Source organism: Hibiscus syriacus, unplaced genomic scaffold (genome assembly GCF_006381635.1).
Source record: "Hibiscus syriacus cultivar Baekdansim isolate YM2019G1 unplaced genomic scaffold, ASM638163v2 tig00112124_pilon, whole genome shotgun sequence".
NCBI lineage: Eukaryota > Viridiplantae > Streptophyta > Magnoliopsida > Malvales > Malvaceae > Hibiscus > Hibiscus syriacus.
Genome location: NW_024063258.1, coordinates 658 through 263,750, shown reverse-complemented (window position 1 = coordinate 263,750; position 263,093 = coordinate 658). Strand labels below are relative to the sequence as shown.

Genomic DNA, 263,093 nt, shown 5'->3' with positions numbered 1-263,093 from the left:
TAGTTTAAACTTAAAATATTATCATATTTATTTTAAAAATATTATATTTTTGATAAAAAATTAATTACAATCTACAATGTTACGTAAGTTTCTTAATTAAAATTTTTTATCACTAATAATAACCTTTACGTCTTAACCTAAAAATTATCTAATCTACATGATTTAGTATAAAGAACATAATATTTTTATTTCGATCTAAAATAGTACCAACTTATTGAATTCTCTAAAAGTGCTAATGTATTCTATTTGAATAAATTATTTGTCTTACTAAAATTAGTAAGTTTATATTTCAAGTTTTTTAAAGACTATTATATATCAATTGAAATAAATGTTACAAAGTCTATTAAAATAAAATAAGGTGATCATATAGTGGAGGTGGGTGCTCGTGACGAGACTCAAGACATAAGTAATAATATAACTCTAAAATAATTTCAGATACCTGAAAATTATATTAAAAATAATGAAGACATCTCGATAAACTATGTTATTGTTAACAAATTATTGCCAAAATCAGATTTATGCATGATTATGAAATCGTGTTGATTATGTCAATGCTTATTTATTTTGAAACATAAACATTTAATTTATTAATAAATAAAAAATATCAAAAATTACAATAAAAATTATCACAAAATTCATAAATTCGATATACGATTGAGATATTCTTCTAAAATCATTAAAAAATTAGTCACTTAAGATCAATACCATACAAGGAAAAGATGAATATCTCATCCATAAAAATTTGAATAATACGTAAATACGAACATATCTAACTACCATGGCAAATAAAAACAAATATGTCTAAAATTACAATTATATTAGACACAACAAAATACATGCTGGTCACTTAAAAAAACAAAAACAAAAACATATTGTAGACACACTTTTCTTGACCGAAAAAACATATATATTTATATATTATATATATATATTATATAAGTATTATTTTATTAAAACTGATACTTCATATTTCTGCAACATGCCTTTACAACATAATGGTCCGTCTTCAGCAGCCCAGATGGCCCAACGGACTGGTTCAGACTAGGGTTTACAGAACCCTAGGAAGCTATATCTCTCCTCTGCGTTGCAGCACACCCCAACGTCCAAGTTTCATGGCCGCTCGTTTCTCATGCAACAACCTCCGTTGAAAACGCTCCACGCCGGTCGTTTCGCTCAACAAACAACCAACAAGCCAAGAATATTAGTTTTATTAGAACTCTATCCCAAAAAATAGAATAGATTCTAGGCTATAAATATGTGTTTGTAAATCAACGAATGGGGAAGAGATCACACGAAAATTTCAGAAAAATAGAAAGAAACATGTGTATTTTTTCTAAAAGGGGGATTTACACAAATCACTGAGAAATACGCAAAGGATACAAGTAGAAATCCGAGAAAAGCTTTGTAGCATTCGAACGAAGAAGAAAATAACTTTCAAGGTATCCTCTATTTTTACAACATCATTTTTCATTTTATTTTGCATATTCGAAATATCTAGTTTCATATCAAATAAGGTTTGATTCGTTACCTGAGAGTTAATATTTCCCGCCGAAGCTTCTTCGACCTTCTCATGTCGTTCGGGGCTTTCTCGGGTTAAAACGATGGTGTGAGGCTAAACATGGCCATTTGGTTCTGGTGAAATGCGCCGCGGTGAGGAGAGCAGGGAGAGAGTGTGAGGCGTACAGGAGTAACAGGACAAGGGTTTTTGTTTTTCATAAACATGAATACGACAAAGAACATATTAAATACTTAGGATAAAGGGTAAACTATAGTTTAGTCCTCTAATGTTTAGCGTCTATTTACACTATTGGTCACTAATTTGGGCCATTTGTTTTTATTTCGAATTGTTGGGCCTACGTATGCAAGTTTCTTTTTTTTAGAATTTGCTTAAGTCTAGAATCGGGTAATCATTTTGGTCTTTAATAGTTTTGCTGTATTTTTTCCATTTTGGTCCCCTGTTGGTTTGTTTTCGAATTTACTCCTTTTTGTTTGTCTCAATTTAGTCATTTCCCGAATTTGGTATTTAGTTATAATTTTTGGGTTATTTTTTCCACGGACCATATTCTTTTCTTGTAATTCATTTTAGTCCATAAATCAAAGTTTTTAATGTGTTTAATTTTGTCCCTTCATTTTTCCCGCATTTAATTTTAGTCCTGCTGTATTTAACTTTTATTGTTTTAGACTTTTAAATTTTAAATTCTTGCATGTTATTTTTTAGTCACCATTGGTATTTAGGGTTAATTACTATCCAGTCCACCTAACCTTTTATTTCTTTGTTTTTGCAACTCATTTTGTTTTGATTTAATCCATTAATTTAAATTTGTTTCGATTTGATCTTCTAAATTTTCACTTTATTATTTTTTATCATTATTTTTAGTTAGTATTATTTCTTTTTATTTTTTTAGTTGTTTTTACTTCTTTTATTTTTATTTTTTATTTCATTCCTTTTTTTTCTTTTTCCTCTTTGATATATATATATATATATATGTATTCTTTATTTATTATGTTTTTTTGTTTTTTTGTTTTTTATTATTTTTTTTTCATTTTTATTCATTTAACATTTATTTATTATTTATCGTCTAATATTTTTTGACCATTTTTTAGAGAAATTCCAACCAATCAGAGGTAAGTAATTCGAATCAGATTTTTAAATTTTTAATTTAAATTTAAATTTTCGCAAATAAAGACAACCGGCAAATTAATTGGTACCGAAAGGGCGGTTCAAGGGTGCTAATCATTCCTTGACCGTAACCGATTCCCGAACCCGATTCATTTCTGGTAAAACGCAGATCAGGTAAGATGGTGTCCGACCTACCTAAATTCGTTTTAAAATGGTCGGTGGCGACTCTAACCCAATTCATTCAAGTCGAAGCCCAATTCCGGGGCACAACCGAAAGAAGGTTCCGACAGCTTGGCGACTCTGCTGGGGACAGTTAAGTGAGTCAGGCCGAAATTAATTTTTGTTTGTCATTTTATGCGAAAATGTTAAATTTTAATTTATTTATTCGATTCCAATTATTTATCTTTGATTATTTTGTTTCAAATAATTTGTATGTTTTTTAATGATTTCAATTTGTTTCAAAATTGTCATCTCTAAGCTCTAAACCCGAGCTCCGAACCCGTTTTAAGTGGGGGTGAAAGCGACGCATTCGTGTGAATTTATTCACCGCATATGCCTAGCAAGTAGCCTTCGGGATTCATATACCTTATGTCTTCGTGTGAATTATTCACCGTCGGGCATAAGGGAATGTGTCCTCTCGAGTTTAACTTAGTCCACACAAGCTTGTAATAGGCTTAGGACTAAGGGTCTGGCAAGCCCAATGGGGCACCGGCAAGGAGAACTCGAGTACCTTTTTAGAACCTAAACCGGGAGAGTGCAGAGAATTAGAGCCCACCCCAAAACCTCATTTCAAACCCTAAGATGCTTTGTTTCCTGCTTTATTTTCTGTTCAAAGCATGCGAACTAGACAAATATGCGGCTAGGATTTGTTTGAAATTAGCATGCTGGATAGAAATCATGTCTGTGTAGGAATATTAAGCATGTTCGGGTAGATTATCATGTGAGGTAGGATTTTTTATTTTTTTTATTTTGATTTACCTCACTAACCCCTTTTATTTTTTGTTCTATTTCATTTTGTTTTCATCATTCGCATCATTTAAAATGAGGTTTTGATCCACCAAAAATGTGTTTGTTAAACATGAATAATCTGCATTAATGGACAAAGGGATTATAATACAAAGAGATAAAAAGCTCAGAAACCCAGCCGTGGTCAAAGAATACTCGGAGGCAAAGGGTGCAGGGGCAAGACGAGGAAAATGTTACTAACCCGGAGAGTCCTTTCGAAAACTGCGAGATCAATATGGCGAAACCCTAGCTAAGCTGGAGATCATTATTGATAAATTCTAGAAACAAGTTGATAAACTTTGGGTGGAGGGCTCCGATGGCACTTTCGTTTGGAACAAGCTCGACATAGAGTGAAAGCCGGCGATGCAGTCCTTCGAGACCTTTTGGGGCAAGCAGCTCATCACCTGCACAAGTTTAGCCAAAGGAGCCGGAATGGTTCGACAGGGTATTCAACCAGTGAAAAGACGAATCAACTTGTCAGAAGTTGTTCGGGGTCTATGCCTTCAAAATATTTTTGTCTCTTAAGACGTAACATTTTTGCCCCAATAAGGATTATTTATAATAACAGGTACATTTTTTGGATCAATGCCTCGAACATTTCATGCATCATGCATTCAGACATATTGTGCATTTTGTTATTTTTCTTTACATTCGCATTATTTTTCCTTTTTTTACATTCACATGTCTCATCAAAAATGAGAACATCTTGATCCTATGACATATAAGGAGCTTTACCAACAGTTGTTTGACGCACACGGGGTGTCACCATATCCAGAGAAATCCATGAAGCCCTGTACCCCAGGTAGTATGATGAGAACGCTCATTGCGAAAATCATAGCGGAGTCCCCGGGCGCACTATCGAGAATTACTCCACAATCAAGAGAATCATACATAAAATACGTAACAAGAATCGGATCGACTTCAACAACTTGGGGGCATCCAAGTGAGGAAGATCATTTCATCATTTGAGACATTTTGTTTGAATTTGTTTTTTCATTTTTTCCTCAAGTTTTTGTAAGGACTTTTAAATAAATTTATGTTACTTTAAAGATGTTAAACAATGAATCACATTTGCAAACTTGCAATTCTTTGAATATCATCTGAATTAAGAAACTCTGAAATGGTTCAAAGTTATATATCTTTAACGAAGTAACATGATTTAAAACAAGGAATTTGACTTTACCCAGAATATACACTCAAACACCGTACCCTGCTCTTGTAATTAACCAATATAACATTTTCCTTTCATAAGGTGCGGACAACATGGGATCCTTTTGCTATGACATTATTATACTTTTTATTTAAGACGTTCAGTGATGATAATGATCTTCACATATGGAATAGTCGAGTAAGTGTTTGACTTTACCCAGAATATACACTCAAACACCGTACCCTGCTCTTGTAATTAACCAATATAACATTTTCCTTTCATAAGGTGCGGACAACATGGGGAATCCTTTTGCATATGACATTATTATACTTTTTATTTAAGACGTTCAGTGATGATAATGATCTTCACATATGGAATAGTCGAGTAAGTGAATCTGTTTAGTCAGTTGCTTGAAAATTGAACTCTAAAGATGAAATTTTTACTTTCAACAAACACCTAGACTATAACATTTTCTTCTTGACAATCTTAAGAAATTAAATCCGTAAAACTGAGCTATTCCACTAAGGCAATTGGTTACAGAGGAAACTCGAAAGCCCTGGCTTTATGAATAAATTGTATTCAAACCATGACATTGCTCGGACTTGGCAATTCGGTGTTTGCTCCACTTCTTTTGTCAGGCCGAAGACTTTTGTGATGAGATGAACCCTTCAGTTAAACCTGATAAAAGTGATTATAATGTTAAGCTGTCCCTCTAAAGTAATTGGTTAAACGCCCCGACTTTATGGATTCAGCTAGCCAGACAATGGAAAATTAAATCAAATTTATCTGAGCAAGAAATTTTCAGTAATGTTGGACTAAGGGAGTTAAGGAACACCTGTTATAGTCGACTACACACGAGCACTCAAGAATTTCATTTTTAGACGATATTTTTTTGCACTGCCTTCGTTAGAGGAGCCTACAAAGCTTGAACAAATGGAAGATTCAGAGGACCGAAATAAAAGGTCTAGTAATTGATCATGCTAGTTGCGTCATTTTGTCCGACCCAATTGAAATACCAAAGCATGTTGCAATAACACAAAATGAATTTTTTTTTATGGCCGAAACCTTAGGTTAACCTAAAGCCAATCATCCTTTGAACGTTTGTCAAAGAGCTGTAACTCTGAAAGCATTAAAAGAGCTATTGATTCATTTGATAATCTTTGAACTCATGTTTATAATTTGATTTAATTGCGAACAATATTTTACAGAATTTTCATCTTTTTCCCTCCTAAAACAAGAAAAATGAGAAAAATATTTCCAAACAGAACAGTCTCAGATTTGAAATGTCTATAAAGCCAAAGCTCGAAAAGAGAATGGGGGAACGATCGACTCCAGGGACCAGATTAGCAGACAAAGCACGAGACTCCATCCAAGAAATAACACATAATTCATTCATGTTGCATGAATCTTAGACATACTTAGGTGCATCACATTCATCATTTTAGCATATATGATTTTTTGCAGCTTTTAGAGTCAAGTTTCGACTTCAGGTTGAAGGATATTCGATTTGCATGCGCCTTTAAAGAACGATGGTGGTTGTTTAGCTACACGTCAACCAACTTGACATATTTACAGATATCAGAACCAGATCAAAACAAATCCAGTTCGACACAAACTCAACCATGAGCATTATGTTTCCAGTTAACACTTTCAAGACATATTTCAATTCCACGACGAAAGATATCCGGCTCACAAAATTTGGCGAAAGGGGCCATCATTCATTTAAAGGAAATTTACTGCACAACTTAAGTCAAGAAAAGTTGTCTGTCAACAAACAAATTTCCAACTTCATTCAAAGTCTATTTCAACTTCGCAGCGAAGAACATTGGACTCCAGACAACGCAAGTTCAACTTCACGACGAAGGGACCGCTGGTTGTCAATAAACAACTTCTCAATTTCAGAGCCAATTTCAACTTCACAACGAAGGATATTGGACTCCATACAACGCAAGTTCAACTTCACGACGAAGGGACCGCTGGTTGTCAATAAACAACTTCTCAATTTCAGAGCCAATTTCAACTTCACAACGAAGGATATTGGACTCCAGACAACCTAAGTTCAACTTCACAATGAAGGGACCGCTGGTTGTCAACAATCAATTTCCCAATTTCAACTTCACAGTGAAGGATATTAGACTCCAGACAACTCAAGTTCAACTTCATGACGAAGGGACCGCTGGTTGTCAAACAAACAATTTCCCAATTTCAACTTCACAGCGAGGATATGGACTCCAGACAACGCAAGTTCAACTTCACCACGAAGGGACGATGGTTGTCAACAAACAATTTCCCAATTTCAACTTCACAGCGAATGATATTGGACTCCAGACAATGCAAGTTCAACTTCACGACGAAGGGACCGCTGGTTGTCAACAAACAATTTCTCAATTTCAACTTCACAGCGAAGGATATTGGACTCCAGACAACGCAAGTCACTTCATGACGAAGGGACCGCTGGTTGTCAACAAACAATTCCCAATTTCAACTTCACAACGAAGGATATTGGACTCCAGACACGCAAGTTCAACTTCACGATGAATGGACCGCTGGTTGTCACAAACATTTCCCAATTTCAACTTCACAACGAAGGACATTGGACTCCAGACAACGCAAGTTCAACTTCACGACGAAGGGACCGTTGGTTGTCAACAAACAATTTCCTAATTTCAATTTCACAACGAAGGACATTGGACTCCAGACAACGCAAGTTCAACTTCACAACGAAGGGACCGCTGGTTGTCAATAAACAATTTTCCAGTTCTAGAGCCAATTTCAACTTCACGGCGGAAGATATTGGACTTGGAACAATTCAACTTACTTGGATTTCAACTTCACGACGAAGGATATCCAATTCCAAGCTCAGCTTAACGACGAAGGGGCCACCCGCGGTTTCAACTTCATGACGAAGGGAATCGTGCACACAAGCAGCATCAATCTCTAGATTGGATTTCAACTTCACGAAGAGGGATATCCAACTCAAAGAAGGAATGTCTGCCAACAAAAGACCTTCGAGTTCGACTACGCTCAGCTCCCAGGCACATCATTTGCAGCATAACTTAAGTTGAGAAGGGCTATCTGCTAAAGACATTCGAGTTTGATTATATTCAACTTAGAGGAAAATCAAGCTTACAAAATAGCTCAAGGAAAAAGGGCTATCTGTCAACAAAATGGTCGAGTTCGATTCCATTCAGCTCGATGACACCTCAATCACCACTTTCCAGTCAAGTTTAGCCATGGTCTTTAAATCGGGAAGAAAACCAAATGGACTACAATTTGGCAATAAGAGTCACATTCTGATTCAAATTCTGAATTGCGGCTTCAATTCCCTTTCAAGATGGACCCGACTTCACAGCTAAGGAGGCATTCACAACTCACATCACGACAAGAGAGTCATTTCAGGATTCAATCAAATAGACAAATCAGTCTTAGCATTGGATTTCAACTCTATAATAGAAGATATTCGTTGGGAATTGACCCCTATATGGATGGTGTTTGAAATATTCATGTTAGACGAAAAAGTGTCTTTTAATCTTTGCCCTACACACCGTACACGACTATGGGCAAAGAGGGCAGCTGTAGACACCTTTTCTTGACCGAAAAACATATATTTTATATATTATTTATATATATATTATATAAGATTATTATTTTATTAAACTGTACATTCATATGTATTTTATTTCTGCAACAGGCCTTTACAACATAATGGCCCGTCTTCAGCAGCCCAGATGGCCCAACGGACTGGTTCAGACTAGGGTTTACAGAACCCTAGCAGCTATACTCTCTCTGCCTGCAGCACACCCCAACGTCCGAGTTTCATGGCCGCTCGTTTCTCATGCAACAACCTCCGGTTGAAAGCTCCCCGGTCGTTTTGCTCAACAAACAACCAATAAGCCAAGAATATTAGTTTTATTAGAACTCTATCCCAAAAAATAGAATAGATTCTAGGCTATAAATATGTGTTTGTAAATCAACGAATGGGGGAAGAGATCACACGAAAATTTCAGAAAAATAGAAAGAAACATTTGTATTTTTTCTAAAAGGGGGATTTACACAAATCACTGAGAAATACGCAAGGGATACAAGTAGAAATCCGAGAAAAGCTTTATAGCATTCGAACGAAGAAGAAAATAACTTTCAAGGTATCCTCTATTTTTACAATATCATTTTTCATTTTATTTTGCATATTCGAAAATATCGAGTTTCATTCGTTACCTGAGAGATTAATATTTCCCGCCGAAGCTTCTTCGATCTTTCTCATGTCGTTCAGGGCTTTCTCGGGTTAAAAACGATGGTGGTGAGGCTAAACATGGCCATTTGGTTCTGGTGAAATGCGCCGCGGTGAGGAGAGCAGGGAGAGAGTGTGAGGCGTACAGGAGTAACAGGACAAGGGTTTTTGTTTTTCATAAACATGAATACGGCAAAGAACATATTAAATACTTAGGATAAATGGTAAACTATAGTTTAGTCCTCTAATGTTTAGCGTCTATTTACACTATTGGTCACTAATTTGGGCCATTTGTTTTTATTTCGAATTGTTGGGCCTACGTATGCAAGTTTCTTTTTTTATAATTTGCTTAAGTCTAGAATCGGGTAATCACATTTTGGTCTTTAATAGTTTGCTGTATTTTTCCATTTTGGTCCCCTGTTGGGTTTGTTTTCGAATTTACTCCTTTTTGTTTGTCTCAATTTAGTCATTTCCCGAATTTGGTATTTAGTTATAATTTTTGGGTTATTTTTTCCACGGACCATATTCTTTTCTTGTAATTCATTTTAGTCCATAAATCAAAGTTTTTAATGTGTTTAATTTTGTCCCTTCATTTTTCCCGCATTTAATTTTAGTCCTGCTGTATTTAACTTTTATTGTTTTAGACTTTTAAATTTTAAATTCTTGCATGTTATTTTTTAGTCACCATTGGTATTTAGGGTTAATTACTATCCAGTCCACCTAACCTTTTATTTCTTTGTTTTTGCAACTCATTTTGTTTTGATTTAATCCATTAATTTAAATTTGTTTCAATTTGATCTTCTAAATTTTCACTTTATTATTTTTTATCATTATTTTTAGTTAGTATTATTTCTTTTTATTTTTTTAGTTGTTTTTACTTCTTTTATTTTTATTTTTTATTTCATTCCTTTTTTTCTTTTTCCCCTTTGATATATTTATATATATATATATATATATATATATAGTTCTTTTTTATTATGTTTTTTTTTTTTTTTTTGTTTTTATTATTTTTTCATTTTTTTTCATTTAACATTTATTTATTTTTATCGTCTAATATTTTTTGACCATTTTTTTAGAGAATTCCAACCAATCAGAGGTAAGTAATTCGAATCAGATTTTTTAATTTTTAATTTAAATTTAAATTTTCGCAAATAAAGACAACCGGCAAATTAATTGGTACCGAAAGGGCGGTTCAAGGGTGCTAATCCTTCCTTGACCGTAACCGACTCCCGAACCCGATTCATTTCTGGTAAAACGCAGATCAGGTAAGATGGTGTCCGACCTACCTAAATTCATTTTAAAATGGTCGGTGGCGACTCTAACCCAATTCATTCAAGTAGAAGCCCAATTCCGGGGCACAACCGAAAGACGGTTCCGACAGCTTGGCGACTCTGCTGGGGACAGGTAAGTGAGTCAGGCCGAAATTAATTTTTGGTTGTCTTTTTATGCGAAAATGTTAAATTTTAATTTTAATTTATTTATTCGATTCCAATTATTTATCTTTGATTATTTTGTTTCAAATAAATAGTTGTACTGATGTTTTTTAATGATTTCAAATTTGTTTCAAAATTGTCATCTCTAAACTCTAAACCTGAGCTCCAAACCCGTTTTAAGTGGGGGTGAAAGCGACGCATTCGTGTGAATTTATTCACCGCATATGCCTAGCAAGTAGCCTTCGGGATTCATATACCTTATGTCTTCGTGTGAATTTATTCACCGTGCGGGCATAAGGGAATGTGTCCTCTCGAGTTTAACTTAGTCCACACAAGCTTGTAATAGGCTTAGGACTAAGGGTCTGGCAAGCCCAATGGGGCACCGGCAAGGAGAACTCGAGTACCTTTTTAGAACCTAAACCGGGAGAGTGCAGGGAATTAGAGCCCACCCCAAAACCTCATTCCAAACCCTAAGATGCTTTGTTTCCTGCTTTATTTTCTGTTCAAAGCATGCGAACTAGACAAATATGCGGCTAGGATTTGTTTGAAATTAGCATGCAGGATAGAAATCATGTCTGTGTAGGAATATTAAGCTTGTTCGGGTAGATTATCATGTGGGGTAGGATTTTTTATTTTTTTTTTATTTTGATTTACCTCACTAACCCCTTTTATTTTTTGTTTTATATTCATTTTGTTTCATCATTCGCATCATTTAAAACGAGGTGTTGATCCACCAAAAATGTGTTTGTTAAACATGAATAATATGCATTAATGGACAAAGGGATTATAATACAAAGAGATAAAAAGCTCAGAAACCCAGCCGTGGTCAAAGAATACTCGGAGGCAAAGGGTGCAGGGGCAAGACGAGGAAAATGTTACTGACCCGGAGAGTCCTTTCGAAAACTGCGAGATCAAGATGGCGAAACCCTAGCTAAGCTGGAGATCATTATTGATAAATTCTAGAAACAAGTCGATAAACTTTGGGTGGAGGGCTCCGATGGCACTTTCGTTTGGAACAAGCTCGACATAGAGTGAAAGCCGGCGATGCAGTCCTTCGAGACCTTTTGGGGCAAGCAGCTCATCACCTGCACAAGTTTAGCCAAAGGAGCCGGAATGGTTCGACAGGATATTCAACCAGTGAAAAGATGAATCAACTTGTCAGAAGCTGTTCGGGGTCTATGCCTTCAAAATATTTTTGTCTCTTAAGACGTAACATTTTTGCCCCAATAAGGATTATTTATAATAACAGGTACATTTTTTGGATCAATGCATCGAACATTTCATGCATCATGCATTCAGACATATTGTGCATTTTGTTATTTTTCTTTACATTCGCATTATTTTTCCTTTTTTTACATTCACATATCTCATCAAAAATGAGAACATTTTGATCCTATGACATATAAGGAGCTTTACCAACAGTTGTTTGACGCACACGGGGTGTCACCATATCCAGAGAAATCCATGAAGCCCTGTACCCCAGGTAGTATGATGAGAACGCTCATTGCGAAAATCATAGCGGAGTCCCCGGGCGCACTATCGAGAATTACTCCACAATCAAGAGAATCATACATAAAATACGTAACAAGAATCGGATCGACTTCAACAACTTGGGGGCATCCAAGTGAGGAAGACCATTTCATCATTTGAGACATTTTGTTTGAATTTGTTTTTTCATTTTTTCCTCAAGTTTTTGTAAGGACTTTTAAATAAATTTATGTTACTTTAAAGATGTTAAACAATGAATCACATTTGCAAACTTGCAATTCTTTGAATATCATCTGAATTAAGAAACTCTGAAATGGTTTAAAGTTATATATCTTTAACAAAGTAACATGATTTAAAACAAGGAATTTGACTTTACCCAGAATATACACTCAAACACCGTACCCTACTCTTGTAATTAACCAATATAACATTTTCCTTTCATAAGGTGCGGACAACATGGGGCATCCTTTTGCATATGACATTATTATACTTTTTATTTAAGACGTTCAGTGATGATAATGATCTTCACATATGGAATGTCGAGTAAGTGAATCTAGTTTAGGTCAGTTGCTTGAAAATTGAACTCTAAAGATGAAATTTTTTACTTTCAACAAACACCTAGACTATAACAGGTTCTTCTTGACAATCTTAACAAATTAAATCCGTAAAACTGAGCTATTCCACTAAGGCAATTGGTTACAGAGGAAACTCGAAAGCCCTGGCTTTATGAATAAATTGTATTCAAACCATGACATTGCTCGGACACTTGGCAATTCGGTGTTTGCTCCACTGCTTTTTTCAGGCCGAAGACTTTGTGATGAGATGAACCCTTCAGTTAAACCTGATAAAAGTGATTATAATGTTAAGCTGTCCCTCTAAAGTAATTGGTTAAACGCCCCGACTTTATGGATTCAGCTAGCCAGACAATGGAAAATTAAATTAAATTTATCTGAGCAAGAAATTTTCGGTAATGTTGGACTAAGGGAGTTAAGGAACACCTGTTATAGTTGACTACACACGAGCACTCAAGAATTTCATTTTTAGACCGATATTTTTTTGCACTGCCTTCGTTAGAGGAGCCTACAAAGCTTGAACAAATGGAAGATTTCAGAGGACCGAAATAAAAGGTCTAGTAATTGATCATGCTAGTTGCGTCATTTTGTCCGCACCCAATTGAAATACCAAAGCATGTTGCAATAACACAAAAATGACATTTTTTTTATGGCCGAAACCTTAGGTTAACCTAAAGCCAACTCATCCCTTTGAACGTTTGTCAAAGAGCTGTAACTCTGAAAGCATTAAAAGAGCTATTGATTCCTTTGATAATCTTTGAACTCATGTTTATAATTTGATTTAATTGCGAACAATATTTTACAGAATTTTCATCTTTTTCCCTCCTAAAACAAGAAAAATGAGAAAAATATTTCCAAACAAAACAGTCTCAGATTTGAAATGTCTGTAAAGCCAAAGCTCGAAAAGAGAATGGGGGCACGATCGACTCCAGGGACCAGATTAGCAGACAAAGCACGAGACTCCATCCAAGAAATAACACATAATTCATTCATGTTGCATGCATCTTAGACATACTTAGGTGCATCACATTCATCATTTTAGCATATATGATTTTTTGCAGCTTTTAGAGTCAAGTTTCGACTTCAGGTTGAAGGATATTCGATTTTCATTCTTGTACTTGTAGATTATATGTTTGTGTAAATTTTAATAATATCGTCTTATTTTATTAATGCAGTCACATATTTATTTAGAGATTAATATTTTCTGATATCTTCAAGTTATATAAATGATCTTATCTAATTTTCATATATATTAATTTTAACGAATAAATAAATTAAAAAATATTTTTTTCTTAATGTTTATGGAGATAATATTACAAAGGGTTAACTACATGAAAAATCACTTATGTTTATGTTTTTGTTCATTTTCGGTAATTGATTTTAAAAAAAAAAATATCATTTTTTTTAAATAAGATGTGGTCACTCCGAGTTTTTGCCGTTAATAACAATAAATATTTTGATATAATCACATATTTGATCATTTTATTTACATATTCTCTCAATTTAGTCATATTTTAAATAAATTAAAATAAATTTAATCATATTTTACAACTCTGAGTTGGCTTAGAATTTTTTCGATTCGAGTCGTGTCAATTTTTGAGTTTCTATTTAAATTAATTATAATATTTATAATATTATGATATTATTTGATTCCAATTTAAATGATCTTTTATAACCATATACAATACATGTGTATTTCTTCATATTTTTTTTCATATGTGATATACATTTATGAAACAAAGTCGGGAGATTCAACTCAAACTTGAAAATCAATTCACTAAATACTAATTACTAAAATTTTTGAGTTATTCGAGTTGTATTTTACAACTCGGTTTGAACTTGAAATTTTTTCGAGTCGAGTTGGGTTTATGAAATTACAACTCGAAGTTAATTCGAGTCAAGTTTTCAAGAGTCGAGTAAAAAAATATGTTCTTCGAGTCGAGCCGAATTTCACTCACCCCTAATGCCACATGTCACCGTTCTGTTAGAGGATTAACTTTCATAAACCCTACTCGACTCGAAAAAATTTCAAGTTCAAACCGAGTTGAAAAATACAATTCGAATAACTTGAAAATTTTAGTAATTAATAGATTGATTTTCAAGTTTGAGTTGAGTCTCTCGACTTTGTATCATAAATGTATATCACATATACAAAAATATGAAGAAATGCACATGTATTTTATATGGTTATAAAGATCACTTAAATTGGAATCAAATAATATCATAATATTATAAATATTTATAATTAAATTTAAACAGGAACTCAAAAATTTGACTTGACTCGAAAATTTTTTTAAGTCAACTCTGAGTTGTAAAATAAGACTCATTAACTCGAATAACTTGAATTTTTTATCGACTCAAGTCGGCTCGATCGAACGCTCACCCCTACGTGGCATGATATGTGAAATAATTCGATTGGATAATTAAATTTATTTTAATTTATTAAAAGTATGACTAAATTGAAAGAATATATAAATAACATGAACAACATGTGTGATTATATCAAAATATTTAACTTTTGTTGACGACAGTTAACTCTTAATTAAATAAAAACGAAAGTGATCATATTTTAGTTAAATAAAAACAAAAGTGACTATATCTTATGTTTTTCAAAATCAATGATAAAAAATAAGCAAAATATAAATATAAATATTTTTTCATATAGTTAACCCTATTACAAAACGATAATATTAATAATCGTTTGATTATTATTATTATTTTTAATCGAAACCTCAAAATTTTGTAAGGCTAATAGTTTACCCTAAACAGAATGCTATAAAAATTGATCGACCTACTCTGATATCTCTTCACTCATCCCCGCCGCCAAGCAAGTATCTCACCTTGATCCAAGCTCTCTTTTTGCAGACCATAAAGTTTGGTAAATTTTTTAAACCCTAAACATAACTTGAAGACATATTTTCCTACTTTAGCCACGAGATTTTGAGTTCTCTGGTTTCTGCCTCTGCGGAACTCTGCCATATTTCATTTTCTTCTTCGTTCCTACTGCTTGATACCTTGTCTCTTTCTGTTTACTTTGTTGGGAAAGGAGCTTTTTCTAAAGCTATCGGTATCGCCTCTATTTTCGGAAGCGCTGTTAATCGCTGCTTCCATCTGCTGATATTGAGGTCTTTAGTGGTGGAGGATGGCTCCGGCGCGATATAGCGACGGGATACCCCTAACTATTTCCAATTAGGTTTAGCGTTCACTGTTAAAAGTAATTTTATTTCACTTGGATAATGTAAATAGGTTGAGTTTATTGATTGAGGTTTTCTAGTCAATGAAATTGAAAAACTGAAGAATTATAGGCATGGAAGTATCAGATGTTGTTATACCGAATTCTCTTATGATGCTATTGTCAATTTATGCATTTAAGTATGTGATACCCATACCCCGTAACTATTGCTGTTTAGTCTTTTTATTCGATGATTTCTGATATTGCTATAGTTATTTTTTGTTTAAGAAACTGTACTTTGTTATAAATTTATAATTTATTTGATAACAAGATGAGATTGGAGAATACCCCTTAGCTATTGCTAATTAGTCTCTCCGTGTAAATTCCTGATGTTGCTATTGTTATTTTCTGTACTACAAATTGTAATTTTTTGATTAGTTTGAGAACAAGATGGGATTACAGAATGCCCCATAGCTATTGCTAATTAGTTTCATCATGTAATTACTTCTGATGTTGCTTTTGCTACTTTCTGCTTTGGAAATTGTATTTTTTAGTTAATTTGAGAGCAAGATGAGATTGGAGAAGTGCTGGTTTTGTTCTTCCACTGTATATCCGGGGCTTGGTATTCAGTTCGTTCGCAATGATGCCAAGGTAAATGTTTCTCTCTTAATTTTACATTTATATTCCAAAGTCATTGTTTTGCCTCTATTTAGTTCTTTTCCACGTTGGCGTATAATATTACACATTTTGTTTGATGCTAAATAGACTCGGCATTTGTCTAGTTTGTTGACAATGAGAGAGGTTACCTTTCTGTCTTTCTATTCAGTCTTAGTTACTCTTAATGTAGTATCCTTTCTGTCTTTTTATATAGTCTTAGTTACTCTTAATATAGTATGCACTGTATATATCAACAGCCTGTAATTTTTTACCTGCTACTGTGTGTATATGCTTGGTGGTGTGGAGAATTTAGGGATGGGCATGGGCTGGGTTTCTGGTCAAACCGACCCCAAAAATTATATACCCGAACCTAACCTGAAAATTATACACCCTCCACCCGAACCCGACTCTCCCTTTTGAGATTAAACATGAATCCGACCCAACCCAAAATAATATATTTATAAAAACATATTACTTATATTCAATAAAAAATAGGGATTTAATTGAAAAAATAATATATAGAGGAGTCTTATTGCAATTATCCCTAAATATATAAGGTAAAATTACATTTTTTCGGACTGAGTCGGGTTGGATATTTTCACCCTAAACTTGAACTTGACCCGATCCGACCCGAACATAATCTCTAAAAACCCGACCCGAGCCAGACCTATTTTTCACCCTAGTGGAGATATATGCAGTTTTCAATAAAATTTAGCTGTGTTAATGTCATGACGGATTAATGGCATCAACTAAAATCATTTATAGAACTATGTTCCCTAATCCAAGTTATTCTTGCTGTTGAACCTATCAGATGGTCTTAGTGGTTAAGAGAGTGTTGTTCTCCCTAGAGGTCCTGAGTTTGAGCAGTTGCGCATGCAGGGTGTGTGTTGTCAAATGTCAATGGTTAAAAGATATTCTGAACATATACTACCTTGTAATCACTATTCAGAAAAATGTTTTACTTGCTGTTTGGACTGCTTTTAATCTCTGGTGGTTCAAACTTTTGCAGATCTTCCGTTTATGCCGATCCAAATGCCACAAGAACTTCAAGATGAAAAGGAATCCACGTAAAGTAAAATGGACCAAGGCCTATAGGCGTTTGCATGGAAAGGACATGACTCAGGTGATAGCATAAGGCATCAATAATCGGTAACTGCAGTTGCATAAGTACATTGCTTAAACCAAATCTGTTTCTTTTCTTTTTCACCAGGACGCCACATTTGAGTTTGAGAGAAAACGTAATAGGCCAGAGAGATATGATCGAAACCTTGCAGAGAATACTCTTAAGGCCATTAAAAAGATTGATAAAATCAGATCAGATAGGGCATCTGACCACATCAAAAGCAGGTTAGTTTGCACTTCTGTTTCCTATTAAAAGATATTTTAGCATGTTGTTTGCTTAGTAACCCATCGATTTCGAATCTTTTTCCAGGCTTAAGACGGGCAAAGTCCAAAGGCAGAAAGAAGCAAGGAAGCAATTGGAGCAGGATATTCACTTGGTCAAAGCTCCACTCGCCCTTGCACAAGATTTATCGCTTCATCTTCCAAAAATCAAAGTCAATGTGTCCCAATCCCAGACAGAAGAGAATCAGCCTATGGAAGAGTGAATTCGGCTCTGTTCTTCCGCAGCATGGTATTTATCCGCCACCTAAATTTATTCATGCAGCTCTTCACTCGAGCGTCAAGTATCCTTTTATGTGTCTAACGGTCCAGAATTTTGAATAGCATAGTTAAATGTTTGTTTTGATCAGCATATATGGAAAACTTGTTAAAAACAAATTGTGAGGTTTGTTTCTCCCTTTTAGATGGGATGTTACATGTGCTTAACAAATAATTTACGTATGTAGCATGATTTGGATATCTGACATGTCTTTCTCCAATTTAAGTTTTCATTTGGAGTTGAACCCAGTTGGTAGAGTACAAAGCTTTTAATCTTGGGGTCATGGGATCGAGTCCCACGGAGGGTAATTCATAATTCGGAGGTCGCCCACGGAAGTTGCTCTCAACCTGGCGTTGGGGGCAATCTACTATCCTACCTCCCCCTTACCCCATTACATATGGGAATAAGGGTTAGCTAATTTTATTTGGAGTTGAACCCATTAAGTGATTTCGGTGGTTAAAGGGAGTGTTGTTTTCCCTCGAGTTTCTGAGTTCAAGCAGTTGGATCTGTAGTATGTGTTGGGTGTGTATTGCTTATAGATTTTGTAGTTTTATAGATCAACCCTTAATTGAGCTTTAAAGTGGCGTAGAATCAATTCTAATCAATTATACAAAGTGTAGCAGCAAAGTTGTAATGGTGCGCTTTAAATTTGGTTGTATTCTATTTTTGGGATATAAGTGGAGATGATTTTTGTATGTCATCTCTGTAGATGTGCTATAATTATTAAATGGTATTATGCGTGATTAATTAATTGGCAGGCATATTTTATTGAACGAGTTAGCATTGGGCAGGGAAGCAAAAGCAAAATGAATCTCTTAATTGTAAATTCAATGCGTTTAGGGATTTCAATTCGACGGGTTTTAATTTGATTCTATAAAGTTGTATTTTTGTTTTCAAGTATGGGTTTTGATTGGGATTTGTGAAAAATGTGGTTTGATTGAGTCTAGGATAAAAAGTATTTGATCTTGTTCAAAGTAGTAGTATAATTTTCTTTATATATTTAGGAATAATTATTATAATATTTCTTTATTTTCTAATTATATTTTCATTTTATCTAATAAGAATGATAACTTTTTATATTTACCAAAACGTGTGTTTTGAATTAGGTTTCAGGTCGGGCGCAATTTCTTAAAATTTAAATTAAATCAGATGTCTTATTTGAGTTGAATTGAAGTCGACACAAAAATTTAACCCCTTCCGGCTCTTTGGCTTACCTAAATGCATTGCATGCTCTCTTTAAATAATAATGGTATTTTTATTTATTATATGTAAAACCATTTTAATCTTATCATCTTTTATCTTCTTTAGTATTTTTTTTCGAAAATAATTAGGATATTTCATTTATTGAAAGCCGTATCAACAAACACCTTATCAATTACAAACTGAAGAAATACAATCAAGACTATTGAAAATAAAATATAACAATGATCTCTTAAGTGATAGTTTGATCAACGAAACCATTAACAAGTGAAGTTATGACGTATATAAACTGAACACAACAACAGCTTCGAGCATCAAAACATGGAAGAGAGAAACTTGAAGAAGAATCAAAATGGCCAACGAAAAAAATGATCTCCCTTTAACAACAATCACATCTGGCACATATATGTGATAACCAACGAATCGCCTTGTACAAATGAACATAAAAACCAGACATCGAGAAAGCAACCAACCATGTGTTCAGTAAAAAACAAAAGACTAAATTCTAGAGAATAATGTCAAACGACATTACATTTAATTGTAATGTTTATAAATTTTAATTTATTTTGTTGTTAAGTATTTTTCTGCATAATGTGTGTCTTAATTAAATTTAGGTGATGTAGAGCATAAATGAAATATACAAAATCAATTAATCTAAGTTAAAAAAGGTAATTAGCGGCGTTTGTTCTAAAAACGCCGCTATAGATATCAATCTTTTGCGGCGCTTGTTTCAAAAATGCCGTTATAGATCTGACCTTTTACGGTGTTTGTTCAAAAAACGCCGCTATAGATCTCAACCTTTTACGACGTTTGTTCCAAAAACACCGTTATAGATCTCGACCTTTTGCGGCGTTTGCTCCAAAAATGCCGCTATAGATCTTAATCTTTTGTGGTGTTTGTTCCAAAACGCCGCTATAGATCTTGGCCTATTGCGGCGTTTTTTGTTTTCAAACGCTACTAACTTTAGCGGCACTGGTATGGATGACGCTTTTTGCGGCGTTTTTCCTATCACCGCAAGTGCTTTTAGCAGCGCTTAAAAACGCCGCAATAGGACTAAAAAACGCCGCAATAGGATTAAAAACGCCGCTAAAACTCTGTTTTGCTATAACGAGTTCTAAGAAATAAGGAGTGGTGTCTGGGTCTTCCATTGAAGCCGAATTTCAAAGTCTAACTAATTCTATGTGTGAAGTTATGTAGATCAAATCTTTGTTACTTTGAACTTAATATTCAACTCACTGCTACATCGATCATCTGGTGTGACAATACCAGTGTGATTGCTCACACTGCTAACCCGGTTCATCATGCCAAACTTAAACATGCTGAGTTGGATTTATGTTTCGTTAGGGAAAAGGTCGTGGATGGATCATTTCTGATCAACTATGTTCTTACTTTTGGCCAAATAGTTGATGTTCTGACTAAGCCTTTGTAAGCTCCTTTTTTTGTTCGACTTAGAGAACATCTCAGAGTCATTTCGGCAGAAGAAATAAGATTGTAGTTTGTTAACAATGTTTTTCTACATCAACAATTGGAAAATTCTTGAAGAAGCTTAGAAAGGGAGACAAACAGGAAGTATGTTAGTATTATCAATATGATGAGTTGTGCAGTTATACAAGTCAATGTTTGTTATCAGGTTTCAAGGTTAGTTAGGTTTTTGTTATATAAGTAGTTACATATTGTTGTATAAATACAAATGATTAGTTTGATTAAAGTTGAAGTTATGATTATGAGGTTTATTCATAAATCTTTCATAAATACATCTGGATGTCGGACTACAAACACTATTTGAATGTCTACATCATATGCTTCGATTGATACCATATCTAAAACATACTCACTCAGCAATAGGAACTCGTGCTCACATTCGAACATTAAGCAACTCAAATGAACTAGGTGTACAAACTGTTCCCTCGAGTCATTCATATGGGACTCTTCGATATATGTTTTGTTGAACTCAACCAAAAATAATGTTATATTTGTAACTCCGACCCTATCTTGACGATCTCCCAATAATGCTTACATTACCCTTAAGAAGGATGGTAATACATTTAAATATATGTTGGACTACCTTGCATTTGTCTCAGGGTCCACTAGGTTGGTCATCGAGATCAGGTCATTCTCACTCGTACATAAAAGTCAATAGTACAATATTATTAGAGCCTCTCAAATGGGATCTCACATGGTACATCCGTCGAAACTCTCAGCATATCGCACACCAGAAGCACAACAATCGAATTCGAACTGTGAAAATAAGCTACCTCCCCCATCTTGGCATCCCAAAAGGTCTGTATCCAAAAGAATCTAGGCCAAAATCATCATCACAACCATCATCATTGCGAGAGACTTGACCCTCGTATCTACCCGTATGACCATGACATGATTCATCAAACATAGTGAAAAATTATGCAATAGAAGTATACAAGGAAACATCATCAGAATTTCAGTCTTCTTCGAATGAATGCAGCTTAAACTTATGAGTTTGTATTCACTAGAAATCTTATTATGACCATCATGCTATCTAGAATCGACTTAATTTAAGCTATGATATCACTAAATGTAACATCTTAAACTCGATTTGATCAAACCAGAAAATTCAAATGTCACAAAAAATCATCGAAGTGACTAAATTTCCTTTTTTTTTAAAAAAAAAAAATCAATATTCACAATATTTAAATATAATCTTCTCATCACAATAAATAAAAACAAATATTAGTTAAATATATAACACAACATCACTCGAACATGCATGTTGCAAGATTGAAAATCAAATAAATATTTGGTATGTAGTGGAAGATGAAAAAACGAGATGAGAGACGTGATCTTACTTCTTAAACTTAGAATTATCAACCAAAAAGTTTCCCATCTACTATTGGTTCTTGAGAAAATAAACACAAACTAGAAGAGGCTTGACATTACAATCCAAAAACAAAAAGATGAAATTCTAACCTAACCCATAGAAAACAAGAAAGTAAGCTAAAAATCAAACTGGGATGATTCTGGACGAGTTTCAAAGATTAATCTAGACTCTGCACAACTTTATAACAAAGTGGTTAAGCTCAGTGACCAATGTTCATTGTTAATAATTTCTTTGGTGAGATCACTCAAGTTTCTTTCTTGTTTGTTGGCTACAAAATATTTCCAAAAAGGGTAAGAAAATCTGAATTAATCGCTATTCTTTTCTTTTCATAGAAGATTCAATGTTTTCATTAAAATCTTAAATAAACAGTATAATAATTAATAAAATATGTATTTGACTCAGTGCCATTTTTATATAAAATTTAGAGGGTAAGGTAGGAACCAATCGATCTCAATTGTTAAAGGAATAATTTTTATCATTAAGGTTTCAGGTTCGAGCACGTCGTTTGCTGAGGTGTTTGAGAGTTCATCGTCAAACGATTGAGTCTTTCAGACAAATATTATCTTATAATCACCCTAGACTGATAAAATAATAGATTAAACGTAGTCACTTTATTTTTTATAAAATGTCAAATAATTTAAAACCGATTATCATTTAATTTATTTTTATCAGTTTTCAATAGAAAAAAAAAGTACTTCTAAATCTCGATCAGATTTTGGATTCAGAGATATTCAGAATTCAAAGGTTTTAGGCTAATTCCCATATATTTTATGAATAAAATTAGGGGTTAAGTTAAAATAATAAATTTTTCGAGGGGTCAAAGTAAAATAAAATTTTGTTGAAAAGAATTAAAATAAATTATTACATTTTGGAGGAGTTAAACATAATTTTTTTCATTTAATTAAAGATAAAAATGCTTTGATTGATTTAATAAATTTTGAAAGGGGCCGTAAATGTAATTCTACACAAAAAGTAGACACAAAACCTCGAAGCGACATGAGCAAATAATTTAATGAGTAAATTACATATTTAGCCACTCAATTATTCCCATGGTTCTATTTTGGTCATCCAACTATATTTTTTTCTCAAAATCATATGTAAAGTTACATTTTGCTTCTGTTTTGGTCACCCAAATATTTTTTTTTCAAAATCAAACACAATGTTACAATTTGATTCTATTTTGGTTACCCAATTATTTTTTTTCAAAATCGCACTCAATGTTACATTTTGGTTCTATTTGGTCACCCTTTGTTAAAAAAATTGACAGTGGTGTTGATGTGTCACCATAAGGTAATGTCACGTCATCATTAGAAAAAAATTACCATGTCAGCAATTCTATTATTTTTTAACAGTGGATGACCAAAAAGTAACTTTAGGTATTAATTTTATAAAACAAATAATTGGGTAACTAAAATAAAACTACGAGACTAGATGAATGACTAAATATGTAGTTTACCATAACTCAAATCAATTTAAATTCAAGTGTCAAACCAAAATTAACATTGATGTTATATGTCACCATAAGGTAATGCAATGTTATGATTGGGTATAATTTTAAAAAACAAATAGTTATGTGACTAAATAGAACTACAAAAATAGTTGGGTGACTAAATATGTAGTTTACCCTAACCTATATCAATTTAAATTCAAGTGTCAAACCAAAATAAAAGTGTAACCTAAATTTAAATAATTATAAATTAAGATGACTTGAAAATTTTAAAATTTTAAATTGAGTTGGCTCTATCTAATTAATAACTCCCAGCTGCCAGCTACCTCTAATTCCAATTCTGAGTTGGACTGTTACCTGCACGAGCGGAACCATCCATGCAATAAAGGTATTTAATTGACACTTCAAAAAAAACTTTAAAATATTATAAATATATAAAATATTTAAAATAAAACTAATACTACTTTGAATAAACATCATCACTATTTAAAAAAAATAAACATCCTATAAAAGAAATTAATACTCACAATTTACTCTTATCTACTCAAAAAACTTTACAATTCTTTTTTATATTTCAATATTATAATTTTTTTACTTCCGTCAGCAAAAAAAAAAAAAGATTGTACGTAGCAATAAAGTAGTAATAAAGTAAGAGGTGGTTAAGACGACTATCGGTTAGCAAACTTTTGTTCTTGAATGTGTCAGTAATTCTAACTTTTTAATCAATTTTTTTAGTTTCTTTTACCAATTTTGTCTAAAATACAACTCTATCGTTTTCACAAAATTTTCTTGGAATCCAAACACTCCACGTTCCCACATTTTCACGTTCCCACTGTATAAAAGGGTCCAAAAACTCCAAAGGAAGTTGCCAAGCGAAGCAAATCTTCTTCAACAAAAAAGAAGATAGAGATATATGTATAGTGAGAAAGAGATGGTGCTGAATAGAGGAGAGAAGAAAGAGAGAAAATACAGTCATGGGTTCAGCTCTTCCGAGATGGAGACGCTGGGTAGCTTTGCTGAAGTTATTTTCCCTTGTTTGCCGCCCAATACTTGTTTTGAAGGAAGGCAAAATCATCCAAACAAGGCTGTCCAATCCTTCCTAAAAGCTTCTGCCTCTGAATCCCCAATCCCAGACGAGGTATTAAATATTTCCCTTCGTTCTATTTCCCGAATAGCACGGGGATGATTGTAAGATTATATATATTAATAATTTACATATAATGTAGATATGATTACTCTATCTTTAAAAAAATTCTAACTCGTTGGTATACGCCCCTAGCTGTATTCTTAGACGTGTAAGAATACGCGTGTGTGTGCGTATACTAGTTCTGAAGCAGGTTTCAGAAGATTTTTCAAGTGCAAGTACATTTGAGGATTTGGTTTGCAGGTAGCAGAGTTGTTGACAAAAAGAGCATTCACTGAGACATTAATACTGCTGAGGGCTGTACTGATGTTACTGTCCACCAGGTTGGGGACCTTGTTGCTGTGCGGAAGGCATTGTTTGGGGCACAAATGGCCTTTCATCACTCGATTCTCATGCATCCCGTTGGAGAAGAGAGAGAAGATACTGCAGATGTGGTTCAAGGAGCATCGCCTCTTATTTACTCCCGTTAGGGTTGCTTTCATCTACTTCAAAGTCATGTGCCTTTTCGTCTACTTCTCTCGGGTACTCCTTCAATGCCCTCTTGTTATCAGTTTATTCATTTTTATTCTTTTCTCAGCTAATCTAACGTAAACTAAAGACCTAATTAAAACAAACTAGAGAAAAAAAATATCATAACAATTATCTATAAATTTATATGAAAAATTACACCTCACCAAATATAAAATCTAACTCGAATTAAACAAAAGCTCAATTTTTTAAAAAAACCCGACCTCGTAAAATCAAATCATACCAAAATTTATCCATTTTCAATTAAATTATTATCCCTGATCAGGATCAATGGCTTTATCTCAATAAAGAAGAGTGAATTTTCTTTTAGAAAGACTAAGAATTTTGGAGGTCTAGGATAAATCTAAAAAGTTAAGGATGTCATGTGGTATTCTTATTTTTAGGAAACTTAATTGAAATAAATTTTATTTATTTGAACCGATTATGTTAATTAATTTTTTATTATATATATTTGAATATTTTATTTAATATACATAAAAATCTATATTTTTACTAATTTAACAAATCGATTTATTGAAAATTATAAATAAAAAACGAATAAAACGTGGAAGAAATTAAAGTGAAATATTTTTTAATGCATTATAAAGTTGAGTGGTGTGAACTGTTTGTGCATTGTAATTAATTAGTCGTACTGTGAATTTAATAGCGTGGGTTCACCTCATTTATATGTAGCACCGATAAGGAAAATTATTAACCATTTTTTTCTACATATTTTTCTAATTTTAGCTTTAATCAAAATAAATAATTTTTATTTCTCTAACATTTACTAGTCTTAAATCCTAACCCACCCCAATTCCCAGCTTAGTCAAATCTAAATTTTTAGGTTTAATGAGATAAAAATAAATTAAGTTTTCATAATTACATAACATTTAATAAATACAATAAACATATATAAGGTCAAATTATGATTTTATGCTTAAATTTAGATATAATCCCTATGCTTTAATTTGTCATAATCTAATCACTCTATTTTATTATGATACCATCAATTAGTTCAAATCTTTAACACTCTTAACTATTATGGTTAAATTTTGTGTTCAGGTAGGAGAAGATGGTCATAATCCAGCTTGGGAAGCTATTGGATACAGTGCTGACAATGTTGATGATAATTCACAAGTAACAAAGGATAGGCCACTACAAAATGGAATGATCGAGACTGCGAACGAGAAAGACTCGACTCTTTATCGATCTCTAACGCAGAAAGGCCTCCAAGTTACAGAAGATACCGAACGAAATGTCTGCAGGATCGAATGCGATGCTGTAATTGTCGGTTCCGGTTGCGGTGGTGGTGTTGCAGCCGCAATGCTGGCTGGTGCTGGTCTTAAAGTTGTTGTTCTAGAGAAGGGAAACTATTTTACTTCGGCAGATTATTCACCCTTCGAAGGCCCCTCGCTGGATCAACTATATGAGTGCGGAGGAATCCTTCCGACCCTCGACGGGCAGTTTCTTCTTCTTGCAGGGTCCACAGTCGGTGGTGGTTCGGCTGTAAACTGGTCGGCCTGCATAAAAACACCGAAACCTGTACTTAAAGAATGGTCTGAGGACTGTCAAATACCTCTCTTTGGAACCACTGAATATGTTTCAGCCATGGAAACTGTTTGTGAAAGGATTGGTGTCACGGAAGATTGTATAGAGGAAGGATTTCAGAACCAAGTACTTCGGAGAGGGTGTGAAAATCTCGGTCTCAAAGTCGAGAAAGTGCCACGGAATTCGTCCGAGAGCCATTACTGTGGATCCTGCGGCTTTGGTTGCAGAAGGGGAGACAAGAAAGGGACTGATCGAACATGGCTTGTCGATGCTGTAAACAACGATGCAGTGATAATATCAGGGTGCAAGGCCGAAAGATTCGTATTAGAACGAAACAAGTCGGGAAGTACGAGGAAAATGAAGTGCTTGGGAGTTATTGCAAAGTCTACAAATCAGAATATCACAAAGAAACTGCACATAGAGGCCAAAGTAACAATATCAGCATGTGGGGCACTTTGTACACCACTTTTGATGTATTCCAGTGGGTTGAAGAATCAGAACATTGGTCGAAACCTTCATCTTCATCCGGTCCTAATGGCATGGGGTTACTTTCCGAACTCGAATTCCGAGTTCAAAGGGAAATCCCATGAGGGTGGAATAATCACATCAGTGCATAAGGTAGTAGCAGATGATAACAAATTGCAAGCCATCATTGAAACTCCTTCAATGGGGCCTGCACAATACTCTGTATTATGCCCTTGGATATCTGGTCTTGACTTGAAAACTAGGATGCTAAAATTCTCCAGAACTGCTCATATGATAACAATAATAAGGGATCGCGGATCCGGAATAGTTAATGTTGGAGGACGAGTGACCTATAAATTCGATGCATTAGACCGACAAAACATGATAGCTGGCTTGCGACAGTCGTTGAGGATATTAGTAGCAGCCGGGGCAGTTGAGGTGGGCACTCACCGGAGTGACGGGCAGAGAATAAGATGCAAAGGGAAAAGCAACGAGGAGTTAGAGGAGTTTCTGGACTCAGTTTCTTCAGCAACAAGTGCATTTTCGACTGGCGAAAACTGGGTCGTGCACACCAGTGCTCACCAGATGGGAAGCTGTAGGATAGGGATCAATGAGAAAGAAGGTGCGGTTGATGAAAACGGAGAGAGTTGGGAAGCTGAAGGATTGTTTGTTTGTGATGCAAGTGTTTTGCCGAGTGCCGTCGGTGTAAATCCAATGATCACTATCCAGTCCACTGCTTATTGTCTCTCAAAGAAGATTGCAGAGTCTTTAAAACAACAGAAATAGCCTTCTGAAATATGGTATATGTCATTGTTTCATTTCTCTACATTTGTTTGTGTGCATTGGATTGAAAGAATAAGAACCAGAAAATATATGTGCAAACTGGTCAATATCATGACAAGAGTGACCGGGTTCGAGTTTTAAAGGAATTTCGTGCTATTGTATTTGAATTTGTTCCGGACTCAAGCATTGAGCATGAATATTTTCATTAATTTCTGCATATTTTATATTCTATCTATAAAGCCCCGAAACCCGGGTTAGTATTTTGGGTCAACCTGAGATCCATTTTAGAGTCCACAAAGATTTGTTAAAACGTTTTGGACCAAGTTTAATGGGAATTTGGTTGAGTTGGGCCCAAAAGAATTAGGAAAGGTGATGTTTTTCTTGTGAGTTTGAAAGTGTAGGGACCTAAAGAGTAGTTTACCCATTTTTAATTGAAGCTGAAATCTTCCCCATTTTATATCAAATTCATATGAACCAAACCCAAAACTATCTTACCAAATACTCTTCTCCTTCTTCCTTCTAGCTTTTTCCATTTCCCTTCCTTTCAAGAGCCAAGTTTCAAGCAAAGCCAAGCTAAGATTATGAATCACCATACTTCAATCTTTTTAAGCCTTGTTTTGTAAGTCTCCCTCTATGGTTTTCAAAATGGGTATTTGGGAGGCTTAATAAACCAATGATTCTAGGTCGTTTTTGTTAAAATTAAGTTATTCGAAGTATTATAATCCTTATTTCCATTACATAGTTAATTTAGAAGCTTCTATTTATTATCTTTGATTAGTGAAAGAAGTGGGTGAAGTCTCCAAGACGAAGGGAAAGGGAAAAGCTTCCATTAAGTGAGTTGAAGCTTTGCTTTTAGCATAGAAATCAAGGAATTCACACTTAAAACTTCTCTATACTCTTAACAAGTCTTGCTAATGTATTGAATAACATGAAAGCAAGAAATAAACTTATTGAGCATATCAATGGTAGATTTTATGTTTTGGAATTTTAAGCATGATATAAGCCTTATTTATGCTCTTTTTATGACATATAAGACTTTAAGCATATTTGGGGACCTCACAAGGGTCTTTGGGAGTGGGATATGGCATTTTTGTGCTTGTTTTTAAGTCAAGTATCGATATTATAGGGCTAGTATCGATACTTGTTCATTTCTATGTAGAAACGTGTTTTCTGGGCAAAATTATCGATACTCTTTCAAGAGTATCGATACTTTAGGTCGTATTTCGAAACTCCCAAAAAGTTTCGAAACTGGGCATTACAGATTGTTTAAAAATATCGATTTATATAAAGTATCGAAACTTTTGCAGGACTATCGATTCGCTTGGGCTAGTATCGATATTTTCAGTCTGTTTTGGGCAAAAATGATCGTTTTTAAGGGAATTAGACTCGAGGTACCCCTATACTTCAGTGTATTATCAAATAAAATTACAAGTGAGAATATTTACGATCTTTAATTCAAACATAGAAACCAAATAATCAGGGTGACATAAAACTAGCCTTGGTTGATGCTCAGGAAACAATTCAGATACCCGAGTTCCTCTAGTTTAGGGTTTTGAAAGTATATATGCAGTATGAATATCCATAAGTAGGGCGCAAGGCCCTTAAAATTGACTAGTTAGGGTACAAGGTCCGACACTCACAAGGGGTGGGCTAGTTGGGGGTGTGGTGTCCAACAGTGATTTCGGGGGCCACATCCTTGGTAGACTAGAGGGATGCGTGAGCTCCGAGATGCAAAAATCCCTCAGCAACACCATGATGTCTACCATGTGATACTCACTAATGTTGTATTGATGATGCATTGTATTGTTTTCAGTTATTAAAGATGTATATTCCAAGTCTCTATTTTGTAAATTCGAGTCGTAAATTGTTCTAATCTGTTATTTTTATTTTTTTATCTATGAGAGCTCCCGAACTGTAATTTATTTTATATGAATTTTATTATCGATTTTATTAAAAGATTTCGTCAGTGAATGTTATTTTATTTGAGCATGTTAGAGAAATTTGTTGGTTAGCCAATCCGATGGTCCCGTATGGCACTCTCGTCGGTCGACTTTATGTCGTACTGGTGTAGGGTGTTACACTATCATTAGAAAACGGGATGATATTTTCATTTAACAACGATTTGGAATGATGTACAAACTAGATCAATTAGAAAATTTATTTTGCTTGATGATCAGTAGTTCCCATCATTATACGGGCAATCAAATACACATTTCCAGCTTCGAAAAGAAATTGGTGGAGAAAAAAAAAGAATGCCTTTGAGTATTACTAATGGCATATACCAGAAAATCCAAGTCAGAGTATTACCATTTCGATGCCGGTACTTGTTCTTGCACGTCGAGAGCTTTACATTTTGGATTCATTCAGATAAGAGGAAACCCAAGATAGAATTTTGATCCTTGGATTGTCCTTTACGTCAACTTGGTTAGGGACTTCGTCCCCGGATTTTAACGATCCCTTTTAGCCATCGGAATCCGTCTCACGGAATGGTAATGGAACAGTCTTTACTGCCCTGAACTTGCCAACATTGTTTAGATGTTCATTCTCTAACCTGTTCAGTAACAATGTATCCAGTGTTAGCTTGGATAACAAGACTTCATTTAAGCATCATATGGCTTGTTTAGGAATTGTTTGATAGGAAGTACCTGTAAAAATTCCAATGTCCTCTTCGGAAAACCTCCAGGGAAGCCAAAAAGAAGTCTAACAAATGTGTCTGAACCGGATTGAACCGAAACCGCATGATACTCTCTATCCAAGCAACTCTTAGAACTACATTCAAGGCCTATAATCATGTATTTGAGTCATTATAAACATCAGAGGAAAAGATAGCAGACATATATACATATTTGTATATGAACAACACAGTGGTTTCAAAATTGACCAAGGATAACTCACAATCGAGATGTAGTAAATGCTCTTGTTCTTTAGAATTAAATCATCTCTAAGCCATGGATTTCTGGAATTTGGATCAAGAAGGCCCCAATCCTTAACAAAATCCCAATATAATTGGTAAACTGTAGCCACAACTGAAGTGATCAACACTACAGAAAACCATAGATTGTTGCTCTGTGTAGCATATGTGAGCCTAGCACCAGCTGCTACCATGGCAGAAATATACTTCCCCATGTTAGCCAAGTGGTTCAGGTCATATTCATCAAACCATCTTCTAGCACACTTGAAATTAAATTGAAAAACAATGTTAGTTCAGTAATATATGAGAAAGCTGAGAAACCGATGTCATGTAATGTGTTTACTTGTAATTATGAAACTCTTTAATGAGAAAATAATGAAATGTGACTACATAAGCAAGCTTTCTGTACATTTTCATTTTTGCATGGAACATTCATACCTGCATGGCTCGCCAATAATATGGCAAAAATGAGATTACATAAGCAAGCTGTCGGTATATTTTTCCATTTTTGCATGTTGCATACTCATGGGTTTTGAAACTTCCAGCAAGAAAGTAGCAGGCTGTTGATTCCAAGTGTCTTAGCAATGGAATCTGTATTCAAAAGAAAGATAAAAATGTTTGTTCTAAAATAATTTTGAAATGAGTGCTAAATCAGTAGTCATTGCCTGTCTCTGACAAATTTACCTGACTAGTAAGTTGATCAGCCATGAAAAAATCAACCATCAAAACCTGCATATATGTACAATAAGCAAGAGTAAGAACATGCTAAGTTACAATTTCTGGAACTTCATACAAAACCAATTGAAAAGATGATGGTAAGAAGATTGCAAGTGCATTAATAACCTTATACAATGGAGAGCATATTATGTTACGTATTATTCGAAGGAAAGAGTATCGAGTCGGCCGATAGAAAATGTCGAATGGGCAGACCAGCAAGCAAATGAATATCTGCAAATCAAGATTTAAAATTAGTACCTCATATACTTCAAAGTTTTTGGTTACAAACAGTATAGACACTAATGAAGTTGTTTAATCAATACCAGGAAGAGGATTCCAGGAATAGTGTCAACATGAGAAGGTGAAAATCCCCCAGCCCTTAATAACAGGTGTATGACCATGGCCCCAACCACAGACGTCATGAAAGTGGTACAAATAAGGAATGCATCTCTATACTTCAGGGCTGAGCTTGATGAAAACTCAAAGATGAAGTTGTAGTTTACTCTTGTAGCTTTCCACATGAACAAGTTGCACCCATACAGAAACAAGTGCAAGCTTAAGAATGCAAATACACTGCACAATAATGAAATTAATGCTTCCAGTTAGTAATTGCAACCAATCCAAGTGTCCCATGTTTAGTAGCATATTAACTAATATTACTTGTTAATAGGTAAATTTAAACTTGGTAAATAGTTTATAGGCTTGGCTGTAGGATCAGTTCTGCTTTGCATTTGAGATATTAACGCTATACTTTAAGGTAGATCCAAAAATATTTTTGAAGGTGGGCACATATATATTAACAACACAAAATAGGTGGGCACAAATAAAATCTCAAGGGGATCACAATCAGTAAAAGGGATAGTTAAAAAAAGAAAAATCAGATTTCCGGGTAGAAACTTGCTACCCTGGATATAATCTACATCCGCCATTGGCTATACTTGCATGTTCTTGGTTCAATTATGATTCTCCTAATCTTCATTTTTCCTTTTAAACTATAGGTGTTTTTGGAATTTTCTATTGATAAATTAATTTCACTCATATCTCTAAATTTCTAATATAACTTCTTAAAAATTCGTATTCGTAACATAAATTCTGACGTCTATTCCTACATCCAAACATATCTGGACATAGGTATGATGATATCATCCTTCAAGAATATATTAACATAACTGATCAATTTACTGCTTACATGTTCTGATAATTGCAATCACATGTAATTTTAAAGTGAGAAAATTCATAGAGGCAAATAAAATATGAATACCTGAAAACAGGGTAGACAGTCTCCATGTAAGCTGTTTCTGTTCTAGGTGAGAATATACCAGACAAGTGAGCCAATATTACATATACACTAAACAGTGATACAAAAGAACCTGTAAACAATCCTGCAAAATATATATATATATAGAGAGAGAGAGAGAGAGTAAATTAAGTGAATCGGTGACCTAAAAAAATCGTTGAATGTCAGCCTCAATGTTTAGAGAGGCCCCAGATCCTCAATATTACTATTCCATTATTTTATTTCTACTGACAGGATGGTGGATTGAAGTAATGATTTTATTGTTCAAGTGAATCATATATGTTGAATTTTAGATGATAAAGTGATTATGTTACTGCCATCAAGCGAGAAAAAAAATAAAAGATTATCTTCATAAGACTAATTGACAGTGATTAGACTTTTTGTGACCATAAGTTAAGTTACTCAGATTTGGGTGAGTGTGGAATATAAATATATGGTTCGAGTAAGATGATTACCAACAAAAAAGGTGACCATGTAAGAGTTCTTCTGCTCCTGTGGTCTCAAGAACTTCATTGCCTTTTTTCTGTCATTGTTGGCGAAGTGCTTTGTGAAAATGGACTCCACTTCATCCATTAGTCTTAGGACCTTAATTACCAAACCAAATAGAATTCATGACATTAGAGAAAAATCGAAGCTCAAACATCTCTCATTCTCCAATAATACAAAAAGAAGGTGCAATTCAATGAGATTTCAATATCATTATCATGAATAAAGTTAATCACTAAATTAAAGTAATCGATAATATAATTGCATGATCCATATATCATCCAAACTCTTCCATTTTCAAAATATTAAGTAGTGGAAGTGGTTTCTATCCATCCAATAATTGTCTTTGCTTAAGAAATAATAAATATACCAAAATACACAAAGGTGAAATATGCTAGACTTACCTTATCAGAGCTAATGAAATGGGATCGCTTCACTGCTTTCAAATAACTTACTGATACCTGTTGGTTTGATACCTGTCCAAACCAGAAAACACAACATTTTTTTTATCTAAACAAATTCTTATATTTTTGGCTTGCATTCTTTATAAAGTTTATGATCTATAAAAGAATTTCTATTTGCTCATCCTAACAATGAATTTCTTTGGAATTCATATCCAAATTTGGATTCCTGTCATATATGATGAGGCTGATAGATCACCTTGTCAAACTTCTTGAGTATCTTTGTAAAGGCCACCATATTTAGTGAGCTGCCAAAAACGGTCCTTACATATTAGAATCTGATCGACTCAGAAAATAGTATATTTCTAGGAACTATAAAAATGCATCACAACCAAAAAAAAAGAGCTAGTAGAAAGTCCTTCAAGGGCATTCCATTTATCACTCATTTATTATTTCCTTTCAAGAATCTCAATGTATAATTAACATAATGCTCAAGTTTCATGTTTTTCTAAGTTATAAGTCAACTCTATACCAGAAGTTATAATCATTACACTCACAAATCACTGAATATGGATTACTCATCAGAATAAATCTAAGGTGGTGTTTGTTTTTGCAGAGGTAAAAGGTCTGCAGTCTGCGGACCACATCTGCAGGCATCTGCAGCAGAAGAGGTGGACCAAAAGTCTGCAGTCTGCAAGAAGAAGATTATTTGTTTTTTAACGTCTGCAGACTGCTAAAATGAACTAAAATATAAATAAACTGAAATATAAATAAACTGATTTTTTAAACTTAAAAGAGTTTTGCAATACTGAGATTAAATAATTTTAGTTTTACAATACTGAAATTTAAATAATCCCATACAACTACAATAATAAATTATTTAAAATAAATTAATCCATATTTAAAATAATCAATCCATACTAATAATTATTTAAATAAATCAATTCATACAACTACAATAATAAATCAATCCATATTTTAAAATAAATCAATCCATATTTTATAAATTATTTAAAGTAAATTATTTTATAAATTATTTTAAAATAAATTATTTAAAATAAATATCTTATTAAATTATTTAAAATTATTTTAATAAATAACTATATTTTATAATTATTCTTGAAGAGGTTTGAAGACATAAAACAAAGTCAACACTAAGAAAAGCTCGCGCAGACGTTTGAAGAGCTTCTGTCTTCTAAAAAACAAACAGTCTGCGAAGCCTAATTTCTACGCGTGATCTGCACGACACAGACATAACTGATTTAAAGAGCTTGCACAGTGAAAATAAACACCACCTAAAGCAAACTGACACAATAGATTTAAACATGGGGTCAGGTTAAATGAAAAATCTTCATCTCCAAGAAAGCACTAACGTTTGACCATCATAGCCGACCTTGTCAAATTTCAGACCCAAACCAAGAATTTAAATAGCCGTAATTAGAATAGTGGTCGTTATATAGATAGTAATACAGTGTGAAATTTTTATTGTAAGACAGCTATATTCACAATCACTTTAATATCTGTTATCCGTATTTACGATAGAGCAACCTAACGAGAACACGACTGCAGTTAAAATTTCAATGCCTGGCCCCACTTCCTAATTTTTCTTCTTCATATGTCTTTTACATGCATGCATTTTGACAGTCAAGTGGTGGTAAAAGCAAATTCAGAAACAGAAAAAAGCTGTATCCATCACTTTCAATCTCAATCTCTCACCAATAGTTTCAACTTGCAAATAATAATCAAAATAAATTTTCCATGCAAACAGTGGCACCCAAAAACAAAAAAACAAAATGAAAACTAACTATAAGTTTTGAGCAGGCCATGCCTCTGTAGAGTTCAACGAAGGCGTTCCTGATAATCTTTTCAGCACATTGGATCTTCTTCTTGTTGATGAAATCCCCGTGGCCTTCTTTCTTGGGATGGTTGACCAGATCTTCCCAGATCATCGATGTGACGGCGGAGATGGTTCGCGCCGGCGTAGTGGCCGGGATGTCGATCCTCATGGCCATCTTAGGCTTCCCTTTCTTCGTCATCATGGCCTTGCAGCTTGCCGAATTCATGAAATTCACGTCATTCCTTTCTAATGCTGCGATCACCAGGTCTGTTTTTGAGATCTCCGTGGAACTATCATTCAATTCCGCTGCGCTCTCTGCATTTTTTTACTTGATTTATTAGTTAATGTAAGATTCAACGTTAATGTATCAACCGCAAATTAATTCATCGAATCTAATATAGGATTTAACAGTGTAATTCACGTACCAAATTGCTTGAGCTATGATTTTCAATTCTATTGGACTTAGTTGAAATAATGAAATCTCAAACACTTTGATTACAATTCCAATCTGAAATTTTGAAAAATTATATTGAATCTGTTTGCTATGTTAAACTAACAATTAATGGTGATAAAAATTTAGTACATCTTAAAAGAATCTTTCAGAAATGACCATTCAGTTCAGTTGGTAGAGCACAAGGTTCTTAATCTTGAGGTCGTGGGATCGAGTCCCACAGAAGACATTTCATAATTTAGAGGTCTCTTACGGAAGCTGCTCTCAACCTGGTGTTGAGAGTAGCCTACTATCTTATCTCTCCCTATTCCATACATATGAAAAAAAGAGACAGCCATTTTTAAAAGAATCTTTCACCATGCACACGTCCTACAACACAATTACATAAATCATGAATTTATAGAATCTTAAACTTCTATAGAGAATAATATTTTTTTCCGAATAAATAAAGGTATTACGTTTTCAAAAAAAACTATTAAGATTCGAATTCACACAAACTACAATAGCATGAACATCATTAATTATTAATTGTTCGACTAATTAATAAATTTTAAAATAATATTTCTTTTTTACTTTGATATGATTTGATAAGTCCTTTTACTTAAATCAATAATCAATATTATATAATAGTTTTTCTCGATAGTACACCTGTCCTCCCTGATTTGACTATGTTGCGTACAACATTCACTCTCTTTTATGGGTACATGAATGTTAGATAGAAAACAAAGTTTGAAAACCGAGTTCAATGGTGGCATTCGGTTTCACTTTGGTTTTTATTGAATTTCATTTCTTTCGATTTTCAATACAAATTACAGATATTTTAATTCTAAATTACAGAGAGAAACTTAAAAGGTTAAATTCTAGAAAATCATAGAATTAAGGGTAAGTTACACGTTTGATACTTAAACTATCAATTTTGATCCGTTTTAATACCTAAATTTTTTATTTTTCAAAATCATACATATCGTTTAATTTTATTTCATTTTAGTACATTAGTTCAAATTTTAACATTAAATTTTGATTTTTTTTTAAAGTTTCAGTATTAAAACGAACTAAAATTGATAATTTAAATATTAAATGCGTTAATTTTTTAACGACATGATAGTATACCATCTAAACAAAATAAATAAATATATTTTAGATTTTAATTGTTGGTAAAAAAGACAAGCATAAAACGAGAGATAGGGAAAAAAGGCTAAAAAGATAGGCACATCAGTATGCATGCTGTGTATATGACTTTATTTCATGCTTTTAATCTGAGAGTACACCTGTCCTCCCTGATTTGACTATGTTTTTAAAAGCATGAAATAAAAGTTTAGATGGTATCATATATTAGTTTTTAAAAACATGTTTTCAATGGTTTATCTTTGGTTATTTTTTAAATTCTTTTAAAACAAGAAATAAAAGTCATAATTTTATTTTTAACGAATTATCAACCTTAGTGATAACTAAATATTATTATTATTTAAAGTTTTGAGTTTGAATATCAGAAATATCATATATATATATATATAATATTAAATGATTAAGAGTTATCTTTAAACATATACTATCTTATATTTATCTCATATTAATAAAAAAATTTATTTAAATTGATAATAAAATTAATGATTTGTTCTCAAAATACTATTTACTTAATTAGTTTTGAATTCAATTTTTCCATCTAGCTCAGTGGTAGAGCACAATGTTCTTAACCTTTAGGTCGTGGGATCAAAATCTCATGGAGAGCATTTCATAATTTGAAGACTACTACGAAAGCTGCCTCAACCTAGTGTTGGGACAGCCTACTATTTACTTCCCTTTACCTATTACATATGGGAAACCATTTTTTTACTATAATCTCTGTCATATATAATCCGTTTTGAAAAAAAAGTAAATATTATTTTAAATGTGATCATTTTTATCTTTAATCATTCAAAATTAAAAAAAAACATATTTAAAAATAATTCACTCATATTACTGTTAACAAACTAAATCACCAACAGTTTGATTTTATGTAAATTAATTCCATTCTTTTAATTTTAATTTTACCCACAATGGAAGTATCTTTTTAATTTTGTAAGATTTATTGTTAAGACATGAATTAAAAATTTATTAATATTTTATATTTATTTTATGTTTTATATTTGATTTGTTTAAGTATTCAATAAATTTAATTAGAAACAGAGATGAATTGAAAACGAATGGTGGAGAAAATTGTCCTCCTAAATTTTTTTTAACTATCCTATATTTTAGATTTTATTACGTATTTTATATTAATAATTTATTTTTATCCCTATACTTTTATAAATTTATATTCTAACCTAAAATCATATATTAGCCTCACAAACTCTAAATATGTTTCTAAAACTATTGAAGGAAACAATTACTATATCATACCACGTAATATCTCACTAAACACAGCAAATTACCATATTGCCCATGAAACCTAGCTTTACCCCCGTAAATCGAACACGATACGCGTATATGTCTTAAACTTTGTCATAAAAATTATTTGGACATTAACAAATTAAATGCAAAAAAAAAAAAAACTTGATCGATATCAGACCTGAGAAAGAATCGGAGTTGCGAGAAGAAGAAAACGAGCTCGATGAACGTTGAAGCAGATCCCCGGCGACCGCCTTCCGTCGTTTCTGGCGGTCCGCGACGATCTGCTTAAGGTCCAACAGTATCTGAAGTTGCTTGTCAGAATCTCTCCTCTTTCAAGGAACTCACTCTCTTTCGTCTTGTAAAACTGGTTCACCTTGTTCAACTCTCCATCCAAATCTTTCAAAAAACACCCTCACCTGCAAAAACAAAAAAGTAAAAAAAAAATCAAAACCCATTGTATAATTTCATGTATATTTATACATATGTGTATGCATATTTACGTCTTCATTCAGAAACAATGAACGAGTTCAGTTTGATAGAGAACTTCGTCTTCATCAGAATCCATGCTTTTACTCTTTACCTGTAACATGAAAAAAAAGGTATGCTTTTTCTCACGTTAGTTTCGTGATATTTAGAACCTGAAACCGTTGCTTATTTGCTTTAGTGAGAAAATGAGAAAACTCTCGAAATTAATAAAGGTAAAACCTAAAAGGAGGAGGAGAACCCATTATACCGAAATCTTCAACAATACAATCCAACATTTTACTAAAAATATCCAAGAATGTTGAAAGCAAGAGTTCCATTAATGAAACGATGGGAAAACGTTTGATAAATCGACAAAAGATGTAATAGTTCAAACAAGCATCGTGTCGAATGAGTTTACTGTAAAGCCAAGAAACCCCCCATTTTCGCTGGTTTTGTAATCACCTGGATGATCTCATTTGTGTTGTTTTTGGATGAACACGAAGCTACTTTCATGGCCATGAAACGAAAAATGGATCGACCGAAGATTTCATGGTCATGCGATGAGGGAGGTTGTTTAGTGGTCCTGGAGAGTTGATCTTTTACGTGTTTCTTGAGTTGCCAGTAGTTTACAAAGGCGTCTTTCCATTCTGGGATTAATTGAGCTTCAAGCTCCTTTGAGAACTTCACCATTGTTGTCTTTCTTCTTCTTCTTCGTCTTTTCCTTATGTGGAGGAAATAGAAAATTATGGTGGAAAATAGAGAAAGAAAAGGGGCACAGGGGTTTGAGGGGGATTAGTGAGGTTTATATACACAGAAAAAAGAGAAATCAATGAGAGATTGAAAAGTGTGGAGAAAGTGGAGTGTTCGCCTCTTCTTTATAGAAATTATTTTATTTTATTTCTCGATTTATATACCATATTAAATATACCGTCATTGGATCGTACATATTTGATAATAATACCTCATTATAATTAATGTTAATAAAATTTATTTTTTTAAAACAAATTATAATGATGTTATTAGTGATTCATCAAATATACAGAATATTAATTTAAAATAAATATATATATTTTTTTTATAGAATTCGTTAGTTTAATTAAAAAATAAAATATTTAGAATTATAATAAAGTATATAATCATAACCCGTTACTATAATTCTATAACCATTGAGACAAAAATTTAGTCATTTTAAATTATATATGATCATATAACGAAAATGTTAAAAAATCTAAAAAAAACTTAAACAAAAGATAAATATGAATAGAACTAATTACATCCACAAATAAACAATAAAAAAATTAAACTACTTAAAGATTTCAGATAAATTATAAAAAATATTGTTATACTTCAACCTTACTGATAAATCGATGATGTATGATAATCTATTTTATTAACGTGTATTATTTTATATATAGTTTACATTATCGAATACAAAAGTAAATTAGAAAAAAGAAAAAGCAGGTTAGTTAACGCGGTAATTGTGTTTATTAAGTTAATTTTCATAGGCTAATGTGATGTTTTTATGGAATAATATTGCGGCACAAACTTTAACGTTGGTTGTCGATGGTTAATATTTTTTATTTTTTTCTATATTGTATATATATTTTTTTGTTTTTTAATTTTTAATAAATCTGTTTGTGTTGTACGTTTTCATCTGTCATTATAGTACTTTTTTAATGTTTTTTGGTATTATTTTTGGTTTTTTGGCCATTATTCATTTATATTTTTTTAATGGTTGATTTGACATCGTCACGACTGATCAAGATAACGTTTATCTGAATCATGTGATCTTCTCTGTTTTAGAGCCTCATATTGTATTTAGATATCCGATTTATGTTTGTGAATAGTTTTTCATGTCGCTCGAGTCTGATTTAGATTTTTCGGTGGTCTTTCAATAGTTTGATCCCCTTTTGTGGTTCGCTTGCCGATGCGATCAGATATGTTTGTATCTATTTGATTAGATTTATTCTTTCCTTGTATAGTCCTTATGTGATCTTAAGTTATTAATTTTGTTTCAATGATTATAAGAAATCTTTCTAATTATGTGTGTAATTTACGATTGTTATTATAAATATTTATTATAATTTAAAACATTTTCTATTCTAAATAAAATTGGTGGCTTTTATAAAAATAAAATAAAAAACACACTGTGAAGGTAATTGATGTGATAATTGTGTGGAAACTTTCTGAATAAGAATCCAGCCCAAATTCCAATGAGAAAATTTGCTTTCTGGTTTAAAAGTTAACCAAAATTTGTCATTAAACACACAAAATAAACAAGGGAAAAGAGTACATTGGTGCTTTATAAATGAACTGTGTTGTCAAATTTCAGCATTCACATTGATGCTATTAAAAGCAGTTTTATTAAACAAATGATTAGATTATTCAAAAAAAAAATTACTATACTTATTGATTTTCGTCTCTTAAAAACAATTATAGATTATTAGATGTTAAAATAATTTAGGTTTGTTTGTTTTTATAATAGATTATTAATTTAATCATTAATATAAATATCCATTTCAGTTTGATCAAGGAAAAAAAACCTCAATTGAAATCTAGTTTCAGTTCATAGATTCTATATATATATATTAAAGAGTTGTATGTATTATTTTCAACATTTTAATTTCTAAGGATTTCTAATATATTATTAAAATTATATGTCAATTATGTAGACATGCATTGTTAAAGAAAAAATTGATCAAAATCGAAACATGGGAATTTGCCTCTAAATAAAACAATCCAAATAAAGAAAATATTTATTTATTTTAAATTTTAAGAAAACCCCACCAAGAAAATGCTCTCTCGACTTATAATTTACAAAAGCTAATTACTGGTTTTTTAAAAATAATAATAATTTACAAAAGCTGTCATTATTCCATCGCTTGCTTAATTTATGATTTGCCTTCCTTTTATGTGACAATAGCCTACTTATATAAAATATGATTTCACATCATAAAAGATTTGTCTTAACTGATTTGGTTCATAAATTCATATACAAATACAAAATATATATATGATCAAACATCTCATTCTATTTCTTATTTTATTTATATATTTGGACCCAAACATTTGTTCCTACATAGGCCATTGGCCCACCCCATGTTTAAAAAAAATTAAAATATAATTTAAAAATATATAAATTATATTAAAAATTATATTAGTGTGGTCTATATATTTTTAGATTAATTCTAAATATGTATTATTCTTATTATATTTTCAAATTTAAAAATACATACAAATTATGCTAAGATAAATGTTTCAAGTATAATGTCAAAATTAACCTCCAACATTTATTAAAACATTTTGTCTCATATTCTATTTTTGGAGCAATTTGACCCTAAAGTTTTATTTTAGGTCAAAAAGCCCCTAGCATTTGACAGAATAATCATTTTGTTCTTCATTCTTTTTTCCCCAGACATTTTAGCCCTCAACATTTCATTTTATGTTAAAAAGGTTTCAACAAAAATAATTTTTCACTTCAACAAAGAAGTTCTCCGCTTCTTCCACAAAACCCTTAAAGGGGTATCCTTCAACAATAAACACCAACCAAGTCCAAACAATACTTAATTATAGGAAATGACTTTGTTCGCATATTTGTAGGATTATCATGACTTCTAATTTTGCTCACGACAATGTCACCTTGAGCAATAACATCACATACAAATTGATTCGAACATGATCCTTCGTAAGAAAGATAACACTATGAGTATTACAAAATATATACTGATTTGAATGTCTTCACTTAGTTCACCAAAGAATTTTTTTAACTAAATCGCTTCTTTACAAGCTTTAGTAATTGTCATGTACTCGGCTTTAATAGTCAACAAAACCGTGGGGTGTTCTTTACAGGCTTCAGTAATGATCCTTCAGGGTGTCTCCTACTAAAACCATCTCCAATAGATTGGCTTCCTCCCGCTGCTGTGGGTGTCTGAAATTTAATGTTGATGGAGCCTTTGAAGAATCGAAAACAGGGTGCGAGGGTGCATTGAGAGATAATATTGGTGACATAAAAGCAATCTTCTCAGGGTCGGTTGAAGCAGCTAGCTCGGACCTAACGGAATTGGCAGCTATAAAAACAGCTTTGGAACTATTCTTGGAAATTGATTGGTATGAGCATTGAAAATTAATTATAGAATCAGACACCCAAATAACATTGAATTGGATTGGATTAGTGTCTTTGAGACCATGGCGTTGGTGGGATCTCTTTGATGTGATCGATAGATTATTGAAAAAAATTCACATGTTAATTTTGTGTACGTTCTGAAGGAAGTGGATGGATTGGTAGACCATTTAGCGAAACAAGGATTGTCCCGCTCTACCTTATTCAAAGCTTAGTGGGATTAAATGAAATTTGTTGGTTGGATATTATGTGGCAAGTGTAATGAGGCCATTAGCTTTTGGTGATTCCTCTGGCTATAATTCGGAGTTAGGCTGTAGCAATGATTAAGTGGATCGCAGGAACTTGAGAGTATTCAAGAAGCTTGCATTTATAAAGATGATGGGAATTGATTGGTTGATGTCATTCTAGTCTTATTTTTTTCGAACTGCATACATAAAAAAATTCCAAATATATCATAAGATTTATAAAATTCCTCAAATATATCATAAGATTTATTAGACAACTCCCAATAATATTTTCCCAGATTTTTCATGTATATACTAATTGTATTTATTGCATGTGTAACACCTTCAACCCATATAAAAAATCGAATCCAATTTAAAGATGTCACATTGGACCACCAAAATGATCCCACAAATCACATACTAAGACAATACATATTAAAAAAATCAATAATAAAGGTACATAAAATATAAAGATTTAGAAAATATAAAGCTCCTTATTTGAAAATCAACTATGTAAGTAAATCATTATAACATACTCAAATAAATCAAACCTCTACCTGCTGACTCAAGTCTTTATTATTGTACTCTAATATTCTTACTACGACTCATATGATGATATTGTTGTTCCATCGTGATCTATGAAACATGTAATCCTTGAATGTAAATAATCGAAGGATGAGTTACAAGCTCATTGATTACATATATACTATCATATTTCATGAGTCTCACAAAAATAAATATGTTAGTTATGAACTTATAGCATTTCTTACAATTTTATTATGTTTGATCTTATTCGATTATCACACTAGCCAAATCTAGAACATAATCTTTGAGTCATCATGCTTAATCATTCTTATTATATCAAGATGTCACATTTTCATATTCATATATTCACATTTATATTAAGAATCTTCCGGAATCATTATATATAAGTAATAAGTTCTCTCAGGATGGACTGCCACATTTATTCATAAAATGAGTACATTATAAATACCTAAAATTTGATTTGTAGGCAAAATGAATAAAGTGAATTTGTAGAGATTAATTTGGTTGAGTAGAATACTAAATTTAGTCATAGTATATAAATATTAATGATCTCTTTAAGACTAATATGTTGAATATTATGAATGAAAAAGTGATAGACACTAGTGCTATTAAAAGATTATTTGTAGCCAATGAGTATATTCTTAAATAGAGAAAATAAAAGAAGTTTTTTATCTTAAGGAGTTGTGTTGAAATCTTTTGCGAAAAATTTGAGAAAATTTTTGTTGTTAGGAAAAGTTGAATACTCCAATAATTTTTTTATAATATTCATAATTTCATGAATACTCTTACGAAGAATTACGGAAAAAATAAATTTCCTTTGAATGAGAAAAAGTTATGAATGATTACTGATGAATATAACGAATTCATAATCATTTGAGGTTTACCAACAATTTTGTTTAGTTGGAAAATACATTTCTCAATGTAAACATCTTCATTCCTTGCGAAGATCAAGTCCATTCTCTCTATGGTCGACAAATTCAGTTTCCATAGCTTTTACCTGCTTCCACCAAACTTGTATTGCAGATTCACGAACTGCAATTTCTTCGTCTTGTGGTTGGAGAATGACACGTGGGTTTGCTTTGTTCGCCTTTTTCCGGTGAAAGGGCATATTCTCCCCGTCAAAACATATCATTCGTCTTATTCCAAACAATTAAATGACAAATGTTTGAGGGTGAGAGTATGTATGCTCAGTCCATTCTTTCAAGGCAATATCCTTATGACCATCTTTACCCGAGCTCGAAGATGAGTGTCATATGCAAATATGTATTCCACGTGTATTTACCAGTTACACACATGGATTGGAAGTAGGTGTTTTATAGAAAATGAAGATTTTGGATAACATAACACATCATTATATCAACTGATATAAAAAGTACTATTTAATTATTAAAAATTACTCATTTAAGAATCAATCATATATTTAATAAGAAATTTTATATATAATTTTCACAATTACATATGTGTTCACTGTTAAATAAAATTTAAATAAATAAATTTACCAACTAATTTTTAAAATAAGAGACTACTCACTTTTTATTAAAAAAAATCATAATTAGTCATTTAACAGCACACTAAGTTGAGCCGTTGGAAAAAAGCATGGGTTAGATTGCATGTATAGCAAAAACCTGCGATGTATCAAGATTATCCCTGCATTAATGGTGATCTAAAGGGGAAAAGGAAAGTAGCCCTATTCTTCCAAGACTAAAATACCAGTGTATAATACACAACTTATAACCATCCATGAAAATATACCTACTTTTACAGTAATGTCGAATAGAAGTTGAGTTTAAATGGAGTGACCATCACCAAGCTGGTCACATAGATTTAGCACCTCTTCCAGTGCCCCAACTAAGGGTCATTCACTCAAACCCGATCAAACTTCGAAATTTCAGCTGGTAGAGTTCGGATCAACATACTCTACTGTCACAATCCGGTTATCGAATAACCGTCCGTGTATAGAATGTGCAGCCATGCATGATGCTTCTGTTCTTCTATACTCAACGAACACACAACCAGGCTCAAAATCCAGTTCAAATCGTTATCCTTGCTATTTTCATCCTTCTGAATAGCATCTAATCTGTTCCCGGACTACCAACAGAACTGTCGAGCTTCTGGTAGCTTTCCATCACCTTCCCTGATGGAAATCTTCTCTGGGCAATGATTTCTTATCGACATTTATGATTCACTATCAATATATCAGCAACCTTGTCATATCGAGAGTTTGGTTTCAGCAGGGTAGGATCTCTTGAGCACTGTTATTGCCTCACTCTTGAAGGCAGGATCTTCAATTGCCACCTTAGTATGACCTTCTGGTAATTCTCCATCGATTTCATTAGGATTTGCACTACCTTCGGCTACTGATATCTTCAACAGTTTTGGTTTCTCTTTTAAAGTTATTATCAGAATACCTGTCAGAACGATAATTTGATTTGTCTTTTGAGGTATGGACCCGATTAGGAACCTCTCGACAATTTGTCTTGTCTAAAATCTCCAAGGTCGGATCTTCCACAACCATTTCAGTAACAACCTGAGCTCCAGAAGCCCTGTTGCTATCAAGCCCCCTGGTTGATCTGACTCATCATCCAAACTCCCATGGTTTCTGTCTTCTCTATTAATATTACCTTCGAACTCACCTTGTCGACATAACCCACTGTCCAAAAGGTTGCTAACAGGTTTCTTATCAGTATACATGTTGCCTACCACTACTTCGGGAGAATTACACGAAAAAGTAAAACCACCAGCACCTCCAGAGTTTCCTTCAACAACTTCTTTTGTAGTCTTGGTTTCAACACTTTCATCATCTACATTCTGTACGTTTCCAGTTTCCCTCGTATAACCATCCATTTGTTTTCTCCATTTGTGATGATTTTGTTTCCATGGTTGACAACATTAACAGATTTAATAGTACCAAACCTGCAGAATTGATGTATATATACACACATATATTCAGATTAACCCCACAAAAGAAATGACCATGAAAGAAGATAAATTGAAGTACGGATGTTGTAAGACCTGGAACACTCTACCGTACATCTGCTAGTACATCTTCCACCTCAGTTCCGATAACGATGAAAGTTTCTGGGAACTAAGTCACAAAACAAAAACAATAATTACGATAAGGAAGATGGTTTTCTTTCCAGGAAAAAAACACCAGTTAGTGGACTACAAATAAACTTGTCTACAACAAATCTAAATTAGATCATTACCATAACTACAATGGATCTAAGCCATATACTTTACCAGATTTTTAAGCTTAAGGACTTGAGTAGGTTTCGAAGAAGCTGCCTCGCAAGTTCAGGAATAATACAGGAATTTCGATCACCATTTCCCTAGGACAAGTATCTCTAGTTAGTACAATCTCCACAGAATATTACGACTAGTGAGAAAAAAATAGAGCTGAAGCTAGTTAAAAGCAACAGTGCTTGTTAGTACCGAGGAAAAGCCATCAAGAACAGCCTCAACTGCAGTGATTACTTGCCCTCCCAACTTCATTCCATTCAGACCAGCACAGGCTTTGTGAGAAACAGATTGGTCGACATACTGACATTAATTTATCAGATAATCAAGTCATGCAGCATAGATTGTTTACACGTACAAAAGAAAATAATAGACGTAAGAAATAGTGAGAACAAAGCAATGATTTGACAATCATTTGAACAAAAAAAGGCAACCAACAATACATTCCATGTTACCTCGAGCATAGCATATTGTTCACCAAGATCCTTGTTCATAGCAAAGTGATATGTCTTCAAAGGACCAAAGGAATTAGCAATCTCCATGAACTGAAAATTGCATAGAGATCCTAGTCGGTTTATAAGGGTGATAAATTGTAAATGGAAATCAGAGAGAATGATGATTAGTAGAGAAGAGAAAGACAATGCAGGAATAAAAGGACCCTAGATAATCTCTGTGCAGCATTGGGACTTCCACAGTCATATTACCATTTCAGATGAAAGAGCCTTTGAAATTCCACCAATGAATATCTGCACCAACTCACAAGGAAAAGGAAATATAAAGATTGCCACAAGAAAGGGAAAAAACAGTACAAGTAGATTGAATGCCATCCACAATGGTGCATGCCGTAATATTGAAAAAGGAAAGGGAAAAAAACAACAGCAAGATGGTTATAAGTAAATTACAAAAGTACAGGTGGTGCCTTAATAGCATGCAATACACATCATTTATGGAAAAGAGTAGCAAAGACTCAAATTATGAACACATGCCTTGTGATGTGAATCCTCCACAACATAATTGACTGTGGTCACCGTTGCTCCTGATTTCTCCAGTTCACCAGTCTGCATGAAAATAGCAACTGTCTGAAAACCTGTTACGATGGTAACCACAATTGACCTCAGAAACAGCAAAGCAGTTGAAATGTACTAGCATCTTTCTGGCAGAACAGAAATCGCTAATTAAATTACAAATATTTTATCTAAGACTAGATAAATGAAGGGAAAACATATAAAAGTTATCCAGGTTATTTGACGTCTGAAAGTACAACAATATTCTGAATTACACAAATGCACCATGATGTGCAGAAACATTTGAAAAGAAAACTCTTTAGGCTTCATCAGTTCAAAAATTATCCAGTGAAAATAAGAGGTGTGGCGAGGACTCGTCATTGCACCACATTGATGTGCCGAATGGCACCTTAATATAAGCCCCGTGTATCAGCGTGCAGCATAGACACAAACCCCAAAGTGTCAGCCTTATGGATTTAAATGGGTATTCCTAAATACAAGTAAAAATATTGTAAAAGTTACTTGATTTAAGGAGCAGTTTACGAATCACACACCACCACCTTAATATAAGAGGTTAGTTAAGGTGCGTTTGGTACATGGGTCCAGTGGAAAATAAGAGGTTGTGTGGCGGGCAGGACTCCCCAGTGCAACACACTGATGTGCCAAATGGCACCTTGTATATCCATCTCAGTGTACAGCAAAGACACATACCCCAAAGTGTCAAGCTTATGGATTTAAATGGGTACTCCTAAATTCAAGTAAAAATATTGTAAAAGCTACTTAAGAGGCATTTTAAGAATTGCACCAAACTGTAGAGAAAGGAATAATTACTTCTGTAGATGAAAAGAATTAATTAAAAACATAGCAAACTTCTAATCAACATGTTCTACAAGTCATACAGTACCAAATATATATAATTGCGGACAACTAAATTAGTTAAACAGAAGTTACAGAACTTAAAAAAATTTGTAGGTCATTATACCAACAACAATAATTACAAAGACTAATTATGAAATTTCTTGTCATAAATACTTTTCCTTGGTTTTTGAGACAAAAAAATTGCAGTGTTAATAATAACACATCAGCAGTCAAGCAAAAGAGATTCCTAAAGATTGTCCACAAATAAATTCAGTATACACAAACAAGAAAGAAAACTGTATAATAAATCTGAAAAGAGAAAAGAATATATATATCCAGTATCCACAATGATCAATAATTAAAGTAATAGATTTATTATTTGTACTACCACTTCAACAAAGTCCTTTGGCCGTCTGATTTTGAGAACGGAACCAGAGAAAGTACTGCCATCAAAAGAAAGAGCTGCAGAAGCATCCTCTGGCGTAAGGAATTCAACAAGAGCTTGGCCCTTTCCTTTGTGTATCTGCAATTTATAGGGCATAACATGACATCTTTCTATATGGCATTCATATGTTTAACAGGAGAAAATGTACACCAAAATAATATATCAGACTTACAATGCAGCTAATACATGGTTTGGTCCTATGGATATGACTAATTCCAGATGAAAGCAAAAATTTATTGAAGTATTCCATCAGAGCTTTTTCAGAGGCTGAAGCAGGAACATTTTCTACATAAAGCCTTCTCGTAGGCCTGGTAGCTTCTGTCAGTTGAACTGAGTCAAAGGATAAAGAACTGGTTGAAGCCACAACTAGAGGATTCCCTGTTGCAGAAACACTGGGAACAGGATTGACTATAGCATGCATGTTCAAGGAAACCATTTGACTTAATTCTGGTAAATTAGAAGAAGCTGAACCAGAAACCACATTTTCTGTTTCTGAAGGTGCAAGATCCCACTTAGCTGTTCTCTTCTCTGTCGAGCGATGAGCTGGGGAGGGCGACCTCACAGCAGCTTCAGTCTTTCTCTTCCTTGGAGAGTAGCCACCAAGACCGCTAGTGGACCCGCCAAGTCGCCTATGGTGACCAGTTGTACCGTTACTTGTCATTCTACTCCTGTCATCAGAATGTTGTCTCCATACCTTCCTTTTACACCATGTGAGGAAAGTTCATGCTCTGACGCATGATGAGATGCCCGCTTGTGCGGCCTTGGTGAGAGAGAAATAGATCTTCTATGTTTGTTGTCACGCTCCCGGCTTTGTGACCGTGTCCTTCTATGGTGTGAATCCGCATGAAATGATCTTGATGATTCTTTTGTCTCCTTCTTGTCTCTACTTTCTGAAGCATGCCCCTTTCGACTCTCATGTTTTGTATTAGTACGCCCTTCTCTATTTTGTTCATTGTCTCTAGTTTGATGTTTTCTCTTGTCATCTCTCAGATTTCCCCTCACTTCTACCTACATGGCTATCCCTATCCGCCAAGTCTCTAGAATGCTTCTTTGCATCTACTTTTCTGAACCACCAGCTGTTTGCTCAGCTTTCTCTTCACATGATTTTGTTTCTCATACTTGCCTTCATCCTCAATGCCCATATCTTTCTTCACTTCAGACTTCAATCTTCTTTCAGGCTCATGATTCTCCTTAGTTTTCCGTTTAGAGATGTTATCATTTATCCTATATGAATTCCCTATTTTCTTGTTGGAACTTCTTCTCCATTCCCTCCAATAGGTTCTTTTCACGACCAAGAGAAAAATCTTTTCCATGCCCATTCCCGCCATCAGATTTGTTAACATTAAAATCATTCAGGATTGGGATGTCCCTCGCTATCTTCCTCACTTTTATATTTCCTTCTTTGACGCTTTCAGGATTATCACTAAGTTTTTTACTATTCCTCTTTAACATAATCTCTTCATAGTTGAAAGGCCTAGTCCGGGCAGAAGTTCCTTCATTGGAATCATGCTGTGGGAGCTCCCCAACTTTTTCATGCTTTACCTTAGGCCGACTCGATCTGCCCATCATGCCAAGTATACTAACTACAATACTTCTCAAATTCACTAAAAGAACACACTAAGCACTCAGTCCGATAACCAAGATGCATATCATAAGAAAGCCTCAATACCAAATTTTGATAAGTATCTGAAACTTCTTTATTTACTGCAAATAAAGTAACACACAATATGAGAAAAATGACATTATTTTTCAGGGTAATGAAAAAAATCCACAAATAACAACCTATTTCACTATTTGACAATTCTACATACCATTTTCATTGCTAGAAACCACTACTAAAAGAACCCTAACAAAATTTACAAAGGAACACTACTTTTCCAACATTTTAGCCTTCGGGTAATCAGTTTCTTAGACAGAAAGAAACAATAAAAGAAACCCATGAATTCTACTCTTTAAATTTTTTCTAATAAAGAAATTAAATTAAAAGAAATATCCAGAAGAGGAAAATGAAAACGAGGAAACTTGATCAAACGTTCACCCAAGTTCTGTCTAATAAAGAATTCGAGACCCAACAAAGATTAGAGAAAACAGAGCACGTAGAAAGGTTTGTACCTTGAAGCCAAGCCAAGATCAGTTGGGGTATACAGCTACCTTGCCTTGGGTAGGAACATGAAAACCTAGAAATTGAACTGATATAGCTATCGTTAAAATAAATGGAAGGAATTGTACGATGCAAGGGTTCCTTACCTTTCTTTTTTCTTTTTCTTTTTATTATTATATTATTTTGTTTAATTTCAATTTGTTAGAAGATGGTTTTTCTCTCTCACAATTATGGAAATTCAATTGGGTTAAAAAACAAAATAGTAATCCAAAAATATTGTATTAAAAAGAAAGATAAATAGTATTTTATTTTTCTTACCATTTATATTTGATGCACATTTTAAATTAAATTTACGTGATTTTGGGTAAAGTACACAAATGATCTCTCGATTATAGGGTGTTATTTTGTTGAGTCTCTTAACTATCAAAAGTTACAAAATGGTCCCCAACTATAGGATGTTGCTTTGTTGAGTCCCTCGGCTATTAAAGTTACAAAATGGCCACTTTACTATTCATTATGTTCACAAATTAACCAGCTCAAACGTCATCATTTTTTTAACGAAAATGATAAGTTTAGAACATATGAATAGTCAGTGATCATTTTGTAACTTTTAATAGTCGATGACTCAACAAAACAACATCCTATAGTTATAGGATCTTTTATAACTTTTGATAGTTGATAACTCCAGAAAATAACACCCTATAATAGAGAAACATATGGATACTATACCTTTTTTTTATAAATATTCATCATTAAATTTACTAATCGAACATAAAATTACATGTTATTTATATATCAATATTAATTTATTGATATTAACTATTAGAGGTTAAGATACTCTAACTATTTGTTGATGAGATCAAATAAATTATGATGACTATAGACAGTTCACCCAGTCTAGTTTGAGTAGAGAGCTGCAGCCAATATTAGATCGCTTGTTGGACGGTGTCAAAGTATTATGTCTCCTGGAGGAGATAGAACAAAGGAGAATAAAGGTGAGGTAATTTTTGAATCACATCCCTATCTCAGACTTGGTACGTTGAGAGATTTTATAGTGATCTTTAATGGTTTGTTAATTGTATGATCAATATAGCTACTCGTATACTAGTTGACTAAATGGATAAGATTAGGTGACAGTGGACTTAACTCTGACAAGTCACATGGTCTTGTCAAAAGTAATATCAATAAGTTATGACTTCCCGAGATTTAGATCTTTGAAATCATTCTTTCGGAACTCTCAAGGGATGTTGAGTGTTTAAGACTTCCCATTCGGAGATGCTATTTCAAATTCATTAGTTTTGAGTATGCTCTTTAGGTGTATTAATATGGATATTTTTGAGTATGCTCTTTAGGGTATTAATATGGTATGATATAATAATTGTCTTTCTATGATCAAAGGATTCTATAAGTGACTTAACTTGAGACCGACATAGAAAGATGTGAGTTTTATAAACATGTCATTATTATTTTTTTGACATTGTGGTGATAATTATTATTTTTGAATTGTAGAAGGGTATGCGAGTGATATAAGAAGACACGATATTTTAAATGATGAGATAACATGACACTGTTCGATTATATTATTTATTTTCTTTGTTTGGTTTTTACCCATATAGTTCTCTCTACAATATTATAGAGGAGGTGCATGTCTTTTATTCCAACACTACAAGGATTGGCCATTCTCCATATTTGAAGAACTTTGAGTCTTAGCTACATCTTGTTAGAGGAGGGAGTGAGGGGACGTAGCTTTGCTTTGACCCTGAATCAATGTCACCAAAAGTTAAAATATATTCCACCAAACTTAAAAACATGTATTAAATATTTAGGATGACAATGAGTCGGATCGAATTTTGGTTGTCTTGAACTTAATCTAAAAACTGAAGTTCTCTATATATACATTACTTAACCTAGGTTTAAGAGGGTCTCTTAAATATATAAAGGCAAAAATATTATGTCGATAGAGTGTTTTTCACCTTAAATCTGGATTCAATTTGACCCAATTATACCCTAAAAGAACCTGACTCAATTCAAATCTAAATTTTCCAAAAAACCTACATGATTAGATCGAACCGAATTAGAACTCGTCAAATCCGAATAAATATCATCCCTAGTTATACTGTGCATAAACTCAACCTAGACACCACTAACCTACCTAGAGAGTGTGGGCAAGAGAGAACGGGGAAAGAGGGGAAGAGTGAGAGAGGACGAGAGTGGGAGAGAGGGAGAATGTTACAACAGCTTCGGGTGGGCCCGAAATTGGGATTTGACTTGAAAAAATGGTTAGAGTCGCCACCTATCATTTTTTAAACAAAGAATGGGTTGATCAGACACCGTGATTTCTTACCTGATTTGTGTCTTACCAAAGATATGTCGGATTCGGGAGTCGTTACAGTCAAAGAAGATTAACACCCTTAAACTGCCCATTCGTACTAATTATTTTCAGTTGTCTTAATTAAGAAAATTATAATTTAAATTGAAAGATAAAAGTTCGATCTGAATTACTCACCTTTAATGGATTTAAAAGCATCCCTTAAAAAGTCAGAAAAAATAATGCAGAATCAAAAAGACTAACTATAAAAATGTCCTGAAATAAATACAAATATAAAAAGTAAAAACCAAATAAGTTAATTAAATTAAGAAAACAAATAAAAAAATAAAAAATAAAAAAATAAAATAAAAAATAAAAATAAAATAAAAAAATAAAAAAAAAAAAAAAAAAAATAAAAAAAAAAAAAAATAAAAAAATGAAAAATAATAATAAAAACATAATAATAATAATAATAAAATAGAAATAATAAAATAATAAAAAATATATATATAAATAAATATTAGGTTAAGAAATAAACTAAATAAAGAAAAAAATAATGCAAAAAACTAATATATATATATATATATATATATAATGAATAATATATATATAATAAAACGTTATGTAAGAAAAATAAAAAAACATGAAATATATATATATATATATATATATTAGGAAAAAATAATAAAGAAAAAGAAATAAAAAAAGAAGAAAAAGTAAATAGAAAGTATGTAGATAATATTAATGTTAAATTAATAAAGAAAAAATATAATAATAATATTAATAATAAAGGACTAAATTGAAAGAAAAACATATTGGTGGTAAATTTCAAAGCAAAATCGGGTAAAAATTCAATTTAGGAGGTCAAATAAGCTTTTTAAAAAAAACGGAGACCAAAAACTGGAATTCCCCCCTTTTAAATTGAAAACACACGATCATGGCCTTGGATCGGGTCAATATGCGGGTCGAAATCGGGTCACATATAAAACCCAATTTTCAGAACAAAAATCATTTCCCCCTTCCCCCTAAATCAATCAAAGCCAAAACCCAATTTTCTATGGTTTGTTCTTCGTGTTCTTCATTAAAATGAAGAACATGGCTACCAAACCCGAATCTGGTCGGTCACCGTTCATCGGCGGTGGCCAAATTTTTTTTTACAGCTTTCGAAATTCTTCCCCCATCTCGAAATTACCTTAGTTTTAAAAACAAGCCTCAGGGAGGATAAATCTAAAAAAGAATGTTCGGCTGCCCTCCCCTTTTCATCGGCCTTTCGAACCAAGAAAAGAAACAAATTCAAGCAAAACTCGAGGTTTACAATGCACAAGAACCGAGAAAAGGTAAGAATTTTACCTCTTTTTTATTTTCTTTTCGAAGCTTTACAAGTAGATTCCTTGTGTATTTTCTCTGTATTTTCCTTGCGTAATTTTCTTGTGTGTTTTATTCTTTTCGTTTTTACATTAACTTATAGCTTAAGGTACCCCTATTTTTTGGTGGATCTAAAGTTATAATTAAACTAAAACACTATATGGTTGTTGTATGCAGTCCACGATATGCCGGAAAATGTGGAAGGAGTTGTTGCTGGAGTGAGGACTCTCCAAGAGTTCTTTATTCGACCGCCGGTTTACCCTTCGAATGCTGGTTTGTGCAGCGCTAAGGGGAAGCTACGAAACCTTAACCTTTTGCACGTGTGGGCTTGACAAGGCTGACTTGGGCCTATACATAAAAACAAACCCAAAATTATAACAGTAGTTTGTATAATATAATATATATTAAAAAAACCACGGTTTTCATAATATAAATGATATGCATGTTATATAATAAAACGTTTATATTATTTAACATATTGATCGGACGAAAATGGGTGACTACAAGAAAGATAGAGAGTGTGAGAGAGAGTGTGGGTCAGAGCGAGAGAGATAGGCAAAAGAGAGTGTGTAGGAGTGAGTGAGCGAGTGATTAAGAGGGCAAGAGTGGCAAGAATGAGAGAGGCAAAAAGAGAAAGATAGTGTGGGAGAGAGTGGCGAGAGTGAGAGAGTGAGAGAGTGAGGAAAAAAGAGAGTGAGCGGAGAGAGAGAGAGAGAATGGGCGAGAGAGAGTGGATGAGAGACAGAGGGAGATAGTATATGAGTGTGTGTGTGCAAGAGAGAGAGTGTGTGTGTGTGTGTGGGCGAGAGAGATAAAGTAGCATAGAGAGGGGAAAGAGATAAAGAGAATGGGAAAAGTGAGCGAGAGTAGAGAAAGAGTATGAGAGAGCGAGTTAGGAGAATGAGAGAGATTGAGAGAAAGAGAGTGTGTGTTCAGAGTGGGTAAGAGAGACGAAGAGTAGGGGAGAGAAAGATAGAGTAGGGAGAGAGAAAGAGAGAATGGGCAAGAATGGGTGAGAGAGAGAAAGAATGAGAGTGTGGTGTGTAAGAGTGAGAGAGAAGAGTAGGAGATAGAAAGAAAAAAGAGTGAGTTGGAGATAATAAGATAGAGTGAGAGAGGGAGTGTGGGCAAAATGGTAGAGAGAGAATGTGAGTAGAGGAGAGAGAGCAGGCAAGAGTGGGTGAGAGAGATAGAGTACGAGAGAGGGAGAGAGATAGAGTACGAGAGAGGGAGAGAGAGAGTACGAGAGAGAGAGAGTACGAGAGATAAAGAGAACATGAGAGAGATAGTGGGAGAGAATGAGAGAGAGAAATATAGACAAACAAGAGAGAGGTCGTGGGCAAGAGTGGACAAGAGAGAGAGAGCAGAGTGGGTGAGAGAGAGATGTGTGCGATTGAGAGTGAGCAAGTGACGAGTTCTATGGTGACGTTGTAGCTGCCCGTTGTATTTGCCTATTGTGCAACGTTCATAAACGACTAGTTAATTCAAAAATTCCATCGAACTCTTCACCTCAACCTGAATAGTTTGTGGGGTCTTTTTTAATTTCCAAATTATTCAATAACGGTTAAAAACTAATTTTTAAATAGACTCGTCATTTCGAGGTGATGAGTTCCATTGAAAATAATAAAATATTGACCCACATGAGGCCCACATATGGGATCATTAAAAAATTATATCCAACAGTTCACTGTAACAAATATGTAGATCCTTAATTAAATATCAATGTTCCCTATTAGGCTAAATAATTAATTTTTTTTGCCCTCTAAGGGAAAAAACCGTGCAAGATAGAGGATCCAATCCAACCCAATCAATGAGATTGATTGGTTCAATTTATGCGACCAAATCGACAACCCATGTGCCCAAATCCTAAAGACACAATCAATGTTAAGAAAAAGATCTGCACAGACTTTCAATAATGCTTTTATATGTTACTTCTTTGTTTAATACTCTGTTATGTACTGTGTATTTGGATACAACGAGGTAGGATACACCACAACAATTCCATCCTTCATGTATAATCTATCTGACCCAAAGAGGCATCGGCGAGCTCGAGCCGAGAGTCGGATCACTTGCCGGTTTCTTTTTCGGTTATATGACTGGTTTCCAAAACATATTCCCTCATGAGTTTTGTGTTGGATTCCTCCACCATCTGCACACCATACCAAGACATCAAAGGTCCATACATACACACATACATATACACATGCACACATTGGCCGAGAGATGATGGCTTGCTGACCTTGAAAGCTAAGCGCTTTAAGTTGTCCCACTCGAAATCATGTTTGCAATATGCAGATCGTACCTATACAATGATATATAACAAGGTTTAACCGATCCATTTTTAGCATAGAAATGTAGAAGAAATGAATATTTTTGCAGAAAATATCTGATGTACCGACCGTTAAGATGCGCAGGGCTGTCGTCGTGCCGAAAGGAAATTCCAGTGAAATTCGTCGCAAGTTGAAATGATTACGTTAAAGTTTTTAAAGTAATCTAATCATTATAGTGCCGTATATATAGTCATACTCGAATCCGAATAACATAGAATTACATACCTAGAGCTTTATGGCTTGGAGATTCCCTCATCAAGCTGGCAATAAACTCATCCCCATCGTTCAACGAGTGTGTCTCCAGAAACTCCATCAAGTCCTCGTAAGCTTCAGGGTTGTAGCTCTTACGAGATGAAACATAGCATTATTATAGGTTAAATTCAAAGATTAGCACTTGTATTATTTGTGAATTTAATGCATGTGTTTAATTTGATTATTTTTAGTAATGAGCCGGGTCACCCAAACCCAACCCAAAGATCAAACCCCCCCACCCGACCTGAGTTTAGGAGAATTTCACTTGACCCAATAGTCGATATAATTTTAGGATAAAAAATCACACTTGACCTAACTTGTATATATAATTTCATTCCTATCAAGTTGAAATTCATCAAATTCAGGTCAAATGTCTATTCCTAGTCCATACTACCTGTTTTTCAGTTTGATAATTTTAGATAGAAATTCTGAAAATCTGAATTATACTCATTAATTTCTTTATATATATTTTAATTAGGTCCCTTAAAATTGTTAAATTTTTTATTATCTCCCAATATATTTGAAAATTATAATTAGACCCCACTTGAAAAAAAAAATCTCATTTAAGTCCCTCAAAAATTTTAAAAATCCACGGCTTATACAGAGTACAAATACCAACCATACAATTTGGGCATTATTGTAATAGTTACAAAACACTAAACCCCAATGAACCATAATTAATAGAGAGAGATACGTAAAAGTTGGGAAGAGAACCTCAAGCTGTGCACCGACTATCTTAACAGCTATGTAATTGAAGAAATGGTGTAGGTTTTTGGATGCCTTTGCCTCTGGTGATGCCTCTCCAAACCCTGCAAAAAGAAACAAATCCTCATATCTTGGACATCATGCACGAAATATGGTAGAGCGAAATGGGTTAATTACACACCAGGTACAAACATTTTGTGACAGTTTAACCGGGTGAAAGAATGGGAGCTGCTGCTGCTCTGCTTACACGGTGGCCAAGAAGGGAAACCCTTTTTCCTGTGGAAAAAAGAGGGTTTGGGGACCGGAATAACTCTCACAGCAAGGCTTTCCATTGATGTTTCTTTGGAGATTGTTCGACTGCTGATTAGGATTGTTTGATTTTTGGATAGAGTTTTATGCCTGCAAATGAAACCGAAATATCTGCCAGTTCGCTGCAAAAATATCTACCCGTATATGTGTGGACCATCATCTCCTACAGGTGGAAGCCACCTTCCAGATGGGAAATTCGAGGGTTTAATTCTAGTTTTAGTCATTATACTACGTCAAAGTTTTGGATATAACCATTTTAATTTAATCTGATGTAATTCCGACGTCTGCTTTTATAATATTCCCTAGTAAATTCAAATTAATATATGAACACAGTTAGAATTGAACTATAAAGAGGGAAAGATTGTTTAATTTTAAAACAATTAAAATGTAAAAATCAAAGATATTTTTAAAATCGATATTTTTAAAATCGAAAGGTCTTAAAATAACTAAATAAAAAAACAGTAGAAAATAAGATTATTGATGTTAGTAAAATTGGAAAAAAAAGTAATTAAAAGGTTTTAAAATTAAGGGTTAGGATTTAACTATTTTGTCTTTTAAGAAAAGTTTGAAATATTTAGAATATGAAAAAATAAAATATATTTAAAAAACAATTAAATGTAAAAATGTTAAAACTATAAAGAGGTAAAGATTGTTTAATTTAAAACATTAAAATGTAAAAATCAAAGATATTTTTAAATCGATATTTTAAAATCGAAAGGTCTTAAAATAACTAAATAAAAAAAACAGTAGAAAATAAGATTATGATGTTAGTAAATTGGAAAAAAAAGTAATTAAAGGTTTTAAAATTAAGGGTTAGGATTTAACTACTTTTGTCTTTAAGAAAAGTTTGAAATATTTAGAATATGAAAAAATAATAAATATATTTAAAAAATAATTAAAATGTTAAAATGTTAAAGATGGGCTATTAATATTTATTTTTAATTTATTTAATTTGAAAAAAATAATAAAAATTTTAGAGTAAAAAAAGATAAAAAATAGTTGAGTTTATCAAAGTTTGAAGGTAAAAATGTGATTATAAATAGCGGGTTGGCATATAATTTTATACTATGCACACAAACTTAAAAACTCATGTTAAAAAATTTAAAGAATACAAAATTACAAATTTTGGATACATGTCACACCCCAACTTTTAAGATTAAGTTTAAAAGCTTAATTAGTATATTTTGGGACCAGATTGTGAGATCTTAAAGATTTTAAGACTATTTTTAAATGTTCTAAAGTTAAGGACCTAAACTTGGATTTGACCCTCTTATTTCAGCTAAAAAAACAATAAAAATGTGCTATTACGAAGATTTTAAAATAGGGCATAGAGTAAGACCAACCATACTTATACCAACTAGGCTAGGCCACAATACTACCTTTTTGCATGCTTTATGGAATAAGTTAGTATTGATTAATGCTGAAGATAAGACAGGTCGTATGTGTAAATTTAATTATTTTAAAATTTGAATTGAATGCTATAAAGGCAGTAAACTGAATAAGATTCATATAACTCATTCAAGGAATTGGAAGGTCGATAATAATAATTTTGAGACCAGTGATTAATTGGTAAATTAATTAATCTCATGATTTATAAATTCTGATTAATTTTGTTAAAGGTTAAATGTCGAAAATACATGGACAAGAAATTACAAAAAAAACTCATGAGATGTAAAAAAAAAATTGTCTTTGAAAGTGGAAATAACCTTGAAAAGTTATATTTGGCCAAGTAAAACCATTGAATTCACCTGTTAAATGTTGGTACTATTTAGAAAAATCCCAAAAATCGATTTTAGCTTACGAGTTGGAAAAAGACTTAGAAATTTGATTCTTGTGTAAACACCTAAAGAATGATTTACTGAAAGTGATGCATATGAAAAAATTGAATGATCTGATTGAAATACCCTTGAAATAAAAAAGGGACCGAATCTCCTCTCATAGAAATTCATTTTTGACTTACTAGACTACATATTCATCGGTTAATTCATGATTTGAATTGAAAATCATGATAATTGATTCCTTACTTCGAGATCGCAACATAATGGATATTATGATTTAGAATAAATATGAAAGTACTATGAATCTGAATGACTAAAATAACCAATTACTATGGAATTCTGAAATGATTAGAATAACTCTGAGTGTTGAAATGACTTAAATACCCTTATGACCTGGATTAAGGAAATGTTTGTGAAAAGTTATGAAAGTACCAGTAAAGCTTTAAATGTTGTAACACCTTTAAGGATTTTTGGAGTACAACCTAAGTATACTGACCCTCATTGTGACTATTACAATATTGGAAAGGAATACCACCTGAATACAAGTATACCTCCTTGAGTCATGTTCAATGATGGTTTGTGAAAATGATATGTTCAAGTAATAATACAATCGGTAGCAAGAAATATCAAGAAATGTTTTTGTCTGAATAATCGTAAATACTGCATTTGAACTCCAATTCATTTGATGGGATTTAAAAGTCTATAAATCATTAAAGAATATGGAATACTACAAATTTGTCCTTTTATTGTAACACCCTCAATACTGGGTTAATGATTAAATTGTAAATTTTTAGAATTTAAGGATTAAAGTAGAACAATTGAATAGTTTAATGACTTATTTGGGAAATGTTTTGTAGGATTGAATTACAAAGAAGAGGATTACAAGGACGAATTGGTCATTTAATAAAGGAATAATTAATTTATGTTTATGGTTATATATTAATCCACGTGGAAGGAGGGGAGACCAAATGAGTTTCCAGAGTTACTTTCTCTTCTCCTATACGTGAAGGCTAGTGGACAAAGGTGAGATTTCTCATTAGTTGATTATAGTTAAAATTTAAGTTTGGTTTTGTTATTTAGATTATACTTAAGCTTAAGGAAAGCTTAAGTTACCTTAAAATTCAAAGATAAGAGAGTTAAGAGGGATTAAAGAAAGAGGGGAATAAGTGAAATTTTGATATGAATGTATTAATTAAGTTTCAAGACTAAATTTGACTTGTCATTAGTGGAATTAAGGAATATGAAGTATTAGAATTGGATTTAGAACATGTTAGAAATTGAGTATGATTCTTGAATTCCATGCAGAGGATAAGATTTTGAGATTTAAGATGTGATAAATGAGTACAGATGGGCTTAAGTATGTGTATTTGAGTTTAGTATATGAAAGGGGATGGAACATGAAGTGTTGAAGTTGAAAAGAATGAATTTTCGTGCTTAAAATTGATTTTTGGGCTGGTGTGTATCGGTACACATTCAATATGTACTGATACATCAAGAGTAAAATCTGAGAATACGTTCAAAGTGTACCGAAACATTAAGGAGTGTATCGATACCCCCTTGAACAGGAAAAATTTCGAATGTAATTTGTGTATCGATACATAGGTAGTGTATCGATACACATGTTAAATAATATATTGATACAATATAGAGTGTACCGATACTTACCTTAAATAAGAAATGAAAGTAGCATTTCTTTTAGTTTAAGGAATGAAATATTAGAGTATATCAATTAGAATACTGATATGGATCTATGTATGATTATATAGATATAAAACGTAATTTCGTTCCGAAACAATCGAAGAATTATGATCGATTCAAAGTAAGCAAGGCTCAGGTGAGTGCATGTAAATGATGTGTATGGAATAAGACTCGTGGTAAGTCTAATTCCCATATTGGATTGTATAAATACATGAGTGTTAATATGTGTTTGATAGGACTATTATGTATGCATAAATAGATTCATAGAGATTATAGTTATAATAAGAATACATAAATATATATGATAACAATGGAATAATTATGACATAAATTAGTATATAAATGTGTCAAATAAGTTATATAGAAAAGTTAATATGTTTAAGTGGAATATGACCTAAACTTGTTTGATTCATGAGACTTTACCAGAATATTCTATGGTATACTCGATAAGAAACTAGGAGTTTATTTACTTATGTGAAATGGACTATATGAGTACATGTATATAAGAATGAGTGATATGATTATGTGAATTTATGTCTATGAGAATACATAAGAACAAAATACCAGTCATGTGACATGTGAATATGAATCATATGGAAATGTTCTATATGTTGATATGAATATGTAAACATATGATAGAATAAATGATAAAAGCCCATGTTATATGAGAGCTATAGGTATAGTTGGCATGCCAAGAGTCGAGGGTTACCTGTGTCTTTCGATACATATTGATAGTTTACCTATATCCTTCGGGAGATATGGACAGTTACCTATGTTCTTCAGAACATATGGATAGGTCCTTCGGGACAAAGATTTCATATGCCACTTAATGGATTTTATATGAGTTGTGGTAACAACATATGTGTGCACAACCTCAAAGTACTCGTATACCTAGAGTTTTCGGGAATATACATGGGCTTATAAAATATAAGATGTATGTGCATGATCATATGTTAACATGTTATTATTGTTCATATTGATTTATATATATCATTGTGGATTTATGATAAGCATAATTATTACTAATTACTAGTTAGTTGCTTTCATATTCATATTTATAGAAAATATTTATTATATGTTTATGCCTCACTAAGTCGATGACTTAGCGTGTAAGTGATTTACACGTAGGTACAGAAAAGCAAAAGGATCAACCTTAGGATTGGCGGAGCAGCATATCTTCACTTAAAGATCAGATCAGAAGTAAATCACTGTATGTATTTTGTTGGGTCAAAGGTATTGGCATGTACAAAAGTGTAATTTATGCACACTCTAATCAATTTTGTAATTTATCGAACTTAATTATGTAAATATGACTTTTGTGTTAAAGAAAGTTTAAAATTTCGTATAATTTTTATGAATGTATATGTTTTAAAAAGTTAAGGTGACACCTTGGACTCGTATTTGGGTTGGATACGGGTTGAGGTGTTACATTTATCCTCATTAGTCCAATTATCATAATTTCCCTTGATGGTAAAATGACTAAAATACCCCTAATAGCCTGAGTAATGAAATCATTACAATTGTATCCAAATCTTAATAATTATTATGTAAGGTTCCTGAATATCTTTCTGATACACACGAAATCCTAAATGGTCCTAAAGTATCAATTTCTGAATATCTGATTAGATCCGTTAATAATCAAACCCTTATAGTAGGAATCTCATTTATCAAATCTGATCAACTTGTAGAAGTTTGTGTTTTCCTTCATGATAATCACCGGGTATGTCTAGAAAGATATATGAATACTTTAGTGTATTCCTTATTAACATAAATGTCTTCTATGATTTTAAAAGTATGACTCTGATATTTGAAACAAAAACATGATTTCTTATCTATGTTTTCTAATATACGATTTATGATCTTTGGTTTCTGATACAAGATACATTTGGCCCCTGATTATGATTTTTACTAAAAATGTATGAAATTGTTTTATTATGGTATATCCTTATAGACCTAAGACGACCCTTGATTGGGCTTCTAGGCCCAATGGGCCTAGTGGTAAAACCTTATGGACCCTAAGGCACTCCATTAGGGTGGTTCCTTTGCTTTGTGCTTAGGGTAAGTCTTTATGGACTTGAGGAATTCCCCTCAAGTGGCTTCTATGCTTCGACTAGGGTAAGTCTTTATGGACCTAAGGTGTTCCCTTATGTTGGCTCCTACGTCCGATAAGCCTAGGGTAAGTCCTTATGGATGTGGTTTTGGGGAATTGCATATATATGGTTCGGTTGAATGATACTATTGTGATTTTAAAAATCTGTTTTACTGAAATAAACTACTACTGTTTTTAAACTATGATTACATTTATTTTGGTTTCGTGGGAACATAATAGACATTCTATTTCGATCTTCTGAATTTGTCTCTCTGAATGTCTCCTCTGGACTGTAGTGTAATACCCCAAATTTTGGTTAGTGACTAAAATATAAGTTTTGAAAGTTTAGTGGACAAAGTATAAAAGTGTAAAACTTTAGGACTTAGTGGTAATTTTCCCAAAAATAATTTTTTTCCATCAATAGATAATTTACTCTTAAGAGTGGGTTTTATTTAAATTAGATTCTTGATCCGGAATGTATGTTGAAAACTATAAAGGGTTAAAGTCCAATAAGAAATCGGTAAATCGGATCGATTGAAAATTTCAAGAAAAATTGAAGGATGATAAATTAGGTTAAAAATATTATTTCCACATGTTAAAATTATGGAAAATAATATGGATAATTGGATTTGAAGATTTATTTCCATGTTAAATTTGGATTGTTGGATTAAAGTGGTAAAATTGAAATTTTTGGAATGTTGCTTGGTAAAATTGGAAAAAGGGTAAAATAATTGTTTCAACTTTGACTTTGGAAAGATGATAAGGTTATGTGGCTTGGTATTAAAGTAATTATCAAGTTTTATTTATGGCAAAATAGACATTTGTCATTAAATAAATATTTTATTCATTTGAGCATAAATAAGGTTAAATTATCATGAAATTAAGTTAGAAATTTCATGAAACTTAGCTTATTTTCCAGAACCCAGCCGTGAGCACCATCCTAAGGTAAGAGAAAATTTCTTTTTGATTTTTGATTAATTTCCTTTGGATTTTGGATTATGTCGTGAAATATAAAATTATTCTACTCGAAAAATGCTATCACTTGGTACCAATATTACATGTTAATCTTGCTTGTGGTCAAATATATCAAATTTTAGGGTTCATGTTCACATTAAGGTTTATGAAATTGATGAAGGATTATGATGTTTTTGAGGTTGTAGAATCATATAAAAGCATGATTGTTGATTAAAATTACTTGTACATGGCTAAATAAGCCTATGTTGATTTTGGCCAAACCCTAACTTTAGGAGAAGGATATATTTTGATGAAATTTAGTTAGGGTTTTGATTCTAGAGGTCTTGAAGTGTTGAATAGAGGTTGGTTTCATGTTTGAATCAAGTGAAAAACATAAGTGATGTAACCCTAAAGCATTCGAACATGAGGAAGTAGTTTGGGAAAAATTGTAGAAAAATTCCTATGGCTTAGAAATGATATTTGGAAGGTTCAACAAGCCTTAGAAAACTTTTTGGGACATAGTGTAATTTTCCAAAAGTTGAGGGACCTATTCAAAAATTTTGAAAAGTCATGGGTTGATTGTGTAATTACTCAATAATTGATGTACACTACTGGAAATTACTCTTTGAGGGCTGAAATTGAAGTTATAATGTGAAATTACGCCATTTTGGAAAGTTGGTAAAGTTTAAGTACAAAATGGTGAATGTTGAGAAAATTAGTGGCTTAACTGGTAATTTTGGTATTGTTGAGATATTGGGCTGTAATTTTAATGCTGAAAAATTATTGGGCTTATTTGGACTTTAATTGAATAATTTATGACAATGACCCAATATGAATAAAAAGGAAAAGTTAGGATGGTTTTAAAAAGAATTTGAAAATAATAATACTATTAAGTATTATTATTTTGTATAAATGTTAATAATGATACTAGCATTGTATTTTATATTTGTATTTAGGGTTGTAAATGAGACGAGATAGATTGCGAGCTATTCGAGATCGACTCGATCAAGGCTCGATAAATACTCGGATCGAATGAACTCGACTCGAGTTCTTAACGAGCTGAAACGAGCTACTCGATTTTTGACTCGAAAAGCTCGTGAGCAGCTCGAAAATATAATATATTAAGATTTTATTTAAAACAAATAAATTAATAATAATATTAATATTTATGTATTGATTTTTTTATAAATATAGTAAGATTTCATGTATTTAAGGTTCATGTTCGAGTTTGAGTTTGAGGCTTCAATCGAGTTAAGTTTAAGAATTTTTTTTTTTCATTTCGAGCCTTTTCGAGCTGATCACGAGCTTCAGTTCAGGATTTCGAGTTCGAGTCGAGCTTGAAAATTTTAAGCTCGCGAGTTTTCGAGTCGAGTCGAGCTCCATTTCAGAATTTTCAAGTCGAGTTGAGCTCAGTAATACTCGAGCTCGACTCGGCTCATTTACACCCCTATTTGTATGTGTGAATATGGATGCTTGTGTAGATTGTAATCAAATTCCTGAGATAAACAAACAAAATGGCAAAGACAAAGTTCAGAATAGTCGGACTACAATAAGGCATAATATTGAGGCATACCAGGTGACTGTATTTATTATGTACTTATATGATATGAGGACGACTTGTGATGAGCCAACCTCGAATATTTTTATAAAAACATGTTTTACAGTATTTTGAAATACTTTCATAAAGTTTATGAAAATGATTTTACGAATAAATTTAGAGTATGAATTGCTCTAAAATTAAATGGATGAACTTTTATATTATTTTAACAGTTATCAATGTTTCAAAATAAATGTTTAATCTACGAATTTGATTTAAAAGCCTATTGTATGTGCATTGAGAGTTGTAGGTGCATTTCGACATACTTTGTGTATGATGATTATTGATCGATTTTGTTTAATGCATATGTTGTATTTTCGTATCAGTACTTTGTGTGCTTTTGGCACTATGTGTGCATCCATGGTATTCATAATGAGTTTGTGAATTACCATTTCGTTATATTAGTATAGTGTTGTTGTCACTATATAACCTATGCTTTCGTTTAGCACTTATGTGCAACTCATGTACCTTGCATTCTCATTTGACATACATTGGGCAAATAGATGGATACTTTGAAAAATACTGATTGATAGGTATGCTGAGCATACTAAATATTGTTTTGCAAGTTATTTGAAAGAAACTTGGTTTACCAAGTCAGTTTTATGTATTACTATGATTTATACGATTAATTTTGTATTTTGATATTTTATGATATACTTATGTTTTGGATACGCCTCATTTATATTATTATGCCTCACTAAGTGAATACTTAGTGTGTGATGGTTTCACGTGTAGGTAATAGCGTACGAATGGAGTAAGGAGTGCATCTGGCATCGTAAATCAAATGTTGCCTCATTAGTAACTATATGACATATATGTCTACTTTTGATATCACTATATGACATGTAATAGATATATGATAATGCTCTCGTATGTATTTGACATATGAGTTGTAGTATTTACTACGTTCGAACTTTAAGGTTATTTTATATACTAGTAGTTAATGAACGTTTTTATTATTATTATATTAAAATGTGTTATTTAAAGAATCAAATTTTTACTGGTTTTCAAGTACAAAAATGTTTTAAAAGTCATGTGACATCTATGACTCGTGTACGAGGACGTATACGGGAAATGAGTGTTACATGTAGGTTTTCCATCTATTACATGAAGAATAAATTAAATAAATCTTAGCTCGTCCGGAAAACTTGTAGTTCCCTGAATCAATAAGAAAGTTTTATGCTTTACCATATATTTGCTTGTCTTTAGCATCATTTGGTAGTTTTGTATTACTGAGCTTCCCAAAACTCACTCTTTTACTTACCATTTCAAGTTAAAGGAATTAATTATGTGCATATCGACATCAACATGGGAGCTCCTTCGGCGTTGCTTGCAGAGTACAATACTCGTATAATTAGGGGGCATGTATGTCACATATTTCTTTTATACTGAGTCTGAAACTTGTACGATATTGTGTATGATTAAAATTTTGATTTTATTATTTGAATGATTTCTAACCTTGTGTTTTTTATAAATTGTTTGCGGTTTTTTCATGTTTTAATAAAAAAATTATTTTTCATGTATTTTTACTGTGGGTTGCTCTAGTGGCCCTAATATGACACCTCGGATCGGATCAATTCACTCGTATCGATCTGAGAGTGTTACAATACAAGACTAAATAATCTATAAAAAAAATAAGAAAAACCTAAATTAAAAAAAATAAAATCTCTAAAAGTATGAGTTTATGACAGTATCCCAAACACCCCTCCATTTATTATGACGTAAGATTATAATGTAAGATTCATGCATGAATTAATTCTCACACATCCATCTTTTTGTCTTTGTTTGAGTTCAATTATATATGTATTCTATTCATGAAATAGTAGAACTTAATTATTGTTTTTACTTAAATATTCCACTTGGAGACCTTTCAAATAAATGTATATATCCCACTTCCATTATATGGTACAATCAAAATATATATTTTAATATCAAACTTAGTTTCAACGAATCAAACAACTTCAATAATAAATGAATTGTTATTCTTTTTTGAGATCTAAATTTCGAGCGTCATAAATGTAAATAATATGAGCGTTTAATATTAAATAATTTAAGAATATTATTTAAATAGATACTACCTTATATTTATTTCAAATTAATAAAAAAATACTAAACTTAGTTTACTATGTTCACTTCAAGTATTTTTTTACCTTATTAATTAAACGATTTAATTAATTTTAAATTGATCTATCCTGTTATAGTTATTAAATAGTTAGTTACCAAGAAATACTAATATTATTATAAATCTAAAATAAATTATTTAATTTAGGAGGACACTTTAAGATAATCATAATTGAGTTGAGTAAGATTTTTAGATAATTCGACTTCGATTCAAATAATATATTTATTTATTTGATATCGAGTTGACTCAAATTTAAAAAATATTTTACTTATTTCGATTATATCCTATTCTGGAATAAAAATTTATATCTTATGCAATTTAATATAAATATTCTTTGTATTTAAAAATAAAAATAATTAATTATGTGTATATATATATATATATACAAAAAATTCTTTAAATATCTGTAAATATAAATATATATACATGTCCCCCTTTTAAGGGTTAACTACATGTACTTAAACTATTCATTAAGTTTGATATTTATTCCTAAACTTCAAGAATGTTCTTCTTATACCTTCAGACTAAAGTTGCGGCTTATTTAACTATTTAATAATTGGTCCGTTATTCCACGCTCCTCCTACGATATTCTGACCAAAAGACCTCTTTATTTTTAATTTCAGGAATTTAAATATTGGGTAAAGTACACATATGGTCCCTTGAATACGGGATACTATTTTGTTAAGTCTCTTAACTATTAAAAGTTATAAAATGATCCCTCAACTACATGACATTATTTTGTTGAGTTCCCGTTATAAAGTTACAAATGATAATTTGACTACTAATATGTTATATATTTGTTCTTTTTCGTTAAAAAATGTCAATTGTCTGAGCTGGACTTTAATTTGTTGACTGAGATATGATAAAATTATATTTTAAAGATGTTTAATGGCACCGTCGTTGCTTTTAAGTACTAGCTCGATGACATAATGTAAACGAAAAATTGATCTATAAAATACAACTCAAACATTTATGAGATTAGATTTTACCATATCTCACTAACAGTTAGCGTCCAGCTCAGACGGTCTCTAATTTCTTAACAAAAAAAATATGAGTTTAGAACATATAAACAATCGAGTAACCATATTATAACTTTTAATAACTGAATACTCAATAAAATAGTATCCTATAATCAGAAGACCATTTATATACTTTACCCTTAAATCTTTTACTTGCTAATTTAACATCTTTTTAAGAATTGAATTGGTATTCTAAGTGATCGAATCATCTATTTTCCATTCAATCTATCTAATAATGATTTTATTTAGATAGTATAAAATAATTATAAGATAATATTTATTCAAAAAAATTTATAATTGAATTTCTAGTTTTTTTAGTTTTGTAGCTGTTCACATTAGGAGTGTTAAAAAAAACCCGAAACCGTTAACCGATATAACTGTTATATTTAATAGGTTAATTAACAGAACCGTTAATACTAAACGATTTCAGTTAACTGAACCGATAAAATGATGGTTAACAGTTAAGGTTACGGTTACAAATTTGATAAACGGTTAACCGTTAATAAATTAAATTTATAATTATATTTCTAATTTATTATATTTTTACACAAGCAACTTGATATAAATTTCTATTATTTATATATATATATATATATATATTTAATAAAATTTGTATACAAATAACTTAATTTTTTTTTATTATTTGTTTCTTTGAAAATATAAAAATATACTTACACCAATATAATTATATGTTTATTGTTAGGCATTAAGATATTAAGAGGTGTACATACTTACACTGGTGTAAGTATGTGTTAAGTGTTACACTTTTTTATTTTATTTACTTACACCGTTGTAAGTATATGTTAAGTGTATATATTTTTTATTCTATTCATTTACACCGGTGTAGTATGTGTTAAATGCTACACTTGTTTATTTTATTCACTTACACCGGTGTAAATATGTGTTAAGTGCTACATTTTTTTATAGTATGAATTATGAAAAAATTTGATAAAAAATTGTAATAGGTTAACTTACAACCGAACTGTTAATAACAGTTAACCGTTAGTAGCTAATCATTTCTTAATGGTTAGGTTACGTTTAGAAAAATCTCATAACCGAACAACCCTAATTCACATTAATTTATTTTACATTTAATTTGATGTTTCTAGTTAGATCATGGATTATTAATTCAACTAGTTACTCTAATATGATTTTAACAACATTATGTTTCCTTTCTTAGGGAAAAAAAATACAAACACCCCTCCTAAAAAATCACCAATATATATGCACTCTCATTTTAGTTTCTTGAATTGTTCTATGATATTAATCGCATCGAAAAATTAAATCTCAATCTTTTATCAATACATATTTAAAGTTAAAAATGTTATTAATTAAAGTTTAATTTTTAAAATAAATCAGGAATTAAATTATTAAATCAAAAGTAAAAGATTAAATTTAAAAAATTTAAAAGTATAGGGACCCGATCATAGTTGTACCAAAAAACAAAAAGAAACAAAACCGTCGATTTGGGAAACGACAGGGAAAGGAAAAGGACATCCAGAAAGAGACCATCACTGTATTTACCACTGAATTATTCAAGATAATATACTCTTTTACTTCTTTGGGTATGTTTGTTTTACAAAATATGAATTTTGGAAAATAAAATATATTTTTTAAAAATTATTTTATAGTGTTTGAATGATATTGTGTAATTTATTTTCTATTGGTTGATATTTTTTTAAAACTTTTTATGATAAACATCAAATACTATAAATAATATTATTTATTAACAAAATAATAATATTTTTAAAATATTAGAATAATTTATCTAATATTATTTATGTCAATATAATTATTAAAATATTATATCTACAATGTTATAAATAAAATATTAAGATTATAATATTTTATTAAAATAAAATTATTATAAATTATAATAATTATATATTAAAATAATACTAATATATTATTAATTATATTAATTATTTATTAAAATAATAATATTATTAAAATATTAGATATTATATTTTAAGGAGTATATTTTAAATATTCAACCATTGAATAATACTATTTTTATGAAATTAATAAATATATTAATTTTATTAATAATTTATTATATATAGTTATTAAAATTATAATATTATATATTATTAAAATAAAATTATTAACACAACTCTTCAACATTAACATACCTCGAATATTTTAGTAAAAATATAATTATAACAATGAAGTATAATATTATATTATAAAAATTATCAATAAATATAGTTAATAATTAATATATTAAAATAATACTAAAATAATATATTAATAATAAATATATAAATAATAAAATTTTAAGCTTTTATGCTTTAAAACAAAATTAATAAAATAACTTACGAAAAATTAAAACGTAATTCATTTTTTAAAAAATATAAAAAAAATCAATTAATAAAAAAATTATATTGATCAACTAAAAAAATAAAAATATTTTTCAAAAAACTAATTACAAATAAAAACAAACCTTAAATTTCTTCAAAAACTTCTCAGTTACCTTTTGCTTCTTATCGATTTCCTGTTGTTGGAGAGAAGGGTTATATTTTATGTTCTTTCGTTTTCCATTGCGTGTGTTTTACTTTCCCGAACTAAGTAATGGAGGAATGTTATTGCTTTGATTGAGTTCTAAAGTTATCCAAACACTCCCTAGTTCAATTTCTGATCTGCAGCAACCAACAAAAAGAACAAGGAAACAAAGGGTCTTTCTTTGTATCTTTTTTCTCTTTTAGAGTAGCATAAAAACCATTCCTTTTTTGCTCTTGGAGGATCACAGTTAGAAACAAGTAAGAGTTGTTATTATACTTCAATGTTTCCTTTTTGTGTTGATTTTTGGTTGAATTTGTGTATGAATGAGAGGATATGAAAAGTTTGTTCCTTTGTTAATGGTTAAAATAGTTGAATTGTGCATCCGAGTAATTTTTTGTGTATAGAAAATAGCTAAAAAACTTCAAAAAGAAGCGAATTTCTGAGTGTTTTTTAAAGGCGTGATTTATCTAGTTGGTTTCTGTTTATAACAGGAATCCAACAACTTTGAGTTTAATTGTGTTGTTTTTGCTTGAATTTATGTAATGAGGGGATATGAGAAGAATCGTTCCTTTGTTGATGGTTAAAATAGTAGAATTGTGTATCAGAGTTCTTTTGTGTCCGGAAAATAGCTAGAAACTTCAAAAGTAAGCAACTTTGCTATGTGTTTCTTCTTTAAGGTTTGATTTATCTAGTTGGTTTCTGTTTGTAGCAGGAATCCAACAACTTTTGAGCTTAATTGTGTTGATTTTGTTTGAATTTATGTAGTGAGAGGATATGAGAAGAATTGTTCCTTTGTTAATGGTTAAAAATAGTACAATTATGTATCTGAGTTCCTTTTTTTGTTTGGAAAATACCTAAAAACTTCGAAAAGAAACTATTTTGCTATGAGTTTCTTCTTTAAGACATGATTTATTTGGTTGGTTTCTGTTTGTAGCAGAAATCTGACAACTTTGGGAGTCTAATTGTATTGATTTTGCTTGAATTTATGCATATGAATGTTCCTTATTTTAATGGTTGAAATAGTATTATGTATCCGAGTTCCTTCTTTGTTTGGATAATAGCTCATAAACTTCGAAAAGAAGCGATTTTGCTACGAGTGTCTGCTTTAAGATATGATTTCTCTGCTTGGTTTTTGTTTATAGCAGGAATCTGACAATCTTGGGAGTTCAATTGTGTTTATTTTGACTGAATTAATGCATAGGAATGAGAGGATAATAGTAGTATCATGAATCTGAGTTCCTTTTTGTTTGAAAAATAGCTGAAAACTTCAAAATGTGCGATTTTGCTTGGAGTTTATGCTTTAAGAGATTATTTATCTGTTTGGTCTCTGTTTATAGCAAGAATCTGATAAACTTTGGAGTTTAATTATTGTTGATTTACTGATTATCTTTGTTTATGCAGGTTTTTTTTTATGTAGATGGCGACACTAGGTGATATAGGGGTTGCAGCAGCCTTTAATCTGCTTACTGCACTTGTATTCTTTCTAGCTTTCGCGATATTGAGGCTTCAACCTTTCAACGATAGAGTTTATTTTTCGAAATGGTATCTCAAGGGTTTAAGAACCAGTCCTTCGAGGTACGGGGCATTCGTGAGGAGGTTTGTCAACTTGGATTTCCGTTCCTACTTGAGGTTCTTGAATTGGATGCCTGAGGCACTCAAAATGCCTGAACTTGAGCTTATCGATCACGCCGGATTGGATTCCGCTGTTTATTTGCGCATTTACTTGATTGGGTATGTCTCAATATCTCAACTCTTCTTGTTTTGATTTGCTTTTTTGTGGCTTATGCAATGGAATATATGCTTTATATTTGTAGGTCTTTTGATTGTTCACTTGGTATTTTGCATGCAGGCTAAAGATTTTTGTCCCCGTCACTCTTCTTTCGTGGGCGGTCCTAGTGCCGGTTAATTACACGAATAACACATTGAAGTCGCAGCTGAAGAATGTAACTTCAAGTGACATTGATATGCTCTCAATTTCAAATATTCCACTTGGATCGGATAGGTCGGCGATTTTATATCATTGCCAACTGCTTTTGTTATCTGTCATTCTGATCTACACATTCTACTCAGAGCATTTATATATTTTCTTGTTTACCTTTCTTTTCGAAATAACTTATATCACGGCGGAACGATGTTTAATCCTATGTTGTAGGCTTTGGACTCATATTGTTATGGCTTATGCTTTTACCTTCTGGACTTGCTATGTGTTGCTAAAGGAGTACGAGGCAGTTGCAAATATGAGGTTGCATTTTCTTCAATCGGAAAAACGCAGGCCAGATCAATTTACGGTAACATATATATTCTTTTCATTATTATCATGCAATTTATTTTACCAAATAAAAACTTATGCATGGAATTTGATTGTTGTAGGTGCTTGTTCGGAATGTACCTCCAGATCCGGATGAATCTGTTAGTGAGTCCGTGGAGCATTTTTTCCTGGTCAATCACCCGGATACCTATCTTACACATCAGGTGAGTTCCTCTTGAATTTTTTATACATAATAGCAATTCTTTTACTCAGTTAAAGGATTACTGTGGAATTCGATTTACGGTTTAGTTTTCTTTAAAAATCTGTGCAGGTGGTATGCAATGCAAACAAACTTGCTAAGATGGTGAAGACGAGGGAAAAAAAGCAGAATTGGCTCGACTATTACCAACTGAAGTACTCCCGAAATAACGCACAACGACCTATTATGAAGGTAATGTGCTGCTGTCTGTCATTGGTTTAAGACCTTGCCTCTCATAAATGTTCGGCTTTGCTTTATATTTCGTTTTCTCATAAGCATATTCTCTCTGGTAGACTGGTTTTCTTGGGCTTCGCGGTGAAAAAGTTGATGCAATCGACCATCACATATCTGAAATCGAGAAGTTATCCATCGAAGTAAGTATTTATTTTTCAACTTGCATGTTCTTTCGAGATAGTTTGATCCATTTAAAAGATTCAAGCTTGTTTCATATGCTGCTGCATACAATGATTTTATGCTGAAATATGATGTGCGGTTTCATATTCAGATAGCGGAAGAGAGGGAGAGGGTCTTAAAAGACCCGAAAGCAATAATGCCAGCCGCATTTGTTTCCTTTAAATCTCGATGGGGTGCAGCTGTTTGTGCTCAAACCCAACAGTCCAGGAACCCGACTTTGTGGTTAACAGAATGGGCACCCGAACCACGTGATGTCTATTGGCCTAACCTGCCAATCCCGTATGTCTCGCTGGCAATTAGGAGGCTGATCATGGCTGTAGCATTCTTTTTCCTGACATTCTTTTTCATGATACCGATTGCATCGGTACAAGCTCTGGCCAGCATCGAGGGACTTGAGAAAGTAGCACCGTTCTTGAAGCCAATAATCAATATGTCAGTTCCTTTTAAATTTCAAAATCTTGAGTCATTGCTTAGAATTCATTACGGTAATCATTGATTTTTTTCCTGCAGGAGGTTTCTTAAATCAGTTATTCAAGGTATTCTGCCTGGTCTTGTGTTGAAGCTGTTCCTCATTTTTCTGCCAACAATATTGATGATTATGTCCAAGTTCGAAGGATTCACATCGATATCATCGTTAGAGAGGAGATCAGCAACTCGATACTATCTTTTCAATTTTGTGAATGTGTTCCTTACCAGTGTTGTCGCCGGCAGTGCAATGGAACAGCTAAATACGTTTATCAAGCAATCAGCAAATGAGTAGGCATTTCCATTATTTTCGGAGTTCTATATATTTAGCACCTTTATGATTTCTGATTGTGTTTTCTGTGTCAAAACTTGCCTTTGCAGTATACCTAGGATAATTGGTGTAGCCGTACCGTTGAGAGCAACCTTTTTCATTACTTACATAATGGTCGATGGATGGGCGGGAGTAGCGGGCGAGATTTTGATGCTGAAACCACTTATAATATACCACTTGAAGAATTTTTTCTTGGTGAAAACCGAGAAGGACAGGGAGGAGGCAATGGATCCCGGGAGCTTGGGCTTCAACACCGGAGAACCTCAAATACAACTCTATTTTCTACTTGGCATGGTTTATGCTGCTGTGACACCCATTCTACTTCCTTTCATTGTAATCTTCTTCGGCCTAGCTTACGTTGTTTTCCGTCATCAGGTAAACGACTTGTCATTGGAATATTAGGGTGTCGGAAGTCGGGGGGTCGGGACAAGCAGTGAATGATTTTTTTTACATGTGCCTGATCCCTGTTTCCCCCCTCCTTGATAATGTAGATTATTAACGTTTACAATCAAGAGTATGAGAGTGGTGCGGCATTCTGGCCCGACGTCCACGGACGCATAATAGTTGCATTGCTTATCTCACAAGTCGCTCTCATCGGATTATTAAGTGCTAAGCATGCGGCTAAGTCGGCACCGTTTCTCATTGCTCTCATCGTCCTCACGATCTGGTTTTACACATTCTGCAAAGCCCGCTACGAACCTGCATTCATTCGATATCCTTTACAGGTTCCTCTGTTCTTGCAATTAGAAGCAAGTAGTAAAAAGCCTTTACTGTTCTTACCATTTCCTCGGTTATTTGTTTCAGGGAGCGATGATGAAAGACACGTTGGAACGTGCGAGGGAGCCGAACTTTAACTTGAAACCTTATCTTCAGAATGCATACGTGCATCCAGTTTTCAAAGAGGAGGACGAAGAGGATGAGGATGAATTTAACCATAAGTTGGAAACCGAGAGTGTTTTAGTACCCACAAAACGGCAATCTCGAAGAAACACGCCGGCACCTAGCAAAATGAGTGGTGCGTCCTCACCGTCGTTGTCGGACGTTCCCAAACATTCGGAGCGTATGAAGTAGGTACAACCGTGTGTGAAGAAGACTTATGATGTGTGAAGAAGGTGACACTGGCATTGTAAAGTAAATGAACAAATTAGTAGAGGAAGCCAGCCCAAGAGAAATGGTCTTGGATACTTGAATGTTAAAAGACTTGTACGAGGATGATAGGGTGAATATTTGTGCGAAATATTTTCTAAAATTTTCAACTTAATGGATTATTAGTTGATATGTATTTTTTGATTTAATCACCGGTAATTGATTTTTTACGAGAAAACTAGAGGAATTAGTCGAGATTAAATTCAAATTTTAATTTTAATCAAAATTAAAACTAAAATACTATAAACTTCAATAACTCGAATAACTCAAATAGTATTATAATATTATAAATATTTACAATTAAAGTTAAACAGAAACTCGAATTACTCTATTCGAATTTTATAAACTTGGTTCGACTCAATTTTTTTTTAAATCAAGTTATAGTTATAAAATATGACTCGTCATCTCGAATAACTAAAAATTTCGACTGAACTCGAATCTGATTAGACTTTACCCTTTAAAAAAATCACACCGAAAGTCGAATGTGATTTTTCTTTAAATATGATTCTATAAGATAGAATGTGGTTAAAAGTTAAAACCAATCCAAATCACATGCTCATCTCTAATTACATATACTATGTTAAAAATGATAAATTTAAGTATAAGATTAGATGAAAACACAAATATCATACGAGAAAAAAATATCAAATAATATATTAAACATTACATATTTCATTTTTTTATAAACTTTAATTCCATTCCTCCAAAATTAAATATTTAACTTATTTAGGTGGTTATGAAAATCAACAGAAATAAAGAAATCCGCCAATAGCCGAACACCGCCTCTGTCTCTGGTCTGGTCCCAGAGCCTGGCCCATTGAAAACGACCAGCGTATCACACTATATATAAACCTACTCCCAAGCGTCAACGGAATACGAGTCGTCGTCTAAAGCTACTCGCAAATTCCGATTCCTTTCTCTTTCGTTTTCTTCAAAGGAATCATTAGCCAACATATAATCCTCAGTAAGGGTGAAAGTCGATTACTCGCCTTGTAATCTTTTCACTCAAGCAATCAGGTCGGTCTCAGACTCTTCCACTCTTGTTTTTTTTTTTTTTAAATTGCTTTTAATTTCGTTTATGATTTCTTAAATATGCTTTCTTTCGATTGTTGTTCTTTTTATCAGTTGAATTTTTTTTGTATTTTTTTTCTATTCAATACTTTATCTCCTTAATGAGATTTTCCGGTGAATGGATTTCTTGACGATCACGGTTGCACATTATTTCCTGTATTTAGATGAAAATCCTCATTCAATTTAATGTTTATTCAGGATAATATCTTGGGTATTTCGAGAATAATTAATTTGAGTTAATCTGAGTAAATGCAGGTGGTTTCAGTTACGTATTTTTGTTTTTATTTCGAATGATCATGGATTGAATAAATTTTATTCTCCAGATAATGTATATAGTTATAATGTATGAGATGTTTGGCTTGATAATCACACTGAATCAATGACCAAATTTTAGATGAGTTAGATGAAATTAAAGGAGTACTAATTAGTAGTTCTTTTCCCCTGTATAAAAGAATAGTTAGAATGTGAATTTATTTGAATTTTGATTAGTATTAGTTGGTGTAAAATATGAATGTTGGTTTAATCTTTGCAGTGAGACTGGCAGCCATGATTGCCAAGCGACGACGGTGCAACGGTCAGACAGGTCATCGTTGTTGTACACAGATAACCTTAAGTTGGCATATGACAAAGAAAAGAAGTCCCATTGTAATTCACAATGAAAATAAAAGGAAGGTCAATGAGGGGCAGTTTACGACCACAAGAACGAAAAATCAGTTGAAAAAACGAAATGTAAACAAAGAGATTGGATACTTGGAGGATGATGAATTTCCCAAGAGGCGTCAGAATGGAATTGACAAGAGAACTACTTCTCTGGATGAAGATGATGTATTAGATGAATGGGATAATGAGGCTATTGCTCTCATGAACATTAAAGCACGGCAAAGACGTAGAAAGTTGTATTGGGATGAGGGTATTGCTATGATGAACATTAAACCACACAAGGAACGCAGAAAGTTAGATGGTGATGAGGAAGCTATTGCTACAAAGGAGATTAATTCACAGAACAAACGCAGAAAGTCGGACAGTGATGAAAATGATATTGCTATTACGAACATTAAAGCGCGGAGCAGAAGCAGAAAGTTGGACAGTGATGAGGAGGCTCTTGCTATGACAAACACTAAATCACAAAACAAATGCAGAAAATTGAACAGAGATGAGGGGAATACTGCTACTGTGAACATTAAAGTGCGGACCAAAAGCAGAAAGTCACATAGTGTAAGGACCAAAAGAAACCCTCTGGAGACTATAGAGAAAAACTGCAATCCCATCGATGCTTCATTGCATTCTTCATCCTCGTCGGGAACATCATCTTCTGTCTCATCACATTTGAAAAGTGATGGTAGCAGCTGTGATGGATGCACAACGAAGAATGTTGAGGTATTGGATTCAATTTTGGTTCTGCAATTGATATATCTTCTATTTTGTGCGTCCTTTTTCATTTTATATTTCACTGACAATTGAGATATCTTGCATCAAGTAGGCCAGGAGAAAAAATTTCAAGTGTCATCAGTGCATGAAAGAAAGAATAACTCTTGTTCCGTGCTTGAAATGTAAAGACAAAGTGTATTGCACCCGTTGTATCAAACAATGGTAACATTTTCAATATAACAGGCTTCAATCTTCTATTATTAATAATCCTAATTCGTTTCTTATTTTTCCCCTGCCGTGACTGTACAGGTATCCCAAGATATCAGAAGAAGAAATTGCAAAGCAGTGCCCATTTTGTAGCAGGAATTGCAACTGCAGCATCTGTTTGCACTCAAGTGGATTAATTAAGGTCTGTTTTTCTCCTTATGTAACTCGAAAATGACTTCTGTAACTCAATCAAGTAAATGTCTTTCATTGAGCTATCTAACCTTGATAATTTTTTCGCTAGCTTGCGCCCATGATATATATCAATGAAACTTCCACCTAATAACTCTCTGACTGCCTAATCTGCAGACGTCAAATAGAGACATCACAGATGAAGAAAAAATTAAGCATTTGCAATACTTGATTGAGTCACTGCTTCCCTTTATGAAAGAAATTTCCAAAATGCAAAAGCAGGAGACAGAGGTTGAGGCCAATATTCAAGGTATGTTTTTCATTCTTTAAAGCTTTGGCTTGCAAGCTTTCTGTGGTGATTCAATTATTTTCTGATAAAAGCTTCTCTATATAGGGCTACCACCTTCTAAAGTCGAAATATCACAGGCTCTTTCTTATGCTAATGAGCGTGTCTATTGGTAAGCAATTCCTATCTTCTGCATAAGAACACGATTTATCATGCGATCGTATTTGTTATTTGCAAATTAATAGAAATTCCTCTCTCCAGACATGATTTTTTTCTCCTTGGAACAGTGACCATTGTGCAACTTCAATCTTTGACCTCCATCGTAGCTGCTCAAAATGTTTATACGAACTCTGTCTTAGTTGCTGCAAAGAAATTCGGGAGGGAAGCCTTTCTAGCCGTAATGATGTTGCCTACCAATACAGGGACAAAGGTTCTGATTATATCCATGGTGGAGACCCTTTGCCAGAAACTTGTCTTCAAGAAACGGTTAACAACCAGGCAGAGTCCTCAATTCTGTGGAAAGCCGACAATGATGGAATTATTTCTTGTCCTCCAAAGGAAATGGGTGGTTGTGGTGATCGCAGATTGGAGCTTAAACGCATCCTTCCAGTGGGGTGGATTTCAAATTTGGAATTAAAGGCAAGGCAAACGTTCAGCATGTGCAGAATGAGACAATGGCTTCAAGATACCTTACATGGGGGTGCTTCTAAAGAAGGATATTTTGAAAATGGCTTATATTCTTCAACTTCAAATGACGATCATGAAGAAGGCCTTTGTAACTTTCGAATGCGTTGGGCTGAAGGCAAACCAATTGTAGCTCCAAATACTCTTACAAATTCATCTGGTTTAAGCTGGGAACCAATGGTTATGTGGCGTGCTTTATGTGAAAATGGGAATTCTGATATGAGTTTGGAGATGTCTGAAGTTAAGGCCATTGATTGTCTAGCAGGCTGTGAGGTGAGTTCCATTATCTCCCAATCATTAGATACATACTCGTGTTGTGTTTGAAGTCTGACTTTGTCAAGTTATGCAGGTTGAGATTAATACCCGACAATTTTTCAAAGGCTATATAGAAGGGAGGACATATGATAACTTATGGCCAGAGATGCTAAAGTTGAAGGACTGGCCACCATCTAATAAGTTCGATGACCTCTTGCCTCGACATTGTGACGAGTTTATAAGCATGTTGCCATTTCAAGAATACACTGATCCCAGGTCTGGCATCCTAAACCTGGCTGTGAAGTTGCCTCCGGGTGTTATCAAACCAGACTTGGGCCCGAAAACATATATTGGTTATGGAATTGCTGAGGATCTTGGAAGAGGGGACTCTGTTACCAAACTTCACTGTGATCTATCAGATGCGGTACGTTGCTAGATTAACTGTTATGTTTTTCACTGTCATGCTGCCACTTTGTTGTAACATCCAGTGACCGTTCTCTTAATTAACTATTGGTACTGAAGGTAAACATTTTGACACATACTGCCGAGGTTGCCTTGAGCGAGGACCAGCTAGCTGCAATGGGAGAGTTGAAATTGAAACATAAAGCACAAGATGAAAAGGAGCGTTTGGAGAGAGGGTGTCTCAATAGAATTCAAGAAAGCTCTGATGTTGCAGAAATCGCAGGCCATAGAGATCACAATTTGGGTGGTAATGAGCGCAACTTATCCAGAGATGAACTCGGAGCTACGATTCCCGAACCCTCCACGAGCGGAGAGGAAACCGGTGGTGGTGCTCTGTGGGACATTTTTAGAAGGGAGGATGTTCCTAAACTGGAAGAATATCTTAGGAAGTACTCCAAGGAATTCAGGCATACCTACTGCTCCCCAGTTGAAAAGGTAAGTCTTTGCTCATAGCGTTACTTTTCAACCATAACGGCATTTGCTTGATGTTCTTGATGGTTTCATTTATGATCAGGTTATCCATCCGATTCACGACCAATCATTTTACCTAACTGCGGAGCACAAAAGAAGATTGAAGGAGGAATTTGGTTAGTACAAGGAATGCATCTTGGTATTCACTAGAGAAACTTTGCAAATACCATGTTCCTAATGTGTCCGTCATGATGTCTAGGAATTGAACCGTGGACATACGAGCAAAACCTCGGAGATGCTGTTTTTATTCCGGCTGGATGTCCACATCAAGTTCGAAATCTTAAGGTATTAATAAAAGCCAACCTTATTTCATGTTGTTGCACAACTCATGTTTGGTGGTCTCATAGCTTGTGTTTCCCAGTCATGCACCAAAGTAGCTGTGGATTTCGTGTCTCCAGAGAATATCAAGGAGTGCCTTCGTTTGACGGAAGAGTTCCGGCAACTACCCAAAAACCACAGAGCTAGAGAAGACAAACTTGAGGTCGGTGCATCCTTCCATTGATGTTTTGAATTGTTATATAGCACCTGCAAAACCTTATACGGTTTTCATGTAAACAGATCAAGAAGATGATAATATATGGAGTCGAACGAGCTGTCAATGAATTGTCGGAACTGATATCGATTCCGAACTGAGCCACCATTGAAGACCGGATTCTCCAACTGCAACTGTGCAACCAGCCTTTCTGATGCTCGACTAATAGATAAAACTTAACCTCCTGTACTTTCACCTCATTTGGAATATTTACCATATATGCCAGTCATTTTTTACTGTACATCTCTTATATCCTCATAAGATACGTGAATTGAGTAAATTAAAATCTTTATAATAAGTTTCTATAATATTCAACTGCACTAGATAATAAGCATATTAAAATATAATATTTATTTTACAATTGTTCTACAAATTATTAATTTCACGGTGCAAGATTAAGAATGCATAATTATTTTACAATATTTTTCTTTAAAAAAAATTGAACTCCACAATCAAAATTATTTAATTCTATGATATTAAGAATGAATAATTATTTGATACCATAATAGTGAATTTTTACAAATAAGATGAAGTAGAGAGGTGTTTATTTTTGTGACATGTAATAGTTTCTTGGCTTTGATAATGAGTCGAAAAATTCTACTGATTATGTATCAAATAATCGTCTATTAAAATTTGATAAACAAAAAAAGTAAAATCAATATAATAAAACAAATTACCAAATCAAATCTATAGCGGCCAAGAATAAGTTATTAGACAAGATACAAATACTATGAATACTATAACTATGTATATTCATTGGTTTATGAATCACTACCTATGAATGCTTATATTGTCAAAACTAATAGTAAAGAAGGCAACGTTGAATCTAGAAATATTTTTTTAGAGTATATATATATTAATTACATATTTTTTTATATAAAGTCAGTATAAATAAAATTTCAAAATAGACATAACCATTAAAATATATAACTAATTGAAAAAAAATCCGAATTTTATGATGAATATTTGTTCAACCTAACTTTAGGGTGCGTTTGGTTTACGAAATGTAAGATTACCAGTGGTTGGTTAAAAGAATAAAAGATTATTGAAATGTATATTTTACCTAATTGTCCTTATTATATATTTATTTTTTTAACAAGTTGAATTCTACTATAATTTTACTATAATTAATTTATATATTTTCTTTAAAAATTTTAAATTCATAAAATTTATATATATTTTTTTACAAAATTAAAAAGATATATAGGTTTAATGATAAATTTGTAATTTAACATTCGTAGAATTTTTATTATTCAACGACATAAGAATGATGTTTTTGAAAAAAAATTAAGGATATTTTAGTCCAAAACACCGATAATCCAACAATACTTAAGAGAAGGGGTAATCACATTCCCAATAATATACACAAAATACCACTGTTGGGAATAAAAGATTATCGAAAAATATGATTACTGATCAATCAAGCGGGGAAATGACATTCCATACCCCTTAAGGGGACATCTGCTCCTGGACAAAATATGATATAGGTGGGAAGGGTCCTACCTCTCTAATTTGATGGTTTAATTATATTTTAGTTATTGACGGTTATGAAATTAAACTCTTAACTCTCTAAAATTTTATAGTTTAATTACTTTTAGAACTAAATTAAGTTAAACTTTAAACTCTAAACCTTAAAATTACTAAAATTAAGCATTGACCCCTGATTTTGTTGAATTAATTATTTTGTAAAATTGTGTTCTTAAAATTTGTGAAATTAATCTAACTCACTTAATTCTTATAATTTAATTATCTTTTAGAATCTTATTTATTTAAAAGTTACGACATTTAGTCTCTTCATACAATGGTGGATGCATGTGTAGTTCAAGATGATCAAGTGTCCTCCTTGAAATCTGAATCTACTTCTAATTTTAAAAAAATTTGTTTTGTTAATATATGTGTCAACCTTAAAAAAATATTTCTAGATCCGCCACTAGATTTATAGTTCAATTTTGGCTTTCTCCTTGACTAGAAAGAGATAGGTAATAAGGAGCAAAATAGGATAGACAAATATATGGAAGCAAAGTTGTTTTAAGTCTCAATATTCTCAGTTAAAATTTAATATCTACACTAAATGGATTAATTTGAAGAGTTTAAAAACTAAATCCTGAATTGAAAAAGATAAATAACATTGGGATTCTAACCTTTTTCTAAAAAGATAAGCAAAATAACTCTACAACCAACAAAGGTAATGAGATCTAAAATCTTTAAATCTACATGTTCATCACAAATAAAATATCTCAATTTCCCTTTCATAAAATTGAAAATTTATAAACTAAAACTCTAAAAGAAAAGAAAGAGTTTAATATAATAGCATACCTTACATCATTCCATCATAAAAAAGGCTCCTCACCTTCTGTCCTCAAGAGATCTAAGACTTTTATACACAAATGACAAAATAAAGAAGGATACAAATGGAGGCCCCTATATATAGGCAAATAAAATTTCTAGGGTTTCAAGATAATTTATTAAAATGTCAAAGTTACCCTTTCTTTTAAGAATTTTACTCCAATGAATATCTCTTAATTAGTCTTGTAGTAGGAGTTTGATTTGGTTTGAGATTAATTTACTATTTTATTTTATTTTATTAATGAAATATGTGTGTTTTGATTTAATTTGATTCTTTAAAATATATTTTTGAAAGGGTCAAATTTAAATTTTTTATTAATTTTTTTAGATCAAGATTGGATTTAGATAAAATTTATATATTCACTAAAATATCTTTTTTTTTTCTCAGCAAGGATTTATTTATTATAATGAGATAATTTCTAGATTGTGTCTCGTTAAAAATCTCCCTAAAGTTATATGGAGGAAAAGAGTATCATAACTAGGGAAACAAAACAATTCCAATCGATACATCACCCGATGATCCTCTAACTTAGAGTCATAACAACACAACCAACAAAATCACACCAAAGAAGAAAAACATATAGAACAATACTATAAACCTACCACCGAGCTTTAAATTTTTTCTCTCGCCAGCCATACCTTTGCTAGGTAATCAGCCAAGCTGTTTTGATATCTTGGCACATATTTAAAGACAACATTCGAAATCGCTCGAGATAATCTGTCTATTTCATCGAAAATGTCCCACCATTTTCATGGTCTCAGTAACGGTGAAACAACCCAATTTAAAACCACTTGAGAGTATGGCTCGACAATTAAAGATGCTTTACCCAACCATTCTGTTTCCATGAAAATTTGCAGAGTTGTTTTGGTTGCCATCGCTTCTGCGAGTTCAGGACCCTTGGCTGAAACTGGACTTGAGAACAATGCTCAAACTTCACCAACAAAGGTTCTTAATACCCCTTCACATCAAGCGACAAAATGGTTAAAAGTCCCGTCCACATTAAATTTAACTGTACCAGCAGGAGGAGGAATCCATTCAGTCGAGACGTTATTGCTGCTAGACGGAGTTATGCTTTCCATTCCCAAAAATATCATTTAGAGCTTTGAGAGATTTCTCGTATTTGAAAGGTTTTGTTTATTCAAAAATTTGAATCGTGAGAAGCAATATTTTGAGAAGATAAAAAACATACTTCAAAATTAACTTCATCAAATAACATTGGATGATATCAGAAAATTAACTTCATCAAATAACATTGGATGATATCAGAATATTAGCATGTCGAATGTTTAGAGGAATTTTTGTCGATTTTAAGTGAATTTTATAAAAACCAATCCAATGAGAAGAAAAATTAGTAGAACATGAACATTATGATATCGATCTTGTCGCGAATGGTGACCAATGATGTATAACGATTGTTACCAATGACTGTCGGAAAAAATTAGTGCTTAAAATTGAATATTTTTAAAGTCTAATAACAAAATCGATACACCTTTAAAGTTTAGTGCTTAGAAATGACATCGTTTTGGACATTAATAGTCGCACCAAAATGATATAGTTTTGTCCATGTCATCACAGTGATAAGATTCTCCATGCCACCGAGCGTTAAAATTTAAAGATTCAATAGTATAATTGAATCAAAATCAAAATTCAATACTATAATTAAAGCAATTGAAAGTTCATTAGTATATGATATAGTTCATTATTATATTTTGTGTTAGCATAATGAAAATCAACCTATCATGGTCCATAGATAGTATGTAAGTTTTTCTTTTCTTGAAAAGACTTATATTTATACTTATGCACACGTATAGACTACGTTGTTGTTCGAATTCGAATCATTAAAGAACATATTATCTTTCATCACTAGTACCACTCCAAGAATTAGTTAACATGTACGTTGAATCTCAATAGTTGGTGTATTTTGAAGGTATTTGTGGTTGATTTTAGTCACAAGATTTTATATTCCCTGCTGTACAGAGAGGCATGACAGATTGATAAAATTGAAGTGTCTTTTCGAGTGGTTTGCAAAGGGTTCACATGGGAATGTGAAGAGTTAGAGGTGCCAAAACGTGAGTATTTGTGTGCAAGAGACTTAAATCAATGAGGCTTAAAAGGGTTCAAGTCCCTCACAGGAAAATACTCTTTTATGTATTATAAAGAACAATGATAAGCAATGGGACGCAAATAATAAAAATACGCATTTTTTGGTATTGAGAAACATTAGGGTTTTAAATTACTGTCCAAAAACGTGATAGCGCCCGCAAAATAACGGTAGTGCCGCCGTTCGAATTACCCGCTATACCCGTACTAGCGTCCAATAGTGTCCGTTACGGCCGCAATAGTGTCCGTTGTAGCCACAATCGCGATAAACACGAAATGGCCAAAAACGCGACCGTGATTTTGAAATTCTGAGAACCATCTCAAAAGGCTTTCCTCTGATCCGTCTTGTATTGTTTGTGGTGCAGCTGAGGAAACAAGCTCACATATTCTTCGAGCCAAATTACTCAATGAAGATGTTAACAAAGGAGCAGCCAAGTAAATGATTGAAACCATTATAACTGTGTAATGGAACACGTGTAAAAAAGAAGCCAAATACATTGGGTGAATTCATGCCTTTTGACCTTTTTTTGTTACGTTCTCGTTTTAAGGTTTAGCCATGACTAAATCTAAATTGACTCGGATCATATATCTGGCTTTAATAGGTGAGTATTCCAGTGGAGATTTTCTGCATGCACAAGAACTCGAACTTAATACCTTACTTAAGCAATATCAAATTGCTTACCATTTGAACCAGACTTGTTGGTTTTTGAACTAATTATTTAGTTTTATAAGAAGTGTAACACAATGAGAAAAACACTTTCTTCTTATTCTTTATTTCTCTCTAATTTTGTATCTCATATTGTAGAATAGTTCATATCATTGGTGTTACTGATGTTGAAAGTCAAAAAAAGGGGGCAATGCACCGATTTATAATTTTCAACAATTGGGGCACCAAATGAAATGGTCAAAAAGGGGATGTTTTTGTTGAAATTTTGGTAATGGGAAAATTGTAAATTTAGTCTCTATACTTTAATATATTTATAAGATTGGTCCTTAAGTTTCAACTATAAATACCCTAACACATTTAGCTTCAAAACCATCCCAAATCATTATAGCTTTCTCCCAATACTAAAGAATTTAGAGAGTTTTCTTGAGAGTTGTTTTCTCATTTTTATCAAGAGAGGATTGTTATTGTTTTCTCCTTGTTAGATCGAAAGAAGTTGTAATTCATATTTTTCTCATAGTGAAATTCTTCTACCGTTGCCCGTGGTTTTTACCTTATATTATTTAGGTATTAAATTATCAGTTGCGATTTTGTTCTATCCGATAGCCGTATTCCGCAATAATTGGTATCAAGAGCCAGATTAGAGTGTGTAATATCTACTTATTGTCTTTGTGGTTGACACTAAAAGGTAGATCCTCCAACATAAGAAAGTAAGAAGGTATTACCCATTCTTTGAAGGTTCCAGAGAACTATTCACGATAGTGAAATAGTGAGAGCTATCCGTAATAGAAGCTATGGCAACGAAATTTGATATTAAAAAGTTCAATGGGAGAAATTTCTAATTGTGGAAATTGAAGATGAATGTCATCCTGATGAAAGACGGTTGTCTAGCGGCTATAAGTGAAAGGCTGGTAAATTTCACAGATGACAGCAAATGGAACGAGATAAACGAGAATGCTACGACAAACTTTCATCTAACATTAGCAGATGAAGTATTGACAAGAATTGAGGAGAAGAAAACAGTTAAGGAGATATGAGATAAAAAAAAATCCAGGAAATGTAAATTCTTGGGATATGCTGATGGTGTAAAGGGGTATCGCTTGTGGGATCCTACTGCCCGCAAAGTAATCATTAGGAGAGATGTTATCTTTGTAGAAGATAAACTAAAAAGAAAAGAAGAAGATAGTAGCGCTGAAAAGTCAGAGACTACACATATACATGTGGAAAAAGAGGTTGAACAAGGAGATTCTTCTAAAGCAGAACCAGCACATGATGAACAGGAACCAGAGAGTTCTGAAGCTCCAACAACTCGTCAATCAGATCATGTGAGAAGATGTCTCAATTGGCACTCAGATTATGTTATAGAATGAAATATTACATACTGTTTTTTAACAGATGACGGTGAGCCATCAACATACCAGGCGCCAATAAACAACTCAGATGTTTCACAGTGGATGATGGCGATGCAAGAAGAAATTGAAGCCCTTCATAAAAATAATACATGGGACCTTGTGCCACTACCACAAGGAATGAAGCCAATTGGTAACAAATGGGTCTTCAAAATCAAGAGAAATGGTAACGATCAAGTTGAGAGGTATCATGCAAGACTGGTGGTCAAAGGATATGCTCAAAAAGAAGGTATTAATTTCAATGAAATCTTTTATCCTATGGTTCGACTAATAACAATTCGAGTAGTCTTGGCAATGTGTGCTACATTGAACTTACATCTAGAGCAGTTCGATGTTAAAACAACGTTTATTCATGGAAATCTTGAAGAATAGATTTATATGCTCCAACCTGAACGTTTTGAAGAAAAAGAAAAGAAGAACTTGGTTTGCAGGTTGAACAAATCTCTGTACGGTCTAAAGCAGGTTGAAGAATAGATTCATTATGTGCCTTGGATACAACATACTTAATGCAGACCCTTGTGCTTATTTCAAGAGGTTTGGTGATAACGATTTTGTTATATTGTTGTTGTATGTGGATGACATATTGGTTGTAGGACCCAACAAATATCATATTGAAGAATTGAAGGCACAACTGGCTAGGGAATTTGAAATGAAGGACTTGGGATCAGGAAACAAGATTTTAGGGATGCAAATTCACCGAGACAGAAGTAATAGGAAGATTTGGCTTTCACAAAAGAATTACTTGAAGAAGATCTTGTCACGATTTAACATGCAAGATTGTAAGCCAATTTCTACCCCTCTTCCTATTAACTTCAAATTATCCTCCAGTATGAGTCCTAGTAGTGAAAAAGAGAGGATGAAGATGTCTCGAGTACCGTATACATTGGCAGTGGAAAGTTTAATGTTCGCTATGATATGCACAAGACCAGACATTGCACAAGCAATGGGAGTGATTAGTCTGTACATGGTGAATCCAGACAAAGAGCATTGGAATACAACAAAGAGGTACAATGTAGAAAGAATGGTCTGAAGATATGATTGTTCCAATCAAATCTTCAAATGGGAGATTGTTGAAAGTAAAAAAAAAAGGGGGCAATGCACCGAATGACAATTTTCAACAATTAGAGCACCGAATGAAATGGTCAAAAAGGGGTTGTTTTTTGTTAAAATTTTTGGTCATTGGAAAATTGAAAATTTAGTCTCTATACTTTGGGGTATTTACAAGATTAGTCTTTAAGCTTCAACTATAAATACCCTAACCCATTTAGTTTCAAAATCATCCCAAATCATTCTAGTTTTCTCCTAATACTAGAGAATTTAGAGAGTTTTCTTGAGAGTTGTTTTCTCCTTTTTATCAAGAGAGAATTATTATTGTTTTCTCCTTGTTAGATCGAGAGAAGTTGTAATTCCTATTTTCTCATAGTGAAATTCTTCTACCGTTGCCCGTGGTTTTTACTCTATATTATTTAGGGGTTTTCACGTAAAATTTGTGTCTTCTTTATCTTCATTTTTATTTTTTCAAATTATCAGTTGCGATTTTTCTCTATCCGATAGTCGTATTCTGCAACAACTGAGCTATGATGAATGAAACAAAGGCCATTAAAATTTTACAGGAGATTGTCGCTCGCCATGAACATTTGTTGGAATCTTTTGAAGCTCATGTCGAGAAGAAGAAGCAAGCAAATGAAAAGAATCATAAGCTACTTCAAGATGTAATGCATCAAATAACTGCAATTTCAATGCAGTTATAATTAACGTTCAAGGAACACTCCGAAATTGATGGATCGGAGAAAGTTGAGCCTAAATAAAATGACTTAAGCACAAATGCTCAGTCTTGTTCAATGAATTGTCACCATTAATGGATAATGAAATTGCAGATCCAATGATTCAGGATAGTGAAAGAGTTAATTTTCAGATTGATACAACAACGATCATAGGTTCATCCAAACCTATCAAGATATCAGAACACCATGTCGAAAATAAAGCTAGTCAAGCACAAGAGTGATTATCGATTAAGATTCTGAACAAAGAGTGATTATTGATTAAGATTCCGAACAAACTCTTGATAATTACAGAAAATCACCTCAGTGAAAGTAAGTGAGTCCAAATTCGATTTTCCATTTTTGAATATTCAACATTAAGCTACTTGATATTATATGTGCCGCATGTTGTTGCCTGATGGTAGATACAAATCACAGCCTAAAAAGAATGAATATAAGAGATTATCTATTAGATATTTCATGTTCTTACTTAGTCACGGTGGAGTAAATTTTAAAGGGATTCATTCATTGGTGTTTACACATGAAAAGGTATTGATTAAGTTTGATTATTCTTATAAGTTCAGGCTTTTTCTAATGGGAAAGTGTATGACTATATTCTTTATAAGTTTTGAAGGCAATGATGTTAGCTTTGTTTTGAAGTGGTTCCTTCTTGAGTGGCTGCAACTAGATATTTGTGGGAGTTTTGATGTTTTTCCTGCTGTGGTAATTAATATAGTTAGAAGTGATGGGGTCATTGAACTTGGAAAAGTTGTTGGGACAGTTGTAGATCCGAACAAGGAGGATGTTTGGCATTATACAAGCATAACAAACGTCTTTGTTTTTGTCAACTTAAACCCATATCGGCAGTAGATGAGTTACAAGGTTTCTGGTCCTTGTTTTAGCTAAGGTTAGAAGCAAGGTTGATTTTCTCATGGATGATGTTTTAGCTATGGAGAATGATGGGATTCAAATCAGATTCGATATCAGAGGAGAGTCTGGGACTTTTGCTGCTAGAATGGCCAAGAGGAATGTCACTGTCATAACTAACACCTTGAATCTCGATGCACCGCATAGAGAATTCATTGTTGCAAGAGGACTTTTCCCTTTGTTTTTGAGCTTGAACCAAGGGTTCCCTTTCTATAATAATGCTTTCTAAGGGCCGACGGCTTGCTTTGGTTAGATAGTTTTTATTGTGCTGACGATAAAAAGAAGAGAGATTTAACTCGTTTGATCGAAAGATTCAGGTACAAGAAACTCAAATCTACATTCTCTAAACAAGTGGAGCCCAACACAATAGACTGCATCATAATTTGTAAGACCGACTTCAAGTCTGTAGCAAGAAAATTCATGACCATAAGCTACTGCTAGAAGTATATCGCCAGAAATACCTGCATGGACCATTTGTGCAATTATATCCTTGTTGCCAAATCGTGTAACAAAATGATGTTTTGGGTGTTGTACTTGTTCTTTTTCGAAGAGCCATTCATGTTTTGGGGTGTTGTTACGAACAAGGGATCATAGGAGCAGCCAAGTAAACAATTAAAACTATTACAATTGTGTAAAGGAACACGTATCAAGAAGGAGCCAAATACATTGGGTGAATTCATGCCCTTTGATTTAGTTGTTCAGCTTTATATAGAGGAGGAGCATAACAGAATGGGATAGAAAAAATTGTTATCAGAACACTCTCGTTTTATTCTTTCTTCTACGTATCTTTTTCTCTCTCTGTTTTCTCTACTTTTTTATCTGAAATTGCAGAATAGTTCATAACAGAAGACCACCTCGAGTCCTTCTCTGTGCCCTTATGCGACCGGTTATATATTCGAACATTAAATCGACGAGCATAATGGCGGTGACATATCTTGAGGTATTCTTTTTTCTTCTCTTATTTGTCATATTTGAAAGTATAAACGATTTTAGTTTTAACAACAATGCAGGTCAATTTCGATCAGAATTTTAATTATTCTAAAAATCTAGAAACTGATCACTCAATGGCAAAAAGAGAAGTCAATGACCCTAGGCTCGTGCAACCATGTTCTATGTAGCAACGAAGCATATCTTACCATGCAAAACTTACCTAAAATATACTTACACACACAAATATATTATATAATATTGTCCTTAAATCGTGTCTGCCACCAAGTACTCAACTCTCCTATAAGAGTTCTTTAATTTTCTGTTCCAACTTCATGAACAACTTAAGCCATGGCTTCCCTTGCCTCTATCGTATTGGTTTCATTTCTTTTAGTAGGAGCTCCCCGTCGCATGTAGGGATGCGTGGAGGCTCCGACGGAGATGCGATCAGCGTTTTTGCGTCCTCAAATATTTGGATTGATCATTGCTATCTCATGCGTTCTAGGGATGGTCTTATCGATGTGATTCATGCTTCAACTACCGTCACGATCTCTAATAACTATTTCTCTCAACATGATAAAGTCAGCATTAAAGCTTATGAGTTTTACATTGTAATGTTTAGTTTATCCAATTCATTATGTCCAAATATTGCAGATGATGCTGTTAGGACACAGAGACACGTTCACTGCTGACAAAGTCATGAAAGTTACGATAGTTTTTAACCGATTCGGCGAGGGACTTATTGAGAGGATGCCGAGGTAAAGAAGACGACGGAAGTTTATGTTAGTCTCTGACTATAATCATGGTAAATTGATCTCATTACATATATTATTCGGTGCCGTGGCAGGGTCAGGATAGGATATGCACATGTTGCTAACAGCAGATACGATGAATGGAAGATGTATGCAATAGGCGGCAGTGCAAATCCGACCATTTTCAGCGAGGGGAACTACTTTGTGGCGCCCGATAATCCTAGCAACAAACAGGTTACCAAGAGAGAAGCAAGCAATTGGCAAAATTGGAGATGGCAGTCGTCAAAGGATGTCTTTACGAATGGTGCGTATTTCGTTTCGTCTGGCTACGGAAGTTGTGCTCCTCTTTATACTTGGGCTCAATCCTTCACTACCGCCCCAGGATACATGGTCCCTGTTTTAACATCAAATGCTGGCCCTTTACGTTGTGTCGTTGGAAAACCATGCTAAGTTTTCGATTTATGATCGGCAATGGGGATGATGTACCTTGTGCAGCAAGGCGGACATTGTTTTCCTTCTTGGTTTCTCTTGCTTCGCTTGTCTTTGTTTTTGTGTTATTTACAGTATAAAATACTGGTAACAAATTGATTACAGGAGCTTTGGCTCTCACTTCCCTAGAGAACCAAATACCGATGCTCATACCTATCGCTCCGGCAGCAGAAACTGCGATTGCGGTCCCTGATACAATAAGAAACCGTTAACTAAAGGCTTAAACTTCCGATTTAAGATATACATGTTCATCATCAGCATTGTTGACACAAAAAGCTAAACGAAACTATAGAATTTTCACCTGGTACGACTCCGACCTTCCGGTGCTCAGAAATGTCACGATCTGCATAGCAGATAAAGCACAACTTAAGATATAGGCTGATATGAATATTAACTCTTATAAATCTAAACATATATCTATACAATAGGAGGTAACATTTGCCTCCTTAAGAGATTCTGTGTTTGTGTATGGAATCCGCATGTTCCAGCTCTCTTGGATGGCATTACATTACAGGCAATGTGTTGGTACCGGAACATCGAAATCCACCCGGCGGATTCCAATACACACTAGTTTATGAAAATTTAAAGATTTAAACAAAAAAGAAGTTTCCCAAGTCTATAACACTAATACACCATGAAAATGAAGCCATGTACGCATTTAGATCCGTACATAAAAAGTCCCTTTAATGAGAAGTAAGAAAGCAATAAAAAGATGGGGTAAGGATTGGTTCACATGGAAGCATGTGGGGGAGTTTTAATTAACATAAGATTGTACTAGCACGGTTGCATGATGTACGGTGCGACCCATAAAGTTTCACGGACGGAAGTTCTCCAACTAACCCTACAAACTGGTTAAATTTTAATTTTCATCCCTTATATTTGAGATTTAATCTTTTTATTTTTTATTTGATATAGTTTGATCATTTTACTTTTTTCAAATTCTTTATTAACTACTCTACTATCATACCATTAGTATATTAATGTACAAGTTTTTGATATAATATTTGAATTATCCAAATCTTTTCTCACTCGTAAATTAAAGATTGCGTATTTAAGCTTGTTTGAGCTCAAATCCTCGTTTGCAGAGGACTAAAACACAATTAGACCTAAAAACTCACACAAGATGGGATGTTTTAAATTTTAATTAGCATGAAGATGACAATCAAGTGATGCACGGAAAGTCAAACAAACGTATCCGAGTTGTCCATTGAAATAATTGCACCTCACTCGCAACTTCAACGAAACTACAACCCGTCATCTTCTTCATTGAATCAAATTTGACCCAATCAAGCATTATTTCCATCAACTTTTTTTTCCTTGTATTCAATGCAGACGTCGTTGCCTTGAAGTCTCCTACTTAAAAATCTACCGTTTCTTTATATACGTATAAGTTACGTATCAAAGTATAGTAGCCGTATTTTCTTGACTGATTTATGCAGGATATCCCACACCCTCGAGAAAGATACCTTTCGTTTTCTTGTGGGAAAATTGTAATTGTATATGTTTACACAACGGATCAAAGGTTAGAGAAGCTTAGGGACTAATAGTGTAATTTATCCTTTAAAAACAGAAGGAAATGTATGTGGTTGGAGTAGGAAATTATGTTTTTTTTTTGTGTATTTACTCGAAGAACTGAACTGAATTATTCAAGATCTAAACAAAAAGAATGACGTTTGTGTGTGTTCTAACCCTCCTCCCCACAACAAAGTACAAAAAATATAAACATGTAGTCTCCTTTTCAACAGTTAAAGAAAGGTGTCTCTAAGATCTTAATTATTGTCTATTGTTTGATGTGTTGTTGTTGTTGTTGGAAGTGTTGCTGCTGCTATTCGGGCGAGCACCACCGATGATGGATGTGATGGCAGCCGCGAGAGCCGCCGTGAAGCTAGGATCGTTGGTGATGGCAGCTGTGGCGGCGCTAACCGTGTCGGCCAACGAAGGCTGTTGAGGCTGCTGCAGCTGCAATTGTGGGTATGGGACTTGGTGTTGCTGGCCTAATTGTGAAAACCCCATTTCTTGTGACAACTGAAGGCCTGAGAATTTTGACTGATTATACAATGGCTGCCCAAAAACTTGAGGCAAATTTTGGGGTTGGCCGGGGAAAGGGACTTGGAATTGCGGAGGCGGCTGTGGCTGCGGTGGCGGTGGGCTTCGGAATTGTAGAGGGTTCGGTGAATGTGTGAGGTCCAATGTCACGGTGGAGAGCGGTGCCGAGGCCGATATGGTTGCCATGCTTGGGGAGCATGGGAGGATTGCCCTGGCAAGCAAGTTTTGGTTCATGATACCATCAGCACTTGGCATTGAACCTGAAAGCAACATGCTAGCGGCTGCTGCCGTCGTTGAAGCCATTGCCATCGCAGCAGGCGGCAATGGGTGATTGTGGTTGCCCTCGTATGTTGTTATCAAGATTGTTCTATCATCCGCGCAGCGTTGAACCTGAGATTAATCATAAAAAAAAAAGTTAGCTTCAGGTCATGAAATCTAGATAACATCAAAACGGAACATGAACAAAAAAGTGTTAATTCCAATAGTTGTCCTCAAACTATGGCTTCAAATTCTAAATTAGTCCTTTGAAACCTGAAAGTGGTAGAAATATTTTTTCACATCCTTTCAATTAGTCCTAACCTTTATAATAGTTTAATTATGTCTAATTTAGAATTTGAGCCAACATTTAAGGACGTTTTACACAATTAACCCTTAAAATCAACAAGAGGAAGATTGATACTTGTTTCCGGACAGGACAACCAACAGCCATTGTGCATCGGTAATAAGCTCGAGGACAAGGATTTCCTTTAGCCATCTTTTGCCCATATTTTCTCCATTGGCATCCATCGGTGATCTGTGTAGCAAATTAATAATCAATTAGTTTGTCAACAATGTACAATTTCAAAGTTAAAAAAGTGATTAAAGCATGGTATAACGCATACCATGGGAGCTTCCGATCGAGCTCGAACTGAAACACGGGCTTTCCTCATGGTGGCCTCAACGGATTGATCAATCGGTTTCCCGGAATTCAGCTTCGGGAGTTTGCTATTAGGTCCCCAGCTCTCGGATTCCGTGCTCTCTTCTCTGCCGATTCTTTTTTCCACGTTGTTTTGAGGAGTCCCCGAACGTGTTCTTTCTTCTGACGACGAATGAGTCGACACCATCTCGGGTGCTTCGGCTCCACCGGAGGGGCGTACATCTATTATTTTCAAAGGCATTATCTCTTCACCTTGTTTGTTCTCTTCGGATTTCACTTCTTGGACCTGAAATTCCATGCAAGGAACACATTTTCTATCAGCTACCGAGTTCGATAATCTATTCGATCGGTTTCGAATCTAATCGAGATATAATAACCTCATGTTGTTCTTGGGTGGTTTCGGTTTCTCGGTTTCTTTGCTGTTGCATTAAGCTGACAAGGTGCATCTGGAGAGCAGTGTAATTGTTGTTGACATGACTCAGCATATCTTTAAGCTTTTGGTTTTCAGCATTCGCGCGTTTCAACTCCACTTGTAATTGCACCAGCTGAAACAAAACAAAATTATTCAGTTTGTCGAAAAATAATAAATGGTTTAATTATTCTCTTACTCCTATGCTCTTCCAACTTTTAAAATTTAATCCCTCTCTGGATAAAACATAAAAAACAGTGTTTTCAGATGGACTTGTTAAACTTTTAAATCAGTAGAGAGATTAAAATCTCCCAAGTAAAAGCAGGATTAATTTTTAAAAGTTCAAAGAATACAGTGGCTAAATAAAAATTCGACAAGATAAAATGAATTTTCAGTTTTAACAGTATCGTCCTCTTACTTCATCCTTGGCTCTCCTATCTTCCCTATCCGACGGGACTCCGTCGTCAACAGTTGACTGATCACTTCCGGCCGTCAGAAGAAGCAACCCAGTCTAGATTTAGGAGAAAAAAAATCATAATTAATTATAATTAAGGTAAAAAGAAAGAAAAATCTGAACAATATCTCCTCTTACATTTACATCTAAATCGGAGGCAGGAGCGGGTTCGCCGTGTTCCTTCTTAACACAATCATCGTCGATCACCCTGGATTTCTTATCGGAGAAAAAGTCAACCTCATCGACGGGTAGTCGCGTATCATCCGACGGCGATGACGAAGAAGCGGAGGTTCCCCGGCGGTCGTCTCTCGATCCGGTGAGGCTAACCGGGAACTGAAACATGTCTCGTTGATGGTTCAACCTGAAGAAAGCACCTGTGTTGGAACTTGTTTTGGTCGAGAAGAAATTATTAGTAACTGGATCGGATTCAAGGGTCAGACCCCATCCTTTGTCCATAAATTAAACAAAAAGATTTTGCTTTTACGGAAGAGCTGGAAGAAGACACGAGAGAGAAATTAGCTTGGAAAATTATGGAACAAATTATGTGAAATCTGTGAAGTCTTGAAACGGTGCAATGGGGTCGCCTATAAAAAGGGTTTGGAAATCGGAAACGTAGACCAAGGTTTTTCTTTTCAATTAGTTTGATTTATATTTGGAAAAAGTACACAAGAGCTCTCTAAATTATGCTCAAATAATTTTTTTAGGTCACTGAACTTTTGATGTTAGGGATGACAATGGATTAAATTGGATCAGATTTTCGATCAACTCAACCCAAGAATCATATCCCCTTCACCTGAACTCGACCCAAGTTTAGAAATGTCTCATTTAATCAGTTACTCATAGTTTTGAGGTAAAAACTCGTATTCGATTTGACATATATATAATTTATTATATTTATAAAAAAATAAGGTTTTAATTATTATATATATATATATATATATATATATATATAAATAGATGAGTATTTTAGAAATTATCCTTAAATATGTAGTAGGAAAATTATATTATTGTCTTGGATCAGATTAGATCAAAGATTTTTCACCTTAACCGCAAACTCAATCCTTCCCGAACTTGATTCTTTTTTTAAAAAACTATCTTACTGAATTCAAACCTATCAAATTTGGATTGAATCGCCGTCACTATAAAACGGTCATTAAAATTTATAAACTTTTTCACTTATTATAATATTCGAGTGTTCATTTCGTAATAGTTTGATAAATTTAATGATTATTTGTTAAGTTTTGAAAGTTTAGTAATCACAAAATAATTTAAATATATTTTACTGACTTATTTTGCAATTTACCCTTTGATTTTATCAGTCGTCTATGATTTTGGATTTTGTAGCCGACGTCAGAAGGTGCGTCATGTTTCCAGCTGGATTTTGACTTTTTTTTTCCTTTCGCTTTCCCCTTATGGAAACTAAAGCAAACTACCCTTTTGCCCCGTCCCATTGTTCTCATCCAAGAACAGACTAAATTTCTAAGTTGATTGGTGGCTGTGATTTTATCTTAGATCGATCTACACTTCTAGTCCCTATATTTAAATTCCGGATCTAATTAGTATACGCTTTCTTTTAATGTTATTTTTTCATTTATATTGTTTAAATTTGAGATATTATATGATATCATAATAAATATATTTAGTTGGTTGACCAAATAATTTATCTATATTTCTTATATTTTTTTATATCACGAGTTCTAAAATCTATACTCACTCGAACATTTGTCTTTTTTCCTCATGAGTCTTTCTTTCTTTCTTCTAGAGTCCATTATTTTTCTTTCATTTAAATAGGATTAAGATTAAATCAATAATTTATTAAGAAAATATCATAGTTCTTATAATTCAATTAAAAATATATTGATTAATTATTATATTTTATTAGACATCATTTGATATATTTGTTTATGTAATACTATTAATTAATTTAAATAATCTATACTATTAATTGTTCTATTTGAAATGTGGATGTGGATTTTTTTCTTAATACCATTGCTTTGAATTCATCATGTTAATATATTTTTTGAGATAAAAGTTTTAAATCAAATGATGAATGTGTCACGTTCGACGAGCATCGATTAATATCATTAATGATAAACATCATTAATTTAATTTATAAAAAATTTAAATTTCTAAAAGACTCCATATAAATTATAAATTAGTGAAAATTTTAAAGGTACAATATTTAAAATACAGGGTAAATTATACTAGTGACCATTTAACAATTGTCTCTTTTTATTTTGATCATTATGTTTGAAAATTTTGTCAATCAAGTCACTCAACTATTTAAATGCATTCAATTAAGTCATTTGTCGTTAATATTTAACGGAGAAGTTGATGTGACAGTTAAAATATATGGTGTAATTACATATTTGGTCAGTGTTACTTATATATTCTATCATTTTGGTCCTGATATAAATAAATTAAAATAAATTTAACCCTCAAATCAAATAGTGTCATGTGTCGAAAGAAAATTTTGGATGCTTAAATGATATTGAGGGGAATTGAACATGAGATTCTTGGGTTGAAGAAGTAAGGCTCAACCATTGAGCTGAAGTAGTTAATTAGTTCAATTTTTTATTATTATATTAACTTAAAAATATATTTTATTTTAACTACAAAAATATATTTTATTTTTATCTTAAATTTAAAATATAATATCCAAAAAGCATACTAGGCCTTCTACAAAGATTATATACAACATTCCTAAGAGGAAAGAGTTACAACCCCCAATCTATACAAAGATTATGATTTACGATATCACATCTAACATCCTTTTTATACACCTTAATACAAACAGTCTCATTTATAGTATCATCAATCTCACTAGCATTCCTCCTAACATCCCTAAAATATAAATATTTAAGTTAAGATAAGAATAAATTATAGTTTTAATTTAAGATAAGGTTAAAATATATGTTTTAGATTAAAATAAGAATAAAATATATTTTTAGGTTACAAAAAGAATAAAACATATTTAATAAGTTAAGATAAAAAATATTTTTTAATGTTAAGATGTAAAATTAATTTATTATGTGAATTTAAGTTATGATGTATAAAATATTAAGAATTTAAGTTTACACTAATATATAATAATAATACATGTAGTCAAATCTAAACCAAATAATTACTTTGGATCAATGGTTGAGACATGCTTCTTTAACTTAGGAACCCAACTTTGATTCCCTTCGGCGTCATTTAAGCACCAAAAGTTTTATTTCCTCTAAAAGGTAACACATGTCACCCTCTACTTGGTGAAAATATATATTAAATTAAAATAAATTCAATCATCCAATCGGATGGTGACACATGTTATTACACTTGACACTAGTGACACGTGATATTATTTGATTTGAGGGTTAAGTTTATTTTAAATTATTAAATTAAGACTAAATTGATAGAATATATAAGTAACAATGAACAAATGTGTAATTATATCAAATATTTTAACTGTCACATCAGCTTCTCCGTTAAATATTAATAGCAAGTGGCTTAATTGAATGTATTTAAATAGTTGAGTGACTTGATTGATAAAATTTCAAAAATTATGGTCAAAATGAAAAGGCGAAATAATTAAGTAATCATTGGTATAATTTACCTTTTATTTTAAATAATTTACATTTAAACTTTTAAATAATTCATAATTATACGATCAACTCTTTAAAATTTTAATTTTTATAAAATTAAATTAATGGTACTCATTGTTAGTGGTACTCAACTGTACTCGTTAAATGTTATAAAAATTTTATAAATTAAAATATAATAATTAAATGGAAAAATATAATTAAATGTAATTTTATAAATATTTTTAATGTCTAAATTTATGTAATGATATTTAGGAAAATAATTTAGGGTAAACTACAAGTTTAGTACCACAACTATTATTTTTATCCCATTATGGTCATCAAATTATTCCTTTTATAAAATCATACATAATATTTAGTTTTGGTTTTATTTTTATCACCCATAGTTAAAAAAATAATAGTGATGATGACGTTTTATCATAAGATAATGTCATGTTATCTTTAAAAATATTAAATAATATCACGTCAATAATTCTATTATTTTTTTAACTGTATGTAATCTTAAATATGGTTTTGAAAAAATAGTTAGGTGATTAAAATATAATAAAAATAATAGTCGGTACTAAATGTATAGTTTACGCAATAATTTATCCGCCGCCCGAAGGGTGCGGCGTGCTCCACGTGATTTTTTTTAAAAAAGGGAGGAAAAAAAAACAAAATAGATGGAAAGCCTAGTCAATGAATTTGACTGGCCCGGCTCTCTTATGCGACCGGTGACCGGGTGTCGGCAGTGTCTTGTTCTTTCCTTGGCCCCACGTTAGCTTCCCACTCCCACGTCTTGATATTATTATACCTACTTAAGCTAGCTCATTTTAAACATATTTTATATATTAAAAAATTATATAAAATTCAGTCAAAGGTTAAAGAGTCTACAATCAAAATGTTTGAACAAGTTACATGACTTTATCTTTATGTAATTGGATGATGTAACTTACCCTTGAAGGATGATTACTCTAATGTTGTTAGATAAATGAATTTGGGTTATTTCGTCGGACATCCCCCTAATATAGTTCATATTTTAAATTGATCTTAAAAATATGTATTCTATCAACTATGTCATTCTTTTAGTCTAAATATATTTCTGGGCATTAAATTCTAACTCATATTTGGGTCAATTGCAAGAACAACTCATATCTAACATGTTAAACGAATAGATAGTGTCAATAAATTTTACTAAGTTGTTTATTGAAGTAACACATCAAATTCAAGATGTTTATGTGATATGTGCATATTAAATATGCAAATTTTGATTCATATGTTCTAAAAAATATTATATTTCGGATCGTGCTAGCAACACTTAAACTTACCATTAGGCTGTCAGAATTAAGAACTTGATTGACTAGTCCTTGATACTTTTGAGAATTCAACTATAATATTTTAAATCCGAGACTTATCTAAAACACAAATCATATTTTAAGGAGTATAGTGCAATTAACCCAAAGAAATTAAATGAATAATTATATTTTAAGATGCCAACAAGTTAATCTATTTATGGATTTGATAAATTTGATGAGAATTTTCTTTGATTAAAATATTTGAATAAAATATCAGAAGTTGAGGATTTTGACAATTAGGTAATTCAAGGGGTTATATATTTATGTATTTTGTGTGGTATAACAAGTTGGCTAGTTGCATTGTCAACTTCACAACAAGCAAATTAAAGTCCTTGTGAAAGCTCAAGGGAGTCATTGTCTATTTAAACTATGTGTCGACTTATAGTTTAAACTGAAAATCTCATTTCAACCAATCAAATTTTGGGTTTTAAATGACCCTTATTCTCTTATCCTCTTCATGATTGCTTAATATTTAGTCATCGAACTGTTCTATAAGAACGAAATCAAGATAAAAGTTTTAAAAATAGAAATTTCATTATACTTACGTCACTGCTCATAACACCATAAACCCTAATAAGTATTACAATATGAGTTTTATCAGTAATCTCGACTAGTAAGTAATATGTTAGTACCACTTTCAACCTTTTATAAATTCGGTTGTATACTTTTAGACCGAGATGATTTTCTTCGTCGGAGAAAAAAAAATCATATCTTTCTCTTATTTTAGGGGTTTTTCAACATAGGGTTACGACTTTTATTTGCTTTATTTTCTTCTCTTTTGAAAAATTGAAGATGGATGTGGAATGAAAGGCCAAAAGTTGATGAATATACTTTGAACTGTATGCCTTTATTAGCTTCCTTTCTTTACCGTGACTTCCCCTAGGCTTCTCACAAGGAGCCGTCGACATCGAGGAATGGAAAAAACCAAAGGACGTCGGCATAATTTGACAATTTTGATTGGACCCAAAGACTTATTGCACTTCTGTCTGGTGACCGTACGGTAAAAATATATACTATTATACTTAAACCTATGTACTTTTCTTTTTGTTCTCCCCGTTAGCCTATAGGGAAACGAAGCTGTTGGACTTTTAGATTTCCCATGCATGCACATTGTCTTGTTCACACATCTGAATGTAGCCCACGAGGCCTTTGTTTCCTTTATAAGATTGATGTATCGAGATTGAGTACTCGTATTTAAATTTTATTATATGTGATTATAGAGTTTTTGATTTTACTACTCTAGTTGTTATGTATATTATAATAATTGATTATGAATATAATTATATGAATCTATTGATTGTAATTATGATTTTATTTTATATATTATAATATTAGTTTTAGGTGTAGTAATACAAATTTATTGATTTTAATTATAATAGTAATACAAATGATAATAATACTCATATTTGATGCAAGAATCGATGTTTATATATTCAAAATTTCAAACATACGACGCCAGAAAACAAAGAAGATTAAGGAAAAGGGAGAGCATATTATGATTATTACCCATAAAAAACAAAGATCCATTCAAACAGAGGCATTTGACCTTTTAAAAAAAATGTTCAAATTTTCTTTTATCTCTTTCAAATGTATGGTTCTTATAATATTTTTTTTATATAATTATCGGTATTTGATATGTGAGTTTATTAATTATGATTGAGTAAAAGTGCCGCAGCAGACGTGCGGGAAGAAAAACACAGTGAAAACCCACCAACTCTGTTGACAATTATAAAGGAGGACCATAGACCAAATTTCGGGCCGATTTACAAGAATCGCATCACTCATGCACGTAATAATATATTCTAGATGCATGCATGTGATTTGAAAATATATACATATTGAAGTATGATTTAAGAAAATGGAAAAATGAAGCCAACGACGACTACAATTATACCTAATCTATGAGTAGTAGGAGAAAATTGATTTGAATTTGGATTGATCATTTTCCTTGGTTCTTGGCTCTTTAAACTTGAAATGTGAAGCATATTTCTAATTAAACAACTTATCATATTTGTGTATATTTAATAATAATATATCTGGATTTTATTTCCATCACCGTATGTAATTTACTGTTCAAATCAGTTGGAAAAAAATATCATGAGTCATGTTACCCATCAATAATATGTGCATCTAAAAACTTATAGTTGACACATGGCTTATAAAGCCTTATGCATGTGGATTAAGGAAGTAGCAGCCAATAAAAGCATTTCAAATGTCAACAAATCTTAATCCTTCACACTTATCTATATATTATATAATATTCTTCTCCAAAAAGTGTAAAAAGAAACTATATTATATATAATAAAAACCAAATTTCAAACCAATTATTAGAGCAAAATCAATATTGGAGAAAAAGAGAGATGATCGGCCGTCCATCAGTAGTTACGTAGAAAGTTGGTGTAGAGTGCAATTTTACTACTAAATAATATTATAATATAAATATTATATACTAACGTGGATAGATGAATAATACAAGAAATTAAAAGGTTTAAGTGCCATTTTGTAAATTTATCATTTTCGTTCTTATCGTATTATCACATCAATTTAACTTTCGAAGTTGCTCTATTACATCGTTATATATCATATCCCTGACTTTAAACCCTAAATTATAAATCTTAAGTTAAGGTATATGGTTTAAGATTTATGCCTTAGAGGTTATGAGGTTATTATTTAGGGTTTCGGGTTTATAATTTAGAGTTTTAAATTAGAGTATGATATAGAATGATACAATTGAACAACTTCAAGGGCTAAATTGATACGAAAACATAATAGGAACAAAAGTGATAAATTGAGTATATTACATGGGCAAAAGTTACCCTTTTGCCAAATTAAAATAATAATAGAAAAAAGTAATATGATAAATTGTAATAAAATTATAGTTAAATTTTAAAATATATATACACACACTTATAAGATTATAATAATTCAAGAGTCTTCATATTCATGACATATATTCTCACAAGTGACTGAATCACTTAGGGGCAGCGGCGGATTTAGAAATTTTTTTGAGAGTGGGCATACATATATATTAATAATATAATTTTTTTATACCCAAATAGATTCGATCAAATTTCAGGTGAACACAATAAAGTTTCAGGACGGGCACACATATATATTAAGAGAAAAAACTTCGAATTTTAAGAAAAAAATTTAAATTCCATAAAATTTCAGGGTGAGCATGTGTCCACCCTAACCCTAATGTACGTCTGTCACTGCTTAGAGGTGGAAAGGGGACATAACCCACCCCAACTTCTATGTTTTAATTGTATTTTAAGCCTTTGAAAATTTTAGGCTTAAATGCACCAGTAAAATATATCATTTGTATCGAATTGCTCCTTAAAATATTTTCGAGATGTTTTGCTCTCCAAAATGTAAATCGTTACTCCGTTTACCCTTAAATGTTACCTGCGTTAAAAAAAAACCTTCCGTTAACAATCAAAACAGGACATGCCACCTCTTAATTTTTATTTTTATTATCAGAATAAATAAAAACAATTAAAAAGAATAAAATAGTAATATACCAAAATTACCCTTCTTTCCCTCCTCCTCCACTGTAACACCACCATTCCTTTCCTTAACCCAACACCTGGTTTTTCCTTTCTCCAACCTCCATCTCTCTTCGGCTTCCTTTATCATCTCCATCACTCCTTCCAACTCCATTAGTGTCGTATACGTCATTCATCTCTATGCTTTTTTTTTCTTATTTTAAAGCTAAGTTTTTGGGATGAGATCAATGATTATGAATGCAAAAAGTAATGGCGAATCCAAATAGAGTGTTGGTGATGAAATAAAGAAGATAGGGAGCGGGCAAGATCAATAGATTGATAAGGGGAACGAGCTTGAACTTGGGTTAGAAAAATAGCAATGGAAGCCAGTTTTTGACAAGAAGATTCGTATCTCTCAACCACGTTAAGAACCTGTTCGATAATTTACTTCAATGATAGACCAATCATCTTCTCTAACATTGTCTCCTCTTTCTTTGACATATAATTACTATAATTATTAATAAATATTTTTTAGTTTGCATCATTTTTGTTCAAACAAACCAAGGGCATGGGACTGGAGGAGACCGAAGTATGCAACAAAGAGAGGTCGAGGCAAACAATGCTGAAGATGCTAACATCATGGCTTCAATTACTATGTCGAGCCAGTAACGACACCGATTATAAAGTTAAATGATACTCTTTTCTAACTTAATTATTTTTAGGACATGTTGGTTTCGAAATTAGTGAAATTAAGCCTCAATCCTTTATTTTATGGTTTAATTATCTTTTAGAACCTTGTTAATTTCAAATATAAGGAACTTGGCTCCTCTCATAATTTCAACCTAGTTCCACCCTTGATTCTCACTTTTTTTTACTATATTTGTTAATTGCCCACAGGTTGAATATATCATTCAATTTGACTTTCAATCGAATATCATTTATTTATTTTATAAATCTAAGGTAAATATAAGCGAGTCTATGATATTTTGAACTCGATACTTTAAAAGATAATAATGAGCTCTTTAATTATTGAAGCCTTTTGATTCGTTTGATCGATATCATTTATAAATACAAGCGAAGTAGAATAAAATTTGAAACTATTAAACAAATAAAAAAAATATTTTTATATCATGTAATTAACTACCCAATTCGAACTCAACTTGTCTCAACCTATAAACTCATATTGTTAAATATAAATGTTTTTAAATAATAATAATAATAATATAAGTGTTACGAAACACGAGCAGAATATAATATTGTAAGACATCATCATGACTTTTCTTTTAAGGGATATGATTAGCATGATTGACCCACCAATAATACACAGTTTATGAGATGGTCATACTCATGCGCACAATAATTAGAAAGATCAATGCATTGACGAACCGAATTTAAATTTCTTTGTATATTGAAAATTATAGTGGGAAATGTGTGTTCAAATTACACGTACATTTGAGATCTCTTGAAATATCATGTTACATTGGTAGAAAATGGATTCCTTCAGCATCCGATAGCGATACAGCTAATCAGCTACAATAATGATAGGTATTATACCAACCACCAGTTGGTTTAGTGGGATGAGACATTAGGTCGCTTAAACAAAGGTAGGAGTTCGAATTTTGATATTTGTGAATGGAGCAAACTGGGTTGTGAGAGTCTCCCCGCATCTGCAGTACCTGATCTGGATTACTCGGTCAATAAATTAGATATCATTGATTAAATAAAAAAGTTTTTTTTAAAATATTTTAATAAAAATATCGAAGATAAACGAGCACTAGAGTGGAGACCACCTTTTTAAACTGACCATATTCAAACCCTTTTTTTCCCTCATCCCTATTCGCAAAGCCTAAGACAGACGTAGAAAATTTGAGTGTATTGTTTGATTTTTAGTCCCAAAAAGTGTATTATTCCCGACAAAGTAATTCATTCACGGCTCTTGAACACCATCATCCATGACCTCTTGTCTAGGTAATTCTCCTTGCCTTTTTATCATATTCTTGACGATCTAAAACGGGAACAAAAACAAAATAATAAAAGGTCTTCGACAATATGTAGAGAATAAAATACACATGCTTTTAAGGTGATTTTAGTCTCTTCGGTGACAATTAAGGTAAATATAGGTTTTAATTCTTACATTATTGGTATTTTAATTATTGATTGTGTAATCCAGATTAAATAATACAGTAATTTAGTTTAACGATATTTATCTCGATCAAATTTATTCTATTCACTTTGCCATAATTCAAAATTTTAATTCTACTTAAAGAATTTGATATTTTATTCCTCAAAATTATCTATATGTTAATAATATATGTTTTTATTGGGTTAGAATCTACTTACATAATGTAAAACTTTTTAGTTTTATACAGATTTATGACTGTTGGATAAATGAAAATAGATGACTGAGATTGACTCATTGTTGTTTTTTCCCAGTGAATATCTTTACATTTCCTACTTTTAATCTCAGTCACCTATTTTCACTCATCCAACAATCCTAAATCTATGTAAAACTAAAAGAGTTTTTTATTGTGTAAGAGCCGATAATGACAGAAGATGATATTAAAATTTGAGAAAATATTCTCAGTAACCGAAAATGTCTTATAATATACGATTTTAACCAACTTTTTTTGGATTTGCCAAAATGACCAACAAATTCGCAACGCGAACTCTAATTTTGAAACTTTGTTTCTAATTTCGCAATGTGAATAGTAAAATTCGCAACATAAATAGTAAAAATCGCAATGTGAATAGTAAAAATCGCAACGTGAATAGTAAAATCGCAACGCGAATTTAAAAAATCGCATTGCGAATTTCAAATGGTAACTCTATGCTTCTGACTGGGATTTTAAGTGGAAAATAAAACTTATCTACATGTGTACAAGAATCAACTTTTTCTTAATATAATTCAAAATTTAATTTTTTAAATGTATTTCATTAGTCAGAGTTAAGGATTCTTTCAAATTTCAAACTTTAATTAATTGAATTTAGAATAATTTGTAATGAAGATTGACAAATGAAATAGATTTGTTGTTCATTTACATATAAATTTTTTTACGTGTACGAATATTTTTTATAAAAATTATTTATGTACTTTTACAACAAATTATTATAGATGGATGATAAGAGATAATAAACATATATATTTGTTGTTATTTCACTATTCACGTTGCGATTTTACTATTCACATTGCGATTTTTACTATTCATGTTGCGCTTTTACTATTCACGTTGCGAATTTAACTTGCGCGTTGCGAATTTGACTTTTGTGTTGCGAATTTGACTATCGCGTTGCGAATTTGACTTTTGTGTTTGGAATTTGACTATCGCGTTGGGAATTTGACTTCTGTGTTGCGATTTATATGAATCAACTTTTTTTTAATATAATTCAAAATTTAATTTTTTTAAATGTATTTCATTAGTCTGAGTTAAGGATTCTTTCAAATTTCAAACTTTAATTAATTGAATTTAGAATCATTTGAAATGAAGATTGACAAATGAAATAGATTTGTTATTCATTTACATATAAATTTTTTCACGTGCAAGAATATTTTTTATAAAAATTATTTATGTACTTTTCCAACAAATTATTATAGATGGATGATAAGAGATAATTTACATATAGATTCATTGCGATTTTACTATTCACGTTGCGAATTTGACTTTCGCATTGCGAATTTGAATTTTGTGTTGCGAATTTGACTATCGCGTTACGAATTTGACTTCTGTGTTGCGATTTACAGATTCGCGTTGTGAATTTGGAAAATCGCAACACGAATTTGGAAAACGCAATGCGATTTACATATTCGTGTTGCGAAATTGGAAACTGGGTTGCGAAATTGGAAACTGGGTTGCGAAATTGGAGTTCGCGTTGCGAATTTGTTGGTCATTTTGGTAAATCCAAAAAAAGTTGGTTAATATCGTATATTATAAGGTATTTTCGGTTACTGAGGTTATTTTCTCTTAAAATTTTTGATAAACGATCAAAATTGAATTATAAAAATTTGAAGGAAGTTCGCCAATATTTTAACAAATAGTAATTAACATGTTTAAAGGCAAATTATACTAGGATTTTTTTGTTCACTTTATCTTATTTTAGTTAATAATTTTGAAAAATATGTTCGAGTCTTTTTTATTTTTGATCAGTTTTATTTTATTTAATTAGTTGTGTTAGTTTGATGACATAATATATTAATAAATGTATTTAAATTTGAACGTGATCTAATAATTTTAGATAAATATTAATTCAATATTAAATTTTAGATAAAAAAACTAATTTGAAACTAAAAAATTCAAATTCTTTTATAAAATAGAAAAAAAGGTAAAAGTGACATTTGGCAGTTCGGGAAATGGATTCGGTTAATAGGAAACTCTAATGGTCCAACTGAGGGTGGGCCGTGAAGGCCGAATCTCAAAACCTTATGGGCTCTTAAATATAAAAAAAAAGCGCCAAAACGCAATCGTTTCATAACAATAAACGGAGAAATACGCTCATGTCAACGGAATCTCATGGAACTCCACGTACTCGTTTCCGTTTAATCCGCGAAATCAACGCTCCGAATCCACTGCACCATAACAACCGTCCATTTTCTTCGTCAACGGCAACTGCAAACGCCAACGCAAAGCATGGAATCACTCCCCCCCCGCTGGACATCATTGTTACTAATATGGAAAATCGTGTGCCTAGGTATCATACTATGCTTATCGGACCATTAAAGTGACAGCACCGGTGAAGATCAACGGTTGAGATGGTTGGTATTCTCGAGTAAGGTGAGTTGGACCCTACCGAGTTTAGGAAGTGACAGGTATCTAAACTTTCAGGCTCTCTCCCATTATATATTCGCTCTTTCTGATTCCTTTCTTCTTCAACTGATCGTCCTTACCTTTCTCTTTGTTCGCTCTTGTCTAAGCCGTGAGCAGTGTTCTATATGTTCCTCTATTTTTCTTCTTTAGTTTTCGCATTTTTTGAGTCTTTTTGTTGATAATTACTGTTATATGCTTATATATTTTTGTGGATAGTTAGTGCGATGTGAAGTTGTGAACCTTCACGATTTTTCTTGAAAATTATCTGATTTTTTTTCGTTTTAGCTTGTAACTGCCTTCTTACTTTTTTTTTTCTCCCCGTTGAATATGAAATTTGCATTAAAGGTTTATTTGCCAACTGTTTAGTTCTTGCTTGATGAAACAAACTGATTGAGTTGATATCAAGTATGAAATGAAATGAGGACTGAAATTTATTGAGCTGGCCGGATATTAGGATTTAATATGAATTTTGAAGGACTGAATAGTTGTTGAACTTTGTTTCTTCTTGATAGCAGTTTAAAATTGAAAATGATATATATGTAACCATGTAGGGAACTAAGGGAAGCGGAAAACAATAAAATATTTAAAATATTTTAAAGGCCTAAAGGTCTTTAGGAATTTATGACTTGTCGGGTTCAATGTTATGGAAGATGATGGTGTTCTTAGCATTCCTCTGATACATGTATACTGCATGTATCTCGTTCTATTTCCTTCTGTGGGTTATCGCTTATCTGTCAACTAAGTGTCGATGTGGCTACATAGGTTAATATGGGAACGACTTTCAATTTGGTTTTGCTGTCGCTGTTTTTCTCCTCCCTTTCGTTGTATGTCGTAACTGCATCAAGTGATGGGTTGATTAGAATTGGGCTGAAAAAGATGAAATTGGATCCAAAGAACCGGCTTGCTTCTCGACTGGAGTCCAAGTATCGAGAGGCTCTTATTGCATCTATGAACAAGTATGGCTTCCGTAATAATCTTGGAGAATTTGAGGAGGTGGATATTGTTGCTTTGAAGAACTACATGGATGCTCAGTACTACGGTGAGGTTGCTATAGGAACTCCACCACAGAAATTCACAGTGATATTTGACACTGGCAGCTCAAATTTGTGGGTACCATCAACTAAGTGCCATTTCTCGGTGAGCCCCCGCATTTGTTTTTACTATGGATGTGTAGGTGAAGAAACCGTTTGCCTTGATAGTTGGGAAAGCAAACTTATTTCGGAGTAAAGGATTTATGTTCTTACATTGTGGTGTAGGCTGCATGTTATTTACATTCCAAGTACAAGGCAAGTGTGTCGAAAACATATAAGAAGAATGGTATGTCTTCTCTTTTTATTGCACTCATAATTTATATATGAACTTGTTCTTATTTGTTTTAATGACATAAGAACAATCTTAAGTTCCTAGTCATTTTCTTTTTTTTGGATAAACCAGAATTTTGTTACCCAAAATAGCAAAGTTATGCTACAACCAAAACCAATCAGCAGACTGAACAAAATGAACAAGATACAAAAAAACCAGTGATTGGTTTTGGTTATACAATTCCCCAAGCATTACAAAGGGAAAAATTAGTGCAATTTAGTCTATTAATAGGTTTCCCCCTAAGACGTATACTAACAACTTCTAGGTCAATTATTGATAGGATTGAATTAAGTCGGAAGATGGTTATGGTTTTCTACAGCTCAGAACATTATGCATGCTTTTCTGGCGTATTATTAATGAAATTGCACTGGGCCTTTATGTAACCAGTTTCTAATTTTCTTTGTAACTTGAATTATGGTGTCTATTTCTCATGGATGCTAAAATAATATTTTTTATTAATGCAGGGAAATCTGCTGCTATTCAGTATGGAACTGGTGCAATTTCTGGTTTCTTTAGTTATGACAATGTTCAAATCGGTGATTTAGTTGTGGAAGATCAAGTAAGTGGAGTTAATTGTCTTCACTTTCATTTGCCCACGATATAGTAGTTTGAAACTTTAAATGAGGCGACCTATTAATTATTTTCTTTACCAGGAATTTATTGAGGCTACCAAGGAGCCAGGTATTACATTTTTTGTGGCCAAATTTGATGGGATATTAGGACTTGGGTTTAAGGAGATTTCAGTTGGGAATGCTGTCCCAGTGTGGTATGTTTGCATTTTTACTTTTATTGGCTATTTAAGATTTTTCTTAATGTTATGAGCTTATGTTGGACTACTTGTTTGTTTTACAGGTACAACATGATCAAACAAGGTCTTATCAAGGACCCAGTATTTTCATTTTGGCTTAACCGCAATGTAGAGGAAGAAGTGGGTGGTGAAATTGTTTTTGGTGGTGTTGATCCAAACCATTACAAGGGCAAGCACACTTATGTTCCTGTAACACAAAGAGGCTACTGGCAGGCTGGCCTTTCAAACTTAAATTTTTATGTTTAGATAAATTCTTTTTTATGGTTTTGTCTTTTTCGTTTTTCTAAACTAACTTTTCATTTTGGCAGTTTGATATGGGTGATGTTCTTATTGGCGACAAACCAACTGGTATGTTTCTTCCGGTGCTTATTGTACTTTAACAGTGGGATTTAATTAGCACTTGATGCTCATCTTCACTTTTTTTTCAAGCAACAACATTTCTTTTATTGATATTTGTGGCTCTAATTGGCATATGCTATTCAGGATATTGTGCTGAGGGCTGTGCGGCAATTGCAGATTCTGGAACTTCTTTGATTGCCGGTCCAACGGTAAGCCATAATGCTTGGTTCTTGGATCTTTAACCAGTCTCTCGTTCAACAGATTTAGCTATTTGGCTTCAAATCATTTCGATCTGGGCTAATGGTGTCCAAAGATATATGTTAAAACATGATGTAGCATTGCTGTTAAATGATTTAGAATAATCACTTGAGGGAAGCTTTCTTAGTGCTGATTTATGCTCTTTCGTCTTTGCTAACATGGTTATTGATGTTATTCCCGGCTTTCTTTTTGTGGTTCAGCCTGTAATAGCCATGATTAACCATGAAATTGGTGCCACCGGGGTGGTTAGTCAGGAGTGCAAGGCCGTGGTTCAACAACATGGGCAAACCATCATCGATTTACTTTTAGCTGAGGTGAATTCTAGTTTTATTCTGAGTGTAAATTCTCATATAAAGTTGCATCTTGTATCCATAACTTGTAAACATCAGTTGTGTGATTGGTTTCGAGTTCTATTTGGTACTTCACTTCTAATGACTGGTTTCCATATTCTTTCCCTACAGGCACAACCAAAGAAAATCTGCTAGCAAATTGGATTGTGCACTTTTGATGGTGCACATGGTGTAAGGTCAGGCTCTGTTGTCTTTATGTACAGTTGTTACTTTGTTTAAAGCAGTAAACGAATGGTGCTCAAATGTTTTTTTATATAGCATGGGCATTGAGAGTGTGGTGGAAGAGAGCAACAGCAAATCATCTGGAGTTCAAGACAGCGGCATGTGCTCTTCTTGTGAGATGGCAGTTGTTTGGATGCAGAACCAAGTAAGGCAGAATCAGAGTCGAAACCTTGTATTGAATCATGTCAATCAGGTGATATTTGATAGACTCGATGCTTGTTGAATAATTCGCGAATGCACTCTTTCCAATGCTCTGGTACTTACCATTCCAAACTTGTGTAGCTATGCGATCGGGTGCCAAATGATATGGGAGAATCTGATGTCGACTGCGGAAGTCTTTCATTCCATGCCCACAGTTTCCTTCACCATCGGCAACAAAGTTTTTGACCTTGCCCCAGAAGAGGTAAAACACATCCTTATTCCGGACGGCTTCATCTGTTGTTTGAATGTTCATTTTATGCTCATGAAATTATAATACCTTGGGTGGTGTAACCAGTATATTCTCAAGATCGGTGAAGGTCCTCGAGCTCAGTGCATCAGCGGCTTTACTGCCTTGGACGTTCCTCCTCCTCGTGGGCCTCTCTGGTACGCGGTTTGAATGTATCAAATAATGATCTTACATATTCTAACAATTCATTAGAACCGTTTTCATATTATTTTGTGTTATCTCTCTGTTTGATGCAGGATTTTGGGAGATGTTTTCATGGGCCGCTACCACACCGTCTTCGATTTCGGGAAACTGAGAGTCGGCTTCGCCGAGACAGCGTAAAAATACCGATGATCAAGGATAGGAGATCCGAGTTTTTAATATCCATCCATCCATCCCTGTGTTATGTACAACTATATAAAGATGGTTGGAAAATTGATGTTTAGTCTATAAGATAGTGCTGTGCTGCTTGTAGATATTTATGTCGCTGCTCTGCATGTTTAAAAGATGGATTTTCTGCTTGTGTTTTATCAATGGGTTTCCATATCCGTTTCTTTCTGATTATTATCTTATTAATTAGTTTATAATCCTTGGATTTTAGATTTTAGTAGGGAAAGGATTTTGACTCGACTTTGACGGGTTCCATCTGACTTAATTTATAGAGATTGAGTCAATTCGAGTAATCAAATTTCTAATATTTTTACTAAATATATATAATATAATTAATTTAATACTTAATTATAAAATAAATGTTTAGATTATAGTGTTTATAATGAATAGTTTAAATTATTTTTTGAGTGATATTAGTATCTAATGTTGTAAACATTAATTACGACATTAATTTCTTCCGTTAATTCTTTTAGTTAAGTGATATGAGTTATATACTAGTAATTTTAAAAAATTGATTTAAAATTTTAAAATTTAAAATTTTATTTAAAAAAGATATAAATTTTGAAATAACTTTAAAACTTTGAAAATATTCATTTCAATCCTCAAACTTACATTGGTCGTCGTTCTTTGCTATTGACGAAGTTTCATCCGCCCTCGCCTCCAACGCCCAAAACTTCTATGAAATTGTGATCGATCGACGATGAATTGAAGTTTTATATCATTCGAACTCTTGGATGAAAATCACGATTTCGACGAATTGACATTTTTATACCATTTGAATTCTAGGATGAAAATCATGTTCTTACACGATTTTCACGATTTTGACGGTCAATCAACGACAACTATGACTAGGAGAATCAACGACAACTATGATAACATATGACTAGGAAAATGATAGAGACTACGTCGATAATGGGGATTATGGTCGGAACGGAATATTAGGATTAGGATCCAATAATTTTAAGAAATTTGAGACTTTTTATAATTTTAAAAAATAGGGTTTTTGAGATTTAAACAATAGAATCTTCTAAGCAATTAAACGAGTTAAATGACGGTATAATTTTCTGAAGTTGTACATATTTATAGAAAATTTTCCATAAAAAAACTTTGATGTTTGGTCACAAAATAAGCAAGTAATGATTAGTATGCTGCAATTTGAAAAGTGGTCCTCAAAATCAATGTGCAATGGCAACTGCCCTCAAAATTAAATGTCTGAAAATAACCATTACTTTCTAAATGGAAAATTGGGCGCCCCCGTATCAATCAACGCCTTATCAACACCCACAAAAATGGGTGTTATTACTTTTAAAAGAAACCCCAAAATTATTTTTTAAACAGTACCTCAAACCATATTTCTTAAAAAAAAAGCCGTCAAATTGCATACATAAAATTACCTCGAGTCGTAAGAAAAATGAATAAATGACTCGCGTTATACGAACCTGAGTTTCCTCCAACATGGATACATTTTTCCAGAGAATATAATTTAATATTTTTAATTAATGATCTCGCGTGACACAAAACATGAGGTCCCCGAGATATTGAAATGTCTCGAGAAATTTCAAATATCGCGTCTTTTGGATGAACGTCGTTGTTTGCGAAACGCGAGGTCATTGATCCTTTTCGAATTTAACTTAATCATTATATTTTTATTATATAATATAAAATAAAATAACAGAAAAACTATATTGTTATAAATAGATAATACTAATTAAAATTAAAATTCAATATCTATGTAAAATGTTACAAAATAAAATTGTTTCATGATTCCACAAACAAGAATCATAACAACTACATAGATTGTTATAGTCCATTTGCCAAACTTGGTGGTATGAATTATGTGGACAATTGTTAGGACAATTGCAGGCTTCAATTTGTTCTGGGAAGGCAATGTTGTGACGAGTCCACGACATTAAGCCTAAAATCAGATCCATCTCCGAATGAATAACTTCTAAATATATTTTCTTAGAATTGGTGATGTCGAGAGCTTTCATGATTCGAAGTCCTTCATCTCTTAATTCACCCCTAGAACAATTTAGAATAAGACCATAGACATATATGATATTGATATTTCCTTTATTGGTTGTTTTCTTCAAACAATGCAGATCGAACTCCGAGTTCCTTCTACTAAAATGATTATTCATGTCGTCTCTATATAAAACTTCATGATTATTACCAGCAAGACATCTTTCATGAAATGTTTTCTCGGCTTGATTCCACGGTATGACATCAAATTTTTTCATTGAAACATTTTGAAAAATGTAATTGTGATATAACTTCATGAAAAGTCTTGCAACTCAACTGCGTGTTTATAAAATAAAATATAGAATTAGAAGCTACATACACAAGAATTTTTTATAACACTTCTCTTGGGAATAACTCTATAATATTAAAACACATTTTCTTTGCCATTTTTCTTTGAAATATGTCTAGGAAACCTTCCAAAATGAGCCCCTAGTTATAACAGTCATCGCACCCGTCTCGAAGCGAGGAATCGATCTAACTCGCGTTTTTCAGGACGCGAGATACATAGAAAAGAAACAGCGCTTTAAATTGAATAATATCCAACGTGTCAGATAGGAACTCACATTACACAGGATGTGAGGTACGTTGAATTTGAATCGAATAAAATCCAACGTGACAGAATTGACCTCGCTGGTTGAATTTAAATTGAAGGCGTTCTCCCGAGTCGTAAATTGTAAATTTTTTGTAATTTATAAGATTAGTGCATAATCTTTGATCTTATCTTTCAGTTTAGTCTAATATCAACATACACGAGACATTATAAGCGGGGTAAAAATCACGTTCAAAATGGTACCAAAACTTGTTTGTACATGAAGAACAAGCTAAAATGGATTGATAGACATGTTCGCTGAGTATTTTCAGGAAGTTAATAAAACCATTTGTGTAATGTTTGAGCTTAGAGGATAGTATTGCAACTTATCTTTCAATTGTTTATTTTTCTCTCTTATTTTTAATGAAAACAACAAACTGTCACGAAGAAATTGAAAATAAATTAAAAAAATTACAAATTTAACCTAAAAACGAAGAAAATTCGCAAACTAGCTCTGTTAGGGTACCTTGATGAAGTAGGCATGCAAGGAGAAGCAAATTCACTTGATTTTTTTTTTGAAGAATCGTCCCAAATTTGATACCAATTGATAGAGATGCGAAAGCGAATGAATGATTGTTGTTATTGTTGAGGAATCAAACCTAGAAAGCTCTAGATACGATGAAGAAAGAGAAAGGATTTGAATGAAGAAGATAATGATGGAGTTATGGAAGATGGATAATGTAGTTGAGGTGTGGGAGGATCTTTGTTGTAATATAACTATGTATTAAAATAATAAATAAAAGATATCCTAATAGCAATAAACTAAAGATAATTGTTTTAAATTTATCTTAATTTCTAATAAAACAATAAATCTAATCCTAAAAGATAATGCATCATCCTATATCAAATTATATTACAAATAATCAATGAAAATATATTGAAAATTCGTAATATTTACAAAATCACGTATAAGATTTTCTACATGTGCTATCTTCACTAAAATGGACATATTTTGAGTTTCTAATATCGGATTAAGGTGATTCAAGAACTGTTGGAAAGATAAGAGACAACAAGTTGTTACTTTAGAAGACATGTCATCCAAAAAACATCAGGATCCCATTCAAAATGGAGTCACAAGTATTTTGATATTCTATTCTTCTTTTCCAAGACTTGGTCATGTGGATTAATTATAATCGTTAGTCTATCTTTCTTTGATGTGAGTCTTGTGATGTATGTATCAGGATGCCTTGCACAATGTGATATGAGAACCTAAAAAAAGCTCAAAAGTTTTTTGAGAAGTAGGCAAAAACCTCGCATCGTGCAGATTCGTCTTAACCACGAAGAACGATATCGAATATATCCGATGTTGTAGAGGCACTTATGGTGCCTATCTTAGCGGAGATTAAGCCTGTAAACGAACCGAACGTTCAGCGAACCATTCGGTGGGAAGTCCATTTATATTCATTTATTTATTAAACGAATGAACATGAACAATATTTTATGTTAGTTTAATTAAATGAACGAAAACGAACGAAAACGAACAAAGGTCTCATTTGTTCATTTACGTTCATGAACGTTCGGTAATCCGTTTGTTTATGTTCGTCCATTGATGTCCTTTTATGTTCGTTTATGTTCGTCCATTGATGTCCGTGTATGTTCTTTATTTATGTTTGTTCATTTATGTCTGTATTTGTTCTTTTATATTCAATCCAATCTCCATACCCATTTAAAATATTAGAACTCAATCATTAATATTTTAAAACACAAATAACTTTAAACTTAAATTAATTAAAGAAAATATAAAACATACCAATTTAAAACCCAACTAATTTTAACTATGAAGCTGTATGTTACATTAATGAATAATGAATTTTATGTGGTTATTGTTGTTGTTTACGTTCATTTATTGTGTTTGATTATGTTCATTTGTTATGTTTATGCAGGTTCGTTTATGTTATTTTATGTTCATTTATTGTGTTCATTTATGTTCGTTTACATTCATTTGTTTATGTTCGTTTACGTTTGTTTATTGTGTTAGTTTATGTTCATTTATATCCGTTCGTTTATGTTCGTTAATTTGTGTTCTTTTATCATTTAAATGAACGAACATGAACACGCTACATTCCTTAACAAACAAACACGAACAAGAAATTTTGTGTTCGTTTATGTTCGTGTTCGTTCATTTGTTCAGTTAAAGTTAAACGAATGAACATGAATATACCCCATTCATGTTCTTTCGGTTTATTTAAAGGCCTAGCGGAGATGGTTAGGTTCGATGGAGCAAAAAGAAATTTAAATAGCCAAGAACCTCGATGTGACGTGGTTTTGAACTCACGCCATGTACAACACAATGTCCATTTCATTTCACATTAAACTGCCACGTAAAATCAACTGCCGCCACATTAGGAATCCTTGTAGAATTCACATTCTGCAAAACATGAGTTGCTTGCCACTTCACCTCAAGAATCTTTACAGGCACATGTCCCTTTTAAATCACGTCAATAATATATTCTTTTGGGAAAAAACGAGACTTACATTCGAATCCTTATTTCAAGCAAATAAATATAAACAAACGAACCATACAAAATTGTTTTAATCATAGATATTTTAATCGTAAGGGAATTGATCAACATTTATTTTAATTGTAAGTTTATTTGATGCTTCTCGATTATTACATAGTTTGAATTCATTACAATTTCTCTCTTATTTGTTCTTCTTTTTGTATGATTGTAGATATTTTCAAAACATGTCCGATAATAGGAAGTGTTACTACTTTGGTATACTATGATGGAAAAATGATGCGCGATGCATCTCTCGACATTGTCTTTCAGTCTGCACATAATGTGACGATAACATTGTCGAAGAAATTAACGTATAAGAAGTTGATGAAAGAAGTCAAGAAAAATGTTCCACATGGTCGCGGGAAAAAACTTGAACCGTTGAAGTATCAACTACCGACATTGTTGGAACCACTAACCTACTCAATATACAACATTGAGGACGATTATGATGTGGACATGATGCTCGATTGTCGCATGCAATATTCATTTGGAGGGCCCCTTAAGCTATATGCAAAATGGAGACGGGCAGATTTTCACTTTGATCCTAATGTTCATAGTCCGACAGCTAATTTATGTAACGACTTCAACTTATTCAGTACAAAAAGTTGGGACAATGACTTGGGTGTATCATCGTCTTCGATGCCAAGGTATTCTTGCATAGTTAGCTTGGACTTTGACCTGAATCTGCCACCATTGCAAGTGCAACATATAATACATACAATATTAGTGTAGATGCATCATCTTTTCAGCATGAAATGAGGTTGCAAGAATATGAAGTATTTAACCCATTCAATAATTTCTCAATATCTATGGGGAGACATTTTTGTGTTGGTGCTGTCGACTTTGATCTTGGTAGTACGGTTCGTGAGCGGTCTCATGATCGATGCACAAATACTACTCTTGTTATCTTTGTAGTGGACGACCCCAAACTATTCCGATTTGAGAATGATATTTTTTTACAAAGAATCGATAAGGGAGTTCGACCCCGATGGTGAGGAGATAGGCCCATTCAATGAAGAACCGAATGACCTTGATCTGCCGGTGGGAGAGAATGATGATGACATTCCACATGGTGTGCCTCATGTTTCTTATTACCAGTCACCATCCCACTTCACAATGGTTGATATGAAACCTTTTAAAACTCCAAAATTTTCATAACTCCCAAAACTTGATCAATACAACCAACATGGTGATGGTGAGTTCTATATTGGATTGATGTTCAGAACAAAAAAAAACTTGTTGTGGCTTCCATTAAGAACTATAATATAAGTCGCTCAATTATATCGACTATGTAAAAAATAGACGCGGACAATTACATGGCTAAATGTGTATACAAGTACGATGGATGTAATTGGAGAGTTCGTGTATCACGCTTGAAGAGATGAACAACCAATGGAAGCTGACAAAATACGACTAACCTCATACATGAACTGCCAACATGCTCACTTAGGAACATCCAAACTTATATGTTCACATGCTTTGTGATGCCTTTTTACCACTGGTCAAAGCAAATCCACGTATAATAGTTTCCAGTTGTATTGCTGTAATTACATCTCAATACAACTACACAATTAACTATCATAACGCATGTTATACTAGGTATCAGGCTCAACAAAAAGTGTATGGTCAATGGGAAGAATCATACAAAGAGTTGTGACCATGGTTAAAATTGATAAAGAAATACATATCGGAAACAGTTGTGAAATTGGAAATTGTGAGGTTGTACGAAAATGATCATGTCATATAAGGTATGTGTCAATTCCACATGCTATTTTGGACATATCTGTAGTGTGATAATGCATTATGCCATTGCAAACTGATGGTTCATATCGATAATACTTGATTGTATGATAGATACACACAAATACTGTTGTTGGCGGTTGCACAAGACGTCAATAGGAAAACTATTCTCATCTCCTTCACAATAGTAAAAAGGAAGACATCGACTTTTGGGAATTCTTCCTTACGTACTTGTGTAAATATGTTCTATCACATGTTTTACGTGAGCGTTCTGGTGGGATATGTCTTATTTTTTACAGAGGCACATGGATCAGATATATAATTGAGCATATGAGACCGTCTTGGCAACCTCCCTATATTTATCACCAGTACTATTTACGTCATATTGTTGCAAATAATTTGTATAAGTTTCAGAACGAAAATGAACATGTAATGGTGCTTTGAATGTGTACGTCTTCCACTCTTTTGGGTTTCATGTATCTTTTCATTTATTATTTATAATTAACTGTTACATTTTTAATGAATGGGCCACTTACATTCCGTACGCGAGGTTGATGAGCTGTTTCAAGAATTGAGACACAAGAATCAACAAGGCTACAACTACCTTGCTAAAATTTCGAGGGAGAAATGACTTCGATCATTTGATGGGGTAGACGATATGGTCACATGGTAACGAACTTGACTTATGCGATCAATTTATCAATGAAGGGAGTGTGACATTTGCCTATCACTTCCGTTATCAAATTGACATATTATCGGTTGTAAACCCTGTTTATAACCTTGGGAAAACAATCAATTGACTAGATTGCAGGTGGCCACATAATCCACCAAGACCTCCACACAAATTTACAAACCTTTCTGCAGCACTCAAACGCGATGAATGTGACATGTGTCTATCGCGAATAAAATAAATTGTTTCAAAATATTCGAGGCCATTGGAAGGCATACAACACAATGCATATGTCATTATTCTACGTGACATAACCTACGACTACAGAGTATTCCAAACATTCAAATACTCGTGTTCACACGTCAATGTTGCTTGTTCTTTTATACTGATTTACTACATACAATTTGTTGATCATGTATACTTACTTGAAACCATATTCAATGTGTATTAGTACGAGTTTTCTCCCATTGGAAATGAAAGGGATCCAGATGAATTTGACGATGAACCTACAATACGGTTAGATTTTGCACTACGACGCGAAAAAAGGGTCGTCCATGATCAACAAGGATTTACTGTGATAAGGATTTGGCCAAATATCGAGAAAAACTGGACAACCAAAGCTATAAAATATTTGTAGGAATCCCGGACACACGAAGAACAAATGTCCTAATCGATCACACCCTCGTATCGATTAATTTGTTTTAAACTAAGACATTTTTTATGTTTTAAATATATCATCCAATCGAATATAATGTTAAAATTTGTTTAAATTATTAATAAGTTTTAATTATTAATTTGTTTAAGTTATCATTCAACAATATGATTTTTACTTCGTCTCGAACATGCCTATCAAGCCATGTTAGCTTCTTCATGATGTAGAAAACCATACTTTTGAACCATTTTTAACGCGATTTTTACCCCACTTACAATGTCTCGTATGTGCCAGTATTACCTTGAATTGAAAGATAAGTTACAATACTACGCCTATAATCTTATAAATTATGAAAATTTTCATATTAACTACTCGGAAAAACCCCTCGAATATGCCTATCAAACCATTTTTAGCATTTTCTTCCTTTCGAACAATTTTCAACGCCATTTTTAACTCGCTTACAATATTTCGTATGTCTCGATATTGACTTCTACTGAAAGATAAATTCCAATATTACGACTCTAATCTTATAAATTACGAAAAAAATTTAGATTAAATATCCAAAAATACCCCTCAAACATGCCTATAACTTGCGATTTAGGCTAGAAAACTACATACCTCGCGTTTAGTATAACGTGAGGTATGTTAAATACCTCACAATATTTACCATCTCGGGACGTTTCAATATCTCGGGGACCTCGCGTTTTGTGTAACGCGATGTCATTAATTGAAATATTAAATTGAATTCTCTAAAAAGCGTATCCACGTTGGAAGAAACTTGCGCCTTGTATAACGCAAGGCCTATACTCGCTTTTCTTAGGACGCGAAGTAGTCCTACATGTGTAGTTTGGAGGTATTTTTCAAACAAATATGATTTGAGGGTATTGTTCCAAAAAAAAAAAATTGAGAGGTTTTTAAAGTAATAACGCCAAAAAAATGCCAACACTCAATATAATATGGATCATAAGCTTAAACGCCGGCTGGTATTGTCGGGTATGGTGAGGAAGTTTCAGGTAAGCTAAACTTTCGGTTCCGTTATGTTTGTTTCTCGGGACTCTGGTTCCCTCCCATTAATTTAAAGCGAGTAAACTAATACACATTAACAATTAAACCAACAAAATTTTTCATTTGTGTTCGTTCATTATGTTGGTAATGCTCAAACCCACATAGTATTGTCACATTTGTTTCAACTTTGTTTAGCTTTTTATCATCAGTTTTGAAAAAAAAAATCTTTTGGTCACTTAAAGTTTATTTGTTGCAATTTGATCATTAAACTTTTAACCCCTCGTTACTATGAAGTCTCGTTTAAAAATTAAAGTTTTAAAGGTCTTCAGGAATTTATGACTTCTTGGGTTCAATGTTATGGAAGATGGTGTTGATATTAGCATTCCTTCATACATGCATACTGCATATATCTCTTTGTATGCCCTTCAGTGGGTTATCTAACAACTGAGTGACAACTTGGCTATATAGGCTGCTAATATGGCAACGATTTTCAATGTGGTTGTGCTGTCCGCTGTTTATCTCTTCCCTTTCGTTTTATGTTGTAACTGCATCGAGTGACGGGTTGGTTCGGATTGGGCTGAAAAAGATGAAATTGGATCCGAACAACCTGCTTGGACCCTCTGAGGAGATGGATGCTGTTGCCTTGACGAAATACAAGCTTGTTGATTACAATGGTGAGATTGCTATAGGAACTCCACCACAGAAGTTCAAAGTGGTATTTGACACTGGCATCTCAAATTTGTTTGTACCATCAAGCGTGACTCGGTGAGCCCCTGCATTTATGTTTACCATGGATGTGTAGTGAAAAACTGTTTGCCTTGATAATTGGGAAAGCAAACTTATTTCAAAGGTACTGATTTATGCTCTTACATTATGGTGTAGTTTTCATGTTACATCCATTCCAAGTACGAGGCAAGTCAGTCGATAACATATAAGAAGAGTGGCATGTCTTCTCTTTTTATTGCACTCGTAATTTATATATAAACTTGTTCTTCTTTATTTTCAGGACATAAGAACAATCTTAAGTTCCTGGTCATGTTCATTTGTATAGTAACATGTGAAATTTTTACTTTCAAAATAATGATGGATGCTTCTGACATTCTTCAAGTTCATACAGCTAGGTCGATTAACTTAAGTCCGAAGATGGTAACTCAGAACATACTGCATGCTTTTCTGGCCTATTATTATTGAAATTGCTCTAGGTCTTTTATGCAACCAGTTGTTAATAGGCTTACTGGGTAAATTGAAATATGGTGTCTATTTCCCATGGATGATAAAAAAAAATATAGTTGTACTGTCATATTTGATGCAGACGAACCTGTTGTTGTTTACTATGTCAATGCTCCAATATATGGCTTCTTTAGTTACGACAATGTTCAAGTCGGGGACTGGGTTGTGAAAGATCAGGTAAGTGGAGCTAGTCATCTTCACTCTCATTTTCCCATGATATAGTAGTTTGAAACTTTAAATTAGGTAGCCTATTAATTGTTTTATTTACCAGGAATTTGTTGGTGCTTCTGGACCAAGTGTTTCGGTTGGTACGGGCAGGGCTGATGGGGTATTTGGACTTGGGGTTTGGGAGAATTCATCCGGCCTTGCTCTGCCAGTGTGGTATGTTTGCATTTAAACTTCAATTTACTTCTTAATGATATGAGCTTATCTTGGACCACTTGTTTGTTTCACGGGTACAACATGTTCTTTCAAGGTCTTATGAAGTACCCAATAATTTCATTGTCGCTTAACCGCAATTTCGAGGAAGAATCGGGTGGTGAAGTTGTGTTTGCTGGGAGTGATCCAAACCATTACAAGGGCAAGCACACATATGTCCCTGTAACAAAAACAGGCTTCTGGCAGGTTGGCCTTTCCAACTTAAGTTTTCATGTGTAGATAAATGTTTTATATATTGTTGTGTTTCTTATTTTTCTAAATTAACTTTTTCATTTTGATAGTTTGATATGGATGACATTCTCATGAACGGCAATCGAACTGTTATGTTTCTAAATTAAGTACTTGATGCTCATGACATGTTTTCAGGATACTGTCCAGGGAGCTGTGCGGAAAATATAGATTCTGGAGCTGTGCGGCAAATATAGATTCTGGAGCTGTTTGGATTGTTGGTCCAAAGGTAAGCCATAATGCGGAACCAACAACATGGTCCTTTCGTCTTTGTTAACATGGTTATTGATGCGATCCCAGACTAATCTATTTGTCTTGGTGCAGACTGTTATAGATGAGATAAACCGTGAAACCGGTGCCAGCAGAGTGGTCAGTCTGGAGTGCAAGGCCGTGGTTCAACAACACGGGAAAACCATCATCGATTTACTTTCAGCTGAGGGGAATTCTAGTTTTACTCTGAATGTAAATTTGCATATAAACTTGCATCTTGTAAACTTCATCAGCGTGATTGGTTTTCAGGTTGTATAATTACTTCACTTCTAATGACTGGTTTTCCCCCCATTCTTTCCCTACAGGCACAACCGAAGAAAATCTGCTCGCAAATTGGATTGTGCACTTCAGATGGTGCTCGTGGTGTAAGGTCAGGCTCTGTGGTCTTTGTGTGTGTTGCCACTTAATACGGTCTAGGTTTAAAGCTGTAAACTAATGGTGTGCTCGAATGGACTTTTATATAGTATGGGCATTGAGAGTGTGGTGGAGGAGAGCAGCAGCAACTCATCTGGTGTTCAAGACAGTACCAAGTGCCATGCTTGTGAGACGGCAGTTATATCAATGCAGAACCAATTAATGCAGAATCCGAGTCAAGACATCGTATCGGAATTCGTTGATCAGGTGATACGTGATAAACTTAATGCTTGTGGAATAATTCGTCAACGCATTCTTTCCGATGCTCTGATTCTTACCATTAGATACTTGTGTAGCTACGTGATCGGATGCTGAATCCAATGGGACTGTCTGCTCTCATTCTTTCCGATGATCATATATGTTCGTTGGAAGCAGGGCGTGGCTTGGGCGGCGCAAACTGCGCGACCGCGCAGGGCCCCCAAAAAAGTATATATATAGTGGCGTTTTTTTAATAAATACCATAGTTGGACCTATTGCGACGTTTTTCAAAAAAAACGCCACTATTATTGCGACTTTATTGATAAAACGCCATTATAGATGTATCTATTCGCGGCGTTTGTCAAGAAAACGCCACTATTATTGCCCCGAAATTGAATATATCTAGAAAATAGGGTTCTTTTTAAAAATTTATACATGACCCCCGAAAACCCTTCCACGGCCCTGGTTGGAAGTGACGGTATTATATCATGTACAAGGTGCTATTAGATGCCCTCTATAGATATCAAACTAAATGTAGTAGATAAATACATAAGCATAGTATTGATGAAATAAAATTTAAAATATTTATTTAAAAAATATAATTTAAACATTTATTTTTCATCAAACCTTATAGAATATTTTCAGTGTAGGACATATGAACAGAAGCAACTGTTTGCCTCGTCATGTTTGATGCAGCAGGTAATTAAATCACAATTCACGAAGCCGAGATAACTTTCTGACTTTTAGTATGTGAAATACAATGAGTGCATGCGGAAACCTTATTGAATAAATTAAACGAGTCTTCGTCATCTATTTTTTTTTAGAAAATTAAATTTTTAAATTTTTTTAGTGAATAATATAGGTAGAAAATTCTTATTAGGAGACTCACTTACAGAAACTAAGTATATAACATGAGTCAATCTTAATTAACCAAGACCTAATTAATCAAGGCGGAACTTTAGAATCAAGAGGGCAATTAAAAAAAGATCACATTAATTGACAAAGCCAAGACATGGTTCTCACTTTTTGGTACGTGAAATACAATGGGTGCATACAAAAATCTTATTGGATAAGTTAAATGAGCCTTCGCCCTTAAGACATCTATGTAAAGACGAATGAATTTATGTTATAAGAATAATTTTATAATTTTTTTAATTTTAAAATAGGATAAATTTATAAAATTTTAGAGATGAAAATAGATTATCAATAAAAAATATTTTTAAAATAAATGATAATTTAAAGGGTTACTTTTCCATCCATCCTTGCGTGTATGTGTTTTGTTTTGTTTTGTTACTAATGAGAGCTCAAAGTCAAACATGTGGTATTCCCACTTTTTGGTTTGTCATTTTGGTATGAATCTAAGTTCCAATATGCTTATGCTTGAAGCATATCATCCTATGATTCATCCTAATTACGCACTTTATGTGTGTTGATTTTATCTTAGTTAAATCCTTGTATAGGGTGACAAAAACTTAGGAGAATAGTTTTATATTATAACCTATAGTAATTCCACCTAATAAACTTGGTTGGCTGACTCAACACTTTTATCTTGGGGGGAGGGGGGTTTCACTTGAAAAGGATGCCTTTTGAGGTGTGTGCGCCAAAAAGGCACCCCACGCCATGCATTAAAATACTCTAATTAAATCGTAGGACTGAGTCCAACTCGGCACCCAATAAACCAACCAAACCAATAAAATGGAATCTGACTGTGATAGTGAAGAAGAGTGGGTTTGAGAACAGTGACTGAGTTGGGTGTGTTGCTGCCTTTCCTTCACTCAACTAAATTCCAACCCTATTTATCCTTTCTTCTTAAACTTCACTCACAATCCAAGTAAAGCAAACTGTTACAACCCCTCATCTATTAATCTAGCCACCATGGGTGCAAAAGCAAATGGTCCAATTCTTGATTTCACTCTTTTCACTTTATAACTTTCCTATTGCTAAAGTTTATGACTTGAATTATGTTATGATCCGACTCAAAAAATTTATGGTACGACTCGCTTGAGTAAAAAATAAATTGAAAAGAAAAATGAGGATCTATGATGGACATAGAGGCTCTCGGCATATATTAATAGAATTCTAAGATTTGATTAAACTAGGGTTTATGTGTCTCGTTGCTATATATATATGTAACTAGGATTCTATAAATTGATATACCTTTATGAAATCCTCTTGCATTTGTTATTGACATGATGAGCTTTCTTCTTTGACGGGAAGTTTTCTCGTTTAGAATTTTCAAACAAAATATGTGTGTTTTTGTTTGCGATTATACTTCTTTAATCGAAGTTCATTGTCACACGTACTTTACAAAAATTGAAAAAGATAATCTATTTAAGCAACACTATTAAATATTATCATAAGATCTCTAACCTATAATTCAATATTTTATACACAAGGAATTAAAGAAATATACAATTTATATGCAATGAACTAACCATAAATCAACGGTTCAAGCTCATGCATTTACTAACTGTTGGAGTAATTTTTTCAGTTCTGTAAAACACAAAGATTAAATACCGATAAATTAAAGAATTTAGATTAATTGGTTAATTTTTATAAAGTAGAAGGACGAAAATTATAATTAGATAAAGTCATTAGAACGTTAGGAGTTAGGTATAAGGACTTAATCTTGCTTTAGTGAACTATCACTAGTTTAAACAATAACTTGCTCAAACACTTGTAGAATATATTATAATCACTAATCCTCACCATCTTCTAACTTAATTAAATTTTCTTGTAAAGTCAACTGAAAGGAATGATTACTTAATTCATAAACTATCGATAAGAAAACAGTTTACTTTCGGAAAGTGGTCCACATGTTTTATCATTTTAATTTAATATCTAAGTAAACAACAGTTAATTAAAGTCGACCACCATATTATGGATAAGGTTGTTATTAATGGACGATTTAAGTAGTCTACGTGTTAAATTAATTGTAACTATTTCTTAAAAATTTGGGTTTGAGCATTATGAGACTTCAAAGTTAAAAGATTAAGAGATGTTTTAAACATATTAATAAAAAAAATTAGTAATAAATATGCTCATGTCGGATATATATATTTATATTCAATATTTACAACATAGTTTGTTTCATAAGGAAACGATTATTTCAACTAATTTGTAATTTATATAAGATATTATAAAAATCTAATATAAAAACATTCCTTTAAATATTTAATGTTAGTATCAATGGGTGGGCACCTAGCTTAATCTAAGCATGTAAGCAATCCACCGTCCAAGTCGGCCAAAGCTTTGTCCTTTCGCCGCGTGGATCGCTCTAGTTTCCACTAATATTAAAAAACGGCGGCCGCCCATTGGCCACAACTTTGTTGTTTAGGAAAAGCATTTATTAGCCAAAACCCACCACGGTTTTGCATATAAATACTCACCACCGAACCCAAATTCCCTCCAAGTTCCAAGCTTTCAACTTACAAATGGGCTGGACACGTGGCAGAATCATCGGCCGTGGCTCCACCGCAACCGTCTCCGTCGCCACAGATAATCACTCCGGTCGCGTCTTTGCAGTTAAGTCCTCTGAGCTGTCTCAATCGGAATCTCTTAGAAGGGAACAGAGCATTCTCTCGACGTTAAGCTGCCCTCAAATTGTAGCATATAAAGGGTGTGACATTTCGTTCGAAAACGGTAAGCTTTTATACAATCTATTCATGGAATATGCACTAAACGGCACCGTCACGGATGCAATTCAAAGGCACGGCGGTGGCCTCGACGAGGCAACGGTTCGATCCTACACTCGTGGGATTCTATCGGGGCTCGAGTTTCTTCACGTTAATGGAATCGTGCATTGCGACATCAAAGGCCGGAATATTTTGCTCACCGACGATGGGGTGAAAGTCGCCGACCTGGGTTGCGCTAGGATAGCCGACGGGTCGATCTCCGGTACGCCTCTTTACATGGCGCCGGAGGTGGCGCGTGGTGAGCAACAAGGATTTGCCGCTGACGTATGGGCACTCGGGTGTACGGTCATCGAGATGGTAACCGGAACAACGCCTTGGCAGGATTTCGGCGACGACGACCCTTTATCGGCCTTGTACAGAATCGGATTTTCAAGCGACGTGCCCGAAATTCCCATTAATATTTCGAAGCAGGGGAAGGATTTTTTAAGCAAGTGTTTGAAGAGAGACCCTGGTAAAAGATGGTTTGCAACTGAACTTCTCAAACATGATTTTGTTAAGGAATCGAATTTTGCAGTGAAAGGAACAGATGGGTCACCATTGGAGACACCCACCAGTGTTTTGAATAAGCAATTATGGGGCACCACGGAAGAAGAGTTTGATACAGTTCATAGAAAACCATGCTTGCCCACCAAGTGCTTGATGAAAAGGTTGCAGCTATTGGTTGAAGACAATGTTGTTTTCCCTTCGAAAATGCCCGACTGGGATTTGGATGAAGATTGGTTAACTGTTAGAAGCAGTGGAAGTAACAATGTGGATGAAGCGACAAGTATGTGTGGGAGCGTGGGGCATGATTATGACTTGGGGATTGATTACTATGATTTATCAGAGATTAGTGGGCAAAAAAGTACTAATTCTACTCGTAATGTTGTTGAGAGTAGGTTTAAAATGAGGTCAATTATTGCATGTAAATATGCGACTTATAACTCTAATAATATGTGCTTGCTTGATGCTTTTTTAATACTGTCAAATTATGGCTTGGATCCCTTTACTATTCTCAAATTCTAGATTTAGTTTTTAGACTCTAAGAAAATTCGAAATGACACAGATTATTCATCAAATGATAGTATTAATGAAGCTCGAATGTAGCTTTACATAATCCGTTGGACTTGCATTTGTTCTGCAACCACCGGATGAGGCATTACAGAGTCTACAATCTAAAATTGATCTTGTTGATGAAAAAAAAAAGTTGGGATGATGGTAGGTAGTTCAATCATTTTAGTTTAAGTGAAGAGCTACAGTTAATAATTTTAAAAGATGAAGTGGGCAGCATGATCCTCAATACAGTGTTTAGGCAGCTGAGAGAAACGTGTTTAAATGTAGTAGGAATGAAGTTGAAACACGCCTGTCTTTTTCATCAAAGTCTAGTAGGAAATTTATTGTTTAATAATGGCTTGTTCGTTCCCATTACCCTTGTTTTCCCTGGCCGCTGCTGAATCAACACACAACTTGTTTAAGGCTAATGCAAGCTCGCAGCTGCCGGCGATGAACGGTTGTTAGGTGGAACTGATCCATTCAACATTGCAATGTTTTCCCATTATGTCAAGTAAAAAAAACTCATCCATTCAACATTTTAGTTCCTACTTAAATCAAACCCATCAGTCCCCAAATTACGAAGAAAAGGTAATTTCTCAATCAGTAACTCACAAATCCACTGTATAATCCCATATTAAAAACGATAACGGCACCTAAAAGTTTTTGGCCATAGGTTCTCATTTTCCTCAAGTATTCTTCTTACTACCTGAATGTGACAAACTCTGGTCCAAAGATTCCAACTGGTTCCGGAGGTTTTGATTCTCCTCAAGCAGCCGATCGTATTCGAGAAGAAAACCTTCGGACTGTTTCCTTAGAGCAACTGCATTGGCTTCAGCAGCATCCATCTCTTTTGTCTTGCTCTCAAGATCATACTCCAGGTGCTTCAACTTTGACCTCGGAGTGGTTACTTCTTCCTCCAAGGCCTTAACTTTGTCCGAGCCATTTGGTTTTCCATCCTCAAAACCGGGACCCTGTTTCTTGATAGCTTCCATGCTCTTCCTTCGGATCCGGAGTTCTCTGATATAGTGGTGCAACCTGTCTATCATCAGTGCTAGGAATAACACTCCCCCTGCAAAACGTTACCCAACATTAAAAATCCAAGTTAACTGTGCAAATAGGACATGGGCGAAAAGCCCCATGAAATTCAAGCAGAATTAAGCAACCAGCACTTGAAATCATAATTACAACTTCGGTAAATTGATATAAGATGTTAAGAATCATTAAAATCAAAGAGAGGGAATGAAGTTGTTGCCTTGTTCGAGAATGCATTACAATCTGACCAATAAGGTATTGACGCTTGATACCAACACTAAAGGTGACTATAAAAACTCTTATGCAAGATTGAGAGGATCTCTCTTCCTCTTCTTTTCTTCTCCCGTAGAGAGAGAAGAAGACTTATCATCTTAAAATTGATCACTGGCGTAACTGTAAATCTATCGACTATAACTCTACGTTTAAATAAGAAGGGTGAACTACTTATAGCAAATGTGACTATATGTAAGCTAAGAAACACATTTTCCGGCTGAACCATCTTAGAAGATGAAGCAATGAATCAATACTGGGAATTGATCAAAATTAAAAAGGGTATTTTTAGTTTTAGAATCTTAGCTGAATCCTGATAAATTGCAATCTCGATGTTCAGCCAATTGGGCCAAAACGGGAAACAAAACGAAGAATCAACAAATTAAATTAAAGTAAAAAATCAGGCAATTAAAGGGCGATTAGATTTGAAAAGAATCCAAGGAAAAGCTAATTTTACCCATGAGTGTAGCTTCGAGAAGGTGTTTGGCCGTGAGGATCTGATCCGTCGGAGTAGCCGCGCCATCATCGATCCAACGCTTCTGGATCTTCATGACGCCGTAGACGCTCGACATCATCACTATGGAAAGCGTTCCGGCCACCGTCTTTACCACCATCGGGCCGCGTCCACGCTTGATCCGATCCAAAATCATCAGCGTGAGCTTCCTAAACGGTGTCTTGAATGATAATATCATGATCACCGCCATCTCCGAGAATATAACCACGAACAGTAAGTTGATCATTTTTAAAAAATTCTCCTTTTTCTTTGAGAACCCTCAAGGAAGTTGGTTTCTTTCTAGTTATGGAAGGGTGGAAGCCAATACTTTGAATCAGAGCTTCAGAGCCAACGAGGAAGGAAGATAAAGGAGAAGAAACGGAGTTGAATCCGTGTTCGGAACGTGCAACTTTTTGTCTTCAACTATTTGGGTTATCTTCTAATTGGTTCCTAACATTTTAATTAATTTTATTCATGGCTTTATGTTTTGGCTTATATATCAAATTGGTCCCTCTAATCGTATCCAAAAATCAAATGAGCCCCTATCTGAATGGAGCAAAACCGAGGATATTAAGGAGACCCAGACTCAATTTATTTTGAATTGGTCTGGCCCAATAGGATCGTATATACTTTTCTAAAAAATATCATGTTCGAACTGAGTGTTTTTTTTCTTCTAAGATTAGATTGAGTTTGAGTAAAAAATCATTAACGTTAGGTAGTTTTATCTCTTATGTCTTTAGAGATAATTAAAACAATACTTCTTTATTTATATTTTTTAATTAAAATTTAATTTTATTAAATAAAAATGATTACTCAGATCCACTAAATCTTTCTATATCCAAATCTAATCAAGAAAATATAATACTCAAATCAACCAAAATTCTGACCAAATCAGACCTATACCTATCCATCTTACATAAAAAAATTACACTAAATAAAATTATCTCAAATATTGAAAACACACTTACATATTTTTTATGATCAGCTTTTTAAATAACATATTTCATATATTAAAAAGACTAATTTAATATATATATATTTGAAATGGGTGACTTTTCGCTTTATTTTCTTACTTAAAAATGATGTACAAAATAAATGATTTTAGTGGTCGGAGGAGTGATTGTTATCTTTAGAGGTTTTGGCTTCAAGTATTAACAAGTATTAGGTATTTGAGAGTTTATTATCAAATAATTGAGAGTTTTTAGAATAAATACCACCAACTATAATCATCCTTGATTAATAAAATAAATAAATTCTACTGTAAAGACATTGTTGTGATCTTTACTATTGCTTGTGATTTTGTTAATACAAATTTAAAATGATAAAAATATTTAATTATGAAGTTATAACAATAAAAGAGTTATTCTTACTTGTAATACAAATTTAAAGTAAAAGAAAATATTAATTATAAATTTATAAGTATAATCATAATTGCACAAATTAAGTCACCCCATTGATTAAAAAGATAATTGTTATCTTTGAAGGTTTCGGGGTTGAGTACCAAAAAGGGTAGAGTATTTGTTCATTGTCAAATGATTAAGAGTCTTTAGAACATATGCTACCACTTATAATCATCTTAGATTAATAAAAATATAGATAATGGGTATTCGAATTTAATGAAACTTCACAAACGATACTATCAATTAGATTTTAGTTTTGGAATTATATAAGTTGATGAACTAAATTCATTTTAATTAAATTAAGAATAAATTTTAACGAGGTCCTAATCTGAAAAATATAAGGACTAATAACAAAATTAAACCCCGATATTTATTATCAGTTAACACCTAGTTGAAGATTCAAAGATGAATGCCAACTCTTGATAATGAAATTGTCGGGATGCCTTTGCTACCTGTACGAGTTGCTCAACTATTCATTCTTCAACATGTGGACCTCCTCTAAACCTTATATTAACATAATTTAATTGATTAAAATTTATCATAATTATTTTTATCACTAGAAGAGGCTTCAATGGTGTTTGCTATTGACCGTGACAACATACACACACAAAAGGATTAGTTAACTTATTTATAATTATTAATATTCAATTGATTGATGATAGATTAAATCATATAATTCTGATTTTACAATTTTAAGATTAATTTTTAGTTTAAATTAGTTTGGATTCGAATTATTTCAATTTTTTAATCAATTCAAGCTATTTGAATTACTTATATTAGACTTATCGAGTTAATTCTTTACTATAAAATCAAATTTAGACTTGAATTTGGATCAAAACTGACCCTCCCTACAATCAAAATCCAACTTGTTTCCTTCCTTATAATTCCCTAACATGAAAATAAATTAGTAAGATTTATTACAAAAAATTATGGATATATAGACTAAAGTGAAAACGTGGCCATGCATGCAAGGGTAACCGGAGCATATTTGGATGATAACATTCACAATCACAAACGGTAGAATTTGATCCGACAGGGAAGTAACTCATGGGAATGGGAGACTTTTCTTATCCTTCAGTTCCTCTAATTTTCCATCATTACCAGCTTTAACTCCTGTCGATGATGGTGGACTATCGTCTCCCTCGGAAGCTACCTCGATAGAATTACCAGAGAAAACTCGTAAAGAGAGCCATGGGAAATTAGGGTTTAACTTGCAGGAATCTGAGAGGACCGTTCCTTTGCTTGTGTAAGAGCAAAGTAGTGGGTTTTTTTCTGCTATGTTGATGGTAATAATATTGTCGATATAAGTAGGGTGGTGGGCTGAGGAAGGAGACAGGAAGCAGGTGAAGCGGACATGCATGAATCCTGGACTGATGGAGTTGCTTTCAGGTTTGTTTTCCGATACGCCTTGTTGGAAACAAGCTGTGGGGATCTAATTCGTGGTCCACAAGGCAAGAAGGGTTCAATTGTCAAATTCGGCACAACAGTTGGTACTTTGACTATATGACGAATCCGGCAGCCTATTAGACTTCCATACGTCTGATTTTTATCATTTATCACATGGATAATGATCAGTAAACTATCCTAAAATAATAATAGCAAAAAATTATAAGTTTGCGTAAAAAATCATAATAAAAAAGAAATCACGTATAAAAATATTTTTATAGTAAATTTAAATCAGATCTCGACGCCTATTAGTGTTGTTAATGTTACTTTAATTTTTTTCAATTATGGAAATTACGACGCTTAAAAATCTCTACCAAATAAAAACGATTTCAAGACACATAGACGTTGAATTTAGTTAAACCTATTCCCTCATAAATTTTGACTCGTATGAGCGTCAACACAATTTAATATCAAAGAACAAACATATTTCTAAAACTAATTACAATAAACGCTAAATTTTAGGTTTGATGTGTCAAATTTTAAAAAATTATATTAAAAATTTATAGATGTGAAAATCATAAAATTGAAAGAGTATAAAATTAAATAATTAATATAAAATACACAAACTAAGTGATATTAATGGTAAAAAATTGTTATTGTTTCTTGAGATTTAGGGTTTGACTACCATAAATGAACAAGCGTTCAGTGTTAAATGGCTGAGAGTTATCTTTAAACATATATTACCTAGTATTTATCATAGATTAATAAAAAATAAAAATACTTAAAATTTATTAAAATTTAAAAAATTACCATATTAATGTTAGAGACCGTAACTCGAATTCTGTTTATTGGGCCTACTTATTTCGCGTCCGTACACATAGATTTTTCTCAAGTGATGATGTTTAATTTTGCAACTCTTCTTTTATTATTTTCAACATAATGATTTTTTTTTCTCTCGTCCTCGAATTTTTATATAAGATTTTAAAATAAAATCTGTTTTCATCCTATTTTTCTTTTGTTTGATTTATAATTTTTTTTATCATTATCCTTCTGAATTTCAGAACCTATAATTTATAAAGCAAAAATTAGTGACAATAACGACTCTTTCACATATAAATTAATAATATAATACAAATGGAATTTCAATTAATTACACAACAACAACCTAATCAAATTTCACCTTGTTTCTTTCTCTATAATTCCCTTAACATGAAGATAAATTAATAAGATTTTTTAAAAGAATGTAGATATATAGAATACAGTGAAAACGTGGCCACGCATGCAAGGGCAACCGAAGCATGTTTGAATGATACATTCACAGACGGGAGAAATTTGAGCCAACGGGGAAGTAACTCATGGGGATGGGAGGGCTTTTCTTCTTTGATTTTCCGTCACTACCAGCTTTAACTTCGGTTGATGATGGTGGACTGTCGTCTCCCTTGGAAGCTGCTACCTTGTTAGAACCGGAGAAACAAGTGAGAAAACTCGTAAAGAGAGACATGGGAAATTAGGGTTTAGCTTGCAGGAATCTGAGGGGATCGGTACTTTGCTTGTGTAAGAGAAAAGTAATGGGGTTTTTCTGCTATGTTGATGGAAATAATATTTATGGTGATGTCTTATATATAAGCAGGGTGATGGGTTGTGAGGAAGGAGACAGGAAGCAGCTGAAGGACATGCATGAATCCTGGACTGATGGAGTTGCTTTCAGGTTTTTTTTTTTTGGAGGCCTTCTAGGAAACAAGCTGTGTGGGGATATAATTCGTGGTCCACATGGCAAGAAAGGATTAAGTTGACAAATTCAGCACAAGAGTTGGTACTTTGACTGTTACGACAAATTCAGCACAAGAATTGGTACTTTTGACTGTTATGACAAACTCAGCAGAAGAGTTGGTGACTGTTATGACAAATTCAGCACAAGAGTTGGTGACTGTTATGACAAATTCAGCACAAGAGTTGGTACTTTTGACTGTTAAGACAAATTCAGCACAAGAGTTGGTACTTCGACTATTATGATCTTCATGGTTAAGTTAGAAGCCTAAATCATATAATATACTTCTACAAATTCTGCAATTACAGTTCCATAATCCATACGTCTGATTTCTATCATTTATCTTATCAATAATTATGAGTAAACATCGTAAAATAATAAAAAAAAATATAGACTTCCGTAAGAAAAAAAAACTATAATGAAAAAGTAAAAATAATTTTTATACTAAATCTGAACCAAATCTCCACACCTATCAACGTTATTATAATTCTATATCATTATTTTCCAATTATGAAAATCATAGTGGGTAAAAAAATCTTTACAAAATAAAACTACTTCAACACATATAAATACTGAATTTAGTTAAATTCATATCCACGTATATCTCCATTTCTATGAATATCATCAAAATTTAATACTAAAGAATAAACACGTTTCGAAAAGTAAACATATGTGATTGAAGATTATAATCAACGACGGATACAATGGTTTATGTTAGATGTGTAAATTTCTAAAAATTTATATTAAAAGTTTACTGATATAAAAATTATAAAATTTCATAGGTGCGAAATTAGATTATCAATTGAAAAATATTTAAACTATATTATAATTCTATTTATAAAATAATTAAATCATGCTATTGAATGAAAATTTTGTTTTATAAAATAATTAAATCATGCTATTGAATGAATTTTTTTTTATAAATAATTATTTTGGAAGAAAAAAATGAGAGTATACGATGTATGCAGGGGTTCTGGGGCCAACTTATATAATGTTTATACACGTAATATTTTATAAATAATTAAATCATCTCTGGCGATGATGCTTAATATTGTAAATTTGTAACTTCTCTGGTACAATTTGACATAATAATATTTTTCTTTTCCACATAAAATTTTCAAGTACAATTTGTGTTGATTCTATTTTTTAAAATTTTAATTTACGGTGTTGGTATCGTTACCCATTTCAATTTCATAAAACAAAAATTAGTGACAAACTTGATTTTTTTTAATGATTCCTTCACATATAAATTAATAAAATGGTACAAAAGGGATCTCAATTAATTACACAATAACAACCTGCTCAAATCCCAACTTGTTTCCTTCACTCAACGTGAAAATAAATTAAGAAATTTACTAAGAAAGAGAAAAATATGACATGCATGAAACAGGGAAGTGGGCAACGCCTGCTTGAATGACACATTCACAAACGACAGAATTTTGATCCGATAGGGAAGTAACTAATGGGAATGAAAGGGTTTTTCTTAGCCTTGTTTCCCTTTGATTTTCCATCACTACCGGCTTTAACTCCGGTCGACGATGGTGGACTGTCGTCTCCCTTGGAAGCTACTACCTTGTCAGAACAGGAGAAACAAGTGAGAAAACTCGTAAAGAGAGGCATGGCAAATTAGGGTTTAGCTTGCAGGAATCTGAAAGGATCGGTCCTTTTCTTGTGTAAGAGAAAAGTAATGGAAATCATTTTGTTGGCGATCTCTTGTATATGAGCAGGGGGTGGCATGTGAGGAAGGAGACAGGAAGCAGCTAAAGTGGGACATGAATAAATCCTCAAGTGATTGAGTTGCTTTCAGGTTTGTTTTTCGATGCCTTCTAGGAAACAAGTGCTGTGTTATAATTCGTGGTCCGCAAGTCAAAAAAGTGTTAAGTTGACAAATTCAGCACAAGACTACCATGACCTTCATGGTTAAGTTAGCAGCCTAAATCGCCTAATAATTTCACTAATTCTTCAATTTGAGTCCCATACGTCTCCTTTTCATCATTTATTAACTTTTTGTTTAGTGGTTGAAAGTGATTTATTATTATTATTATTATTTTCTATTAACCACGTGTATTTGATTTATTATCTTCTAATTTAGTTTTTGTACCCCACAGATTCATTATAGGGTTTATAATTATAAATTTAAATAAAAAATTTGCAAGGGTTTATAATTTAAATAATTGTTGTTATTCCCGAGGACCCGAGTGTGACCACTATAGATACCAGGGATGTAAGTTTTCAATGTAAAAAAGTTAAGAGTTATCTTTAAACAAATATTATATTGTATTTGTCACATATTAATATATAAGAGATCGCCAACAAAATGAATTCCAGTATTTTGTCCATCAACCCCATTATTTTTCATTGGGGAATATAAAATTAAAAGACTTGAAGGACAAAGTTAAAAGTAATTGTGTTAAATGTCTTAAATTAAATTGCTAATCCTTGAGAGTAGCAAAAAATGAAAAATTTCCGTCGAGTTAAAAAGAACATTAGGGTTAAATTAAAATTTCAAAACTTTGAAGGGATTAAAAGGGTAATTCTACCATTAATCAAGAGGGGCCTGCTTCCCCCTCTTCGGCCTTGGGTAAAGTTGGAAAATTTTATATTTACCCCATGAACCCACTGCCTTACGTCTATTTACTGAATGCTATTTGTGGAAATTCTAGTATTGGATCTATAAAATAGTTTGTGTTTTAACATATCTCTAAATATAAGTATGAAAAAGCTTTTTAAACTTGAACAGTATGAAATTGTGATTGAAATTTCATTCCATCAAGCTCCAAAAATTTATGCTGCAAACCATTTATGAATAATTAAAGTTAAGAGAAAATATGATATTTACAGTGGATTATCTTTTGTAATTTATTTTCGATATCGTGAACTATTTTGTTTAATTTTTTTTATAAACCTAAGTACTATTATTTTATAACTTATTTATTTTTTGTTATCTCTTCGATTTTGAAATCGTAAATAACATATAATTTAGGCTTAATGCAAAAATAAGTATCTAAACTATATTTTAAATTGATTTTAAGTGATTAAAAAAATTTAGTTAAAATAAATAATTCATATCCACGTATATCTCCATTTCTATGAATATCATCAAAATAATGAATTTAGTTAAATTCATATCCACGTATATCTCCATTTCTATGAATATCATCAAAATTTAATACTAAAGAATAAACACGTTTTGAAAAGTAAACATATGTGATTGAAGATTATAATCAACGACGGATACAATGGTTTATGTTAGATGTGTAAATTTCTAAAAAATTATATTAAAAGTTTACTGATATAAAAATTATAAAATTTCATAGGTGCGAAATTAGATTATCAATTGAAAAATATTTAAACTATATTATAATTCTATTTATAAAATAATTAAATCATGCTATTGAATGAATTTTTTTTTATAAATAATTATTTTGGAAGAAAAAAATGAGAGTATACGATGTATGCAGGGGTTCTGGGGCCAACTTATATCATGTTTATACACGTGTGTATCTAGCGGTTTCTCTGGCGATGATGCTTAATATTGTAAATTTGTAACTTCTCTGGTACAATTTGACATAATAATATTTTCTTTTCCACATAAAATTTTCAAGTACAATTTGTGTTGATTCTATTTTTTAAAATTTTAATTTACGGTGTTGGTATCGTTACCCATTTCAATTTCATAAAACAAAAATTAGTGACAAACTTGTTTTTTTTTAACGATTCCTTCACATATAAATTAATAAAATGGTACAAAAGGGATCTCAATTAATTACACAATAACAACCTGCTCAAATCCCAACTTGTTTCCTTCACTCAACGTGAAAATAAATTAAGAAATTTACTAAGAAAGAGAAAAATATGACATGCATGAAACAGGGAAGTGGGCAACGCCTGCTTGAATGATACATTCACAAACGACAGAATTTTGATCCGATAGGGAAGTAACTAATGGGAATGAAAGGGTTTTTCTTAGCCTTGCTTCCCTTTGATTTTCCATCACTACCGGCTTTAACTCCGGTCGACGATGGTGGACTGTCGTCTCCCTTGGAAGCTACTACCTTGTCAGAACAGGAGAAACAAGTGAGAAAACTCGTAAAGAGAGGCATGGCAAATTAGGGTTTAGCTTGCAGGAATCTGAAAGGATCGGTCCTTTTCTTGTGTAAGAGAAAAGTAATGGAAATCATTTTGTTGGCGATCTCTTGTATATGAGCAGGGGGTGGCATGTGAGGAAGGAGACAGGAAGCAGCTAAAGTGGGACATGAATAAATCCTCAAGTGATTGAGTTGCTTTCAGGTTTGTTTTTCGATGCCTTCTAGGAAACAAGTGTTGTGTTATAATTCGTGGTCCGCAAGTCAAAAAAGTGTTAAGTTGACAAATTCAGCACAAGACTACCATGACCTTCATGGTTAAGTTAGCAGCCTAAATCGCCTAATAATTTCACTAATTCTTCAATTTGAGTCCCATACGTCTCCTTTTCATCATTTATTAACTTTTTGTTTAGTGGTTGAAAGTGATTTATTATTATTATTATTTTTTTTTTTTTTGGATAAGCAAATTTTATTATCCAAGGAAAATTACATCAGAAACATCCCAATTAGGGTAAAAGCCTACTTACAACAAAAATATTCACTCAATACCCCAATAATTACATAAATTTACATTGACATAATAAGTTCTATTGAAATTTCTATCACTGAGTTTGATTCGAACAAGATCCTTAATGGTCTTTAGGACTTGATCAGGTGATCTTGATTCTCTTCTGAAGATTCTTCTATTCCTTTCATCCCAGATCGTGTATATGTAAGCTGTCCAAGAAAGTTTCTGAATGATGTTGAGAAGAGATTTACCTTTCCAGTGTTGAGAAGCCCAACAAATCCTTGAATCCCAAGTGTTGTGCGTGTTGTGCATATTGTTGAGACGCATGATAGAGTTCCACAGAGTAGTAGGAAAAGAACAATCGACGAACAAGTGGTTTCGTGTTTCTGCAGAGTCAAGACAAAGGATACAAGAATCATCTGAAGCAATACCTATTCTAGAGAGTCTGTCCCTAGTAGGAAGACGATCCAAAATAGCCATCCATGAAATAATACTCAATTTTGGTATGTGAAGTGGGAACCATATTACATTGTGCCATGGTACCTTAGCTTTATGATCTCTCATTTCCTCCCATAAGTCTCTAGTCTTCGAAATTCCAGTGCTAAGGATAGGTAGTACTTCACTTCTAAGATTAATCAGTTTCCTGAAACACCAGCTATATGAAGAGCTATCATTGACATCATTGAAGTTACTACCTTTAAGCACATAGCAATGAATCCATGCAACCCACAAAGAACCTGTTCCTGCGAGAATTTTACGAATGAGATGAACCATGCAGGTTTTATTCCAAGATTTGAGGTCTTTTAAGCCTAGACCACCTTCAGATTTGGGGCAGCATAATTTTTCCCAACCGATTCTTGCTCCAGTAGCAGCTGTATCTGAACCTTTCCAAAGGAATCTGGAGCAGAGTTGGTCCAGTCGTTTAAGAACTTTCTGTGGCAATAAAAACTGTCTAGTCCAATAGTTAATCACAATGTGTATGATAGTTTTAATCAACTCAAGTCTACCTGCATAACTAAGAAGTTTCCCAGCCCATTGATGAAGCCTATGTTTGATATTATCAAGAAGAGGGAGACAATCTTTTTCGGTTAACTTTCTAGTAACAAGAGGAACACCAAGGTATCTAACAGGTAGATAACCATGTTTGAAACCTGTAGCAGATATGATGTTATCCAGATTTCTAGATGGAATTCCGGCAGAAAACAATTCTGTCTTGCTTATGTTAAGCTTTAATCCAGACAGATCATAGAAGTGATTTAGGACAGTCTTAACACCAACAATAGAATCAAGGTTTCCTTTGCAAAAAATTAAGAGATCATCAGCAAATGATAGGTGAGTAATGCCAATTTTTTTGCACTTAGGGTGAAAGCCGAATATTCCTCTTTTGGCAGCAATATTAAGTAAATTTGAGAGAATATTCATTGCAAGAACAAATAAGATTGGTGATAAGGGATCACCTTGTCTTATGCCTCTTTGACCCTTAAAGTAGCCTATCAAACTCCCATTGAAGGATATGGAATACCTAGCTCCTGTGAAACAAGCTTCGATCCACTTTATAAACGTGAGAGGCAACCCTATAGCATTAAGAACAGAAGAAAGAAAATTCCAGTGAAGGGAATCAAAGGCTTTATGAAGGTCAATTTTAAGGGCACACCTAGGGGAAATGTTTTTTCTACCGTAACCTTTCACTAATTCTTGAGCAAGAAGGGTGTTATCGAGAATCGATCTGCCTTTCACAAAAGCTGTTTGATTTAGAGATATAAGATCAGACAACAGTAAATTTAATCTTTTGACAAGAATTTTAGTGACAATTTTATAAATCACTGAGCAACAGGAGATAGGTCTATAGTCATTGACTTTATTGGGGTTAGGAATTTTTAGAATCAAAGCAATTATTGTGGAGTTGAAAGTCGGGCTTATGTGAGCCTCTTTAAAGAAGTAATTAATAGCGTTAATGACATCCTCTCCTGTTATAGTCCAAGATTTTTTAAAAAACATAGGGGTGTAACCATCAGGGCCAGGAGCTTTATCATTTCCTTGGCTAAATACTACCTCTTTAATCTCATCAGTAGTGACAGTTTTGATAAGATCAGAAACAGTCTCACTGGGTAAATTTACTTGGAGCAGGTTTTTTAGGTAGACAGGATTAGTATTATGAACTTTAGGATCGGACGTACCTAATTGTTGTTTGAAGAACCCAGTTATTTCAGAAGTCATATCATCATAAGAATCAAGCCTTTTACCATCATTGTTAACAAGAACTCTGATGGTATCTCTCTTGTTTTTAGAGGCTATGGCAGAATGGAAAAATTTAGTGCATTTATCACCATCTTTAATCCATTGCATTTTAGTTTTCTGTTTGAGGAACATATGCTCATTGTCCTCTAAAACCTTGAGCTCCTTTTGAGCTATCAATTCTTTATCAATAGAGATGGAGCCTTTAAGAGTTTCAATCTGAATTTGTTCCAACTCCAACTTCTTTTGATTTACCCTAGCAGAAATATTACTATAATGATCTTGGTTAAGCTTCTGCAAATAGGGTTTGAGACGTTTGAGTTTAGTAAATAATTTCTGTATAGGGTTGCCGTAGGAAGGATGTTGCCAAGACTGATGGACAACTTCAAGAAAGTTAGTGTGGGTGGACCAGAAGTTAAAAAATTTAAAAGGTTTGGGTTTATTTATTTGACTCTGTTTGTTGATCCATACAAGACCCATACAGTGATCTGAAGGTCCAGGGGCAGTGAATTCAACAAAAGAATTCTGAAAAGTGGTAGCCCAAGGAGAGTTTATAAGAACTCTATCAAGTTTCCTTGCAAGGAAAGAATCTCTTTGTTTGTTGCTCCAAGTAAAAGTTGGACCAAAAAAAGGGTGGTCTTGTAAGGAAATATCTTGAATAGCATTTTGGAAATCAATCATATCAGAAGAAAGATAGGGGCCTAAGAGATCGGAGTCAGTACTTTTTTTGGAGTCAAGAAAGGTATTGAAATCCCCTCCTAGGATCCAAGGAAGATAGCCAAACTTATGATCAATATCTCTAAGAGTTTGCCAAAGAATTCTACGGGTAATACCACAATTACTGCCGTAGACCGCAGTGATGATAAACGGATAGTTATTAAAAGAGCAATTGACAGTGATACTTTGGGCAGAAGAGTGGCAAAAAGAAATATCGATACCTTTCTTCCAAAGGAACCAGATTCTACCATTGGAAGCAAAATCGTAGTTAGTAAAGGCATTCCAACTCGCAAAAGTAGAGTTTAAGATTTTATTAGAGTTTTCTGCTTTGACACGAGTTTCTAACAGGCATAAGACATCAACATTGTAAAGATTTGCTCTGTTGAGAACTTTTTTCTGTTTTTGAGGATTGTTAAATCCTCTGATATTCCAAAAGCAGATAATCATTGGGGAATGGGGGAGTTTTGGTCCTCTAAGGCTACTTCTGAGGTACTAGTGAACTTAGAAATTTGTTCTTTCTTTTTCAATTTTAGTTCCTTGATCAGTTTTGCAACTCCAGCAGCAGCATGTCTTTGTTTTTTAACTTGTACCTCGTTTAATGAAGGACTCTCATCAACAGTGGAAAGAATATCAAATCTATTTGTTGTGCCTCTCATCACAGTTTTAGAATTAACTTTAATAGGTCGACCTCTACCTCGTTTAGGAAGAGCAGGAGACCCAGTTTCTTTGATAGTTTCCAATTGAGTAGAAAATTCGCAAGGAGGCGGATTTAGTTCATTTTCTTCAACTGCTTGCGAATCAGAAAGATCAACATTAGAAAATAGATTCGGATTGGGAGGAAGAGTTGAGTTTGAATCTTTCCCTGACTCTAGTTTATTAAGATCATTGTTAGCGCTGGAGGAGGAAGGTTCTGTCATTGTATCACCCTTAGGTAACAGGTTCGAATTGGAAGGAAGAATTGGTTTTAAAACTTTCCCCGTCTCTAGTTTATTTAGTTCATTATTAGCACTAGAGGAGGATGGTTTTGACTCTGAGGCAAGTTGATCTTCTACTGTTTCTGTAGATTTAGGAGCAGGGATTTCATTCTTTTTTCTCCATATTTTCGAAGTTTGGGGAGCAAGAATAGGATTGTTTAAGCAGCATTTTTCTGAATGGCCAAAGGTTTTGCAGTTAGTACATCTAGGAGGGAACCAAGGAACATCAACGTTGATAGTAGTGGATATTCCATTAGCAAGAACAACCTCTACAGATTCTGGTATTTTCTCCTGTGCACCTACCTCTATACATACCTTAGCAAAATTAAGTCTGGATTTGTTAGCAGTAAACGAGTCCATAGTCAAAGGTATTCCTAAGGCACTAGCTATATAGCTAAGGCCTTCTCTAGAGAATAGTTCTAAAGGGACATTAAACAAATGCACCCAAATAGGCAGACGAGTTAAATCAAATTCAAGATTATGCAAATTTGGTTCCCACTTTCGTAGGATTAGAGGTTTATTAAGAACATGCCATGGGTCATTTTCAAGAACCCAGTCCCGAGCATTAACAGAGTTGAAATTGAAAACATACAGGTTGTTGCCAGCGATACTTACCTGAACCCTAACCCCTTGCGAAGGCTGATTCCAGAGGTTCTCGATGATACTTTGCAGATGGATGAATTTTGGAGCAGCACCTAGTATCTGGCCAACGAGAGAAGAAGACCATTCTGCAGAGCCAGCCTCGAGAACTTCTTGTGGGGGTTGTACAATAGGGATTTTATCCTTTGATTTTGGGGGAAAATACGACAGTTCTTGCCCCGCTTGACATCCGAAAAGCTTTCGCCAATCCATGGAAAAGCCAATTGAGTGAGGAAGACCCGTGGAGGAACTGTGACGGACAGAGGGTCACCGGCGAACGCGACGCGACGGAGAAAACTAGGTATCGTTAGTCCAGCTAACTTGCGCCTAGGCAAAGCGTATCGTGCGCCTTAAGAGAAAATGACCGTTCTATTAACCACGTGTATTTGATTTATTATCTTCTAATTTATTTTTGTACCCCACAGATTCATTATAGGGTTTATAATTATAAATTTAAATAAAAATTTGCAAGGGTTTATAATTTAAATAATTGTTGTTATTTCAGAGGATCCGAGTGTGACCACTATAGATACCAGGAATGTAAGCTTTCAATGTAAAAAAGTTAAGAGTTATCTTTAAACAAATATTGTATTGTATTTGCCCCATATTAATATATAAGAGATCGCCAACAAAATGAATTCCATTATTTTGTCCATCAACCCCATGATTTTTCATTGGGGAATATAAAATTAAAAGACTTGATGGACAAAGTTAAAAGTAATTGTGTTAAATGTCTTAAATTAAATTGCTAATCCTTGAGAGTAGCAAAAAATGAAAAATTTCCGTCGAGTTAAAAAGAACATTAGGGTTAAATTAAAATTTCAAAACTTTGAAGGGATTAAAAGGGTCATTCTACCATTAATCAAGAGGGGCCTGCTTCGCCTCTCTTCGGCCTTGGGTAAAGTTGGAAAATTTTATATTTACCCCATAACCCACTGCCTTACGTCTATTTACCGAATGCTATTTGTGGAAATTCTAGTATTGGATCTATAAATCTAAATACTACTATTTTATAACTTATTTATTTGTTGTATCTCTTCGATTTTGAAATCGTAAATAACATATAATTTAGGCTTAATGTAAAAATAAATATCTAAATTATATTTTAAGTTAACTTTAGATTATTAAAGAAATTTCGTTAAAATAAATAATTATCATTTTTTTATTACACTTTTAAATGTCTACCAGGCAACACGCGTAAATTTTATATTTTTTAAAATCTTTTATAACATAAAAACATATTTTAATATAAAACATTTGTTAAAAAGATCACCCGTGCACTTTCTTCTACCTCTCCACCCTTTCTTCTTCACCTTCACCTTCACCTCTGTTTTGAACATCTGATCTTGGTGTCTCAAACTCTTCCAAAGTTCTTTCAACTCTGTGTTTTTAACGATGATCTCGTTTTCCAGAACGGGAACAATGGCCACCGATTCTTTAAAAAGCTCGTGCTCTGTTTTGAGGCTGGACTCTTGGACCAACTTGGGATGAGGATAGAGCGAAGTAGACACCGAATGATGGTGAAAAACCTGCCTTGTGAGATGACAATGACGGTTTTGATGGAGTTTCATACTTTGTGTTTGAATGTGATTTTCGCAAAGCCGTTGCTAATCTTACCTTACACTTCAACATCTTCCTCTTCAATGTAGCTTTGGTTTCACATAGAAGCAAGCTTCTCCACTCCCATGCTATGGTTTTTGTTTGGGACTTAAGGAGGTGAGGAGTAAACAATCCCAGATTAATTTGGGGCCAGGCAGGGGATTTTTTCTAAATTTTTTTAAAGAAATAACATTTTTTATTTTTTTAAATAAAAAATTTAAAAAATATAAATGTTACATGTGCTACTTAACTATTTTTTAAATGGCAGTTACGACATAAGTAATTAAAATTGTAACATAGAAAATGTTACACTTATTTTTAACAACAAAAAATTTAAACACCTAATGTTAACTTTAAGTATAGTTTATACACTTATTTTTATATTAATCTTATAATTTATAAAGCAAAAATTAGTGACAAACTTTATCTTTCTCTAACGACTCCTTCAAGCATCAAATAATAATATGGTACGAAAGGAATTTCAATTAATTACAAAATAACATCCTGCTCAAGTCCAACTTGTTTCTCTCTTATACTTCCCTAACATGAAAATAAATTTATAAAAAAAATTGTAGATAGAATACAGTGAAAACGTGGCCATGCATGCAAGGGCAACCGAAGCATGTTTGAATGATACATTCACAGACGAGAGAAATTTGAGCCGACAGGGAAGTAACTCATGGGAATGGGAGGGCTTTTCTTCTTTGATTTTCCGTCACTGCCAGCTTTAACTTTGGTCGATGATGGTGGACTGTCGTCTCCCTTGGAAGCTGCTACCTTGTTAGAACCGGAGAAACAAGTGAGAAAACTCGTTAAGAGAGCCATGGCAACTTAGGGTTTAGCTTGCAGGAATCTGAGAGGATCGGTCCTTTGCTTGTGTAGAGGATTTTTTGCTGTGTTGTTGGCAATCATTTTGCTGGTGGTGTCTTATATATAAGCAGGGCGGTGGATTGCGAGGAACCAGAGAAATACATGAATCCTGGACTGATGAAGTTGCTTTCAGTTTTTTTCTTTGGTGCTTTCCTGGCAAGAATGCTGTGGGGTGCTTTGATACGTGGTCAACAAGTAAAGTTGAAAATTCAAACATACGAGTCTTTGACCATTGTGACCTTCCTAGTTAAGTTAGCAGCCTTGAATCATTTCAAAATTCAATACCCACGTTTTTTTATTGTAGCATCCGCAGGAAAACCAGGGGAGAAAAACTAAGAGAGAAGACCAACTCAAAAGTTTAATGATCGTTTTATCTCTTAAAAGCTTAGTGATCCAAACAATCATCTTAATATAGTTCAATGTCCTTCGATGTACTTTACCTAAAAAATTGATATCAACACCTCAATGGAAGCAGGTAGTGTTATCAATTACACCTACCATTACTGATAAATGGGGTGCCGGAGATGTCGGTGCCATGGAAGATGAGGATGCTACTGCCAAGAAAGAGAATGACAGCAAGAAATCCCCCCAAGGTAAGGTTCGGTATTACCCTACTGACAATTTACTCAAATTTCAAACCTCAACCATACTAACCGTTTCGACCAAACTCGACATAACCCAAGATTAAATCTATCCTTTTGTTCACCCCTAATCACTGAACTCTCTACTCATGAAAATGGCTGGACAATACTTTCATCAATCAAAATATCTTAATTAAAACCATATAAGACAATTGGAAATCAAAGTTGGTTTCAGACATTCAATTTATAGAAAATAAAGATCCAAGTTCAGACAGTTAAACAACTGTAATTGTCAAGGGCAGAACATTGGCTCAAGTAGACACCATACAGAATTTACACCTTTTTCATTTAGGCTATATACATTATAAGATTGCAGTGCATAATAGCATTATGCTCAAAGCAAAGGGGAACCAAATGTGTTTTCTCCACTGTAAGTCATATAAAGAAAACCATCTTCGTCCTTGTTTTCCTCGTAAATCGCAGACATCAATGCAGCTGCAGTGACAAATAAAAAATGAGATAAGCCTCACAAATAGATCAGAAATATGTGATATAAGTTGTGATACTCGAAGCTATAACATGTTAACACACCAGTAGGCGGGAGAGTGTTCCTCACAAAGACAAATATAGCTTTCTCAGCACTAAGCTTAATCCGTTTACGGACAACGTAAACAAATTGCCCCACGGTCAAATCAGCAGGAACAAGATACCTGAAGCCGTAACCAGAGAAGAATATTAAAAGTGCATTTGGTAAGTTACATATTAAATAACAAGAATATCAGACCTATCTTCTTCCAAAGCATCATAGTCAAAGACTTCATCAACATGTCGACAAGTAAATTAAATAACTTCTGGAAAAGTGTGATTTGAGTCGTAATACAAGTTACAACAAGTTAAACTTTAATATAAGCAAGGGGAAATGCTACTAACTTCTTTTTATCGATATCGGGAATGTCACTTTGTTCAGCCTTCTCCACAATAACCTGCACGGTTGCCCATTAGCATCAAAGAATATTCAGAGACTAATACACCATAAAAAGGTTTTCAACAGAAAAAGTAAGATGGTGACTTAAATATTCTTACAGGAATTCTGTCCGGATACTTTTCCCTGATGCGACCGGCTTCAGCTTGCCTCCTTTCTGAGAATAAGAAATTTTCAATATAGGACTGAGTCTGAGTATTAACAAAATTGTATTCGATTAATCCAATCAAAGAATAGAAGCAGTAGGGCCAACAACAAAACACATGCGGAATGAGAATTGGAATAATATAGGACAATCTATACAAGCTAATTTATAGGGTTATCTATATATAAAAACGATGAACATCTCAAGAACACGACCAAGAAAGATTCATTCAGTTCGAAAGCAATACAATCAATTTACCTACAAATTGATCCAATGTTACCAATTTTCTAGAATTCCCACACGATATTCCACACCAAGGAAACAGATTAAGAATAAGAATCACTAATAATTTTTTAAAGAAAGATCAAAATTTCAAACCAAAAAGATAAAACAAAAAAGCCCAAATCAAATCGAACAGCAATTCAGTCAAGCAGAAAAAAAATACAGAAAAAGATTAGGGGATCGACGAACTAACCCAAAGGATGTTCAAGCTTGAAGGAACTTTTCGCCATTGCAAAATTCAAGACCTGATTATATCACCTGCGAATTCGAAACAATGAAACATAACTCTCAGAAAAGAAATAAAAAGGTAAAAATAAAAGAAGTTTGTTGAAAATAACTTCCAGAAAACACACCCAACAAGAAATGACAAGGGAAAAGCTTAAAGAAATTAGGGTCTCAATCCAAAAAAAAGAATCCAATTGATTGATGATCGCTGGAGAGAATTGCAAGCAAAGAAATTTATAAGAAAATACAGAATTTTTATAAGAAATCCTTTCAAGGGTTTACTTCAATTTGAGGCGAAACACGGAACCAGAAAGCTTACACATTTCCCCTATTTATTTGCCCTTTCCCTGCTTACAAGGTATATCTAATGCGGGCCTCCTTAGAACGTGTAAGTTTAAGAAACGAAGCCTGTTTAGGCTCTTTAATTGAAGTTTGGGCTCAAATGGGCTGTCATGAACAACAAATGGGGTAGGCTTACAATCTGCATGGGCTTACTTACTAGTCATTGTAAAGTTTTTAGTTTTGTCGAGTCATTGTAAACCTTAGATTAATTTCGATTTTGAATAATTTTAAATTAGGTTCAATTTATATTTTAATCCTTTTCGGATTGTGAATATTTTTCGTCTCTCTTGTATATGACAATATACATATAGAGCATGCATTTAGTACTCATGGTCCATTAGGCTTAGTAATCCATCTAAGACCCCTTCTGCAAGTAATATCTCACTCTCATTTACCATTCTCTGTCCCATTGTCCACAGCAACCAGTCTTTATGCAACAACAAAACATGGGTTAATGCCGCTCGGCGCCATCATCATCATCGTCGACAGTAGGTGATGTCGAAGAAAAGGGCGTTGTGAGGATGATGATCATGGAACGTGCTCGAGTTTCAAGAACAAGTGTTCAACCATAAGGAAGGAGCAAAGGTCGAGATTTTACGTATTGAGGAGGTGCGTTTTTATGTTCCTATGTTGGCAGAAGTATGGCAATTGAGTATTGAATTTTCCTCTCTTTTGTCGTGTAATGACTTCGTTCATAAATATATGCAGTAATGTTCAAGTAACAATAAGGTAGAAGTACACACTACTAAGCTATATAGACTGCTACTGTGTTAAGGACTTATGGTTTATCTGGTGATAATGATGATGAAGGATAGGTAGGCTTTTTATTCTATATTTTCTTTGTGATTCTGCAAAGTGCAACATTATATACATTATATTTGCCGTCGGACCCTTCTATTTACTAGATTCGAACTTAAGACATTACTTGAAAAACATCAAGCTCCTAACCTTTTGAATGAACTAACAAACATCGATAAACATTTCATATATATATATATGTATCTTAGACATGAAAGCAAACTGATGAGCATATTTTCAAGAATCAGAAAGTAGATGGAACTCAAAGTATATCAGATCTTTTCTTTTTGGCCACTTGGATTAGTATTTGTTTCTTTGTTAACCGGCACTGCTTTTATTAGCGGAACATGCTTCAAGCATACATTCACCATGGTGGAACATGGGGTTTGTCAGTAAAATGATCAGAGCATTCTTGGAGACAATGTATTAAACTTTTAAGGCCCCATGGCTCAATCTTCATTTACTTTGTGCCTTACCCCATCTTCTTTCTCAGATGCCACTCAGTTCCTGTTTTTATCGGTTAAAATGTTCGAGTAAGAAGATCATGCGTGACAATCAAATTTGAAAATGACTTACGATCAACCCGATCCTTGATCGTAAAGCATGCAGTACGAATAGATTATTCGATCAACTAAAGCATCGAAATGATCACGACAAACAACACCAATACCGAATATCTTCGTTGCAAGGACAAGAATCTCGTCTACTCAATGCATGGTTTCTAGGTCATTTGTTTCTTGCTAATTGCTTACTAAATCCTCTTTACTCGGAGCTACGGTGACTTTAACCACGTGATTACTTGACAGGCTAAAATTAATTCTGAGTTAATGGCTTCAACGACACCCTAACTAACGAGAAATTATTTGACGGATCCAATTCACCGTGTCATTCATAGTCTCCACCAATAAAGATTCATTTAGTAACTTTCATATAACTACCCACTTCTTATTAGGTAAAACAGAGACCCAACTGAAAAAAAATATAAAGAGAGAGGTGTTTTAGCAATTATCTTTCAAAATATAAAGGTTAATTATATTATTAATCTCATATCGAAACAAACATTTTTTCACCATAAATCTAAATCTTATCTGATTTGACTTCATTCATCTCGAATTCAATTTTTCAAAAAAAAAAAAACTTTGACAATATCAAGTCAAACCGAATCGGATTCATGTCAAATATCTATTCTTGATCAAGATCAAACATAGGACCACAATCTCTAAATCTGATAGCAACATTTAGGATATCACATGGATGTAGTCATTATTTGTACCATTAATTGTAAATATTATGCTTCCTACTCATTAGTAGATTTTATAGAGGTTTATTACAAAGATAATTCTTTTAATTTTGTCTTTTTAATTTATAATATTAAGATTTAAGTATCTAATTTTATTTAAGAGGTTTAATGTTATGTTTTATTAGATGGATTTTAGTTATTAGCTGATGAAATTAAATTGGACTCTGTTTTTGAAGCTTTTTTTCCTGAAATTCAAATAATGCTGGAGGTGGCACCACACCATTGCCATGCCCTCTTCGACCTCATCATAAATACAGAATTGAAAGCTCAAGGGTTCTTTCAAATGTCTCTCTAGAGAAGACTTTTATATTTAATATACTCAGCCTCTTTTTTGTTCTTGGGTTGGTGCCCTTGTTAAATGCTTACCACGCCATTTTCATGGCCACTTCCATCTTTCTCTCTCATTCATTTAATACATGAGAATCTCCATGTCTGAAAGAACAGCCTCTATTAATGTTTCTTCTCTTACATACCCTAGAAGCTGTTTTTCCTCTGTCTTTTTATTGAGTTACTTGTTCATCATCTTCCATGATCAGTTGAAGATTGAAGGTAAATATATATTTTTGCTCATTCATATGAACCCTTAGACTTATTATTTTGTTCTACTTCTTTCTCTAGGAAGAAGGCGAGCGAGAGACCATAAAGAAAGCATAGTGAAAATACATATCCAAAATCGAGATATTGGTACGGTTCAATCGGAGAACTTGGCTCTAAGAATTAGAGTTTTGTTATTTGATTGAGCCGTGCCAATATCACGCACAATTGCTCATGGTTTCAACTTTGCTTTCAATTGGTTTTCAAGGTACGTCCCTCTTTGGCTCTATGCTTCTCAAAGCATACTCAAGTCTAGAGCTGTTATCTGCAATAAATTGTTGGACCCTTTCTTCCATATATAAAAATGACTTATTCCTCTCTTTTGATCAGATTTTGAATGTTATTTAGAGTTTTCTACATTTGAATCGTACAATTAAAAATAGCTGTTCATGTACATATATATATATATATAGACACATATATGGAGATGATATTATATGATTACGCTGGCATATGTGTATGAAGCTTGCAGCATGTAGCTTGACTATGGCATATATATACATGATTCAGAGCTCTCAATCATAATCGTAGTTGAGTCCATTCGAATCTTTAAATCGATGATAAAACTCTTTTAAAACTGTTTTTTCTATTCACAAAATTCAAATTCAATACCTTCCTCAAACAATCTCGAATGCCCCCCATTCGCGTGAATCAATAACAGTTCGAGAAAAAAAAAAGGTTGGTCTCAAGAATGATACAACTTGGCTTTATTTACCGAGCAGAGTCTAAAAGATAATTATCACGGAACGGAACCATGTACAAGCTAACAAAATGGGCTGTTGAACTGTTGTATCTTTTTCAATTAACCCGCTTCTTTCCTTCTAGTGTTTCTTAGCTGCATGGTAAAGCTCGATATAGTCGAGTGCAGGCCGGTTCCACGACCAGTCTTGCTCCATCACCCTCGTGCATAATGAGTTGAACCAATCCCGATCATTGTACCAAGCCATGATTGCCCTAGAACACCGATGAACAATGGATTCAACTCAAATTCATAGCAGTATTTGCAGATTAAAACATATTGTAGAACAATAACAGAGAAATGGAAACTTTAAACTAATTGATAATGAACGAACAAACGGGTTTTTTACTAACTTGGGTGCCAAAAAATGAACTCACCTATTAAGGGCATAGTCAACTCCACCACAATCAGCTCTGTCAAAGGTGAATCCATTGGTTTCAAGACCGTGTGCTTCTGCTCTAGCTTTATCGTTATCGACATCGAATACAGTGTCGTAGAGCCCTTACAGAAAAAGTAAATCAAAACAAAATGTCAGTATACTTTTGAGAGATTCTAAGAACAGAAGCTCGATAAATTCAATGGAAACCGAAAAGTCATTCATAGTGCCTGTGTACATGTAAGTATCGCAAGAAGATATCATTATTGTATCGACAGGACTTGATAATCAAGACAGAAGAATAAAGACATCAAAATTACAGGCTTAAGACAAGAATGTACCTCCTGTTTTACGAACAACCGGTATAGAACCATATCTCATAGCCGTCAGTTGAGTCAGTCCACAAGGTTCGAAAATTGATGGGACCAGAATGAAATCAGAACCGGCATATATCTGTAAAAAAGAATCACACGAACAATCAAAATAAACCACACTCATCGAGGGAATAATAATACATAAAAACAGACTTTAAGAGTGCACACCAAGTGAGAAAGTGGTTCATCATAAGTCAATTGAAGGCGAGCACGATCCCCATGAGATGAATGTAGCTTGTTGGCCAAATTTACAAAATCATTTTGGATGCTAGGATCCGGAGCTGAGCCAAGCAGTACAACCTGTTGCAGAAGCAAAAGTTCCACCATTTGCTTATGAAGATGCATTAAGTAGAAGAAATACACAACCAAGGAGATTCCCATAAGTTGTCTATACAATCATTCCAAACATATCGAACGTTGTGTTAATAGCGGAAGGAAAAAGAATCGGTCTAAGTAAAAGTCCTGCAGTACTGTAAAATTGCAAGAACCGGTGGCGCATGTTAATCAAATTAACATCGCTACAGAGGAAGTCCGGACTCTTATAAACCTCATAGTGTATGATTCTATATGAGCTCATGCAGGGGGAAGGGGAGAGGTAACCTGTCCGTTGCGTTCTAAGGTGCGCGAAATCGCATGCTTCATAAGATGGATTCCTTTCTGATGAGTTAAACGAGTAATAATTCCAACCAAAGGAAGATCAGATTTTTCCAAACCAAGCCTCTGCTGTAAGGCTTCCTTAGCAGCTCGTTTTCCTTCAACAACATTTTCCGAAGTGTAAGACATCTGGAATGAAAAGGCATAAAAAATCAAGAACAATCATGGGAAAAACAGGAGAAAAGCTTGAACAATAATGCGAAAACGCTCGTTCTATCTTCTATGGATCAAGGAAAAGCTCATTGATACAAAATTTATTGAATAGTCTTTCTACTTACAGGAATGAACTCATCGTTATAGGGATCCCAAATATCTAAGTCGATTCCATTTAATATTCCATGGAACTTGTGGAAATGAGGAGAAATCGCAGGATTTCCGGCAATTTCCTTCGCATATGAGTGTGAAACCTGCATCATATGAATAACAACTCGGACACTGTCATAGTAACTCTGAAGGATAAAAGACGTCATATTATCTCGTATTCAAATGAGCAAAAATAATGTGTAATTCATCATAAATACACTATATTTAAAACAATATGTATACTTGTATGCTTCTGGAAGACATAAAATATTCAAGAAGCAAAAATTGTAGGTACATACGGTTGTAGCTTTGTCTGCATATGCCATAGCTTTTGCGATGAAGTGCGCTCCGAATTCGAGGTTATGTATGGTGAAGACAACCCGAGATTTGCAAAGACCATAATGCATATAATGGTCCTTAAACAGCCAAGCAACTGGGGCACTTGACCAATCATGGCCATGAATGATATCCTGCCAAGGGTTAAGCGCACTTAATGACTTGTAAGGCCTAAAGATCCAAACAGAAAAATCGAGATCCCATGCATGGTGCGTTTAAATATTAAAGCAAGATCTTTAGGATGAATGGTGAACTCACTGGGTGAATTTCACCTTGTTGTAGAAACTCGAGGGCGGCGTGGCAAAAGAAGCCAAACCTCTGTGCATCGTTTCCACAACCATAAACACACCCTTTCGAGAAGAATCTGCAGGCAACAGTGCAGGATAGGAATCTTAAGATTATAATTTGTTTAACACAATGAAACATTTTGATTCTGCAAGGTGCACCAGGATTACAAAAATTACCCACCCATTTAGTGGCTCCAGAAAGTAAACCGAAAGGCCTTTGACTTCACCGAACCAAACTTTAATTTCAGTGCCACCCCAAGAATAGCTTCTTTGGTGATGCAAGTCTGTCACCTACATCATAAAAATCCATTTGACGGATATGAATGATTTTCAGTTTTCCCATTCTCAACTGCTAAGATATGAATGAATCACTGTACGAAGCAGATTATGAGATAAGGTTTCTGCAACAATGTTGCCCTGATATTAAAAGAAAATTGTACTTCAGCCACCTCATGCAATAGTTAACACCACATACAAGCTCAGGAAAGATGTCTAGTACGCAAGAACGAAAATCAAAAGAGTCTATATAGTAAAGGAAATTGAGAAAAAATCTCTGGTGAAGACAAAGAAGCTGAAATATCGGGCTAAAGTGACAGCAACCTTACATGGTTAAGGTTCAAGCAGTCAAACTTCGGTAAAATGATGTGCACTTTGTGGTTCAGATCTTGAACAGCACGGGACAGACTAGTAACAACGTCACCGAGGCCTCCAACCTGCAAAGTTATAAAATGGAAGCAGCTGAGAAAAAATATGCAGACTGAAAAATATCTGGTGTTTTTCATACACATATGAAGAAAAATTAGTACTCTACAGAAATTGATTATATGACTTATATCAGATCAAGAGAGGAATATGTCTATCTGGCTCGAAAAGGCACCTTAGCAATGGGCGCCATCTCAACAGCAATATGCACAACGTGCAGTGGTGGCTCTTTCACAGTTCCTCCAAAAACAGGTAAATGATAATCCATACGGCCTTTGTTGTCAAAAATTCCACCGTCTTCCCTCTCGGAGAAAACAAAGTCCATCCTATATGCATCTATCGGAACCTTGACTGCAAAGACACATAAAAGTAAGTCAGTCTTTGCATTCAAAAGTAGAGGAAATCTATAAATTGCAGGCACATCAAGAATGCAACATTAATACGAAAAGAACACCGCATGTCACTTAACAAGATGCTATAAAGCAACAATGGATCGATCATATATGCATCACACTCAGACATATAATTAGAAATAGTTACCTGTAGAGGAGGAGATAAAGAAAAGCTATGTTCCCCATGTTAAAGCAAAACAGATTCCATATAAATTAAAAACCCGAGAAGGTTGACTCAGTTTACCAGTGGCTTTTAAATGAGAACCGTTATCTGCAGGAAACATTCTTTGAGGCGGCAATGAACCCATATTGTGAATCCAACGATTAAATGAACATCTGAACCATACTTCAGGTTTTCCATCAAGAACAGTATCAGCAGGATTATAGAAAACCGTCACCGTCCTTCCTGCTTGAACATCGAGAGGTTCAGTATAAACTACATTCTTCTGAGAAAGCAAAAATCTCTTCAAAGTTCTTTCCTTCAATTTAGCTTTCATTTTTTCTGTTTTCTCGGCCTATGACAATTGAAGAATAAGATAAACAAATCAGAAAAGTCGGATAAATTAACGATTAAACTTTCTTATAGTCTATTCCATGGGAAGTCTGGAACACAATAATATAGTTTCATGGAAATTGACCTTAGCTCGAATGGTCTCCTCCCTTAGTTTCCTCTCCTTTTGAAGCTTCCTGAATATCCGCTGTTCTTCCTCAACCCAGTACCTCTCTTCAGAAACGGCTTTCGGGACAGTAGCATGGAAGTCTTGACGTTTATTGTTATCATAGATAGTCGCAGCCGCAGGCGGTCCATCAGCGAAGACCCAATCCAACACAAGTGCTTGATCAGGTATAACAACTGTGGAAAAATTGCACCTCAATCATATCATGACATGCCACAGAACTGTTCCTCTACTTATAAAGTATTATCTCAATCAACAACGAAGAATGTTCAATCAGATGACCCGAACAATTACATTAAAGAGCCCCAAGATAGAAGCATTAAACATTATAAGACTCCTCTATGTCATTGGATGCAACAAAATAAAGTAAGAGCACATATTGAGGATGATGAAGATTTTGAATCATACCATACCAGCACAAATTCAATGGAAAATATATGGTTAAACGTACCTTCTGCGTACCACCAGTCATCGCCCTCTTTCTCTGATCTGACAAGCTTTTCAGCAATTGTTAATCCATCATTCCAATTATTATGCCCGCCATGAATCCAAAGCTCATTGGCATGAGCAAGAGGGCCTGAACTTCTTCTATAGTGTATCTTGACATTGTCAGCCCCTTTGAATTCATTTGGCTCAATGAAAAAAATATTATCAATCGATCGAGCTTCATTTTTCATCAATTGTTGCAATATTTCTCGTTTCTTTTCAGTCTCTGTTCTTGCTTGTGATCTATCTTCTTCACTTGCTGCCTTCTCTACTTCTATTCTTCTTTTACCTATTTCTACTCTTCTTTTCTCTTCTTCCTGCCTTTGCTTTTCAGTCTTCTCTTCCTCGAGTTGCTCTTGTTTCCTTCGATTCTCCTCAACCAAGAAATCTTCAAATGCAATCTCATCCATTCCACCCTCGACAGGTATACAAAAGTCATTTTTACCGTTATTATCGTAAGTGTTCTTCCCATTACAGAACACAAAATCCATTTTGTAAGCTTCCTTAGGTACAGAAATCACACAAGACCACCAATCCCCTCTGAGATGGCTCTTATTCAACCGTGTAGTGAACGATCTCCATCTCCAGTGATTGAAGGATCCCTCAATTAGAACATCCGGTTCATCTTTCAGAGGGGAGAAGCTCCTATTAAAGAACACTTCTATGTCCTCACCAGGTTTTAGAATTTGAGGATAAACAAAAAGTCTGTCTCCACTCGAGACTTTTTCCTCTGCAAGCCCCTCGATTTCCTGCTTACACAAATTTGCTTCCATCTCCAACTTCAATTGTAGAGAATTATCTTCAACTCTTTCTTCATTAGTCTCATCACTTTCAATCTTCACAGCACCATTGTCATCAGTTTGCTTCTCTTCAGAGATGACATCGATTGGTATACTCACTCCGTTTTCCGAAGCTATTTCTTTCTTTTCTAACTCAGCAACATCTTCAAGAATCTTACTTGCACTTCCATTTACCACATTCAGGTTGCCTACACTTCCATTTACCACATCAAGGTTGCTTATGGCAACATCCAACTGTATAGTTCCGTTTACCACTTTGGAGTTGTTGATATCGGCATCTAACTCTTTTCCCACTGATGGTAATTCCTCTTTTGCCTCCTCTTGACCTTCATCGACCGTACTCTTCTGATAAACTTCAGTGATCGATCCCTCCTCAAGAGCAACCATTGATTCAATTTCAATGTTGTTAGGCTCTGCAGACTCGATCAGTGAATCCTCTTTGTAACAATTAATCTTTGGCTTCCTCTTCGGGGTGCTCGATTCATCCTCAAGAGCAACCTTGGATTCAACTTCAACATTGTTAGACTCTGCAGACTCGGCCGACACGGGCACGCTAGACTCCTCTTTGTCACCATTTATCTTTGGCTTTCTCTTCTGCATGATCGATTCTCCTTGCGATTTCGGGTTGGAACCCTTCGGAGCTGGACCTTTAGAGCCCGAGTTAGACGATTTTCTCGGTCTCCTCTTTGAAGAATCTAAAGACAAACTCAAATTTGCAACTAACGGTTCAATATAAAAAACATTATTAAACTAAAACCAAAGCACATCAGTTAGCAACAACAGACCAGATGCACTAGCAGTAATTCTAGCTGAAAGACCGTTGGCTCGGCACTGCCATGGGATAAACTGCAACCATTAAATCAAAATCAGAACAAGCATTCAAGGCCAACAAGATCACAATACAATTCTATTCTAAATCATAAAAAATGAGATTTTTACAGGAACAAAGATATAATCAGCTAAAAGAAATGGAAAAATTAAAAAACAACACTGATCATTCAAAAATACGCACAAAAATACCTGTCTAGAACCCATAAAAGGCTTGATCTTGAAACAGCCACTGGTCTGAGGCAACACAACTTTATAACTCGGAAGTCTCCGTAATTGCAAACTCAACTCCATTGCTGAGTTATCAGAACAGAAAGAGAATGTTTGCAGTAACGTGAGAGTTCACATAAAATCTATTAGACTACACTTTATTTATTGATCCATAATTCATTAATGAACTCACTTGATATCTCACAAAAACCCAGAATTTAAATCAAACAGAAACTGTATGTGTCTTTCTGATGATAACAGGCATTTACTTCTATTTCAGAAACCTAATGATGGCAATAGGACGTATGATTTGTGGTTAATTCTCCGAGGTTTCGCGGCAGGAAAACAAACCCCGACAACTGATCATGTATAGGATTATCATGAAAATATCTGTGAAGAATGAAGATTGTGACAGTGAGAAAGGAAGTTTTTTCTTCTAGCGGCTGCTAGTTGTTGTGGGCTTGAGAGGAAGAAGAACCGTAGAAATCAACCATGAATTCGACACGTCAAATCACGAGTTACCTGTTTGGCAGAGAGGGTTCATATGAAAACTGTGACTGTGAGTCCAAAATTGGGCTGTTGTCTAGTTTATAATGGTCTGATTCTATTTTTAGTCCCTATATCATGTTGAAATTTAAAATTTAATACTTATACATTAATTTGGACTAATTCGAACATCAACTTTAATTTGACATAATTTGAACTCTTACATTTTAGTGTTATTAAGAAGCAAAATTGATGATAATATTAATAACATCGACTAACAATAATATTTTGATTTAGTAATAATATTATAAAAGTATCATCCATAATTTTAATGGTAAAAGGGAGTGTTATTATTCCTTGAGGTCTTGGATTCAAGCATACATTTCTCATGGTGTATGTGAGTTGTTAATAATTAAGAAAGATTATCAACAGATACTACCTTATAATCACTCAAACTATTAAAAAAGTTTATAAGACCAACAATTTAGTTTTTTCTTTTATTTTTTAATTTTACATACAAATGCAAATTCACAGAAAAAATGATGAAGCTAAAGAAAATTATGCAAAGATTTCCAATTTTGTTTGTTTGTTAAAAAAGTTAAGGTTAAATATATCATTAGTCAGTAAATTTCAGTAAATGTCTTGTTTTAGTCATTGAACCAGAAAAGGTTTCAATTTTAACACTAAAATTTCAGTGATTAATGGTCTAGTTTACCAAAAAAAATTATTTAGCATATGGTAATTTATGTTCTGCTGAGATTATTTACGAGATTTTCTGCTTCAGAAATCAAGTCCCTAAATACGCTATAATAGTTATCTCAACACAATTTTTATTTGTTTATTTTTAAAATAGTCATTGAAGTAATAATACTTTTTTTAATAAAAGAAAGAAATAATTTCGACGTGAACGCTGAGGTGGTCAAATGATTTTAGATGCCTTTGGGAGATATGATTATATATTGTAGAATTATAACACGTGTTTGATCTAACAGTTAATGTATATTACAACAATTAATAATCACACGACAAATTTCTATTTTTTTTAATTAATTATTGGTATTTGTTGCGTGAAATTAAGATAGATACTTAGAGATTAAGTATTGTAAAGAGAGCACAAGAGTATAATTCTTCAATTTAAAGATTCTTCCACTATACAAAAGAATAGTATGATTATAAGGATGTGTTCATAACTCTTCTCTCTCAAAGAGGCTGGTTAGGAATGAAGTCTCTCACCCCTATTTATACTACCCCCACCTCCACAATCAATGATGGAGATTACTTACATGCAAAGGTGAAGATTAATTATCTAGAATGCTCTACACACTCTAAGAAGCTCTACACTCTTCCACTCCCTTCCATATTCTTCCATACTCTTCCATAAGGTTTCACACATCTCCAGAATATTTCAAAGGATTCTACACTCTTTCACAAGCTTCTAAAGAATTCTAGACTTCTCTAGAGTTCTCCAGAGACCCAGTTTGCTTTATTCGCAAACGTCAGGATTCGAACCCTTAACCTTACTTAAGAGACCTAGTGTCTCATCCCACTAGACCAACTGATTGTTGGTAATTCACTATTAAATTTATAGGAGAATAGACTAAATGATGACCTCGAATCGTCCATTGTGTTAGTTAATCGATACTAGTAATGTTACTCTAAACAACATAAAATGAAAGATATCAGGTCTTCTTGTTGTTAGCAGATATTCCTCAACCAATCTCTCTTTCTTTCCACTCTCATCGTTGTTTTTAATTATTCTCTTAAATTTTTTCATCCAAATCAAAGAAAATGAATTATCGTCCATCACCATATTATATTCAGACCATCGATAAATATTAATATCATGTTAATCAAGTCCTTAAAATACAATAGTCAAAATTTAAACATGTTTGTAGCTTATACAATTCAAACGATCTCTGTGATAAAAAAAGTGTTGTTATTTCTTGAGATCTCAAGTTTGAGCACTAGGAATACCAATTGTATAAATGTTCAATGTCTAATGGTTTAAAATTATCTTCAAACATATACTACCTTTTACAGATTAATCAAAAAGAAAACATGTTTGTAACTATTATATGAGCATTTTGAAAATTATAAGCGAGGTTAAACTTCAAAAGTCTGAAGAATGCAAGGACTTGGGGAAAATTAAACCGGATATCGACAGCTAGGAGATTTGTTGAGGGCTCTCTTTACGGATCGATCATCTTTCTCTTTTTGATGAGACACGCCTTTCTCAGTTTATAATTGGGTTGGCAGCACCCTGGGAATAAGCAACTCAATCACCGTCGCCGTTGCTGGCAATGAGAGTTTAATTAACCAATGTCTTTAGTATCATTTTTTGATTCCCTAAACTCGTACCATCAGTTGCAGTTTTATTAGTCCGCCGAGTGCGTTTTCTAGGTTTCCTTAATGTCGGCACTGTTAAAGGACCCAAGCTGAGTTGTTCTGCCATATCTACGGCATGCTCCTGAGGTGCGACTTTTCTTGTGCTTGGTGTTGCCTGCTTTGAAGGTCTGTTGAGACGATGTGAAGCTGAAGTTTGAGTAGGAGGGCATTTGCTGATTGTACTCGCTTCATTCTTAGGTTTTGCATGTGAAGTAGGGTTTGATTCAGGTGCGTCTAAGCTCAACCAGGAACTGCTTTTATCCTTCTTTGGACCTGTCAAACCCATCTTCAAGAAAGACGGGGGGTTTCCCTTTCAGGACCACAAACATTGTTTTCCGTGGTGCCGTGGATACTTAATTCCCATCGTTGATCATTACAATCTTCATCTGTCACAATTTCCCGTGTCATGGAACATTGAGCATCCTAAAGCAATAAAGTAGGAATTGAGATACAAGGGTCAGAGAACAGCACAAACGTTATGAAAGCATGCTCATGTTGCAATGGGAAAAGACCGGGATAACAAGAGAGAGGAGAGAGACCTTATCTTGCATCTCGGAAACTTGCTCGCAGCCTGAACCTTCTCCTTCAGAATCAGCCATTTCTTCACACCAAACTCTACATTTTCTTCAAACTCTTCATCAGAGTCGCTTAACTCTTCCTGTTCCATCACAATCTCTGGATGAGACTGGTTACTTGCATCATCAATGTACCTGCCAAAGATTTTGGTTGATACAGTTGAAGAACAGCCACCTAAAACAAAGTTGTTGCCTGATGAATGGAAAACGTCGGGTGTTTCTGTTGCATTTTGAGAATTTAGTAACCTAACTGATGAGTTTGTAGGATGTGCAGTCACACCCCTACTTAATGCTGCATTTTCTTTTGCAGAACTAAGATGGATCTCCAAGTCTAGTTCGTTAGCTTTCTCAATTGGACTAGAGGGTCTATACCTGGTAACAAATGGGCTGCAATGAACCACTGGCCTCATCTGGACAGCATCCAAAGGAGTGGGTGTAGCAGATCTGCCATCCAAACCAGTAGATATTGATGCAATGGAGCATGCAGTCACTAGTTCACTATTTGTTTCATCAGTTCTTTGCAGGAGTGGGTGGAAATCAATTCCATAAGATGCTGAAACAGATTCCTTCATTCTCAAAGATTTGATCAAATTATCATCAGCGCTGTTAGCTTGCTGTGAATTGTAAAAGAGACTTAGGTTTAGTTGGGGCTGGTTCCCGGGGAACAAACTGAAAGAACTGGATGTACCAGCTCCACAATTCATTGGATAATATGGCAGTTGTCCATCTTCAGGGGTCTGGAATAGCAATGGATGCATCTGAAGATCCGTGCGAGTACTTTTTTCTTCTGCAACACTTTTGTCCTTGACAACCCTTGATTCTTCTGAGTATGAATTTGTGACATTCTCGCTTGTTGGATTGCTTTTATCACTTCTATTCACCAATGACTTGCCAAACCTGAAAATGGAGAAACTATATTTCCTATTCCAACATCAACACCACCAGCTCCAGTTTCAGAAACCTTGGTGTATGCTCCACATTGATTGAATTTAAGGGCCGATTCTGGGATTACACGAACAGATGGCGGTAGATTCACTAGGGGCAAATCTGGTGCCAGTTTCACTAATCGTAGATTGTTGAATTTGCAAGATCGATATGGCCGTAAATGTAGCTGAGTTTTGGAGGTATTTGATATCATACTAGGAACACTGTTGGTTGGTCGCAATGCATTAGATGCACAGTGAGGAAAGTTGTAAGGATGCTGGGAATGATTCAATGCATGCTGAGATCCCTGATTTAGGCCAGTCAATGGCCGAGTGAATGCAGACCTATAGTTATTGGGTTGTTCTCTGACATTTGCACCCTCTTCTGTAGGCATATCATTAGGCGGGTTCTTGTCTCCAATGATCGAACGACTTTCAGATGAGAAGACCTTGGTAATACCTGGCCTCCAATCAGCTAAAAATCCCTCATGAACATAAGACTCCTCTGCATTATCTATGCGACCATCTCCACTGCAATTCTCTACACCAGTATATTGACAGTCCTACAGTCAAGGAAAGCAAGTTAATCATCTCATAAAAGAACACTCCCCCAAGTATCACAGATCCAAGCTGACTCAAACTATATGGTTTACAAAGTTAATAAATGAACTAGAAACAAGAACACTGCAAGAACACAGATAGCAAAATGCAGGTCAATTTTTAATTACAATTTTCTGAACATTTTAGAATCTTTGCTTTATGTTCTGAAAGTGTTATCCTAATCTGCAAAATGTGATACACTCAATTAGATGAATAAAGATCAAGCTTTAGCCAAGCAACAAAGAGATCAGCAAATTTGAAGATCAAGTTTTAATGGACATAAATGCATTGGTACTACTACTTATAAAATATTCAGATATCAGATTAATCATTAATGTTTCAGAGGTCATACACAGTGAACGCAATAACAGGTGAAAATGAGAAGAAAATGGGAATACGTGCTTCCAACTTCAAATTGGTAACAAACCTCTTTACCAAATGCATGTTGCCAATTACTTGAATTGGCAGCTTTACGCTTTCTTCTTTCTGATTCATATATTCACCGCTTCTCTTTTTTGGCGGCATCTTGTTTATAAGACTTCTTGAGTTCCAAGGGCTTTGCGCCACTGCCAGGGAAGCAAGGATGGATCCCTGTGTGGGACTATAAATTTCCAGACAGACATCCAGTCAAGTTTGAAAACCTTGAGCCCCTGCAAATGTTGAAATCATACTTGGAATTACAAGTCCTAAATAGTACACAACAATTAAGAGATTACCTCATGAATACCTTGTATCTCTTCTGCAGTCAACACATGTTTTCATTCTCCGGACTGCCCGCACAAAGTACTAAAATGTTTCTTTTATATAAAATCTTGCAAAAAAATAGTAAAGAGGTCAGCAATCAAGTAGCTATAATGCAAGTTAACTCCTAGGATGTAACTTTTCAAGTAGAACAACTTAATCCAAAGACCACCTCTTTGGACACCCACTATGGTTAATTTCTAACCATTAAAAATTACAATTCCAATACCATAAAGTTCTTTCAACCATCAAAACAAACATGAAGCTCTATGGAGCAGAAAAAATGCTACCCAAATTCGTTGAGGTCCAATTTTATAATAAAATATGAAAATTAAAATATTTGAGAATCATGTTGCTTAATTGGAATATAAGCAAGCCGATACAGAAAAAGTGAAGGCTGAGAGGCACCATAATTAATTTATACAATCAATTGATGAATGAAAAGATAAAACCTAACTAAAATAGATATCAAAAGGTAGATATGTCCATCGTTGATTTGCAAAATATGGGCAGATACCTTTATGGGATTCTCTGGCGCTTTAGGTGAGCATCGATTTTTTTGCCTAACAAAAATCTGAAGAAAGTAAATGCAAAAATGAAATAGGATCTTAGTGTCCGATTACCAAGAATACTTGGATAGTGTTGCAGATAAAGATGAGGATATAAGTTACCTGATGCATTGATTTGCAAGGAAGAAACCGTTGCTGAATTGCTTTCCAATCTGTATTGTATTCCATCAAACCCAAAGCCAATAATCTGCATAAAAATCTCAAATATAAAAAATAACGTCCCTTCACAAGCTTTGTTTCTCTTTGTTTAAATATATGTTTAAGTTTCATTAGCATGAATGCTTAACAAAGAGTCAAGACAATCAAACAACAAAAGAACAGGGAAGCATGCAACTCACTCATCCTCTGCATCAGTGAAAAGAACCCGATTTGCAACTGCAACAGGAGGTGGCTATATGGAAATAATGGTGGATTGAACAACGGAAAAAATCTCTGTGCTAACTTTGCTATTTCCTTGGGGACAAAGGCAACTGACTGCATTTTTGTTTTCTCAACAAGTGTAGCAGCCAATGACTTCTTAGCTGGCGGCTGACAGGATGATGATGGCACTATACAGCCAGCCCGTAGAGCACTGCTTCTTGATGTTTCATTATTTGCTTCCCTCATGGATGGAGAACAAGGAAGAGGGAACAGAGGTTCCTTTTCATATTGTGTAGTACAACCACTCTCCAATTGACGTTGCTGATGCTCTTGGACAGCTGTCAAATAATTGTAAATTGTCAAAACCCATTGATATGCATAGCAAGCAGAACAAAAGGGGGGGGGGGAATAAATTTAAGCATACCAGAATATACATCATCCATGTATCTTCCATCATATCTTCTTCCAGGACTAGAAATACTATGAGCATCAAGCATCTGTGTATCTGTGGAAGAGCAGACTCCATTAGCATTAAATGTAGATGTTTTAGGGGAGTTCTGTGTGGGACCTCATTTCGTACTGATGAAGACGCATGTGGAGCCTTGAAGCAAGTATCAGGATATGGTTTTCTTTTACAACCTATAGCTTCATCTCATTTTTGAAGCATCTCAAGAATCAGTCCCTATATTTGAGATGCAATGTGCTGCCGGGAACGGTCAAGCACACAAAGAGAAAATATTTGAATAAGAATCTGCACATGCTAATGTATCAAGCAATGCAACTGGCCTATCTGATATGGAGTGAACCCATTGATGAAACAATCTTCTGCTGCAGAGGATACAGACCTCTTATAAGCCTCAGGCATCCAAGCTTTCCCATTAAGAGTAGGTGTGGGTGTAATCGGTCCATTAGGCAAAATTGGTAAGAGGGGGCACAATGGTCTCTTAGACTGCTCCGAAAGCTTTTTTTCATACTGAGCTGAGGCTTTTTGACGTCTATTTTGCCTTGTTTCTGGCCGTTTTCCAGCTCTTTGATTTTCCTCTGCCCGTGTCTTCTCCTGTGTAGCTTCCTTGTAATCACTCTCAAGTGCCTCCTCAAGTTCTACTTCAAAATCGGCATCATTTTCCTCATCTTCATCATCGACATTTTCGTTTTCCTGAGTTTACAGGTGACCACCATCCCCACCTTGCAATACAGCTGCAAGAAATTTCCTATACTCCTCTTCATCATCAACATTCTGAACATCATCCTCATCATCTGTTTCCTGAAGAAAGGCCTCAAGTTCATCAAGAGTGAAGCCGTCAAGTGAATAACGAGCCCTAGTACGCCTGCAGATAGCATCATCTTCATCATCATTCAAATGCATCAGTGTCTTCTGGGAATGTGTAGCACTACTTGAGTCTCCAGCCGTACTTTTCTTTACACTACTGCTCAACTGACGTTCCTCTCCTCTTTCCAATTCACGGGAGGCAGTACTTTGCATCACAATTTCCTCGTCGCAGTGCTCAGATTCTCCAGCATCAGAGTTTTGCAACTTAGTATTAACCTTTGACGAATTAACATCTGTGGTAACACGAGTATTTACTCTACTATCAACTGTATCACCATCCAAACCCTCGACTTCAGAGCACAAACTAGAAGAAGCCTCCAGAGAAGGTGTTTCCTTCAAAAAGGGATTGAAATCCACATCTTTTTCCTCATCCTCACCATCCTCCGCTTCCTCCACACCATCATCAGATTTTGAGTGACCACTTCTCACAACAGGAACATTTAGCTGACCTTGACTCTCAACTTCACTAGTTTGCACATTCTCATATGAAGCCATTTTGAATGAATTTCACCACACCGAAAGCACAGAACTGAACAAAACAGCAATGAATAATTACATCCAAACCTAGACTAAAAAAGATGATATATTTATACAGAACAATTAATCCCAGATCAAATATTTGAATCAGCACGCGGAAGAAGAGAACAACTAAATTAAACTGATTGCAAATAGCATTAATCAAATTATATGATCGCAAACGCGAAAATCAACAAAGTGAAAGATTTGACCCATATATTTAATGGGTAAAGATTAAATTTATTAATTTTTAAATCCTAATTCCGCTGCATTGTAAAAAAAAACGTGGGTCCAGAGAGAATTAGATAAAATTAATTGGTTTAGAATATTGAAAACAGATAAATATTCAACTGAAATACTTTAAAACACGGAAATTAAAAACGAAAGTATTCAAAATAATGTAAAAGGAAAGAGGAGAATCGTGGTCGTACCAGCTTCGGCTTGTGGGGGAATTTGGGAATGTAGGGCGCGAAACGGCAGAAGCATGTGCAACTCTCTCAGCCTAAGGAAGATACAAGAAAAGACGACGCCGTTTCCTCGCATTATGTATTCATTCCGTGGCCTCGTTTTATCTGGGTAAAGTACGGAAATGGTGACTTTTGGTTTAGTTTTATAAAATTTTTATTGATTTTAAAAATCAAAAGATTTGTTATTCTCATTTAGTTTTAATTAAGATAAGATACTTGAAGGTAAATTTTATTGAAACACACCTTTAATGGTAAAATATTTAACTTTGTTGAGACATATTCTTCTTAGGGTTATGAGTAGTAAAGAAATCCGGTGCTTAAGGAGAGAGGAGTTCTATTACAATGATGAAAACACCTTTAATGGTAAAATATTTAACTTTGTTGCTAAAGAAATTGCAAGTGGAATTGAGGTGTAAGATGCAATTTGTTTTTGTCAAGTGAAGCGTGTTTCATAATGTTGCCCTCTTATGGTATTTTAAGATATTTCATCTTTAGATACCATGTGTTTTATGATCGTGTTTTAGGTCTATTACGAGAGTGATCGTTTTAATCTAGTTTACTCCATTCACAGCATCATGATTTGAATGATAGTTTATGGAATACGGATGGGATGGCTCCAAGCCACACATAAACTCAGCCCCATTCAATGAAACCACCAAATCATGCAAGACTGCAGCAATTTTGAGAGATTATGCAAAGAGTAACGAGGGAAAAGAACGCCTTAAAAATTCAAAAATCAAGGAAAGAACTTGGAACAGATAGATAATTTATTCAGAAAATATACACAAGCAATACTGCAACTTGAATCAATTCTAATTTACACCCTCAAAGTACCCTTTTTAGAAGCAAGATATGGCTATTAGCCATGGGCCTCAAGAAACTTATACAGGACTATGAGTCTCTATCCAACCCATACCTTCTGCTGTGATTGCTCTACTCTTGCTGACACTGTTAGATCGGTTCAGTCTTCCATAACTCGGTTGTTGTGATGAAAGGTAATGGGACCGTTAATGGGATCTAGAAAAGCTTTCCAGTTTGGTGTGCTCCACTTCTCATCATCGTGCAGAACTCCTCGTAGTTAATTTTCCCTTCCTGTTGAATTCAAATAACCTCAGTACGGATAAAATAATAACCTTATAAGAAGTCTCATTGGATTTGCAAACATACATTATCGGTATCAACTTCAGAGATTACTGCCCCGATGCTGGCTTCATCGCCTATTCCGTACCCTTTCATAGCAGTCTCTGGTTCATCCTTTGTAATGTACCTGCGGAGAATAATATACATCGAGATGAAGTTATATCAAACAAACCGCAGTCTATGAATTTGTCCGGGGTAATTACAGGATCACGGGTAGTGCTTGCATACATATTTTCAACATTTAACAAGAAAAAGTTCCATAAATTCTTTAGCAGAAAAGTAGAATTTATCAGTTCACTGTCGAATGCGGATAGTTTAGCATAATCAGTAAAAGGATGCAGCTGGAGTAATGGAAACAGGAAATGTCAGAACTCACCCGCTGTTATCTTTATCAAAATACTGGAATGCTTTGTACAGGTGTTCATCTCTTTCGAGTCTGTATCTATTCATTGTAGCGGAGATAAACTCAATATAGTCTATCGTTCCATTTCCATCCGCATCAGCCTGGAATGTAATTCCAAGGAGGCCATTTGAGTGAAGGAAGCAATAACCAACTATAAACAAATCAACCAGTCGTAACAGTTTACTTACGGCTTCCATTAATTGCTTGACTTCAGCTTCAGAGAGCTTTGATCCAAGACGAGCCAAACCTGCCTTCAGTTCTTCATAGGTGATTGTGCTGCTCTTGTCTGTATCCATGTTTTTGAACATCGCTTTAAGACCTTTAATCTCTTCTTCAGATAGATTTTCTGCGGTAACCTATAGGGTATTTTGGATAAACCAACACTATTAAATGATGTCAAAACGAAGGAAAACTCACAGTTATAAAGAATTTCAGGATATCTGTGGTAAGAATACAAGCGTACTGCATAAATTGTCGTGCTTAGAGTGTTATCAAACAAGAAAGGCCAACATGCGTAGCACACGTATTTTACAATTTTAACTGTACTTTATCACAAACTTTTTGAATGCAGTTTTGATACCGTGCCTTCAATGCGAGCGTCTTCAGCTTATTCATTGCTCTGAACTGCTTCAATTTGGAGAGAACAGCACTGTCTATCGGCTTGTCTGATGCTTCTCCACGTATTCTCATCCAAGGATGCTCTGACCATACCAGTATTATATGTTAATCAAACACATCAGAAGAACTGAAGAAGATTAACATAATTTAAAAAAGAAGAAGAAGACTAACATAAACCGGATGATAATTAAAACCTATCTTAATCAATTGACAAACAACAAAATTCGTAGCGAAGTCAGACTTATAACCAACAAGTTACCTCTAGGAACTATAACCAATAACTAAAGAGAATACATACCAAGAACTTGTGCGGAAGTGGTCCGCTTTGTTTATAGTGTAAAAAAATTCAGGTTCGAGTAAGTTTAAATTTGGGGTAAAAATTTATGACCTAAACCAACTCAAGATAATAGTATAATTATCTCTTATATATTTAGAAATAGTTACATAATATTTTTTTTTATTTTTTCAATTAAATTCCTATTTTATCTAGTAAGAATAAGAATTATATGTGTCAGATCGGATCAAATGTAGATTTTCACCTCAAAAATCAAATCGGATAAAATCTTGTTAAACTCGAGTCATGTCGAATGACGGGTGTAGAGTATAACACTTGAATCGAGTTTAGATAAGTTAAAAACTTGACCCAACTAAATATATACTTTTCCCTGATTGTTATGGATACGTGTGAGCCCATTAGCTGAATGAAATGAACCCATAAGTTGCAAGCCCAGATTCTTATTCTTGCAAATATTTCCTTTTCAATGTGCTATCTTTGACAACGCAACTTTCCAAATAAGAAGTATAAATATCTTTTTATACTAAAAACATATAAAAAGGGGGAAATTTTAATAACCGATCAAAAAATGCAGTGATAAAAGATATTAAAAATGAGAATGGAATTGGACAATAGACAAAGACATGGTTCATCTTTTGAATTTTTGTTCTTTTAAAAGTCACTATTTCAATGGATGGATCATACAATTAAGAATCTAGGAACAAATGAACTTTAATCAATGACCAATGCTGTCAAAACCATGGGTCCTCAAAGTGTGTGTATCTATAAATTTGATGTATTCACGATATATTATTTATATGTTATCAAAGTTTATGCGATGATGTTTAAGGATGAGCATTTTATTTGAATTTGACGAAACGACTTAATTTAAAAAGATTAAATTTAAAAAAAAATGGATTCATATCAATTTTTGAAGGATGAGGTCAAATTTTATTGTACGGTAAAAAAATATGACTCGACCAGATAATAATATAATATTTTTTTAAAATATATTTAAGGATATCGGGTCAAATATAGTGTATGTTTTTACCTCAAAATTAAATTAATTTTGTGTAAGATAGAACCTTCTTGTAATTAAGTTAAACCAGGTGATAAATGGAGAGGGGTAATGTGCAGATCGAGTTTGAGTAGATCAAAAACTAGACTCAAGCCGACTTATAAACACCCTAATAACGAGAAATATATAAAAATCTATACACCGACTAATAACCATATAATAATGTATTGTTAATGCATGGAATATAAAAGGGATTGAATGGTCGTAAAGAAATAGAGGGGATTTTGGAGTCATCTTCTTGCAAAATGGTAAAGCCCCAACATGACAAGTTTGGGTAAAATACAAATACAAGCCTTGACCCCATTCTTCCTCCTCCCATCACCTTCCATCAAAAGCAATTCTTGCCTTGGTTGGGACTTTGGACCACCCCCTTCTCTCATTTTTCATCTACACGTCAATTTAAACAATTTAGTGTTTCGATTTCTTAAATATCACACCAACATTTTTAATAAACTCGTATCAAAAATTTAAAAATTTAAGAAAGAAAATGTGATTCGAATATAATTACAATTTTATCACTCAAACTATAATCGTATCCACCATTAAAATATTTTTTTCCCAAAGAGAATTGTTAGAATCTTTGGTTGATGACTACATGTTATTTATTTTATGTATTTATTAGTATAAAGAATGTTACAACTTCTTTTTGGTTCAAAGATTTGATCCGACACACTGATTTATTTGCTGGAGTGATTGTAACATCATAATGGCCCATTAAATGCGAATATAAGATGGAAATACACTTTAATTTATAATCTCAATTTAAGAACATAATTGTTTTAGGTCCCCTCATTCAAAATCCTGCTTGCTTGAGCTCACTCGCTACTGAGTTGACTCAGCCGAATCATTGCTCAAGTTTTTATATATATATATATATAATAATTAATATGTTTTCTTGGGGGGGGGGGGGTTGGTTGGTTAAACAGATTGATTTAACATTAACCATAGAACCCGGTTTGGCTCCATACTGCATCCCTGACTCGTCTCATGTCTCGCCCCTTAAGGGTTCGACCCACGCCTTCACAGACCGAAGCCCCACCCGATTTCTTACTCCGAGCGTACTCACGCGCCAGGTACTCATGTGGGGGCATCATATCCGACTCACCACCATCATCGTCCGAGTCATGCATCGACTCCAGCGAGTCGGCCCTGTAAATCTTACTCCAGTCAGGAACGTTCAAAGGCGCCGACGTGGCCAATTTTCGTCCACGTGGCGCTTCGGCCTCCCGCGCCATGGTGTCGTGGCCGGTACGGTACTGGTGCACGATCCCACGTTTCGTCGAAGAAGAATCCTCGAAGGCCAAAGAAAGCCCACCCACATGACCATCACCATCACCACCTCGGGGGATACGGCGGCGGCCACCTCTCGTCTCGTAGTTCCTGATCTCGTTACTATCGGAGTGGTCGTCACGGTCGGTGCCGTTATCGGCCATCGACCAAACATCTTCCTCTCGAAGCTCCGAATCGCCGGCGATAGTGTAAGTTTGACCGTGTCCGTAACTGTAACTTCCTAGAAACCGTTCGCTTCTGCTGGTGGTCAACCGTCGGCCCTTCGCCATTGAAAGCAATCAAAATACAATTTAAATACCAAAATCAAATAGAAAAAGATTAAACACTACTTCTAGAATGCTAACAGTGACGAAGCAAGCTAATTGTGAAACAGCAGAAATTAAACCCCTGCAAATTACAGAAGTTTCTTAAAAAATGATTTTAAAAAAAAAATTAAGAGAGAACCCAGAAAAGAGGGATGGAAAGTATATTAAATGGAGTCCATTAGAGGAGACTCGAGCATAAGGAGGCATGGAAGGGGAAGCAATGTATTTATACTACATAGCTCTTTCTTTTTGTCGAATATGATCCGTCCGGTTAATTATATAAATTTTGATTATATATAAAATTAAAGTATATTATGAAATTTCATCCTTCTACTTTTCATTCTTTTTATTTTAATCATTAAAATTTTAAAAACCACATTTTACTCATCAAATTGTTACTTTATTCTTATTTTGATCGCTTGGATGCTAAAATATAAATAGAAGGGTAATATAGATATGATTGTCACATGTGTTGATGTTGACTACTTTTTATCGACATGATATTCATTTCTTATTTATGTCATCTTCCTTTTTATTTTATCTTCTTCCTTCAAAACTGGAAGTTTTATAATTTCGTCCTAGTGTCATACCGACGTTGCAATTATTATTTTCTGACATCTTATACGAACACTCAAGATAGCGATGAACTCGTCTCACTCTCTCCTACCACTCTTTCAGTTTTTATCTAAATCACTTTAAAACGAAATAAACCGTTAATTCAAAACTCGTGAAATTTCAAACAAATTTTATATATAATAATCACCATTCGATCAATGTGATATCTTGGGACAGACGTTTGGAGTTCCATTCTAGGCAGTTGGGTGTGTTGGGGGTTTAAAGAAAAGTTTCTTCCTTAGGGAGATTGTGTGACCGTTATTTCATGTTGGGTGTTCACTGCCTATTCGAACAAGGTGCATTTGGCATTGGCAAGAGATAAGAGTGAAGAATGGCAAAGTTCGATGAGAGAAGTTGGTGTAGTTTCCTTTGCATATTCCTAGGCGTGCTATTGTGTCTTGGTTGGCTTTGTTTAATCGTCTAGCAATTAAAGACAGGTTTTGTAGAGTGAGCATGTTTCTTGAGGGTGCTTGGTTGGCTTTGCATGTTTCTTGGATCGATATTGATTGAAATAGATTAAGACACGTCAACACTATTAAAGTACACTAAAAAATTGATCTAAACTATTTGATATCATTGTAGATGTTATTTTCGGTTAAGGGCAACACAACCACTTAAAAATATATTAGTAAAGTTACTTACCACTTGAACCAACATTCGTTAGTAATATATTAGTAAAGTTAGTACTAATATAATATCACATCTCATGACTTTTCTATACAATTTTTAATTCTTATATTCTGAAGTGAAAAGTAAGGAAAATGTTTTATGAAAAATCATATGGTAAATTTTTTTTTACATAAAATACAAAGAAACTAGGAAAATGAATTATATTGAGAAAATCAAATACAATTATCAAACACTAAAATATATTTTCCGTAACCCAATTATAGCTATCAAATACCAAAAACATTTTCCGAAAAATTGTTTTCCAGCTATCAAACACAGGAAAATGAGAAAATGCATAGTGAGTTAAATGCATAAAAGATCCTCAAATTCTGTAAATTAGTTTTTAAAATTTTATAATTATCTTCCCAAAATATTATTATGATATCAAGTGGATCCTTTTGTCAACCTAAACGTCAATTTTTATGGTAAATGTCTGTTTGATCTAACTTGGATTGTAATCGTAACACATAAATCAAGTAGTAGACATGTGTGCATACCACATAGATAACTTAAATATTACATTTTAAAAATAAATTAATAGTATTTAATTTTTAACACGTTGACTTCAAATTGTTTATGTAATAAGTGCAATTTTTTTTTAAAAAAATTTGATATGATATATTTTGAACATGGTCTACATTATATATGAGGGGGCATTTAACGTCCATTGCTAATAGTTAAGTTTATGGAATTACCTAATTGATACAACAACAACAACAAAACCCTATTCTCATATGTAATGGGGTAAGGGGGAGGTAGGGTAGTAGGCTGCCCCCAACGTCAGGTTGAGAGCACTTTCTGTGGAAGACCTCCGGCAGTCAGAAAATTAAAAATAAAGATAAAATGCAATGCATGTATAAATAAATAAATAAATAAATAAATAAATAAATACATAGTTGAACAGTCTTCATTTGCGCGTCTGTAATGAGAAGTAATCCATGCAAATAAATCCCTGTGTAAAAATCTCTGCATATAGACAGAAATGTAAGACCCGACTAAATTTAAAAAAGAGGTAACATGTAGAGAAGAATACACAGAGGTCAACAATAACAAGCTACGAGAAGGAATAAATTCAAATGGGTAATTACCTAATTGATACAATACCGATATTTTAACGACTTAACCATAATATTTTAAAATTCAGATTTAGAGACCTATTTAAAATACAACTATAATCTGATGACTTATGGTGCACTTAACCCGCAAATAAATAAAGATTAAAATGACGTTGATAAAGGATACATCCACGTCAGAGTTCATTTTCTTCTTAAAAGTCAGTGGAGCCCGCACCTAAACCTACCTACCTATCTACGTGTCTTGTTTGACTACGTCGATCTCAGGAGGGGGTCCCACAGACCACGTGGGTTACTCACACTTATTGTCGTTCCTTAGATCATCCAACACGTGTCACATTCGTCCCTATTACGTCTAGAGAATTTTCACGTGGCCCATCATAATTGGCTGTAGTTTATTGATAAAAAAAGGCTGACGAGAGTTACCCATGGTTTTCAGAACCAGATTGGTTAGCGAACCGATCATACTATCGGTTCACTGGTTCAATCGGTCTGACCGATCGAAAGAATCGGATGACGTTATAATTATTTAAAAAATTAAATAAAAATACCAAAAATATTTAATAAAAAATAATTTTGTATATCACAAGTCATATTCAAAGCAAGTCATAACATATATGAGTTAAAAACCATAAAATCAAGTTAAACAAAATGATTCAAATTAACTGCAACATAATATTTAAGATAAAATATATTAAATAATAAATATAATTATATAACTATAATTAAAAAATAAATTTGGGGCTAAAAAAATCATAACAAAATGATATTGTTTGGTTTAATTTTTTTTTAAAACAATCTCACATGGCTAAGAAATATAGAAGAACATCCCAAAAGTCTAAAGAGTAAAAATATGAGAACAAAACAATCCACATGGCTAAGAAACATAGAAGAGCATCCCAACTAACTTCTATAATAATAGAGGTAATTGACATTCAAATCATGGAGCCTTTTGGTGAGAATAGAGTGAACTATTCTTTCACTTCAATCAAGCTCGAATTTTAGGCTTCAATCGAGCTTCTAAAATTTTTTTGAGTTCAAGCCTTTTCGAGTTCAAGTTTCAATATTATATTTCGAGTTTGAGTTGAACTTGATAATTTTTAGTTCGTGAGTTTGAGTCGAGTTGAGCTTACTTTTAAAGTTTGAGTCTAGCTCAGCAATACTCGAGTTCGACTTGGCTCGTTTAACAAACGACGTCGTTTGGTTTAATTTAAAAAAAACAAAATTGGATGTTTTTTTCGGTTTTCAGCCGGTCTGGTTCGAACGATTCAACGGTTCCGGCCGGTTCACTAATAGCGGTTCAACCGGTTTAGTTTAAACCAAACTAGGCAACGGTTCCCGGTTGAACCGACTGATCCGGTCTGGTTTTCAAAACAATGGAGGTACCGATGACCATGAATAAAAAAATAGAAGTATTTGTTATCGTTTAGGTAAAATTTTGAATTTCTGTAAAAGCTTTATATCTTTTGTTAGAGTTTTACTTAAATTTTAGTTTGTATATAATCGAGTTTTGTATATTTATTAAATATAATAATATAATTTATTTTTTAAATAAATTTATTTATTTAATAGTTGATTTGGGTGATTTAATAGCTAAATTGATCCCACTAGTGAGTGAGGCCCCTTTCTTGTAGGGTCAAACCAATTTGATTGTAGTTTTAGTTTGAAAACAATAAAAACCTTATCCTCATTTCACCATCACTAAAGAGAAAAATTATCACAAATCACAATCATAAGCCCTTATATAAACCCCATCAACGAGATGTCCAATTTAATAATTTTCAGTATGGTTTTACTACCTTGATTATGCTGAAATTTAAGATTTAGTCCTTCATAATTTTAATTTGAAATTGATCCTTCTATTCTTATGGTGTTATTAACAAGCCTAAACTTTTAACACTGTTAATAACTGGATGGTTTGAAAATTGAACTATGTTACTTTAATATAAACTAAGAATATATATTTTTTGAATCTACAAATAACATTGTTACAATAAATGTATTAAACTCATAATTTCAAAAAATTGGAGGGACTACAAGTAGAAATAAACCTTGAATTCCTCTCCTTGAAAAATAGTTTTTTGTGGTATCGTATGTACCAATAGAGAGACCTGTAGATAACAGCAACCGTTGGTGTCAATAATTGTAGTGGCGGGTGCAGCACCCTCACTGGCCACTCAACCGGACCGTATAGTGAAAAAGCCGGTGGACCTGGGTTCGCAGAGATCGGACCCGCCCCTGGTCCTATTTTCCACTAGTTGGGTTCAGTAGATGGTACACCTGACCCAGCTCTGCCGAGTCTAGGATTCATCATTGTTAATCAGCATCCTATGCTAGGTTAAGCTTCGTTAACAGCATGGTCCCACTCTTATTTTTCACTCCGTATATGCAGCGGAAGAATTTAAGATCAAGCGCTAAGGGAAACCAATTTAAATCTTAAAATTAAGAGATCTTTTATTTGATTGATATTTAAATTGATAAAAATATAAATGTTATTTTATAAAAAACTAATATATCACAATCCATCCCATCCAATAATTGAATCTTATCATTGGGAACAAAGATCTATACATTTAAATATAAAAATTAAGAGGGATAAAAGTCTTATTTAATTAATATTTAAATTTTTCACGGTCATTTTTCGGGTGAGTTCGGAATTGGACTTCGACTTGAATAAAAATTAAAGTCGTCACCGATCATTTATTTTAAGAAAAAAATGGGTTGATTCGGATATCTCGATTTCTTACATGATATGCGTTTTACTAGAAATGTGTCAGGTTCGAGAGTCGGTTACAGTCAATGAAGGATTAACACCCTCGTACTATCCTTTCGGTACCAATTAATTTATCGATTGTCTTTAATTGCCAAAATTAAAATTTAAAAAAACCGATTCAAATTACTTACCTTTGATTGCTTGAAATTCCTCTAAAAAATTCGAAAGTGTTAGATAAGAAATAATAAATAAATATTAAATAAATCAAAGAAAAAATAAAAAAAATAAATAATATTAAATAAATAATATTAAATAAATCAAAGGGAGAAAAAATAAAAATAAAAAATGTTAACTTTTAAAAGTGGTAAAATAAAAATAATAAGAAGTAAAAAAACAAATAAAAAATAAAAAAAATGCTAAAATTAAAAGGAGAAGAAAAAATGAATAACTAAAAAAAATAAAAAATACTAAAGTTAAAAAGAAAAAAAATGAACAACTAAAAATTTAAAGGACCAAATTAAAACAAATTGAAATTGATGGATTAGATTGATACTAAAAGTGAGATGCAAGAGAGAGAGAAAAGTTAGGGGACAATTTGCAAAATATAAGAAATGTAAATATTGATTAAATTGAAATAATTCAAAATTCAAAGGTCAATTTATAACAAGTGACCAAAACGAATTACATTTCAAACTTACAGAGATTGCGGAAATAATTTAACTATTTGGTATTTGCACTCTAGTCCCTCACATATATATACCCAAAACCCAAAAAATAACATTTCAAACCAAAAAACAACAAAAAAAACTCTCTCCTTAACCAATCTGCCCCAGTGGCCACAGATCGACGTTCCCCCGTTGCTCCGGCCGTCACCCTTTTCAAAAGCCCTCAACCCAAGGAAACCGAAACCAAAACCCAAATCCCCAAAATCCCTACAAATCGGCGTAGATCTAGGCTTTAGTTTATCGGTTTTACCTTTCCCGGCGAACGATTCGACTTCTTGTGGTTCATTCTTCTCTGAGTCCAGATCGAGGCTGCTTTTGTTTGTTTTTTTGGGTATTTTTGTGTGGCTTTCGTTGTACTTGATGTTATGTTTTGTTGTTTTTGGCTTGGTCTCTTGTATATTTGCTACTCGATGTTGTCGGCTTTTTTATTTCAGTTCACTGTGGCTTGTTATTGTGTTTGGTTACTCTCCAATCGTTGTTTTGTGGTTTGATCTTGGTGGTGTTTGGTTCAGTTTTTCGATTTTTTTCCGATATTGGTTGCTTGTCCCGTTGCTTGGCAAAAAGCCCCAGTTTTGACCGTTTTGAGCCCCAAAAGAAATGGGGTTCATGGTTATTGTGAGTTGACCGAGAATCCCGGGATGGTGCAGTCCCGAGTTCTTCGGCCGGACGTTTCGGCTGGTGACTGGAACCTTGCTGGCGCGTGGCTTTCACGCGCGTGATCTGTTCTCCCCATGCAGTGCGATGCTGAAACGTGAAAACCCTAGGGTGTTGGGTCAGACCCCTTGGGCTCTCTCGTCTGGGCATCGTTACCTTTACTGGACCTGAAACGAAAATACAAAAAATAAATAAAAAATATTAATAATGAATAAATAAAAATAAAAAATGTTTTCAAAACCTATATATTATATATATGTTTTCAAAATGTTTTCAAAAAAACTATATATTATATACCGTTTTCAAAACTATATAATATATATTTTCGAAAATCGATTTTTTTTTTAAAATACATATTATATGTTTTAAAAAATCGTTTTCTAAAAACTATATATTATATTTTTTCGAAAAATATTTTCAATAATTATAGTAAAAAACTTCAAACGAAAATTAGTGTCTACAAAATTTAAAAAAAATTAAAATGTTATCGTACGAAATATTTGGGAGGGACAATTGTCTCTTAACTCTTAAGTAGATACAGTGAAGAAATAAAATTGACAGAATAAAATGAAGATTTAAGGTGTTAAACATTTAGCCCTTACCATATATATATATATATATATATATAACATATTTAGGATATTAAGATTGTGAGAATAATATATATATTGATGATGTTTATTCAGAATCCCCATTCCTTACCAATTAGAGGTTATAAAATAAGTATGTGAGCTTCTAATTGGAACTTAAAAATTCATAAAGAAGAGCTGGAGATTAGACTTGTATCAAATAAGGCGATGTCTAATATATGACAACCTTAATCTACTGCTAATGAAAGACGTTACCAGAAATGTTAATTTTTTTTTAATATTTCCGGTAAAACATTACCTAAAATATTATTTTTTATTAGAAATGTTAATATTGGTCGCTATCTAAAATGTTTAACATTTTTGATAAAGTGCTACGTAAAACATTATTTTTTTCTACCGAAAATATTAATATTAAATGAAATGTTACTTAAAATATTATTTTTCTACCGAAAATTAGGTAACAAAATTAACATCTCTCCTATAAAAAATTTATGTAGCACTTTATAAAAATACTAAAAAATATTAATATTTTCGGTTTAAACATTTTCTTAATTATATATTAAAATTACGTACAACATAACTATCCATCAAATAAACCTAAACCTTAAACTCTTCCACCCAACTGACATGACCACCACTAGTGTGTAATTATACAGCAAAAACATGACAGCCCCCATTACCAGAAAAAACAGATTATGTCATGGATTTGGGATCTGTTTAACCGAAATGATTTGGTTTTCTTACCATACCCTGGGGTGCCCAAGGCAATATCTAGGGTAATGTTATGTCATTTATTTTGGCAGAATCAGAGAGAGACTCTCACATGGTCAGCCCTTACCCCCCCCCCCCCCCAAAAAAAAAAAAAAACCAACACACTCATCTCCACCACCGTCCCCATCTCAGCAACATATCCAAAACCCCCTTTACTAAATTATAAAATTATCTTAAATGTTATAATTTGGTTTTTTTAAATTAAACAATTTAATAATCGTAAGCGCAATTCGTCCTGCTTATGACAATGTTAGAGGAAGAAAGAATCAGCAAAGTTTGGTTGGGGTTTGTCGGTAAGTGACGCCTAATAAGAGTTGTCAGGCCAGCCAATGAAACCAGATTCTTGCACGAGCTACTCAATCAAATTGTTGCAGAGGCAAGATGCTACTCACTTCCATAGGCTACGTCATGCCGGCATCAAGCTTTGCCCGTTCCGGTATGTAACTGTTCAAAGAAGATAATAACGATGTATGAGCACGATATAATATCTTATTGTTCGACTGAACGTAAAAAAAAATCGTCAAACCGATATCATAATTTACCCTTCAAATTCGTGAGTGTTCAAAGAAGATAATATCGGTTTTTGACTACAGCATAATATTTCATTAATTGGTCGAGCCGTTTCACCATATGTGGTTTGTGGAATGGGAAATGGACTCCATCTTCAGCCATGACAGGAACAGCAACATTATTAATCACCAAGAAATCCCTATCAGGAATTGTTTCTTTCAGGCTGGCCCTTGCCTTTTTGGTTCAACATATGCATGTGTCAACCACGTATTTGATGGTGCCATAACAAGGGCATTACCACCCTTAAATGGTGGCATGCATTGCCATCAAATTCCCCAACTGTCTTATTCTCTTTGGGTTTAATTATAAAATACATGAAGTTAAAATATGGGTACCATTCTTTTGATATGTACTTCGAGTGTTGTAGATATTCATTATTGAATTCATTGAATAACCATCAGTAGTAAAAGATAGTATTGTTCTCCATAGAAAACTCTTGTTCAAGTAATTTTTTAAGTTGTGTATTGTCAATAAATTAAAAAAAATTCTAAACACATACTAATTTATACTCAACCATATCTATCCGATTATAAATTAATCTATACATTAAATTGTAATGCGACATATTAAGTTTTCCCAATTAACTGATACGTACTTGTTCATTCTGTCAGATATAATGACAAATACCAGAAAGTGTATATATAGGTTATGAGTGAAGTAACTGCAAGTGCTGCTACAGAAATCCCACTTGCATGGTGTGGGTGCCTAGGACCTGTGGTGCTGATTGCAAGTCCATATCTGATTGAAGTGGGGTTTACTTCAATCATGAATCAATGCACTACGGCTCTTGTTTTGGCCTCTAACATCGCTTCCTATCTTATCATTTGACATATAATTGACCCAAAGCCCCAGGCTCTGGTCAATTCTTGCCATCATGCTCGTCATGCTCTGCTCCCTACACTAAAGTTGGCGATTAGGGGTTCAGGATTAACGTAATACAAGAATCAAACTGATATTCGTTTATGCCACACATGTAGGTACTCTAGACAACTATATCATACAATCCTTGATCTGTGTCAATTTCGTAAGAAAAATCTCAACCGATAGTGTTAAAATTTGTCATCTAAATTTTATTTTGATTCAATTTGAAAAGTTTATAGTGCGACTCCTTTAATAAAAGAAGGATGTAGAGTTTCTTGGCCGAACCTTATCATTGATCCCGAGATGGAGTTGGGTGTAGAGGTGGAGCCCCAGCGGTTGGAACCTTGCTGTACATCCAGTCTTTTGATTGAAAGTAGAAATTCAAGAGTCTCTGTAATATTAGATTTCTTTCTCATAAAATAATCAATTCTATAAATAAATAATAGATATTAGAGTTATAGTAATACAAAACCTTAAAATTCATATGATCGCAAACTTTTATATTTCGTTATTATCTTCTCAATTATCGTAACAAAGAGGAAGAATTATTTCCTGCATAAAAGGATCATCACGATCTCAAACTTCCACCCACTTCAACTGGCTCGATATATTCGAGTTAGGTACGTACTAATCCCATAATTTTGGTCATGACACGTCATCTCAGCTTGTAAAGCTGGTAGAGGTGGGCTAGATGACTTGATACTACCCGAAAAAAGCTACTACCAATCATTTAAGAGAGGATTTGGTCATCAAGAGTGTTTTCTCACAGAGAAAAGTGGCTTAACACTGGTAATGGGAGACAAAGATTGGACTTCACCAGTATATTTATCTTTAAGCTGATGATGAATGTCCAATGCCAATTGCCAAAGGCAAATGGGGAATCAAGGTATTATTTCAAGGTAAAAATAATGCATGATATTAACTTATTAAGACAAATAATTGCAGACATGAAAGTTTAAGGACAATAATCTTGTCTTGGCATCTAACATTTGCTTCTTCCTTTTTCTTTCCTTTCTTGGAAACGAACCCAAAGTTATAGACGACTTCGGCATGCAACTCCACCAGCATTGTCTCACAAGCACAATTAAAAGAATGGTCCAGCAATAATGAAGAACTCGAGCATGCACATATCGGCATAATGTCGGGGTAAAACTAATGTTTAACATCATCCATTGGAAAAATCAGAACAAGGAAACAAAAAGAATCATAACTTTGATAAAATTGAATAATTATATCGGTTATAATTGCTGGAAACAAACTTGACATGTAATGAAAAGAATCATTCACCAGAGTTGAAAGTAACTAGAGAGGTTCCAAGGAAGAGGTAGCACCTTGGAACATCTGATTTTGGGCCTGTGGTAAGAAAACCTCTAGAGAAAAGCATAGCTTTTAACAGGATTTCCAGGGCCGTAGTCCTGCTCCAGAGAAACCTATATCTTGCCTCTATATATTAACTTATACTGTGTCTATGCGATAGAGATATCTTGCTTTTAGTCCTGGTTTCTGGAATCTTTGCCTTCGAAGAATTCTTATCATGGCCTCTTGGCCACTCAATGCTCCCCGATCATGCCTTGAACTATGTTTGGATTTATCAAGTCTGTAGAGCCATATTGCTCCATTGGCTTCCGGTGCTTAAGACCACTTTTAATAGGCTTTCCATTTGGAAGAAATGTCCCTGGACTGGAAACTGCTCCTGATGTTTGCATCTTTGCAAAAGACAACTTCTTCCGCTTTGGTTTTTCTACAGATACTGAGCATACTAGATTAGGTTCTGTATTTGGAGATACTCTGGCAGAAGTTTCATCCTGTTCTATCTCAAACCTTGAAGCACTTCTGAGTGCACCAGCTGTGATAATAGAGCGGCCACTCTCTTCAACAGAACCCTGATTCTCGACATGATGCACTTCTTCATGGCCTGTGGCATCTTCTTCCATGCCACTGTTGTAATCAAGAACATGGTCATTATCATGATCATTTTCTTGAGTCCTCAATGGGTAATAATCAGAAATATCACCAGACAAAGCGTAATTAAACAATGGCTCGATTCCAAAAACTTCAACTCGCCGTAACTCTTCAAATATTGAGAAAATATCCCCCGATCCAGGAGGCTCATAAGAAAATTCTTCCATATCCTGAATACTAACTGCTTTTACTGCATGTCCTATCAATTCCGCATTCCTCAAATCCCTCATATTCAGGCTTGTGCTTCTAGACATAAGAAAAGTTTCAAGGGCAGTTATCAGATTGTTCAACTGAGAGTACTTACTTTCAAGAGCCAACTTAGCATCAATCAACTTCATTGGACACGTTCTTCGCGCCACACCTCAGCGACCTGTAACATACTTCTCTCTTCTTCGACCTCTTCCTGAATCTCATTGTCTCTATTCGCATGCCTCAACTTCCGCCTCGTCTTCTCCAATCTTCCTAGCTAGCTCATGACAGACTTCCTCCAAAAGCTTTCTGGTTCTTTTTTCCTCCTCGTATTTTTGAACTGATTGTAATGCCGATAATTTAGCTTTGGCAAGCTCCGTTATTAATTGAGAATTGATTTCGTCCATTCTTTGTTGCTTTTTTCTTTCCCTTCTCAATTGACCCTTCAAATCATCAATACGAGCAGAAATCTTTTCATGTTCGCTTTTCTGGTGTGATGTTCTTTCCGTTTTAAGCTTCCTCGCTTGGTTCCTGACTCTATTTCTAGAGGACTGCAATTCATATTCAAGATCGTGAATGTATAACTGAGCTTGCACTAGTTCCGCTTGAAGAGCTGATACAAAAGACACAGTTTTGACTTGTTCTTCAAGAAGCTTCATGTGACTTGCTAAACCATACGCTTCAATTGGTGATGATTTTGAGCTTCTACCATCCGGTCCGTCTCTCTTAATCGCTCCCTCTTTAGGCTTCGAATGCTGGAAAAGAGATTCAAGCAACAAAATAGACAAACAAATCACAGACAATAACAACAACAAAGTATGAAGCATAAATGTTAAATTCTTTTCAGTAGGCAAACCGAAGAGCTCATAAACTGAGGCAGAGGAAAGGTAGAATCTAGAACCAATCTATAAAGGAAGCTCAATGGCCTCAATGAATCCATGTGGGGAAAATGGGATCCCAAGGATCAAATTTCGGAAAACAAATTTGCCTAGATGAAGATGAAAATGATGTAGTTTGAAAAACATTAATCTTACAGAGATGTTCAGAAAACAACTATGCATAGATGAAGATGAACAGCATGTTTGAAAAACATTGATACCTAATCGAAACAATAAAATTGGTTCTATCCTTCGAACTATACGTCCAATGAACATCAAACTATCCTGTAACTGCTTTACTACCTCTAAGAACTAGTGACATTACCGCGCATACTTTATGAAGAGTACCCTGCTTTGGACCAACAATGGTGGATTGGCTTCTCCGTAACCGATGTCTTGTGCCAGAACGATGTTCTTTGCTAGAATGGTCCCAAGAAAGCGTCATATCTACACGAGCCGTGCCGTGCTGCTAAGGTTAAAAACATGTCAATATTTTCTATTCCTCCGAAAACGAAATGACAACCGAAAACTTCCGTTAAAAAAATGCATCAGTTAACATCAAATGACAAACAGGATTTGATATAACTTGTCCAGATAAATACATTAAAAAGACACCCTTTTCTTAATATAAGCTCACCAAAAGGGTACAAAGACATAAAATGTATAATTATGAGTTGAATTCAGCATCCAAGACAAATCTAAAAGAACCCCATTGTCGACTGAGCTGAAAGATACACTTTTTTTTTTGGATAAATTGCTCATATTATTATCCAAGAAGCAGTATACAAAAACACACTGCTACAACAAATACAGAACCCACAAAACAGACCAAAACCAACCCTCTAGGAGGTAGCAATCCCCCAAGCAAGGCAAAAATTACAATTAATCACATTGCTCTTAATCACTATTCTAGCAGCTTTAACTCTAACTATCTCTTTAATACGATTTATCACATCTTCAATATCTCTAGCAATCCCCCTAAACTGTCTATGATTCCTCTCCTCCCAAACACAGTAAATGTAAGCACACCAAGCAACTCTAAGGATAAACACAGGGAAAGATTTTCCTTTAAATCGAGAAATTGCCCAGCTCAACTCCTCCTCCCAAGTCCCCACAGCTCTGTCAACGTTGCACAGTCGTGCAATTCCCTCCCAAATAGCCTTCGAGAACGAGCATTCAAAGAAAATATGACTACGAGTCTCAGGCACAGCTTCACACAATTTGCACTTTTCATTCACCTCAATTCTCAAACGAGCAAGTCTATCAGCAGTTGGCAGCCTATCTAAAATAGCCGAAAGATACACTTTACTATCTGGTTTCTGCTACATTTTTGTCAGTATACAGTAGCACAAATATATACACACACACCCCATGCAAAGCATGTCATTAAACCATTAAAAATGCTACACTAAAACCTGAATGATCTGAACTAAACCCAGGGTTTGTTAAATAGAACTGATCATAACGAAGCAACATAAAAAGAATATGAGTACCTTAAAGCGTGATCGATCGGAGGATCTACGTCTAGCGTTAAACCCGCCAATTCCGTAGCGCAACGAGCGCAACCGCCAGAATCCAGCAGCCAGCTTCCTCACCGATAGCTCCACCGCGTGTCCGCCTCCGGAAAACTTGGCTTCATCTCGGGCTTCGGCGTCAGAGGAGAAGTGGAGGTGTTTCTTGCTTTCGTCGTTGTTGTTGTTAAAGAAAGTCCAGTACTGGAGAGGAGTTGATGGGGCTCCTACGCGCTTCCGTCGACGCCGGGTTTTGCGGCGAGCGGTGGCTGGAGGAGGATGGGTCCCGCCAAATGAGTTCATTTGGATGGCGATGGCATTCGACTTAGCAGACAATAACAAAAGAGGGGCTCGAGTTTCGGTGAGTTTGTCTCAAGGGGCCTCAGTCAGTCATGCCATGAAAACCGAAACCGAAACTCATCCTATTATAATGTCGCGTTTCTTTCTCTTTCTTTTAAAAAAAATTAGGCTTAATATAAAATAATTTTATAAAATGTACAATTTTTTGATACCGTGAACAAATTATTTTTTCAATCCATTTAAGTGTTTAATGATATTATTTTAAGTGGATAGGTGTTTGATGATGGTGGTGGCTGTTGTTGGAAAAGAATTAGAGATTATAGGATTATTTTTTTATATTTTAGAAAAATATATATATATTTTTAAAAATAAAATTGAAGGAAATTAAAAATAAGTTCATGTGTCAAACACTGACTAGCTTATTAAAATTTAATGAAATATTTTAACGGTTGTCTCTAATTAGCTGCTTGGGCAAGGGGTTATAGATCTGTGGTGGTGGAGCTTGATTGTCAGGAAGCAATCCGTTCGCTTCAGAATAATATAGCTCGCCGACGTAATCTGCCCATTCTTGTCCACATTCAGGAGCTTGTCTGTCGGGATTGGGAAGTTTGGTTCCAGCATATCCCACGCTTGTGAAACAGGGTGGCGGATTCTTTGGTTAAGCTGTCAAGTGATGAGGATCTTGATACTCATTTCTATAATATCCGCCCGGATGGAGTGGTTGCTACATTACAAGTGGCCGATCAAAAAATATTTTTTAAGGTGGACATACATAGATTAACAACAAAAAATTTTAAACGGATAGGAACAAATAAAATTTCAGGATTAACACCATCAATAAAATAAGGAACTAACCGAAGAAAATTTAATTTTAGGATTGACACATAAAATTCAGGGTGGACACTATCAGTAAAATAAGGTACTAACGGAAGAAAATTTAGATTTCAAGGTGGACACATGCCTACCCTCAAGTATATGTGGCTCTGACATTGTAGGTTACGTCCGATGTGTCTTGTCTGAATTTTTAAACTTTGTGTTGTTCGTTTGATCCCCGTTGGATCTAGTTTGTATTTTTACTCTAAATGCTGTGTGTGTACTCTTTTCTTCTAATTAGATTAGAGAGGTTTTTAATGAAGCATGCATATCACTTTCCCTGCATGATATTTCGTAGAATCATACGTTCTTCATAGAAACGATATTTTACAATATTTCTTTTACGTATTTTATTAAAACTCTCGGCGAAATTGTTGATCAACAAGACTCAAATTAAACCCATACGTACGTGCATGAAATGAAAATTCATGCATGTGGATTAGTATTAAACCTAGCACGTTTTAATCAGTTGGGTGTTGAATAATGGAACAACCTTCATGAGAATGCAGTGGTTGAAGCTGCTAATTTGTCAAATTCTCGAGGAACAAAGAAGTTATTTCAGCGTTAATACCAGATGTCTGCACATTGATTACAGGAGCGTTGCCATGCAGCAGTACGCACTAATTGCTGCCCATCATCGGTTACATACTTCGAATCTAGAAAATTTTCTTAGAGTAAGCACATACATTTTAAGAACATAAATTTTTTAAAGGTGAATATTATCACTAAAATAGATAATTAACCGAAAAATTTAGATTTTAAGATGAGTATTTACTTATTTTGAACCACATTTATATCAGTCACTGCTTGATTTGCCAAAACAGTGATTCTACTACTTAGCCATTATTATTTCATTTAGTTTTGGAGGAGGTTGCTAACTTTTATGGCTTTTAATTTTGATTTGACATGCCACCCAAAGATGTTTATAAATTATACTTATCTGATGCAGAAGACATAATTGTTTCAATATATATTAGTATATATATTCATATATCGATCTAAAAATCAATGTTTTTGATTGCATGGGTTGGTTTTGGAGCAGGTTTGCTCACATTTATGGCTCTTAATTTTGACTTGATTTGCCACCCAAACATGTTAATATACTAGTTTTATGTAGAGGCACGTAGTCATAATTCTTTGAATGTGTGTGTATATATATTTATAACAAAATACCGATCTCATACAGATAACAAAAATGAATGTTTTAGCGACGTAAGTTGCATGGGTTGGTTTTGGAGCAGGTCTGATCACATTTATGAACTTTAATTTTGATTTGATTTGCCAACCAAAGATGTTTGTAAACTAGTTTTGGAGGAGGTTGTGTATATATATTATTATATTATATTATATTATATTATATTATATTATATTATATTATATTATTATATTATATTATATTATATTATATTATATTATATTATATTATATTATATATTATATTATATTATATTATATTATATTATATTATATTATATTATATTATTGTATTGTATTGTATTGTATTATATTGTATTGTATTGTATTGTATTGTATTGTATTGTATTGTATTGTATTGTATTATACAGATAACAAAATGAATGTTTTTATCGACGAAAATTTCAAGGGTTGGTTTTGCAGCAGGTCGACATATCTATCAGCCTTCAAAAGGTTTCTCACCAATGAAAGAGTATCATGGATGTACATGTTTAAATATGCTCCTATTCTTGTAAGAAAGCATGGGTTTAGGTATTGGAGAATTTAAAAATATTTTTAAATATATATATATATATTAATTATATAATTTTTTATGGGATGAAACACAAAAGAACATGAAAAAATCGAATTAAATTATATCATACAGTATGCAGGATCGTTTATGAGATTTTAATGGCATGAGACGAATATATAAATTAGGCCTATAATACTATGTATTACAAAAAATGAATTAAAGAATAATTAAATGAAAAGTAAAAAAAATAATTTAAAAATGTCATTTTAGCATTGTTGTAATCTTTTTTAATGATGAGTAACAAAAAAGAAACAAAATGTAGTATGATTTAAAAAAAAATAATTGGATGGTCAAAACAGAAATAAAATAATAAGTAAATAACTGAATAAATAATTTATCCTTTTTAATTATATATAAACTTATAGTTTTAATCCCTGAGCAAGTAGGAGCCCTGGGCGATTGACCCTTTTATCCATGCTCAGGGACGGGGATGATAGTATGGTTAGAATCGATTTTTTATTTTTTTCAATTTCCTTGCTAGCATTAAATTTAGGAGAGGCTCAAAGTCATGTGCGAAACTAGAATGAAATTATGGGAGAGATCAAATTGTTTATCTTAAAATTTATAAGGTGCTAAAAGGTAATTAAACCAGAGTTGAGATTAATTTTATTAACTTCTAAAAATAACATGTCCTCAAACGTAAATGAATCAGAAAAGGTATGGACATGATTTTATTGACCTTAATATTAACGTGGACTTAATTTTAATGGTTGAGTAAAACACAACAAAACTTATGACCAAAAAGTTATAACACTATTCTCTTGGGAAAAAAACTAAAAAAAAAGAAGAGAAATGAAACTAAGAAAGGTAAAATTTATTTTCATCAGTCAACTTTTGAATTATTTTTGTTTTAATCACTCAGAATATAATAAAAAAATTAGGGTCACCCACTATTATTTTTTTGTTTTGTTTTCATCATTTAACTATTATTTTTTAAATCATATCTAATTTTAAGTTTTGATTTTATTTTGATCACCTACTGTTATAAAAATAACAAAACTACTGACGTGATATATTTTTTCAATTTTTTAATGATGACGTGACACTACCTTATGATAACACGTCAACATCACTATTAGGTTTCTAATAGTGAGTGAACAAAACATAACATTTGTATGATTTTAAAATAAAAAATAATTGGATGATCAAAACGATATAAAATGAATAGTTAAGATACAAAACTTTTATAAACTACCCTAAAAATATCAGAATTGTTGTGAATGTTTAACGCTGACGTGGAAACCACGTGTTGTTCTCAGTTTACTTTCTTTTTATTTCACAAAGATGAATCTTTTAAGACTTTAATTTTTATGTCACGTCGATATTATAACCGTCATTTTTTAATGTCTACTTTAACCATTCAACACGACGATAAATTTATTTTATTATCTTTAATTTATATTTTTATTAATTTTTTTTTAAATTCATAAAATTTAACCTAAAATACAAAGGGTTAACTTTGATCTACAATCTTTTATTAATTTATACTTTTATATATCTTGTATTTTCTTCCTTCACCAACCCCACTTCTGAGATTTGAAAAAGAAGTGCTCTTGCATAATAGACTAAAGAAAATCCAAAAAAATTAGGTATTCAAAAAAGCATAAAATCTTAAATAATAAATATGTATAATATAAGTCCAAGAACTTTCACATCCATAGTAGATCATATATATTATATATGATTTTTAATTTAATTTTTTAATCAAGTTTGGTTACTTTTTAAACGCAACGGGTTCAGCTGCTGGCTAATGTATTGAATTAATTTATTAATAAATCATATACTAATAATTAAAAACACAATAAAAATCCAACATAAACAAAAATAAATTCTGGGAAAAGAAGAGAAAATATAAGAATAAATGTAGATAGATATTAAAAATATTAAAGTATTAATATTAATATTACGTGGTTATGGCTATGATTTATTTTTTAAAAAGTAATTATATTTTTATGTTATGAATATGAATTGCGGTGTTACAATGATTTTGAAAAATATATATGGTTTTAGTACGTTAAGATTGTAATTTAATACTTGGCTAAAGAGAGACAGACCATTTCCATCCCCAGTCGGTGTTGAACCAGATAGAACCGAAAGTCCAACTTTGGTTTTTTTAATGTTTGGTGTCAATTGCATGTTTTATTTATAAGGTTAATCATCGTTCACTGCTTCTCCACAATCTGGTTTTCCATAACTGTTTCAAATCTCTCTCAAAGCTCAAAATATGGAGAAACCAGTCGCCTATCCTCAGCATCCCTTTGTTGCACTCATAGTCGGCGTCACCGGCATGGCCGGAGTAAGCTTAGCTGAAGCCTTGAAGAGCCCCGAAGCCCTGGGCGGTCCCTGGAAAGTTTACGGTTCAGCTTTACGACCCTTGCCAACCTGGTTCCCTTCATCGCTCCTCGATCAATATATAGCGTTCGATGCAACCGACGCCGGCGACACAGCCGACAAGCTCGCTCCGATCTCCGGTGAAGTCACCCATGTTTTCTGGGTGGCCATCCAAGTTCGTGAAAGTGAAGAAGTAACGTTGTGGTTAATAAAACTATGTTATCCAATGTTATCAACGTGTTGAAAAGCAGCCAAAGTTCAAGACTTTGTCACATCACGGTTCAGACCGGTACCCAACATTACATGGGTCCGATCCATAATCCAACCGAGTCCGCCGGTGTTTTCAATCCTCATGAACCACCGTTTGTGGAGGATTTGCCCCGGTTGCCTTACCCCAACTTCTACTACGCGCTTGAAGACCTCGTGAAGTCATGCGTGCCGTCATTGACATACTCCGTGCACCGCTCGTCCATCATAATAGGCGCGTCGTCGAGAAGCATATACAACACGCTGCTTACATTAGCTGTGTATGCGTCAATATGCCGACATGAAAATTTACCGTTCCGATACATCGGTACACAATACACATGGGAACATTTCTGCGACATGATCGATGCTCGTGTCTTGGCAGAGCAGCACATATGGGCCGCCTTGACGGCTGGTGCCAAGAACCAAGCCTTCAACTGCACTAACAGCGATATATTTACATGGAAAAGCATGTGGAAAACATTATGTGACACATTCGATCTCGAGTTTACACCATTTGTGGAGTCGGAAAGCTTTGATTTCGTGGAGTTCATGGCTCAGAAAAGCAAAGTTTGGGACGAGATTGTGGAGAAACATGGGTTATACAAGACAAAATCGGAGGAAATTACATGTCCGGCGGCTCTTAAAAGCGTTCTGCACTTCAAGTTTCAACACGTGTCTAGTATGAACAAGAGCAGAGAATTTGGGTTCTATGGGTTTACAGATACCCAGAAAAGTATTCCCATGTGGGTTGACAGATTGAGACAGATGAAGATTATACCTTAAGTTCTTTGAATTTTTAATGTTAGTTGTTTATGATGTGCCGATCTATAAACTTAATGTTTTTATATTTATAATTCTTTTTATTACGGAAATAACAAATAAACTCATCGTGATAACTCCGAATATAAAAGGTTAACTACGCTTATGATCCGTTGAGCAAGCAAGAAGAGTATTGAAGTATATTAGTTAATAGTACGTGTGTTGTTAGCAGGAAGAGTACTGAGGTCTCTCGGCTAATGGGGAGGAGTATATTGGACTTTGTCATTCTCGAAGACATAGAGAACATAAAGCATGCTAGGAACATATTATCATATTAAGCTTTATGTTTCATTTAGAACTCAGTCAAGGTGATTGGTTAATTATGTGGTGGTTACTGGTTAGTTTATCAGCCACTATATTATATAAAGAGTATGTTAAGCTGGTAAATCATCATCTTGAAATTCTTTCATAAAAGTATCAGTTTCTACTTTTATTTCTTGGTTCATAGCTTGTTTTTTACATTACTTTATTTTTTTAGTTTTGGATTTTGAAATAATTACGTTTTAATTATTTACTTTATCAGTTTATTATGGGTCATTGACTATGTTAGTTTGTTAACATGGTATGTTTGTGAAAATGGTTATATTTTAATTTAACCCCTATACTTTAGACATAATTCTAATCCGATCATAAATTGTAGATAAATTATTAATTTAATCCTTAAACTTTAGATAACATATCAATTTGACTCGTAAATCCAATCAAAGTCCACGTTGTCAGCTACACTCATCATTGTTGCCGTCATATTTCACCTCCGTCATCGACTATCATTTGATCCCAAAATTTTCAATTCACTCCTTTTTTTTACCTTATTAATGCGAAAAATTTGTCATTATATTCTTTGAAAAATAAGAATACAAAAAATCTTAATGTATATCATAATAAATTCAAATTATAATGATAAAAATTTATTCTATATAATTTTTGATAAATTATATATTACGTGTAATTTTTACTTTCATTTTTTTAGTATCTCATATATTGTATAAAATACTTTAAATATAAATTATATGATTAAATGAATTTTTAAAATGTTATAAAATAATTTAAAATAAAATTTAAGTTATTATTTGATAAATATTCAAAAAAAATTTATCTTAAATAAATTTAAGGTTCCTTTACGTACGGTGGACTTGTGGGTGCTCATAGTTGATCTTCCTGTGGGGTTTATATCAGAATCTGTTACTAAATAGTTGGATAGTTTTATGGGAGAATTTTTAGAATATGATGTGTTTGCTGTTTCGTTAGGGTATAAGGGATGTATTCACACAAGGGTGAGGATTGATGTGAGATCTTCATTAAAGAGAAAGAAGAAGCTTGCGCTGCCGAATGGAAAGCATGGGTATGCCTAATTCCAATATGAAAAGTTACGACTGTTTTGCTTTATATGTGGGAAGTTAGGTCACGGGGAAGGTTTTCGCCTACTCTGCATCCTCCAAGAGAAACATGAGTTCGATTTTAAATGGGATGTCTCCTTGATGACGCCCCCAAGGCAACGAGGAGCTATACATAGCCCATGGCTCCGCGATGAAGATAGAGATGAAAGTTCTACTCAGATAAGATTTCCTTATACTAGGAAGTGTCCTGTAAATAAAAACATAGGGCCTCATTTTCGCCTATTATGGATGCAAACCGTAAACTAGCTCAATGGGTTTTTGAAGACGTGATCCTGGTAGGGGTGGAAGAGAAATCCCTCTGACTAAGGTGGATGGTTCGAAGAGCCAAGACACTCCCAGTTGTCTGAGGCTCAGTATCACAAGTGGGGATCAAAATGTACCAGCGAAAGACTTGCAGAATTAGGTCGGCCGATCACAATGAAATTCCTTAGTTGGAACGTCTAGGGTTTGGGTTAGCCTCGGCGGTTAATCGTCTACGGCATCTTCTAAGAGACACTAACCCAACCGCTAAGAGACACTAACCCAGAAAGTATTCCCATGTGGGTTGATAGATTGAGACAGATGAAGATTATACCTTAGGTTGTTTGTGTTGAATTAAAATTCATAATTATAAGTACATATTTATAATATATATGTTTATCATAAAATATAACATAAATTAAGTGATCAATTATATTATAAAGTCATAAAGTATTATAAGTGTTATGAAAATAAAGGTGTAGATACTATTAAAGTTATATTTATAATTCGATGAGGGATAAAGTTTTAAGTATATACAATAATTGATTCTTAAAATAACTATATAAAGGGGTTATGATACCCAAGAAATAGACAATCTCGTATTTTATCTTATTCTCGTCAGAGAGTTTATACTTAAAGAAACTCTATCTTCTTGGAAGATCACAACCAAATAAAGATTCAAGGATTTCAACTTATCAATGAATTAAGGTACACTTTTACATCTAGTAGTTATTTTAATCATGATGATTTGGCATGATTAGATCTCGATTAATTTCATATTTATTATTATTTTATTCAAACAAGTGGTATCATCGTCTGTCATGTTCAAACACTGAGAATCAAATTTTTGTTTTTTGTTTTTATTTGCTTTTAAAGTTTAAAGGATTCAATATTTTAAGATATATAGTTTTTTAGGATTTATAAATTTTACGATTAAAAAATTAGTATAATTATGATAAAATATGGTATTTAATAAAGTTTTATATTTTGGATTTCAATTATCAATATATTAAAACTTTTGTTTCATAATTGTTTGGTGCTTAAGTGCATTAATTATTTCATAAGCTTGATTGATGAGTGACAATTTTTTTAATTGTTTGGTGTTTATGTGCATTAATTTTAATGTACAATTCAATTAGTTTTGAATTCTTGGTATGTTTTCCTTTTTGAAACTGTTTCAATTTTAGTTTCTTTTGATTTCGTGTGATTTATTTTCATTATTATAGAAATATTATGTTTAAAGAAAAACTATAAAGTTTTCAACAGTTTTGGTTAGTAAGGAAATCCAAAATTTGGTAAAATATATTATGTGTATATTTTATGATTCTGTCGTGATTTAGTATATGGATTTGAATTATTCATACAACAATTACATTTTTAGTCACAATCAATATATATATATATATATATATATTACTTTCATCAACTTCAAAATCATAAATTAGGTTATTATGTTTTATATTATTATGAATTTAATTTACGGTCTTTGTTTCGTATGATTATATTTAGTTTCCTCCAATATATATATTACATCTTTTTGTTTTCATCATCATTTATTTGGGGATTTAAAATCGTCAATTATGGACACTATAAGAATCAACAATTGGATGTGAAAAGAGGAAAAGTAGACACTCAAAATTAAGGTAAATCATGTTTTGGTTTATTAAGATAAATTAATGATTAAGAAATTCTTGAGAAATAGTCAAGGATTTAGGTTTCTGGTTCCTAATACGCCATTTAGACAACCTTCTTATAGGTTACTTCGGAAACTAAAACGTTATTAGAAAAATAGTTTTGTTTTTTGACTGTTATGGACTATAGAATATATATTTAGCATTGATATATTCGATTCAGTTGATTAAAAAATTACTTTTTTAATCTTTGAAAAGTTTTAATTCACTCGTATGTACTTTGACCTTGACTTTTGATTAAATGTTGATTTGAATTCGATTTATTTTTTAGAAATTTATGAAGATATGAATTAAATGCACATTGAAGGAATTCTTCATAATCAATCAAAGACTTAAGTTTTCGATTTCTGGTAGCACTTTTTATGTAACCTTATTCTGGATTGTTTCAGATATTGTAGTGCAATCATAAATTTCATTTTTGATCTTTGATTGTTATAGAAATATTAAATTTTAATATTGATAGTTATTTTAAGATGACTTAATTAAAGCAATAAATCGTTAAAGTGGCCTCAGTTATGAAAAATATTTTATACAGGTTATGTACATGTAACTTAAGATATGTTAGTATTGTTCGGCCTAAAGAAAGACTAATAGTTGACATTATTTCATGTACAAATTTGGTAATAAGCATGTGATAATTTTTTGGTTTGATGTGTGAGTAATAAATCAACCCAAAGGAAGATTTTTGCTTAACATGTTCTTATTAGCAGTGTTTGGTTACCGCATCAAATATCACTTAAGGTGAATATTTTGTCTAAAGATGAAATGTTAATGGAGTATTTGATATCTTGAGATAAGGTTTAAGTGTATTTAAATTTATTATTATTTTAGTTATCTTTTAATTTAAGTACAAGATAAATTAAGAGAAATTAATTGGTTGACAATATTTCTATGATTTCATTTATATTGTTAAAACAATATATGTATATATTCAATTCATCTTTTTCAATTTTGATTGTTGGTTAATAGAATATATATTTTAAAACAAATTAATTCATATTATGGCTATGTCTGATATTTTGATAGACTAGTTGAAACAAAATGTCGTCAAAGTAACCTCTTTTGTATAGACTGGTTTATTTGAAATATCAAGATAATTATATGTTTCTTATGATTCATGCATTTATTAATTAGCCTAAAAGAAATTTAATATTTGATCGGATTTCAAGCAACACCTGTAGTAATAACATGCGACAATTATAAGGTATTTATTTTATGTGAGCATTATATTAGTCCAAATATTAGTAGTTTGTTCGACATAACTTATTGTCAATGTTTGATTACTACAACAAGAGTACAATTTACTATTAATATTACTCTCCAAAGACTTGATATTGATGTAGTGTTTGGTATATTGTGATGGGAATTAGTCATAATTTTGAATTTATTTGTTTACTTAAGATGTGAGCTTCAGTTTTATTTATATTTTGTTCTATATTCAAATTATTTATTTATTCATTGCTACCACAATATCTTCTTTATGAAAAAATGAACTTAGGAAAGTAAATATGAAGGAATAAAAAATGCATTTATATAAGGTTTTGGATGTATGGACATAGACTTTGCACCAAGGAAAGCACAATTTCCACCTTTCATGGGGGATAACAGTCTTAATTGGTATAAGGGATTTTGAGAGGTGAAATTTGTTTAAATTGCATAAGTATAATGGTAATGAAGCAAAAAAATTTAGAAGCCTTTAGGGGCACATAATCTAAAAAGATTGTTAAGGCTAATGGTTTCCTTGATGAAATTGAAAAATATTTTTCCAAAAACAATAAGGTTTAAATGGCATTACTTTTGACTTCTTTGATGTCTATAAATTATAATGGTTATGGAAATGTGATGGAGTACATTATGAATATGTTTCATATTGCTTCAAGACTTAAGACACTTAAGATCGAGTTTTTCTGAAAAATTACTTGTTCTTGTGATTTCAGTATAGATTCCTATAAAGTTTAATCAACGCAAAGGGAGAAATGAACTCTAAATGAGCTCATTTTTCATTGTGTGCAAGAGAAAGAAAGGTTGAAGCATAATAAGTCTAAAAGTACTCACTTGAAAAGTGCATATAAAGATAAGGGCAAAAAAAAATCAGATATAGTTGTTAAGGGTCCAACTTAAAAGAGATAACAATACGTTACAAAGGGTTGTTCTATTTTAAGTTAAGTTGGGACATATGAGGAGAAATTAAATTCTAAAACAGTAAAAAATTACTTTAGTTATTTTTGAGTGGTCTAGGGGTTATAAGTTTTATGATCTCATAATTAAAAATATTTTTTTTAATGCGAGATCTATTATACCATCTTTTAGGATGTTGAGTTTGGAGAGAGAAATAAGGTTTAAGAAATTAATTTTGAGGAGGAATTGAATTATAACTCAATTCCTATTATCACTTTTGATGACATCCATGTTTTCATACATGTCGTTAATCAAGAAGTAGGTCTAGAATCTCAATAAGATTACTTTGAACAATTCTCCAATTAAGAAAATAAATTGTTACAGAAGATTAAACTTAACAATCTCAAAGAACAAGTGTCATTAAGAAGATCCACGAGATAAGAGAATTATTATTTTATATTATTATGTTTCTACAAGAAACAAGGATGACAGTGGAATGATGAAAGATGATCTAATCAACTTTCATCATGTCATAAAAGTTACGACTCTCAAAAGTGGATTAATGCCAAGTAAGAAGAGTATAAGACTTATCTCATTACTTGAAGGTGCAAAGTTAATTGGTTATAAACTAGTATTTAAAATCAAGATGGATGCAAATGGTGATGTTGAAAGTATAAGACATGTCTTGTATATAAAGGATACACTCAGAAAGGAGACATTAATTTTGTAGAGACTTTCTCTTTGGTTTCATTGAAAGACTCTTTTAAGACTTGTTGCACATATTTGATTTTGAGTTACATAAGTTGGATTTCAAAATTGTGTTTCTCAATGGTAACATTTATGAAATATATTGTATGGTGCAATTAGAAAATTATATCTAATGATACAAAAATAATAATATGCAAATTAAGGAAATCCATTTATATGTTCAAGTATTACTTCTGTTAATTGTATAACAAACTTCACCAAGTGGATATCTCATTTGGTTTTGAGATGAATTTGGTTCATAAGTGTATATATTATAAGTTCGTAGGAGTAAACCAAATAATATCTCTTATTGCTAAAGGAACCAAGTTTAGTCTTGATCAGTGCCATGAGGATGATTTTGAAACTAAGAAAATGTAAAAGGTTTCTTATGCTTCAAAATAAATAAAAAAATTTAATGTTTACTCATATTTATATGTATTTAGACATAACATGTGATTTTAGGATATTAAGCAAAATTTTAAGCAATTTAGGTATGGATAACAACCAAATTGATTCATACAATATATTTAAGAACAAAAATATTACATGCTTACATATCGAAGGTCTAGTAAGTAAGAGATCATCAGGTTTATAGACTCCGACTTATTGGAATATGAATGTAAAATTTTGTCACATGAACTGCTAATTATGGATTGATAAGAAAGATCACTTGAGTTATTTTGTGACAACTAAGTTGCAGTCCTTTTTTCCATATATAACATAACATTTTAAGTCTAAGCACATAGACATTATGTTTCTGATTCTTAAAGAAAATTCAAAGTGATTATGTGTTTATAGAGTATGTTGGTACAAAGTCATAATTGTGTGCTTACTAAAGAATTGTCACCCAAGGTCTTTCATGAGCACACTACTCATATGGGTGTAATATCATTTAACGATATTCAAATTTAGTGGGAGTTTGTAATTTTAATGCTCGTTTATTATAAACACAACTTCAGTTTAAGGATATTTATTTTAAAGTTATTTTCTGTATAAATAAAGTTTGTTTTGGTTTATCCACTCTGGTTTTGGTAAAATTTGATCTCACTAATGTTTAACAGTTGGAAATAGACATGTGCGGTTCACATTGCATGTAATTTCCATGCTATGCTCCATGATTGATCGATGTCATTTGACTATGTTTGTATATGAGACCATTGATGGGTCTAGTCATGATAAATATGACAAATGCCGCTTTGATCTTATATGGATATAGTTGATGGACGAGATTGTTATAGAATATCTATTGTATGATAAAAAAATTTGAGCTCATAAAGTTATACATTTATCAGCCAACATATGTTGTCCAAGTGAGAGATTGTTGCATTAAAATGCATAATTATAGGCATATATTTATAATGTATATTGTTATCATAAAATATGACATAAATTAAGTGGCCAATTATGTTATAAAGTCATAAGGTATTAGAAGTGTCATGGAAGTAAAAGTCTAGATACTATTAAAGTTGTATTTATAATTCGATGAGATACATAGTTATAAGTATAGACAATAATTTATTCTTAAATCAGCTATATAAAGGGGTTATGGTTCCCAAGAAATAGATAATCTCGTATTTACTCTTATTCCCGTCAGAGAATTTATACGTAAGGGAACTCTATCTTCTTGGAAGATCACAACCAAAGAAAGTTTCAAGGATTTCAACCTATCAATTAATTAAGTTATGCTTCCGCATATAATATTTATTTTATTATTGATGATTTGACATGATTAGATCCTGGTTAATTTCATATTTATTATGATTTAGTTCTAACAAATAGTATCATCGTCTGTCATATTTATTATGATTTAGTTATAACATTTTTAATTTTAATGTTTGTTGTTAACTTGTTTTTCTTTTAAGATGTTTATGATGTGCCGATCAATAAACTTAATGTTTTTATATTTATAATTCTTTTTATTACAGAAATAACAAATAAATTCATCATGATAACCTCAGATATAAAAGGTTAACTACACTTGTGATTCGTTGAGCAAGCAAGAAGAGTATTGAAGTATATTAGTTAATAGTATGTGTGTAGTTAGCAGGAAGTGTATACAACATTCTACTTACCTTAGCGGTGTATGCGTTGATATGTCCACACGTAGGTTTATCGTTTCGATACATGGGTACACGATATACGTGGGAACATTTTTGCGACATGATCGACGTTGGTGTCCTGGCAGAACAAGACATATGAGGCGGCGTGACGCCTGGTGCCAAGAACCAAGCCTTCAACTGCACTAACGGCGATGTGTTCACATGGAAAAGCATGTGGAAAACGTTGTGTGACGTATTCGATCTTCAATTTATCCCATTTGTGGAGTTCGAAAGCTTCGATTTCGTGGAGTTCATGGTGGGGAAAAGCAAAGATTGGGATGAGATTGAGGAGAAGCATGGATTGTACAAGACTAAATCGGAGGAAATTACATGTCCGACGAATTTTAAAGTCGTTATGCATTTCGAGTTTCAACATGTGTGTAGTATGAATAAGAGCAGAGAATTTGGGTTTCGTGGGTGTATAGATACCTTGAAAAATATTCTCGTGTGGGTTGACAGATTGAAACAGATGAACATTATACCCTACTTTCTTTGCACTTTGATGTTAGTTGTTAACCTGTTTTCTTTTTAGTCATTGTTTTTCTTTTTGAAAATAATAATACCATATGAAACTATGAATTAAACTTTACACTTTTTTTAATTTAAATGCATAAATTAACCATTAATGTCATATGAATAACATTAACTTATTAATCCATTGATGTCCTATGAGTAACATTAAAATTATTAACCTATTAGGAACAAAATTCAAAGTTCTCCTTATTTTTCCTAGGTAAGAATTATTAAAATAAACTAATTGATGCTTAGTGGGGCTAAAGATAATCATGTTTAGTATCAACCGTCAAGCCCAATATTTTTTTTTGAGAGAAAAAGTAGTTAAAATACACAAGGAAACCACCACCAGACAGAAACATTAATGGCACTCAACGATCAAGCACATGCCAGATCAAAATCCAGACACCATTCACACCTTCTAAGAACCATTACCCTCTCAATGTCAAAGATGGCAGTGACAATTGGTAAATAGAAAATCATAATTTTAAAATTAAAAAAAAAAAGATGACTTGTAAACTAAGCAGAGTGGAAGAGAGAAGAAAGGCAATTGATGGCGTTTAAATGTTAAATGCATCTGTGAGTGTTTAATTTGACTGTGGGGTCTACTCTCTCAAGAGGACAGCTATTTTCATTACTCACTGCTTCCATTCCTTTTAATTTTTGTTTCAGTCCCCACTCTCAGCTCATTCATGGCTTCTCTGTGTTCTCTTATATTTTCCCACTTCTTGTCCCTAATTCTTTAATAACCATTGTTCTAATCTCTTTTCCAGCTTAATTTTTTTTGTTTATGTTGTGTTGGAGCCATTTGTTTCATCAAAGGAAACAAGATATGAGTGCTGGGGTGTCTCTCAAGCATGGTTTCACCATGTTCCTGCTTGAATTGTTCATGATTTTCGCTTGTGAGTGTTTCAAAAACACTTCTTTCTTGTTCCTTTTCTCTGGGTTTTTTTTCTCCTTGTATTTCCATAATCTATTTGTTTTAACATTTGGATCATTGCTGTCCAAATTTCTCTTGCATATTTAGCCTTGAAAACTGTGTTCTTTTTGGATTTCAGTGCTTGTAAAGTTCTGTGCTTTATGTGGGAAGGTTCTTGATTGAAAACAGCGCTGCATTAGCATATTGAAGTTTGAACCTTTTACTTTCTTGCATTATTGGTGCTTTGATTCTGATATATTGCATTAGATTTGTTATTTATGTTAAATATGATGTGATGCTATTCACCTTGGACCTCTCTTATGTCCATTGCATTAGCTTAAAATGATCAAAATTTAAGTTAATTTAATTAGAGCATAAATTAACCATTAATTTGGAGGTTCTTAACCTTTAGGTCGTGGGATCGAGTCTCATGGAGGGCATTTCATAATTTGGAGGTCTCCTACGGAAGCTGCTCTCAACCTAGTGTTGGGGTAGCCTACTATCTTACCTCCCCTTACCCCATTACATATGGGAACAAGGGACAACCATTTTAATTAGAATATTTGGTTATTTTGAGTAGCTGAGATAATTAGTTAATGGTTTGCTAGTGACTTATTGTAGTTTAGCAGTGTTCTTTTTACTGACAAATACTTGACATTTCAGTGCTGTTTGAATCTCAAATCTCTTGACAAACTGGGAACTTTTAATGCTTGATGTGTGAGGAACAGGCATAAGCTACTATGTCGTTTGGACACTTCATTTTTCTCGAAATACTTGTGTCCAACGCGTATCCTGGACATAGGTATATACGGATATAAGTTTAAGGTTTTTATGGTTTTTTCTTTCAGCAAAGGTTGTAGAATACCCGTTGCCTTTGTGTAGCATCAGTGGAAAACTGAAAATTTCACATCTTAATTATCCGGTTATCTTGAACTCCGATCCGTGCCTTCATTTCAGGCTTCCATGAATGTTTATCCAGTCCACTGGATCGTCGTAAAGGTTCTATGTTAACAGATGGAGCAACAGATGCTTTCTTACCTAAAATCACTCCAACTGCAGCACCTCAGCCGTTTCTTTCTCTGCTTGCACCTTCTCCACTTTCATCCTTCCCGAATAGTACTTCTCCTAAGTTATTGGGTATGTCGGAATGCGAAAAGCTATTTGGATTTTAGTGTAAAATTACATTTTGTGCTTGGCCTTTTGTAGGACTCTGTATGTTAAATTTCTCTGCTGCTCAAAGCTTGATGACCATTACCTCGATTGATTGTTGGGCTGCATTTGCTCCATTGTTGTCCGCAGCTGCATGCTACTCTTGTGATCCTTGTTGGTCAATCAAGTAGAGAGACTGGCGTGCTCGCTCTAAACCAAACCCTTGCCAAGCCTTGCCTCTCGGATATTGAGCAAGTCTTGACAGGCCAGGGCGCTGGTGAGAATCTCAAGCACATTTGCTCGATTTATCCGTCGAACCTTACTGCAGCATCTTGTCCCGTAAAAGACGTTGATGAATTTGAGAACACCATAAACACTTCCGAGCTTCTTGCTTCATGTGAAAAGATTGATCCTGTGAAAGAATGTTGCGACCAAGTTTGTCAAGGTGCCATATCAGATGCTGCAACGAGACTCGCACTGAAAGCTTCGGATCCTCTGAGCATGGATGGTCCCCATGTTTTACCTCAGCACTCGATGAGAGTAAATGATCGTAAAACTGTCGTCCTGCGATGGCTGGCAAGTAAACTCGACCCCTATCATGCGAAGGAAGTTCTCAGAGGACTAACCAACTGCAATGTCAACAAAGGTGAGTTTGGAGTAATGCATATATGCTGACATCCGTATTCGCTTCACACTAGAGTTATTTTTTTATTTACCATCGGTTGTCTTCTGCTTCAGTTTGCCCTCTCGTTTTCCCCAATATGAAGCATGTGGCAAACAGCCGCAGAAATGGGATAAGCGACTGGGCAGCTTGTTGCGATGCAATGAATAGCTACGTCTCACACTAGCAAAAGCACACCCTGATCACTAACTTACAAGCTTTGGACTGTGCTACCTCGCTCGGGTTGAAGCTCCAGAAATACAATATCACCAAAGATGTTTATTGCCAATGTCACATAAGCCTCAAGGATTTCTCGCTTCAAGGTTCGTTTTCTTGCTCGAAGCACCTGTGATGAGTGAAGATACTATTTTTATCCATATTATTATTATTATTATTATTATTATTATTAATATTATTATTATCATTATTAATATTATTATAATTATTATTTTTATTTTTATTATTATTATTATTTTATTATTAAATATATTAAATACATATAAATTACAAACCAATTACAATTCAACCGGCCCAGTTACAAACCAACTGAAACCGGCCCAAATCCAACCAGAAACCCTAAATATTTGGGTTTCCAGTTAGGGTTTCCTAACCCTAATCATCCTCAGCCGCCTCATCACAACCGTTGGATCTGGCACGATCCAACGGTCCACATGGTTCCAGAGAGAAACCCTAGGGTTTGATACCCTAGGGCCACGCGGCGCCGCCCCAGCTTCCACGCGGCTGCCGACAGTCTTCTCGCCGCCACGCCGCTGCCACATCCCAACCGAAGACTCCAGAAGATCATATACCAGCCGTCCATGCAAGGCTACGGGGTGAGTCACCACTGGTAGTCCGGTGACTCACCGAAGCCCCCTCTTCGGACCGGTCCGAGACGAACACCGGTGGTGGCTATAAAAGCCACCACCCACCTGAAAAAAAAAGAAAAAAAGAAGACAGAGAGATAGAAAGAAGAGACAGAAACAGAAAACGAAAAAAAATACAGAAAAAGAAAAAAAACAAACTAGTACCAAAGATCCCAGCAGCAAAGAACCAGAAGAAAAAAGAGAGAAAAAGGAAGAAGAGACTTACCGAGGAAAGCTACACCACCACCGGAGTAACCACGCGCCTCCACGCTCCACAGCAAACCTTCGAAAACCGAAGGTATTTTTCAAGATTTGCTCCGATTAGGAGCTGTTTAACGAAAAAAAAACATCGGAACCGTCATTAGGACGGTCCGATCTACGTTTAGATAAAAGAAAAATTTTTCCGGCCACCGAAGACGGTGGCCGGCGGCGGTGGTTGACGGCGGATGAACGCCGGCTAACGGCTGTCGGCCGACTGAACTTCTCTCAGTTTAGAGAGAAGACAGAGAGTTCTTCTCTCTGTTTGAGAGAAAGAAAAAAAAAAGGGAAATAAGAAATGAAATGGCTGGCCCTTCGGGCCAGCCGATTTGGACTCTTATAGTCCTTCCCGAACGACGTCGTTTCGGGAAGGACTATGCGCGTAATTATGGAAAAGTTAAATCCCTTCCGCAGTCCTTCGTATTTGTAAATTTTACATTTTGGTCACTAAACTGAATTTATAATAATTTTAATTCAGTCTTTGAATTTTAATTTTATTCATTTTAGTCCTTTTTATTAAAATAATATATTTAGGATAAATGACAGATTTAATCCCTTAATTTTAATAAATAATTTTTTTATCCCTAGTTCATATTTTTAATTTATTCTATTATAAAATTTAAATTTTAAATAATTTCATTTTGGTCACTAAATTATTAAATTAGAAAATAAAATATTTAAACCCTATAAATTCAATTAATTAGGAATTAGATTTAATTTTATTTTTATAATTTAGTTATTTATTTTATATGTTTTCATTTTAATGTTTAGAATATATTGTTTTAGTGATATTTTTATTATATTGTTAAATATTTTTATATATTCATAAATATACATATAATGAATAGTTTTTTTAAATATTTATTTTTAATATCGAAGAAAAAGGACAGTCTTAATACAACTGGATGTCCTATTCTGATATTTTAAAATTAAAAAGTAAACAATATTATTAAAATTAATATTTATCAATATCAAAGAAAAGAGCTGTCTTAAGGCACCTAGAAGTTCTTTTCGGATATTTTTAAATAAATAAATATTTTTTATATAATTTTGAAATAATAGGATTATAAATTAAATATATTTTTGAATTTTTAAATTTTAATAAAAGAGATAATTTATAATTAAAAAGTACCAATTTTGGGCGTTGTAGGGGTGCTAATCCTTCCCTAAACGTAACCGACCACGAATCCCTTTTTATTATTAAAAAGAACGAATTTTTGGTTATAAAACGCAGATCAGTTCATCTTTTAAATATGGTTTTCTTAAAAACTATTTTAAAAGATAATTTTAGGTATTCGACCTACCTGATCCAAAAGGCCGATGGCGACTCACAAATCATTTTCAAAATTATTTATTAACATTAATTTCCCCGCCAAAAAGTAAAAATTCGTGCCCGGACGAAAGCCGGTTACGACAGCTTGGCGACTCCACTGGGATCTGTCAAACTTTTAAAAATTAATTATAAATCGTCTCTATTAGTTAAAAATTAAAAATTTATATATTTAATTTTTAATTCTTTCTTTTCAAACTTTTTATTTATTTATTATTTTTATAATATTTATATGTTTTATTTGCAAGTATTTTATTTCAGTATTTATTTTTATGTCAAAAGTTTAACATTTCTCCTCACACACAACACTTGCATTGCATAACATAAAGCTCTATAATTGAGTTTGTCCCATTTAAGTGGGAGTGAAAGCGACGTCTTCGTGAGAATTTATTCTCCGTGTCAGACCTAGCAAGCAACTTCCGGGGTTCATATGCTCTCTGTCTTCGTGAGAATTTATTCTCTGTGTCAGGCATAGAGAAATGTATCCCCTCGAATTGAACTCGATCCACTTTAGTCTGTGATGGACTAGGATTGAGGGTTAGCAACCCAAGGGGGCACTAACAAAGACAATTCGGGTACCTTTATTCCTAGATCTGAAACCTTGCATATAAAAAACCTTAGAAACTCTTCCGATCAGAAGTCATGCCGAAATTTTATCCAAAATAGGTGTACACACAGGAGAAATGAATTATGTCTTTCCTGTTAATTTATTTATTGTTTAAATTACATGTTTATTTAAATTATTTAAATTTAGAAAAGCATGTTTAAATTAAATAAATGTTATTATTGAATTTTTTATGTAAACTAATTTATTTTCTTTTTTTGTGTGTTCTTTATTTTTCTGTTTGCATTGCATCATACAGGATAAAAAAACATTGATCCTTGTGTTAATTGTCTCATTGGAAAGCCTTCATCTATGGATAAAAAGTGTTCAAGTCAAGTAATTCTAAACTCAGAAGTAAGACAGTGGGCTGAAGATTTACAAAGACAAGAAGGAGACAGTCTGCAGGATGATTATGTATCTGACTTGGTCAGTTATGCTTCAGTTTCACTAAAAAGAAATGATATGCAAGATTTGCGAAGCATTTGGGAAAGTTGGGATTCAAACAAAAAAATTGCAGTTTTATCAGACTTACGGAGACATCTCATATTTGCTCTATGTTGAAGTTGATGATGAATTACTCAGAGCCCTAGTTCAATTCTGGAATCCAGGGTACAATTGCTTCACTTTCAATAAGGAGGACTTGGTCCCTACTATTGAAGAATATACAACTTTGTTACATCTTGAAGGTGCTTTGGAGAATCGAATATATTCAAAGTCAATTAAAACTCAACCCTTTCGAGTTAAATTAGCAAAGATTGCCGGGGTACGAGAAGAATGGGTAGCATCCCGTACAAAACAAAAAGGCGAAAGCGAAGGCATTGCTTGGACCAACATCAAAGAACTTATTCAGAGTCATCCAGATATTAAAGTACGATTCGATCTATTTGCTCTGGGTATATATGGTATGGTCATATTCCCAAAAGTATTGGGATATATTGAAGCTGCAATGGTAGACTTGTTTGAACAACTACCGAAGAAGATTAATCCTGTTTCTGCCATCCTAGCAGAGACCTTCAGATCATTAAATGCTTGCAGAAGGTTAGGAGGTGGACGATTCTCAGGGTGTACTCAGTTGTTATATGTTTGGATCCGTAGTCATTTCTGGAGAACAGAAAAGGTTTCATACCGACGCTTTAATACGGATTATTCACCATTAAAGGAATTTCTGGAGCAGGAATGGCCGAAAGAAATTAAGAAAGATATGTGGATTAATGCCTTTCGCAATCTGCAAAGCAATGACGTTGTTTGGCGAGCCCCGTGGCAAATACAAAGGGAATTCATTTACAGATGTGGGGATTACAATTGGATAATGCTGCTTGGATTATGGGGAGGAATTGGATATGCACCACTTCTGGTTATAAGACAGTATGAAGGTCGTCAATTTGTACCTATCACTACTGGATTACAGTCATCTGAGTTCGCATTCCACAGCAAAAATTATAAAAGAAATATCATGGAAGCCGTTACAGCTTGGAAAACAATTTTTTGCATCCGAGCTAAAGCAGCAAAAGAAATGTTAACTCCTGATTATGAAGAATGGAGATCTGTCAGGAAAAACGAAAATATTCCTCTACCAGATCAAAATGAGGATATTTCTATGGAAGATCGCATTAAGGTGGTTCCATCAGAGATTGAAATCTTGAAAGCTGAGTTTGAAGCAGAAAGAGATGGCTGGTCGAAAGAGTTAGAGCAAATGAGACAAGATAAAGCTATGTTAGGGGTTGACATTGACTTTCATTCATCACAATGTGCAATGTTGAGAAGAGATAAAGAAAAAGGTGAGGATGAGTACAGAGCCTTACAGAAAAATTACCAGGAGTTATACAAATCCCGAAAAGCATCAGGACCCAACCAATCAACGGTACAGATGACCAGAGAATTGAACATTGAGAAAAGACGAGTTGAAGATCTAAAAGGAAAGAATAGCCGTCTACTCAAAAGTCTGGAAAAAGGAAAGCAAAAAAATGGAAGATTTCGAGGTCGACAGAAGAGAGCGAATTATAAAAACACAAGGCTGAACACCGTGAGATCATGAATGAAATGCAAAGAGAAAGGGATCGAGCCAAAGATTTAGAAGAGATGAAGAATGACATCTTTGATAAATTTGAAGGCGAGAAAAATATTATGTTCAAGGGATTTGAATCTGAAATGAACCAGTTGATTGCTGAACTTGAAGTCAGAGGCCAAAAGATGGAAGAATCCAATGTTGAAAAAGAAAAATGGGAGCTAGAAAGAAAAAATTTCAACACCAGACTTGAGGTAGAGCAGGAAGTGGCTAGCAATTGGATGCAAAGATGCAGAAACAAAGATGTTCAAATCCAGAAATTTAATCAAAGAACGCAAGAAGCACGAACAAAACTTGAAGAGGATTTGGATCAGTCTAGAAACAAAAACTCAGAGTTTAATGCTTACATTTTGCAACTTGAGGAATCATTGTTTCAAGAAAAGGTTCGTCTAGGACCTAATGATCTCAAAGAAAGTAACGAGGAAAATGCTTCACTGCGAAGACGCATTAGAGATCTTGAAAAAATTCTGCACAATTGTCAAGTCAGAATCACTGAGTTAGAGCAAACTCTTGAAGGAACAACTGAACAATGGCAAAAGTCAACTGAGTTCTATGTCGAAAGAAGTGAAGAAAGAAGCAATATGGTGTTCGAGGCCATGGTACAAATGAGCGAGGTTGCCAGATATGTTGGGGAACTAGCTGTTGAAGCCGAAATAATTGAGCATCAAGTTGATCCAGTTTCTAAGTGCGGAAAGAAGGTGTCATGGTTAATGAAAGAAATTATAGAGCTTAATAGGAAAGCTACGCCTTATCTGTAGTTATGAACTATTATAAAGAAACTTTTGTATGCCGATGAAAGTTGTTCTATGACAGTTAACTTTTTGGGATCAATGTTTTTACATACATGCATTTTGCATACATTCATCATTCATTTCACAATTTTCGCTATGAATTATTATTTATTAAGTTAAAATTCATTAATTAAAATTTGAAAAAAATAATATTAAGAGATTTTTCAATCGCAGTTACTCTGGCCAAAAGAGAAATACTACATCACTACGGTACTAGACAAGCTACTAAGAGAATTATGGAGGATAAAATACAGCGTATTGAGGAACAGCATCATAAAGAACAAGAAGAAATGAGAATGAAGTTGGAAAAAATTGAAGCCAGCATTGCAAATTCACAAGACAGTATGATGAAGAAGATAGAGGACATGTTTAAAAGGCAGGCTATCAGTGGAAAAATGCAAGAAAATCCTGTATCTTTTGATCAAGATCCTATGTATCCTTTAGGTTTTCCACCAGAACCAATTTATCATTCTGGTGCTACACCTATACAAATTAATGCTCGTACATCTGCATTACAAGAAGCCAAACCACATGAAGATCAACAAGTGAATCCTGCATCTTCAAGCAAAATTCCGCTTATATCAGATGTGAAAGTAGGGGATCTTAATACTGATCATTTGATCCCAGATTTGAATGAGCTGAATGAGAAACAAAAAGCAAATGAAGAACTGACCAGACAGATCAAGAGCTTAGAAGAACGAATGAAATCTGTGGAAATAACTGAATCATTCTATGGATTTGATGCTAGCGAGTTGAGTTTAGTTCCAGACCTAATCCTCCCTATCAAGTTCAAAGCTCCCGAATTTGATAAATATAACGGTACTACATGCCCTTCATCCCACATTACTATGTTTTGTCGAAGAATGGTAGGATATGTGAAAGGCGAGAAATTGTTAATTCACTGCTTCCAGGATAGTTTGACAGGACCGGCTTTAAAATGGTATACTCAATTGACCAAAGCCAACATTAGGTCTTGGAAAGATTTGGCTAAAGCATTTCTAGAGCAGTACCGATATGTGACAGACATGGTCCCTGATAGATGGACTCTCCAGAATTTGGAGAAAAAGAATAATGAAACATTCAGACAGTATGCCCAGAGATGGCGTGACATTGCAGCCCAAGTTCAACCACCTTTGTCAGAAAAAGAGGCCACAGTAATGTTTGTCCATACATTGAAGGCCCCTTATTTAAACCATTTAATGGGGAATGCAACAAGAAATTTTGCAGATTTGGTCATTTCTGGAGAATTAATTGAAAATGTCTTGAAAAGTGGCAAGATTGAATCAAATGATGGGTCTAGTTCCAAAAGACCTACGTACCGGAAAAAGGAGAATGAAGTCAACAATGCAAACTCATACAGCAAGGATTCATCGAAAAGTGTTACAATAACCCAGCCAAGGGTTAAGAAAGAGGAAACAAACACTAATCGAGCAGAGTCCAGAGGATCTCGAAAAGAAAACGAAAGGTTGTCTTTTACACCTTTACCAGTACCATATGCAGAGGTCTATGATTCGCTGTTAAAAGCAGATGTTATACGGCCCTACCCTTTGGTTCCCATGCAACCACCATTCCCTCCTTGGTATGATACAAAGGCACACTGTGTTTACCATGAAGGAATTACAGGACATTCTATTGAAAACTGTCTAGCATTCAAAAGGGTGGTTCAAAATTTGATTAACACTGGGAAGTTGGAATTCAATACACCATCCGCATCAAGTCATCCATTGCCAAATCATGGAGATAAAAACGTGAATGCAATTCATGAAGAGAACAGAAAGAAAGCAAAGACTGACATTTCTGAAATTAAATCTCCATTTGTTTGGATATTCCAACAGCTTTCTTTAGCCGGTATAATTCCACAACAATTCAGGACAAAGCAGAATGAAGGCAAGAATTATTGTGAATATCATCAGGAGAAAGGGCATAAAATTCAACTATGTCCTGAGTTTAGAAACTTGGTGCAAAAATTGATGAACAACAGAGAAATAGAATTCTTTGAAGAAGAACCCGGGAAAAAAGAAGATGATGTTTGCTCATCAGAGGATTCTAAACCAAATCAAAGAATAAATGATCCTGTGATCATTAATGTGAAATCATCCACGGTGATTCCGGCACCAATAAGGCCAAAAGTAGTCATTACCACTCCTCTACCATTTCCATACAAAGATACCCGCAGGGTACCTTGGAATTATACTACCCATGTTTCAATGGTAGGAGGATCTGATTCTCTAGATAAAACAGAAGAGAAAATACAGAGTTTGAGTACTACATTGACGTCTGAAGCAGTGAGCGAGGTCGGTTTCTTTACAAGAAGTGGGAGATGTTATTCTCCCGAAACATCCAATGCTTCAGAACAAGTGAAAGCAAAGGAAAAGCTGTGGCAATACCTCAGAAGGTATTTGAAGATGAATCCCTTCCAGCATTCAATGAGCCTGTGACAGAAAAACAAGCTCAAGAATTTTTGAAATTCTTGAAACATAGTGAGTATAGTGTAGTTGAACAACTACACAAACAACAAGCAAGAATTTCTATTCTTGATCTATTGATGAATTCAGAAGCGCATAGGAATGCTTTGATGAAAATTCTTAATCAAACATTTATCCCCGAAGATATATCCCTCAATAAACTTGACAGAATTGTGGGACATATAGCCGCTGACAATTACATAACGTTCACAGATGATGAAATACCGGAAGGCGGAATGGGGTCAGTAAAAGCTTTGAACATCACGACACATTGTCATGGTCATGTGTTGCCAGGAGTATTGATTGACAACGGATCTGCTCTCAACTTAATGCCCCTAGTTACACTTCAAAGAATGCCTTTGGATCAATCACACATGAAGAGTTATCAGAATGTGGTACGAGCATTTGATGGTACTAAAAAAGAAGTGCTTGGGAAAATGGAAATACCTTTGTTAATCGGCCCAGTCGTGTACAATATTGACTTTGTGGTGATGGACATCCACCCCACATATAATTGTCTCTTAGGGAGGCCATGGATTCACTCAGCAGGAGCCGTTCCTTCTTCATTACATCAGAAATTGAAATTTGTTGTTGATGGACAACTAATATGCGTCAATGCTGAAGAAGAAATCATTGCGTCTGTAACAAGCGATGTTCCATATATCGACACCAATGATGAGGCTCTTGAATGCTCTTTTCGAGCTCTTGAATTTGTAAATACAACCTTTGTTGCAGAAGGAAGGAAAATTCCATATCCCAGATTGTCTGATTGCACCAAGATGACAGTACAACAAACTTTAGGCATCGGAGCTAAAACTGGGAGAGGTCTAGGAAAGAATCTTCAAGGGATTTCAGTTCCTGTCAGTATAAAGATGAAAAAAGACCGTTTTGGGCTGGGGTTTAAGCCCAATTTTCAGCAAAGGAACAAAGAGATGGAAAGAAGATGTGAAGACAGAAAGGCAAAATTGAAAGGAGGAGAAATCCTTTGGAAACACATGTCTTTCCCACAGTTGAGGACAACATTCAGATCAGGGGAACAATTAATGTGGAACAGCAGCTTGTTGAAGCCTTTAAAAAGAAAAGTTGACGAAAGATCAAGACATAGTTGAAGAAGCTATGAATGGATTATTTATCAACATGATCACGAATAACAACAAGACTGGCAAGTACTTGGATATGATTCGACCATGCCTTCCTGGAGAAATACTCACCAATTGGACCACTGAAGATCTTCCTATAGTTTTTAATATTAATGCAGAGTAATATTCAGAACTAATCTTTATGTTTAGCTCAAAAATATGAAAACTTTTTGTTATCTTGTAAAAGAAATTATGTTAAATATAAGAAATTTTCTTTAAAATTTTCAGATGGCAATCATTCTTTACATTTTCTTACATTTTTACATTTATTTTCATAAATTTACTATATTCTTTCGGAAATGTTCCGACTTAAATTTGCAGGTGTCACCGTGTTAATAGCATGTTTATTCCTAGATTTAATCCAGTGATAAATTTAGAGCAGCCTATATGTCTGGAAGAAATCAATGGTTGTGAAGATGAACTGGAATGTGATGTTCCTACTGAACTATTAAGATTGGTAGAAAAAGAGGACAAACAAATTCTACCACACAAGGAAGAGGTTGAGACTGTGAATTTGGGAACAGATGAAGAAATAAAAGAGGTGAAAATTGGTACCACTCTGACAGTCCAGATAAAACAAGAATTGATAAATCTCCTTCAAGAGTTCAAAGATATCTTTGCATGGTCTTATCAAGATATGCCTGGTTTGAGCACAGATATAGTGATACACAAGCTTCCAATCAATCCAGAATATAAACCAATCCAACAAAAGCTCAGAAGAATGAGGCCAGAAATGTTGTTGCAAATCAAAGAAGAAGTGATGAAACAAAATCAATGCAGGTTTCCTACAGGCATCTAAATACCCAGAATGGGTAGCCAACATTGTTCCCGTACCTAAGAAAAATGGGAAAGTTCGAATGTGTGTGGATTACAGAGATCTCAACAAAGCTAGTCCGAAAGACAGCTTTCCCTTACCCCACATAGACACATTGGTGGACAATACTGCAGGGCATGCATGGTTTTCATTTATGGATGGCTTTTCAGGATATAATCAGATAAAAATGAATCCTGAAGACATGGAAAAGACAACATTTATAACCATGTGGGGCACATTCTGTTATAAAGTGATGCCATTTGGATTGAAAAATGCAGGGGCAACATATCAAAGAGCCATGGTAACTTTGTTTCATGACATGATGCACAAAGAGATTGAAGTATACGTGGATGACATGATTGCCAAATCCCAAACTGAAGAAGAACATATTAAAAATTTGAGAAAGCTTTTCCAAAGATTGAGGAAGTATCAATTAAAGCTCAACCCCGCTAAATGCACTTTTGGGGTAACTTCCGGAAAACTTTTGGGATTTGTGGTCAGCAAAAAAGGAATCGAGATTGATCCAGATAAAGTAAAAGCAATTCAAGATCTTCCACCACCCAATACAAAAAAAGAAGTTCGAGGCTTTTTGGGAAGATTAAATTATATATCTCGGTTCATTTCTCAATTAACTGACAAAATATGATCCAGTGTTCAAATTACTTCGAAAGAACAATCCTGAAGTTTGGAATGAAGAATGTCAAGAAACTTTGGATATTATTAAGAAATATTTATCCAATGCCCCAATTTTAGTATCACCAATGCCTGATAGACCATTAATTCTCTACTTGACGGTCTTCGAAAATTCGATGGGATGTGTACTAGGACAGCATGATGAATCAGGAAGAAAAGAAAAAGCTATTTATTATCTGAGCAAGAAATTTACTGATTGTGAAGTTCGATATCCACCAATACAAAAATTATGTTGTGCTTTGGTGTGGACTACTCGAAGACTCAGACAATATATGTTATACCATACTACTTGGTTGATATCCAAACTTGATCCTTTAAAGTTCTTAATGGAATCACCAGCTTTGACAGGCAGAATGGCTAGATGGCAGATGTTATTATCTGAATTTGATATTATCTATGTCAACCAAAAAGCGATAAAAGGAAGTGTCATAGCTGATTTTTTGGCCAGTCGTGTATCAAATGATTATCAGCCTTTGAACTTCAATTTTCCAGATGAAGATTTATTGTGCATATCCATGAATAAAAGAAGTCAGAACAAATGATGAATTTGCAACTTGGAAACTTTATTTTGACGGAGCATCTAATGCTTTGGGACGAGGAATTGGGGCAGTGTTAATTTCTCCAGAAAATATTTATTATCCCCTTTACAAGTAGACTGGAGTTCTTTTGCACCAATAATATGGCGGAATATGAAGCTTGTGTCATGGGATTGAAAGCAGCTATAGAAAGAAAAATCAAATTTCTCAAGATATATGGAGATTCATCGTTAGTGGTGTATCAACTGCGAGGAGAATGGGAAACAAAAGATCCCAAATTATTGGAATACCGAAATTTTACACTCGAATTAGTGAAAGAGTTTGAGAGAGTTACCTTCAATTATCTCCCTCGAGAAGAAAATCAAATGGCAGATGCTTTGGCTACATTAGCTGCTATGTTTCAGGCAAATAAGAAAGTTGATATGATGCCAATCAAAATGCAAGTGTATGAAATTCCTGCACATTGTTATAGTGTGGAAGAAGAGGTAGATGGTAAACCATGGTATCATGATATCCTGCAATATATCAAAAATCAAAGTTATCCACCAAATGCATCAGAAATTGATAAAAGAACCTTGAGAAGAATGGCTGCTGGATATTTTCTTGATGGAGAGATTATGTATAGAAAAAGCAGTGATCAAATGCTGTTGAGATGTTTAAATACCAGTGAAGCTCGAAACGTCATTGAAGAAGTACACAGTGGAATATGTGGAACACATGCAAATGGTCTTTCTATGGCCAGAAAAATAATGAGATATGGATACTATTGGGCTACTATGTACACAGATTGCATTGATTATGCAAGGAAATGTCATAAATGCCAGATATATGCAGACAAGATTCATGTACCCCCATCTCCTTTACATGTAATGACAGCGCCCTGGCCATTTTCTATGTGGGGAATAGATGTCATTGGGGCAATCACACCAAAAGCATCGAATGGACATTGTTTCATCCTTGTGGCAATTGATTATTTTACCAAATGGGTTGAAGCTGCTTCATATACCAATATTAAGAGGTCCACAGTTTGTAAATTCATAAAGAAAGAGATAATTTGCCGATATGGTCTACCAGAAAGGATCATTACAGATAATGCTCTGAACCTGAACAACAAAATGATGGTTGAACTTTGTGCACAGTTTAAGATCAAACATGCAAATTCAGTGGCATATCGTCCAAAAATGAATGGAGCAGTTGAAGCAGCAAATAAGAACATCAAGAGAATCATTACAAAGACTACTGAAACTTACAAAGATTGGCACGAGAAGTTACCTTTTGCTCTATATGCATACCGAACTACTGTTCGAACATCTACTGGGGCAACGCCTTTTTCTTTAGTCTATGGGATGGAAGCAGTCTTACCAATTGAAGTTGAGATTCCATCGCTTCGAATATTGAGAGAAACAAAATTGGATGAATCTGAATGGATCCAAGCTAGAGTTGATCAATTGAACCTTATTGAGGAGAAAAGATTGAAAGCTATTTGCCATGGACAGATGTATCAAAAACGGATGATGAAGTCTCATGATAAGAAAGTACATCCAAGAGAATTCCAAGAGGGTGATCTAGTACTAAAAAAGATCTTGCCTATACATAAAGATTTCCGTGGGAAATGGATGCCTAATTGGGAAGGGCCATACGTTGTGAAAAAGGCCTTTTCCGGAGGAGCGTTGATCTTGGCAGAAATGGATGGAAAAATTCTGAAAAATCCAATAAACTCGGATTCTGTCAAGAAATATTATGCATGAAAAAAAAAAGAGAAGAAGAAAAAGAAAAAAAAAAAAAAAAAAAAAGGGGGTCAAGGTGAAAACCCGCAAAGGGCATCTTGTAACCAAAGGAAGGATTTGAGTTGAAAACCTGAAAAGGCGGCTCAAATGCAGGTTGATATTAGGCATCTGGCAATTGAACTCTCTTAAGATTTTGATAGTTTGGAAGAAGCTTCACATCTACAAGCATTTTGACAACGTTTGAGATCTTCCAGACAAAGGCTTACATCATTACTCTAAGTTGTGTCAACTTGATTAATTTAGAAATACTTATGCTTATAATTTGTGGAGACATTTGAATTTTTATTATTCTTATGATTGCCAGAACTTTGAATACAATTCTATCTATTTCAAGTTCAACTTATTGGAGATTCAATTTATTTTTGGAAATTCAATTTATTCTTTTCTATTGAATTAACATAATTTTGAAATAATTTAAAGATTTCTGAATATCACTTTATGTTAATATTTTTGAATACATGGAATACAAAGTAAGCAAATCATCACTAGCTTAAAGCCATGAACATCAAGATTGTTATAAGTGGTGCTACCGACAACGAGGTCGAATCCGCCAAATCTACTCATCAATTGCTCCAACCGATCACCATTCAGTTCTTGCACATCTGTTTGCAAAGATATACTAAGACAATAAAAGACAACCTTTGTAGCATTGATTCCAACAAAAAGAAACAAGACATTGATATCACTGGGAAACATGTTTCTATACAGATCCTTGTATATTGTTTTTAAGGAAACCTAGAAGCATTTCCACCTTATCAGGTTCAAGTGGAGCAACTTTATTCCTTCCAACCCATACTAGATTCCATTTTCAGCACTCATCAAGAACATACTTCTGGACATTCGAAAGTGGCTCTTTGTCATAAGCTTCAAGAACATTACAAATCTTTTCTATTAATTTGGCACTTCCTGTACATGTTTATAAACAGTTCAACTTTGTTTTTGGATTCCAAGAAGGCCATCATTTCTTTGTCAATGGAAAAGCATCAGCACATGGAGGAAGCAGAATAAGAGAAACTCTGTTCTTAATTGGCAGATTATGAATATAGCCTATTTTCAGTGTGACAGCAGGAAAATGCTTCGAATCTACAAATTCTGGCTTTACATCGAATAAGTACTGTGATATCCCAGTCCAAACATTAAATGGAACAAATGAATGTGCTCATAGCATCTTCTGGAATTGTTCTTTGAGTTATCTGATCTGGTTTGGCAAAACCAATCATTGAATTTGGAAGATGAATGTGCTCATAGCATCTTCTGGAAGTGTTCTTTGAGTTATCTGATCTGGTTGATCAGAACATAGCATCTTCTGGAAGTGTTCTTTGAGTTATCTGATCTGGTTGGACAGAACATAACATCTTCTGGAAGTGTTCTTTGAGTTATCTGATCTGGTTGGACAGAACATAGCATCTTCTGGAAGTGTTCTTTGAGTTATCTGATCTGGTTGATCAGAACATAGCATCTTCTGGAAGTGTTCTTTAAGTTATCTGATCTGGTTGGACAGAACATAGCATCTTCTGGAAGTGTTCTTTGAGTTATCTGATCTGATTGGACAAAATCAAGTATTGAATTTAAAAGATAAATTTGCCAATAACATCTTCTGGAAGTGTTCTTTGAGTTATCTTTTACTAGAAGAAGTGCATCAGCAGCCTTAGTCATTTGAGCAGCACATATAAAATTTATCAATTTTACAATTGATGAGTTTGGACCACATTTCTACATGGCTATTGAAGCTTCAGCCTTTGAGAATCCCATTTTTGTCAAGTATAACAGTTTATTCTCCTCATCAGAATCAGAATTCAAGATTTTTGGTATTAGAAGAACTATCGATATCTGTGAAATCATCTTGAAAGGCCATTTCATAATCAAATGAGCTGTTATCAGAATCAACATGTTGCTTGAATGCAAGTTTTTCAAGAGCCTACACAATTGAGTTTTATTCTCAATAAATTTTTGTGACATTATATCTACCTCTACATTTGTCAAAAAGGATAGATTCTCTGATTTGAAGAAGAAAGATTTATTGGGTTTCTACAACTGAAGAAATATTCAATTCACTCATCTGAAATCAAATAACTTAACATTCATGCATCATATTTTAGGTGTTTACAAAAATAGGTGCATTTTCATTCATTTTCATCTATGTTGAATTTTTAACAGGAATTTTAAAGATTTTAGCAAAGACTTGAATTCATCATTTGATGGATCATCATTTCCAGAGAAAGTTCATAATGAGAAGAACTCGTCATCTGAAGAAGGAAGAAGAAGTTCATAATGAGAAGAACTTGTTCAACCTTTTGCTTGAATTCATCAATTTGATGGATCATCATTTCCAGAGGAAGAGTTCATAATGAGAAGAACTCGTCATCTGAAGAAGGAAGAAGAAATTCATAATGAGAAGAACTTGTTCAACCTTTTGCTTGAATTCATCAAATTGATGGATCATCATTTCCAGAGGAAGAGTTCATAATGAGAAGAACTCGTCATCTGAAGAAGGAAGAAGAAGTTCATAATGAGAAGAACTTGTTCAACCTTTTGCTTGAATTCATCAATTTGATGGATCATCATTTCCAGAGGAAGAGTTCATAATGAGAAGAACTCGTCATCTGAAGAAGGAAGAAGAAGTTCATAATGAGAAGAACTTGTTCAACCTTTTGCTTGAATTCATCAATTTGATGGATCATCATTTCCAGAGGAAGAGTTCATAATGAGAAGAACTCGTCATCTGAAGAAGGAAGAAGAAGTTCATAATGAGAAGAACTTGTTCAACCTTTTGCTTGAATTCATCATTTGATGGATCATCATTTCCAGAGGAAGAGTTCATAATGAGAAGAACTCGTCATCTGAAGAAGGAAGAAGAAATTCATAATGAGAAGAACTTGTTCAACCTTTTGCTTGAATTCATCAAATTGATGGATCATCATTTCCAGAGGAAGAGTTCATAATGAGAAGAACTCGTCATCTGAAGAAGGAAGAAGAAGTTCATAATGAGGAGAACTTGTTCAACCTTTTGCTTGAATTCATCAAATTGATGGATCATCATTTCCAGAGAAAGAGTTCATAATGAGAAGAACTCGTCATCTGAAGAAGGAAGAAGAAGTTCATAATGAGAAGAACTTGTTCAATCTTTTGCTTGAATTCATCATTTGATGGAACATCATCCCCAGCAGAAAGTTCATAATGAGAAGAACTCATCTGGAGAAAAAGAAGAATTTATTCAATATCCCCATAATGATCAAAGTAAAGTCAAATGGATAAAAAATTTTATTATCTTTTCATCTTTGCCCTATTCTTGTTAACACAAGAATGAGCAAAGAGGGGCAGCTGAAGATACTATTTTTTATCCATATTATTATTATTATTATTAATATTATTATTATCATTATTAATATTATTATTATTATTATTTTATTTTTATTATTATTATTATTTTATTATTAAATATATTAAATACATATAAATTACAAACCAATTACAATTCAACCGGCCCAGTTACAAACCAACTGAAACCGGCCCAAATCCAACCAGAAACCCTAAATATTTGGGTTTCCAGTTAGGGTTTCCTAACCCTAATCATCCTCAGCCGCCTCATCACAACCGTTGGATCTGGCACGATCCAACGGTCCACATGGTTCCAGAGAGAAACCCTAGGGTTTGATACCCTAGGGCCACGCGGCGTCGCCCCAGCTTCCACGCGGCTGCCGACAGTCTTCTCGCCGCCACGCCGCTGCCACATCCCAACCGAAGACTCCAGAAGATCATATACCAGCCGTCCATGCAAGGCTACGGGGTGAGTCACCACTGGTAGTCCGGTGACTCACCGAAGCCCCCTCTTCGGACCGGTCCGAGACGAACACCGGTGGTGGCTATAAAAGCCACCACCCACCTGAAAAAAAAAGAAAAAAAGAAGACAGAGAGAGAAAGAAGAGACAGAAACAGAAAACGAAAAAAAATACAGAAAAAGAAAAAAAACAAACTAGTACCAAAGATCCCAGCAGCAAAGAACCAGAAGAAAAAAGAGAGAAAAAGGAAGAAGAGACTTACCGAGGAAAGCTACACCACCACCGGAGTAACCACGCGCCTCCACGCTCCACAACAAACCTTCGAAAACCGAAGGTATTTTTCAAGATTTGCTCCGATTAGGAGCTGTTTAACGAAAAAAAACATCGGAACCGTCATTAGGACGGTCCGATCTACGTTTAGATAAAAGAAAAATTTTTCCGGCCACCGAAGACGGTGGCCGGCGGCGGTGGTTGACGGCGGATGAACGCCGGCTAACGGCTGCCGGCCGACTGAACTTCTCTCAGTTTAGAGAGAAGACAGAGAGTTCTTCTCTCTGTTTGAGAGAAAGAAAAAAAAAGGGAAAGAAGAAATGAAATGGCTGGCCCTTCGGGCCAGCCGATTTGGACTCTTATAGTCCTTCCCGAACGACTTCGTTTCGGGAAGGACTATGCGCGTAATTATGGAAAAGTTAAATCCCTTCCGCAGTCCTTCGTATTTGTAAATTTTACATTTTGGTCACTAAACTGAATTTATAATAATTTTAATTCAGTCTTTGAATTTTAATTTTATTCATTTTAGTCCTTTTTATTAAAATAATATATTTAGGATAAATGACAGATTTAATCCCTTAATTTTAATAAATAATTTTTTTATCCCTAGTTCATATTTTTAATTTATTCTATTATAAAATTTAAATTTTAAATAATTTCATTTTGGTCACTAAATTATTAAATTAGAAAATAAAATATTTAAACCCTATAAATTCAATTAATTAGGAATTAGATTTAATTTTATTTTTATAATTTAGTTATTTATTTTATATGTTTTCATTTTAATGTTTAGAATATATTGTTTTAGTGATATTTTTATTATATTGTTAAATATTTTTATATATTCATAAATATACATATAATGAATAGTTTTTTTAAATATTTATTTTTAATATCGAAGAAAAAGGACAGTCTTAATACAACTGGATGTCCTATTCTGATATTTTAAAATTAAAAAGTAAACAATATTATTAAAATTAATATTTATCAATATCAAAGAAAAGAGCTGTCTTAAGGCACCTAGAAGTTCTTTTCGGATATTTTTAAATAAATAAATATTTTTTATATAATTTTGAAATAATAGGATTATAAATTAAATATATTTTTGAATTTTTAAATTTTAATAAAAGAGACAATTTATAATTAAAAAGTACCAATTTTGGGCGTTGTAGGGGTGCTAATCCTTCCCTAAACGTAACCGACCACGAATCCCTTTTTATTATTAAAAAGAACGAATTTTTGGTTATAAAACGCAGATCAGTTCATCTTTTAAATATGGTTTTCTTAAAAACTATTTTAAAAGATAATTTTAGGTATTCGACCTACCTGATCCAAAAGGCCGATGGCGACTCACAAATCATTTTCAAAATTATTTATTAACATTAATTTCCCCGCCAAAAAGTAAAAATTCGTGCCCGGACGAAAGCCGGTTACGACAATGAGCAAACTGAAGTGATCTTTACATAACATATTTGAATCGGTACTAATACTTTATTCCTTTTTTCGTCATGATTGATTCTGATACCGATTACCGACAACTTGTTTGCATCAGTTGGAAGCCAGGGTAAGATTCTTCTGCACTCAGAATTGGCAGCATAAATTTGGTTTTTACATACCGGGAATTCGTTCCTATGTGCATCTCTTATCTTTTACTGCGATTTCTAATATCTAATTATGATGAAAGCACAGTTCGAAATCACGTATGGCTTAGTAGATCATCTATACCTCTGATCATTGAAGATATTAACATGTATAACTCCGCTGCTTTTAGCATCTGGATGCCTTTTGCCAAGCTTGCCCTCCGATGCAACGCTGGACAAGTTTTTGGGGATCAGTTTCATTTGCGATCTGAACGATAATGTTCCAGCTCAATGGCCTTCTAGGTCACTACTAACAGCTTCATCATGCAACAAAAGTATGTACTCTAGAATTTACCGCTAGTTTGTGTAGTTCATATTACAACATGATTTCGAATTACCTTCATATTCACTCGGTTCCGGCATGCAGCTGTAAGAATTCCTGCACTACCAGCAGCAACAAATGCTCAAAATGGTAAGAAATAAACCTTCTAGTAAAAAATTGTCCATGCAGTCTGACCACTTTGAATTGCCACTTTCTCTGTTTGCAGGTCTTTACACTGAATATGTTGCAGTTTATCTCCTCGTCGCATCTTCGACAGCCATAACCGTGTTGTTACAGTTCTAGTTTGCGACTACTTGAATCTTTCTCGAGAGACCAATGATGCATCAAAGATGAAGATAACGGGAAGCAAGTCTTTTTAACTCCTGGTTCATCAAAAGGTTTCATGTTCATGTGTCTGGTCATATTTAATTCCCGATTCTTGCAGGTTTTATGTAATAATATGTATTCCAATGTATAACATGTAAATTTTGATGGGTAGATAAGATCTTTATACTGTTCCATTGTACATTGATCCTTGGGAAAGTTCTTCCGACACTATTTTTTTAAAAATTTTAAGATTCGAATTGTGTTGAAAGAAATCGATTTTCTTATCTATCATTTTTATCACTCGATCCAGCAAATGTAAGTGAATTTATATTCATTGAAAGATTAATTGATACAGTGACTTACCAATTACAGATTAGTCTAACGAGATAAAATGTTAGTTTCTTTAAGCAAAACCAAATATTATAATTTTAATGTTGTAAATGGAATAAATTAGATTAAAAATGATTGCTCTCGTAATAAGTATCTAAATAGGTTGAAAACATGGGTGAGCAATGTGCTGGGAGCCTCAAGTGGTACAATTATCATCGAGACCCTTAAGAATTACCGCCGGAGACCGTTGGCAAGGGCCCAGATAGCATCTGAACCAGGCTCGTTCTTGGCTGTCACTCTGGTTCTTAATTGGGTTCAAACTGTCTTGTCTGATAAGAAACTTTTTGGTCCAATGTTGGCTTTAGTCCCTCCATTATAGTGAAATTGAATAATTTTGTATCACTAAATTTACAATGCTATTAATAGATCTAGATTGATTAGTTGCTGTCATTAACGCGATGGCGTAGACAACACCTAAAACAACAATAAAAGTTCAAACTTACATGCACATTTACTGTTGGTTGAATATGATTTGAGTATATTTTTATGTGGCCTTGATTGTTTAATTGTAATAATATTTAAAAGAGTGTACATCACTTCAAGTACAACTAATGGCGTTATTAGTTTGGACTTACTAATATAATGGTATGCAAGTGTGAGGATGATTAAATCATGACAAATTACAGTTTGGAGATTAAATCTCAAATTTCAACACAATAGAAACAAAAACTACGTAATAGTTTCCATTCACTATAGTAGTTACTTCTGATGGTATGCCGATGCTATCCTTTTACCGTCTAATGTGATGGCCAAAACAATCAAAAGGTTCAGAAGTTGGAACAAGAAAGGGCTAATGTGAGCCACGCGTAACGGGAATTGTAAGGGCATCATCTGAACATTTTCATTTAATCAAACAAACATCAACAAAGATGACCTTGATAATAAAAAACAATGAGTGCTCACCTTGAACAATGTTGATTTATGCTTTCTGCTGCTACTGGAACTAAAAAAAACCCCAAACAATTTTGAACCAGTTGTATAAATCTTTGCATTTAAGATTGCAGTTGATTTAGTTGCTTTTGTGCTGGTTTGTCTTTGCCTCTTTGGTGTTAGAAATCAATGCAGATCAGCACCAATCCTACTGCATGCCATTAGATTTGCCTCCTTGTATCAGAATCGTTCATGTCTTCCCTACTTGAAGTAGAATCATTGGATCTAATCATATATTTGCATGTCCTGAACAAAAAAAAAAAACACACACATCAGATATTAACAAAAAAATGCTACCAATCTTACAGCAGATCATGGTATTTTGCCAGAAAACTTTTGCTTCATGCATTATAAGTAGCACGGGCCTTTCTAACTATCATGGCATTGTTCTATTGATAATCCCCAAATACAGAATATATATGCTATGGTACAGTACTTATATGACTAATCCCTTTCTGAAAAGATAAGCATAAATGGATATAAAGAAGAAGATGAGTAGCATTAGATTGTTACGCTTCAAGAGCCTCTGCTTTTCTCTCGATCTCACTTGACCAAACTATCGGATCAACATCTTTGGGCAAGGAGTCTTGTTGTCGGAACTTCTCTTCTAACCACCTCTCCGCTTTATTACACTCTTCACTGACCTGCAAAAGGAGAAGCACCGTGTGTATAACCAATGGACTAGCAATATCAACACATTGACCAATTAAACATCAACAATCATGTACCGCATCTTTCTTAATGGATGGCAGTGATGCTGCTGCCGTCCGATTATCTTCAATACACTTTAGCAGATCCCTTTTTGCTTGTACTCGAGCTTCTTCATCTTTATACCGATTTTCAATAGGGTCCACAAGCTTTACAATTCAAATGAACTAGTTGGTGTGATTACAGATCAGAACTGAGGTAAAAAGATGATTAGTCAAGTTATAGATACCTTTCTCAAATCCTCAAGCTTCTCCACATAAACATTTTCAGATTCATCCATTCCATCCTCATAAAGCCAGTCTTCAGTCTGCTGAAGTTTTCTAGAAACTTCTTCCCTCTCTGACTCATTGGCAAAGCTTCGGTATGTATTTAAAATCTATGCAAGGAATTGTGTTACTCAAACAAGTGGCAGAACTTAAGAAATGGAAAATGTACAGAATAATGCACTACACGGGACTATATTAGAAATTAAGGTTCTTGCTAGGCCTGTTAGATGACAAGAATATACCATATGCTGCAATTACTATTCATGGTAAATCAGCCAATCAAGTGGCTGCTTTAGCCATTTATAAAAAATGAGGCTAAAGACAAGAAGCAGAAAAGCACACTACAGCTCTTGCAGCGCACAAAATTTCACTTTGGCATCTTTACATATCCGTCAACCAAACAAAAGAAATGCGGGTTAGGGAAAACTATTTCAGTCATAATCATTGATTCCCCAAATCTTAAAAGGATAGCTTGCTGTCCTTTTAAGTTTATTTCTTTCTACTAAAAGTTGAAGATGGGCTCATGACTTTCACTTAAGGGTTTTGCTAACAAGTGCCGTTAGGGCACTCTCTAAGGTTATCTTATCAAGTGCAATTTCCAATGTATTTTAAACAACAAAATAACCACCACATACTGCTGTAGATAACAGAGAATTATAGAAGAGAGAATACTTCTCAATTTCATTGATTAATCTAGTGAATACAAGCCTATTTATATACAATTTATGGAGTATGGAATAAGTTTCCTACTAGAACTAGACTACCTTATAGTATTTTATTCTAATACAATATGTTAATAGTTAAAATTAAAATTACAATTAACTTAAACTACTAGGTAAGCTTATACAATCGTACAACTCACACTCCCCCTCAAGCTGGGGAGTAAATGTTGAAAAGACCCATCTTGGATACGATCTCATCGAAGGTGGTTTGGGGAAGCGCCTTGGTGAGGATATCCACCCATTATTTTTTGGTAGGAAAGTAGTTGAGTGTTACTAGTCCATCATTCACCTTTTCTGAGATAAAATGTCTATCAATCTCCACATGCTTCGTTCGATCATGATGAACTGGATTCTTCGCAATACTTATTGCCGATTGATTGTCACTTTGAAGTTCAAAACACTTGTTTTCACATAAACCCAACTCAGTTAACAGTCTTTGTAGCCAAATTCCCTCACAAATGTCGAGTGCCATTGATATACTCTGCTTCTACACTACTTCAAGAGACCACAGTTTGCTTTTTACTTCTCCAAGTGACAAGATTTCCCCAAACAAATGAACAATAACCGATTATAGATCTTATGTCAATTAATTCTCCTGCCCAGCTCGAATTAGAGAAGATTTTCATTGTTCTATCTTTACTTTTCCTGAAAATCAATCCATGTCCCAGTGACATTTTCAAGTATCTCAGAATTCGATTCATGGCCTCCAAATGTTCTTCTCTTGGATCGTTCATATATTAACTCACAATACTGACAGAAAAGGCTATATCAGGCCTAGTAAGTGATAAGTAGATGAGTTTACTTACTAGCCTTTGGTACTGTTCTTTATTTATCGAGCTTCCCAATTCTTTTGTTCTTAACTTAAGATTTGCTTCCATGGGCGCTTAAGCTTGTTTGCATCCCTTTATTCCTGTTTTTGATAGCAGATCAAGAGTGTACTTCCTTTGATTGATCACTATCCCTTCTTTCGACCTTGCAACCTCTATGCCTAAGAAATATCACAAATTTCCCAATTCTTTCGTCTCAAATTCCCTTGCTAGTAGCCTTTTTAATCTTTCTATCTCCACAGAGTCATCACCCGTTATGATGATATCATCTACATAGACTATCAAAATAGCCTTCTTCTTGTTTGAAGTTGTTTTTGACAAACAAGGTAAGATCCGATTGACTTTGCTTGTATCCATCCTAAATAATTACATTCGTGAATCTGTTAAACCATACTCTTGGAAATTGTTTGAGTTTATACAAAGACTTTAGTAGTCGGCATGTTTTTCCTGTACCACTCTTCATACCTGGTGGGAATCGCATATACAGTTCCTCTTCTAAGTTGTCGTTTACAAAAGCATTCTTGATGTCTAGTTGATGAAGCAACCAATCCTCATTGATTGCCAGAGATAATAGCACCCTCACAGTGTTTAATTTTGCCGCAAGAGCAAACGTTTCTTGATAATCACTTCCCTGTGACTAAGTACCCTTTTGCCACTAATCTCGCCTTGTATTTCACCGTGAACACCTATTTACAGCCAACATGTTTCTTGTCTTTCAGGAGATTAACTATGACCCGTGTGTTGTTGTTTTTTAGTGTGATTAGTTCTTCCTCTATCGTCTTTTTCCACTAGGGTCCTTCAATGCTTCTTCCACCCTGTCTGGAATGATAATGTTGTCTACATTGTCCGTAAAATTCTTGAAACAAGGAGTTAGTTTTTCACATCCAACAAATCTATTAATCAGATGATTTGTCCTCTGAGCAATTGGCAAATCAATGTTATCAATCAAGGCATTTAATTCATTAGAGGGACTTGAGTTACCTTCTTCATCTCTCGAGGGATTTGGGCTTTGTTCCGGTTCATGAGAGGGTTTATGTTGTGTGGGAGACTTGGGTCGAGGTTCGAAAGTAAGCTCAGGCATTGGTTTTTGTCTTCTCTTGTAAAACAACAATTTGGTATTTTCAGTTTGAGGTGAAGTGAGCTGGTTTGGTGCTGCTGGTCGATCTAGGTGAGATGGACTCGGTAAATTTTTTGGTTCTAATGGGTTCGGCGATGATAGCTGGTCAAGGGGGAGCGTGGTTATTCGGTCCAAAGATGGTTGGTTCGGTGGCGTGGTTGGTTGGTTCAAATGCGGCTAGTTCGATGTTGTTGGTTGGTTCACATAAGATGGTTGAAGCAACTGAAATTCACTACAAGACTCCCCCTGAATTACAATTTTATAGAAAAAATGAGTTTTCTCAAAGAATGTGACATCCATTGTAACAAAAAATTTCTTAGTTTGAGAACAATAACATCGAAAACCCTTTTGAGTGGAAGAGTAACCAAGAAACACACACCGAAACGCTGAAGGATTTAACTTGGATCGGGAAGGAACATTGTTATGTACAAAGATAGTACAACCAAAAAACACACAGCGAAACGCACAAGGATCTAATTGAAGAAATACCTCTCGTGGACATTGAAAGCGCAAGGGTTTACTGGGTAGTCGATTAATCAAGTATGTGGCAGTTAAAAGAGCATCCCTAAAAAGAACGAGAAACATTCATAGAGAAAAAAGAGACTGAGTGACCTCAAGAAGATGTCTATTTTGTGAGCCATCTACTGTTCGAATATGAGAAATAGACGATCCCTCGTTGAAGGATTGAAAGAGTCGAAGATCACCTGTCATATAATCACTTGCACCAAAATCCACAATTCACATAGGAGTGTCGGGTTTGTGAGCCAAAGTAGCAAAGGAGACGCTACATGCAGGAGAGGAGGATGTTGGTGCAGAAGGAGGCTGTAGTTGGCCAAAGAGCTTTTGCAGTTCTTCTATTTGTTTCATACTAAACGAACTTCCCTGCAATCCAGTAGACAAAGCATAATTTCCTTGAGCATCACACTATTGATGTTGCTTTGAAGATTTTCCGTCATTCGGTTTGCCGTATAGTTTCCAACAAGTGTCTCTTACATGGCCAACCTTCTTACAGTAATCACACCAAGGTCGCCCCTTTTTAGGTCGAGGGTTGTTTTGGGAGTGAGTGAGTAGCGTTGATCATTCAGTGGACACAGAATCACGAAACATAATGGTGCGTCGACTCTCTTCTCGTCTAACTTCAGAAAAAACCTCCCGAATCAAAGGAAGAGGTTTAAGCCCTAAAATTCTTCCTCGAACTTTGTCAAGATCCCAATGCAACTCTGATAATAATTGAAATATCCGACGCCTTTCCACGATTTGTTTGAACAATCGAACATCATCAACACATCATCAACACATCTCCATTCATGAGATTCAAATAGATCCAGTTGTTGCCACAAGTGCGATAGGAGAGTAAAGTATCGGGTAACATTCATACTTTTCTATTTGAGATTTCTAGATTTGAATAAGTAGCTTTTGCAGCAATCCAAATTTCAACAGCGATCTCGTAGAGCAAAAAAATTTCGCCCACCTCTAGAGTTATGGAGTTGATGAGCCATGAAATAACCATGTATTTTTCACTAAGCCAATTCGAATATTAGGGATCATTGATAACAGGTATTGGTGTTGACTCTAAGAAGAAGTGTTGCTTGCGTCAGTCGGTGATGTAGAGATGGACCAATTGGGACCAAGGAATGTAATTGTCACCATTCAACCGGTGACAAGTTATAGAGGCAGAGATGTTCTCGGTGAGAACCGGATGAGGCAAGCGAGAGAGGACCTCCGAGATGACATCGAGGAAGAAGCAACAGTCATGGTGAATAGTCGGGTAGATGGAAAACATTGGAATCAAGGGTTAGGGTGAGAATCGGTGTTAATCGAACCCTAGCAGCATTCGCCACAAACGGCGGCAGTAAAACAGCGTCAGTGGAACTAGAATAGGAAAAAACAGCGTCACCGATTTCAACGAACAGTGTAAGAGAGACAACATTAAGCCAAACTACAATGAAGGCTGACAGATAGCAATGAAAAACAACGAAATTCTGTGAATGAACGTTGAGGGCTGCCACGAACGATGACTAGAGAAGCGGTGTTGACAAACAAAACGGTGAGAAGGATTAACAATCAGCGACGAAAGCAACTGGATGAGGATGATCGCTTGCAACTGATACCATGTAGATAAAAGAGAATTATAAAAGAGAGTATACTTCTCAATTTCTTTTTTGATAGAATTAAGAGGCCTCATTAAAAACCTCCATCTTAGTAGTCCTTTATCCTAAGGCAAGAACCTATTAGCGGAAGGAGGAAAAGAGTGCCTCAATATATTGATTTCAAACAAAGACATAAGACTTAAAAACACTCCTGCCAGTTACATAAAACTTAAACACACGCCTATAAATCCTTACTGCTAAACACCCAAACCCACTGAAACAAAAATAACCATCACCCAATCCCCTCATTTGCTAACTTATCAGCCTCGCAGTTACAACTCCTAGGAATCCACCTCACAATAATCTCATTCACAGAAACAATAGAGACTATATCCTTAACAAAAGTTGTAAGAAAAGTAGGAACTGTGGCTTGATCTTTCATCCAACCCACTGCTAACTTACTATCACTTTCCACAATGAGCCTTCCCTTTGATACCCAATCTGAAGAGAGAAAGATGTTTATGCCTTTTTTTATAGCTTTCAACTCTGCTAGAATGATAGGAGTAGGACCAACATTTTCTGAAAAAGAAAGAAGCTTATTCTGATTCCAATCTCTCAGAATACCCCCAATTCCAGTAATCATACCCACACTACTAACAGCTCCATCCACATTCATCTTATAAAAATCAATTGGAGGACTCCAACAGACCACAAGCCTGGTTAGAGAGAGTAAGATACTTTGCTAGAAACCATTTCACTAATCTGAATCGAACTGTGAAAAACAATGAGAATTTGTTCAGTTTTCCTCTTTCAAAGATAATTTCATTTCTGATCTTCCATAATGACCATAAGACTGCCCCTGGAATAAATTTCCACATAGTAGAATAGGGCCTCAAATCAGACCAAGAGCTAATAAGGGAGGGAGGATCAGAGGGTATAACTAACATAATACCCCAGAATCCTATAATTTTGTTCCACAATTCCCACGAAACCTGGCAAGCAATAAAAAGATGCTGAACAGATTCTTCACATTGATGACATAAAGGGCATAGAATATCATCACCTATAAGAACCCCCTTTTTCATCAATTCCACTCTCACCGCTATTTTTTTATGGGATACTTGCCAAAGGAATGCCTCGACTCTAGGAGGAACTAAACCCATCTACACACATTTGTTCCACAAAAATGATTCCTCATTAGAAGAGGAAAAAGACCTCCTGCAAGCTTTTACTGAAAACAACCCCTCACCTACGCCATCCCATAGTAAACAATCCTCCATATAATCAATTAATTTAATGTCCTTAAGTCTATCCAATAATTCTACCAACTGAACCACTTCCCAATAACAAAGATTCCTCCTCGTCTTAATATTCCACTCCCATCCATTCGAATCAAAACTTCCAAAATCAGCAACGTTACCCAATTGATTTGAAGAAATGGCAAAAATCCTAGGAAAAAGAACTTTCAAAGGAAATTCCCCTAACCAAGTATTATTCTAAAAGGAGATCGAATTTCCATTCCCTACTTGTAGCTTTGCGTGGGATCTAAGGCAACCTCCAATAAAATAATCTTTGGTGAAGTTATTCACAATTCCCCTCCAAATTCAAGAGTCCTTTTGAGAGAGGACCTTGGTAATATCCATGGAGTGACAACTAACATTGTGTTTTCTACATAAGAATCTCTTCCACATCGAATTTTTCTCATTTGCAAACTTCCAAACCCACTTTCCCAACAAAGCTCGATTAGTAAGTTTCAAATCAGCAACACCCAAACCTCCACCACTCATCGGTTTGCAAATCTTATTCCAGCTGATCCAATGCATTTTCTTCTTCTCATTCCCTCCACCCCATAAAAAAACTGCCATCAAAGAATTTAGCTTCTGACATATGGTAGATGGCATCTTGAACATAGATAGATAGAAGACCGGTAAGAATGACAATACTGACTTGATAAGCACCAATCTACCAATCATTGACAAAGAGGAAGCTTTCCACCCTGCCAATTTCTTATTGAAGTTCTCGATGTCTGGCTCCCACAATTTCTCGCAATTCCTTTTTGCCCCTAACGGAACGCCTAAATAGACCGACGGAAAGGAACCAATAGAACAACCAATAGTCGAAGCCCAATCTCCCAGGATGTCATCCTCCACATTAATACCATAAAGTTTACTTTTAGCTAAATTAAGATGAAGCCCCGTCATTAAGCTAAAAATCCTTAAAACTCTTCTAACATTCTTAATCGGTGTAATGGAAGCTTGACAAAAAATAATTAAGTCATCTGCAAACTGAAGATGCGACAAAGTAAAATTGTTTTGATTCCTGCCAAAAGAAAACCCTTGAAATAGGCCAGAATCCACAGCTTTAGTTAACATCATATGAAGTAATTCACCAACCAAATTAAACAGAAGAGGAGAAAGATTACAGCCTTGTCTCAGGCCTTTAGCAATAGGAAACTCTTCTGTAGGTGACCCGTTCACTAAAACCGAAATTGAAGCAGTGGAAATACACTGTGAAATCCATGAACACCATCTGTCACCAAAGCCCATGTCTTTCATTAGACTTAAAAGAATCAGCCAATCCACAGTATCATATGCTCTGCTGAAATCCACTTTAAAAACAACCCCTTTAAGCCCTTGTTTCCTCCAAAAGTCGATTCCTTCATTAGCTAAACATGCACAATCCAACAATTGCCTCCCCGGAATAAAAGCAAACTGAGTGGGGCTTACAATATCATTAACACAGGATATAAGTCTCTTTGAAAGAACTTTTGAGATAATTTTATATAAGTTGCCCACAAGACTAATAGGTCTATAGTCTTCAATACTCTCTGGATTACCTTTCTTTGGAATCAAGGTAATAAATGCATGATTCACCCCATGAACCCACTTTTTTCCTTTATAGAAATCTAAGAAAAACTTCATGATCTGCTCCTTCAAATTATTCCAATATTCCTTATAGAACCCCATGGTAAAACCATCCGGACCAAGAGCTTTTGTACTTTCAGAGGTTGAAATTGCTTGTCAAACTTCTTGCTCATAAAACTCTTCTTCAAGATAATCCCTTTGAGCTACTGTCAATTTCTTAAAATCAAAATTAAATCCGTCAACTTCCAAAGTTGTTCTCGCATTATGGGCAGTCTTTAAGAAATTGAACACATGTTTTTATCAGTTCTGGATCCTTAATAACCCCATCTTCGGATTTCAATGAATGAATCGTATTTAATATGTTCCTCTTCATGGCACTTAGATGAAAAAAGCTTGTATTTCTATCTCCATCTCTAATCCATCTATTTATGGACTTCTGAAACCAAATAATCTCTTCAATTCTCAGCAGCCTCCATAACTCCTTTTTAAATTCAATCAACTGATCCCACTCGCCTGAAGACAAATTACCAGCTTGTGACTTTCTGTCCAAATCATTGATTTTGAATTCCAGCTGCGAAATGGAATCTGCCATCCCTCTGTGACTGCTTCCAGACCAGTTCTTGATTTTTTTAGCAGCTTGTAGCATCCTGAAAATTCCCCCTTTATTCTTCTTCTTCTTCTCGACTGCCATTGATTCTTTAACCAACTCATCAAAACCGTGTTCTTCCAAAAGAAAATTAAAGAACCTAAAAGGTTTAGGTCCTCAATTGATAGAAACATCCTCCAATAAGACCGGATTATGGTCTGAAATTGATTTTGATAAAAGACATTGTGTAACATTAGGAAAACTGTTAAGAAATCTGACACAAATTAGAAACCGATCTAATCTAACCCATGTTGAAGATTCTCTATTGCTACACCAAGTGAAAGTTCCTCCTGACATAGGCAAAACAATAAGGTTAGCTTGTTGCACAAATGATCTAGGTATATCGATGGCATGCCAATTTTGTGATTTCCCTTGCTTTTCTTCCGGATCAAGATACGCATTGAAATCTCCCCCAATACATACTGGTATATTCAGAGAAATTACATAATTCAACAACTCCCCATAAAACTCCTTTTCAATTTCAATAGTTGGCCCATAAACATTTATAAATGCAAACTCCATTTGACCATTCATAAATTTACCCACTAAAGCCAGAAATCTGCTGTGAACATGTTGACCTGTGATTTGAACCACACTTTCATTCCACATACTAATCAACCCCCCCCCCCCGATGATCCTTGAGCTGGGGACACCAACACTCCCTTTAGCAAATTACCCCCTATCCTCCTTGTAATCGACACATGGCATTGTTCCAGCTTAGATTCTTGAATGAAAAGAAAAACCGATTTTATCTTCTTTACTTGCCTTGCGACTGCTACAGACTTCTCACCTCTCCCTAGACCCCTTATGTTCCATGAAAGAATACTTAATTTATGCATAAATAATAATCACCCCCAAACACCAAAAGACAAATCCTACAAACAACATATACTGTACAACAATCAACCTTCACTTACAACCTCTGAACCTTTCTCCAGACTTAAAATTTTTTCAATAAAAGCCTCTTTCCCTTCCTTGAATGAAATACCTAACATGTGACAAACTTCCCATGTAGCCAGTGCTTCCTCCAGCAACTTCGAAAAAAGGAATGAAGAAGCAGTATTAATATTTACCAAGTCCAAGGCTTCAGTGATTAAAACTCTTTTCTTCCTTCGATGATCTTTTGCAGTCCCTGAAGTAGTAAAAGAAGTTGTTGCCACAGTCTCTGAAAATTTGCTGCTAATTAGGGTGACCATAGAAGTACTCTGAAAATTGACAGGACAAATATTATCCTTATCTTGTTCACATCCACTAATTCTTGAAGGAAGTTGCTGACTATTTCTAAGTTCAGTAATATTCTGTTTATGCTCCTGAATACCGTCTGAACCAGTATTATCTTCTTCAATACCCGAACACAACCAGATTCTTCTATCTCTTGTCCTTCTATACACTCTAGCAAATCGTGCTCTTCCCCTCCTTCCATCAGGTACACTTCTTATTGACATACTTGTAGAAACAAGATATCCCAGATTCCACTACTTAGACCTCCTCACAATAACTTCACTGTTTTCCTCTTGTATCAATTTTCCTTCATTAATTAATTTGGTGAATACCTTGGTTTTAAAAGGAGCGCCTAGGCGCAAAGTGCTTGTGGGCGAATGAAAAAATGCCTCTAAAGTTGCAGGCGGAGCAAGATACGAAAGGCTCCTCAAACGCTCGCTTTTGACGCATTTTGGAGAGGCGCTACAGGGCACCGCTTTGCCGCCTGCTGCACCTGACTTTTATCTATTCTTTTGTCCTCACTTATATTTGTTCTTTTGTCATAATAGGTAGATATAATAAACTAATATAATAAACAGAGTTCTGTCGCCTGCCCCCTCATCCTTTTTTATTCTTTTCATCTTATAGAATAAAGATAAGATATAATATAATAAATTTAATAGGCAAAATGGTAATTTTTGCCCCTATAATAGACTTAATTTATCACTTTCGTCCCTATCGTATTTTCACATCAATTTAGCCCTCTAAGTTGCTCGATTGCAACATTCTATACCCTAACCCTAACTTAAAACCCTAAATTATAAACCCTACACCATAAAGCATAACCTCTAAACCATAAACCCTAACCTTATATCCAACTTAGGGTTATAATTTAGAGTTTTAAATTAGGGGTAAGGTATAGAATGATGCAATTGAACAACTTCGAGACTTAAATTGATGTGAAAATACGATAGAAGTGAAAATGATAAATTGGGTCTATTACATGGACAAAGGTGACTCTTAAGCCAATTTAATATAATAAATTGAATAAAAAATATAACTCAGATATTTAATACATAGATAAATAAGAAATATATAACTATTTTTATAATTATTTAATAATTAGCTTTATAATTATAATGAACTTTTATAATTAAAATATTATATAATTATAATATGAGAAAATAACCTCAGTGACCAAAAATCCCAGATAATATACGATTTTGACCAACTTTTTTTGGATTTGCGAAAATGACCAACAAAATCACAATACGATCTCTAATTCGCATTGCGATCTCCACTATCGCAAATTCGTGTTGCGATTTTTCATTTCGCGTTGCGATAGTCTACAGTTGTCGTTGCGATTTTCCAAATTCGTTGCGATAGTCTACAGTTATCGTTGCGATAGTCTACGATTGTCGTTGTGATTTTCCAAATTCGTTGTGATAGTTAAAAAAAGATTTTGTTTCTTAAGAATTTTCTCTAAAAAGATAGTATCCGCGCGGACGTGTCGAAGACACGTATTACCACGACCACGACCCGAGACGGACGGCGGCGGCGCGCGAGAGCCCCTTGTTCTCTATCACTCAACAAGAAAGTGGGAAAGCCAAACCTTAAATACCATTCCCAATAGTGTTTCCAATACTATGTGGGATTTGAGCATTATCAACACTTGTTCCCAATACTATGTGGGATTGAGCCTTAAATAGTGATATTATTTTTGAATATTTTGCTTAAAATTGCAATAATCGCGATTGATTGTAGATTGACTTTTAATTATGACATATTTAATTGTATAATACTAATGCAATTAGTTGCTGATTCAGTTGTTTTAAGGTGCATGATTGTTAATTGTTTCCTGAATAATCACATTTTATTGGAAACAAGTGTTGGTAATGCTCAATCCCACATAGTATTGGAAACACTATTGGGAATGATATTTAAGGCTTAGCTTTCCCACTTCCTTGTTGAGTGATAGAGAACAAGGGGGACTCTCGCGCGCCGCCGCCGCCGTCCTTCTCGTCTCGGGTCGTGGTCGTGGTAATACGTGTCTTCGACACGTCCGCGCGGATACTATCTTTTTAGAGAAAATTCTTAAGAAACAAAATCTTTTTTTTAACTATCACAACGAATTTGGAAAATCGCAACGACAACTGTAGACTATCGCAACGCGAAATGGAAAATCGCAACGCGATTTTCAACTATCGCAACGCGAAATGCAACGCGAATTTGCGATAGTGGAGATCGCAATGCGAATTAGAGATCGCATTGCGATTTTGTTGGTCATTTTCGCAAATCCAAAAAAAATTGGTCAAAATCGTATATTATCTAGGATTTTTGGTCACTGAGGTTATTTTCTCTTATAATATTGATAAAACTTGTTTATACAATTAATATTTTAATCTAATTTTTATTAATATACTATATTCTTTTATAACTTTAAAAACAAATCATTAAAATTTATAACTTATACTGAGAAAATTCAATATAAAATTTTAATTAAATTAAAATTTACATAATTTTTAAATAAAATAATAAGAGATTCTAATACTTTACTTTAAAATTATAATTATAATTATAATTAATTATTATATTTACATATTATAAAATAATTAATTTAAATAGATAATTAACATTATGTTATTTATTAAATTATTCATACTTAATTTATGATAGTATAACCTTAACTCTATGTTGAAGTGTTTTGGAAACAAGCAGTGGTGAAGGAATAGTGTGAGAAGAAGATTAAGTGCTTCGGGAGTGACTCAATATGTAATGGGTTTCGGTATATGGTTTCTAACATAAAGTGCGACTCGTCTACGAAAGGCGTGCGCCTTCGCCTTGCGCCTAGGCTCCAAGGACCTATGCGCATCGTTGCGCCTTGCGCCTTTTAAAACAAGGTGAATACAAGCCTATTTATATACAATTTATGGAATAAGTTTCCTACTAGAACTAGACTACCTTATAGTATTTTATTCTAATACAATACGCTAATAGTTAGGATCATAGTCACATGGATCACGGTACGCTCCGGTACGGGAACGTGAAACGGGATCGCAATTCGCTAGGTCCCTAAAATTTGGTACGAGGGGGTAGACTCATTTCGGATCGCTCCGGTACGATGTACCAGTTTCTTAGGTTGCTATTTTTCTACATCAAATTTTATAAGTAACTATAAATAGTAGGAATAAAATAAAAAAAATTAAAACTTCCTTAATAACTGAAATAAAACATAAAAAAACAGGGATTTAAACAGATATTTACCCTTAACCAGAAACACGGAAATGGGGAAAAACCAAAACGATTACGTTTTGCTTAATATATATATGTAATCATATAAGTCAAAACGGGCTTATTTTCATTTTGTTTCATTTCTCGGTTTTGAGAGAGAGAGAGAGAGAGATACAACCGGCGCCCAGATTCCGGTGGGTTTTCCGCCGCGTCATCAACGGCCGCCACCGTACGCCGGCATCGGAATTAAAAGAGAGATGTCATCCGAAGAGTTTCCTCACCCTTGTTTCAGATCCAAGGTTAGTTTCGCCTAAAAATGGATCTATCAACGTAGATCTACGAAGAAAGCTTCAACTTTTTTCGTCTCCGGCGATTTTGGAACGACTTGGAACGCGTTCATACCGAATCGTATAAGCTTTCGTACCGAATCACGATTTTGGAACGATCTGGAACGCGTTCGTACCGCATTTTGGATCGCAGCGTACAGTACGTAAATCGTGGGCTATTGAGCGATTTATGTAACTATGGTTAGGATTAGAATTAGAATTAACTTAAACTACTAGGTAAGCCTGTACAATTGTACAACTCACAACTGCATTTAAAAGCCTAACCATATATAGTAACTTAAGGCACTTGTTAGCAAAATGATTAAAAAAAGCAGGACTATGCACCCGTCTTATATCAAAAAACAAACTTACTCTTAAGACTTGCTTAAAAGCAGCCATGCATACACTTCTAAACGCTGGGTTTAAATTGAAGAGGCATGGAACTAAAATTGTCTCTGTTATAAAACCATCACGTGAAAGAAACTTGTGTGAAGTACTTTACTTGTGAGTGGAAAATAAAGCTAATACCAATTCAAGTCAAAGCAATACCTTATCACGCATCTCATAAACGTAAGACTCGAGGGCATTTTTCCTATCTTTGGTTTGCTCCATCTTCAAGTCCTGTTGCATCAACCAGCGTTCTTTCTCTTCAGCTTTAATGAGCTCATCCCTTCTCATTCCATCACATATACTCTCACTAATCGGGATTTCCAACCTTTTTACACCTCTTCCTTTTCTTGTTAAACCAGCCTGCACAAGAATACAGAATTCAACGTCAACTCTCTTATATTTGAACTTTTGTCCAAATATCCTGGATGCCATTGTCAAGACTGACACAACAGATAAACGAGTTGGCAGAACAACTTATTGAGGCACTCCATGAGAGGATAACTACTAACAAATTAGTCTAAGGTCTTGTAAACATTTGTTATTTATTTCAATTATGAGTTAAAAGCAAAACAGTAAAATGCAAAAGCATAAAGAAGACAAGGTAGGCAGTCCTTCAATTGAAACTTACACTAAGACCAGATGGAGGTTCTGACTCTGCATTATCATTGACTTCAAAAATGTTCTCTCCAGAAGACATCTGATCAGATTTATCTGCCACCTCTTCTGAAGTCAAATGGGGATCATTGATTGTCATAGAGTTATCCATTTGATCCTCTATTAGCTGATGCAATAAAATTTGCAATGCACCACAGTTAAATTACTTGGGAAATGGCTAAGGGCCACTATGACATGGCATTACTAGAAAAAAAAAATCAAATTTACCACAGCCGAGTCCAATTTAACAATCCCGTGAAGATTTAGCTGAACTCTGGCCTTCACTTTAGCTGTATTTGTGTGGGATTGGATAGGTCCAATCTACAGAAACATTAAACCATAATACAAAATAGTTTTAACAATGAAATAAAAACTAAATATTCAGAACACTAAATCGAAATAAAATGGAAAAATATAAATATAAATATTTGTGCAAGATTGTGACATGTCTGCAAGAAGAAGCATGCAAATATAGCTATCATACCATAAAAGTATTGAGTTGAGGTGATAATCCAGGTAACTCATTTGAATTGACATAGAAAGCTTCCATATTGAACATATCAGTACGATGCAGAGTAAGAATCTTAACACTTGGAAATGGGTGTCCTTTCGGGAAAAGCACACCATTCGAAAGAGTGCAAATTGGACCTTTGTCAGATGAGAGTCCAATAGATAAAGGCAAAGAATCTTGAACCTGCAAGTGAAAACATAAGACAAATGTTATAGCTTCGTACAGAACATAACCCAATTAAGCACTAGTATGCATATAGATGCAAGAATCTAAACGTAACTCTTCTTTTTATTCAATGGTACTCGCAAAACATTGTACAAGGAGAAACCTCTGTGATACCTGAACATACTATTCCTTTTCTTTCTAATGAGGCTGAGATTAGAGATTGGGCCTCCTATACATATTATATTCGTAAAGTAACTAATCTTTCAAGAAAAAAAATAATAGCAACGTAACTCTTTTTTTTTATAAGAAAGGGAGGCCTCGTTAAAAAACCCCTTCATAACCGTCAAAACACTAAGGTATCTCAACGGACATTGGAAGGAGGAAAAGAGTGCCTCAAAATTTTATTACCAACCAAGAAAAAACAGTACAAAATGACCATTACAACAACAGCACCTTACAGCAGAAATAAACCTCCTAGAAAAACCAAAAAAACACAAGCTCATCCAATTCCTATCTTAGCTAATTCATCCGCCTCACAATTCACAACTCTATTTGACATGTCTTACAATAACATTCCTATCTACTACCAAAGACCCAATTTCCTTCACTAGCGAAATAAATAAAGCAGGACAAGAACCCGGAATCTTGATCCAATCTAAGGCTTTGCTGCAATCACTCTCCAAAATAAGTCTTCCCCTTGAGCTCCAATTCGAATTCATGAAGAATAATAAACCGGCTTTGATAGCCAACAGTTCTGCCTCCAACCTCCTAAACAGGATTGAAGAGCAGGGAAAAAGTAGCAATAGTAATCACTCCTAGAGCAGTACAGCCCATAAGAAATCCAACCCATGAGTCCAGAACAATGGAATATAGTGCAAAGAAAACAGAAAATGAGGTCCACATAAACATAAGTATACGGTATTCATCCACATAACACATTTCATTTTTTCACCAAGAATTTCACCCAAAAAGACGAAAAAGGTAGAAATTTAAGCATGAAGAGATAGTGTATCTGTCACTCAGATGAGTGTGAGTGAAAATGAGAGAGAGAGTGTTTAATAAGAATGCAGTGACAGATCGCAGATGACGAAACTCTTTTTTTCTTTCCAGATCAAGAGATTCTCAGTTTATTTATAATGCAAGAAAAAGATTTGATCCGAAGTAAAAACTAAATGTAACAGAATCTCAAAAGCAATAGTATGCTAAAACACAAACCTCGTACTCTCTGACACGGAATACTGGACTGAGCATTGCACATTGAAGAGCACAACCACGAGCCACACACTCACTAGCGTTCATTGTACGGCTAGGTTCTTGGTTAAATATAGAAGTTAAAATCCTTGTAATAGCCGGAGTTCGAGACCCTGATCCAACAAGCTCAACTGAGTTGATTTTATCCAGAGTCAGACCAGAATCAGCCAAAACCTTGCGACAAGGGACAGTAATCCTTTCTAACAAGTCAGATGAAAGCTTCTCAAACTCCTCTCTCTTGATTAGACCCCTTACATCTTTCTCATCCATCAAGCACTCGATATTAAGTGGTGCTTCCGCATTTGCACTCAAGACCTTCTTCAGCTTCTCACATGATGCCCTCAATCTGACTGACGCCTTTATATTTGTATGAACATCAATGTTATACTGCTCCTTAAATTGAGATGCAAAGTGATTGAACAGAACTTCATCAAAGTCTCTTCCTCCCAAGCTCCTATCAAAAGCATGAGAGATGATTTTCATTTGTCCAGATTCAAATGATGCAACACAGACCTGTGTGTCACAGTGGCCAACATCCACAAAGACGGTATAAACTGGGCCCGAGTTATACAGATCATTCTTGTAAATCCCGTATCCAAGAGCAGTGGCAGTACAATCATGAAACAATCTCAATGGCTTCAATCCAGCAATCACTGCCGCATCCAGATAAGCACGCCTCTGTAAATCAGTGAAGTAAGACGGAATCCCAATTACACAATCCGAAACAGGCATTTCTAAATTCTTCTCAGCAATCTGCTTTAAATGTGAAAGCAACATCCCCAAAATCTGTACAGGAGTAAACTCATGAACCTGTCCCATAAACTGCAACCGGATCAAAATTTCACCACCGGGGCTTTCGAAAGTTTCGAAAGGGAACAACTTGAGCTCTTTCTCCAAATCAGGTTCATTAAACTTCCTACCAATCAATCTCTTAACCTGCAAAATAGTGGACCTAGGATTCATCGTCGCAGAAGCCGCCCCAGCTGAGCCCATGAACCTTTGTTTGTCTCCAAAGGAAACAACAGCAGGTGTCTCACGCTTTGATTCATCGTTCAACAACACATCAATGCCGCGTTGCTTAGCAACAGAGATAACACAATTCTCGTTCCCGATATCGAACCCTACTACACTCATTGTTTCTCTACTAAATTCAAATACTAACACCAAATTTCCAACAATTACAGACGCATTTATCAAACTATCCAAAATTCTAATCCCTAAACAACCGCTTCATCTTTGATCAGGCTAAAAAAGCAACCAAAAGCTTCAAATTTCCAGCATCGAAAGCAAAACTACCAAAAAAAATTAAGTGAATTAACCAAATAGTAGATTCAACTCGTATCATTGCTAAATGTACTATAAATACATAGGGGGAAAACAATTTCTGATAGTAAATTATAAACTTAAGCTTAAATGAGGTTAAGCTTCTATGTTTGTATAAATTCAAAGTTCGATCTTCCCTTCCGCCGCATTTTGTGCTGAGAATCAAGGGGAGAATACAAGGAATCGAGAGATACCTGCTGATACTTGTATCGGGGACTGTTTGGCTTTGTGAATCGAAAGCAAAAAGTCTACAACGATCGGCTCTGTCGGTCTTTTAATGGGCTAAGTAAATGGAATGGAAGAATATATTTACAAGTAAAAAAGCTTTTCCGATTGAACGATAAAGTGTTTGGCCGTTTGTAAATAAGAGCGTACCAAACAGCACCTAAGAAGAATTAGCATATAATATTTCATTTCCTTTTTTTTCTTATTTGGAAATTCCATGTCATCAATTAGATTAGACCCCATCGGAGTTCTCATCAAAAATATTATAATTTTTACAACATTTTCGGTTATATCTATTTCTTGTTGTTTTTTAGGCTTAAATTAAATTGTTATACAATAAAACTATCTTATGAAAAATATTTACACATTAGACATCAATTAATAAAGTTGATAAAAAAATTATGATAAAAAATATTTTAAATTATAATAATAATACATATTAGACATTAATTAAATTAAAAAAAATGCAAAAGATATTGTTGTAAATAATAGCACACAAAAGTATAAAAATAAAAAAATATATTTAATGGTATTTAAGGCTATCAAACTTTAAAAAAAAATTAGTGTAGCCCTTAAACTTTTTTACACTGAATACTACCCTTAAACTAAGAAAAAATTAATCTAACTCTTTGACTAGCGGAATAAAATGTTGATTGTCACGACGTTTACATGACAGTTCATAAAGCTTACAAGAGAATCTATAAATGTGATAGTTTACGATTATATTGTGATAGTACAAGATGGACAATGATGTGATAAATGAGCTTAATTAATTTTTTTGGCTAAGTTCGAAGACCTAATTGATTCTTTTAAAATGTTTAAGGACTTAATTATTTTTAAAAAAATTAGGAAAATATTTAATTTTAAAATATACATAATTATTAAGAGATTTAGTATATTAAATATAAAAATACTACAAAATTAAATTATTAGTTTAAAGATCAAATTAAGTGCAAAAAAATTTATGAATCATATTGATTTTTTTACAAAAAAAATTAAGGGTTTATATACCATAAAGTCAAAAAAATATTATTAAAAGGATTTAAATTATTGTAAGTTAAATTAAAAATCTAAATATCGTGTTTTCTTATTTTTAAAATTTTCAAAACTTTTTATCTTATTTTTATTTTCCAAAATTTATTCTCTAGTTTTACAATCTAATACATTTTCTTTAACGTTTTCTATTTTATATTTTTAAAACCAAACGAACCTAACATTTGCAAGCTCAAAAGCATGGGTTAGCTTTACCTATTTGAAAGTTCTTTTAAATTTAAGGATAAATTACCAAAATGGTACCAATTATTCATGAATTCTTATTTTGGTTATACAATTATTTTTTTAAAGAAATATTTAACGTTATGTTTTATTTAAGAATAATCATGGTTCGAGTCAGATTAGGTTTTTGATCCACCCAAACCTTACTCAAATTAAATCACTCCACCCACACTTAACTTCACCCAAGTTTAAGGGAGCCTCATCGACCCAAAAATAGACACAAATTTTGAGATCAAAAATCATACTCGGTCTGATCTATACATATAAATTCTTCTTTTATGAAGTAAAATAAGGATTTAATTAAAAAAACCATGCATAAAGGTTACTATTATATTTATTCTTAATTATATAAAAGATCATTATAATTTTATCTCGGGTAAGATTAAATTATAATTTTTACCTTAAATTCAAATATAACCTAATATGATCTCACCCTTAAAAATCCAACATGAACCCTAATTTAAAGAAAAATTGACTAAATCAATCAAATCGAGGTGAATTGAAACCAATTAAATCTAAATCAAATAACTATCCTTAATTTTGTTTGTATTTTGGTTCTTGTTATTTTGACTAAATAAAAGTACCGAAACGAAACGTGAAGCTCGACTTTTAGGATTGTCATTTGCAAATGGCATACGAAATTTGGGGCCTAGCGTGGTCACACGTCCCAATTGATAGGTTTGTGGTACATGAATACGATGAGACTAAGATGAGTAGGTAATAGTTTAATGGCTAGTTTGAAATTATAAATCATAGAATTAGACTATCTAATCAACTTTCCCCGTAACCCAAATAGACCACTACGTCGGTTTTTTTTTTCTTTTCTTTTCTCAATAGGAATTTAGATTTAAAAATTAGGGTTTTATCCGATCCACATATTTTAATTAGAGATTTACGGTATTTGTTATAGTGTTAGCGAACTCGTCACCTCGAAATGATGAATTTCTTGTAATAGTATTTTAATGTACCCGAATGAGTGGATTCCACGTGGACTATTAATTTATTATTTTTAAGCGGATTCGTCACCTCGACATTATGAGTCCAGTAAAAAATATTTTTTATTATTGAAAAAAATTTAAATTTAGAAACAAAAAAAGAGGGTATTAAAAAACTAGTTGTTTTGTAACCGTTGGTCAACGAACAGTTGTGCAACGGACACAACGGAACTAGACACTTTGAGGTGGCGAGTTCGCCCGGGGTTCAATTAAAAAAAAATTAGTTAAAAAATAATAATATTTTTTTTATTAAAATAACATTGTTTACAAACTAATAAAATTTATTTATATATTCTGAGTTATTGACGATGCCAAGTAGTGGTTGAATGATAATGGCGCGGGCTCGTCGAGTACGTCGGGGTCATCGGCTTTGATTGTCATCGTCGTCGTCTTCATCTTGATGAGGAGATGTACTTAACACACTCTGAGATTCACCTTCGAAATACGGTGATGGGTGTATGGTATTTGACGTCATCATTGTCGTTACTAAATCAACTTGGTGGCTATGTTGTTGATCATATACGATATGATCACATTCACCCACAACCACATGTTCTTTCGAAGATGTTTAAGTTTATTTTATTGCATCCCATGAACCTCTAACCCAGGTCGACTGAGTCTCGGTTGAAGTATGATATGCAGGATAAAAATCGAAACTGGCCTGAGATGCATAATAATAATCTTCAACTGCAGATGTTGAAGCAAAAGAAGACATCGATGATTTCTTTTTGGACTTCGAGAATCTAGCTTGATGTTGTTCCCATTCTCCCCTCTCTTGTGGTGTCGTGAGATATGATTTCTCATTTGCTTCATAATTTCGTAGATAGGGAGAATGGTCAAAATCTAGGTCCATCGGTGTATTATTGTACCGCGGGGGAGCGATAGGTGTCGTTGATTCCATAGTTCGATGTAGTAAGCGTGCTTCACCGGCAAATTTTTGATATGTTTCCCACGCGTATCAATTGTATGAAGCGCGTTCATCTCAACGATTTACGTAGGAATCAACTGATGCGGCACATATTGTCGTAGTACTCTATTAGTGGTGTGCCACTCAACAATCACAAAATGTAATAACGACATCGCGGTACACCATAAATCGAACCCCTCAAAAAGTTACGGTTTTAGTAACCGGTAAATCTCGTCGTCAGCATATGGAAGCCAAGAAAATTGTAAATATTAAATATCAAAGTTAATATATATACAATTTAATTTTTTAAAAAATAATAAAATAACAAATGTATATTGCATATCGACTGGTGATGTCGGTCCTCATACGTATATCTTTTGTAGTGACACTCAACAACTTCGCTTCAGTTATTTTATGGCACCATCTAAAATATTTGAAATAGAAAAAAGATTAAAAACAGATAAAAAAATTAATTCAAATTTAAAAACAAAGTTAAAAAAATTACATTCCAACAAGAGGAAACTCGACCATGGCTGTTGTAATCGGCATAAAAAACGGAATTCGATCCAGGCCCATGAGTTTGACAATTACAGCCTTGCAAAGCTCCCGGTACAAAAAGGCTAAAATCACGGAGCCCCAATTGGTATTGTGACACACAGGGAAGTCATTTAAAATTCAAAGATACTGAGTGTGCACAAAAGTACCGGATTTATCCTGTAATAATACCCCTCCAATCAGTTGGAGAATATATACTCAGGACGCAAAAATAACCTCGTCCTCGATAGAGTAATTGATCACTTGGAATTCGGACTCCAACCATGTTATCTGTACCCGATAGCCATCGATGAACTCGGATGGTGACACCTTTCCCAAAACTTCGTAGACTAACGTCTTGGGGTCATAATTATTCCACCTCACCACACGGGCTCCATTCATGGGAACACCAAGTTGGTAAGTGACGTATTCTAAAGTAATCGTCGCTTCACCACTCTGAAAATGGAAAGTGTGCATCTCGGGCCGCCAATGTTCAACCAGAGTCTCAATTAACACCGGTTACACCTTGAAGCCACACACAATGGCTAGAAAAAGACCAGATTGCTGAAGATATATCAATATTCGCGGATGCAGATCTCTCACATTCATCCTGCGTTAAGTAATACTCTGTTCTTCTTCCAACCGAAGTTCAATCAACGAAATATGGACGTTACAAAGTCGCAACATTTCTGCTTGGGAAGCCATTTTCAGAATTTTCGTATAAAGTAAGTTTTTTATATTTTTTGAATTTAGGGTTTGATGAAAAATAAAACCCCAAATCCCTATTTATAGCCTCAATTCCAATGGTTATAATACAAAAATCCGGAGGAACTCGTCACCTCGAGGTGAAGAGTTACCCTCTCTTTTTCAAATTCTAATTTAAAAAAAATCAATAAAAAAATATTGTTTTACTGGACTCGTCACATCGAGGTGACGAATATGCTTAAAAACAATAAATTAATGGCCCACGTGAGACCTACTCATCTGAGTCCATTAAAAAATAATATTTCAAAGAACTTGTCACCTCGAGGTGACGGGTTCGCCCAACACTGTAGTAAATATCGTAGATCTCTAATTAAAATATTGGATGGGTAAAACTCTAATTTTTAAATCTAAATGCCCTATTGGGCCAAAAATATCCCCATTACATTTATTATATGCTCTTTTAAGAGCTTTAATCAGGCCTGGCTGAGCAGAGATACTACTTGGGCCACCGGCATGTTGAGAAACAAAGGCAGTATTCTTTAAATAAGATAATAGAACAATCTTAAATTTCAATAGTTAAAAAATATTATTATTTAAATATTTTATATTTAAATAATCGTATCTATATTATCACTGATTAGAAAAAAATATGAATGCATATATCATTAATCGACTTAGACTATTAAAAAATATATGTTAATGGGTTAATTTCTTAGAAAATCTTTAAACCATGGTTTTGATTCTAAATTAACCTTGAATTTCATAACGTTGTTGATTGAATTCTCAAAGTATCAAAACACCATATGAATCAAATCCTTTTATTAGCTTAGTCATTAGATTAGGCATTAAAAATCAGCTTCAATATGACTTGGAGCAATTATAAAATATGTAGATCAAATGCAGGGACGAAAACCAGAAAAGTTGATGATGGCCTTAGTTAATAGTTAGCCTCTAAAATGGTGAAATTGTTGCGTAGATCCTTTAGGAATCGCAACATTTTAAATTCTTTACATGGTCAAATTATATTGGACCCCAAAGACGATAACTTTATGATTCAATCCTTTCAAAAAATATGAAATTTTAAATTAATGCAATATTATAATTATATTTTGGCCTCTTTGGTGATTTGGCTCTAACTTTTTCCTTATTTCATCCTTGATCGAATTATAAACTTTATATGCACCCATTAAATGGATAATTTGAATTTAATGTGTTGAAACCCATAAATAACATGTCCAAAGTTCATTGACTGATTTTTTTCATTACACTCCAGATTCAAATTATTCATGCTATTTAAATATATTTACAATTTAATTCACATATTTTAAATATACCCAGATCATATTTAAATTGGCAAAGACAGAGCGATAGGATAGTTAAAGACTGTCTTAAAGAATGTGTTTGCTCTGACATTTCAGTAATGAGAAAACTGGTGATGTAGTTGAGGTTATCATAAATTTCACGTATCAGCCTTGGCTTTCATAATTCGTTGTTCCAAAGCTAAAGATCTGGTAATAAGGCCTATTAAAGGCCGAAACCCACTCCGGATAACCCTTCAACTATATTTGGGTGTGGGATCTTCATCACACACTCTTTGAAACATCCCGATGATCCAGGCTCGAATCATAGGTGAAATGATAAAAGATTTATATCGACTCGTCGAATAAAATCTAGTTTCGATGCCAAGAACACAATGAACAAATATAAAAAAAGCAACAAGAACTTGTTATTCCAAAATGAAAACGACGCGATCATTCTCGTATACATGTGTGTGTATGTATATATGTTTTTAAGTGAGCAAAGGACGACGAAACGTGGCAATGGTTGTTCCACGATCATCATGGCCACGGTTAAACAAACGTGTCCAAGTTTTCATCTGATTCAAAACCTGTTTGTAAACGCCGATTCTTAAACCAGGAACACTAACCATCGCAGCTTTCCTTAGCTTCTTAATTTTCTCCCGATCTTCAGCTTCAGCCTACTCAATCTGATTCGTATGAACGATGGTTTTCTTCTGGAATCTGCTTGTTCCAGCACTTTGTTTATCAGGAACTGAGCTCGTCGATGGATAATCTCGTCTGGGTCTTCTTTGTTCACCTTTGAGTAACTATATGAGCTCTTCAAAACAGCCATGGCTTTTTCTCTTTTCTGGGGAAAATTTTATTAGAAAGAAAACGTTGAGAGAAAGTGTGGAAGAAGAGACATTTATAGGAAAGCTGAGCAGTTGAGGCCATGACGTATGGTGATCAGGCTGTGCATGTGCACTAACATTGACTTTGGTAGGGGAAAATTGAATTCTTTATTTTTTTTAACTAAGACAGAAAATTAATTATAAATGGTAGAAAATTTTGTTTATTTTTTTTTAATTAATTTGCCTGACCTTTCGTCATTGTGAAAACTGACCTGCTATGTTCTAAAACAGCATGCCCCTGGATAGTTATTGGATTTTAATTAATATAATATTTTTTCATTAATCTGAATTGATCCGTGTCGTACACTTAGTTTTGGTGGATGAGCCTTCCAGCAGAGGTTTTCTGTTTACATAAAGATTCGAACTCGAGACCTTGCTTAAACAATATCAAACTACTTACCACTTGAATCAACCTCTGTTAATAAATTTAATTAATATATTAATTGATCTAATAAAATAAATACTAACTGATCAAACAATTAATTAATAATTATTTTATAAAGAGAAAATCGCCTCAGTGACCAAAAAAAAGTTATAATATACGATTTTAACCAACTTTTTTTGGATTTGCCAAAATGACCAACAAAATCGCAACGCGAAATAAAAATCGCAACGCGATCCCCAGAATCGCAAATCAGTTTCCAGAATCGCAAATCAGTTTCCAAAATCGCAACGCGATTCTTGAAAATCGCGATGCGATAGTACAAATTCGCATTGCGATTTTCCAAAATCGCAACGCGAATATGAAAATCGCAACGCGAACACATAAATCGCAACGCGTATCCGTAAATCGCAACGTGTATCCGTAAATCGCAACGCGTATGGGTAAATCGCAATGCGTATCCGTATCGCAACGCGTATCCGTAAATCGCAACGATAATACATAAAATCGCAACGCGTATCCGTAAATCGCAACGCGATATTTAAAGCGCCATTATAATCGCTACGCGTATTTTATTTTCAAATTACAAAAAGAATATTAAGACAAAATCCCGTAATCGCAACTCATAACCTAAAACCTAAAATCACAACTCAGTCCCATCTCCATCTCTCACTCTCTACGGCGAAGAAATCCGTCCCCATCTCCGAAGATTTCCGTCCCCATCTCCGGCGAAATCCCTCACAACCATTCACGGTCAGAAATCCCTCACAATATTCAGAAATGGAAATCAACCTCCGAGGGTTAGTTTTTTAATTATTTTTATTTGAAATGTTTGCATTATTGTAGGTTTTTCATATTGAAACTGATGATAAGTTTACTGGTCATTTCAATAATAGATTAACCATTTCACTTAGATTTCATTTCGCGTTACGATTCTGTCGTTGCGATTTTCATTTCGCGTTGCTATTCTCTCGTTGCGATTTTCAAGTTAGTATTTGTCTTTGTCTTTGTTCTGTCTTTTGGTTGAAGTAATGCAATCCATTCAAGTTTCAATTTGCAGAAGAGTCGCAACGAGATAAATGAAAATCGCAACGAGAGAATGACTGTCGCAACGAGAGAATCGCAACGCGAAATGGAAATCGCAACGAGAGAATCGCAACGCGAAACCAAAATCGCATTGCGATTTTCATTTCGCGTTGCGATTCTCTCGTTGCGATTTTCATTTCGCGTTGCGATTCTCTCGTTGCGATTGTCATCTCGCGTTGCGATTCTCTCGTTGCGATTTTCATTTCAACCAAAGACAAAACAGTGTTGCAAATTTTAGTTTAAAGAATAAACTACTACTTTTTATGTTTATTGTTTTTGGTATATCTTCACAGTGTAGTTTTGGTATATCTAACTTGGTTGTTTATTGTTTTTGTAGAAATTTTTTCGGCTCAATTGACCTTGAGAAATAAAGTCAGCCTGGCCACTACAATTGCAAAGAAGCTTTCACCTGCTCAAAGACAATTGTTTGAGGAAACTGCTTCGGGCCATGGCTGAGAGTACAGCATCCGGGTGGAGATGCTAATTTGACCCATTTGTGGCTTCAGACCATGACATCAAATCTACCCGACAGTATACAACGTGGTGAGGAAGAGATATGGTTTCATTTTCCACCAGCGTATACTTGCTTTGGGCGGAAGGAGTTCTGCTTAATCACTGGTCTACGATTCGGACACGATGATGTAGGCCGGTACACTCGTCATATCGCCCGCCCATCATGGTTATCCCGGGTTTTTCCGGATGAGTCAATGGAGAAGCCGAACCTACATGTCGACGACCTGAAGAAATTATTTAATAAGAAAGCTGGTTTCACTCGGATGGAAGACGTCGATGTTGTCCGAGTATGCCTTCTACTACTTGTGTATGCCGGCTTTTTAGGCAGAGAGGCCAGACAACCTATTCATCGGGAGCTAATAATATTGGTAGAGGACCTGAATGCATGGAATCTGTTTCCGTGGGGTTCGTATATATGGAAAGCTACCTGGACTAAGTTGTCGTCTGCCTTTGATGACCGCAAAAGTTTGCGGGGCGATGGGTCCAAATACACTTTGTCAGGCTTTGTTTGGGCCTTTAAGGTAAGAATTTCTATATAATGTTTCTAAAATTATAATTAATTATTTAACAATTACTAATTTTGTTATTATATTGTTTGTAGATTTGGATATTCGAGGCTTTCCCCAGCATGCGTACATATGCAATAAAACGTCAAATGATATTCCCAGGGCTATTTCCTGGAAGAGGAAAACTCTGTTGGATTGGGAAGACTTAATACCATATGCCACAATAAATAATGTAAGTTAACACAAATACTTTCATATAATATATAAACAAGTTATTAATAGTAGACGTTTAACTTTGTTTGAGTTTTTATATTTTAGGAGGCCAACATTCCATTACAAAGACTGACACCCACGGAGGAAGAGCTTGCCACTGATTGGTGGCAAGCTAGTCAGAATTTTTTTGATGGCACGGATGATGAGCAGCATCCACTTCCTCCAATTCGAGAGCCATCACCTCACCTAGAGCCATCACCCGATCGACCCGACTATACATCTCTAGAACGAGAGCCATCACCTATCCCGTCACATCATCGAGCCTCTTCTCCACCATCACCTCATGATAGGCGACCGGCAAAGATGCCACGACTCCTATCTCCCTGTTCTCCACCTCCACCTCAACGGGATGAGTCAAGGGAGTTACGTGATGAGGTCAATGCCTTGCGTGAGGAGATCGGTACTCTACGCGATAACGATGGGCATGGCGTGTGGAGGTGTCAACTTTACGTGGTGAGGTTGCCGCTCTACGTGAGATGATAGTATCGTTGCAGAATGAGGTTCATACTCTACGCAACGAGGTAAGTTTAAGATTTTCCATATTTAACTTAATGATAAATTTACTCGTAATTTCACTTAGATTAGCCATTTCACTTAGATTGCTTAGTAAATTTGTTCGGTTGCTGCCAATTCTGCTAAACTGTGTATTCTTTAACACTGTGAAATAGTATTTGTCTTTGTTTTGTCTTTTGGTTGAAAGTAAATTTGTTCGGTTGCTGCCAATTCTGCTAAACTGTGTATTCTTTAACACTGTGAAATATATTTGTCGTTGTTTTGTCTTTGGTTGAAAGTAAATTTGTTCGGTTGCTGCCAATTCTGCTAAACTGTGTATTCTTTAACACTGTGAAATAGTATTTGTCTTTGTTTTATCTTTTGGTTGAAAGTAAATTTGTTCGGTTGCTGCCAATTCTGCTAAACTGTGTATTCTTTAACACTGTGAAATAGTATTTGTCTTTGTTTTGTCTTTTGGTTGAAAGTAAATTTGTTCGGTTGCTGCCAATTCTGCTAAACTGTGTATTCTTTAACACTGTGAAATAGTATTTGTCTTTGTTTTGTCTTTTGGTTGAAAGTAAATTTATCCATTCAAGTTTCAATTTGCAGAAGAAGAAATAGTTTACTTTCGCAACACGAAACTTAAAATCGCAACGCGAAACCAAAATCGCAACGCGAAATGAAAATCGCAACGACAGAATCGCAACGCGAAACCAAAATCGCAACGACAAGATCGCAACGCGAAATGAAAATCGCAATGCGATTTTCATTTCGCGTTGCGATTCTTTCGTTGCGATTTTCATTTCGCATTGCGATTCTGTCGTTGCGATTTTCATTTCGCGTTGCGATTTTGGTTTCGCGTTGCGATTTTAAGTTTCGTGTTGCGAAAGTAAACTATTTCTTCTTCTGCAAATTGAAACTTGAATGGATTGCATTACTTCAACCAATAGACAAAACAAAGACAAATACTAACTTCAGGGTATTAGTTTGAAACATATTTTTCTTTGTTATCTGATGCATTTTGTGAACTATGATAGAATAATGACTTGGGTGAATACAATGCAAGTTTGAAACATATTTGTCTTTGTTTTCACTGTTTAAAGATCATGTCTGTTTATTTACTGATTTTTGTATTTAATTATTTAGCGGCCCGATAGAGTGGATGCTTTACGTCGGGTTATGCTTGCACGACGGAGTTCACGCATCAGACAGCGTGCACGTGCTATTAAGTCTCCGTACACCCCAATAGTGCGAAGACACCGCAAGAAGAAGCCCGACTCGCCTGTCATCCCTCAAGAGTCCACTCCTATCGTTGAAGAGGCCCCCCATATCATTCCTCGAGAGTCCCCTCCCACCGTTCAAGAGGCAACTGTCATCGTTGAAGAGGTCCCTCCCACCATTCCAGAGTCTGATTCACATGGGGTAATATATCGTAGTATTGAGAAACCCCACCGGTTCCGGACATGATGGATGAGAGTTGGCTCTCGTATGAGTTACCGGCCAGTACCATACCGGTATCTGAAGAGGAGAGGGAACAACTACCGGACACAATTTTGGATAACACCCTTTGGGCTAAGACCGCAGTTGATTTTTATCTACATGAGCGGAGCAAGGGGTGTTTCACTGACATATGCAAGCTCACCGATGATATCTTTTTGTTGCTTGAACGGCCTTGGTGGGGCGTATTATTAGGGGTCGAAGACAATGGCTATTTCGATGGGGGGGTAAGTCTTATATTTTTCTTATATTTCAATTTGATTAATTTTTTTTTAAATTTATGTAAGTCACTAATATATGTCTTTTTTTGTAAAACAGCATATCGATGCGTGGGTGACACGTCTTCTAATAATAAGAAAACTTAAGAAAAATAAAAATATACGATATACAATAATGCCGACGTCTTTTCACGCCGTTCACTTGAAGAATGCACGAGATGAATCATTTGATTTGGGCAATGGACAAGCTAAACTTTATCCTGCATGGTGGGAGGTCGATAAGGTTAGTATTTATTTTAGATTGAGTTTAAAGGTTTTATGAAATAAGTGCGCAAATGAATGAATTATTACTTATGATTGCAGGTGTTTATCCTGTTTTGGAACGTAAACATTGGATTCTCGTCGAGCTTCAGCTCCATCCCTTAAGACAATAGTGTATGACAGCATGATAAATTACATATCATTGGCTGATTTAAGAGATGTTATTAAGGGATGGAGCTCTCATTTGGCTAAATTCTTGGATGCGATCAATTATTGGACTCGTTCTGGAAACAAGAAGCCAAAGAAGCTCAATATTACAGTTATTAGAGACGAGACCGCGCCACAACAAACGAGCGGAGCCAGAGGAGATTGTGGTCCTCGTATGCTTGGCGTTGGAGCGTTTGACGACGGGAAGCATCAAGTATCTACCTCCCACCGATAGAGATAAAGCTGCAGTAGGCTTGTGGTTTCGGCATTATATGGCTAAATCGATATATACGAGACGCTGCCTACCTGCATCCGCGTTATAAAAATGTCCATAAACAATTGGTAAGTTATATACTTATAAATGAAAATGTTTGGTTAAGTAACTAGAATTCAATAATTTGCGTAGAAAGTGTTGTTTGAACAAATGTTTGGTTTCTGCAGGTTAATCTCAGAAGTGAACTGCGTGAAAATGATGTCGAGCTGCAAAAGTTGATTCAATAGTTTAATTGATTGTTTTTTGATTGTTTAATTGATTTGTAAAAGTTGATTCAATAGTAGATGATCGGAAATAAGAATTATTGCTTATTTTTTGATTGTTTAATTGATTTGTAAAAGATGATTGTAAAAGTTGATTTGTGTAATTGATGCGAACATAATTCTTATTTGTGCTTGTTTAATTGATTGAAATGTAATGGTTGATTTTGTTGATTTCAATCTGCATTATGTTGAAGGCAAAAATGACTATCGCAATGCGAAATGAAAATCGCAATGCGAAATGAAAATCGCAACGAGAGAATCGCAATGCGAAATGAAAATCGCAATGCGGAAATGAAATCGCAATGCGTTTATAATTTCGCATTGCGATTATCTCGTTGCGATTTTCATTTCGCATTGCGATTTTCATTTCGCATTGCGATTCTTTCGTTGCGATTTTCATTTCGCATTGCGATTTTCATTTCGCATTGCGATTTTCATTTCGTATTGCGATTTTAATTTCGCATTGCGATTATGTCGGTTCGATTTTCATTTCGCATTGCGATTTTCATTTCGCATTGCGATTCTCTCGTTGCGATTTTCATTTCGCATTGCGATTTTCATTTCGCATTGCGATTCTCTCGTTGCGATTTTCATTTCGCGTTGCGATTTTCATGTTGGGATTTTCATTTCGCGTTGCGATTGTATTTTCCGTGTTGCGATAGTCAAATGCATGCCTAATAGTGATAACAACTGAATAACAAGAGTTGGTTAAGTCAAAATGGTTGGCCTGAGTCATTAATTCAACTGAAAATGTTAAAAGTTCACACATAAAATCCACATAATACAACGTTTGCATATGAGCTTTTGATGGCAACGTTTACATAATACACATAAAATGTTAAATGTTAAAACGTTACATAATACAACTGAATAACAACGTTTACATAATACAAAGTTCACACCATATGAGCTTTGGATTTTGATGAGGATCCATATTTTGGTAGAGGAAAAGATGATTTTGATGGCACTGGTGATCCACATGTCAACCTTGTATGACCACTTTCCTTGCACCGACTACATGTCGATCTCTTCTTCTCTTCACCCTTAGACGGTATACGATCGTGACTTTTTGGTCGGCCAGGTAGCCTTCTGTCCATGGCTGGTGGCAAAACTGTTTGTAATCATCTGGTATGTCCCACTCAGAAGGATGTGGAATAGGGTAGACAATCTCGGCATAAGTCTGTCGATAAACTTCTGTAGTGTAGCAATCCATAGCGTATGCGCTTGAATCATCTTGGTTTAAATGAAGAGCAACTTTATAACATGGCCACACGGATAACCAGATGTTTGCCATTTCATACAACTACACGTCTTTGCATTTAGATCGACTAGCCCATTTAAGTTATTATCCAGTACTTGAAACAAAGTGTTTGAACATGGTTCAACTCTCCATGACGTTGACTTCACAACACGTTTCGTTATCTTTTTTTCAGTCCATGGTGTAACACGATGTTCCAATGTTCCTGTAAATTTAAATAAACAATACTTAGTAAAATATATAAATATGATAAGTTACGAATTCAAAGAAATAATACCTGCATGGTTTCTTTTCTTGTAGTACCTGTTGAATAGAGGCTCGAAAAAACTCCATTAACATAGTAATGGGTAATTTCCGGGAATGACGACTTAGAGCGTTGATTGATTCTGCACTATTAGACGTCATGAAACCATATCTTGCTCCAAGTTGATGTACTCTTGACCATCTTTCAAACCCGACATCTTCTAGTGTTTGAGCACACTGAGGCAAACACGTCTTAAACAATTTATATGCTTATTGAAATCCACTTCCCGATAAGCTTTTACAGCCTTCCAGTATGTCCATTTGTGCTTTTTATACCAGCAGACCTTGATTTAGATTTCTATACAAATGAACACCACAAAGTCCATGAAAAGCATCTGGGAAACACCTTCTAACAGCGTTGTCAATTGAGTTTGCCCTATCGGATATGATTGTCAGATTGCTAATAGGACCTATGCAATCCCTAAGATGCCCCATAAACCATGTCCATGAATCAGAGGTTTCAGATTTGCCAACCCCGTAAGCTATTGGCAATATCCATTGTTAGCATCCATGGCTACTGCTAATAAGTTTACTCCAAGGTATCGACCTTTCAAATGTGCTCCGTCAACTATAATAACTGGGCGCATGCAAGTAATAAACGAACGAATCTACAAAATAATATACACAAGAAATAATCATTTAAATGTGAAATGCATGTAACTAACAAAAATGAGTCAACAAAATTATATTGATTTACTAACCGTAGCACCAATGGCGATAAACAGCAACTCAAAGCGTCCATCTCTATCTGTTTTGATATGAGTTACCGACCCAGGATTTTTCAGCTTTAAATTGTGACAATAAGCCGGCAGTTGGGCAAACGATGCTTCTGGCGACCCCCTCAACAATTCCAAGGCATAACATTTGGCTCTCCAAGCTTGAGAATATGATATACTAATCTTGAACCGAGCATTCAGTCATAATTTCATGTCCCCGATACCCTGCCATTCAAAAACATTAACTCAGCCAGAAAACCACCCAACACCTTTTTGTTTGCCTGTCTATGGTGAGGAAAAACTTGGGTTCTTGAACATGTATGTTTATCAATAAAAGTCCTAACTTGAAACATTTTGCAATCTTTTATTCTCTTTGCAATCATACGCCACGTACAGTTTTGTCAATCATACACCTTGTTTCGAAACGATCTTTGCTTGATTTGTTAACTTTTAGTTGATAGCCATCTTCCACACATTTCGTATATAAAGCTATCTTCAAGTCTTCCTTTGTATCAAAACAATCATCTTTCTTGATACGAATAACTTTTGTGTAACAATCAACTGCTTTCTATCAACTCTTCTTCCGGTATCTGAAGTAATTCTGGCATATTCCAGT

The 263,093-nt window shown here is 34.0% G+C and overlaps 18 protein-coding genes, 1 long non-coding RNA gene and 5 pseudogenes across 24 annotated transcripts; 10 read left to right on the top strand and 14 right to left on the bottom strand.

The window, feature by feature from the left end:
• Positions 1–15,273: 15,273 nt before the first annotated feature.
• LOC120174792 (probable ribosome biogenesis protein RLP24) lies at positions 15,274–18,268 on the top strand. The gene is made up of 5 exons (XM_039181538.1): positions 15,274–15,374; positions 16,223–16,319; positions 17,335–17,448; positions 17,536–17,672; positions 17,758–18,268. The coding sequence occupies exons 2-5, from the start codon at positions 16,239–16,241 to the stop codon at positions 17,930–17,932; spliced, it is 507 nt and encodes a 168-aa protein (XP_039037469.1). The 5' UTR covers positions 15,274–15,374; positions 16,223–16,238; the 3' UTR covers positions 17,933–18,268.
• Positions 18,269–24,408: 6,140 nt separating this feature from the next.
• LOC120174820 (long-chain-alcohol oxidase FAO1-like) lies at positions 24,409–28,051 on the top strand. Its single transcript, XM_039181562.1, has 3 exons — positions 24,409–24,624; positions 24,874–25,152; positions 26,200–28,051. Exons 1-3 carry the CDS (start codon positions 24,418–24,420, stop codon positions 27,934–27,936), a joined length of 2,223 nt encoding a protein of 740 aa, XP_039037493.1. The 5' UTR covers positions 24,409–24,417; the 3' UTR covers positions 27,937–28,051.
• Positions 28,052–30,214: 2,163 nt separating this feature from the next.
• On the bottom strand, positions 30,215–39,614 carry LOC120174815 (annotated as a pseudogene).
• A 7,180-nt stretch (positions 39,615–46,794) lies between these two features.
• Positions 46,795–51,566, bottom strand: LOC120174807 (splicing factor U2AF 65 kDa subunit-like). The gene is made up of 9 exons (XM_039181550.1): positions 51,415–51,566; positions 49,475–51,006; positions 49,246–49,380; positions 47,982–48,053; positions 47,700–47,741; positions 47,451–47,540; positions 47,191–47,298; positions 46,999–47,087; positions 46,795–46,843 (listed from the first exon to the last, which is right to left on the bottom strand). The coding sequence occupies exons 2-9, from the start codon at positions 49,961–49,963 to the stop codon at positions 46,795–46,797; spliced, it is 1,074 nt and encodes a 357-aa protein (XP_039037481.1). The 5' UTR covers positions 49,964–51,006; positions 51,415–51,566.
• Positions 51,567–57,005: 5,439 nt separating this feature from the next.
• On the bottom strand, positions 57,006–58,710 carry LOC120174794 (chaperonin-like RBCX protein 1, chloroplastic). The gene is made up of 6 exons (XM_039181540.1): positions 58,545–58,710; positions 58,373–58,467; positions 57,632–57,749; positions 57,476–57,492; positions 57,316–57,378; positions 57,006–57,225 (listed from the first exon to the last, which is right to left on the bottom strand). Exons 1-6 carry the CDS (start codon positions 58,693–58,695, stop codon positions 57,142–57,144), a joined length of 528 nt encoding a protein of 175 aa, XP_039037471.1. The 5' UTR covers positions 58,696–58,710; the 3' UTR covers positions 57,006–57,141.
• Positions 58,711–72,409: 13,699 nt separating this feature from the next.
• LOC120174819 (calcium permeable stress-gated cation channel 1-like) lies at positions 72,410–77,365 on the top strand. 2 transcript variants are annotated; one of them, XM_039181560.1, is made up of 12 exons: positions 72,410–72,690; positions 73,834–74,162; positions 74,281–74,433; positions 74,584–74,719; positions 74,802–74,903; positions 75,011–75,130; positions 75,232–75,312; positions 75,444–75,784; positions 75,863–76,108; positions 76,199–76,523; positions 76,640–76,873; positions 76,953–77,365. In XM_039181560.1, the coding sequence occupies exons 2-12, from the start codon at positions 73,849–73,851 to the stop codon at positions 77,217–77,219; spliced, it is 2,319 nt and encodes a 772-aa protein (XP_039037491.1). In that variant the 5' UTR covers positions 72,410–72,690; positions 73,834–73,848; the 3' UTR covers positions 77,220–77,365. The 2 variants fall into 2 exon arrangements, with proteins under 2 accessions (XP_039037491.1, XP_039037492.1); XM_039181561.1 differs by having other exon boundaries at positions 72,411–72,688; positions 73,833–74,162; positions 75,444–75,781.
• An 821-nt stretch (positions 77,366–78,186) lies between these two features.
• Positions 78,187–82,973, top strand: LOC120174816 (lysine-specific demethylase JMJ25-like). Its single transcript, XM_039181556.1, has 13 exons — positions 78,187–78,311; positions 78,898–79,742; positions 79,846–79,955; positions 80,043–80,142; positions 80,307–80,439; positions 80,524–80,587; positions 80,703–81,372; positions 81,449–81,778; positions 81,877–82,251; positions 82,331–82,403; positions 82,487–82,572; positions 82,649–82,768; positions 82,846–82,973. The coding sequence occupies exons 2-13, from the start codon at positions 78,912–78,914 to the stop codon at positions 82,918–82,920; spliced, it is 2,967 nt and encodes a 988-aa protein (XP_039037487.1). The 5' UTR covers positions 78,187–78,311; positions 78,898–78,911; the 3' UTR covers positions 82,921–82,973.
• On the bottom strand, positions 81,852–82,653 carry LOC120174818. Its single transcript, XR_005521202.1, has 2 exons — positions 82,455–82,653; positions 81,852–82,367 (listed from the first exon to the last, which is right to left on the bottom strand). It is a non-coding gene; the product is annotated as an uncharacterized LOC120174818 (long non-coding RNA).
• A 3,036-nt stretch (positions 82,974–86,009) lies between the features above and the next one.
• Positions 86,010–94,155, top strand: LOC120174806 (putative pectate lyase 2). Its single transcript, XM_039181547.1, has 8 exons — positions 86,010–86,111; positions 87,632–87,701; positions 87,815–87,868; positions 91,734–91,903; positions 92,007–92,227; positions 93,351–93,534; positions 93,608–93,711; positions 93,801–94,155. Exons 1-8 carry the CDS (start codon positions 86,010–86,012, stop codon positions 94,153–94,155), a joined length of 1,260 nt encoding a protein of 419 aa, XP_039037478.1.
• A 1,694-nt stretch (positions 94,156–95,849) lies between these two features.
• LOC120174817 (probable WRKY transcription factor 31) lies at positions 95,850–98,508 on the bottom strand. 2 transcript variants are annotated; one of them, XM_039181557.1, is made up of 6 exons: positions 98,158–98,508; positions 97,984–98,076; positions 97,534–97,701; positions 97,122–97,442; positions 96,920–97,033; positions 95,850–96,630 (listed from the first exon to the last, which is right to left on the bottom strand). In XM_039181557.1, exons 1-6 carry the CDS (start codon positions 98,473–98,475, stop codon positions 95,968–95,970), a joined length of 1,677 nt encoding a protein of 558 aa, XP_039037488.1. In that variant the 5' UTR covers positions 98,476–98,508; the 3' UTR covers positions 95,850–95,967. The 2 variants fall into 2 exon arrangements, with proteins under 2 accessions (XP_039037488.1, XP_039037489.1); XM_039181558.1 differs by having other exon boundaries at positions 97,122–97,452; positions 97,559–97,701.
• A 12,763-nt stretch (positions 98,509–111,271) lies between these two features.
• LOC120174799 lies at positions 111,272–115,361 on the top strand (annotated as a pseudogene).
• Positions 115,362–120,720: 5,359 nt separating this feature from the next.
• Positions 120,721–127,448, top strand: LOC120174805 (aspartic proteinase A1-like). Its single transcript, XM_039181546.1, has 11 exons — positions 120,721–121,133; positions 125,022–125,310; positions 125,436–125,496; positions 125,866–125,960; positions 126,055–126,163; positions 126,238–126,407; positions 126,503–126,546; positions 126,588–126,678; positions 126,774–126,911; positions 127,025–127,089; positions 127,184–127,448. The coding sequence occupies exons 1-11, from the start codon at positions 120,721–120,723 to the stop codon at positions 127,446–127,448; spliced, it is 1,740 nt and encodes a 579-aa protein (XP_039037477.1).
• Positions 127,449–130,687: 3,239 nt separating this feature from the next.
• LOC120174804 (mitogen-activated protein kinase kinase kinase 18-like) lies at positions 130,688–132,031 on the top strand. The gene has a single exon (XM_039181545.1). It carries the CDS (start codon positions 130,766–130,768, stop codon positions 132,029–132,031), a length of 1,266 nt encoding a protein of 421 aa, XP_039037476.1. The 5' UTR covers positions 130,688–130,765.
• Positions 132,032–132,565: 534 nt separating this feature from the next.
• LOC120174793 lies at positions 132,566–134,190 on the bottom strand. Its single transcript, XM_039181539.1, has 2 exons — positions 133,818–134,190; positions 132,566–133,127 (listed from the first exon to the last, which is right to left on the bottom strand). Exons 1-2 carry the CDS (start codon positions 134,098–134,100, stop codon positions 132,745–132,747), a joined length of 666 nt encoding a protein of 221 aa, XP_039037470.1. The 5' UTR covers positions 134,101–134,190; the 3' UTR covers positions 132,566–132,744.
• A 16,637-nt stretch (positions 134,191–150,827) lies between these two features.
• LOC120174830 (autophagy-related protein 8C-like) lies at positions 150,828–152,532 on the bottom strand. Its single transcript, XM_039181573.1, has 6 exons — positions 152,378–152,532; positions 152,218–152,282; positions 151,699–151,754; positions 151,546–151,598; positions 151,207–151,325; positions 150,828–151,110 (listed from the first exon to the last, which is right to left on the bottom strand). Exons 2-6 carry the CDS (start codon positions 152,252–152,254, stop codon positions 151,010–151,012), a joined length of 366 nt encoding a protein of 121 aa, XP_039037504.1. The 5' UTR covers positions 152,255–152,282; positions 152,378–152,532; the 3' UTR covers positions 150,828–151,009.
• A 2,328-nt stretch (positions 152,533–154,860) lies between these two features.
• On the bottom strand, positions 154,861–176,700 carry LOC120174828. 3 transcript variants are annotated; one of them, XM_039181567.1, is made up of 5 exons: positions 176,627–176,700; positions 176,567–176,586; positions 175,837–176,482; positions 173,262–173,268; positions 154,861–154,874 (listed from the first exon to the last, which is right to left on the bottom strand). In XM_039181567.1, the coding sequence occupies exon 3, from the start codon at positions 176,469–176,471 to the stop codon at positions 175,851–175,853; it is 621 nt and encodes a 206-aa protein (XP_039037498.1). In that variant the 5' UTR covers positions 176,472–176,482; positions 176,567–176,586; positions 176,627–176,700; the 3' UTR covers positions 154,861–154,874; positions 173,262–173,268; positions 175,837–175,850. The 3 variants fall into 3 exon arrangements, with proteins under 3 accessions (XP_039037498.1, XP_039037500.1, XP_039037501.1); XM_039181569.1 differs by lacking the exons at positions 154,861–154,874; positions 173,262–173,268 and adding exons at positions 163,415–163,427; positions 173,134–173,143; XM_039181570.1 differs by lacking the exons at positions 154,861–154,874; positions 173,262–173,268 and having other exon boundaries at positions 175,635–176,482.
• LOC120174826 (starch synthase 3, chloroplastic/amyloplastic-like) lies at positions 155,881–162,922 on the bottom strand. The gene is made up of 17 exons (XM_039181565.1): positions 162,641–162,922; positions 162,430–162,533; positions 162,195–162,255; positions 160,575–162,104; positions 160,085–160,299; positions 159,691–159,961; positions 159,230–159,405; positions 158,958–159,065; positions 158,534–158,643; positions 158,324–158,429; positions 158,029–158,199; positions 157,705–157,833; positions 157,373–157,555; positions 156,941–157,072; positions 156,740–156,851; positions 156,400–156,523; positions 155,881–156,237 (listed from the first exon to the last, which is right to left on the bottom strand). The coding sequence occupies exons 2-17, from the start codon at positions 162,529–162,531 to the stop codon at positions 156,105–156,107; spliced, it is 3,663 nt and encodes a 1,220-aa protein (XP_039037496.1). The 5' UTR covers positions 162,532–162,533; positions 162,641–162,922; the 3' UTR covers positions 155,881–156,104.
• Positions 165,424–168,062, bottom strand: LOC120174827. The gene is made up of 3 exons (XM_039181566.1): positions 167,844–168,062; positions 165,858–167,379; positions 165,424–165,741 (listed from the first exon to the last, which is right to left on the bottom strand). Exons 2-3 carry the CDS (start codon positions 166,649–166,651, stop codon positions 165,723–165,725), a joined length of 813 nt encoding a protein of 270 aa, XP_039037497.1. The 5' UTR covers positions 166,652–167,379; positions 167,844–168,062; the 3' UTR covers positions 165,424–165,722.
• LOC120174803 lies at positions 168,499–171,154 on the bottom strand (annotated as a pseudogene).
• LOC120174802 (calcium-dependent protein kinase 15-like) lies at positions 172,417–175,292 on the bottom strand. The gene is made up of 7 exons (XM_039181544.1): positions 175,202–175,292; positions 173,820–173,828; positions 173,501–173,643; positions 173,131–173,298; positions 172,916–173,043; positions 172,567–172,666; positions 172,417–172,491 (listed from the first exon to the last, which is right to left on the bottom strand). The coding sequence occupies exons 1-7, from the start codon at positions 175,290–175,292 to the stop codon at positions 172,417–172,419; spliced, it is 714 nt and encodes a 237-aa protein (XP_039037475.1).
• An 11,414-nt stretch (positions 176,701–188,114) lies between the features above and the next one.
• Positions 188,115–190,672, bottom strand: LOC120174829. 2 transcript variants are annotated; one of them, XM_039181571.1, is made up of 2 exons: positions 189,140–189,239; positions 188,115–188,655 (listed from the first exon to the last, which is right to left on the bottom strand). In XM_039181571.1, the coding sequence occupies exons 1-2, from the start codon at positions 189,220–189,222 to the stop codon at positions 188,130–188,132; spliced, it is 609 nt and encodes a 202-aa protein (XP_039037502.1). In that variant the 5' UTR covers positions 189,223–189,239; the 3' UTR covers positions 188,115–188,129. The 2 variants fall into 2 exon arrangements, with proteins under 2 accessions (XP_039037502.1, XP_039037503.1); XM_039181572.1 differs by lacking the exon at positions 188,115–188,655 and adding an exon at positions 190,271–190,672 and having other exon boundaries at positions 188,794–189,243.
• A 4,733-nt stretch (positions 190,673–195,405) lies between these two features.
• LOC120174814 lies at positions 195,406–196,592 on the top strand (annotated as a pseudogene).
• A 9,432-nt stretch (positions 196,593–206,024) lies between these two features.
• Positions 206,025–227,845, top strand: LOC120174800 (annotated as a pseudogene).
• Positions 227,846–228,912: 1,067 nt separating this feature from the next.
• LOC120174821 (heat shock 70 kDa protein 16-like) lies at positions 228,913–247,365 on the bottom strand. Its single transcript, XM_039181563.1, has 9 exons — positions 246,038–247,365; positions 244,631–244,840; positions 244,375–244,467; positions 244,121–244,273; positions 243,652–243,852; positions 230,043–230,189; positions 229,834–229,962; positions 229,619–229,749; positions 228,913–229,351 (listed from the first exon to the last, which is right to left on the bottom strand). The coding sequence occupies exons 1-9, from the start codon at positions 247,205–247,207 to the stop codon at positions 229,267–229,269; spliced, it is 2,319 nt and encodes a 772-aa protein (XP_039037494.1). The 5' UTR covers positions 247,208–247,365; the 3' UTR covers positions 228,913–229,266.
• Between the last annotated feature and the right edge of the window lie 15,728 nt (positions 247,366–263,093).

Excerpts from the sequence above, each read along its gene's own strand:
- LOC120174826 (XM_039181565.1), bottom strand. The coding sequence starts at position 162,531 with ATGGAGTTGAGTTTGCAATTACGGAGACTTCCGAGTTATAAAGTTGTG. Across the intron at positions 162,256-162,429 it reads CTTTTATGGGTTCTAGACAG|TTTATCCCATGGCAGTGCCG; the intron begins GTATTTTTGTGC and ends TAATGGTTGCAG. Across the intron at positions 162,105-162,194 it reads AATTACTGCTAGTGCATCTG|ATTCTTCAAAGAGGAGACCG; the intron begins GTCTGTTGTTGC and ends GTTTGTCTTTAG.
- LOC120174820 (XM_039181562.1), top strand. The coding sequence starts at position 24,418 with ATGGTGCTGAATAGAGGAGAGAAGAAAGAGAGAAAATACAGTCATGGG. Across the intron at positions 24,625-24,873 it reads AATCCCCAATCCCAGACGAG|GTAGCAGAGTTGTTGACAAA; the intron begins GTATTAAATATT and ends TTTGGTTTGCAG. Across the intron at positions 25,153-26,199 it reads TTTTCGTCTACTTCTCTCGG|GTAGGAGAAGATGGTCATAA; the intron begins GTACTCCTTCAA and ends TTTTGTGTTCAG.
- LOC120174802 (XM_039181544.1), bottom strand. The coding sequence starts at position 175,292 with ATGAGAGAAGGGGGTGGTCCAAAGTCCCAACCAAGGCAAGAATTGCTT. Across the intron at positions 173,299-173,500 it reads ATCAAAACTGCATTCAAAAA|GTTACCGCAGAAAATCTATC; the intron begins GTTTGTGATAAA and ends AATACCCTATAG. Across the intron at positions 173,044-173,130 it reads TCAAGCAATTAATGGAAGCC|GCTGATGCGGATGGAAATGG; the intron begins GTAAGTAAACTG and ends ATTACATTCCAG.
- LOC120174804 (XM_039181545.1), top strand. The coding sequence starts at position 130,766 with ATGGGCTGGACACGTGGCAGAATCATCGGCCGTGGCTCCACCGCAACC.
- LOC120174816 (XM_039181556.1), top strand. The coding sequence starts at position 78,912 with ATGATTGCCAAGCGACGACGGTGCAACGGTCAGACAGGTCATCGTTGT. Across the intron at positions 81,373-81,448 it reads ATTGTCTAGCAGGCTGTGAG|GTTGAGATTAATACCCGACA; the intron begins GTGAGTTCCATT and ends CAAGTTATGCAG. Across the intron at positions 82,252-82,330 it reads ACTGCTCCCCAGTTGAAAAG|GTTATCCATCCGATTCACGA; the intron begins GTAAGTCTTTGC and ends ATTTATGATCAG.
- LOC120174819 (XM_039181560.1), top strand. The coding sequence starts at position 73,849 with ATGGCGACACTAGGTGATATAGGGGTTGCAGCAGCCTTTAATCTGCTT. Across the intron at positions 74,163-74,280 it reads TTGCGCATTTACTTGATTGG|GCTAAAGATTTTTGTCCCCG; the intron begins GTATGTCTCAAT and ends TTTTGCATGCAG. Across the intron at positions 76,874-76,952 it reads TCATTCGATATCCTTTACAG|GGAGCGATGATGAAAGACAC; the intron begins GTTCCTCTGTTC and ends TATTTGTTTCAG.
- LOC120174793 (XM_039181539.1), bottom strand. The coding sequence starts at position 134,100 with ATGATCAACTTACTGTTCGTGGTTATATTCTCGGAGATGGCGGTGATC. Across the intron at positions 133,128-133,817 it reads TCTCGAAGCTACACTCATGG|GGGGAGTGTTATTCCTAGCA; the intron begins GTAAAATTAGCT and ends AACGTTTTGCAG.
- LOC120174807 (XM_039181550.1), bottom strand. The coding sequence starts at position 49,963 with ATGACAAGTAACGGTACAACTGGTCACCATAGGCGACTTGGCGGGTCC. Across the intron at positions 47,742-47,981 it reads TGGAGGATTCACATCACAAG|ATATTCATTGGTGGAATTTC; the intron begins GCATGTGTTCAT and ends GAGTTGGTGCAG. Across the intron at positions 47,541-47,699 it reads AGGCTCTTTCATCTGAAATG|TTCATGGAGATTGCTAATTC; the intron begins GTAATATGACTG and ends TGCAATTTTCAG.
- LOC120174821 (XM_039181563.1), bottom strand. The coding sequence starts at position 247,207 with ATGAGTGTAGTAGGGTTCGATATCGGGAACGAGAATTGTGTTATCTCT. Across the intron at positions 244,841-246,037 it reads TCCGTGTCAGAGAGTACGAG|GTTCAAGATTCTTTGCCTTT; the intron begins GTTTGTGTTTTA and ends TTTCACTTGCAG. Across the intron at positions 244,468-244,630 it reads CTCAACTCAATACTTTTATG|ATTGGACCTATCCAATCCCA; the intron begins GTATGATAGCTA and ends ATGTTTCTGTAG.
- LOC120174805 (XM_039181546.1), top strand. The coding sequence starts at position 120,721 with ATGATGCGCGATGCATCTCTCGACATTGTCTTTCAGTCTGCACATAAT. Across the intron at positions 126,547-126,587 it reads AACGGCAATCGAACTGTTAT|GATACTGTCCAGGGAGCTGT; the intron begins GTTTCTAAATTA and ends ACATGTTTTCAG. Across the intron at positions 126,912-127,024 it reads ATTCTAGTTTTACTCTGAAT|GCACAACCGAAGAAAATCTG; the intron begins GTAAATTTGCAT and ends CTTTCCCTACAG.
- LOC120174827 (XM_039181566.1), bottom strand. The coding sequence starts at position 166,651 with ATGCATCCATTGCTATTCCAGACCCCTGAAGATGGACAACTGCCATAT.
- LOC120174794 (XM_039181540.1), bottom strand. The coding sequence starts at position 58,695 with ATGGAAAGCCTTGCTGTGAGAGTTATTCCGGTCCCCAAACCCTCTTTT. Across the intron at positions 58,468-58,544 it reads TCACAAAATGTTTGTACCTG|GGTTTGGAGAGGCATCACCA; the intron begins GTGTGTAATTAA and ends TTCTTTTTGCAG. Across the intron at positions 57,750-58,372 it reads TAGTCGGTGCACAGCTTGAG|AGCTACAACCCTGAAGCTTA; the intron begins GTTCTCTTCCCA and ends TCATCTCGTAAG.
- LOC120174828 (XM_039181567.1), bottom strand. The coding sequence starts at position 176,471 with ATGGCGAAGGGCCGACGGTTGACCACCAGCAGAAGCGAACGGTTTCTA.
- LOC120174792 (XM_039181538.1), top strand. The coding sequence starts at position 16,239 with ATGAGATTGGAGAAGTGCTGGTTTTGTTCTTCCACTGTATATCCGGGG. Across the intron at positions 16,320-17,334 it reads TCGTTCGCAATGATGCCAAG|ATCTTCCGTTTATGCCGATC; the intron begins GTAAATGTTTCT and ends AAACTTTTGCAG. Across the intron at positions 17,673-17,757 it reads TCTGACCACATCAAAAGCAG|GCTTAAGACGGGCAAAGTCC; the intron begins GTTAGTTTGCAC and ends ATCTTTTTCCAG.
- LOC120174829 (XM_039181571.1), bottom strand. The coding sequence starts at position 189,222 with ATGACGCTTTCTTGGGACCATTCTAGCAAAGAACATCGTTCTGGCACA. Across the intron at positions 188,656-189,139 it reads AGAAGCCAATCCACCATTGT|GCATTCGAAGCCTAAAGAGG; the intron begins TGGTCCAAAGCA and ends ATCTCTTTTCCA.
- LOC120174817 (XM_039181557.1), bottom strand. The coding sequence starts at position 98,475 with ATGGACAAAGGATGGGGTCTGACCCTTGAATCCGATCCAGTTACTAAT. Across the intron at positions 97,702-97,983 it reads ATAGGAGAGCCAAGGATGAA|CTGGTGCAATTACAAGTGGA; the intron begins GTAAGAGGACGA and ends GTTTTGTTTCAG. Across the intron at positions 97,034-97,121 it reads CTCGATCGGAAGCTCCCATG|ATCACCGATGGATGCCAATG; the intron begins GTATGCGTTATA and ends TTTGCTACACAG.
- LOC120174830 (XM_039181573.1), bottom strand. The coding sequence starts at position 152,254 with ATGGCGAAAAGTTCCTTCAAGCTTGAACATCCTTTGG. Across the intron at positions 151,326-151,545 it reads CCCGATATCGATAAAAAGAA|GTATCTTGTTCCTGCTGATT; the intron begins GTTAGTAGCATT and ends TTACGGCTTCAG. Across the intron at positions 151,111-151,206 it reads GAACACTCTCCCGCCTACTG|CTGCATTGATGTCTGCGATT; the intron begins GTGTGTTAACAT and ends TTGTCACTGCAG.
- LOC120174806 (XM_039181547.1), top strand. The coding sequence starts at position 86,010 with ATGAAAATTTGCAGAGTTGTTTTGGTTGCCATCGCTTCTGCGAGTTCA. Across the intron at positions 91,904-92,006 it reads TAGATCCGAACAAGGAGGAT|GTTAGAAGCAAGGTTGATTT; the intron begins GTTTGGCATTAT and ends GTTTTAGCTAAG. Across the intron at positions 92,228-93,350 it reads TTTTTGAGCTTGAACCAAGG|GAGCTCCCCGTCGCATGTAG; the intron begins GTTCCCTTTCTA and ends TTCTTTTAGTAG.